Raw genomic sequence first — 216,823 nt, 5'->3', positions numbered from 1 at the left:
TTTAAGCGGTATTTGCTTATCTTTCCTATCTCCTTATGAATATTTCACAATTGATGATGCCTTTAATAAGTAGTGGATGGTGATCGTCAATTTTTTCCTCATTTCTTGCACATATAATTAATTTAATGTTAATTCAATGTTGCAAAAACTAGGATGTGTTACCTGAGCATTAGTTGTCAATAATTCAATCTTTAAATTGTTTGTCCACATCCTTAAATTAACATTTGGTATCTTTAGCTCTTAGCGTTAATAAAAATGCTCATTCTTTACATTTTAAAAGTTGTCTAAAATTATAGATTTAAAAACCATTATTTATCTTTGATCTATAATAACCATCTAACCCACACAATATTCGAACACAATAATTGAATACATCAAACTATTTTAAAATTTTCTAAATGGTAAGAGTAAGTAAACTATTGTATGTTAAATATTGCCAGTTTCTTTTTTGGATCGCAATAATATAGCAATAAAATAATGGACGAATTTTCAAATTATTTCTAATACTTTTCCGGTCTGACAGCAATAATTGTGCAATCATCAGTATAAAAACTGAAAATGGCGGTAAATTTATCGATTGAATGAACAGCAATCAAAAGTGTTGAAGATGAATGTAAGCAAACATTTTTGTTGCAAAAATACGGGAACCATTATGTCGTGTCCACACCATAACTTAAGGCATTTTGATTCTGAACAAAAGAAGTGGAATAAACTGACGCGTGAATACTTTTTTTTAGAATTATCGATTGTTCCTCTCTTGCTACATACAAAGTTAGAAATCTATTTGAATAAGCCCCAGCTATTTTTTGATCAGTCTACAACAGGTTAGCCAGCATGTACTTTATGACAAGGATTAAGATACGGGTGAATAAGTCCACAATAACGCACAAATAGAGACCATCGAGGTCATCCCATGCTTTCTTTAACGAATCGATACTTTTGTGTGATTTTTCAAAGGCTTTTGCCTCAAGAACGTTCCATACTAAACAATTCGTTAGATTGAGAGAGCGTTAAGGGTAATGGGGAAACGCCGTCCCAAATAACAGTTCCATCGATGTCAAACCTTGTTTTGCAAGACAAACACTGCAAGTTTTACCGCATAAACATCTCTAACACACAATTCTCATCATAAATTACTAAAAGATAAGTCAAAATTCGTTTCACCAACAAGATGTTTGTAAAACGGCTCGATATATTTTTTTCGGCCTAACATACGAGACCATCATCCTCATCCTTGTTCTAACGTTAAATAACGTTATCAGCCGGTGGTATTAGCCTAAACGTAGACTACAACACAACCGCAGAAATACAAAAGTTAGAGAGCTTGTACTTATACAAAGTTTATTTGAGCAGCTTTACCGAGAAAACAAAAAGCATCCTGGCTTAGTGATTTCATTATTTGCGTTGTCCTAACGCAAATAATGAAATCACTAATTTTTTCGATGCCTCAATTTCAATGTATGTAAATGTGAGTAGTTTGTGATGTAGTTTTTTTTTATATCAGAAACTACTTACGTCTTTAACATAATTTTCGGAGAAAGTTTCAGTTCATTTAAAGACTTAAATTTATTATCAACTTTTCGCGGGAAGAATTTGAGCCAATACCTATTTTTAAAGTAAAATCTTCTATTTCGTTTTGCTTAAAAGAGTGCGACTTTCAGCAAGAAATAAATAGTGTTCTCATAAAAACTACTAAACAGCCAATATGGCTATCTAAAAAACTACAAACCTAAAAATAAAAAAAGGTTTTATAGCCGTCTTAAAAAAAAGCTCTTCAGGCTGCGAAACTCACCAAATTCGAAAACAGAGTTAATCGTGGAAAATAAAACTTGCTTTAACCGCATATAGAAAACAAATACTATTTGGGAGAAGTGAACTCAGGACCAATCAGACAAAACCGCACGCAAAGAGGACACAACCTTTCATATAAAATATGAAAACACGCGAAAAAATCATGATTTACATTAGCGCTGGATTTTCTATAAACCAAATGCATAAAAATCTTAGTTGTATTGATAAAACTATTGCGACGCAAAAACTATTAGTAATCAATCTTCTTTGATATCTTGATTCCATCCTTCGTAAGGAGAAGCAGAGTCAACATTTGAACCCCAAATATTGAACAGATTTAATGGATTTGCATCCCGGACATCAATATCAGGAGTGGAATTTAAATCAAGGCCAAGTCTCAAACGGTTTCTTGGGGATACATTAGCCGAAGCGACAGGTATTGGATCAGGTGCGTCCCATATTGAAGAACTTTTTAAACTTGTACCCCAAAAGTCCTACGAACAAAATATATAACCAATGATAAAATTTATAACAATATTAATGATAAATGTTTTGTAAATACGTAAGACTTTTTATCATTTTATTGTTGAATTATGGACTTTATTCGAAACTTTTTCTCCAACCAAAAAAAAAGGATATTTTTACTGTGTTTATCGTGGAAAAATCTTTTTCTTTCCTTTCCCATACAACTGGATCATCCTCTTGAACCAATAAATCAAATCCAAACTAAAGTTTGTAACATACTTAATTACAAAAAGTCGAAATTTTTTTTTTTTTTTTTTTTTTTTTTTTTTTAAAATATGCTGATTTGACATCTAAAGGGGCTTTCGTATATTTCTAGCTTATCTTTAACAAGATTTTTATTACTTACTTTGCTTCGGTTGTGATTGCCACGGAGTAAACTACTGTAACTACCATCAATAGTATAATCAAATATAGATGTTTTCTGAACAGGCCAACCATCGCTTTCTTGTGTACAACGCGGACTCGGTATTAAACGAGGACTAGAGAGCAATTCATCACTTCCCCATATACTATTAGGATGCGTAAGAACAGGAGAATTGGGATGTGTAAGACCGGGGGGAGGTCGGAAGGTTTCAGAATCATCAGTCCATGAACTATGTTTAACAAGATTTGAGCCAACAACTTTATTTATTCGCTGCGATGCAGGTACGAACTCAGCACTATCAGGCGAAAGATTGCTTGCGATAGGTAAGTCTTTGTTTTGCGGACACCCGTGAAACTCACCATCAAATCTGGGTTGCTTACTGGCGCGAAGACTACTTAAATTATCATAGTAAAACATTGAATTTCCTTTATTAAGTTCATTAGGGGATAGTTCATCTTTAGTGCCGATTCCAATTTTTTTTAAATATGAAGTCCAACTACTATCTTTTTTCTTGATTTTGTTTGACGTAGAATCGTTCGTTGCTTGTTTAAAATCGTGGTAAAGATTCGGTGAACTTTTACTGCTTACAGGTGAATACGAATCTAAAATTGATTTCATTTTCAAGTTTCAGTGTATTATTTCAATTACTAAAATATTTCAAAATTCTGAAGAACAACACTTCTAACAAACATGTATTTCCAGTATAATTGTGAAAAATGTTTTTTCTAAATGACTTCCTCGACAAAATAAATACAGGTTATAAATATAAACTTCTACATTAAAAGCATATTAAAAGCTTGAGTATTTTCTTTTTAGAAACCGCTTTGTGAACAGCGACGCAAGTATCGATATAGGAAAAAAAATTCTTAAGGTAGAAGTTTATCGCTAAGAATAAAGACGAATCATCCACAGTTATGATCTTTTAATGTATATACGCAGTAAATACTACAAACTTAAACATACCTTGTTACATGCTTACGTCATACGCACTTTTACATTGAGCGTATACACTTTCTTTATTGAGCATATACACACACAATTTTTAATGCATTTTTGTTTTTCACACTTACCATGCATTAAACCAGATGGCGTTGAAGATCTGGCTTTCTCGTTTAGCTTGTTTGATTCATGATTGTATGAATTACAATAGTTGTCGTCGCTTACAGGAAAAGCTGAGCCATTATTCAGTTTATCTCCTTTGTCTTTAGTTTTCTTTTTTTGCTGGGATTTAACAAGGGCGGCATCAACAATGGCTGCAGCTATTGCATGAGGTGAAGTGGGAGTTTCCATCATCAAACGATCTCTATCAAATTGGTTAGGAACTTTTTTACGAGAAATGATTGGTTGTTTGGCAAATTTCGGAGGCTCAGGTTTCAAAAACTTCCTTTGATTCTCTTTACCGTCTGGTCGAGGTCCAGACAGAGATATTTCATCTAGTTTGTCAAGTGTATTTCCAGAATTATGTGTGGGCGGTGTTATTATGTCCGATCGTTTTTTAGATTTGAGTTTATTTTCAACTGTTTTAAAGTCATTAGATTTTTCTATTAGTACATCTTCGTCCGATTTATTTTTTATTTCTTTTTGAAGAGGACTATGCTTAATAGATTCTTTTTTCAAACTTATTTTAGATTTTTTTTTTGTTTTCTGACTTTCTTCGTTAACGTCTTGTTTATTTTTTAATTTCTTTTGCTCTAGTTTTGTTTTTTCAATTAGATCTCGTTCCCATGGGTCACGTATTTCTTCGGTAACTATAGTTGGCTCATTGGGTTGTATAATTTCGTACTTGACTTGACTTCGATTAACATCGACTATTTTCCGCTTTGAACGCTTACTTTCTATTTTAGATTCTGGCTTTAGGTCTAGATTAGGACATGGCTGTGGACTGTTCGTATTCGAATTTTTGCGAGACGAAGAGTTACTTGAATCAGAAAAATGCGTTGAATTTTCTCGATTACAAGAAGATGATGTAGAGTTTACAGAGTCACTACGTTTTAAAACTGGGTGATTACTAACTTTTGATGACGTTGGACAACTGTTAGATTTAGTAGCACGTTGATGTAATTTTGATTCGTTATATTTTTCTTTCTTATCACTTATTCTAAAGGTAAGAAAAAAAATAGAACATGAAAAGAACTTTAAAAAAAAAAAAAAAAGATAAAAGTTAAACATAAAATATTTAACTATAAAAAAAAATGACATTTCACCTGACTTTAACACCAGCAATAGCATTTAAATCAAACACAGTCCCAGGAGTGTAAAGGTCAATATTTTTCTCCAAGCTGGAACCGCGACCGGCAGTAAAGGTACACTGAACTACGTACTTCTGAGCGTCAAAATATGCAAAGAAAATTATAAAGATGAATATTGCAGACATAACTACTGTTGCTACAACATGTAAATATGGCTCCCAGAATGGGCGAGGAAGAGCGTTAGCGCATAGTGGTAATAAATGGTGGGGAAGGGTTGCTAGCAGAGCAAAGTCCATTGATTGACCAATTGATGTGATGACTTTCAATGTTCTTGAAACACGTGATGTTGTAAAGTCTGGAGAGAAGCTAAACATAAAAATATAATTTTACATCGATTAACATGTCTGTTTAAAAAAACAAAACAAAGAAAAAAAACAAAACAAAACAAACAAAAAAAAAGTAATTCTGTTAAAAAAAATTTACGTGATATCAATCTTCTGAGATGAATTTGGCATGAGAACAAAAGGTTCGCAATTTAAGATACGGAAACCAAACCCTTCACATTCATAACTGTTAATATTCATAAAGACAATATGAACAGGAAGTTGACCGTGGTTAGTTGCTGTAAATGAACGCTTTACAGTGAAAGAAGGATATACACGAGCTTTTGGAGTTGACTCTATTAAAAGAAAATATAAATAGAATGTATACCATACAAAGACAAATGTAGATTAAAACAGAATAAATAATTAAAAAGCTTAATGTACTTTTAAGAACTTTTTAAAAGAAAACTTACTTTTACAGTCTTCAAGGTGAACAGGCTTGATCTCAAAGTGTAGAATAGAATTTTTATCACCTGGAGCATATCCATTAATGCTAAAGTATGTTCGAGCACCTTGACCACTTACTATTACTAAGTCAAGGATAGTTAAGTTATTTCTAGATAAAAATTAAACACTCCATATTACTTTTTTTTTTATTCATAATTTGTAACGTTGATTAAAAAAAAATAAGGAACAAATTTTTTAAAACAAAAAAACAAATTAAAATAAAAACAACAACAGTCAATACTAAAAGATATACAACATACCGAACAACTAATATTGATGTTTTCAATGTTTCGTCTACTGGAACAAATCCCACCTTGATTGATTTCTTTTGACGTGGCTCAAGCAACATTGTTAAACTATTTGCTGAAGGGTATACACCTAACGCAGAATGGATTGATTTATGGTCTTGAGTTCCATCCTGAAAATTAGAGAAGCTACATCAAGTTAATAAAGTGTAACATTACACATTTACCTTAGCCATTCAGGAAAAAGACATTCTTTTTGGTATACGTTTTGTTATATACGTTTTGATTTGAACACAAGACAATTGGCTTTATCAAAAAACTTATTTTTCAATTACTGCTGTGTCTATATACATATTTGTATTCCTGTATATATGTATGTGTGTATACATACACTGCTGGCCTAAAGTTTGTGACCACTTAAGAGAAACATGTGTATATATAATTTTCAAATAGTGGTAGTATTTTATTGAAAGTAAAACTATTTTTGCCGCACTTGTACAACTGTCTATGAGTAAGAAATGCTAATGTACCATTTTTTTTTGTTTTAGTAAACTTAAACAGTTTTTATTTTGTGCTTAAATATCACATCAATTGTTTAACTATGGGCACTTAGGAATAGACAAATGAAATCAAAGACAGCTTTTTAAGGTTAAAAACCATTACAGTCTTCATCTGAGTTCATAACAAAAATGTTGATTAGTAAAATGGTGTTGATCTGCTATTTTAATATTACACAATTAAAAAAAATCTGAACCCACTATTGCAGCAAAGCTGAAAATATCAGATACTTTGATACAGACAAAGTGGAAGTCATCAAGATCTTCCCCTGAAGGCCAAAAACTACAAGAGAAGTTTATTGTTTTAACTTGCAAATGAAATAGATGACTCACAGCACCAAAAATTCAGGTCAAACAAAACTCAGAATAAACACATATCTCTTAATAAAATTAAAAGACAACTACAAGAATCTAATCTGTTTGGTGAAGTTGCTCTCAGAAAACCATTTATTTCAACCTCAAAATAAGAAAAAAAAAAGACAATCGGCCGTTTGATCACCATGAGAAGATACTTGAAGACTTTAGAGTTATTTTGAACAAAATGCAAATGAAAATGTTTTGAAGAATAAGATTCAGCCTCCACAAAACCCTGATCTCAAAGCTATTGAACTTCTAAGGGACAAGCTGGACAGAAAAGCCACTGGCTATTCCCTACCATCAAAGGAGAATATGTGGAATACTCTGAAAGATAGTTGGGACAATATATCACTTGAAGCCATAAATAATTTGGTAACTCGAATGCCCTGTTAAAAAAGTGATTAAATCTTTTAAGATTTTTTTAAGTAAAAAATGTTTAGACATATTTGCAGTTAAATGTTGTTAAATAGATTTTTATTTTGTGTTCTTTAATAATTTTTTTGTTATCACATAAGTAAAATTTAAATTTAATATATTTTTGTTTGATTTAGCAAACATGTTACCATTAATTTTTTTCATAATGGTCTCAAACTTTCAAACCTTTCACCAGCATGGTAAATGTATACAGGATGTAAATATACATATATATATAAAATTTGTAAAATAAACTTTCTTCCAAAGAATGAAGATTTAAGTTACCCTTATTTCTGGAATAAAAAAGTTTGATTGTCCATTTAAATCTAGAGAGAATGAATCCATAATAAGTCTATCTGATAGCAGATCCAAACCTCCATCAGGTTGAGGGTAATTCAACAAAGGGATGACTTGCACAACCAAAGGGTGATTTGAGGGATTATTTATAAAAATCTCCTCAAGAGAATAGTTTCCAACATGAGTATTTGGAAATTTAATAGATTGATCAACTAGAGTAGGCCATGCCAATGATACCTGTATTGGTACAGTATAACTTTTGATGACTGAAGAATGAAGTACTATTGATGATTCAAAGCTAAAATAACCAGAATAGCAAATGAACAAAATTGACTTTAAAAAGTGAGAAAAACATCTTCATAAAAGTTACTGAGTTTTCTTACCTTGATTTATGCAGATTTTCAAAACTATCCCACTTTTTCCTAAGTTTTTCTAACAAGTTTAAGTCCATTTCCCATGCATTTAAAGGTAATTGGATACTGTGATGCCACTGCTCACATGCTACAAAAATATATAATATTTTGTTTTAAATTAACCTCAACAACAATAAAACAATTTTTTTTTTTTGAAAATCGATTCAAAATAATTAAATTCCAATAATTTACCAGGGTCAATTTCACAGATGCAAGTGTAACATTGCTTTACATCCCCATAAAATGGGTCAAATTTTAGCCAACCAAGCTAAATCAAAATAGATATAAAAATATTTTTAAAAGATATAAAAATATTTTTAAAAGATATAAAAATATTTTTAAAAGATATAAAAATATTTTTAAAAGATAAAAATATTTTTAAAAGATGTAAAAATATTTTTTTAAAAAATATATATATAGAGCGAAAAAAAGAAAAAAATAACACACCACCTGTTATGAACAGTATGTAATTATAAAGTTCTTCATGATTGCTACAAAAAACTTTTTAAATTAGCCCAAACCAAATATGGCTAACTATATTTATGTGAAATTTATTTTACTAAAGGATAATATTTTATTCATAAGGTTTATATTACTTTTAGCTTAAAATAGTTTTTTCAATATTTGATGTATCAAAAACTTAAATTTACATGAACATGTAAAAAATTGTGTTGTAAAATTTATCTTTTGATTGCAACATGTTAAAACATCAAAACATCACATCGAATAAATACCAAAAAAGTTAAAAAACAAACTATTAAGTTTTCAGCCTAAACTAAAAAGCTTTTTTTGCTAAAAAGCTTTTTTTGCTAAAAAGCTTTTTTCGCTAAAAAACTTATTGCAATACCTTGGGATAATATGAAACTAATTTATAAGAAAAAAATTTATAATCTACTCACATGAGTCTTTTCTTTTGGCAATATTTCTGGCAATAAATCAGGGAGCACCAGTTCAAACCTTAAATCTGGAGGATATATGGTTACATTTTGTAATCTTATTGGATATTCAAATGTCGATTCAACTGACAATGGGTAATTTTCAGTCCGTCCCTAGAATAAATTTTTATTTTCAATTACAGAAGCACACAATGTAATAAAGAAATTTAAAGAAGTAGTATTTTTGTGTTTTAAGCATAACATACGATTTTATGTTATATATTTTAAGAACTTATAATACAATCTTACAGGAAAAGCTTTATCTATCTTTATCTTCTTAGGTTTAGTTAAAAGATCCCCTCTAACCATTTTTGCAAACACTGGTATTGTGATGTTCTAAAAATAGAAACCTTTTAAGTTCAAGTACAACACATACAAAATACAAAAGAATTTTTCTTGATCAGAAAAAGTTAATTGATATTTTATAAACACCATTTAAATCCTTTCAAAACTTTTTTTAATCATCTAAACATTGTTTTGGTGCTCTATCAGATCATTTTCAGTCAAACAACACTGAAAGTGACATTCTATATAGAAACTTGTTTTTCCAGCAAGACACATTTTATGCACTTATTGCAAGAACTTGAAAACAATTTACCTCATATGAAGTCTTGATAAATACTTGTCCACGAAAAGTTCCTTCTTTTTGACTTGCTGCCATATCAAGCGCAAATGTGGCAACATAACTTGGTTTTAAAACAAATTCAACCTGAGAATAAAAAAGTTGATCATAATGTAAAAATTGTTTTAAAAAAAACTTAAATCTTAAAAATATTATAAATCTTAAGCCACCTTTTTCTCTTTTTTGAGTGGTTCTTCAACAGAGAACAAACTAGTTTCCATCTGTATATTGTCTATCTTTGCTGAGCTTTTTACATAAAGAAGTCTTAAATGTGAAAACTCAAAATTGGAAGAGTACTCATTTACTGATACCTAATTTATAACATACACCTTGATCAATAAAAACTTCATATCAGACCAAAACTCAAAAAAATAATAGAAATCAAGAAATTATATGATATATAATATATCATGTAATTACATGAATTATATGATAAAATGCTTACTTCTACTGGATTATTGTTTACAACTGTAAACAATAAACTTCTATTTTCATGAATACCTATTGTCCCATAATCAATAACTTTTTTGTTTGAATTTTGAATATGGTACTAAAAGAAAATATATTAATTCAGAAGTTATATATTATATTTACATAAATTATCAATATAAAAAAACATAATTAACAAGTAATGTAAAAGTAATATAAATATAAAAAATAAAAGTTTAAATATGATTTAAGTACCTTAAAATAAGAACTTATACTTTTTTTTTTTTTAAAAAAAAAAAAAGATATTCACCTCGAGCTTGCCATTATAGCAGTTCACTGGTATGGTGAATATAGAAGCATTTGTATACAGTTTTAGTACTGAAGAAAGTGAAACTGATGAATCATTTGTTTTGAACTTTATAGTTAGTGGCGAGATAAGTTTCCCAGGTGGTACAAGTACAGGTGGAAAAAAGTTTTCAATCTGAAAAAAATCATAAATCAAAGCTATAACCTTTTGGCCCTTAAATAGTGATAATATTTCATTATAATTATGGAACATTTAAAATCACTAAATGCACTAATATTTTCTAGGTAGGACTCTTACAGCATTATTAGAATACAGCAATTAAAAACAATAAATATATATGGTTAAAAGACTTACAGAAAATGTGTCTTGAACTTCAGGAGGAAGTGTTGCTCTGTATATTACAAGTGAAACATTAAAAGTATTTGTTATTGCTAATGGCTGTGAAGAAGGGGAATCACCCATAAAAAATGATGCATTACCAAAAGAATATGCCAGTGTCCTTAAATTTAAACAAAACAAATTTCAAGTACTATTAAACTAAATATTTTGCTCTAATAAAAATGTACCCCTAAAAAGCATAGATACTTATAAAATTTTTAAAATACCCATATAAGACATCAGCATGATATTGCACTTCTAATTTTACAGCTTCATCTGATGTAGAAACAACTATTTTGCCACTGTTTTGTCTTTTGTGTGTTGAATTTAAAGCTAAGTGTAAAAAGTCATAGCAAACAAAGTTTTCATGACATATTTTTGGAACTTCAAATACCAATTATTCTTTTTTGGTTCTTAAAACACAAAACACTATGGAACTAAAAATATTTAATAAAAAATCTGTAAATAAAACAGGGAAAAAAATTTACCTAAAAAACTGACTATTGCTAGTTTTATATACTTCTTGGCAGGTTTTAATATAAGAGGCTAATGAGGAAAAAAAAAAAAGAAAGAATTTTCAATACCTAGAAATCTAAATAAAACTTTACCTCATTTAAAAAGTATTTTTAAAAATATTCACATAGGCTACAATATTCAAAGAATGTACCAAGCATTTATAAAATTGAGACTTACTGTAAACTGTATATTGATAGCATTATTAGGAGGGACCACTTTTACAGACTATAATAACAAATCATATGCAAAAATAGTTGACGTTTGGGGTTAATTCATTATTTAAATTTTGCAATTTCAAAGAGTAAAAAAAAAAAAAGTTCAAATGAAACTTTGGTAACCAAAAGAACAAGAAACAAAAAGACAGGATAAGACAAATATTTTAGTTTTGTAAAATAATGTAATCCTTGATAATTAAAAAGCATATCATAACAATAAAATGATAAATCAATGCTTAAGTGATTTACTGTAATAATGAATAACATTTCCCAGAATTAACACATAAATATCTTACCAAAATCTGCAAAGATTTGTTGCCATAGTTAATAACATTCAGATTAAGAGATTTCTGCTCATCTGCAAACAAAAAAACACAACTATTTTTTGTGTTTATTAGTTTTATATTTAGAAATCTTTGTATATTCTTCAGTTAAAAACAGTGTTCTCTATTTCTTCTAACATCTCATTTGATATTATTTTAATAAAATTTTTACAGCTTGGGTTTTGTAGTGCTAGTTTGAAATTAACTTTAGTTTACAATATAACTGACAATATCTGAACATTACAAAACTTTTTTTCATTAATATGCTCTTTAATGCTTATTCATTTATTGCTCTTTTTTAGCTTTAGTTTTTTTTTTTTTTTTAGTAATAGAAGTAGTAAAAATAAGATACTCAGACAACACTAAAACACCACTTTAAATTTACTTTTAACTAAAAACAAGCAAGACCAAAAAAATTTCTTAATTGTCATAGGGGTAAATGCTCGCTAAGTACTGCATCGAAATGTCATTAAATGTTTAAAAAGTATTTAAAAGCAATAGTGTGATTCTTTTAAAAGTGTGTTCGGCTGCACTTGGGAATAAAATTACCAAAACAATAACATTCAAATGTTTAGCTTTCCTAAGTTTTTTCATGTTCAGACCTTCTCTAATCTAGTGAGAAAATTATTAAAACAGCAATAGCAACAAAAAAATATGAAAAAATAGCAGATTATTAGTTTTACCCATTGTTCTCAGAGTTCCAAAGTCCAGTAAATCAATACTTGTATATAAACCATGTTCTGAAAAAAAAAGTTGTGTTTCAGCTAATGCTTTTGTTCCTCCAGAGCAATCAAAATACAGTTTGAAGTAATCAAAAAGCCATGATTACAATAAGAAAATAAATGTTATGTCCACTTTATGTTCTCTTTCTGATGATGCACTTACAATAGAAAGCATCTTAATTTTTCCTCTCTTAGCTCATAAACATCTTATTTAACTACACATCTTATTTTACTGCACTATTGATTTCATAGCATTTAATAGAGCAATTATTAAAATAACATGCTTACTGCTAGATACATTAATTTCAAAAGGTAGTATAATTATATCAGGAGGTGCAGGTGGACCAACAACAATACGAATAAAACGAGCAGACTGCCCTTCTTCTTTTGAATGATAGGTGGCTTTCATAATAGCTTTCATTTCATAAGGGGGTATTTCCCATAATTTTCCAGTGCTACTGTCATTCCCATTCAATAGCAGATCCAAATGTAGGTCACTACCACTAGAATACATTTCATTTATCTAAAGAAAAATCATTATAAGCAGTTATTTTTTGGAATATACTATCAAATAGGTTTACTTTGACACAGCAGGCAACTTGGACCAAACTAGAGTAAAAAAGTCAAATAAACCATACTGTCATTATTTCAGATTATTTTTATTTGTTTCTTGTTTTTATTTCAGGAAATTTTTGTTTATAAATTTGAAATAAAATTCTAGGAAAATCACTAACTATAATGGGTACTGTAAGTGTAAAGTTCAAAATTGACTGAAATAAGCAACAATAACATTTTCTTTGTGTGATGGTGTTCACTGAACCTACTTTAATGATCTGACATAATTTAGTTTGCAAGAAGTAAAGCAACTCAATCCACAGATAATTTTTTACATCTCTTTTTTTAGATAAAAGCAGGCAAACTTAGCCCGCTAGATAATGCTATGTTAAACATAAGTATAGTTTGCTATATTTTAAACAGAACCTAACTTGATTCTGAGAATCATTTCAGAAAGAGGTATTTTTCCAAAAATGTTATTTTTTTGGATTTTCTTCCTTCAAATCATATCTTTTAACTGATCTCAGCAACATTTTTTCCCCCCATTTTTAGATCTTAGTCATGAGTAACCCAGGGTCAAGAAGATATCTAGACTTTTAAGAAAATGATCTTGAACAGCACAGAAATGAATGTCATAAAGAAATTAAGAAGTACCTTGACTTACCATTTTAAGGGTCAGCATAATAAACCAGGAAGGGCTCTGCTGTTCACCTTAGAAGAAAATTTAACAATTGAGAGGATTCAAATTGTGTGATGTTTCCTTCTAAATGGTACTGACTTTTATTGTTAAAAGGTTTCGAGATAGAAAAGGTGCTAATAACTTACCACCAACTGAATTTGTTTGCTATTATATAGAGGCACCCTGAATTAACTAGTGGTTTTGTTAGCAACTGTTCTGCATTGACCAAGAAAACAATCATTGAGTATTTTTATCACTTACATAGAGAACTAGGTACACCAGACTGTATGTAAGTAAGTGTAATGAAACAAATTAAAGGGATGGATTTAGGAAAAAAGACTTTCATGAAAAAGAAAACCAAGTATCCTGAATCAATAATAACATAACGCTTGTACCAGTATTACATAAATTGTTACTTCTATATGGTATAGAAAGCTTTAACCATTTACAGAATTGAGATTAAAAATACTCCAGATGGTGCCCAATATTTATATTCTAAATTAGAGACATATTTTAGTACTAGTTTTTCTTAATAAAAAAATCTATCAGCAAAACATAAAGTTTTGATCCAGAAAATTTTCCTTCGCACCTCCTATTCAATCTCTTGATTTAGGAGATGTTTTTGGCCAAAATTTAAATGTTGTTCTTTTTTAATTCATACAAAAATATTGAAAGTCATTGTTTATTGTAAGAGGTTTACAGAAAGTATGCTTTATCCAAAACCACATGTAAAAGCTGTTTCACATGCTTCAAAGGAATTTTTTGAAAAAAATTATTTTTTGGCTTAAATTAACTGAAGACTGAAGTGCTGAAAGTCACAGTATTCACCAGAGTTACTACTTCTAATTACCACTTGTTTTTAGTTGATGAGACATTACTTTTCTGAGCAGCACTCTAAATCTTATCAAGAAATATTTAAATGGTTAATTGAATGGATTAAATCAAAATAGAAAGATTCTTCAAAAAAAAAAAAATTAGCGTACCATTTCCTTAAAATAACCATTCTTTTTGAAGAAAAAGAAAAAAAATATTTTTAAAAATCACTTATGTAGAAAGAAATTATTTTACAAGAAATTTACATGGTTAAGTAGAATCTTGGACAATATATTCTTTATAAAGAAAGGCAAAGTAATATTTTTAATAACATAAATCTTCTAAGAAATGATTTTTTACATGAAAATTTTTAAGATTAAAATTTTTTTGAACCAACATTCAAATAATTGTCTCAAAGTGGTCAAAACCTGTATCAAGGTAATTTTAAAAATTGTCTCAAAGTATAAAAGTGGTCCAAGTAAACCTGTATCAAGGTATTTTTAAAAACTTTTAATAAGTATAATTTTAGTCTGAAAATGAAAAAAGATAAAAAAGTACATTACCTGAATTGAATTACTATATGGATTATACATATTTATATATGGTGAAAATGTTGAATTGATAGGTATGCGTGCTGATATAAATGATCGCAATCTGTATGGATTTTTTATGCCAACACCAAATACCTATTTTTTTTTAAATAAAATTTTTTTTTACAAAAAATAAAAAAAACCTCTACGTGTTTATTATTTTAACAGTAGAACTTTTAATTATAAGTCTCAGAAAATTGTTAATCTCCTTACAAAAAAACTTTAGTAAAAAATAAAAACAAAGAAATTCTGGAAGGATTTCAGCTAAACTTTTAAATAAAATTATCTTAAAATTGGCAGAGAAAATTTTAAAAATTTAAATGCCTGTGTTTATAAAGAATCTAATTATTTTATAAACAAAACTATTTTTTACCTGATAAGGGAAATTTCCTTTCGAAGTATATATATAAACAGTATGTTCTACATTTCCTAGAATTGTAGCTAAGAATACCAAATCTATTGTTATATTTTTTAGTGGAGCAAGTACCTAAAGCATAACAAAGAATACAAATGTTAAATATAATGTTTCAGAGTATTACACAAATATTTTTCCAGCAACAAGTTACATGTAAATGTTAGTTAATAAATCATGTAAATTGATCAAATGTTTTAATTTTTTAAATATTTTTCTTAAAATATCTTTTACCAACAATTTGCTTGATAATCTATAAAGTAAACAGAATAATAGACCTTTTTTTGGAACTTTGTTGAATGAAATGGAGGTTGTACATTGACAGCTGTAATTTCTATATCGCTTGTATCACTCGGATTAGATAATATTACTGATTGTACATAAGGCATTCCAACAGGTCTAAATAATAAAAACCATTGCAGAGATAACAGCATGATGTAAAAAATTTATGAAATAAATGTTTGCTTCATTATGAAATATATATTTTAGATACTATAGTAAATTGCGGCATCATAAAGTTTTAAAACATAAAGCATTGGATTTTTTTAATTAACAAATGTGTTTTTAATACTTTGCCATAGTTTTATTTTTGAAGTACAAAATAAAAAGCGCTAAAAAGAACTGATTTTAAGTTTAATGACATTTTGCCGAACTTGATTGTCAGTTTCCTGGAAGATGTAATCATCATAAAATTAAATTTTAACCTTGGTTAACATTTATTCTAAATTAACATGTAATCTGACAAAAATTGTTAAATTTTAGATAAATTCCTCTAGTGTTTTGCAAGTAACTCAAAAAAATGAAATAGTAAATAAATCAATGCATTTTACATAAATATTTAGAATAAATTATGAAAAGATTAAAGTTAAAGAAATGAAAAAAACACTACAAAAACATACTACAATGAAACATACAAGCAAAACAAACACTATAAATGAAACATACAAGCAGTAAATATATAGGTAACCATTTAAGTTTTTTTATAAGTTTACAAACCATATTGACACTTACTGTTCTTGAAAGTCAAGAAATGTTGGTTGGAAAAGAAGAATTCTAAAATTTGGAACTGAATACTGCATATGTCCACTAATAACACTAAAAAGTAATAAGAAATTTCATAGCTAAAAAGCCTTTCAAATACCATATATTCTCCTGGTGTCAAAAAGTGATCTCAGTTTATTTCAATTTGACCTCAATCAGTAAACATTACAAAAACTGTGATATTTGCTTAAAATACTTGAAATCATTTTAATTGTGTTATATTCAAGATTTTCTGAAAATGAAACTTGACAAAACTTCATTGAAATCAAATGCCCTCATTTTTAGAAAGCTTCTAAATTTGTCTTTTAGGTTAAAAAAAAAAATTGGTGATTGACTTATGCATCTGTATATATGATAATATATATATCTTTCTTTAGATCAAATTAAAGAAAGCAATATATTATTAAGAATAAAACCAAAAAAGATCAGATTGCCCTCATCTCATGATTACTTGTTTTTATCAACACCACATTTTTTAGATGGCGATGAATTTATTATAATTCTTCTCTCTCCAATAGATTTACATGATTAGTCTCTGCCTTCTCTCATTTTTATTACATGTTTTTTGTTTCTTCTGCTATTCTTATTGCTTCTTTAATGTATTTCTAGCTTACTTTTTTAACTTAAAAACTCTGGAACTACCTTTGTAACTAATGTTCTCAAAATATAACCAGTAGAAGAAGCATTCTAAATCAACTCTTTTATAGTTATGCATTTTTCTCTTTCTAAGCCACTGCTTTGCCTTAAAACAACTTACTTAGCTATACAATAAGTCATTTTATGTCAAGATATCATTAGCAAGAATAAAAAATATAATAGCAAGCCATATTAACATAAATATTAGTAAAAAAGAAGAATAGCTTACTTTCCATCATGGACATTCTGTGATAAGGGCTAGAAACAGTAATAATACACTCTTTTGTAATTAAAACTTAAATTTTTTTTCATTGCAATGTTAATTAAAATAACTGAATTATACATTTTAATAATTACCTCAAAATTGTTTAAAGCTTGACGCTCATGAACAAAGAGACCTGGAAAAAAGATCACTTATAAATTATAATAAATTATTATAAATTATTAAATTATAAGATAAATTATTTAGCTTACATCTTTTTTCATAATATTTGCAAGCAATAAATTTTAAAATATTTTAATTTTCAATTCAGATTTTGATAGATTGTGTTACTAACAAATAAAATCTATATACAGTTATAGGATTCTGCATATCAATTTATGCAAATGATGCAGCATGTTCAATAATGTGAATGCACTGCAAGAACCTCCAACTTTGTGAATGGTGCTATAGTTGCAAACTGATTAAATAATATAATAAATGTTATGTTCATTATGTGCTTGTGTAATTTTTTTTGAAATCTTATTATTTATTAGGTTTTATTTTAATAACTTTTTCCATCAAACTAAAACTCATTTATCAATATCTAAAGAAGTTCCTTGTAAAACCAGGAAACCTCTGAACAAGTTTTCATGGGAACCGGGCTTTTTCCAGTTTTTCTGGAGAAATTATTGCTATGTTTATACAAACAGGGAAATGTCTTATCTGGTTTTTGTTTGTTGTATAAATATTTGAATATTTTAATAAACGTTAGTAAAATTCTGGAGCAAATAGAAAAACACAGCAAGTAGAAAAAAAGATGGTTTTAATAGTTTGAAACCAAACTGTAAATAAAAAAAAAAAATTGAAATAGCAAAAGAGATAAGTTGATAGTTATAGAAACAGTATTCATTTGATGAACAGTTTCAAAATCCTCTTTATTTATTTCCTAGTTTACAGAAATTATTTCTAACTTATTCAAATCACATCATCCTTCCTCAAGTACATTAGAATAATTATGACAACTTCCTGAACTAATTATATCTTTGTCTTATAATAACTTGATTAACAACATTTAATTGTTGTTCACATTACATTTTCGCATTTGTGATAGAATTAATCACTTCCTTTATCATGTGACCAGTTGGCACAATAAACTCAAAAAACTTAACATTTTTAACAAATTATGACAATTTAAAAATTTAGAAGAAAGAATAATAGTTTATCAGAAGATAAACATGTTCTGTTCAAGAATTTCATGTTAAGGATTAACTTTTGTGTAAATTGTAAAAAACTCTTCCATTCTGATAAAAATGTTTCAAACAAATAGAAATATTCAAAAAATTTGCATAAAGGATTAGCTTGAGTAAAATAAAATCAATTTTTTGTAATTTTTGTGTACAAATTTGGATTAATATCAACCTTTATACCACATTTTAATAAGAAAAACAGGTTTAAATGAATTAGAATTTAGGTTTAAATGAATTAGAATTTAAAATTCACAAAAATTTGAAATTCAATTCAGAGAACATTCTATTACAGATTCAATAATACAAATGAATATTAATCTTGGAGAACTTAAATAAAGCATTAGCATGAATAATTGTGACTATTTATTAAATAACTCAATTATGCAAAAAGTAAATGATGTCATAAAAAATTTATTATGTTGAATCATCAGGAAAGAATCAATTATATGATAAACTGCAATACTACTAAACTGAAACACAAAAATACTATTAAATTGAAGCATAAAAATTATTTTAAAAAACTTTAAAGAAATGAGATAAAACTTGTTATCAAAATTGTAATAAAAAAGAATAATTAACAGATCCAAAAAATTACCCTTTGACTAATAATATGTATACATATATACACTTAAACAATATAAGCACACACACACACATGCACACACTTAAAAGATAATTTAAATAATACCATCTGCCATATATCAGTTAAGATCCTATTATAAATGGGTTTTAAAAAAATATAGAAGCCCTAAAACAATATCTAAAGCTATACCTTTAACATATTTATATGTATAAATTTATTTTAAACATATTTTTACAAGCATATATCTTAGCAACGTTTATAGATCCTTGCAGTTACTATATACTGATGGCTATTTGTATATAAAACTTAACAGAGTGCTCAGGCAAAGTAACATTAATTCCATATAATGATGCTAAAAAACATGAAAAAATATATGAAAAATATACTATAACTATATATATACACATGCGTGCAAATGTATATATATATATATATATATATATATATATACATACACACACATACATACATACATACATACATACATACATACATACATACATACATACATACATACATACATACATACATACATACATACATACATACATACATTCTCTCTATGTATACACACTATGTATTTAAAAATTTCTAGAGTTTATTTATACTATATGTATAATAAGACCTTCAAACAATATAGGATGGAGCAATGGCACTTGATTAAACTTTTTCTGAAGGGTGTGTCTGTGTGTGTGCACATGTTGTGTATGCATATGCATACATAAGCATATTTGCATAGATTTACATATACACAAATAGGGTTTATCTATATGATATATCTTATGTACAAACACATGCGCATTCACACACACACATACACACAGACACACACATACACATATATATAAGTTGAAGATCCTACTTTACATGCATAAATAAACTCTAGAAATTCTTAAACACACATATAAACATAAACTTTAGTTATTAGTTTTAAATATTATGAGTTCCATGCTAGAGGCCAGATAAGTTCTTACCCAAATTTTTTTTTTTTTTTCTTATTTTTACTTTAAATTTCTAAAAGAACATCAGTAAATTGCTGCATTATGTATCTTAATATGTAAAGAGAAGGGTAGGGCAAATTCCTCTACATAACTAGCGTTTAAACTTAAATCAACCTTGTCCTGGAGCTTTATGACATCCACATCTCCCATCAATACTTGGAGTAAGATGAAGTAGTATTGCTAGTAATATATAATGAATTTTACATCGTATTTGATATGTCTTGACACACATGTTAGTAACACCTACGCCGGTTTTTGTATTGCATCGCTCGATCGTTTCCGAATGTTTTGGTGTTTATCAGGGAAACGCGTTACTCAATTGAGTTCTTAAAGACTGGTGCCTAATTTTGAAAGCATGTGTTTAGTATAGCCGCGGTTTTCTTAAATTTGACAGCAACTACGAACAACAAAAACAACGAAATGTATATTTAATATATTTGTAATAGTTGTGCATATTTAAGAGCTGATCGTTAATGCAAGAATATATTTGAAAAAAAATAAGAAAATTTTGCAATTTTAGATGAAAAAATTGGAGCACATTATTTTAGAATTTTTTTAGTTTTGAGACGCTAAGTGCAGCGTCATAAAACTTATAAATATTTTATACCTTTGATGCATTTTTTTAATTTATAATTAATAATAAGTTAGAGTTAAAATTCGAATAACTAATCATCAAAATCTTATAATTGCCATGCGTTATTCAAAAAATACTCTTTTTTTAACTAAACAATATTTTGGCTTTTTACTTAATTCTTCATTAAGTATAAACAAGTTATTTTTATTTGCATACACTTCAATTTTTTTTTTCTTCCTATAATTTGTATACTTCTCTTCTATAAATAACTCCTTTCTATTTACAAATTTTCCTTTTTATTTATACACTTCCTTTCTACTTATAGCAATTAAGTTGATTTAGAAAACTTGATATATATAAAAGTTTGTATGCTCATAATGGCTTCTTTCAGGCTGCGCAACATCCATATCACTTTAAGTTCTAGAAAATAAACCACCGAGGAAAAAAAGCTCCCTGTCTAAAGAAAAAGCCCTTTGTTATAAAAGAAAATCTCATGCTATCTCACTAACCTACCTCTACCCTATTTCCAAACTAAATCTCAAGCCTATCCCTGAACCAAAATTTCTATTTTAATTTTTCAATAACTAAGGAATATTACCTTATATCATTACCTTATATTACCTCAGATGGTGCAGAAATATTGTTGATTCATTCACTCTTTGAAAACTTATGTTTTTGTATTAAAAGAAAAAAATGTATTTGAATTTGTTTTACTATTCATACTAAAATGTTATATATATATATATATATATATATATATATATATATATATATATATATATATATATATATATATATATATATATATATATCACATTTTATGCAAGAGACGACGTTACAGCAAACTTTTCACTCAGGGTGATTCTAACGAACATGTTAAATTTTTAGCATATTTATTTTTTCAATTTCTTTTGGTTCAGCAGCTTAAAACTAAGCATGTGTTTAGGTCACTGAACGGAAAAATTGATTTCATTTGGTACCAATTAATACCAAATAAGATTTAACATTTCGTCTTCGGTTCAAAAAATCTAGCGTCGCCAAAGCCTACAGCGAAACAGGTGTTTAAAATTTTTGGGTTACTAATTTGATTCTTTGGCCGGTGAAAAATGTGGTTAAAAAAAACGTGGCTTTAAAAAATGCAATTTTTTGGTTGTGCGCGTTAGAAAGAATTTGTTCGCTTGCATTTCTAAGTTTTTTGTAGTGAGCAATTTTTTGTTGTTGGTTAGCAAACATTTCTTCATTTTTCATTTCATTCAAAGAGAACGAGAAGTAGTTTTACAGTGTTATTAAAAAGTTTTGTGTTGTAAATAATGAATGACTACGTTCTGTAATTTGTGGGAATAATTGCTTATAAATAATAAATGTTTATTTTAAAAAAACTAGTTTGTGTCTTTTTGCATCTACACCCAAGTTAAGTAAACTTCCTGAAAATTCTAACAAAAAACGTTCATAAAAAAAAACACATCAAAAACTGGCAATTTAATTTACTCAATCGACTTGAAAGTAACCTTCGATCAGATTTTTATACAGCAAACGCGTATCAGATTAGCGCTGCTATTTGCAAGAAAAACTTGTTAATTACTTTTAAGTAACAACTGCTAAAATACCGTCAGTATTTATGCGGCTGATTTTATTTCTTTGAAAAAAACAAAAACATTTAGCCTTGTATAAATGTTTATTATGTTAACTATGCAAGCATAAAGTTTCTTGTAGTTTTATAGCCTATGCTTTGACGATCTTCGTCAAAGCATAGGCTATAAACTACAAGAAAATGTGCCATTCAACTATCTGATAAGAAGCAAGATTTGAGATAAATTTTAAACCAGTTTAACGTTGTTTGACTAAATGCGACAGTCTAAAATGTAGCGGCTTTAAAAACAAACAAAAAAACGCTGAATTTCTATTTAAAAGGTATTAACTGGTTTAATGCAGATACTTAACATCTAAAAGTGCTGTCATTTATGATAAATAAGATAGTGTGAAATCACGTTTGACTACTCAAATTCCACAATTAACAAGCAATCAAAACTTATCTCTTTAAAATGTATAAACGCCCTAAACAATGTTGTTTTGAAAAGCACTGTAATAAAGTATTGACGTGAAAATCACCAAGCCTCCGAAGGACTTTTTTTTTTCTTTCAATAAATGAATCAGTATTTAAAAAAACTAATCAAGTATCTTTTTGTGTGAGCATGTCCTTTTGTATGTGCGTATGTGTCTGCGTGATTGTGGTGTAATGTGCGTGTGTGGATCTGTCTATGGTGTGTGTGTGCGTGCGTGTGTGTGTGTGTGCGTGTGTGTGCACATGAAGTTGCTTTTTGATAATTTAACTAATTATGTAAAATAATTATATTCAAAATATCTTTTTTTATCTTATATATATATATATATACACACACACACACATACACACACACACACACACACACACACACACACACACACACACACACACACACACACAAAGTAAATATTACTAAGTAGTTTATTAAGTACAGCAAGGATACAGTATTTGTATTACAAGTTCTTTTGTCTATAAAATTTTATGCAATATTTTATATTTTAATATACCATCATTTAAAAAAAGGTTATTTAAAAAAAAAAGTATTTTATCGAGTATGAAATTTATTTAAAAATTAATATATCGAGAATGAAATTTACAAAAAAAATTCCACCATTTTATTTAAAAAGTTTTATTTAAGTTAAACAAAAAAAAAAGACAAATTTTTTTTTTGCAAGTTTTTGCATTTTAAAAGTGAAGTTCCATCTTTGAAGGTTGCAAAGAATATTACCCAAAAATTTATGGCAAATAACATGTTTTGCGGGTCATTAATGATTCCATGCAAAATCTAATGTATTTATTTTACGCATTCATCTTATATATTCATCTTACGTGTTCATCTAAGTACTGCATTTTTTCGCGAGGCAAACTTATTCTTGCAAAATTGGATTATATATATAATCCAATTTTGCAATGTATTACATAATACTTTTTTTTAAAAAAAATAAGAGAGCCGTTTTGTTGGAATTATACAATTTAATACACATTTTCCTTTTGCGAGGAAATTCATTTATTATACTTAAGAACCTGAAGTCTGAACTTCTTTTTAAATTCTCAAACTAAAATCTTACCATTCAAGAGTCTTAACGCTAAATAGGCTTTTACTTTATGAAAGAAACTATTATGATTGGTGTGAAAAAAAACCAGACATTGCAGATAAGAGGATCAGTAGGACTTAAAAATATCTCGCTCATTTTTTAAAAATATCTCGCTGATTTGAAATGGCGATGTACTGCCTGACTTCTCTGTCCAGAAGTCAGGCAGTACATCACCATTTCAAATCAAGGAGTACTTTGGAAGCACACGTATGAAATGTACTACACCACAAACCTATTGTTTGAAAGTGTTGGTATCAAGTGGTTATTATTAAGGGTCTGCGTATCGTTTCATTTCCGTATCGTTATCATTCCGATATGATATCGGAAAAAAAAGTGTCATCAGAATGATTACGACAAAATATCGGTAAAAATATTTTAACCGGTATTGTAGTTAGTTTAAATCTCGGTATATACCGGAACTCTCGTCATTCCGATGACACTTTTTTTCCGATATCATATGGGAATAATAACGATACGGAAATGAAACGATACGCAGACCCTTAGTTTTTATTGTATTATTAGTTCAAGCTGATCGACAAGTAAATTCATTTTGTTGATTCCACTGCTCTACCAAAAAAAAAAGGTTTGCCTTTTTGATAATGTTATTAAAGTTGAAAAAAAATGATACTATGGTTTTTTATGAAGAGAAAACAAATATAATGATGTCATTTTGGAAAGATAAAAAATATATATGCCATGTTGACTTGCAATATTGATGAGACTAAAGATATGCAGAGAACTGGGGAAAAAAAGCAAATTCCTTTAGTTATTGATAATTTAATAAAAGTAAGGTAGGCATTTATAAAATTGATCAAATGGTGACTTCGAACAAAATGGAAAGAAAAAGGGTAAAAAGTGGTACAAGAAAGTATTTACTCATTTAATCACTCAAGCAGCCCTCAATGTTCAAATAATTTGTAAAAAAATGGGCCGTAACATATCAGCTTTAAATTTTAGAATACTGCTCATCACATCAATAATACAACTATATGGTCAATAGCCAATAAAAATTCACTAGAGGTTGGTGGCAAGCAGCCATTCAGGATTGGCAACTCAATAGGGGGTAAATAATACTTTAGGATTGATTAACAAACATTTTTTATCACATGTTCCAGCATTAACAAACATTTTTTATCACATGTTCCAAAAATCAAATAATAATTGCTCAGAAAATATGGTGTGTTGCAAACACAATTATGAGAAGATTCAAGATGTGATTATGCAGATTGTGATGTGGAACTTTGTGCAGGTCCATGCTTTGCTAATTGTCACACAAATAATGAATATTGATTAATTATTTTAAAAGTTTTGTATTTTTGTACGATTACACGTCTATAACAACAATTTTTTCTGTTAAATAGTGTTAAAAATAGTGAAAACTGTAAAAATCCACTTTCCTTAAAGTTAACAGTAAAAAACGGAGTTTTCAAAAAAAACAAAACAGAACATTTAGAGATCAGTTTTTAAAAAAATGTAGGAATTTCAGCAGCTGTAATTTAAAAAAATGCGGGACTGTTAAAGGGTTAAACTGCAGAATGCATTAAATTGAACCACAATCAAAGTCAGTTCTACTCACGAAACTTTAAATTCCTTCTCGAAAAGAAACTACCTAAATCCGAGACCTCCTCTTTTTGCCAACTCAAGTTATTTGAAAACCATAACCGAGTATAATAAACAACGAGAAATATTTCCTATGACAATAGAAAATTTGTGTTAAGTATAATTTTGCTGAATGTGAGTCAAATTTTCGCTTATTCTCTACTCACGGTACTTATTATGCAAGAATCTTGTTCGTGCAATTTTAAGTGTTATGTTTTTAAGGATTATGCTGGTTTAAGGTGTCGCGTTTTAAAGATTATGCTGGTTGTCAGGTGTTACAATGGTTTTGTATTCTTGTTTTCAAAAAATTTCGTACACGATAGACCAATAAAGAGTTGAGTTTTGTGCGATTAGATTAGTCTTCTTTGATTGTAACTGCCTAAGGTATTCAACGAATATAGCAAAAAGTAGAACTTGAATGTACGGAGCAATTACTAGTTGAGGGGGAGGACGATGAAATTAGATATTATGAAGAGTCTCAACGATTATCAGAAAAGCATGAAGCAAAAATAATAGATGCGGAGGAATGGCAATTATCTATAATAAGATACATAGAAATTTGAATTATTAAATCAACAAAATAGTAGTAAACTACAATATTCTTTTAGAGAACAGCGATGCATCAACATTTCATCCACTGTGTGAGAAAATTGCCTAATAATAGAGTACCATCTAGAGGAAAAGAGCGATTTAGAAAAACAAATAAAACACTGCCATGAGGAATTAAAAGAGTAGCTGATGAAGTTAGAGGAAGTAGCGCAAATATGGATAGTAGGGATGGCATTCCCGGGACCCCGGGATCCCGAAATCCAGGGATTCCATGCAAATTTTTGATCCCGTAATCCCGGGATTTTTCACAAAAATTTCCCGGGATTTAAGGAATGTGGTAAAAGAAAAATAAAGATAAATAGGGATTAAGTTATTAACTTATCTGTACATTATAAAGTATCTAGTAAATATAATCTTCGGTAAAATATTTGTTTCATAGCTGTATTCTCTTTGCAATGATTAAGTTTAATTTCGAATTTTTGGCTTTATTTTAATTCCAAATCTTCGCCGAACTAAAATGTTCTATCTGCTTTTTTCATATTATAAGTTTTAACAATTATAATAATAAAAAACAAAAAAATTTAAAATATTTATAAATAATATTATCGGTTTAATTATGAAGCATAAAAAAAAAAAAGAGTTATAGTTGAAATTATAAAAAATGACAAGAATAAAAACATATTAACTAAGAAAAATTGAAAGTTAAATTCTCACAACAGCAAAAATTAGATAGAACCCTAAAATTCTTATGCGACGAAATCTGTGCGTGATTCTCAAAAATTTTTCATGAACGGTTTAAATTAATAAAGTTTTCAAAATACAGAAGGTTTTTTAAGTAAATAAGCTTCTTTTGCAGTTATTCAAAGTGGTAATCAATGATCTCTATAATAACTGGATAGCGCAACTCCGAGCAAAACTTATTTTTTGACGCCAAAATCGCCATATTGGAAAGCCCCAAAAATTTTAATCCCGTAAGCTTTAAGTTCTGTTTTTCGGCTTATCGCTTTATCGCTTTATCGCACATATCAGATTTCATTGTTCTGGGGCTTTCCAATATGGCGATTTTGGCGTGAGTTTTGATATTAGAGATGCGCTATCCAGTTATTATAGAGATCAGTGGTGGTAATCATTTTCACAGTAACAAATTCAGTTAGAATTAGAGATTTGATAAAGAAACGTAAGTTGAAATAATTTAAGAACTTTAGAACTTTAAAAAAAATTGAACTTAAGTAAATATCATGACGAACTACGCTGAATTCAATAGCACAAATCTGATATGGAGACATTTCTTAAGAGGAACAGATGAAACAGCCATGTGCAAAGTTAGTACATGCAAAAAAATATTGAAGTGCGGGTGGTTCAACAAAAGGTCTACATTCCCATTTACTGTCTAAACATAAACTTAAAGTAACATTGCAATCGTAAGCACCAAGTTTATCCACTAGAGCTTCAAATTCAAAAGACTTAGAAGAAAAACCTCAAAATAAAAAACCGAAAATCACGAACTATTTTTTCAACAACATCGAAAAAAGAGGAAAATCTATCTGAAGTGCTGGCGCGTATGGCAACAAAAGATGGAATATCATTTAGTACAATTTGTAATTCCATTGATATACGAGCCGGGTTAGTTGCACGAGAATATAAAAATGTCCCAAAATCACGTAATATTGTCAGACAATTATTGTAACAATTGTTATAACATGATTTTCTAATTACTTTTTTATCATTTTAACAACCACGAAGAAATTTTCAATGGAACGATTTTATCATTTTAACAACCTCGAAGAAATTTTCAATGAAACGATTTCCGAGAAGATTATCGTATTTGATTATCATCTTGAACAACCCACTTAAATGATCCTAGAATAATTGGTAGATCATGATTTCTAATGCTACTAGACGTCTTTTATAAAGCTATTAGAAGTGACGAAAGTTGCCACATCTCATAGATTGACTTAGTTTTACCTTGCAATGAACTATTCAGCATGTTATGCTTTGCCATCAGATCGCAGAGGAATGCAGCATCTCTACAAAATTATGTCATGTTATAAGCAATTTATACTTATATATTTATAGTGAAAGTAACAAGTTCATTTAAGATGATGTATTTCTAAGAATCTTTCTCTTACTGCATTCAGAAATAAATTTAGTAAAATTGAATTTAGTAAATTTGACTTTAGTATGTCTTTAGCATGTCTTTCTAATATACTGTAGTTTAAATAACCACAGTATATTAGAAAGACATGCAAAATTCCTTGTTATAACTGAACACCTTTTTAAAACATTTGCTGCAAAAGTGAATAGAAAGAAAAATCATAAAAAAAGTTATAAGCAATTTATACTTATATATTTATAGTTCTTTTTTTTTCTTTTTTTAAATAACCCTTTGTCATCATTTTAGCTGAACACCTTTTTAAAACATATAACTGTACTGTATAACTGAACATATAACATATGAACATATAAAACATATAACTGTACTTATAGTTATATGTAAAACATATAACTATAACTGAACACCTTTTTAAAACATTTGCTGCAAAAGTGAATAGAAAGAAAAATCATAAAAAAAGTTATAAGCAATTTATACTTATATATTTATAGTTCTTTTTTTTTCTTTTTTTTAAATAACCCTTTGTCATCATTTTAGCTGAACACCTTTTTAAAACATATAACTGTACTGTATAACTGAACATATAACATATGAACATATAAAACATATAACTGTACTTATAGTTATATGTAAAACATATAACTATAACTGAACACCTTTTTAAAACATTTGCTGCAAAAGTGAATAGAAAGAAAAATCATAAAAAAAGTTATAAGCAATTTATACTTATATATTTATAGTTCTTTTTTTTTCTTTTTTTAAATAACCCTTTGTCATCATTTTAGCAAACTGTAACATATAACTGAACACCTTTTAAACAAACTAAACGTAAACAAACTCAAGAATAAATTTCTTACAATGTTTTAACAAAAAAGGAAGAAAAGAGCTCTGTTTTTGAATAGTTCGCAAATTTTATTTGAAAAGTTTAGAGCAAGAGGCCCTATTGTGAGGACGGCTAAAAATTATTTAGTACAAAAGTTATTTCATTTATTACTTGCTTTTTAATCTGCTCGTAGTAGTCTTACTACGAGCAGATTAAAAAGCAAGTAATAAATGAAATAATTGATCAGATATCAAGAGGCTCTAAATTTTCCTTAACACTTGATGAGTGGACTTCTTTTGGAAACTTCAGATATATGAATGTGAATGTACATGAGTTGAAAAGCTATTGGAACTTAGGTTTGATTCGCATTTTAGGGTCAATACCAGCAGAAAAGTGCGTTTCACTTTTAAAAGAAAGACTCCACAACTTTAAAATAAACCTTGAGGATGATATCATTGGTATTACGACTGATGGTGCAAGCGTTATGAAGAAACTTGGAAAAATTCTAGAAATCGATCAACAGTTATGCTTTGCCCACGCTCTACAACTGGCAGTTATATCAGTTCTTTACAAAAAAGACGTCAGTCACTTGGAAGTTGATGAAAGTTTAGATGATGAGAACACTGCTTTTGCAAATTTAGATAACAAAGATGATGAGTACAATAGTGAATACGTTTATGAAGAGGAAGATTGTACTCGAGATTCGAACGATTCATTGTTAGTTAATGAAACATCTGAGGTTACAATTAAACATCAAATTATAGAAACTATTATAGTCAGGAAAACTGTAAAAATGTTTAAAAGGTCCCCAATAAAAAATGAAAATTATTTACAAAAGTACGTAAAAATTGAGTTTGGAAAGATCATCCATTTAATCATGGATTGCAAAACCCGATGGAGCAGTTTGTTGCTTATGCTTGAAAGATTTGACAAGTTAAAATATTGTGTTAAAAAGGCATTTCTAGATTTAGAATTGGGTTCCTATTTTGATAATTCAGTTAAGATGAACGAAAACGAATATCGAACCATATCAGATTTAGTGGTACTTTTGACTTCCGTTAAAACAACTGTGGAAGCACTTTAATTACAGGTGACATTGCATTAGAGTTTATGTTGACCAAAATTAAACAACAACAATCCGAAATTGGAAAACAATTGTATGCCGCTTTGAGTCACCGAATTAAAGAGAGGAGAACACCATTAAGCAGCACAGTTTATTATCTTCATAATGGTCAGGTTACTTCATCGAAAATCCCAGATGTTTTTGTACCAAATACAAGTGCCCAAAATAAAAGAATTATAATAAACCTAATAAAGCGTCTAAGCTCGGCAGATATAATTACATCAGCAGACGTGAATAGTGATAGTGAGGCTCAAATGAGCGAGACTTTATCAAGCAAGGAGTGTAAAATAAAATCAAAACTGTTGAGAATTAAATGAAGTTATGGAAAAAGGATTGGCAATAATACAAACACTACCTATAAGGGTAGAAAATATAACTTCTAAAATTCAAATAGAAATGTCGTTATTTGAAAGTGGTGCCACAAGAGGTAATCATCTTCAAAAAGCATATGATTATATACTATCTATACGGCCAACAAGTGTGGAGTCCGAACGAGCATTCTTAGCGGCTGGGTTTTTATGCTCAAAAAATCGAACGCGGTTAAACGACGAAATGATTGACGCTTTCATTTTTTTAAGATAGTACTTTCAAAAATGAACATAATTCATGTTTACTCATGTATATTCATATTATTTTTACTTATATTGTGTTATCTTTTTAATGCATTGTTTTATAATTTAAACTACTTAGGTTATTTAGTAAATGAACTATTTTATTTAACTAAAAAACTTCTCAGAAGTATCTTTACGATAATATTGATCAGTAATATAAGGAAAAGATATTATACTCATGCCTTTTCTGATAATAATTTTGACGACAAATACTTTTCATACCAGTATAGGTTAAAAATCCATCCCTAGAATCAGCAGGTTCATCATAAACACATGTATAATTATCACTTCGATAATTTTCAATAAAAAATGATTCGCCATCACCAACTTTGTCAACAGTCCATAAAGAAGCAGTAACAATAGGTGGCATAATCAAATGACGAATCTTTTTACGAAAACCTACATCATTAGTCCACGTATTACTAAACATAGTTTTTTCAGCACGTATTACTAAACATAGTCTTTTCCTTAAAACGGGGATCCCTAGTTGGTATTTTAGAAGGATACATTATAAACTTCTCTTTATCTTTATGAACCAGACTTAAACATATACGAGTTCTCCAATAAAACGCAACTAGGCAATGATGAAGGTAACTTAGATCCAGATTTAGTTTTCAAATCTGTATTCTTTTTTAATATTATTCACATCTTGCAAAGGATATATAAAATCACTAAAAGTTTAATCACCTTTAATATCAAAAATCCTAAGACCAACATTTGACATTTGCTAAGTAACAGACGCCTGAGCATTGTTTTCGATTCTCAACCCTCACATCACGAATCTCCCAAATAATCGATTTATTAATATAAAATAAAGCAAGTAGCAAATTCAAAATATTTCTCAGGATCAATTACTGCTACTGTTAAACTTTTCACTTAACGTCCACCTAAACGTAAAGTGAAATCTGTTGATGTTATTTCTCGTAAACCTGTTCGCATTGATCCATTATGGCAGTATGACTTTATAAAACCTCTTGATATTAAAATCTTTTTGACTTTTGACCGTCAGAGTGAGAGGACTGAAAAGAAATAACGCAGGAGAAAAGAGGAGGGGACTAAATCGAACGTTCATGGCCGAGCAACTTCAGGATTCAATTTTTAACAGGAGGACGTTCAATAAAAGTTTTAACTTCGGTAGAATTGTTAGGAAGTGTAGGAGTAAATGTAGGTGGACGTTGAGTAGGTAAAACTTTTAACTGTTTTTATTAGTTTTAGTAAAAATCACTTGGGTTATCAAGAACTTTTAACTGTTTTTATTAGTTTTAGTAAAAATCACTTGGGTTATCAAGAACTTTTAACTGTTTTTATTAGTTTTAGTAAAAATCACTTGGGTTATCAAGAACTTTTAACTGTTTTTATTAGTTTTAGTAAAAATCACTTGGGTTATCAAGAACTTTTAACTGTTTTTATTAGTTTTAGTAAAAATCACTTGGGTTATCAAGAACAAAAGGAAAAAATTTATCTTAAATTTTTTCTGTCTTTCGATTCTCTCCAAATTCAATTTATGTGTCTCTAAGGAATCGTTTAACAGGTTTATCTTTAACAAACTGATAAAACTTTTTAAACTGATCAGCCACTTTTAATATCTCCTCCATTGAATCATAATTGTAAAATATTTCAAATTCATCATCAGTTAAATTCATCATCAGTTAAATCAGGCGTACCCAATAATTGTTCCAAATCATTTTTTATGGCGGGTTAAACCTAATTCACTCATACCAATATTCTCCAATGATTGAATGCGGGGTGATTGGTGCGGGATGAAGTAACTTATAACCTTTTGCAATACTCCTTGCAAATTGAGGAAATTTAAAATGTCTGCAAAACACTTCCATTAACAACAGATCAACAGGTTGAATACCGCCAAAAGTAGCAGAAAGTGATTTCCAGGTCAAGTTCCAGGTCAATTTAGCTTTCTCAGAATCTTTAAAATGTTTGGTTGATAAAACACCAACACGATCATCCTGATTCGGCAGTAGGTTCGCCATTTTTAGGTTTATTCCATATATATTTGAATTATAACCCCAAAATTCACCACGACTAATTTCTCCAAAACTTTCAGAAGGATCCCATCTAATAACATCTGGATCGCTCAATACAGCCATTACAGTCACACACAGTAAGAAAATCACAAGCAAATAAATTATGGTTAACACACTCATTATATAACAACTGTCAAGCCGTTTAACCACGCCAATTTGCAAAAACGGCAATAGCGAAGAGAACCAGCAAGCATAAAATCTTTATTTTAAATGAAATAAAAACTATATTTCAGGCATTATAGGATAAGTAATACGAATCTGTTATAAATATCAAACGAATATACCCAGAACACTTTTTAATGTGAGGGGGCCACGTTTCAATGATGCTACTAGATAGTCAAGAAAATTTGCAAACTCTAAAGGTCTAAGTTATGCAAGTTACTTTTAAGAAAAAATCAGAAAGCTAAATTCTTGATTTACAATTAATCTATATAAAATATATGAGAAGATAATTTACAAATAATCTTCTACAAATTTTTCAAAAATGTTCTTTTCTAGTTCGTTTTGACTCAACAAACTCATTAGTAACATTTATCAATGATATTTTTTCAGTCTGCTTCTTGTGAGAAGATAGTATTGCAATGCATTGAATCGCTTTGCAACAGTAGATTGAAGCCAAGTGTTCAATCTACCTGTTAACGAGAAAAATTGCTCAGGGTTGGCACTTTTTGTTGCACCAATGAGGACTAGTTTCACCAACTTGGTTAGGTTCCCTACGAGGCTTCGTTCTGCTTAGCGTAATTCGGTCGTGTTTTTGTTTTTTATCTCCTCAAAAAGAGTGACTTTTTCATTTCCTTAAGTTGTGTGAAAGTTGACTAGCTCTGCAGACAATGCTGTAACGTCAAGATTACCGAGTTGATAGCTTTTATCAGCACCTGGTCTATAGTAGGTAAGAATTGGTAGGTTTGGTTGCTCGAAACGATCGTTAATTACCATGATTACAATGTAAATAGCGTCATAAAATATTATGCGGCAATGGATAGGCGCAGTTTCAGAGTGTAATACTTCGGTGTATTGTGATGTTTCTTCGTGACTCTCGAAGAACTGAAAAGTAGAATATTTTCGTCAATGGCGCATTCTCCGAGGAGAAAGTTGGCAACATCAAACTTTACAGCTTTTTTCTTTACACAATCAAAACAAGTTCAGAATCTAGAGTCGTTCTCTCACCATAAAATTTAATTGGCACCCTAATACACTAGTATAAATATCCGTTATAAGATTTTCATGCAAGCACACTTTGCATAACTTCTGCGAAAATTCGTTTCATTTGAACACTTTGTTTAAACAGGACGCTCTTGCGCTCCATCGCGTTGTACAAAATTGTTGTACAAAATTGAAACTTCTCTTTTTCTCTATCTGCTCTAATCATTTCTCCTTCAATATTTGTGTCCAAAGGTCTAAGTGTTTTTTACCTAGGAAGTGTACTTGATCAGAACACATATCTCTCAAACGGAACCGATAGTGTTGGATCAAACCTCACATGAGAAGGTTAAATTTTTACCGATTAAAATTAAAGAGTCTCTATAGCAATGTGAATCAAGAGCTTTTGGCTGATCCTTTGTGTTGTGAGCCGTTATTGCAAAAAAAGAAAACGCTTTGTAGAATTTCTTTTAACCAGCCACGAAAAATATTCTTTGACCTTGTTTTTTCCGATATTGAATGAACTGAAGGATCTTTCGTTCTGACTAGCATGACCAACTGCGTAAAGTTATCGTTTCCTGGATCTAAGGCATCGTATGGGTTAATCAAATGTTTCCCTTCTTTTCGTCTCGAATCCGCAATACTTTGTTTGTTGATTCAACAATTTTTTAATTATATTTGGCCACAGCAGTCTTCAATGAAGCAGCTGCTTTGTAGCAATTTGTTTGCTAGTGAGTTCCAAACACCTAGGTGCTTTTTTCCACTAATTGAAACCAATACTGATTTTTGCTTGCTTTTTTTTTTCGCTCACTCAGCAAACCCAGATTCTTATTTTGTTTCATGTAGTTGACACATAAAACACAATTTGATCTTCATAGAAAAAAAACATGAACATATTAAGATTGTGAATGCAATTACAAGGTGTCCCAGAAAAAAAGCACAGAAGTAATAGAAAAACTATTGTTTTGGTACCATTTTTTTCTGGCAGATCTTGTAAAAATAAACAGAGTACCTAAAATTCATTTCGTTAGAAGATGATAAGCAGTCCATATTAAAAAACAAAGAGTTTGTATTTTTTAAAAAACTGGAGGATCAGCATCAAGCGATTATTGAGATGGCAACAGTTTACCTGAATCCGATGATGAAGACATGTTATTGTCTTTTAGTAATGACGAAAAAATATCTTTTACAGCGTATGTATCCAGCTTTTAATGTAGATAGCACCTCGCATAGTACAAAAACTTTTTCATCTTTTACGGAGCCAAAGAAATGCGGCTGTTAAATTTAATTATTTTTTCTGTAACATTTCCCACATTTTTGCAACAACTTTTTTTACTGAATTGATTTTACTGTTCACTACATTGATTTACCGAATTTCTTACTGCGATGAGAAAAGTTGTCACCGCTTGTTGATGACACTTGGTTCGGAAACGTTTACCATTTCGCATTTGCAGGTAATCACGTATTCGGGTGAAGCACCGAATTAACTACTTTCACGGCACCAAGTTGATATGGTTTGCAGACCCTTAATAAAAGCATACCATATGTAGTGTCGCCCCTGTTCAACAATGTAACATATCAAAAATAGTCATTTTGAGATGTGTGTGTTTATTCTGAACAATGACGGGATGATCTCTCCAGTGCAATACTGCAACATATCCAAATGATTTATTTTCCATGGTTTTTTAATATTTTACTATTGTTCTTCGTTTGAAAGGAAGATTCTTTATGTTTTATAATATCAGTCATTTTTTTCTCAAAAGTCTGATTTTTAGATGCTACACTGTAGAACTGGGCAGCGAGATGATCGTAACATTTTGTCCGTTACCATTTTGAACTGTCTCACAGTAATCTAGAATGTAATCATAGTGCGAATTATTTATACGCTACCATAAAACTTGAATCTTTTTTAATTTGGAGGGAGGACAGAATCTTAAGATTTACCCCCCCCCCCCCAAAAAAAAAAAAGAAAAATTCGACACTAAAGTTATAATTAACTTAATAAAAATGTATTACCAATTGAACAGAAGTAAAGAATCATTAAGCCTCCCTTCACGTCCTCATTGAGAGAGCAAAAAATGTCTAACTTCAAACTTCATATTAACTTTTCAACAAAAACATAAATATTAGAAGTAAATATTAGAAGTAAAAGTAAAACTGTTAGTTTTCTGAAGTTCGGAGTCAACATTTTGTCGAAAATGAACTGAAATTTTTCCATACAATAGCACCATCTAGACTCTAGTTGCATACAAGAGCTAGACGCTTATTAGAAAATTTAATATACCTTTTCATAATTTATATAATCAGTTGAATGGAGAAGCTCCGTAAACTAATATCTCCTTCTATTTCTTATTTTTGCAACACCTGGAGCATTCGTTTTTTGCTTGTATCAATTGATATAATATATTATAAAATCAGCTAGCACTCTCTAAAACAAAATTGGAATTTAGAGAACTAATTAGGGTTCGCGCGTAAAAAAACACCTACGTGACGTTGTAAATAAAGCTATAACGTTATTTATACAGCATCATTTGATTCGATTGTTAAATATGTATGTTAAGCTATAACCTGTAAAAAAAGTTAAAGACGAAGTTTTGAATTATACAGCGCTACAACTATGAACAAGACCACTGTATGTCTATTCATTTGCCTTTTGGCAGAATATTGTTCTGGATTCAACCTCCCAATTAGCGGCTGCCGTCAGAATAAATTTTCGGAGGCTGCCAGCCGTGGCTTCTGTATCTCAACTTGGAAAAGCAATCAAGACAAAGAGTAGATCTTTAACTTCAAAAAAATTATTTTCAAAGTTTCTTTTTAAATTAGCAAGAAATATAAAAAAACGAATTTGATGCAAATATTAAAAATTTGACATCCAAATTATGTCTTATGTTTAATTGAAAGTTGAGAGACAGAACCCAAAACGTTCTGCCGCCTAAAAATTTTTTGAAGGCGACCGCCAAAAGTTTTTGTCTCCCAAAAATGTTGAGATTTTGGCAGAATGTTACATTGCATCGCGGAGGCATTGTCAACTTTGCTTTAAAGCATCAATAATGTTGATGTTGCATTGTATTATTTAATTCACAAAACTTCATTTCCAGAAAATGCGATCATTGAATGAGATTTCTCCGTCATTAGCTAACTTTAATTTTTAATCATTCTATCAATTCTAGAGACATACTGCATATAACTTTAACATAGCAATGTTAAAAGATTATGCAACAATGGTTAAGTTATAGCTTCTAACTTTTCAAAATAAGAATCAATAAAAAAAAATTTCGCTTTAATAAAGTGATTTCCAAAGCATAATTAAATTATAATAATTAAATGTTTGGAACCTTTAGAAAGAATGTGTACAATAAGTTTAAATGAATTTCACGTTGGTAAGTTTAAAAAATAAACATGGTTCAAATTTTAATAAACGAGTCTAAAATTATCTTAACCACAGAGATCTTTAAACTTAAGTAAATTTCCAATTCTTTAACAACCAAAAATTTGTTCTAGACAGTCGAGATGATTATGTAACTCCGTTTGATCGATCTAATATAAAGAAGTGACCATTACAGTTTTTTAGCTTTACCCCAAAATACTAACAAAATTTGTACTCAGGATTTTCAGTCGAACCATAAAAATAAAAAGAAACGAAAAAAGAACTTTAACTTCAGCCAATATGGAACTTTCTTTTTTAAAAAACGGATTTTGTTCAATTTATTTTAAGATATAACAAAATTTTTTACATGATTTCATTTATTTCCAGGAGTTTTATTCATATTTATTGTTGTCGAAAACAAAAATCATTTAAACATTTTTAAAAATTTTCCTTTTTAAAATATAACAATCGAACATAACGTTAGGAACGGCTCTCGATTTATAGTGATCGTCGTCAATAAGAAATGAAGATATACAAACAGGTAGAGATGAATACAAAAAGTCTAATTTATAATAATATTAAGTACATCAGATGGCTTTAAGTGTTTCCTTTATTTGGCGTCTTAAGAAGATCAGGACTGAAAAATGCCGAATGACACTATCTTTGCTAAAAAGCAGTTGCTAAGAAGCAACAGTTGACCGTCTTAATTTCGTTGCATTTGTTAGCTCATTACTTGAGGTCCTGTTGTCACTTGTTAACTGAAAGAAAAACAAAAAATTATTACTTATGACTCTGACTCCACAACCCTGCTCCTAACTCAAAAATATATTTTTGTAGATTTTTAAAAATTGTTATAGGATAACATTCACATAAAATAATGATAATCATTCTTCTGGCACAAACAATACAAGGAAAAAAAAACTGGAATATTAATGAAATTTAAAACATTAAAAATTTGAAAATTGTTGAAATGTTGAAAATTGTTGAGAACAGAAAATTATAGAATAATAAAAGTAATATTGTAACGCAATAAATGTCCAAAAAGTAAATTTATGATACAAATAATATACAAAAAGTAAAGTTAAAATGCAATTATAATCCAATATAAATGATATTTACACTTTTCACAAAGACACACAATTTACTGTAAACTAAAACCATAATTCAGAAAATCAATGTGATCACAGCTTCATATTTGTTGTAATATGCCTACAGTTGCACAAAACTGCTTTACACTTTAATAAAGCAAACAATAACATTAAGTTTAGCATCATGGAGATAACAAGGTTTAATATTATGGGGACGACAGGATTGGTGATCAAATCAAATCAAAACAAAAAAAGCTCACTTCTTCAATTCGTTGAGACCTTGATCTAAGTTTTTGCAGAAGCTCATTTGAATTTTCTGAATCTTTTGCTTCTTGTTTTTTTGCAGCAGAAACTTTCAACTGATGCTGTTTTGCCAAGAATTCTGGTCTAGTTAATACACCTCTGCAAAAAAAGAAACTTCTTTACAAAGTTTCTGAAAAAAAAACATTTAAAAGGATCATTCACATATTATGCAATTATTTTTCATCACTTTTTGACCCCCTCATCCCTGTAATCAAGCACAATCATTTGGTAGACCTCCTCTCTTAAATTTACACCATAAATTACTTATGATAAAAAGAATAATTGAAAAATTTCACTTCTTTGATGATCTTGATTTTGACAAAGCAACCAAAGGAACTCAACATTTTTCAGTTACATGTTTTCATTACAGATGTTTGAACCTCATAAAAACACTTGATAAAGATGAACAGGTAGAAAAATAAGAGAAACTCACAAATAAAACACAAAAAGGGAACTGGTGAATGCAACTGTATTTTGCAAATTCTTACAATAAAAGAATCCAAATCTCAAAAAAAAAAAACACGATGTTTTTGAACTTTTTTACTTGCTTATGCCATCATCACCTATTAATCTCCATAATCAGCCATCATCACCTATTAATCTCCATAATCAGCCATAAGCATTAGCAGTGACCCCCCTCCCCCTCATTGATTATATAATATGTGAACAATCCCAAAGAAAAATAAATAAATAAATAAATAGAACTTAAATTTTGATAGATTAGTTAAAAATAAAATTAACATTAAAACTCTAAAGAATAACTCTAAAGAAATTTTTGAAGAATTTAGGAATAATTGTATAACAAGTGTAATTAAATGGAATATTTGCTAATTTCACTTAATAATTACTTGATAATATGCCAAACTATGTTATTTACTTACTGAATGTATTTACTAAACATTCTAAATTCATAGAAAGACCTACCTACCAATACACAGAATTGTCAATTTTTATACACATCAGAAACAAAAAGTGTGTGAGAATTGGCATCCCTGTGAAAACCCCATTTACAAATCCCTTTAATATTCGATATTTTCAGGACAGCATGTATAAACCCATAAGAAAACATAAAACTGCTATATTTTTATCCTCTTATTTTTTGTAGGAAAACAGGATATGATGAAAATTAAAGTAACTTGATTAACTTATCAGGATAAGTCCTCAATAAGCAGATTTACCACTGATACAAAAAAAAATATTAAGTGGTAACTTATTACTAATTTACTAGTTGATTATAAATCTTGTTTTTTGAAAAATGTTCTCACAGAGACTCTCTATGTAAAAATAATTTAGATAAGTTTTTCCTAAAATTTAAAGCTTATCATAAGAAAGTACAAAACTATTACATCTGGATTAAATTTGGTTAATATTATGTGTACATGGGGTAAAACAGCTGTATAAACATTTTCCTTTCAATATAAAACATTAATGTAGCCTGTGTATGTAGGCTAGTTATTTCTTGTGGTTTCTACTTTTGAGCAAAAGAAATGCTATAATATAAGAATTATTAAACACCTTTGTATGTATAAAGTATATAAAGATAATCAGACTTGTAACATCATAAGATGTTCAGACTCTTAACACTTGATATCAAATAGTTTATGATCCATTTATTTAACATTTACACTGATCACTTACTGTTTTGTCTTTGTTTTTAAATCAAAGCTTAAATCCATTATTTCTTGAGGAATCTTCATGCGTTTCACTTTAGCCTTGTCCACATTATAATCATTTTCATAATCAATCTCAGGAAATTCAGCTGAAATAACCATAAAATATTAAAATTTAATTAAAAAATCCTCATTTTAAATATCTTAGTAAAAATATCAACAAAAACAAAACAATTTTTATGAAAGATAAAAACTTACAAAGAGCAAAGTAAATTTTAGCTTAATAATTATACTTAGAAAACCAATATTAACAAAGCTGTTAACTTAACACAAATCAGATTTACATCAGTATAGAATGAACAGTTGAACGTAGGTGGTATTTCAACTAAGCAGTTAATTGAATGTGAAGGCCACAAAGTTAATGTATATAAAATTGCTAATACAAATGAAAATTAAAAGAATTTTTTTTTCTACTTAAAATTCATAGTTATCGCAAACTAATAAAAATTTTGCAGATTTAATTTACTGTTTGATGCTTCTAAATTGAAATTTATTATAAATTTTTATAAGTTCACACATGGGAAATGTTACACCTTTTAGATTAAGTAATTTTTCAAATGTAGCAGCTACAGCTAAATAAACAGTTTAATAGATAATAATTTCATTAAGATGGTTTTCATTAATCAAAGTTTTTTGCACAAAAACTTTCAACTGTTTTTTAGTTGCTGAAAGGCTGTCTAGCACAAGTTACTTTCAAGTGTTAATAAAATATATTGTAAATGCTTTGTTAACATAACTAATTGTTTTAATACAAATTCTATGATAAAATATAAAGAAAATAATGAACATATACCTATTTCCTAAATTACTGTATAGCCTCAATAGCACTCAATGTCAGAACATTGACACTCCTGCAAATTTACAAAAACCTTCAAAGAGACATCAATATTGATCTGATTGGTGGAGAATTTATTTCTGTTTATTACTTTTACACTGTTACTATTTATTGGTTAACCATACTTTTACAATTTCCTATCTTTCTTTTTGGGATAAAAATTCAGAAACTTTTGAAAACTTAATACTGTGTTTTGTTAACAATAAAAGTAACTCTCCCGAGCATCTTTTACAGATAACCAAACTTGCTAAGAAAATCATTAAGTGAAAGAGCCGCGATATAAAGCCCAAATCTATTTTGAGCACTCCAAACTCATGCAGTGTTAACTTCCCAAATGGTGTTAACTTCCCACAGCACGGAGAGTAACTTTTAACTTCGTTTTCTTCGTAAAATTCACGAAACTTTGAATTACAAGGTTATTTGAAATTACTATAAAGTAATTAAGATCTTTGCACATACTCGCGTCTTCTTCGAATCGCAAAAAATCGCGGAACAAAATTGCAAAATGACAAAAATCGCTGAAATTTTTTAAAAAATGAATTTTTTGTAAATCCGTCATTGATTTTTAAAGGTCTGTATTTATAGGACTGTTAAAAACAGTCTATAAATACTGTCATTACAGAATTCTGTAAAAGCTCAGAGCATTGATATCTTTTAAATTTTACATACAAATTTTATGTGTGATATATTGTAAATTATGATATATTTTAAATTATATGTATAATTTTATGCGTAATATATTGTGATTATGTGTATAATATATTGAAAATTATGCAAAAAAGTACTTGGACTGATAGAAAAGCTGTTCACTTTAAGTAATAAAGTAAACAGTAATATGCAAGCTGGTTTTACTCACTGGATTATCTGCATCTCCAAATCAACAGTAGGTTTGGAGGTGCAAATAGAGTACGTCATATATCACGAAAAAAGTCTTTTTTTTTTTTTTTAGCTAAAGCTGCCTAATAATTTACAAAAATACGGTTTAAAAAAACAAAAATAAGAAAAAACGGAAATTAGCAATCTTCTAAATCTATTTAGATCATTATATCATGCTTTTGTTTCATGAGCTCCTTTAGTAAACAAGCATTAAATAACATATTTTACGACATTCGCCAGAAATTCGCCAATATTGTTACTTATTCTTTTATATTCGTCGACAAATGGACCTTAAAGTATCAACAACACTCACACATTTTTTTCAACCTTTCATTGGTCATCGCGCATAAACCATCCATTTTTATTGACTGATCCTCCATTAGATATGCATTTGGATAAATTGACATCTGCGAAGAAAAATCAAAATAAGGATGAAATGAAATAGTTTTTTGATAAAATTCTAATTAAAAAAAAAATCTGATACCGAACTATGAAAAAATATATATTGCTAATTTTCCATTCCCAATTTGACAGAGAGCAAAAAAAGTAATTCTTCTTTTAAAAACATTACCTGTAATGTTTTAAAATGTTAAGTGATTTTTTAAAATAACAACAAAAAAAAAATACCTTAGGTGTATATCGTAAACATCAAAAGCTGATCAAGTAGTAGTTTTTGACGTCATTTGAAATGAGTAAAATAGAAATATTTTTGTATTGTTATCTTGAAAAATTTTGAATAAAATGTTTGTGTAAATTTTGATGCGGGCAATTACAACAAAGAAAGTATTTTCACATAGTCATACACTTCACTCCACTAAAAGTACACTTTTATTGTGAATCGTGAGTTTCAAATGAAATATTTCCAAGTTAAAAATGTTTATTATTATTTATTTTATTTCAATAAATTATGATTTGTAATTTTCCAAAATTTTGAATCAAAAAATGTTATAAAAATGTTTTATTTAAAAGATAAAAAATAATTTTATGTTTACAAATTTCAAGAAAAGAAAAATAACCGAACAAAAGGTTAAATATAATAAGTAATCATTAAGCATTTCTTTTTAAAATATTTTAAAGACTTTCTATCAATAAAATGAAATTTAAACTTTTGAAAGTTTATTAAATAAAACTTTTCCTTGACTAAAAATTCAATAAAAAGTTTAGATAAAAAGTAGGAATGTTTTATTTTGTGTCTTTGTTAATTTTTTATTCAATATTAACCAATATTATGCATTTTTAATAGGAGTATGGGCGGCAGGGAGCGGTTCTTATAGCTTAGGTCCCCTCCACTTTTTAAGTGTTATGTAATAGGTTAAAAGTGTTCAAATAGCTTTTCATTTTAATTAATATGAGATAAGCGTAACTTACTTTAGCAACATATCAAAATAAAAATCTTTGAGCACCATTGATAGGAGAAGTGTAGTGTGTGTGTGTGTGTGTGTGTGTGTGTGTGTGTGTGTGTGTGTGTGTGTGTGTGTTTGTAAGAGAGAGAGACACAGAGAGAGAAGATATCTCCCAAGCAAATTCCTCAATATTTACAGTAGATTTCTGGCCTCACTATTAAAAATATTTATAAAATCTATAGTAATAATATTTAAAATAATATAAATTGCATAATTATATAAATTGAATAATTATAAAAACAACAAACAAATATTACCAATCTATAAATAGTCTCAGATGAATAAGTTTCTTAGTTGACGACGGTAACTTGTTCGCTTAACATAAGGAAGTTCTCCTTAGTCCTAAGTGTTTATCGAGTTTGAGCAATCTAAAGAATCACCTTATTGAATAACTATAAATTTCTTATGAAAAGTATTCATGAATTCCTTATAAAATTATTAAACCACATTTATATAAATTATAAATTTTTAACAGATCTAACTTAAACAGAAAAATGCAATTGATGGTTATTTTTTTAAAAACCTTCTAAATTTCCACACATATTTAGTGGCGCACCCAGGATCTTAAAAGGGTGGTGTAAGGATGAACATTTCTTAAAACATTATTGATTAAACTGAAACACGACCTTACTAGATTGATAAAGATATTTATAAAATAAATAAAAAAAAGATAAATGTGCTCTGTTAACCATCAAAGAGATATCAATTAGGATAATAACTCTGAAAGTCTTTTTTTTTGTGTCTCTATTTTTAGGGGGTCGCCGCTTACATACAAAATATATTTTCAAAAAGACAATTACTTTAAAAATTACCAAACGATTACCGCAAATTATAATAAAAGAAATACAACGAGGAAATTCCTCGAAAAAAAATGAGCGAAAAGATGAAAAAATATTATTTGATAGTTTTTCAAATCAATCCGCAAAAAATTGTTGTGGAAAATAACTGTTAAACATCGAAAAATAGTCGAGCCATTGAATAATTGAAGAGTTTAAACAAAGAGGAACTTGAATAAACAAAGAGGTGCTTGAATAAATCTTTTTGTTCTCAGTTTAATTATTGTAAAAGTAAACAAAAAATGTTTCCATTTAAGTATTTTTAAAACAGTAAAACATATATATGCAAGATCTCAGAGATAAAAAAAAAAAAAAAGGCATCGATTAAGATCGGTTCGGTCGGTTTACGCTCCAAAGATTGGTTCGGTCGGTTTACGCACGAAGTTTGCATTCTATTGTTAGTAAGCTTATTTTAAAATAAATTTCCTTAAAAAGCAAAATATCGCCTGATCACTTATGACGCAGCAAGTACTAAAAGGAAATATTAAAAATATCATAAAATAACATAAAGAATATTAATACTTTGAACGTATAGCTGACAAATTTATTTTTGTTGGTATAAAAAAATAAAGTTTATTTCTTCCTTTTTGTATACTTTTTTACAAAGAATGTACAATTCCCATCAATTATTATTTTCTTCGTCATTCATTTTAGCATCAGAGAATACACCAATACCGTCATAATATTCGACCATCGGTGATCTTTCCTGACAATCTATTAATAGTACGACTTGCTGAAATTCTTCAAAATACGTCAGAGCATAAGTCATTATAAACATACCACACATCCATTCCGATGAGTTGCTTACTACATGAAGTAAGTAACCTAAGTCTCCTGGTACCCACTGTGCAACAGCATGATGCGAATTATAGTTGATAAATATTTTATAACTGAGCGCTGAAGTTACAATAAATATGCATGAAAAAACGCTAATGAAAAAAACTAAGAAGCACCTGAAATGACTCAATAAAGTTGAAACTAAACCGAACTTTGATGTTTTATAACTTAAAATAGTTTGTAACCAAAAATACATCGTAGTAAATACAAATGCAATTATTGCACCAGCGTCATGTATTTCGAGTAGATAATAATCCTAAAAATGGAAAATATATAAAAATAGTGAACGTGAGTTGTTCAAAATTTGTAGAATTTTAACTTTTTTAACAACTTTCGGAAGTTGTATGGAATTCCATAAAGTACACAAAAACCGTACCTTTTTCAAAGGGATGTTTGCAACAATGAGCGCACCTAAGACGCTTCCAACAGCTAATAAAAGCGATATACGGTTGTACCTATAGATTGTTTCTCTTTCATCTGCACAATGACGAGCTTGATATTGGCATTGAAAGTATCTGGTTATGTAGTTTGAGAGACCAACTATTATTGATATATTCATCAACAAGGAAAAAATATTAGCTTCGGGAATTTGTGCACCGGTGTCGCCTATAGATGGAAGAAAGTAATATACGTGACCTTCAAAAACTGCTATTGCATATGATGTAGTGAATGCGAGTATAGAAAATAAAGTCCATAAAACTGGTAAGTAGCCTAATCCGAACGATGAGTTAATTGCCATGATCAAAAAGTGTTTTTGTAATCCATTTTATTCTTAAGCCCTTTTCGCACATAAAAACTGTGAAGTACGCAAACTATAGAATTCAACGATCACAAATTTATTTTTCAAAAAAACCGTCTGTTTAAATCACAAAAGAACTTTCACCTGCGTTGAACCACAAAAAACAGCCGTCGTTTTTTCTCAAGTTTGATAATTAAGATTCGTGTTATCAAATCATGAAATGGAACGAATTTATCGCACAAACCTTTTTCTTTAAAACATTATTATTATTTAGGTTTAAGAGTACCACATTTAAAATGGTAGAACTAAAAAAGAAGATAAAATCTCAAGATTTAAATCGTAGCAGCGATTTTTAAATAATTTGAATATCTCTTGATTGGAATACTTGAATGTGGTTTTTAAAAGACAGAACTTGTTTTTTTAATTCCACAAGTTATAGTTTTCATAATTATTGCTGTTAGTTTATGTTTAAGAAATATTAGTATTCTTTATATTTAAAATTAACATAGCTATACGTGTAAATATTACAAGTAAGATGTTTATAAACTATTATAATATAGTTATTATTATAGTTATTAAATAGTTATTATTATAGTAATTATTATAGTTATTATTACTCGTGTAACCTCAATAAGAAAATTTCTTAAATCATTTTAATAAAATAATTTTGATGTTTTCAAAGATTCAGAAATTTTTTCTTATTCTTTATTAAACTGTTATGTATTTTGAATTTATGTGTACCTTTGTTGTTGTTTTCGTTCCATTAATTTCCATCATATTTTTTTTTATTCTAACTTTAGACTATTTCTTTTAAAGTAAAATTTTTTATGTAACACGTTGGAATTCTCATCTTTTTCTGAACATATTTGGGTAGCATCAGTTCGAAAGATGATAACAGGACTGCGATACGGCATCTGATTTTGATCTTCATATCGTTTTTAACTGTATAATTTAATATTGCAACAGCTATCTATTTTTAAAACTTGAAAGGTTTTTTATAGATAGCTGTTAAACAAGTGATTTTAGCGGAAGCAAGGAATAATTCTTACAAGTAAAGCATCAACTTGTAAACTGTTATCTGAAAATATCTTGTATCATCATTTATCAATACAAAAAGGGTAATTTTAGTTACTAGACCTCAGTTTTTTGTGTTAAGGTCAATTCAGTGCAAGAAATTGGCGCTATGTAAAAACCTAAAACGTTGGTCAAAGTTTAAAACAAAATTCGTGCAAATTATGCACTCTCGCATGGTTGACCTGTTTATTAGAGGTGTGCAAAACTCGAAGTTTCGAGTTCGAGTTTATTCAATAATCGAACTCGAATCGAATGTGCTTAGTTAATCGAATATAATTCGAATTTCGAACCTAAAGTTGGATATTTAAAAAATTGCTGTAAAATCTATTAAAACGCTTCAAAAAATCGCTGTAAAATTATATTAAAACACTTCAAAATGGAGGACAAGAGAGTAAGGAACGTTATTTGGAATTATTTTGATAGACGGTAAATCAACGATACTATTTTTGGTTTTTGTAAAATTAGAAAATGCAGTCAAAAAATATCTTGTCCTACTTCATCTACAACTGGCTTATTTACTCACCTGAGAAGTTATCATAAGAAGGAATCAGCAGAGTGTGATAAAAAGGCACAAGAAGCAAAAAGGAAGAAATTAAAGCTGGAAAAAAACTGTCAGATAGTGTCACAGATCTGTGGGCTAAGAAAACAGCATGGACGTCTGATCACGAAAAAGCTAAAGAAATAACACGAGCTATTGGCCGCATGTTGGCTTCCGATTACCCACCGTACGATTTCTTAGAAGGGCAAGTTTTTCAGGCACTTATGAAATTGGTTGTTCCTTAGTATCATATTCCGAGCAGTACCACTTTTTCTCGCAGTATTGTACCAACTATGTATAAAAATTTGAAACGAGAAATGACTGATCGCATTACTACTGAGTTTGTTGGCATGCCATCCTATTGCTTTTCCACAGACATATGGTCTTCTCGCGCACTGGATTCCTATATATCATTTTGTTTGATATATATAACTGCTGATTTTCAAATGCGATCATATACACTGGAAAATAAACCGTTTGTGGCTATATCACATTCGGGCGAAGTATTTTAGAATCTCTTGAGAAGTCAATTGAGGATTGGTCGCTACCAAGAGCAGTACCAATATACAATGTACGTTCTTCGAGACAATGGTAGTAATATGAGAGCAGTCATGAACATGAGCTATGAAAATGAAGGCATGATTAGTATGATAGCAAAATGTAAAAAAATTGTCTCGCACTACCATCCCAGTATTCAATCATCTCAATTGCTGTATGCACAACAAAGGCAATTAAAAAAAGATGAACGTGGGCTCATAATAAGTGTATCAACGCGTTGGAATTCCGACTATTACATGATTCAACGCCTTATGGAAGAGAAAGCGCCTCTATCAGCCGAAATCGCATTAACTGGTAGGGTGGAGAATCTCACTACGAATGAATGGAAACTCGCCGAGGGTTATGTAAAGATTTTAACTCCTTTTGAACAGGCTAGCAGAGAGTTGTGTGGTGAAAGTTACCCAACGTTATCTATGAAAATACCAGCTCTGCATGGATTACACCAGAAATTGTAAGGTTTCATCAGTGATATTGCAAATAGAAGCTCTGGAATTTCACTGGCGCGGACACTTGTGGCATCTTTAGAAAGGTTTCCTTCTTTTGACGAGGTAACATAAATCATTATTTATATACTGAGACTCATTATATAAGTGTTTATTTCAGTGTTTTATCAATCTTTTTTCGACATTCACTGTCATTATCAATCACGCACTAGTTTTTAATTACCTATTTCCACATAAAGCTTTCTTTAACTTCAATTGCATTAAGAACCATGGTCATGCTTATCTAATATATTAATATCTAATTGAGTTATTTGACAGTTTCTGTAATATTTTATTAGGTTCAGCCAGATGCAGTTTGCACACTGGTAGATCCCAGGTACAAGTCACTTTACTGCAAGCAAGCTGAGAAGCTGTCGGCCAACTTATTAAAGCTTCTTGAATTACTTAATGAACTTCCGACAGTACCAGGTTCAGGACCAAAACCAGTCTAGTCTCAGCACTCAATGACGGAGTCTACACTAGAAACACAATCAACAGGCTTGTGGGAATCCCTCGATAACATGATGGCAGCAACTGCAACCAACGACAATGTTGCTGATGCTGATGTGTCAAGTATGAGTGCGCTTGATGATGATGTGAAGACATAATTGAAAGATTTTGAAATTTGGGCGCAATGGTTGTCCACTGACATGGTGGAGGCAAAATAAAAGTCGATTTTCTTGTCTTGCTAAGCTTGCTCAATCACTTCTTGCAATCCCAGCGACCAGAGTCAATTCAGAGCGTCTGCACTCGACATCTGGGAACATCGTTTCCATTAAAAGCTGCCGTCTTCTATCAGAGCTTACCTTTCTTCATAAAAATTTGTAGACTTTTAACATTAGGATAAGTATGGTTTGTTGATGATGACATTTTTCAATGAAATGAATGCACACTTTCACTTGTTTGTTTAATAATCTGGAACTCGAACTCGATCTAATTTTTTGTAATCTCGATCGAACTCGATCGAAGATAAAAAAACTAATCTCACACAGCTCTACTGTTTATACTTCAATATATAACGAACAAAACAGTATTTTTTACATACTACGTGTCATACATACAAAGTATCTGCACGCACTGAATAAAAGTGTGACAAGTATTACAAAGAAAAGTATTGCAAAAAAAAAAAATAATAAATAACAACATTTAGAATAAAGACCAATGCTCCAACTAAATTACTGGAGTAGTTTTTATGAAAATTACAACTATTATAATAAGAAATAATCTTGATTCTTCCAGAGTAATGAATGGCGTCTTTCTTTCTTATTAGAACAAAAAAGCCCCTAAAAAACATAGTTTTCGAAATTTAACAACAGAACAAACCTTTGTACTACTTAAAGTTACAAAAAGAAAATATATTCACCTCGACACAAATTAAAGATCGAATTCGCATTCTTCATCGTTAACGTTTTTACAAAAGTTACAATCGCATTCTTTACATAATTTTCGATCTTTGTCAATCTGAAGTTGCAGGACAGTGCTCAAAGTTATATGCCAAGACTTTACCAAAGCTGCTGAGTCAGAAACAAAGGCTTTTAGCGCAAATACTGCACCATGGGTTTGCTTTACTAACGGCATATAATCATCGGGTGGAGGAAATTGAATAGAACTGTGTTTTTCACCTTTTGGCAGTCGAATAAGGTAGCGCATTCCAAAGCTATCTCTTCCAATAACATCTATATGTGTACATACATACATACATACATACATACATACATACATACATACATACATACATACATACATACATACATACATACATACATACATACATACATACATACATACAGATATATATAAATATATATATATATACATATATATATATATATATATATATATATATATATATATATATATATATATATATATATATATATATATACATATATATGTGTGTATATATATATATATACACACATATATATATATATATACACATATATATGTATATATATCTGTATGTGTATGTCTGTGAACATAAAGTTTCTTAAATTTATTTTAACAATTTAATCTTTTACCACGCTCTAACCGATAGTTATTTACAACGTTTAGCATAATTCCACGTTTCGCCATAGAACGATGAACCTCCATCATTTGAAGCAAGGAGTTTGAATATGTGGCATCGTCATCAAAAAGTATAAATATTTTAGAACTTAAAACTTGCGTTTGGGACTCAGGTTCCAATTCACTTGCAAACTTCAATGCATTAAGTCCAAGTCTTAACAAAAAGGAGAAAGCGTTTTTAGAAAGTCATTTTCAGAAGTTAACTTAACAAATGGTTAACATAACAAAGTTCGGTGTGTAGTTCATCATAATCGCAGATCATCATAATCGTAGATCAATTTATTACTTTTAGGATTATCGAATTTGGTTTTCACAATAACAAAACTATTTTTATCAACTTAAATTTTTCAAAACCATTCTTTGAAAATAATTTTAAATTGTTAGATAAAAACCTATTCATTATCTTTATTAAACAAGCTTTCAACAAACTTTCAAATGAAAAATAAACTAACCTTTCATTATTATATTCACCATTGAATTGTAAATTTTGAAAAGCTTTTACAACTTCTAATGCATCCATATTTATCTCACCATTGCCAGTTTGAATATGTGGTTCTTTTCGCAAAGCTCTACCTCCAAAACCAATAACAGAGAATTGCAAAGCATACTTATGTTCGAACTCTCGTTGCAGACGCGATGCTAAAACTTCCAACTTTTTTAAACCTCTCTCAATTTCAGGAACAAGTTTTATAAGTAATGTGACATGAACAGAAAATGCTGATTGGTTAAGTTGGTTGAAACGAAGTTTTTTACTGGGTTTTCTGCATGGTTCTAAAATAAGTTGTTATTAGTAATAATAAATGTTCTTTTTCATACTTTAAAAAACCTTTTTGTAAGTAGTAATAACAAGAATAGTTCATTTACCACAAACTGAAGGATAAGAGAGAATGCTATTAGACTCTTCCTTAGCACGACTCATAAAAGAAGATGCTACAATGCAAATATCTTCAATTGAGCAAGTCATCAAAAATGCAGGCTTTACCATAAAGTTGTTATCCCAACTATAAAAATAAATTAAGGTTTGATAAACTAAATTTACACAAAATTTAATGTAAATATTAACAAAGAAAAAAAAAAAAAAATTTGAAACCTCATTTGATTAAAAGTGTTAGTACAGTTTTCTTCTTTTTCTATCCTACTTCTTATGGCTTCATTTGAGAAGATTTGAGAAGGGTCAGTCACCAAACATTTCTTACTCATTTCAAAAGCATTTAAAAATTCCAAAAGGTTTAAAGCTAGCTTTCCATTGGGCATTCGCAAATCATCTGAATAATCAACATTGTTTGTGCCAAACAGTCCTTAAGAACCAAAATCACATAAGTTAATCCAAAAAGTAGTCCTTAACAATAAAATCATACAAGTTACAAATGCAATTCTTGACAATGAAATATTTAGTAAAAAGTAAAAAACTGAAGGCTGAAAAGAATCAAACATTTAAAAAAAAAAGAAAAGGATTAAGGCATATTAATACCTAAAGTTTTATTGTGGTAGTATCCTGAGATAGTAATATTGCAAGAGAACACATTTAGAGTACAGTAAATCAATAAACCAAAAGCATTCTCAATTTTCACTAGATTTGGTTGTCGGGTCACTGATGTTGATTTTAACTGAACAGGAAGATCATTAGTACGTGCTGTTCTATATACATGAACCTAAAGAGAAAGGGTTTTTAGAAAATTTCACAGAATGTTTGAAATTATTCAGTGATGGTATAAATTTTAATTCAAAAATTTACAATAAATGATGTAATTGTGATTGCAGGCATGGTAGAATAAGTTGCAGCAATTTAGAATAAAATTAAAGAATTACTTTTTTTTTTTTATTCATTTGAATTTGCACTGATCCATCATTAAACTCAACAATAAAAGTATTTCCTTTCATGTAGATTGAGAAATGCTTCCATAAAAAATCACGAGCAAGCAAGTATATGCAGTTTTTATGGTGGAAGTCTGGCGGAAAAAAAATTGCCTTCCCATCGAATGTGATTAAACTTTTTGTGAAAAGATATGCTGTCCCTGTAAATAAAAATATTGTATTAGCATTAAGATACTATGTCTATAAAACACCATTGCAAAAAATATTGAAATTACTTGATAATGGTACAAAGACTGCTCCTTTTTTCTTTCCCAAAGCAACTCCAATGAATTTGATAGAAAATGTCTCCAATTGACTTAGTGGCTTTATGACAATAGCTTTATTTACACTCAAAGCAATGCGCATTAATTGTCTTTGATATGTTGATAAAGTCTCTTGGACTATCAACTCAGGTCTTTGATTAATGTAAGGATATATAACATCATAGTAATACAGTATTGCTTCTGTTTGCCTTTTGATAATTATGCCACTTTTATCAATATAGTTTTTAATCATTGGTTCTAGCTGACTTTCAACAAACATTTGCAGAGTTTTAAAATTAAGGAACTCTTTATTAATGTTCTCTATTCTTTCAGGAATTAAATTTAAAATCTATAAAAGGCAGAAATAATTTTTAAAAAATATAGACAAAAAAATGAAATTCTTCATTATTCAAACAGTATATTTTTAACTAGGAGCATCTAGCATAAATTAAGAATTACCTTACCTTAGACTTTTCATATTCTTTATAGATTGCACATGTAGCCATTAATTGACTGTATACACCAGGTAGTTGCCAAATGAGAGAATAGCTATCGTTGCTTTGTATAAAAAATTGACTTATATTCCTTTTGAACTGGCATATATTGTCATCAAGATTTCTAGCAATATAAACTATTTGGGGATATATCAACTGGTTTGTGAATTGTTGTGTGTCCATCAGTAAATACTCAAAAGACTTCCTCATTATCTGCAAATCTTTATCCACATCGCTTAATTTTCCTTTTAGGTTTGTCAAAAAAGGATATTCTTGGTTGATTGTTATATTATTCTTTGTGCCATGAGCAAACTGCTTTTGTATGAACTTTTGATTCTTCAAATTTCTTGTCATATTTGATAACTTTTCAAGTCTTTGTTTGAAGTTATCCCTAATCTTTTTGTTTAAAAAGTTTTTTTCGTTTAAAGAATTTAACTCTTTTTCTAATAATATATTGTATTGTGATAAATTTGAAAAGTCATTGATTAATTTATTCAAACTATTTTTAAGGCTTCTAATAACCTCTTCCGAGATACCATTTTGTTTAGCCATAATGTTTGCAATCATTGAATGAGTTTTTCGAAGTTTACCTTCAAGTTTATGTAAATACTGAATGTTTTCAGCACTATGTTTTTTAACATTTTTAGACAGTTCTTTAAAAGTAACTTTTGGTAAATTTTTCATGTAGCTTAAAGGGTTTGCTACAAACGGTTGTTTTGCAAATGGAGTTTTTATTTCATCTAATGTTTTAAAAATTAAAACAGTTGTGTTCATGATGTAGCTTTTGGTTGATTTTATGGTAAATGGAATTTTTTCTCTAAGAAAATCTTCCAACCTGCCAGAAGATATCCTCAAACCTAAATGCTGCAACTGTGAAGTAAAAAAATCCAAATTCTCTAAAGATTGCGGATAAAGTTGGAGAACTTTGAGACTTTTTAATGAAGAAACCAAATGAGAGGTTGACATCAAAGTAATATTATGCAAAATCGATTTTGATTTAAGATTAGCAAGCCATGTAGGTGCAAACATTATATCGCCCTAAATAACAGTAACTGATACAAATAAACGTTTTATATTTCATAAGTTATAAACAATTAACAAAAAAAAATTAAATAAAAACATTTAAATAATTTATAACTCAGCAAAAATTAAATTTTAAAAAATTATTAAAGATGATCAACAATCTTGAAGTTTTTGTTAATTAAATTACACAAGACATGGTGCTCAATGGGATATAAGCAATATATATTTACATATTTGACACAAGCTCAAAGAGATCCTCAACCAATCAGGTGATCTGCTTTCAGACTCTACCTTTTATTAAAATATATAGCATTTCTGCAATATATTTTATAAAATATTTGGTATTTTCTAAATTTTATTAAAATATATAGTGTTGGGGCTAACCTCAGTTTAAATCTTTCATCACAATATGCCTTAAAACTAAATGTCTCAAAGGCAATTTTGTCAATTTACTTTTAAGACAAACCAATTTTAAATACTAATACCTTATTATTTCTTACTTAAAATTTTAATGTTGTTAATTCTCCAAGGGGTCACCTTACACCATCATGATTATCAACAATATGTAATTAGTGTGTTATGGTTATGAAAATTATGATGAAGTATTTCTTTTAATTGAAAATTATTATTTAAAGCATAATTAAAAATTTATTTTTAATATATTTCTGATAAAAAAAAATATAAAAAAAAAGATAGAAAAACCAAACCACTTTAAGAGCATTTGATGCTTCAGCTTTGGCTTCATCAAATGATTTTAAGACAACATTTTCTACATGATTTATGAGATTATCTAAAAAGTTCTCATCTTTCTTTAATCTAATGATTACACCAAAAACTTGCACAATTTCACAATCAGATGAGTTTGGTTTTATCCATCCATTGACAGTTTTATCACTAACAACATGAAATTGAGGTATAGTGTTATTGTTTTCAACAATCAGCTTCTTTAGTATTTTTGAGCATACAGGATCTTGGTTTTGAATAATGTGCCAAATTTCTGGATTATAATCTTTGATTAAGGAAAATAACCCATCAATGCCTGGTACTAGTAACTCAATCATAAATCTCATGTATTTATTATGCTTTTGATTTTTCAAACCACCTTTAAGATACTGAAAACCAGTATGCACTTTTTGTTTCCCAGCTTCTATTTGTTTGAGATACACTAATAATGATGATTGCCAAATATCAGAGGTTATTTTAAAATATTGGATTAATCTTGGAAGATAGTCATAAATAATTAAGTCAATTCTTTTATCTCCAAATTCAATCTCACCCACTTCTTGAAGTAGCATACTGATATAACTAACCATTGCTGAGTATGTAAAATTTTTCAACTGGTTCATATTAATTTGTTTGAAGCTGTCAATAAAAATGTTGATATCTGAATGATTCACAGATTGTATGTTGAAAACAATATTATCTATAGTGCTTGTTAAAGAGTAATTTACAGTAAACTTGAATGCTTCATCTAAAAGATACTGCTCCAATCTATTAAGTAACTTATTGATATAAACAAAATTTTCTTTACTAGCAACATTACCTTCCCATAGAGATTGATAAAGTTTATAGTAGTCAATTTCATTTTTTTTCACAAAATTCTGTACAAAAGGATTTGTTTCTGTCTCTGAGAACTGCCCAATTAATCTTATAAGAAACAGAAGTTTTTCATTTACATTGCTCATGAAACTAAAATCAAAATGAACAAGAATTATAAATTTATTTATTGAATATACTCAAGAAATATTTATAAAGTTTACTAAGTTAATTAAGATTTATTATAAAAATATATTTTAAAAAAGAATTATAATGCTTACCTTGTTAATTTTTTTGACCCAGTTTCATCATCAAACATTACTTTTGAAAGAAAATCTTTTAAAATTATATTTAGGTCCTCGTAAAGATAACTAAACAGCTTATTTTCAACAAACAAGCTAAGTTCCTGGTGAACATGTGCAACAACCTTTAGAATTTCAAGAGTTGCATTTTTTGAAAGCTTTTGAACTTGAATGTCATTTAAGTGATTTTCAACTTTATTGATAAAATCTGTAAGTCTACTATTCCAGCTTGAAGAAACTGTTTCTTTGAGGAATGCTTTTAATCTTTTATGATAAAGCAAGCTCATTAGTTTGATTTTATTGGGAATATCTGGCTCCTCCAGCAATAACTCCATGATCAATTCATTGACTTTTAAAATGGATTGTTCATCTTTTAAAGCATGTTTATTTTTTATCAGTACCATTTTAGAAACCTTTTGCAGCTTCTGTGTAAGTGAAAAACCACTTGAAAAAATAAAACTTACATTATGCAAATATTCACTTTCATTCTTTAACACGAAACTGAGAAGTTCTACAACTAATGTGCTATTCAGTTGATCAATCATTTGTAAAATTATCTTAGGTGAATAAGGTGCTGTAACTAAAGATAAAATATCTTTGTATTGATCTAGCTGCTGGTTCTTTTGTACATAATTAAAAACAATATCCAGTAAGTCTTTAGGAATTGCATATTTTGACAATGCATTCTTAAACTTTTCAAGCAAGATTGAATTATTACGACTTTTTAAATACTCCAGAAATATGAATCTATTACTTTCATTTAAACTACCCTTACTAACAACAATACTGCAGAAGTTGTATAAAAATTCATTAAGATCTTGTGAATCTAAAAGTTGATTTAAATGTGATTCTATATTTCCTGTAACATCAAACTCTTTGAGAACATACTTTAATACACTTGATGCAAATTTCACATAATCTGAATCTCCTAAAAAAGTCTTCAAAATGTTGGAGATTTCGTCAGGTAACTTACTCTGAGTAAGCATCACATTAAAGATAAGTTGATCATAATCCAGCATAACTAGCTCAAAAATTTTGGTTTGATGCAGTTGTTCAGAGAATTTTCTTAAATTATCACCCAATGTTTTTTCTGGTTGGTATTTCCAGCTTTTAAGAAGATGCACAATATTTTGAATGACCACAGAAAATTTGGTCTTCATTTCAGGAGAGAAATGTTTTGTAAGTTGTAATAGTTTTTGTTGGACATCTGGGCTTGCAAACTCAGAGTTAAATGAAGATTGTATCACATCAACAACATTCTCAATAAAAGAAGCAAACTCTGCATCCAATGAATTCAAGTTTTTTAAACTTGAATAGCTTGTGTTTGTTGATGATGTGATGATTCCTTTAAGTAAAGACTGCATTCCTGAAAACAAGTTATTCACTGTTTTGTTACTAATGGTGGTAAGTTGATCAACTTTAACGAAATCTGTTGCTTCACTTGAATTGGGAATATAAAGTAATTTTAAAATAAAATCTGCTAATACATCTTGAGTCAGAACATCTTTTATATACTTTTTGTGCACATCTTCACCATTGCATTCTAAACTTGTTAAATATGTAAGTGCAGTATTTTTTAAGCTGTCAACAATTTCAGCTTTTTTTTGTTTGAATTTAAGTTTGTTGACTACATTTAATGCAATCTCTTCAAAAATGCTGGACAACAAAATATTTACATTTTCCATATCATCATCATATTGAGAAAGTATCTTATCAATCAAATAATTTTCTTTCATTAATTTGAAGTGCAAAAAATTATCTGGTTGAATTCGAAAAAAGGCTAAAGGTTGAAAACTGGAAGATTCATTGGGTTTTATTTTTACAAAGTTGTCTTTCAGACTAACTTCAAAAGATAAAATTCCATGTGGTAGCATCTTTAATTCAATATTCTTTAATTTCTCATTTTCCCATAGAAAAGTAACAGCATCATAAGACTGAACAATAGCATCAGAGGATTTAGTTTTCTGATCTATGTTGAAAAAGCATATTTACTAGGATTATTAGAAAATAGGCTAACAAAACAACAAAAGTAAACACATGAAAATTATATTCTCCATCTTTAATCACCTACCAGGAAAATTTTCATGAAACATTTCATGAAACATTTCATGAAACATTTCATGAAACATTTCATGAAACATTTCATGAAACATTTTATGAAACATTTCATGAAACATTTCATGAAACATTTCATGAAACATTTCATGAAACATTTCATGAAACATTTCATGAAACATTTCATGAAACATTTCATGAAACATTTCATGAAACATTTCATGAAACATTTCATGAAACATTTCATGAAACATTTCATGAAACATTTCATGAAACATTTCATGAAACATTTCATGAAACATTTCATGAAACATTTCATGAAACATTTCATGAAACATTTCATGAAACATTTCATGAAACATTTCATGAAACATTTCATGAAACATTTCATGAAACATTTCATGAAACATTTCATGAAACATTTCATGAAACATTTCATGAAACATTTCATGAAACATTTCATGAAACATTTCATGAAACATTTCATGAAACATTTCATGAAACATTTCATGAAACATTTCATGAAACATTTCATGAAACATTTCATGAAACATTTCATGAAACATTTCATGAAACATTTCATGAAACATTTCATGAAACATTTCATGAAACATTTCATGAAACATTTCATGAAACATTTCTGAAATTTTATGAAATATTCAAGAAATTTCTATTTTTTATCTCTGAGTACAGAGTCATTTCAAAGTAATTTTTTTACAGCATAGATTAATACAAGAGTATGAGTAATACCTGAAACTTCTATCTGTTTGAATATTGCATCTTTGAACAATTGGAAACTTAAACTAGTTGTATTTTTTTCTAACTCATAAGAGATGTTGTAGTTCGAGTGACCAGCTTGAATTGATAATACAAAAATGTTTTTTAAATCAAGGTTGCTAGTCTTTTGATAAATACACTTCTATAAATGAAAATAACTCAATAATTGAATGTAGAAAATACAAAATTAACAAACAATAAAAAAAAAATGAAAATTTTTATTTATGAAAATTCTTAAAAAAATGTCAAAAAAAAACAACAACGAAACAAAAACATAATCTCCATAAATATCTTCATTAAGTTAAACAATGAATATTATAGTGATACTTTATGGGCAGCAGCACTTTCAATTTTTTTATGTTGCATACAGATCATTAAAAAAACTAAATATTTAAATTACAGCGTTGTAGACAGTCTTGAGATTTTCAGGATTTACATAAGAGATTGCAGCTGATGCATGCTCATGAAGATCTGTCAAACTTTTTGATATTGATAAGTGCAGACCAAAAAGAGAAGCAGAACACTCAAGTCTCTGTTTACTTTTGTTCATGCTTACATGTGCATGATTAAATAGACTCATCAATGTTGTAGAAGATGATGATGAAGATGATTCACTTCTTGAATGATTAAATGAAACAACATCTGTCCAAGTTCCAACTAAAAAACAATTAAGACCAACTGAAAAGCAATTCAATAACGCATTTTTTTAATTTACATAAATAAAACCATCAAGTTAAAAATAAAATAAAATGGTCATTGTGAAACAGTAAAATTTTTATAAGCAAAATTTCTTTGACTTTTTAACAAACCTCTTGATAATGCATTTATATTTATGCTCTTTGAAAACTCTTCTGTGTGTGAACTCAAACAATATCCAAAATTCTTGTTTAAGAATACTCCATCAATACAAAGCTCTTGCAATGACGAAGAATTTTTTAACTTCAAATTTACTTTGGCAAATGAATTTTTTATAAAAGCATCAACAGATATATTAATACCATCAAAATATTTTTCAATATTAGTGGCAACTTTAAACAGCCTTTTATCTGCAACAAACATATCTGAATTAAATATTGTGCTGTTCCAAGAAAGATTATTTTTCAGAGCCACTTTTGATATATTCATAAGACTTGATATGAAATTTATGTTATCTATTGTAGCCAAGTTTGCCTTCCAAGATATTGGGTTTTCATTCACTTTTGCATCCAGCTAAAATATGCATTTAATTATAACATTAAATCTTAAATAATTTTACAAAAATGAGTAAAATCAAAGCTACATATATACAGCATCAAAATAGTATTTCACCCTCCCCAGAACAACCATTATTGACTGAACAAAAACTTCATGAGAGAAAGTTGCAAACAATATTTAGACGAAAATCAACTGGATGTTTAGATGAAAATAGTAATCCAATAGATATTAAGATGTTAACAACTGAAAGAAAATATTCTTGAAAATGTCATTGACCATTGAGAGATTGATAGTGTATTATTTTTTGGTGCTATCAAACAACTTCTACTACTGTCTTATAGAAGTGCCTGTAAGATGCAAAGAAACACTGCTATTTATAACAGTATACTGTTGTCTTATAGAAGTGCCTGTAAGATGCCAAGAAACACTGCTATTCATAATAGTATACTATTGTTTTATAGAAGCAGCTGAAAGATGCCAAGAAACACCGCCTATCCATAATAGAATGATGCATTTTACATGATAGTTAATTTCAGAGAGTTGGTCATCTGATTGATCATAAATCTTAAATGAGATTTAAATTTATTTCATGTTCACTAAAAGAACATTGTTGATCACAGTGATATGATTATGCTTACTTAGTTTATTGAGAACACATAAATACAAGCAAAAAAAGTTTCGCTTAACTCAGGATCACTTTTTTTAGTCATGCACAGTTGAGTTCCTATGGCAAAGACCTGTTTTGCAGTAAAAACATAAATATTTCTTATATTTATGATTGCAGTACAAAAAAATAGATATTTCACATATTTATGTTCTGTAACACAATGATTTTTCTGGCTTTTATTGATTAATTTGTTGTAGACCCTAATTTTGGTTTTTAAAGAATTGAAATAAACAATTGGAAAAAATATTTCACAATGGTTTCCAATAAACAAGTATCAAACAAAATGTAAATAAATGACAACAAATAAAAATAATTTTACAGAATACTTAATTAATTTTTGGATTTAACTTTGAATGTTAATACAAACTTTATAAACGATGCTTCTTTATGACACTAACATTGGTGTTACTATAAAACACATCATAAATACCATGCTTAGCCAAGACTTTGCTTTCTTAATATTTTATACAAAATTTAAAGAACTTACTGTAATAACTTTGTCTCCAGGGATCCAAACACCTATTGCTGCTACATGCTGGTTAAATGGTTGCGCATGTACACTACCTTCAACTTTGTAGTTAGCAATATCAATCTTACCTGACCCTTTGACTTTTATATTACTTCCATGCGTTATGTTAATTTCCCCAACCAGATATGGAAGAGAAGGGCTGAAGTATCCAGAGAAATGTGAGTTTGTAGTGGGGTGTGACAAAACTAAGGTAAGAACTTGGGGATTATACTGAATTTTGAAATCAATAGAAATCACATTGCTAGGTGAGTATTCTGTTTTTGTACCAATAGCCCAAAAGTCATAATTGCTTTTGTAAAATGCTGAGTGCTTCATATAATAATCTCCAATATAAAAATTTATAATTTCACCAATGACTTTGTTCAATGTAGATTGATCACTTTGATTATAATATTGCATGAACAGTGTAAATGGTGTGTTTGTAATGTTGCAATTGATTATAGTTTCCAACTCATTCGTAATATTATTAAATCTAAGAATAATTTTGAAAATTGTTAAAAGAATTATTGATAACTTTAAAACTTTAAACTTTATAACTTCATAAATTATTAACTTAATAACTTCAGACTGAAAATATAAAACTACAAAGCATACTTGTAGTTTAAAATTATTCCTTTGCGTTTTTCTCCATATGATAACGCAACTACACCATAATCTGATTCACTTTTTAAACCAAGACTCATTACGTATGTTCTATCAATTGAAGTACCTGGTGTGCTTATAGTTAAGTCATACAAATCATCATGCTTCATGAAATTAAATCTATACTTCTCCAATAAAAGATCTTTAGGATAGTTTCTCACACCTAACTGGAATGGACCAGTCAAAGGGAAATATGGCATTGATTGATTATAATAGCCATTTGGAAAAGAAAAAGTTGCACAAGAATCAGATCCAAATAATTGTGAACTGCTGACAATATCATCAAGACAAATGTCAATCTAGACAGAATCAGTGAATTAGTAAAGATAATAGTTATTGTGCAAAGAACATTATACTTCTTTCATTGCTAAATTCCTTACTGATGATCTTTTTTCTACACCCTTCATAATTTCTTCTTTTCCAGTGAGAACATGAAATATATTATAACTAAATTTTATAAAAACAACATATTTAAGCATTCTAAAAGAATTTTTTGTTTATAACTTTAGTAAACAGTAAACAAGTTTTTAAAAAAGTATTCGATTATTTAATTGAAAAGGTTTTTTTGAAAATGACTAAGATCAAGATCCATATTGTAACTTTTATGAAATTAATATGAAAAAATTACCTGACATTAAATAAGTCATTGATTTGTTTTTCTGCATCTAAATCAACTTTCAATGATTTTCCTTCAACATAGTCAGCATTGGCACTAATTTTTTTTGCAGCATGTAAGTTCATTTTAAATGATGTACCTATTTCTCCAACACCAAAACACTCAACATTTAATTTAGCTGAAACATGGGTTGATACACTAAATAAAAAAAATACTCCACATTAGCTTAAACTTGGCTAACCATGTGTCAATTTCAATTTCCAAACTGTTGAACAACATAGCTTTTGAAGATAATATAACATTAAAAAATTTGAACCTGGGGTTTAAAAAAACTTGAAGAGCAGCAGATTTAACACCAAACAAAATATTTTTAGTTGATACTTTCACTCTCAAATCCAGTGTAACCACAGATGAACCATTTATACCTATTTTCAGTGGTAATCCAAGAATTGTAGGAACAGAATGTGATGCCTCAAGAAGAATCATATTTTGCTTGAATGTATTTTGTTTTCCTTTTGTGAGTTCATAGAGTTCTTTTACGATATTAAGATTATCTAACTGACCATTTAAGAATGGCATGTCATCATCATTTAATGTATGAATATCGTTGCCAAAAATCTTTATGTTTACAGAAGCATGTGGTTCGGGTTTCTTCATGTTCACCTAAATAAAGATTTTTTCAAAGCAAATAAATGACATAAACTAAACAGAAAAAGAGGATTTTGAACAAGCCTCCTGTTTTATAGAAAATTCTGAAAAAAAAAAAAAAGATAAAAAAAGAATAACTTTACACAAGTACTTTAGAATATACTCCAAAGAAAAAGGTTGTTGACAAATCTCTAGCACTAGGGCCTAAGTGATAAGAGACCAAATAAGCCTGACTCGCAATGGATTGTTTTTACACACAAAAAAAAGAATCAATAGAAGCAACTATATCAAGAAACGTTATTTGTTTTATTTCTAAATACTTTCTGTTGTTCCATGAGGAAAAACAACCGATTTCATCTCATCAAAGTATTTTCGTTTTAGACTGGTTCAAGTATGAACATAAAAATGTTTTTTTAATTGAAAAAATAAATAAGTAAAAAATCAGTACAAACACCAAAATTAAAAAAAAAAAAAAAAGCATTTTATTTTTCATTAAATCTCTTAATAGTGACTTAATAATAACCAATAGTTAAAAATGTAAGAATAAAATAGACATATAGTTATGTTTTAACTAAGAACTATCAAATATTTATCTACCAAATTGTCCATTTCTTCAAAATACGATTGTTCAACAGAACCTCTTCTTTTTCTTTGTTTTAACTCAACATCTGGTAGCTTAAAAACTTTGCCTAGATAACTGTCAGAAGAGTAACTCATTTCACCAAAATATTTTTCAAGAAGCATTTCCAAACCTTCTAATCTTGCATTTATTTCTAATGCATTCACTGAGAATCCCAGCATATGTGTTGTGATGTTGAGCCGCAATGCACGTGGAATAAAGCTCTCAGGATGATAAAGAATCATACTATCTATGGCTGCAGATGATTGAACTAAATTTAAAAAAAGACTAAAAGAAAAATGAGTAGAAAAATAATAGAGAGAAAATAGTACTTTAAAAAACCTTCATAACTTAATAAACATGAAAAAAAAAACAAAAAAAACATACAGATATTTGCTGATTTTTGAAAAACTTTAGAATACTGGTATGCTGAAGGATCAAAATCAATCAATGGATACTGTTCAAGTGTTTGTTTGAAAAGCAAGGTTAATCTATTAAAGTGAGTATAAGTAATAAAACAAGTTTAATATCAGAAAATGAATATAAACTGTGTACAAGCATAAAATATAGGTACCACAGAATAAATAAAAGGAAAAAAGTTTACTTTCTTTTTGTAGGATCCTGATTTGATGCAGAACTTTTCAGAAGTGACACAATAAGAGATTTCATTTGTCCAGACTCTTCTTGATGATTAGCTAGGTCTCTTGCAAGAATAATATCATCACGAGATGGATTTTTCATCAGTTGCATTAGTATTTCTGCTCTTTTTTCAAAATCCTCATTTTTATCAGCAAATATTTCCCTCAGACTTTCTACAACATTATTTGGAATTTTCATTTTTCTCAGGGACTGTATTGCAGCAACACTAACATTTGAATGCTTTGCATTACGAATGCAATCCATGATAAGTGGAACAGCTTTAATAGACCTCCCAATATTGCCAATGCCTTTTAATGCAAAATAGATATCATTTAGGGCTGCATTATTGGTAACCTGGCAGTTATTTCCAAGTAAACGCAGAAGATAATATTCAACATCTTCAACAACCTTTCCAATATCTCCCTAAATAAACTTTCAAATTTCAAATTCATTTTTTGTTGCAATAGGTTCAACAATAAAAAAAACAAAAGGTTCAAAGATAAAAAAAAAAAAACAAACAAAAAAAGATCACACAGATGTGTTGCATTCACCAGCCCTGTGTACACAAAGTTTAAACACCAGTGTACTTAATGCTAAAAGCATAGATGGATTTTTTGTCTGCTGATGGATTCCCTATTTAAAAAAAAATAAAAAATACTGTTAAACTATGTTTAAAAGTTTTCCTTTCACAGAAATCTGATAAATCTTTTCTGCTTAAAATTTCATTAATAGATCATCTTTTTATGCTTTTGTATTGAATTGAAATTGAAAATGGCTAAAAAACAAAATTCTTCCATTTATCCTTAAATTTAAAAACAAATATACTTTTAAAACATCACTTATTGCTTTTGATAAGAGAAAAAATTTATGTTGCATATTTTTTGTATCAATCACCAGAAATAATGTCTTTTAATGATAAATTTTTATCCTTAACTAAACTATGCATAAAAACTTACCATTAAAAGACGAATTATTTCTGGCGATGGTTCCTTTATAAAAGCAATGTATGGCATGAAGCGGTGAGCTTCTTTTTGTAACTGGACATTCTGCTGAATAGCTCCAAACAATATTGAAAGACATTCATGAGTTCCACATTGTGCTAACCCATCCAATAAAAAATTTCTAAAGGATTTGTAAATACTTTTAGTAGTTATATATATTTAGATTTGTAAATTTATGTATGTATGTATGTATGTATGTATGTATGTATGTATGTATGTATGTATGTATGTATGTATGTATGTATGTATGTATGTATGTATGTATGTATGTATGTATGTATGTATGTATGTATGTATGTATGTATGTATGTAAAAGAAAAAAATATATATGTAACTAACTATATGTAAGTAAACTATATGTATGTAAGTAAAAGAAAAAAAACTATGAAAAAATTTGTCATAAGTGCTATTACCATATAATTTATGTTTACAATAGAGGTAAATATAAATCATATGGTTATAGCACTTGAAATATATCAACTACTGTTTTTTTAAATTTAATCTAATATAAAAAACCAACACTATTTTACCTGAAGGAAGGTTTATCCATCTGAACTGATTGAAGTATAAAAGCAATATTTGTAGGATTAAGCTGTCTCAAAGATGCAACAAAATCAAAGAACTTTTCAGCAGTATCAAAGTTGCTTTCAGAGTAATGTCTTTTTGAGAGTTCTTCAAGGAGTGTACTCACTTTTACAGTGCTAGGAACTTTGAAAGGGTTATGTTGATGGTTGTGATCATATTTAATTGAAGCAACATAAAAGTCTAAAAATGATAAATGTTTTTAACAATTGACCTTTTTTTTTTCCATTTATTAATCAAAGAAGTAAAAAGAATTAAAAACCAACTTGTGTAGATATCTTCCCATAAAAAGATTTTTTTCTGAGATACCCATAAAAGTGATGACCTAAAAAAAATCCCTTTTATTATTATTTATTTTTCTTAAATAACTACTTTGTATAAAATATGAATTGATAAAATTAACCTGCTTTTAACATATGCACCAGCTTTAGATTCACTAGAAAATGCTTTTACAAGAAAAGTTTCTTCACAATGGACATCTTTGATTTCAGCTTGATTTTTAACATTTAATGCATATAAGCAATGTGAATTTGATTCCAAAATGGATGACTTAAAAAAAACTTGATCATTTTAATTTCAACATCTTTTTTTCAAAATTAATTAAATTTTTTTACAATAATTAATAATTGAAAATCAACCTGACGTTCTTCAAAACTAATAATTGAAAATCAACCTGTTTTAGTTCTTCAAAAGACTTTTCACTAAAGCTTTTTGCTCCTGCTGAGAAAGAATAAGGATTGCCAATAATATTTGAATGAGTAATTTCATGGTCAATGCATGTTTGCAGATCTTTGACCTTGTTGATGTGTAAAACATCTTCATTGAATTTCATGTCTTTGATAAGAGAATAAGTAGTTTTGCAATTTCCAGATACATCATTCTGTTTGTAATGAAATTTTAAAACTGTTAAATATTATAAAACTTATATTTTTTGTTATTTATCTATTTGAATAAGTACTACTGATCTGTTTAAATCCTTGGTTAAATAAAGTTAAAAAACAAATTTTAAAAAAAACACCTACAACAATGCTAACTTCATCCTTGATAACTTGTTTGACTTGGAGCATACTAAGAATCCCACGTTGTATATTTAACACATCTGGCTGTGTTGACTCTACTGATGGTTGAATCTTAGTAACAGTGCCATCACTCATGTAGAAAAGGAGAGGATGTTTAGTGAGACGATTACTTAGATCAAAAGCTGGAAGTATTTCAAATTTATCAACTTCGCCAAATGATTGGTAGAATACAACTTTTGAGAGCTGTAAAAATTATATATGTGTTAAATTTTGAAACAAGAAAATAACTTGTGGTTTATATTAGTATTGGTTTAAATCAGAGTTTTACATTATTTTGCCTATGTAAGTTGAAATCAAACTTTAGTAATCATTCCATGAAATGAAGTCAAAAATCTATTTATGAGGTAAAAGAAAATAATACAAACAACTAACTTGTAAGTAAAATTTGCATTTATTCCAGTTTGAAATGATCACATCTGCCTCAATTTTCATTTTTGTCAAATTGTTTGTTGTACCTGCAATCCCATTTTCAACAACACCAATAAAATGAAACAACTGCTTTTGATTTCTTGCGAAATGGTTTTCTATACATACACAAAAGAATACATTAGCTTTTCATTGGTTAAAAAAAAAAAACGAAAAAAAAAACAAGCATTTAGGGATTGCAGAATGTAAAATAATATTTCCTGGAGTATACAATAGCTTATAGTATCAATTATTCTGCCTTGTATAAAATTAAAGAAACCAACATGAATAATAATATAATGTTAGCAAATGTTACAATGCAAGTTCGAGAACTAATCAAAAAAAAAAAACTGGTTTTTATCTTTAAAGACAAACATTTTATTATAAGCTAAGAATAAAAATTTTTGGGAAAATTTTTCATTCAAAAAGACAACATTTGAAAGAACTCACTGCATAGCTCTTCGTTAGCTGAAACTAAAAAGAGAAAAAATAATGAGATATTGAAAAAAAAAAAAAAAACACCAATTTTTATAGTATAGATATACTATAAAATATAACTTATAAATTACTCTGAGCCAACTGATGTACAAATTTAAAAATATATATATGATTTGTTTAGTCTTAGGATGTTAAAAAAGGGATGAAAAGCGTTATTTTAAAACAAAATATCAAAATATAAATTCAAGTATTTAATAGATATAGAATAACATACTTCAGTATTTCTCGCAATTTAAATCTTAGCCAAAAAAAAAAAATGAAAAAGAAAAGGTTTTTAACTTTTGAGACAAATAGGGTCACTAAATTTTCTAATCATTTTTTAAAAATAGTCAGAAAATAATCAAAAACTGAATAAAAAAGCATTTAGACATTTTCATGCAAAAAAAAAAAAAAAAAAAAAGAAATATTGTATTTAATCAAAAAATATTTTAGATTTGTAATTAGGAGATGGACGGCATAAAGTATGGTTCAATTTTATCATTTGTTAACCACAAAACTTATACAAAATTAACTTTTACTGTAGTAAAAGTCCACCTGATATTCATATTATTTATAAACGGAGTTAATTTATAAAAAAGGGCATACCATAGTTTAATAGAAGTTCTTAAACTTTGTATAAGGAACCTTTTCAATATCACAATTTTTAAATGTCCATGCGACAAAACATGTTTGCCAGGCAACCGGTATGTTAAACAGTTTTTGTAAGAGTTTTTGTAAGTCATGGCATGCTTTTTGTTTTATCAAAATAAATTTTTAACAAACTTATTACCAAACTTAGTTATCGAAAGGGACTTAAAATTTTATTTTCAAAATTAAGAATGGGTCAAGCCAATGGGTATCACATGAGGTTTTCTGGTTATAAACAGTGCTCTTAGTATACAGGGTGCATCAGCGTAATGTCATCATTTCTTTGTTACATTAATTTTTTTTACTTTTTGCAGATAATTAAAAATGACAGATAATAAACTAACACGAGAAATGAAAAGACATGCTGTAAATGTAGCATTAAAGGCAGAGCATAGCGATTTACAAATCGCACAATTTCTTTAAGTCACCCGATCTTTTGTTTTTAAAGTTCGTAAGGAGTTGGAAGAAAATGATGGTGATTGTATTCAAGTTGCTAAAAGTAAAAAGCACGAGCAACGGTCAGGAACGACTAAAACACCTGAACTTATTCATCAAGTTCAGAATATCGTTGACAAGAGCCCCCAAAAGTCAATTTGGTCCATCGCAAAAGACCTGGGTGTTTCACAAGCCAAGATTCAAAGGACTTCTCATGAAAATCTTCGTTATAAGTCTTATGTGATGAGGAGAGACCAGTTTATGTCCGAGACCACCAAAGCGAATCGTTTGATAAGGTCCAAGAGGTTGTTAAACAAACTGAAACATCCTGCTGAGCAAGGCATGATTTGGTTTTTTTCAGATAAAAAAAACTTTGTTTTAGATCAAAAAGTAAACAGAAGAAATGACAAATGGCTGCGTGATGAACCTTGCAAAATTCCAACAGTCATGCACACAAAATTTCTTGCAACTGTTATGGTTTGGGGATTGTTAGCAACGAAGAACATGTGATGCCACCACACTTCTTTCCGCAAGGACAAAATAAACATCCCCACAACACCAAAGATTCTCTGAAAGAATCCATTGTCCGAGTAATGGACAATATAGATAAGGGCCATCTCAAGCGCGCTTGCAGTCGGTTTAGGTCTCGAATCGAAGCTGTTAATGAAGTAGAGGGGGATTTCATTGAATGAAATTGTTAAACAATAGTTTATCTTATATTATTTATATAACTGATTTTTATTAAAAATATTTTCTGTTAGACTTTTTAACATTTATAAAAAATTAAAAATATGTTATATAGCTGATATAGCTGACGCACCCTGTAGTATCAACCTAGGACATCGTCCAATAGAAAAAACCAAGAGGGTCGGCTATAGTAACACGTTTTTTTTAATATAAAAAACGTGTTTACTAGAAGCTTAAAAACTATTAGTACAAAGTACTAAGTTACTTTTCAATAAGAAACTTTTTTATTAAGAGTTTGAGGAATATTTCCTCATTTGTGTTCTGTTCAGGCGCAAATCTGAGGATTTATATTGTATCTGAGGATTGAATGATGTTTGGTGAAATTCAAATAAATTTAGTTGACTAACTGTAAAACATTTTATCTTAATTGTTAACATTTTTTTTAAAAATGTATTTTATTTACTTTTTCTCTCTTTTGATCTTAAGAGACTCTCAAGAAACTTTTAGTACTGGAGTTCTAAAAGGGTAAAAGGGTACCCTTAAATAAGAAACTTTCTAGTGCTATCCCGATGCAGCCTCTAATATAATAGGAGCAGGTAAGGAACAGGTAAGAAGCTATAACTAATACTTTTTTTTCAACTCTGTCTTTTTCAACAGTGTTTTCTAACTCTTTCGTTTGCATCAAATATAACATGTGTCGGACGTGTACTATTTGGTCGAGTATGATAATGTAAAATGATTCTCAACTTTGTCTATGGTATGCCGAATAGTGGGTTTGGTGATTATGCTGACTATAAATTGGTCAAAGCACACTAGGCGAAAGGTATTAGGCGAAAGGAAGCCGGCAAACAAATTGTATCACGGCTGTTTACATTCATGCTCAGTCATGCGTTTCATACGTTACACTATATTTAGATTCATGGCTCAGGACAAAACAAAATCTCCTACTTTTTAAAATCATTTTTAGCAAAGAAAACAGAGTTTTTTTTAAAAAAAGTGATTGTTCCGGGGCACTTTCAAAATAAAAAAGTAAATGGAGATGGTAAAAAGTTATTTTTGGGCAGATGCTAGATTTGTTTTTGGGCTGGTGCTAAATGAATTATTTATGATACGTAGAAGCCGGTAATTATCCAGTATTAATAATATTTGTAAGAACCTGAAACTTTTAAAGCCATTAGGCCATCAGTAATCTTAGACTTAAATTGTTAAATTGAAATATGATTTTTTTCATTCCTTTTGGTTGTTTTTTTTATAACGTAATTGGTTAAATTTTTTTATGTTTTTTTTTTTTTTTTTTTTTCTTTTTTTCTTTTTACCATCCATTTATCAGCATTACTGTTTATTAAAAAATAAGGTCTTGATCGTCTGGATCACAGACAAAAATTTTGCAACCCAAAGGAAATTTTTTGCAATCCAAACGGAGAAAAGGTTATAAGTCCTTTATATTGTATTTTTGAAGGAATTCTCGAAAACAGATTTGTGTAATGTGTTGATATATAAAAATGTGTGACTTTTTTATTATTCAAATTCATAGAAAATAAAAGTCACACATTTTTATATTTCAACAAATTACACAAATCTGTTTTCGAGAAATAAAACTGGTGAGAAATTTGTTTCGCTTTTGAACAATCGAAGAAATATGACGTAAATATGACGTAAATTAAGAAACTTTTCTTTTTTAAGAAATTATTTTAAAAATTTTAAAAATTTAATTTAAGAAATATGACGTAATTGTCGTTTGTGTTTATAAAAAAAACTTTTTTATTTTGAGGAAAAGTGGTTTTTATATTATTAAAAATCGTTTTTAGCAAAAATAACTTCTAATGTTAAATAAATTAAATCTAGATTATTGTATAAGCGAAATGTTAAATTTAAGCAGTTACCGAATTTTTTTCCTTTAATTTCGTTCTTTCTGTAAAAAATAGCAAGATTTTTAAGGTTTTTTTTTTTTTTCGAATTTTTTTTAAAAAAAAACGCGCGTTTTCATTGATTATTTGTTCGCATCCTTTAAAACAAAGAATAAGATAGAAAGAATTTATTTAAACGATTTGTGTTAAGTGGGTAATTTTCAAATAAATCATAAATTTGCATTTATTCTAGACAATGTTTCTAAAATGTGAGAGCCTCTTGCGCATTACAAAACTGACTTAATTCTAGAATTATTAATTTCCTCTTTGTGATATCACAAATGTCAGCGTGAATGGTCAAAGACCGCCGAAATTAAACCAATTGTCTAGGAAAAAAAGTGCAAAGACTAGAAGAAAAAAGAGCAAAAATTAAGAGGAAAAACGTGAAAACAAAAGCGAACATATCTTTCGGACGTTATACTTCTAGATTTTGAACAATGGGCTCATCTAAACGGAGAAAAAAAGGTGGTGGAGGAAACTTGTTGATCGCATCTCAGTCATCAACAAAGTGAATTTCATCTTAACTACTATTTCGAGTGGAAAATAGTTACGATTCACTTGAAAAACCAAGAATCATTTGATCAACAATTAGAAAAACAGATCGTAAATGAAACCATGCGGTGCAAAGATATCTCCCAACCCATTTTTGACGTCACACTTTCACTAGCTATAAGAAATTTAACATTCAGGGGTGAGAATATTCTTTATAAAGTTTTAATTCATAATGATTTTGGAAGATATTTCAGTATTTTTTGCTTACAACTATATCAGGTTCCACTCAAAAGTTGTATCAAGGTGGGCAAAAAAAGTGTTAAAAGTGGAACAAGTTCTTTACAGAAACCAAGAAAATGTTAATGACGATGCCCACCCTGGTTGCTCTAGTACGTCCACATTCGATGAAAACATTGAAGCAGTGAGTAAAATTGTTATGAAGAATCGTCGAATCACTATTTGAGAAGTTGCTGAGGATGTCGGCATATTGATTGGCTTATGCAAAGCAATTTTTTTGTATGTTTTGGGCATGAAATTTGTGGTACTCAAGTTTGTTCCGAAATTGCAAGACTTTGACCAAAAGAACCGTTGCTTAGGAGCCGTTGCATAACGTCAATTCAGATTTGCTCAAAAGGGTCATAACTGGTGACAAAACGTGGGCGTAAGGTTATGACGTTGAAACCAAATCATTCCAATGGAGGCGACCAGGTTTCCAAAAAAAGCACCTCATGCTCGGTCAAATGTAAAAGTTTTGCTCACTGTTTTCGAACAAAATGCCTGGATTTGTGGCAAAATATTCATGGAACATCGTTGCTTGTTCGTGATTTTTTAACGTAAAGCAACACCGTAATCATGCCTCAGCCATGGTATTTACCGAACACGCACACACATATATATGTATATACAAACCTTACAAATGAGTTTCGTGAGCTGAATGCAATATTTACCAGCGGTTTCAGTATTTGTTTATTTTCTAACTGTCGTTTTATAATTTAATCTAATTTTTTTTAAGAATCTTACCTTGTGTGACAATACAGACACCAACCAATATAAGGAAAGGTAGCAACATCACTGAATATAATCAAATTACTTAATGATTTGGTACATAAACAAAAATATGTATTTTTTATAATTTGAAGCTTTCTGACACTTTTAAAAACAAAAAATCTCGCGAATCTCCAAAGCCATAAAAGTTAAAAGTATATAATATACTTTGTTTTTTATTGGTATTAAATAGAAATGTAGACTTTACAACAAAAGTAAGGTGATATTGTTTTTACATATTTCAAAACACAGCATGTGCTCTTCATGTCAAGGAAACCGTGTAATTTGATACTTAAACTACGCACGAACTTTGAAAAAAGTGGTGCTTTAACTTTTATATAGTTAATACAGCAATATCAACAGCCAAAAAAAATTACCTCAAACATCGAACCATTTTTTACTCCCCAAATTATCACACCACTATGATTCTAATCCTACCATTTGAATTTACATCAACTTTGATCAAATAAAACAAAGCTCAGTTGCCAAAAAAATAAAGTTAAAATGAAAGAAAAAAATTAAGAACAGCAACTTATAAGAAGTTCACTTTATTTTTGACCCAGCAGTGGGAAATTGCAGGAAATTTTGAATATGTTAGGTATAGGCCCCACGATGAAAAAGTTACATTTAACCAACGACAATTGTTTTAGAATGTAGTAAATGATAAAAGTTGTTTTCATTACAAAAATTCTTAACAAATATCTGATTTAAGCATTAAGTGTAAAAAAATAATTGTAACAAAGAATAAGTTTAAGATGTTTTAGTTTTTAAAAGTTTTTTCCCTCGCAATTTTTGAAAAAAAAATTGCAAGGAAAAAAATCATTTAGGGAAATTTGAAAATATAGGTATCATCAAAGTATTTGAAACACCTTTTATTAGCGATTTTGTTTGACAGAAAAGCATTAATTCATTTTTTTTTTGTTTTTAGAAATTTTTTGTACACTTATAGCTCACTGTGCAGTTCCTGGAAACTACGTTATAGAGGTATTTATAACTTGTTATTATGTTAATGAAATTAAATGTTTATAGAGAAATGCTCGTTTTATTTTTCTCTAATAGAAGCTGAATTGAACAATTTTAGCTGCTCGAAGATTATTTGAGGCATTGTAAATTCCAGATTCTCCGTTATAGCCTTTCTTCTAAATTAATTTTTTACAAAAATCTCACTTTAAAATATAAAACATCGCTAAAACCACTTTCCTCCCATGCTATGTTTTTCAAGAAACTGTTGGTATTCGAGGTATTTGCTCCAGGAGCCCCTTCTTTCTAATGACACGTGATCTACCTTGCGCTCCGGATGTCAGAGCCATTTATCATGATGACCACTTTCGTTGATGCACATCTTAATTATAACAAAAGTTTAAAGATAAGAAAAAAAAAAAGAAAAAACGAAGAAAACAATTAAGTTTAGAAGGAAGAGCTTTAAAAAGGTTTACAAACTTTTTGTAACCTTGAAGAAATTAATTAAAGCTATAAACTATAAATAAAAAAAAATTAGATCGATAACGTGCCATTAACTTTATCGTTTTTATCGTTTGATTTTAAAGTTAAAATCCTAAACTCAAGTTAACCATCTTGCGAATAGTCATCTCACTGACATCCATTTTACTAATCTAACGATCTAAGTTAAACATCTAACCAATCATTAGTAGCCAACTTAAACATCTAACCAATCATTAGTAGCCAACTTAAACATCTAACCAATCATTAGTAGCCAACTTAAACATCTAACCAATCATTACAGCCAGCTTATCAGTATTTATCTGACTAATTATCTCAGAAATAGTTTCGCAATCACCAATAACATTTTTACTTTTGCTTGTAACCGAAAGGAACTTTCCCGAACATCTAAATAGAACTTTGAAAATCAAAATCTAAATAGATTTTTAAAAACGAAGAAAACTATATAAGTTTGTCAGAAAAATCTAGTTTTCTGTTCAGAAAACTCTTTGAAATCGTCTGGCTCAAGTTTTTTTTTCAAGAATTTCTTTATATTTATGACAATTTTAAATACAGTAAAAATGTATAGGTTTAAAGCATTATCTATCATGATGATTTAAAAACTTAGACCTTCCGTACTCTGTCTGTAATATACACGTGCACTCATCTACAAATCCAGCGAAGTTACGCATTGAAGAAGGATTATCATCGACCAAAATTTCTTCAAGAGCGTTGATATAATTTATGGCAACTCTGAGTATCGTCAGCTTTGAAAGTTTTTGTTCTGGAGAGTAACTAGGTATGGATGTTCTTAATAAATTAAAAGCATTGCTTAAAGCATGTACTCGTGATCGCTCTCGTGCATTTGCGACAAGACGTCGTTGAATTTGTGAAATCGTTGCGTTTCGATAACGTTCATTAGATTCACTACTTTTTTTTGTGTTTTTAAAATGTTTAGAAATGTACTGATTTGGTTCGTTTTGTTGCTTAAATTTTCCAACAGCTCCATTAATTTCTTTAACAGCATCTTGTGTTTCTTTTGTGTTTTTGGTTTTCTTCTTTTTTGCCTCTAATTGAAAAAGAAGATTGTTAAGTTTACTGCGTTTTCGTTGATAATCATTTTCTTGTTTGGTTGTAAATCTTTTCTCGTGCATAAGAGCATTCACTGAAGAAGATAATTTATTCTCATCTACTAAATCATTTTCAACTACACATTCTTTTATACGGCGTCTATCTTTTCTTTTCTTTTGTTCTCTTCTAACGATCTCATTTGTAGTTTGAGTTTCTCCGATTTCAATTTTATAACAATATTTTATTTTTGCACCGGGCCCACTTTCATCACTTGGGTTAAATTCATTTCCCATGGTTCATAAAGACCCTCAACGTTATCTAAAATAAACACAGAAAATAAAAATAAAAATCAGGAGAAAGAAGTTAACCTTAAAGCAGCAAAAACAACCAATAACTTTTACTTATTATAATAAATTGTAATAAATTATGACTAAATTATTAATCGCATAAATACCAATTATAATACTGTGAGAAACATCATGAAGTTGTGACAAAATATTTTATGATGCTGCGCGAGAAGTAGAAACGTCAACAACGCTTTAAAGTTAATTTATCCGAACAAAGGACACATTCATCTAAACTTTACTTTTTTAAGAAATTTTTTTTCAAACCCAATGTCAGCGTATTACTTCTTCTCATACTGTCATGGCTAGAATAATTTACAATGCGAGGCACAAAGCTTTGAAATTATGTACAATTAAAGTACAGGAGGCCTGCTGTTTTTCATTCTCGCTGTGTTTAGTCTTTACTGTGTATGAAGCAATTGTTCAATTTAGCTAGAAGGAAGCAGATGTGTAAAGATTGTTAACACCTGTTTTCTAAAAAAAAATATTTTTGTGCCTCCACCTGAACGTTCTTAGTAGACTTTTGAATAAAGAAAAAAACAACGACGTCTCATAAAATGTTTTTGAACAGCTGTCATCTTTTAAAAAGTACACAAGGGAAGAGAATCTTTGCCATCCTAGCACTTTTCTTTCTTTTAAATTTCTTGCGTTTTAACAAAATAAATACGCAAATATTTCGTCAATTGTAACAATCTGAAAACATAATTTATTTTCTTGTGTTTCAGACGTTTTTTTATTGTTACTGTTGTTGTTGTTGTTGTTGTTGTTGTTTTTGTTGTTGTTGTTGGTGGTCGTCGCATTGGTCGTGGTTGTGGTGTTTCCATATTTGATGATATGAAAATCAAGACAATCAGTAAAACAAACTTGACTTTTATCAAAAAATTTTGTAAATGATATTTTAACAAACGTATACAAACTCGTTTACTCTTACCTTTTTAAATACTCATTCATCCAAACGACTTAAGCAAAGAAGAAAAATTTTAAATTTTCATATTAAAAAAAAACGTGCACAGGTGTTGAAAAAAAAAAAAAAAAAAAAAAAAAAAAAAAAAAAAAAACCAAACCGAGATCATTTTAGATACGAAAATAAACGATCCTTATGAAATTCGATACAACAGAAATGTCTATTTACTCAACAGATGTTCGCTGTTCAGTCAAATAGGCGGGTTAAAGTTGCGGGAGACATCTAAATAAAAATTGAGGAAAATCCAAATGATTTTATATAAGATATTGTATTGAAGCTAAAATAAACAATTCTTTTAACAAACAATATTTTAAATCAAATGGAAAATAAGCATTAAATGTCACTTGAGAAAAGAATTTATATATTTTTTCGGACAAGAAAGTGAAGCGCAAAACAAATATATAACTTTAGCATAATAGAAAATAAAATTTGATTCTAAATCACAAATCGACACTAAAACTTTTTATCGATGACTAGCAAATCTATACAATTCTCTTACCAAGTTTTAAATGTATTTGTGTGCTAGAAATTTATTTATAATTGACCAATTTAATTTTAAAAAATATAATAGATAAAAATATATAGTTAAAGGGAAAAAGTACCCTGTTTTTTTTTTATAAATTACACACTTTTGTTGTTGCTAGTTTTAACAACAACAACAAAAAAAAACAGGTACATACAGCCCATTTAACGAAGTGTTGTTTGAAAAACAGATTTTTTAAAATTTTGACGCTACCACCGTTTCGAGATACATGAGGCTGCATTTTTGAGACACATGAGGCTGCATTTTTGAGACACATGAGGCTGCTCTCTGATAATGAGATATAAACCTATCTTGTTAACAAGATAAAAAAACAGCAGAACTCTTTTATGCTGACTTTTTGTTATGAGAATTGTGCGATATTTACTTATTACATATTGAAGATTTTAAAAATATATTTCCCAAAAACTATTTAGATAAAAATAAAGTGAAGACCTTTTAATATAGTTATCAGAGACAGACACATCAATGGTCATCTGAAAAAGCGAGTTGATTTGTGCAACCTTTATATTTGTTAACTTCACTTTATTAAAAACTATTTTTAGGTATTTTGTATAATATTATATATATTATATTGTATTATATATATTATATTGTATTATATTTAGGTATTCTGCTTTTCTGGAAAAGGAATGAGCTGACAGCAAGGGAGATCCCAACAACAAAGGTTTGAAATTTGTAAAACATGTTTTACCAAAAAAATTAGATTCTCATTTTTCAAGCGACTTATGTTCACTGTAATGTTATCGTTCAAAGCATCGTTCAAAGTAATGCTCTAAGTTATGCTTAATTAATTAACGAAAATTAATTTAACGAAATAGACACGGCTTTACCAAAAAGAAAAAACTAAATTGAAGATTGTTAGTTTTATTTGAAAATCCATATTGAATTTCCATTAATATTTTAATGTTGTTGCACCTGAAGGTGAAAAAAATGAAACAGATGAGATAAATATGCTTTTTGTGTGTAAAAAGACATCTTTTTAGGTTTTTCTAATTTTTTTTATCTTAATGTCCTATCTACTTGTTATCGACAACAGACTTGTTGGAACTATTTTTAGTTATTCGATTTTTTTTTTACTTAAAAAATTTGTTTTGTTATCTTTCCGAATAAAAAAAACCACGAATTTTTGAAAACATCTCATAATGCCAGCTATAAAAGAAGTTATAGCTGCCATAGAAGTTATAGCTGCCATATTTAGTGTCATTATAATCTTCCTTTGAAAGATAGAACCTACCAGTAAGTAGTATCTACCAGTCAAATAGTAGGTATGAATCGGTAAACTCCATTAATTCGTTTGTCTAAATTCGATTACGTAGACATTAATTACAGGTCATTAACACTGGTGATATTTGACAAAAATTAAATGTCAAATGTATTGGGTTGTGGAATAATTCATGAGCGTTTTTTTCAAATTTAAAAATGCACGCAGAAATAAAATGCATTGGCAAAATGTTTTATGTTGTTTGAAAGAGAATGTTTTGCTCTACAAGATAGTGTGTTTTGATTTGTTAGTTTTTTTTATTTTTGTGCATTTTAAGATCATTAAAATGGAATGTCAAGTGGACAAAACTGAGCATTTTCGACACCATTTGCTTTTTGCATTTAATCGAGGTGTTAAGGCCGCCGAAGCTGCTCGTGAGATTTATGCTGTGTATGGAGAAGGAGCAATGGCTGAAAGTACCGCCCGCCGTTGGTTTTCGCGCTTCAAAAATGGGAATTTTGACCTCAAGGACGGATCACACACCGGTCGACTAATTGAGTTCGACGAAGAGCGATTGAATCAACTTCTTCACGAAAATCCACGTCAAACGACCAGAGAATTGGCGGAGCAGATGGATTGTGATCAAAAAACTGTGGTGAACCACCTTCACTTAATGGGTAAGGTTCAGAAACTCGGCGCTTGGGTGCCACACACTTTGAGCGAAAACAACAAAAATCAACGTTCCACAATCGCCGCCGGTTTGCTCACTCGTCATCGCTCAACACATAGTCACAAACAGCGTTTTCTTTACCGCATTGTCACTGGCGATGAAAAATGGTGCCTTTACGTCAATATGAAGCAGCGAAAAGAATGGCTCAGCCCCAAAAAACAAGCGACTCCGCGAGCAAAAAAAGACCTTCATCCTCGAAAGATCATGTTGTGTGTATGGTGGGATTGGGAAGGCATAATTCATTACGAACTGCTTGAGCGCAACCAAACAGTCAATGCGGAGCTCTACGTTCAACAACTGCACCGACTCAACGAAGCAATTCAGCAAAAAAGACCAAATAGACAAAATGGCGTTCTTCTGCAACACGACAACGCCTGTCCTCACATCGCCAATATGACCAAAGCCGCGATTCAAGAACTCGAATGGGAAGTGCTGCCTCATCCTTCATACTCTCCAGACTTGGCGCCGTCAGATTTTCATCTGTTTCGATCGCTTTCGAACGCTTTGCGCGGTGTATCGTTCAATAATGACGTGGAATTGAGGGCTTGGTTGGACGAATTCTTTGAGCCAAGACCGAGAGATTTCTATCGCCGAGGCATCGAAAAACTTATTGAACGATGGGAGGAAGTCGTAAACAACAACGGAGAGTATATTATTGATTAAATCGTTGTAGTTTTTTTGTTTAAAATAAATTTGAAAAAAACGTTCATGAATTATTCCTCAACCCAATATAAAGATTGTCCTGAATGAAAATGAACTAAGGGGTTTTTAAAATATTTCGTGAACCACTTAATCGTATTTGATAATTTTTTTTTATTGTTTTAAAGAAAATTTATCTCCCTTTCAAATAATATACAGATAGTCAAAAAGTTGATTGTAAATGAAGAAATGTGTTCGCAAGAAGAAGTAAGAAAATTCATTTTTGACTAGCGGCTTAAAACTCGTAATATGTTCCAATTAACTCGCTTACAAAAAATTAACTCGCTAGCAAAAAAGTATCTGGTTTGAAAAAAAACTCTTAGTCATATCATCAAATCTTGGAGTGAAGGTTACGGATTGTGAATATGATAAGATCAATGGGTCAATAAGATCAATGGATAGAGAAACTGAAAAAAAAGTTCGTCAGGTTTAAAACTTGAACTAAAAGTCCGTTCGGGGTATCGAAAAAAAACTGATGTTCCCAAATTGAAAAGTCAAAAAGAGATATGGTTAAGAAATTCCCTAGAAGATCCCAACAGCAATTCAGGGAAGGGTAAAAACGCGATCAAAAACTGCTACGAGAAAAGCTTCGAGGTAATCAAAAGTACATTGTAATTGATGAAGAAACCTGCAAACTGTTTGATGCTCCAAGGCCAGAAATTTCATGCTATTTCGAAAGGAACGATACTTTATGTTTTGCTTATTGCAATTAAAACCAAAAAATTAAGCGAGAAAGTTGTCGTGCGGTTTTAAAACCAAACCATTTTTTAAGAACGGAAGCATGAAGTTTACCTGAAATCTTTAAAAAAGCGAGTTATGCCTTTGATCCGAAAGCAGCCCATTATCTTGCATGATTTTGCATCTTACTATAGCTTAAGATGTGCAATCGAATGGTATCAACAAAATGGCGTCGGTTTTGTCCCAAAAATAATAAATCCAGCAAACGTGCCACAACTTCGCCAAGTTGAAAAATTTTGGGTAAACATGATAGTGAGCTGGGTAAGCTGATAGCGGCAGACATTAATCTATTCTGCCGAATTTTGGGTATGGTATCAAGTAGTTTTCCGAAAACTGTCGTCCATAAGCCCATGTGAGGCGTCCGCACTAAATAATTTTTTAAAGAGCTTTACTGTATTTTGAGGTAAGCTTGCTTTAAAACAATTTTAAAAAATTATCCAAATTGATTTATTTCTCGAAATATTTCAAAAATCCAACGGGTCATATCATTTCGGACAGCCTTTAAAAAAGAAAATATTAAAACATTAAAAACTATCAAATGTAACATAATACAAACCAATCAAAATGTAACATAATACAAACCAATCAAAATGTAACATAATACAAACCAATCAAAATAATCCATCACACCGTGCTTTTTTTATTCTATATAGATAGTTAACATGAAAAAATTTTTTTTAAAAAATATGGCTATAAAAAAAAGCTTTTTTTGTTTCAAAGTATTTATCCCCTTGTCATGTCTACACTTATTTTACATCACAATTAACAAACCTTAGAAGTCTCTCTTTTAATGTTTTTCAATCAATTCTTTGGCTCGTGAAAATTATTAAACACTAAATAATACAAAAAATGATACAAACAATAAATGGTCTTACAGAGTCATGCTGAACTCAGCTGATTCTGCACCATTACATACACGTTATAAAAAAGATGACACAACAGAAGTATGGTGTTTTATCATGAAGATATTCCCATCCCTGAAAAAGATCTTTGTAATATTTTAGTTGTCTTTATTAAACCTCATATCTCAACCCAACCTTTATCTGAGCATTGTCTTCCATTCCTTACATTGGGGTAAAATTTTAAAAAATAATAAAAAACAAAACAGACAGTACTCAGTGCGTATTGTAATAAAATTATGTTATTGAAATTGTAGCCAGTTTTTTTCAACTTAACAATTTGTAATACTCGTGATAAAGTAACTCAAAACATTTAAATTATAAAAAATTGTTTTCAAATTCTGCCAAAGATGTTTAACATCATCAATTGAAAAACAGATAGCCTACTTCAGAACATCTTACTGATATTAGATGCCAACATATGTCTGCTTTTAATTTATTCTTTAACTATACTTTTTAGTTTCAGTGGTAGCAACTTCTCAGAATAAATCAAGATCTAAAGGAATTTCGAAACTTTATCGTTATGCGCCTCTCTAAACTTTACAGGGCACTAACGACATTTACACTGTTTGCCATTTTTACTGTAAGCATTCACTTCTGAGACTATAAATCCACTTCAATATTCAGGTTTAAACAAATACTCCAAATCTTTACCAGAAATCTTTAATCTCTGTAATAATATGTGCTACCCAGGCATAGGGCAGAAAAGGAGCATATTTTTTTGAATAATTCATCCAGCATTGCTCTGATATAGGCTAAAAACCAGAGAACTGTTCAACCTTTTGATATAATTTTTTAACAAGATATCAATTATGAGATTGGTCATTGATATACATATTAGTAAAAAAAATCCAGTTTTACTTAAATTCCATTTTCATCCTTGTTTTTTAAATTTAACAGAAATAAAAATTAAAGTTTTATTCTTTATTTCTTTCCTTACCATTTGAGCAATTAAACTGTGACTTCCTAAAATACTTAATAACGAATGTAAAACAAAATTTGAAAATAAAAAAATATTTTATCACAACCATAAATAGTTTAAGATAGTTTAAACTATTTGTAACCAAATATATATATATATATATATATATATATATATATATATATATATATATATATATATATATATATATATATATATATATATTATCAAATACTCATTCTTATATATACTATACATCGAAAAAAAAAAAAAAACTGTATTCACTTTTCCATTTCATCCTATTTTGAAGCTCTACAAAAGATACTCTGCGTTTTGTTTTACAATGTACAGAAAATATATACACGGTTCTGGTGTTCCCACACTAGCATCGGCCCGATATCGGCGCGACGTCCGAATTTAATCGGCTACAGATGTAATTTTGATGTATTTTTGACGGGCGGTTGCTCATCGGCAGGACGTAAACAAAAACATAAAAATAACATTGGCAATTTACCTTATTATGATGAATAAGCTGATGAATAGCCGATCAGGAACTGCCCGGAAAAAATACATTTAAGTTATTTATGACATGTATAAAATATATTCTAGAGTAAGGTATACCAATAAAGGTGTATTTGATATAGGCTCAATCAAATAAGAAAACAACAACAATATTATTAATTAATACAATAGATAATTATAACAATATAATGCATTCAATATAGGTTGTTTGTTGTATAAAGTATTGTATGTTTATAGGATTATTATTTACTTACAGTTTTGTCATTTATATTACTTTTTAAAACTGTAGGCATGACAAAAAAGAGGTTTATAATATAAACTTTACGTAAAAATAAATAAAAAAAACTATATTATATTATTTAAGCGATCAATTATTTCAATGTTTTTAGGCAAAAATTCATTCGTTTATGATTTAGAAAATCTTTTTTTAGAAGAAAATTGAAAAAGTTATAACCCTATTAAGGATTGCTGATAACTTTCGACATTGACGTATAAGTGATGGACGTGCAACGTTATTGTTTTTTTTTGCGAACCATGCTCGTTGCGCATTGTTACAAAACTTTGATTTTAAACAATAGAAATTTAATTCTCTTAAAGTCTTTCGTTTTCGTCGAAAATTTTTGGTCTCGTCTAACCAGTTACATCAACTTCCTTTTGGTTATTAAAAATAACAGCAATAGAACCAAGTTTTAAGCTTAATTTTAAATTCTTAATATTTTAAGAAGTAACGCTGATGATGATATAGAAACTGAGATCATTTACTTAACTACTTTAGGACATGAATAACTGGAAATATAATAAATAATACAACTTTTTAAAAGGTTTTGCTCTATCAAATGAATTTTTAAAAATGGCTACATGTCGGAAAAAATACTAAAAAAATACACAAAATTAAGGTTGGTGAATGAAGGACCAAGGAATTGAATGAAACTAGATCTTGAAAAAAAATTTTATTTAAGTTTTTTTATATTCGCTATACTTTTTTTAGTTATTTTAAAATTATCCTTTTAGGTGTATTTTATCATTGACAGACTTTATCTTGAACGGTCTTGTTAAACAAATGCAATAAAAGTTTAAACGTGATCAGAGTTTCTGTTTTAAATCTGTCGGCAGCCATTTTGATAGGTCTTTTGTTGACAGTGGAAAGTTTAGAGTTTGTCGGAAAATCGCATGGCTCGTTGATTTCTGCGAGCTCTCTGATGTTAAACACTGAGTTGCGCATCCATCTATTATACGTTCATGGTTTCGAGTAATTGTAACTATCTATGATAGTTTATTCCAGGCTTTGAGAAGTGTGTAAAAAGTCTACATGATATAATGCTTTTTGCATGATTGCTTCTATAAAACTATAAAGTTCCCTAAGAATAATTGTTAAAATAATTGTGTCATTTTGTATTACTTTCATTAATAATCAGTTTACAAAAAAAAGAAAAGAGAGCCTTGAAAAATCAAAATAATTTCATAATACCTTATTATGTCATTCCTAAAATACCTCATTATGTCATTAACACCTTGAAAACCAATTTTGACCGTGAAGAATAAACTTAGTCGTAAATTTTGTCTGTTCGTCAAAATTAATTCTCGATTCGGTGCAAATCAAGGAGGTTTAATACACAGGAGACGGCACGGTATATTCGTTTATATAAAACGCGCTGAAGCCAGTTTTGAAAATCAGCCGCCATCTTGGTTGACCCAAAACATTTTTATATTTTGCGCAGAACTATGGAGAAAAAACAGATGGAACACAATCAAAGAATTGCAACAAGTCAATAAATAATTCGCCAGTTATACTTTCGAGGTTATATTATGTTACAATGAATTGTTTGCTAACTGATTATCTGGTTCAGCTTATTCCAAAATATATGGAATACTGAAACAGACATTCAGATAGCTGTATGTCAACACAAAATTAGCAGACACCATGTTTTACACAGTATGAACGTTTCTTGTGGAAATAAAAACAAGCGTTTGTGAATTGATATACTGACTGCAAAATTTCATGGCACCTTACATTTGACAAGTATAATGAATCATTGCTGTTGTGTTCTAGATTGATTCTGAACAACTTTTCACACAAAATGCAAATGTCATGATCATCTTTTGAGGAAATATTAATAATGCACCTTTTGTTTTTAAGTTAATGCATATTGTTCTTGTTTGCTACTTGTATTTAGCGCTGAAATACATGTTTCACAGTGTAACGAACTCCCCAGAATTTCCCCTAAATACAGCAAATCCTGCAATACAACCCACAATACTTTGTGAACATGTAGACAAACAACTAGCATCAGGAACTAAAAAATAATCATGATCAGTAACAGAGTTTTCTAGTAGTTCAATAATCCTATTTCTGCTAGTAGAGTTATTCAAAACACTAACAGAAGTAACATCAATGTTTTCAATGTTTTGGTATTTACTAGAGCAGTCAGAATAGGTACAATTTGCAATGGCAAACAGTTTCCACAAAGAATATCTTGAATATCATTATGCACCAGCAATTTTTTATATGTTCCAAAAAACTGTTTTGCTGAAGGGTATTTATTACAACCCAATAAACCTCTTATTTTTCCAAGAAAAAATTACTGTACCTATGAAAAGTAATGCCACCAGCACAATCTCCTGAAGTACACCCATAGGCAGAACAAGATACCAGTGCTTGGTTTGCAAGTACTTTTCAGCATACCAGTACCTGGTATGCTGAAAAGTATTTGCAAACCAGGAAATTGAAGTTTAACACAAAAAAAATTTTGTGTTAATTTTTAAATTTGTAAGCTATTTCCTTTTGAATAACTTAGGGTAGTAAAAGACATGCATTTAAAAACACTGTCAATTCTGGAAGGGGGATTTCAGAAAAATCACTTAATAGTTTTTTATTGAAATAAATATATTATATGTGAGTTTTTTTTTTTTTGCAATAAATATACTACATATGATTTTTTATTTATAACTTTGTCATTATTATAGATCAGTAGTAAAAATTTGTCATTTGTTTGATACCTTTATTGCTGTGTTTATAACCTCACCAATATCAAAATATGAATTTATAAACTTTCATTTTATACTTTGCAGAAAACTTTGGAAAACTTTCTCTCTGTATCAACCATTTACATAACATTAAAATGTAATGCCACCAGTACAATCTCTTGAAGTATACCCATAGGCAGAACAAGATGGCATGTCAATTTAAATTTGTTTATCAATATTTATCAATATTTATCATTTTATTATTATTCAGTATAAATCATGTAAAGCTTAATAAAAAGTTATAATTTAATTATATTTATATATATACACTTAAGTTATAGCTTATTATCTTATATACATGTAAATACAAACTTGTTTCAACTCACAAACATATGGTTTTCTTTTCACAAGAATCTTTCGTGTATCTGAAATACAGTCTCTGTTGGTAGCATGTTGAAATACAGCTATCTGAATGTCTTTTTCAGTATTCCGAATGTTATTGAAACGAACTGAAGAAGACTATCAGTTAGCAAATAATTCTTTACATGATAGCATAAGTTACCAAGCATAAACTGACCAATTCTTATTATTCAATCATTTGATTGCAATCATTTCAATGTTTTAATTTGGTTTAACAAAGTTTTAAATAAAGTCCTAAGTTCCGCGAAATTCTTTTGGGTTAACCAAGATGGCGGCCAAATTTCAAAACTGGCTTCAAAAAAGTCACGTTATGCCGTCTCCTGTGTATTAAACCTCCTTGGTGCAAATAAACGTCAGAAACCACATTATGGTCGATGATACTAAAGCAGACGCTTACCTTCCTATGTGCGGACCTTATAAATATATATGGTCCTTACGCCAAGTAACGTCCCCGCAAAATACATCACTAAATAAAAACTATAAGCAGGCTAGCTAATTAGAAATTGATATCTGAAACTTTTGGAAAGCTTAATTGCGGATAAAGTTCCTTAAAATAATCATTATGTCCCACTAGTTGGATTTCTATTTACTTTGATATTTTAAATTGCTTTTAAATTCTCTTATTTTAAGTCAAAGCGTGTCAAGTGTTTAAAACTGTTGGCCTTAAACAACTTAAAGAGTTAGTGGAATAAAACTTAGAAATTTATTTTTTATTTGTAATAATGAAAACTGCAAGTTATTCATTAACCAACTCATTTTTAAAAGAGATTTTTGTTTAGAAAATGCAAAAACAAGAAAAAATTTTAGCTTCTGCAAAAGCTCTTATTGATTTTATTAATTGTTCTCCATCTCCTTATCATGTAATCCAGAAATGCAAAGACAAACTTCTCTCTGCTGGTTTTACAGAGATTGCTGAAAAAGATAAATGGAATATTAATAAAGGAGGGAAATTTTTTGTAACACGCAATCATTCATCAGTCATTGCATTTGCAGTTGGAAAGCAGTATAGCAGTGGTAATGGTTTTACTATGATTGGAGCACATACAGATAGCCCATGTTTTGTTGTTAAACCGAATTCAAAGAAAGAAAAAAGTGGATATTTATCAGTAGGGGTACAGTGTTATGGAGGAGGGATATGGAGTACTTGGTTTGATCGAGATCTTTCTTTAGCTGGAAGAGTTTTGGTTAAAGACTTAAGAAAATCAGCCATCAACCATCAACTTGTGCACATAAAGAAACCTATTATGCGCATTCCTCACCTGTGCATTCATTTACAGAGAGAAATGAATGATAATTTTAGTATCAACAAGGAAGATCATACAGTACCAATTATTGCTACAAAGGCTTTTGATGGCCAGTTAAATATGTCTACTGTAGAAGGAAATAAGCATCATTCTGTTTTAACCAATTTACTTTGTAATGAATTGCAATGTCAGCAAGAAGATCTTCTTGATTTTGATCTATGTCTTACTGATACTCAACCAGCCACAGTTGGAGGTGCTTATGATGAATTTATTTTTGCCCCTCGTTTAGACAACTTATTTAACTGCTATTGCTCTTTGCAAGCTCTAATAGGTTCTTTAGAGGATGAATTAGAAGAAGAAACAAACATACGGATGATTGCTTTGTATGACAATGAAGAAGTTGGTTCTGAAAGTGCTCAGGGTGCTAGCTCAATGCTTACAGAAAATGTAATGCGGCGTATTTGTATTGATCTCAATAGTTCCTTTGAGCAGTCTATTGCAAATTCTTTTTTAATCAGTGCTGATCAAGCTCATGCAGTTCACCCAAACTATGCTGAAAAACACGAGAAGAACCACTGTCCAGCTCTGCATGGAGGACCAGTCATAAAGTTTAATGCTAGCCAGCGATATGCCACCACTGCTGTAACTGCAAGTTTATTACGAATTATTGCAAGTAATTGTAATATACCACTGCAGGATGTTGTTGTACGAAATGATTCAACATGCGGTTCAACTATTGGTCCTATTATATCTGCTAGACTTGGAATTCGAACATTAGATATTGGTGGTCCACAACTTGCGATGCATTCTATTAGGGAAACTTGCTGTACATCAAGTGTAGAGCAATGTCTTGTCTTGTTCAAAGAGTTCTTTCAAAAGTTTCCAGAAGTTGATAGAAATTTTAATGCTTGAAACACTTTTTTTAAAATTATTTTTTGTTATTTTGTGTTACTGTTTATTGAAGGATTATAATTTGGAAATTATTGTGCAACTTGGATTGTTCACTTTGTTTATTGAGTTAAAACATTCTTACAGTATGATATGTTCACTTCATTTTGTAGATAGGTGTTTATTACTTATATTCTTAGTTTAAGAAATTTCATTGTCTAGTATGTATATTTACATATTTCTGTGTTTATTTTAAAAATCTGTTAGTTTTTATTAGCTTAAAAAAAGTTTATGAAACATAAGTATAATATAATGTGTAATTATATATTAATGTAATGTAAAATAGCATAAACTGCCTGGGATAGAGTCACTTAGTGGTATGCAGTTTTAAGTACAGTAAATTGGTTTAAGAGCATTTAAGAGGTTTAAGAGCAAATTGGTATTTGAACATAAAAGTAAGATATCTGTGTTTATGAATCTAATAAAATATGCTATGATATGTCATGTATAACTGTTCTTTAATTACATGTTGACATTTACAACAGACTATTTTAACTGTAAAAGTATATCCAGAAAGAAATGGACTCACAGATTGCTCAGCGTACATTTGAATTGCAAAACAGCATAGAATCTGTCAACAATATTGATGAAATTTATAAGTATAGTTATCAGCAGCAGCAGGAAATACTTCTTAAAAAACCTTGGACCAAGGAGTAAGTTTATTTATAAGTTTATTATACATTTAACATATACATATATATACACATATATACACATTTATACACACATATATACACATATATACACACATATACACAGACACACACACAGACACATACAGACACACACACGCGCAAGCACACACAAACACACACACACATATATATATATTTAATGTGTATATGTTTATTTTCTAGCCCTCACTACTTTAAGTATATCAAAGTTTCAGCGCTAGCTCTTCTGAAAATGGTGAGTACTCTAATGGCTTTTATATACATCTAAAATAAATAGCAAAATCTAAAATTCCATTTTATTCAGGTCATGCATGCTCGCTCTGGTGGAAATATTGAAATAATGGGGTTAATGCTTGGTAAAGTTGATGGTAATACAATGATAGTTATGGATTCGTTTGCACTTCCTGTAGAAGGCACAGAAACAAGAGTGAATGCACAAGCAGCAGCTTATGAGTACATGACACAATATATAGAATCTTCAAAAATGGTAGCTTTTTTATTAGTATTTTTTCAATTTGTTTTATAAAACAAGTTAATGTAATCTTATTTAAAAAAAAGTTGAATGATAAAATATTTTTAAATGTTAAGCAAAAATGCAAGCCAATATTGCAAGCACTTTGTAAGCTCAAAAACTTTTACAGGTAGGTCGTCTTGAAAATGCAATAGGGTGGTATCATTCACACCCAGGATATGGTTGTTGGTTATCAGGAATCGATGTATCAACACAAATGGTTAATCAGCAATTTCAAGAACCTTTTGTTGCAATAGTTGTAAGTGAAAAAAATGGTTTAAAGAAATTTTAAAATGTTTATTTTGAAGAAATAAAGTTAATTAAATTATTTTCAAATTTTTATTATTTTCAAATTATTTTCACATTGAAACTAAGTTAGATTTAATTAATTCTAGATAGATCCAACAAGAACCATTTCAGCTGGTAAAGTTAACATTGGAGCTTTTCGCACCTACCCAAAAGTATCTAATATTGAAAAACTTATTTTTTTATCTTTTTTTTTTATGCTTTTCATAAAAATCAGACTTCAAGTCTGTATTATCTTTAATCGTTCTTGTTAAATTTTGTGGTCTGAGGATTAAAAGACTACATTTGTTTATTTTATGTAAATTTGATTTTATTTATTTTGCTAAATACTCTCTTAAAAACAACTAAATTAATGTAAAATTTTTTTGTGCTCAGAAAGTTTAAAAGTTTTAATATTTAGAAATTAAGACCATTTTTTAGATTTGAGTTTATTTACTCTATTTGTAATTAATAATTGTAACTTGTTTATAATAATAATAAACAACTTTTTAGAAATAAATTATAGAAATTTTTTTGAGAGATGGATGGTCACTCATGGACTGTTTCATTGCCAAGGTCTTAATTTTGTCACAATTCAAGGAAACTCAAGACCCACTCTAGAGAATCAACTTTAGCATAAGGATTATTTTCGATTCTCAATGCTTGAATATTTCTTATTTCTTATTTGTTTCTTTTTGCCACTCTAAAGAACTATTTTAATTTTTTAAAAGTTTCTTGTTTCCAGTTTTTAGTTTTCACTTAAAGAAAAAAACGTGGAACATTTGCTTTATGCAAAACAAATATTTTTTGCATATCAAAGCAGACAACAATAGCTTTTGTTCTCTTTGTGCTTCCTGTTTACTCTTCACATGGGATGCATTTTTAATCTCTTCCTGTTCGTCCACATTCATTTTGAAAGGGTCGCATTTTATACATCTTTACTTTTTTTAGAAACAATTTTTAACTATTTTATAAACATTTTTCTGAAAGTGCTTTCTCTGCTCTTTCAATATTTCAAATGGCATTTGAAGTATTTCAAACTCCTATCTATGTATTGCTTATTGGTACATTTGTGATTTACTAACTTTGGTTTAGATGTGTTATAGATTGATTTTTTTTAGCAGGGTGTTTATTTGATTGCTTCACCTTATTATGAAATGTTGCTGTACCAGTGGTTTTTTGATGTGTATGTTTATACAATTCTCTTGGCATCTTCTCTTGAATATTCAATATGTTGAGGTATAAAACTTGTATACTCTTATTTTCCAGTTGTTGTTGTTGTTGTTTTTTTTTTGAAGAAAAAAAATCATTCTTTTTTAATTTGCTTCCATATTGCATTCATTTGTCTTGTGGTTTACCTTTCTCTTTTATACTTAGTTCTTTTATTGGTGACTACTAGGCCATCTTTGTGAGAGTTATTAAGTTCTGCAAAAAAATCCATTTTTCACAGATAAATCAACAGGTTTTTGCAGATAAATGCAGACATTCAGTTGTAAATATAATTCCACACTGAAGTTGAATTGTGTGTTGCTGAGTTTTGATTTCTTGTATACAGTTATTATGGTCACCTTGATTTTCTATTAGAGTTGTTTTTTTGTTTGTTTTGTCCTCACAATTCTCACTGCACCAAGAGTTTTTTTTTAATACAAAATAATAAAGTTAGAAGTTTTTTTGATCTCATTCCTGGAATGTATAAAAGTTGAGTATTGTGTGATGATGTTGTTTTTTTTTACTATTATTAATTTTCTAATGATGAAACGAAGAATGTGATTGGGTGATGCACCTTCATGTACAACCATGAAGAAGTTGAATTTCAATGTAGCAGCTTTTAATGTGGTTGTGTAAGTTTAGAAGATGACCTGCTCAATAAACACCCAAAAACTCCAATAGAAGAAGAAATCATCAATAAACTGCACAATATTTTCTTGCGTGACAAATTAAAGGTGTCCAAAATCATTAAGGTTGTAGTTTCCTCATGCTAACTGAAGAGCTTGGAGCTTCATTTACTGGCAATTGATCAGAGATATTTTCAAATATGGACTTTCCTAGCTGAATAGATCAATTTAAATTGTGTAATGCTGAAATATCCAGCAATTTATGGGTTTGATTCACTATAACACTTCAGAGTCAAAGCAACAATCAAAGCAATTGAAGTGATTCTCTACTAATGATATGCAAAATCTGTTTTATTGACTGTAATAAAAACTATGGATTAAAAAATTAGGGATGTTAAAGGGCTAACTACTTTCTACAGGGTAAATATATATATATATATATATATATATATATATATATATATATATATATATATATATATATATATATATATATATATATATATATATATATATATATATATATATATATATATATATATATATATATATATATGTATATATATATATAAATATATATATATATATATATATATATATATATATATATATATATATATATATATACACACACACACACTTTTTTTATCAAAAGCAGAAAAATTTTTAAAGCCTTTTCATCACATTATATATTATAAAATTTATATTTATTGATTATATTTATTGATAGTCTTATAGTACTACTAAAGAAGAACTGAGAGTTACTTAACCTGCTGTAAAGCCACTGCAAGAAAATTGATAGGACATAAAGTCATGATTAATTAATTTTGGTTGCAAAAAATGACTTTTAATCCTCAGCTAACAATTTTTATAATTACTTTTTCTACTGCAAAAAGATATTTTTAACCGGGATATTCAATTAATTTTGTTAAGGGTTTCAAGCCTCCAGATGAAGGTCCCTCTGAGTATCAAACAATACCACTGAGTAAGATAGAAGATTTTGGAGTGTACTGTAAGGAGTAAGTATTGAATTGTGTTTAGGTTACACAATCAGCCAACTAATTATCAAGATTTGTATGAGTTCATTTAATATTGTTTGACTGAATTTTTACAGGATTTTTGTAAAATTTGATGGTTAATATGCTTAAAATGCAGTAAAATGAGTAACTTTTATTTAGTTACTACTCCCTAGAGATGTCATACTTCAAAAGTTCCCTAGATCAAAAGCTGTTAGATTCTTTGTGGAATAAATACTGGGTCAATACGCTCTCTTCTTCATCTTTGCTCACTGTATGATTTTTTTTTTTAGTATTTGAATTTAATTGCTGTGATTTTAATACAGAATTATGAGCTCTGATTATTTACCTAACTTTTATATGTTAGAATGCTGATTATGTAACCAATCAAATTATGGATTTATCTGAAAAATTAGAACAGTCAATGAACCAAGTGAGAGTTTATTTTCTTTTTAGCTTTTCTTTATAACTTTCTTTATGACATTCTTTATTTTTATCATTTGATTTTTTTTTTTAAATAAAAATTCATATTGTTTTTCAAAGGAAATTTTTTTTAATGGTAGATTTCTCGAACGCACTTCAGTGTTTCATTAGATTCCAAAAAAGAAGAAGGAAAACTTCAAAAAGCAAACAAAGATTGGTAAAATCTTTTTAAAAGTTTCTATTGTTATCAGTTTAAAAAGCAGCAAATATCAGAAAGCACGTAATCATCTTGAAAATTTATATATTTAACTAAATTACTTATAGTTCACTTAATTACTTATAGTTCACCCTTTTTTCCTTAAAATTAAATTTGTGAAATACCATTTAGTTAATATTTAAGTTACGTTTTAACTTTTTTGTTTTAGCTGCAAGCTGAACATTGAAGCAGTTCATGGCTTGATGAGTTTAGTGCTGAAAAATACACTTTTCAATACTGTTGGTAGCAGGACTTAATGTGCTATGGAATAAACTTCTAAATATTTATTGCAGTTTTGATTATATTTTTTGAAACTATTTCTATTTTATGGGAGCTTGAGAGATTCTTATGTTTCCTCTTTCTTTTTTTTTTTTTTTTTTGACGTCATTAAGCTTTAAGAATTTTTTAGTAAAAATTTCAGTGTCCTAATTTATTCGCTGTAATTTTAAATTGTTTTGATAGTTTTGAAAGTTCAAGTAGAATAATAAAAATTGCAGTTGTTGTGCTTAAGTTGCTTTTTTTATCAATGGAAGTAAAAAGGCCATGAAATTTTTTCTCTGCTTCATTACAGATACCTCAATGATATAATAATAAATATAAAAAATGGAGGACTGCTACAGGGTGTTTGTTGGTGGGTTGTTTCCTACTGTTAAAGAAGAAGATCTAAGGTCTGTTTTATAGAATTAAAATCTAAGCTAACTTAATATATGGAGTATATGACTTTATTAGCACTATTATTATTTGAGTGTATTGTATGTCCTTTACATAACTTTCAGCATTAATATATTCACTATCTTTGCAAATGGTTTTAGAGATAGGTTTGGAAGTTTTGGAGAAGTAAAAGATGTTGCATTAATTCAGAGGAAAACTGATGGTAATGACAATAAATTGTTTTAACAGAAAGCAAATCAATCTTTTATTTTAATATCTTTTTGAACTCAATCTTTTTACATGTAATATAGTTATGTATATTACCCTCTAAATCAAGATTCTTAGGAAATTTTTCTTAAGAAGATGCTTATGATTTTGCTTTTTGTTTTGTTTTGTTTTTAGCTGTTTGATACTCAGAGTTTTTGAATTTTTTTATGAATTTTTTTTGAAAAGGTTTTGTGTCAAAAACCTTTGGATATGTTACTCTAAAGACAACATTGCAAAAACTAAATAAATGTAAGTCTTTTTGTTTTTTTTTTGTGTGAGTTTTATGAGTAAACAGTCATAGCATTACATTCTCATAATCCTAATTTTCTTATGGGTTTTCTAATTCTTATATTTTTAAGGAACATTTTAAATCCATTTAAAATGGTTTTAAGCCCAAACTTACATTACTTTACATGGTATATGACAATAATAGTATAGCAGATTGGGGTACAGCTGTTTGGGTTGGGGGTTATGTGAGTCTGATTGGTAATTTTTTTTGTTTTTTGAATACTTATTTTTGATATAAAAGCACTTATGTCAATAACTTTTTCTCTGTTAAAAACTATAGTTTAAAGTATGACTAGTATCTTATAAAAATAGCTGTTTATTCAAAGTAGGCAATAACATTAAAGCATTTATGTTTTTTGGCTAATCTTAAACAACATTAAACCTATATAAAATGGATGAAAATAAAGCTTTTTTAGAAAATAATTTATTTCAAATCGGACAATAATTGTATTCAGTGCATAAAACATGTCTGCTTTACTAAAAATTAAAAACTGTCTATTGGGGTAAAGTGCATCTAGCTACTTGTAAGTAAAAATTTCAGTGGGGAAATGTGAATCACTAACCAAAATAAAGTTCTCTTTTCAAGTTTTTATTATTTAAAAGTAAATTACAGTTTCTCATATCTTTTATCCTTTTTAAAGAAAGCAACATTAAATTTTAAGTAATCAAAATATGTGCTATTTTAAGTGAAGTACTTATAAATGAACAGGTAAAGTATAAAAAAAAAGTAATGCTACTCTTAAATACATACATGCATGGATATATGTATGCATGTATGTATGTGTATTTATGTATACATGCAAAAATATCAGTATGTAAAGATTTTTTTGATTTATGTTTTGTTATAAAGAGCCATTTGTTCCGATGTTGAATAACAATTTAGAAATTACAAGTTGTTTTTTCAATATAAACTTTGGTTTATATAGGTTTTAGAGAATTTCATAATTTATTCTATCTATAACTATTTAAAGACTTAATGGCAAAATGTTTAATTCACTAGATCTTAAGGATGTGTTAAAATATATTATGTTATATTTAAGAAATTTAAACTGTAATAATATTTTGTTTTCTTCAGTGTGCTTTACCATTATTTTTTGTATTTTGGGTTATGTGAGTTATGTTGGTAAAATTATGACAATTTCTTGCAACAGGTTTTGCCTTGTTTGGAGGTACTAAATGGAATGGTCATGATTTGAAAGTGCAATTAGCAAAAGAAGACTTCATGGCCAGGTTTAATATCTCACTTCTAGCATTTTAATAACTTGAAATTTAAATCTTTAACTTTTTTGTACTAAACATAAAACATTTTTTAAAGGTTGGAAAAAGAATGGAGAGAACCTGAAAAACCAAAGAAATTGAACAAGAGAAAAATTGTACAACCTACAAAGACATATGATGAAATTCTCAAAAGCTCAGCTAAAATGAAAAAAGCTTTACCAGGCACTTTAATAGAAGGAGAGAAAAATTGGGTGATAGGAAAGTATGGGCGTCCTTTACCTGTAGTTTATATTAAAAATTTAACTAGCAAGAAACTTCTCAAGGTGGATCCTTCAAAATATTGTCATTGCCTTAGAAAAATTAACCTTGATGTTGATGAAAGAAGTATTGAACAATTATTATGGTCACTTGATGATGAAAAGATAAATGATACTCAAAAAAAGAAAAAGAAAAATAAACAAGAAGTATTACAAAATGGATCTCCAAAGAAACAAAAAGAATTATTTATTGCTGACGCAGTTGAAGCTCCTATAAAAAATCCAAGTATACAAGAAAAAGAAGCAATTGATCTTAAAACTCCCGCAAAAAAAATGAATGTAGATGACTCAAATGAATGTACACAACTCATGAAAAAAACTAAAGGAAAAAAACTCATTCCAGCAGAAAAAAATAATGACAATCAAACAAAAAACTTTATTCCTGAAAATTACTTTGTTGGAAAGGAAAAGGATCAAGTTGATTTTCTTCATCTGACCACAGGAAATGACACCAAAATAAACAAAATTACAGAATTGAAAACAGATATTTCTAAAACAATTCATTCTAAAGCTAATGATGCTAAAACACCATCATTATCATCAATAGAGTCCTGTGAAAAAATGTTTGAACAGTGTCAGCTGAGTCATAGTATAGTATCTCAACTAGTAAGAAATAATTTCAATAGTCAAATTAATGTAGAACCTAATAACACACCTACTTCTATATCAAATGATGATACAGATTCTGATGAGGATGGTGATGAGGATGTGTGTTTTGGTGTGAATCCATTTGATTTCAATTTTGATTCATTGTTTGCGATTAACAAAGGTTGCTCTAAAATGTCTTCTAATTTTCCTACACATCCCCAATCAACTGAAATAAACAAAGCACAAAGTATTGATAATAGATCAAAAAGATCCAGTGATGTCAATAAAAATGATAAAAAAAAATTGACTAAAAATGAAAAACATGCCTTTTCAGACCAGCAAAGATTGTTAGCTCTTGAAAGAAAAAATAAATCTGTGGGTAAGTGTAAAGACTTGATAAAGCAGGCCCTGGAAAATGTAGACAGTAATTTATCAACACACATTAAATTTGAAGATGAAGAAGATCAAGAAGATTTTAAAAATTTAGAAAAAAAAGATGTTGATCAACAGAACAAGAAATTTGTAGGTGAACTATCAGTCGTTAAATAGTAATTTAAAAAAAATTTTAATGGTATACTGTAATTCAATTATTTCAACTTTACAATTTTACTTATTATATATGCTAGAACTTATTTGGTTCGGATGAAGAAAGTTCAGATGAAAATGACCTATTCAGACTCAAGCCTCAATTCCAAGGTGAAGAAGGAGAAAAGGTACAAATTTAAATGTTTCATTTAAGCTGTTAAAAATAACAATAACAATTAAATGGTTGAAAGAATTTTACGAAAATTGAAAAGTAAAAAAAAAAATTTCTTTTAGTTATTTAAATTGCATCAGAAGTTTTCAACTGACCAGCGATTTAAACTGGATGAAAGATTTACAGAGGAAAAATATGATCACATTGCCAAAGATGAACATATCTTATCTGATACACAAAGATCTGATGCATTAGAAAATGATCTTAAAAAAGAAAAGGAAAAAAATTTATCAGTTCTTGAATCAGTTCTTGGTATTTCTTTAGAAAGTGATAGAAAAAAGAAAACCCTAAAGTAATTTTATTAAAATTTACAAAATTTTATTATAGTTTTTATCTTTTCATTTAAAGTTTACACAATTTTATTAAAAGTCACAAATTTTAGTAAAATTAATTTCAGTTTTCTTGTTGCTTTTTTTTTTTTTAAAAAAAATTTTTTTCTAATAGCAACTTCAGACTTGATCGATATGATCCATCCAACAAGGACAAATCTAAGTATGAATATCAAATATCAACTGATGAGGTAAAAAGTCTTTCTTCTGAGGATGAGGAACAAAACAATCCAAATATTTTATCCCCAAGCACTCAACCTCCTCTCGTTTCGAAGGAAACTTTTTACAAAGTTGATGAATCGTTAAAAGATTTGTTTCAGGGAAAATCAAAGGTTATGGTTGATAATTTATACACACACACATACACACACATACACACGCATACACACGCATACAGGCATACATGCACGCATGCATTTATATATATATATATGTATATATATATATACTTATATATATATTTAAGTATATATATGCATTTATTTAAGTACATATACAAAAAAGGTACATTAAGTTGATGTTGAGTTTTTTTATTTTTATTCTCAAGAAAAATTGTTTTCTAAAAAAAAAATCCTTCATCAGGGTGTCAGCCTAAAAATGTTATGGAACACAATAATAAAATAAATCAATAAAAAAACTGCTATTAATCAAAATTGGTTCAACGGCAGTATTCAAATCAAAATTAGCATTTAAAATATCTACAATGTACTTTTTGCAAGCTATTCATCTCTTTTACAGCGGTGGAAAAAATAATAAATACACTATCTAAACATTTAGAAAAATGCTTTTTATTCACAGCAATTGATGTTAACTGATATTAATTTTTATGTTTTTCTAAACTTTATTGTTGAAAACTATATTTTTAGAAAAATTATGAATTGTTTTTCAATTTTTCTATTTATTATTTTTCTCCACCACTGTATATCGAATTTGAAAGATTTTTGTGTTAATACCAATGTTTTCAGTAAAATCTTTCTAACTGTATTTAAAAAACCCAGTTGATGGTAAGTTTACATTAACTTAACATTGGATTGGCTCTTACAATCTTCATTAAAGATGGTTACTTATGACGTTTTGAAAAAATGAATTAACTATCTTAATGCGCCTTTTTTTTTTTGTTTTTGCTTTGTTTTGAAAGCACTGTAAATACATTTAAAAAAAAAAAAATTAGAACATCACTAAATTTCTTTAAATGAAATATAAAGAAGTTTAAAAAGTTATCAATTTATTTTTAGTATAAAAAACTTTTCTTTTTCCTGTCAGGATTCTGTAACATTTACTTTCCTCGGTCTTTCTGCAGACAATAATAATGAAATAAAAAATGGTAACATCGACGGTTCAGGTTTTGCATCGGAAAAAAAGCAATTAAGTTGGAAGAAAGCTCTCGACGCAGAGAAAAATTTAGATGACTCGAAAGACACTCATTTAGTTCAACATACCGATCTTGTTTATGAAAAGGAACGTTTCTTTTTTGTCACAGATGATGATAGATTCAAATTAGGTGACGCGTTGTTTTTGATAATCAAAGCATATGTTCTATATATTAGATAAGTGGTAAGTATTGAGACTAATAAGATAAATATTAAATGGAAAAAAAAAAAATTGCTTGAATTTTGCAGGAGAAACCTTTGTTCGCTCATCAACAGAAGAAGAAATCAACCAGCAATGGATTGGTATCCGAAGTAAGCTGCACGAGGTCAGTGTTACATTAAAAATTCGTCGAAAAATCTTTTTTTTTTTTTTTTTTCACCTGTATTCAACACTATAAATGAACAATTATTTTTAGGCTTACAAAAAGAATCACAAAGATGCACTTCGAAGAAAATTTAAACATCGAAAAAAATTTTAGATTCGTAAAGAAATTTTACTTTTTATCTCCGCTCTTTTTTTTTTTTTTGTCAAATTTTTATTATCAACCACTGCGTAAAATAGGTAAATATTAAGTTTTATTGTTAACGCTGCATCTCAGATTTTCTGATTCATTTAGCTGTTACTGTCAACAAGTTAATGATCGATCTTAGATCGATCATTAATTTGTTGGCTTAATACATTTTAATAAGAGAACCAATACTTGATCAGTTATTGCAAGTGACAATTATTTAGAAATAATTTGACAAAATGATTGGAAACAATAAAAGCTGATAGGAAACCGATAGGTCTTTAAAAACCGATACTATATTTGTCTCGTTGCGTAATGAAATTTGTTTAAAGGATATTGTTTATCAAGTTCCTGTCAGGCGACTAACCAATAACCAAAGCTCTTAATAATTTTCATAGAACAAATGTATACAAGAAAGATTTCCAAAAAAAAACCCGGACCACTGAGGTAAAACTAATATACTTAAGTAGTAAGTGGGTTTTATCACACGAAACAACGAATCACCACCTTTCACGACATTTACAGTGTCGCTTTTTAATTGTTTAGTGTTTTTTCAAACGATTGGTCATTTTTCAGTTTCAGGATTCTTCAATATGACTACAGTTTACTTAAGTTTAGAGCTAACTTTTGAATTTTTAAACACAACTGTTTTAGTTCTCCAACAGTTTTTTAAACAAATGTGCTATCCGAAAAAATCTGACTTAGATAAATACACTATCTGCTAAAGTTCGAACTTATAAATAACTTGTTAAAATTAGGTTACTATTTAAAACTTTGCAAATGAACAACAAGGAGTTTGAATTAGTTTGAGACTTGATAAAATCACTTCCCTAATTGAGGAACGTAATCTTGATAATACTGAATTAAGGAGCGCAACTGCAAAATCAACTTAGACCGTTTGGTCTAGGGTATATCTGCCCACTCTACTGCAACAACCAACGATGACTCAACAAATTCTTCATTTTTGTCACCAAAATCCTTAATCCTGGAAATTTTCGTAAATAAATTTTTTTCAGAGTTCAATCAACTCTACCTCAATAATTCAGCTTTTTTTTTCTTTTTATCAATCGGTAACGAGTAAGATAAATCTTATTGGTTTTCGAATAGTTAACAACGAATAACATTGAATAATAGTTAATAGCAAATCTGCTTGGGTTTCGAATAATTAATCAAACTTGAGTTTATATATCTTTAGATATATAAAACGGAACCGAACCAAAGTCGATTATAACATTTGAAACACTTCTAAATAATAATTTTCACCCTTTAAATATCTTCTCTTTTTTTTCTTATACCTTTTGGTTATGCAACTTTAATCAAAGATTGTTTCGAATTTGGATAACTTTCTTCTGCAAAAAATATTTTGTTAAATTATATAACTTTTTGTTAGATTATATAACTAAGGATAAAAGAAAAACTTTTTATTTTTAAATTCTATTGTCGCATTTTATTTTTAAACATTCAACGGACATTTTCCTTCTTGTTGAGCTGATCTTTTTGAGAAACTGAATTTGCTATTTGCTCTTAGATTATTATTAATAAGAATAACAATAAAATTATTATTTTTATTGATTTACTGGTTCTTCTTCTTCCTTATCACTACAATCTTCTAGTTATTCTAATTTAAAAGACTTAAAAATAACATCTTGCTGGGAAGTTGGTCGTTAGGCTTCATAATCTCGAGTTATACTTCTAATTCGTCATTTTCATGGAATTTAAAAAATCTAATTGAAGGGATAAAATGCAACATGATTCTATTAAGTGATTATCATAAAAATAATTTTTTCTCTATGGCAACAGTATTATTAACGAGCTTATATTTCTAATAATTCACAAGGAAGATCACACAAACTTCCGGAGTTTCGATAAAAAAATGCATTTTATAAGTTAATAACAAAAACAACAAAAAAGTTATTGAAATAATGATGTAATGATATGCAATAGTGTGTCAAACCAACTCCTCCGCTTTTAAACTTGTCAAGTTATATAAAAATGACATTTTATTTAAAAAAGTCGACTTCTGTTCAATTTTACGGCCCACACAAATTCAGGTTGGAAGTGAGTCTTGAATCTTAAATCATGTCTTAAACTACGCAAATGGAATTGCAGTTTCAAGAGCCACACCCATGATCAGTCGTTAATTCTCTGAGTGTGAGCAATTATGGCCGACCCAGTGATCTGGTTATTATTCAATAAGGTCGTTGTTGCGGTTTTAATCCAATACAGTGATTACTCAAGTGATTATAATTTTAAGGTCATTTAAATTTTATTATCATAAGCTTTTACCATTTATTGTAAAAAATTTCCATATATATCGTATCGGTTTGTCATACATTACTTCACAGATTTCTTTGTTGCACATTTGTTTTTTATAAACATAGTTGAATCAGTGTTGATCGACGCCTTGAAAAAGTCAACCTGCTTGGAGGTTGCAAACTAGTGTTATGTTAATTTTCGTTAAGATATTGTTTCGTTTTTTTCGTGATCAAAGTTTTATTTTCAAAATATTCTTTTTTTTAAACATTTAACAAAAAGCTTTTTAAAAGAGTCTTTAAATTAAAAAATCACTTTTAATTGTCTTTTTTAAATTATAAAATCTTCTGCGGTCGAAGAATGCCGAAATCGAAGATCGAAGAATGCCGCTCCAACGTATGACGAATTAATTTAAAATATCATTTCTGAAATTGTTTTTATAATACTTCTTTAGCATGCAACTCGCATGCAACTCGTATGCAGCTAAATGCGTAATCAAATACAAGCTAGGTTTTAGGACACACTTACAGGGCTTTTTCAACCTGAAATCTATTTATGTAATTACTATATTTAGGTAAGGAGCGTTTATCTGATAAGGATTTTGAATAAACTCTTTTATGTATTTTATTCTTAATTTTTTTTTTCTTTATTTCTTTCTCAAAAGTATTAGTTCAAGAATGTAAATTCGGAATAATGCTTCCATTCATTCATCCACAAAACTTTTTAAAATCCACCCAAATCAAAGTAGATTTAACATGCAAAGCCTCCGCCGAAGGTTTTAAAATATTCTTCAATTGTGATTTTTTTTCTGAACCACTTCCAATTCATAGATTTACTACGTATTTTTATTTTTTAAATGATAAAGCTGAGGTCTTAGAATTTGATTATCAGAATTCCCGCATTCACATATCGCAATCTCATTACGTCAATTGTCAAAAACAAATGTTTGTCATTCAAACAGTAAGCAACATCCTTTGCAAACAGCATCTTTTAAAATAAAATTCGTTTACACATTGAACAATTTGATTAATTTGATAAAATCTTTTGAATCAAATAGTACTCCAATATTTTTAATACCAATAATTTTATAATTATAATAAGAAAAACAAAGTATTTATACAAATATATATATATAAAAAAGCGTTTCAAAAACAAAACAAAACAAAAAAAATAAACAAAAAAAAAAAAATCGACAAAAGTATTGCATTTTAAAATTGCAAACCTCAAAAATTTTTTTCTATGGATTTATAACAATTTGGTAATGGTACAAAAATAGATTAAAAAGGGTTTATGGCCTGAACAGAAGAGCAATGCAAAATCGCACTCGTTTGTAGACGATTAACTCGTCGCCAAGGAAAAGGAAGTTATTATCTTATTCCCAAATAAAAGTATAACAAATTAAAAAAATACCTGACGATTGTTACAACATTAAGCTGTTGTCTCATTTGCGAAGAAGAATTTCGGGAAAAAATATTGGTAGTAAGGTGGAAAGGTAAGAGTTCGTTTGCATATTGAATGTAAATATTTTATCGCAGGAAAAAATTATGAATAAATAAATAAATAAATCAACGTTACAATCAGTAGTTGATAAATCTTTAGGATTTGATCTGATTTGTTGATTTAAATGTTGTAGCTACAAATAATATTTCTCCACAGAAATATACCGCATCAAAATAATAATGCAAAGCTTGGTATCATAAAGCAGCTCATGTGTGTTAATTTAAATAACTATCCATTCTGAAGCAAATAGTTAAAAAACAATTCCAGAAAATGAGAAGATGCTTTTTTCGTTTTAGGCATCCATGTCTATCATGAGGCAGAAGCACGGTATGATAAAAAGATATGTGCTTATTTTGCTTGTTTTTAAAGTTGCCAACAGTCAACCAATCAATAAAAAAGTTGACTACACCAATAATTTTACATGTCGAAGCCAGTGTGACGGAAACTTTGACTTATGCTTAACTGTTGTTAAATCGTTTCCTGAGGCTTATGTATGTGTAAAGGTAGCATCAGTGTGTCGAGCTAAATGTGATGGAACCAAAGCTGTTGAGAAACAATTAGAGGCTTTAAAGCCAATAAAAACTGAGCACCGCAGTACACTAAATAAGCATCGCACTAAGATTCTAAGTCATCTTCCGAGAACAAGTTTGTCAGCTCGATTAGAAAGAATATGGGAAAAGTAAATTGTAATAAATTCACAGCTATTTACCCAAATTAATGGTAATAAAGTTGCTATGGATAATAGTGTTTTAATGTGGTTTATTACGGAAAGACCTCTTTTAAATAAAAACTACACAGATTACATCGAAATATATCGAAATATTCCAAGAATACATCGAAAATATTTCGTTTTCACTTTGCATCTAGGATGAAAATGCAGCGATTTCTGATTTTGTTGACAACCTATTTAAATGATAGAATCTGCTGACAAATTATTTAAACGATGGATAATTGTTTGAACAAAAATAGAATTTAAAGGAAAGCTATCAAAGGCTCTGAAGTCTCGAGCCAAGGAATTCTATGGACTTTTATGTGTAAATCGTAAACTTTAACACAATGGGTCAGAGATGCTTAAAGTTTTTGTTGCCAAAATTGTCGGCATAATAAAACAATCATGTAATGCACTGACAATAGAAAGAAAGTACACTAACATCCGAGTAATCTTAAGAAAACCTTCACGTTATTACACCACTTGAATTTCGAGTACAATTCAGAGATAACATTGTAAAGTAATTATCTGCCGTTTATGTTCAACTAATGATAATAGTTCAATTAGCAATGCTTGAATGTCACAATTAAATGTCAAATGATTGACTCTTTGACAAAACAATTCTTTTGCTCCATCTGAATTTTCACTATAAACGCACCAATCTTTAACTGTGTAAGTTCACTTTATGTCAAGTGAGTCGCAAAATTATGTAATTATCTTGTGCATTTAAAAGCAATTGATATGGCAATACCAGGATATTACTCAATCATATTCCACTGGCAGTGCTATAAATCACATCACAGGACGTTACTTAATGCATGTGCGTTGGTATGAAAGAGGCGCCTATCTTTTTTAAAATATAAACATGAAAGACCAGACGGAAATATAACTTTGAACGTTCGGAAAAATATAAAGATATCGACGTTAAAATTTGAAAAGCGCCATCTCAATAGGAGCTCGCATTTAACTTTTTTTTTTTTATTTTAAAATAAGTATATAAAAACATAAGTAATAAAATAGATATATAAGAACAAAAAAAAAAAAAAAAAAAAAAAAAAAAAAAAAAAAAATTAGTATGAATAGAAAGACGAACGAAACATTTGTACCCAAAATTGTTAGCGTGTCTAAAACATACAATAAATTATTCTAAAAACACTTTTAGTCATTAGTTTTCTCGTCTAAAACAATAACGGCTGATTTATATGCTTCACCACCAAGCAAGTGAATTTTTAATTGTCTTAGGGTATCGCAGTTTCTTTTCTAAAGGCGTCAAAAACCTCGATCTCGTTCTACTTATGCTTTTGCCGGGGGGGATTCCCTCTTTTAGAATGACAAAGTAGTGACAATAATATCGCTTCATTATGTCCGTCCGTCCTTGTCCACGATAATTAATTCGTTTCAGATGCTGACCACGTCCAACAAATGATTCGTCTAAAACAAGCAATGAAGTTGAATGAAAATCAATTTATTACTAGATAAGACGTCTCCAGGGTTTATTTTAAAACATAAGTGATTGTTATTTTTTGTTATTCTTCACAACTAAAAATAACAAAGAAGAATTAGCGAAAGCAATGAAAAAAGTGAATGTATCCTAATTGCCTAACTACATTGTAGAGAAAATCATTTATGGACCCCATGAGTTTTCTATTTTTATGGTTTAATCATTTTTGTACTGAATTCAAAAATCTTGTACATATTTTACAGCACCTTATCAGTTCAGCTACCCGTAAATTTAAAAAAGCACTAAATTGGTTTAATCAGCGGAAAAATAATAAAAACCTCTAATAGGATGCTTAGAAATATCCTCAAAGGTGGTTTTTTAGAATGAGCTATCGAAAACAGGAGAAAATATTTGCTTTACAAACAAAAGTTTAACAGTTGCAGTTATTTTTTGGTAAAAAAAAAAAAATAAACAAATAAAAAACCTTAATTATTACATCTTGAAAAGAACGGAAAGTTTGAACCTATAGGCAAAATATAACATTTTTAAAATTCAATCAAAGAAGTAATTGCATAGAAGCTTTGATTTTTTTTTTCCACGGAAAGTCAAGTTCTTTCTTTACAAACTTTCGCTGACACTTTTTGTAGTTCTATCAATTATCATAATTTTATCAATTATCATAATTTTCAACTAAATACAAGTTTGTATTCTTAAAAAAAAAAATTCTATATGCTTCTGATATCTTATTTAGTAAATGGATTTATTAGTAAATGGACGACCTTTTTCTTTTGTAGCAAATACCCAATTTCCAATTTTTCTAAACACCCAACTTTTTTCTCTAACTTTTTCAATTCAAAAATGAACAAAGATGTTCAATCAGGTTAAGTTCTAGTGATTGGCCCAGCCATTTTGTTGACATGGATTTTAGTGAAATATTCTTTAACCACAATTACGTTATGGTTGGATTCATTATCTTTTTTAAATATGTAACTACTTCATTGATTCTATTTCTGACTGTTGGTGGATTAACTATGATTTTGTGATCTTTTTTGACAATATGGTTGAACTTCTAGTGATCTTTTTTGACAATATGGTTGAACTTCTAGTGATCTTTTTTGACAATATGGTTGAACTTCTAGTGATCTTTTTTGACAATATGGTTGAACTTCTAGTGATCTTTTTTTGACAATATGGTTGAACTTCTAGTGATCTTTTTTTGACAATATGGTTGAACTTCTAGTGATCTTTTTTTGACAATATGGTTGAACTTCTAGTGATCTTCTTTGACAATATGGTTGAACTTCTAGTGATCTTTTTTGTGGATTCAAATTAATTTCTTTTTACACGGACAACGTTTAAACAACTTGACTCAACTGTCATTTGGCAATCAGTCAGCTCTGGTTCTATTGTATATTTCTTCGTCTTTCCTACAGAATTGTAAGGAGTCCCTACCTCCTTCTCTACTCTCAACTCTGTAAGTTTTTCCACTGTTAAATATATCTAAAGCTAAATTGATGTGTGATTGCTTTTTTTTGAAACAGCACCACAGTGAGTCAGAAAGGTGAAAAAATGGCAAAAATTATAATCATCAAATATAAACACATCATCAATACTTGTATTTTTGGGTCAGAAAATTTAAGTTTGTAATTAGAAATAAATTTTACGCGTACACGTGTTAGTGTCATTTACACGAGAAAATAATGATTTAAATAAATTTGGATTCCTAGATCCCAAGTATCATATAATATCACGTATAAAATCTATACCACGCATTTTTAAATAAGTTCTACGTGTATCTATAGCGCTTACTACACATGCGTATGCTTGTTTAAGTCTTTTACGCGTGCACAAACATTTAAATAAAAAAAAATTGAGTTCCTCAAACCAAAACGCGCACATATAGGTACTAATTAAAATTAAAAATTTGGATTCAAAAAACCAAAATACCATTTTCTCTTATCTTACTATTCTATGAACAAAACAAAAAAAGAAAAAACTATTATTAGCAAAAACAGCTTTATTTTGTTATTACGTCATTAAAAAAGACGAAACATCAGGGGGAAGTGGTTTTCCATTTTCAGATTTGTGGTTTTTGAAACTAATGCGGTTAATGAAACTAATATTTTCAGGGGTTTCCTTCTGCTACTTCTTACTTTACCTCAAACTGTATATGTGTATATGCATATGTATGTTTGAACACATGATAACTGTTTGACATATATTTTCACTCTTTTAAGTCTCTTTTTTGTAAGTGTTACTTATAGGTTTTTGCAAAGTTCTACTTATATTATGACTTGTTTATTTGTTATATTTTTCTTTTGTCTAGTATTGACCTGTGTTTTTTGTAACATCCTAAACACGAAATATATTGATATTGATTGATATTGATTGATTAAAACAGATATTTCTGTAAGAAATACACCCTCAGAATAATATTTCTATCTGTCATTCTTTATTTCATGAAATAAAGGATGAATATCTGCATTCTGTATTATGGATGAATTCCTGATAATTTGATAATGTTCATTGGAAAGATCATACTGAAATTAAATCTAAAGGCATCTTCAATCATCATTTTTATTGGAAAACCAACCTCCAAGTTTTTAACTTTGCCAGGATTTGTAGCATTTTTCATGACAAAAGTAAAATCTTTCTTGGTAGGATCTCCAGAGGCTTTTCTTATTGAAACTAATGCCAATGCTTCAGTAGGATGTTCAGCCTTAAACAAGATGATATTTAATATTTAAGTGAGTAAACTACTCTTATGAATTCAACTGATTTATTAATACCTTAGATCTTTTGCTTCTCTCACTTAGATCTTCCCAGCCCATGTTCTTTCTACCTGGACCTGCAGCAACATTTTTTCTGTTAACTGTTATTTCTTTATACAAGCAGATTTGCTCCTTTCTTTATACAAGCAGATTTGTTCCTTTCTTTATACAAGCAGATTTGTTCCTTTCTTTATACAAGCAGATTTGTTCCTTTCTTTATACAAGCAGATTTGTTCCTTTCTTTATACAAGCAGATTTGTTCCTTTCTTTATACAAGCAGATTTGCTCCTTTCTTTATACAAGCAGATTTGTTCCAGAAGTCTTGAAAAAGTTCTTGAATGTTTTAGCAACTTTGATTTGAACTTACAATTAACTATTGATAGAGCTTTCTTGAAATTTATCATTTCAGGTTCATCAATACTTCCATGGTCTAGACTCTCCAATCTACGAAACTCAAGAAGAAGAGCCTGAAGCACATGATTAATTCCTAATTCTTGAATGATAGGAACTAAACGTATTTTCATGATGAATGTAAGCAATGAACTATTATTCGTTATTTTGTATGAAAGTTTTATTTTTAAACGTTTAATTCATGCATTAGGCTGTCAAATCATGCAACTTTTGGTTTTTGAGGTTTGAAATTTAGCATGATTTGTTTGAGCATGAATTTTTTAATGTTGGTTTTTGAATTATGACAAATTACCTCTGCTAATCTAGTGTGAAAAATGTGTGAAAAATAAATTCTGAACTTGTCTTTTTTTAAAAGATTACATATTGAGTTGGGGAAGTTCAGGGGAACTTTTTTTTTTTTTCTTTTCTGCTTCTGAACTCATGATTAAACAAATTAAAAAAAAATCAATATGGGGTACTTTTTTAAGATCTTAGGAATGACAATCAAAATCAAAATGCAGTGTCAAAAATTATCTATATTATAACTCAATTAATTAGTTCTTAGCAATTGTTTTTTTTTGGGGGTATTTTTTGCCAGTTTTTTTAGTATTTTGATTCACTGTGAGCTCTATTGTTAAAAATATTGTTAAAATTATTGGTAGGTTTAATTCATCTTAAAAATATTTAAAAACATCCATTAAAAAAAAAAAAATTAAAAAATATTACTTTAAATTGTTAACCATATTTATTTAACTTAAAAAAATTACTGTAAATGACACCCAAATGTCATCACAGCACATATTTAATTTTAATACAATTTTTGTGGTAGTTATTTTTCCTATGTTAAAAATTAGTGAATTTAAAAAAAAAAAGATTGCTCAAAGTTGTTAAATTCATTTAATTTTTTGGTTACTGTGTATGTATTGTAATTTTTATTTTTCAGGGTATTAGCTATCTATGGATATTCGTAACCATATCAGTCCTTTAGAAAATTAGAAAAAGTTTAGTGTTATGGTCTGCCTTTTAACAAAAGCCAGTTATCATCAAAGATGAATAGAAGAAGATAGTGAATGTATCTTTGAAATATTCAAAGACCAAAGGTTAAAGCAGAATTTCCAGTGATCTTTGACATCTTGGGTACTCGGTAAGAAATTACTGAATAACCAAGCAAAGTTTTTTAGTTTAGTAATTCAGATCTACAAAACTGAATTAAAAAAGACAAAAAAAACAATCAACCAAAAACAAAGTTAAGGATTTAAATGTCCTGGCAAACCAAAAAGAGCCCAGAAAACTCAGAATAGGGTCAGAAGATAAAAAAATGCTAGGAAGGTTATACTTATAGTTTATTTATACTCAAAACTTTCTGGAATCAAAAGACAAGCTGACCAGATAAATGCTCCAAGAGGTCACATTAGTTCTACAAATACCAGTATTGATCCTGATTAAGATTTTGAAGCCAAGGATTAGCAATAGTACAATAATTGTAGAAATCCCTAAAAATATGTTTGCTAGGAATATATCTCTTTTGGCTACAGTAATTGACATCTCCCCAAGTGTACTACAAAAGGTAAGAGGAATAAACTTTCAAGAATCTGCAATTGCCATCATATATTTCAAGTTCAATGCAACTATGTAGCTAAAATATGAAAAAAAAATTATGAGCAACTGCAGAAGCAGATACAAAACTAGTCATGGATGAAGCCTTATACTGACTTTCTTGTGTTGATTTATTACATAAGATATGATTTAATATAGTCATTGACTAGAATTTGCACAAATTATTTTCATTTTTACTAACATCCTGAAAACACCCTAAAACTTTTAAATTTTACCAATTTGAGAAGTTAATTTTTGCACAAATTTGATCTAGAGAGGAGGTTAATAAATTATCTGACTCAGTTTTGGTTTTCCATGGGAAGAACAGACAGTCACATTTTATAATTTTAATTTACCTCCCCTAATCCATAGCCAATTACAAAATTACAATTAAATTTATAAAATTAATAAACGAACAACAATTATTCATTCTCAGGTCAAAAATGAAGGGCAGGGTCTTAGTTACAAAAGGTTTCTACAAGTTAGCGTTGCCAAGTACAAAAATCTAAAAGTTCTTAAGCATTTTTTCTGACCTATGATCCATACTTTTTTAAAGCAGTTGCCACATAATGGCACCATCCCTAACATGTTTAATGAGGAAGATGTTGAATTTGATTAATATTGATTTTATTCATTTTTTGTACATATTTAATGTATATTTAATTTTACTGTGCATATTTAATGAACTTTTTTTAAAGAAAACTACCTTAAAATTCTTAATATTGTATTTCTTAGACTTTATACCAAAAATTCTATCAGTTGCTTAGACTTTATGATGTACTTTAACTAAGAAATGATGCAATATATATATATATATATATATATATATATATATATATATATATATATATATCATATTTAGATCCTATTAGAATCAGAGATCTGTGACAAGGTTGAGAAAATAATTCAGCTACAAATTTAACAAAATATTTTTTTACAAGAATTTCTTCCTTTTAACTGAAAAATGTTTTACTACAAATACCACTTTTACTTTTATAATAATTCATAAAAAATAGTGCATAAGAAAATGTTTGTCTTCTATTGGCTTCAAATACATAAAGAAACTTTAACTCAAAAATCTGTTAAAAATCTTCAATTAGAAAAATAAAAACAATTTTTCTAAAAGCTCATACCAACATATAAGTTTGAAGGGTCTTCAATGCCATATTTCTTTACTGCAATCTGCTGAGCTTCTTTCAATACCTTTAAAATAAATTTTTATAACTTAGTTTTTAAAATAAATTTTTATAATCAATTTTTTAAAATAACATTTATAACCAAAAAAACTTTATAACATTAATTTTCAAATTTCTATTTTCAATCATCCTAATTTTTAATTAATACTTTAATTTTTTTTTTAATATTAACTGATGCCATAATTTTTTAAAATCAATACCAAGAAAGCAAAAAAAAAAAATATGACAAGGTAAACACCTCTTTTACAACTTCAGAAGCACCCTTTACAGAAAACTGAGCTTGTGCAATGGCTTCCTCTATTGGCATCCTTGCAACCTTAATTTAAAAAGCATAGATTTTTTTCATACATTAAACTTAATTGAAAAAAGCATGCTTAATAAAAGAAATGAATAATTCCTCTTATTTCTATGCCTACATAAACATTCTTTATATTTTACCATTATTTATTTCAGATAAACATTCTTTATATATCACCATTTATACTTTATTTGTAACATTTAAAAATATTTAGAGATTAAATATCAAATAAAATCAATCAAAACTTTTTTCAAATAAATGAAACTTACAAGATTAGCAGAAAGAAGCATTTTCTTTGGTGCTATTCTAATATCTCTTCTACAATGATATATTTTCTATTATACGGAAAGTAAATATTTAGTAATAAATGAAGCAATACTAGTAATATTTAGTAGTTATTAAAATAAAAATGTTAACAGAAATTTAGTAGAATTATTAGTCAAGTGAACAAAAACATATGAAACCATGAAATTTCATTAAATGAACAAGCAAAAAAACTTGTTACATAACTGCAGCTGGTAACTGATTAACTTTGATTACTATTTTACATTGAGCTACCAGATAGTTTAAGACAGTTAATTTTAGCCATTCTCATTAAAAAGTATAAAATAAAATACTGAGAAACTCACAACAGGTGGAGGATCAGGAATTCCTTCATCTCTTTTTTTCTCCTCTTCTGACCTACCAAGTTTGGTTCTTGTCACAGAAAAATAACTATTTAGAACAAATGGCTGGATTGTTTTAAAGCACAATGATTTAGGTACATCACATCTATGAAATGAAATGAATGATATGAAACATAGTATTACAAATGCAGTATGAAAATGTGGGGTTTCAATTTAATCAAGTTACTATTATTTGACATTCTATAAACAACTTTCATTAAAATATGAGAGGTAGATCTTTTTGAGTTTTAAAAATGTTAGGCAAAAATTCATTACTCAAACATTTTCATATAATATAAAAGCTTGAATTGATTGTCAATTACAATTAAATCCTGCAATTATACCAGAATTATAACCTAAATATAAGTAAATGTGTAGTATTATTATTTTTTTACAATACATATTTAGCGTATATTTGTTTGATTGCTTTTATTGTTTAAAAGCATGAAGCCTGTTAAATATATCTTATTAAGAAAGTCTGCAAATTTGTGACTAAAATTCTCCAGTTTAGTTTTTTGAATCATCACTACAAAAATACCTTTGTTTTCTAAGAAAAAGGCAATACAAGGGAGTGAGAGATTACACAATCAAAATAGAAAAAAGATTTTCTTAAGTGAACTTTTGAAGTTGCAAAATTGAGTAACAAGCTCGTCATGTCTAGAGGTGATTATTCAAAAATTGTCAAGAGTATTCATCACAAGTTTCCTTATAATCAGCTGGAGTGTGTCCAACTTTTAGAAATGAACTAAATAACCTGAAAGCTCCTGGAATAAAAAGGAAATGGATATCAGACAAATTAAATAGCTTTGTTACAAGCCCATATTTATTAACAAGAATCCCTTGGTCGGCTCTGTGAGCAGATATGGCAAATGAAAACAAAAATTAATCAATTAATACTCATATAAAGTATATCAACAGATACTTTTTTTCTCTTTTAGCTCTATAAACACTTTATTGTAAAAATCATTTTATTTAAATACATTTATTGTAAAAATTATCTTATTTAAATATATTTATTTAAGATATCCTGATTGCAAACAGTCACAAAAAGAATTACAGTTTTTTTTCTCAAAGATATCTACATCTAATATTTTGATAAATGTTTTTTACATCATGTCTAGTAATCCACTGTTAAATCCCATTAAAATTGGGGAGATTTTTCTATGAAACCTAAACCCCTTATTTGCATATTATACAAAATGCCTTTCATTAGAATATGTAACTAATATTCTTAACTAGCTAACTTATATTATCAATGAAAACATATGCACATACTTAAAAAAAATTGTATCATATCAGTTGAGAGGCATAACTATCGATTTAAAATATATCCAAACTTACTTTAAAAAACGAAAAGTATTGTAAACGAAAGAAGTCATTTTTCAAAATAATATTTTAACATGTGACCCAGTAAGAGGCTGATCGCTTTTGTGACTTTCCGTTTAGTAGTTATAATTCTCAACTTTCCTTGACGGTTGGGAATTCCACTCAGAATTTTCGAATACAACGCTTTTCCAATATCTATTCTTTTTTTTTTTTAACCTATTCTTTTTTCGTTCTCGGCATTTATTTAGTTAAATTTTTTAGTTATATTTTCTTGGTAAACTTTTATTTGATTAGATTGTGATTGGTTTTTTAAAATTTTCTTAATTACATACACGTAATAAAAGGGAAACTGTTTTTTTGTCACGGAAGGACATTGATACGCTAAATTGAAAATTAGAAAATAAATAGAAATAAAAAATAGAAACGCTTAGATAGGCTTTAAAAAATAGAAACGCTAATATAGGACTTTCCACTATCTACAACGAACTAGCAATTGGGGAAAAAGATATTGTTTATATAACTCTAAATTTTCAGTTAAAGGTCTTCAAAACAAGGAAGAAGGTATAGAATGGCTTTAAAATTTAATTTTTACTTCAAGGTTTAGACTGAGGCTCAACTTGAATATAAATGAAGCTCCAATTATTTGTTTTAAACAAGTATGAGACCTTTAAGTTAAAAATAAAAATTTACCTGGCTAATACTTAAAACAGATTTCTCTATTCAAAATTAATGAAGGAGGGGTCGGTATCACGGAAAAACATGTCACAAAAGGTCAAAAGTACACAAAAAATCTCTTTCTGCTTTTTGAAACAAAAGATTTACAGATTTCATAGATTTTTACATTATCATTATCATCTTCGCCATTATCTTAATCCCAAGTCAATAATTTTAAAAAATCTGATGATTTATTAAAGGTGCCGATTAAGTATAACTCATTTCACAGTATTCCTACATTAAACTTTGGCGGACTTTTTATAGTGTGCATGCACAACTGTGGATTTTTTAAAAATTAATTTGGCGTTTTTTAATAAAATTAAATAAAAATATCCTTCTACTGTTAAAAATATCCTTCTACTGCATTCTCTAAAATTGATTTATCTTCTTCCTAAGGTTGTATTACCTCATTCAAAGTTTTTAAAGAGAGTGATGCGATTACACTCATTTACTGTAACAACTATAGCAATTAGAATTGACAAGGTTTTTTTTCACTGAGGTAGGACAAGACAGAACAGATACCCCACCCACAAAAAATTTGCATGAAATGCAATACAGCTATGAGAAATATCGAAAACGAGGAACGTTCTCTACTTTTAGTTTAAATCACCGACAACAAAGCATCAACTGAGATTAGCCAGAGAACTATTCAAAGACGTCAAAGTTCAACTGGATTAATCACTAATCGAAATTGCAAGACCAACAAAAAAAGCAAAAACACATCAAGCAACTATTATTCTCAATTCCTTTCTTTTTTTAAATAAAATGATCCCCCAAGTTGAGTTTGGGTCAGAAGAAACTGAAGGCAAATTGTGGTTTACCTTAGGAAAATATGAAAAAAATGATAAGATATCATAAATTATATCATAAAATGATAAGATGTCATAAAGATAACGTTATGATATATCTTATCTTTTTTTTAAAGTACAACACTGTCTTTTGCATGCAACACATAGTCAAATATGTCAAGTTATAAATATTTCAGTGCAGCCGTAATTATTTCCATTTTTAGTAATATACACACGATTATACATTCACATTTTTACGTTTACTGAAAGTTTAAACTTTTTTTTTCCAGGAGTTTAGTTAAGGTTTTTACAAATTGAAAATAGCTAAAAAAAAAAGATTAAGTTATATTTCAGATTTTTAAAAAAAGTCAAATTACTTTTATTTTCAAAACAACGAGAAATTGCAAAAAATTGATCACGTGATGAGTCGATTGTTGAAGATAAAGATTTGCTGGTTGAATTAAAAAACAAAAAAGGAACTTTTGAATTAAAAGATGTACTAACAGCAGTAAATAGAAATTGAAAGCAGTTATGCAAGAGGAAAATGTAACGTAAAAATGCAAATGTAGTAAAGTTAAAATGTAGAAATGCAATTTGTTGTGGTATGTGTGCTGTTGTTAGAAATAATGCAAATAGTTCAAGTTTGTATAAAATACATTGTGTTACAAATAAAAGTTTTATTCTATATAATCATAGATGTTACCAGCTAATGTATGACGAGATAACTATTAGTGAAATATATATGAAGATGATAACGGAGACAGTTCAAGAGTTTTCAAGAAGCTAATATTGCAAATCCTAATTCAAGCCATATATATGTGTGTGTGTGTGTGTGTGTGTGTGTGTGTGTGTGTGTGTGTGTGTGTGTGTGTGTGTGTGTGTGTGTGTGTGTGTGTATAGGGTGTCCACAATGTCTCTTTACAATTTGAAAAATTTATTACAGAATCAATTTTGATCGGTTTTATTCTAATAATAAGTGTTTAAAAAAGTTTTTTTTCATATTAAAAATTTTTCACTTAAAACCTTTGTGCTTGTGCGGAAGTTTTATTTGGAGTGATACAAAATGTTAGTAGGAAAAAAAGCATATTACTTTAATTTAACTACAACGCATTGTCATTTTAGGGAAAAGAATTTGTGTGTTTTTATATTTGAAAATTATACATTTCTGTGTGCTATCTATCGCATCTAAGGAGCAAATGGTGACCATAACTTTAGCGCTTGCTTAGTATATCTACTAAAAGTGCATACTTTTTATAAGAATATTATAAATAATAAATTAAATAATGGCAATTATTCTCAAAGTGTGCATTCAACCATCTTTAAATATATAAAAAGTCCTTTTAAATAATTTTTAAGAGCTAAATTTTCATCCTCAGCTTTTTGTATAACCAGACAACGAACACTAATATCATCTGATTTAACTTTTAATTTTTTTGCCTGAACTGATCTTATGGAAATAGTAATTTTTACGCTAATAAGAAAATTGCTAACATTTCATTGAGGTTCTCGGGTTGTTGATGCTAAGGAACTGACAGAGGTAGATTTTTTCTTTTCGTTTTCTTCCTTTTCCTATTTATCCATTTCTTTGAACACTGCATGTTGTGTACATTTTAAATGTCACGTTAACATCAATGCTTCCTTTAGTATTAGTTTTTCACAAAGTTTGCATTTGTGAAAAAACAAATGGAAAAGTCAAAAACACTAGACAAAGGCCTAGACCTAAGCATGTTTTAAAAAAAAAAATTTTGTGTTAGCCCTTTTAAAAACTAGAAAGTAAATTGATAATATAGGTCTATAGCCAATATTCTGGCTGTAATTAGACGCCTATTACAAAAATTAAACTTTCTGAAAAGAAATAGACCAAAGTTAAGTAATTAAGTTTTTTAGATATTTATAGTATAGCTTGACTTTTTTTCTCCACTTTTAAAGTCTTTAAACCATGTAGACTAGGCCTGTAGGCTACTGTTATAAAACTATGTATTGCAAAGTAATTCAATTTAAACATGGTGCGGAACACAACGTAAAAGCGCAGGCCGCAAGTTGAATTACAATTTTTTTTTTAATTGAATTAGAAGTTTTAAAATTTAATTTTGAGAGCTGAGAGCCGTAGGAACTTCATTATATTAGATTCTTCATCAAATCTACCATTTTTAACTGTAATACTTCCATAGAAGTAACAGGCTGCAGTAAAAATGGTAAGACTTTCATGTTCAAGAATAAGTATTCTGGATCCTCGTAGCTTATTTTCGCAATTCTTTGAGAAATCAACACTACATACAGTATAAGCTCATTTTCTTTGAGTTTGGCTTTTAGCCATTTGAATTTCGAGAACTTGTAGTAAATTTCGTGTTTATACGTTCTTATTTTCTTTCATCAACCATTTCTGATGCGGCTTCTTCACCTGCAGCTTTTTGAATTTATCGAACAACTTTTTTGCGGGTCACCGACAGTAATAAGGTAAAGATTCAATTTTTTCCAACTTCTGAAACAGATCTGATATTACGGTTCTTCTTTGTCATTCACACAAATTTCCATATACTATAATAACTTGATTGAGCATGCAGCAAATTACAAAAGATCCACGGGTTCAGCTTGCAGATTTTAAACCAAGTCATTTTGTTATTTTTTTTTTATTGAAATAGCTCTTTATTGCTTGGATCAGGAACTGACCTTTCTCACAGGTTTCACGTCGGCAATCATCTTCTAGTATTTTACTTTACATAAACAGGAACTTTTTGACGTTGATAACTTCTCGTAATTGAGGATAAATGATATTACTGTCGTTCTCTTTGTTGCATAAATAAACAAGCTCCCTGTATGCATGCAAAATTCAAAAAGCAAATAGTGGTTTGAACGATAAACTTGGAAACCATCTGATTTTCCGAAATTAGCAGTGTCTTTTCTGTCTAAGGAACCAAAGCTTACATTTGGTTGCTCCAAAAATGCTTAGATTCTTTCTTTGTTCACCTATATCAATGATGGCCAGCCAGTTTTTAAAGACATGGATCAAAAAGCTTTCTAAACCAGTTTTTAAAAAAATGGATCAAAAAGCCTTCTAAACAAAAAAAAAAAGTCATGGAAACGCGAATGCATATTTATATTTTTATGTTTTGAGTTTATGAAAATCTTTATCATAACTCTACGATAGATTTAACAAGATAAGTAACAAAGCAAAAAAAAGATCTAAAAGTAAATTTTTTTCAAATTTAAAAACACATTTCCACATTCAATAATAGTTTTATTTATGATTAAAATTTAATGGCTGAACTTTTAATGCCACATCAAAACATTAGAACACTTTTTAACACAAACGTCCTAAATAATTTTTTTGTCCTATTTCTAATGTTTCTTCTCTATTTTACTTTTTATTAAAGTTAAAAATGAAGGTATAGAAAAAATTCAATGATTTTTCGGTAAAATCTTTTTTCAAAAACTCACCGCATCCCTCCCCCCTTTAAAAAAATCAAATTTTAAAAAATTGTTTATGTCCCATCCTACATTCTTCTAGATGAAAGAAATTCTAAGCTCCTTCCCCTTTCTATAATCTAAGAAGTATTTTAGATTTAGAACTGGGAGCTCTTATTAATATTACAAGCTAAATATTTTTTTTTTATTTACAGCATTTTGAATATCATGCTTGAATAAGCAAGGTGTTCCACAACAAATACCATAAATCTTATCTTTAGGCGTGATTTTTCTTTCTTGAGTTCAAAAGCAGGCTAAATGTCAAAACTGCTTCATTAATCCATATTTATCTTTTTTAAAGTTTTTAAATCACATTTAAACTATAAACTATTGATAATATTATGCAAATACTTGGTTAAATATTGAATGCTTAACAAGAAAGGAAGGAGAAATCAATTAAAGTATAGAAGACTGAATGTAGACCAGAATATAAACAATTAACACATAAATATTTCAAAGTATCTATTTATAAATTTTCCCACAGCTATTTGTTTAAGCAAGTTGTCAAGTTGATGAACAGTATCCTTTATGCGTGTAACATAACAACGTCTTTACATTTAAAATAACTAGCTCAAAATTAGCCATACTTTGACAGAATATAGAATTTACTTTGATGGGGGTATGAATGGTGGTAGTAATATAACTAGAAAATAAGCAGACCAATGATTTTTGAGAACTTAATTCAATTTGTTTGCAGTTACCATACTGTTTTTGATAGTTTGACAAATGATCCCTTTTAAATGTAAAAATCTAGATATCTAATCAATGGAACATCAATAATTGACGTAAATTCATGTGAAGGTTGTAAATAAATTAACATTACCATGGTTTCAATAAACTTTAAAATATGTATCAAGTAGTAAATTCTCATCAAGTTTAGTTTTTCAGCTTATCAAAGAGGCTGTTACTACAAAAATAAAAAGAAAGCATGGTTGAGCAAGAAAAATCTTCGGAAGCTAGTTCTGATGAGATTTTCACAAACAAAGATGTGAGATCTTTATCATAAAGACCAAATTTTAAAAATATTTTTTTTTAATTTTCAAGAAAGAAATAATAATAAGTAAGAAAGTTAAATTATCTAATATTATCATAAACATATATATATTTTTAGGTGTTAAATCGAATTATATCTCTTGAAAAATCCAGAAAGGATGCTGAGATGTTTATGGCAGAGAAAATTCCTCCAAACGGTAAAAGCGTTATTCATTTTTCTTTACAATGATCATGAAACAAATCTTTACATCAAACAAATGGAGTTAGGAAAATCTAAAGTTTATTTACTTCCTTTAACTTTTTATTTATAACTTTAGAGAAAGAAATTTTACTTCGATTGTTAGAAGAATGGGACAGAGAATATTTCAGTGAAGAATGCACCGATACAGTAGTTCGAAAAGAGGCCGTTCCCATCATCACCGATTGGCTAAAAAATGCAACCGGCTACGGTAATATTCGGGGTTTTGTTTTTTGAAAAAACTTCATAACTAATTGTTTTAAGCTGCGCTTTAACTTACTAAATTTCAACAATTCAACATAACAAAAGTAAATAATTCTTGTAATTTAATTTTTTTTGTTTTAACTAGACCCTTAAGTATTATCGCTTCATACATAATATAATCACATACGAGGCAACATTTATAGTTCTCCATTCATTAATATTAATTGAACTGAATTCCATTTATTGATTCTTTTTCATTAATTGACAGTTTTACATTAATTGAAACTTCTCCTTTCATTTGTATCAATTCATAGATACAATCCATTCTTAGTTACTCGTTTATTGTTTTAGATGTCGCAATCGCACGAAAGTTTCTTAGTTTTCTTACTGCGCTGAAGCAAAAAAGGGACCAAGAAGAAAAAAGGGACCAAGAAGAAAAAAAAGACCAAGAAGAAAAAAGCGAACCAAGACTTTCTACAGCAAAGATAAGTAAAAAAAAGGCAAAAAAAGCACCTCGCCTTACTAAGTACGGTATTATCAAACCTAAAGTGCTTTCTAGTGAACCACAAAACAGTAAACCAAACACAATGGGAATGTTCCAGTTTTTTCCAACTGGTACTGGATCAAAGGAAACTAACGGGTTGGCAAAAATTGCCGCAAAACCATATTCTACTCGACGAGGTAGCCTTTCTAGCAGATTAAGATACAGTTCACACATGCACGAAATGCTAGATGACAGTCCTACAAGAAGATCTTTAGCAAGTGCACGTCCAATAATGTTTGAAACATACTCAAACCATCATCTTGTTCCCAGCAATCCGATTATTGCACATCATAAGTACAATTATTGCGAACCACCTGCTGTTAATGAAGTTAGTGTAGATAGTCTTCGTGAAAGTTTTTCAGTAACGCGTGCTCATCACAAAACATTTTTTTTACCTCAATCAAATAAAACAGAAAATACAGCATCGCAGGAAATGGAAATAGAAAAGATCGTGGCGCATCATAAAAACAATTTTGAACTGGTCACGGATAATACAGTTAATACAAATAACGAACCAACTTACACCTGGGCGGGAAGAAAATGGCATCATAGAACTCTTTATGGACAGTATAATTTTGAAAAAGGAGAGCCATCTGAAAATTTTTCTCCACGTAAAGCACATCATAAATTTAGTTACGAGCCGAAAATCTAAAACTTCTTGAGCTAAACATGTTTCTAAAAACACTACATCGTCTCTTATTATTATTGATTATTATCTCCACTTTAAATGTTTTAACTCCACTAAATAAAATATTTGAATATTTCATAAAAAAAATATGTTGTATTCCACTTTTTAAGACTGTATATAAAATTGTATAAAATTTTGGGGCTGATTGTTTTAACATAAATAGCTACATGAGTTATTAGATAGCTAAATTATTTATAATCTAGTATGATATAATGTCATATAATACAAAAAAATTTTGAAAATTAATTTTTTCACAAAGGGAATCAAAAATATTTCTTTTAATTTTTCAAGAATCACGCAACAGTAAGAACGTTGACTAATATAGTGAAGGCTTATTTTGTCAGACATTGTACAAGCTGTATATAAGTATATACAACTAGTACTATCACTGTCCTTGTCAACTAGAAAACGATTTCGAAGATATGCTAAAAGAGTTTTGCAAAGAGTTTCTTCAGGCAATTCTAATTCACTATGCAGTATATCCATATATGCTTTCCTACTATCACAGAGATCTATAAGTTAGATTTCCATCGACATTTCGTTGGGGACTGATAAAACTGTATTGCAGCAGTAAGTAAAAGTATTGCGATAGTTTATATGTAGCATTTGTATTAGTTATGCATTAGTTGACACTTGTTGCAGTTACTTTGTTTCAATATATTTGATTTGTATTACAACTTTCGTTTCAATTTGTATTACGAATAAAACTTAATATTGGTATTAACTTCTGCTACTGCTGTTCTTCCTCTTCTTGTAATAAAAAACATTTACAACGCACAAAAATATAGCTAGCCTCTCTTAACAAAGTTAAATACGATGCGATAGGCCTAGATGGTTGTTAGATTCCATTCATCAAATCCATAATCCAATTATATGGCAGATTTATCAAAACATTGGGGATATTAAATTAAGTAAGGAGAAAAAGAAATTAGAGGTGTTGTTCGAAATAAAGGCACATTTAAGCTTATTCTGGAGCAGTAATTTGATTTCAGAAAACGCAGCTAAAGCAGGTAGTTAAAAATCAGTGTCAATAAGTCTACGATAGTCCTCAATGTATTTGTCATGGCGGGATACAAGTTTAAACCAACCAATCTAATCACAATATCGTGCCTATAATTTTAGTTAAAATAAATGTTTTATGTTAATAAATTTGACAAATTTACAACTTTTCAACTTTGTGAAGGTTTTTATACCTGACACACAAAAAAAAAAGAGTTCAAAAATAAATTTATATATAGTGGTGACACAGTGGCAGTGACAGTGGCGACAACATAAATAGCACACATTCATGACCAGTTGGTTATACTTTTTGATAACAACTTTTTTGTATTTATAGCAACTGCTGTTACTTTTATAGCATCAACAATGTTCAAATTTTTGAACGGAAATACTCATTTGACATTTATAGCTGTCAAAACTGCTTGTTTTGAGAATTTAAACGGCCGTGTTTACCTTTTGGCGGTCATTTTAAATAGCACACATTTATTTTTTATTTAAAAAAAAGTTATATTCTTTTAATATGTCAAAAGATAATTATTCAATTCAGTATTTAAAGGATATTTTTGTAATTCATTTAGCAAAAAAAAAAAAAAAAATCTTTATCTCTCAACTATGGAACGAGGTAAACATGGAACAGATGTCTTTCGAGGACAAGTACATGCATTTCGAGATCTAGGATTGAACAATTCTGAAATAGCTCGAAGATTGGATTGTTCTCGTAAGAAAGTTATCAATGCTATTAATTTATTTAACGATACTGGTTCATTAAGCAGCATAAAATGCACGTCTCGCGAGTGAAAGACAATCCCCAGAAAAGACGCAGCCATTGTTCGTATCGCTGAGCTGAATCCTTTTGTTGGCGCACCAAAAATTAAAGAACAAATTGCTCAAAATTTAAAACTCGATCTGTCAAAATTTAAAACTCGATCTGTCAGCACTGTTAAAAGTCACGCGAAAATAAGCTATTTGGAAGGGTTGCCCCAAAAAAACCATTGGTCTCAATACGTAATCTCGTCAGCCGTTTGTAGTTTGCAAAATAGCACGTACACAAGGATTTAGGTTTTTGGCAACGACCCTAAGCACACCGCTAAAAGTCTTTAAATGTGATTTAACGCTTAGAAGATTGATGTTTTGGAGAGGCCCAAACAGTCACCAGGTCTAAATCCGATAGAAAATTTGTGGGAAGAAGTTGACAGAAACATAATTCGGTCAACTCCAACAAATTTAGATCAACTTTGGATCGAAATAATGGCTGCTAGGGATGCCATTACGCCTAAACGATGCCAAAAATTGATCTCGTCAATGAGCTGTAGTTATCAAGCATTTATTGACTCAAAAGGATACCCTGCTAAATATTAATTTACCTCTAATAAAGTTTTCTTAACTATTTATACAAAGAACTTCCATGATTTTGAAAGCAAAAGGACGAAATGATAAATTCGTACTGGGTGTGTTATTTAAATTGCCCCCTTATTCTGTACTTCAAAATCATTTATATGATTTTTTTTTTTTTAACTAATTTACTTTCTTTTCTTACTCAGTAATGTTATCTTCTAAAATTAATATTTTATTAGGCTGAAAAAGTTTAGATTGCAAAAACTAAGATCTCTGAAAAATATATCATTACGTATTGAACATTAATCTGTGCTATTTTTTTTTTCGCCACCGTATATATATATATATATATATATATATATATATATATATATATATATATATATATATATATATATATATATATATATACTTGTATTCGTTTCACAAAGGTTAGTTTCAGATTTAAGGATTGTGAGGAAAGTGATGAAGATAGCGTCTGATTGAAAATGTGAAGCAAATTTTAACATTGCTGAAGTTCATTCATGTGTAACTTGACTTAAGTGTTTAATTTACTAAATGAAAGTTGCTTTAGTTGTCGGACGAGCAGCTACGTTTTAATTCTAAAACATATGTAAACATTGGATATAGTAATTAAAGGATCCACAGTTTTGGACATAATTTTGTTGAGTATTGATAAATCTTAGAAAAAAAAATTAGTGTTTTTTTTGAGTCGCAATCAAATTTTGTTGGAATACTTTGGTGGTTTGTAGCATGGAACCAAAGAATATGGAGGTTTTAAAGGTCCAGTAAAATGGGATTAATAAAAAACCCCTGACTTGCACCAGAAAACGAAGATGGAAGAAGAAAAGAATGCGCACGTTAGAGAGAGCGCAAAAGGACGATATGAGAAAAACCTTAGACATTATAAAACACTTTATTCTAACATATCAGGGGGAATGGGGAGAGGACTTATCTTAAACTGGAACTGAAAGAAGAGAAAACTTTTCAACAACTAGATTTGTTAGCTCAGCTACATAGCTTGATAGCAATGTTTACGTAAAGAACAAATGTAAACTCGCTAATCTTCAGGGAATCCATAGCTTTCAAGATTGTCACACCACCAAAGCTTTTAATTCATTTAAAAAAAAAAAAAGATATTTTCTTTGTAGTGTTATAATTTATAATAATTTTTCTTTTATTGCAAAAGAATATCTTGCATTATTTGCTACTATTATTGTAACACAACCCAGTAATTCTATTTATTTTATCCATACAATACTGATAAAACAGATAGTTTAATACTTATTGAGATACCTGTATGGTGTTACTTTTTCTTTTTACTAATAATTGGCCAATGGAAATTATTCAAATAACATTAAAACTATTGTATAAAAAAAGATAACAACCTGTTTTTTATATGAACTTTATCTCTTCATCAGATTAACTCTTAATCTTCCTTTGATTTTAAAGATAAACAATGCCTATTATATCACTGAACAACATGATTGTGATATGTTGTCAATATAACCTTTATATAGGCTCTCCACAAAAAGTGAAGGGAAACATTACATTGATACATCTTTTGAGAGTAAAAAAATATAGATTCATCCAAATATGTTTAGTGCATATTGTTCATATAAGTTTCATTAATCTAAACAGAATTAAACTAAGATTGTTGGAGTAACTTTAAGTTAACAAAATGAAACAGAAAACCCAAAACAATAAAAAAGCCACCAGGTGTGGTAGTATATTTCCTAAATGTAGCTTTTAATATCATGCTACAAATATGAAGAAAATTTCCTCAATACTACTACATTGATGGATAAATAAGTCACTGTTTTGTGAAATATGAGCTCCAAAAACTATTAGCAAACTTTATTATTGAAAATTTTAATCTTCTTTGAATAGCTAGGATAATAGATTTACAACTGCTTCATATGTAACAAACATAATAACAGTGTTAGGTACTTGTCTCATTAAATGAGCGCCCATTCCACCATAAAGTCCAACCCAACGCTCTTCCCTATAAACTTTAAATATTGTCTGAAAAAAACTAGTATAGTTTCTATTTTCAGGTAAAGTAGAAGATTCTTGGCGCAATCTAGTTCTAGCAACTTCATGCGGATAAACAGAAATAGCAGCACACATTTTAGCAAAAAAGGAAGCTGTGACAACATCAATTGCACTGAGATTACTTTTTTCATCCAAAATGGATTTAATTTTTTCATATAAAACAAAATAAATCATGGTTTCTGAAGCCCCATAATATGAAGCTGAAAGTCCCCTATAAAATCCGCGGATTCCATCATTTCGAAATACTTCTCTTGCAATTTCTAAAACAGTTCTTCGCTTAACACTTGTATCTAACTGTAATTTTGTTTTCATAAACCATATTGGATTAGTTAATGTAGAAACCGAAAGACTAGCAGAAAGTGCAGAAAACATATGTGTCCAGGAACTATTAGAAAGCTGTGTGTTAGCTAAAATGGATTTTGTTTTTGTGTATACAGCAAAATATGTTGCTCTACTTGGGGCAATACCAATTAGATTGGGTACAATCCCTCTGTACAGTGCAAAAAAACCCTCTGTTTTAACAATTTGCATCATATATAAAAAGACCTTAGAGCCATAACGACCAGCAAGTGGTTGTTTAGTTGTGACTCCATTTCCAACAGAACTCTGTGCTAAGCTCATTATATTGGACTGTAAGCGTGTTTGTATAACATCAAGTGGGCATGTCACAAACACTCCTGCTGTTCCACCAATACCTCCGGCAATAAAATTTACAAAAACACTTTTTTTATGCTGCTTTTGGCTCACTGAAGCAGGTTGTTGTGTAACTGCCATTGCAGCAGTTGTAGCTGTAGAAGTGGATGATAGCATTATCCAATAGAAGATCCGTATTTCACCCAAATCGGTTTCTGAATAAGTGAATCAATTTAAAATAGATTAATACTGGTTAAAACAAACATGATGAATTGAATTATTTTCTACCAGTGTACACCTGACTGAAATAGCATGTTTGAATCCGATTATTAAGTAAGACTAGGCAAGTCTCTCGCAACCAGCAAACGTTACATAAAACATGATGTAATGCTTTATCTCAACCGGAATTTAAATTTTGTTAGCCTCGCCATCCGCCATACTTCCTTGTAGATTTTAAGAAGGAGATACTTCTTAAAATCTACAAGGAAGTAGAGTTTAAATACGATTTCATGAATTTACTTTTTTTCTGTAATTACTTTTTGTCCAGATTTATAATCTTAAATACAACTTTAAAATATACCTAATCCTTATAGTAGACGATTTTAACGCGTACATGGTTGGCAATAACCTGCACTTGGTTAAGTCGGTGGCAGTTAAACAGCATTAGCAATATAATTGCCAAAAAGTATTATAGTCTTGTTATTTAATTAAGCGCTAACGTTTATTTGTCCCGGTAATAACAAAGTAAAAACTTTCTTATTGCAATTCGAATTAAAAATCGAATTTGAAATAGTTTATATATTTAAATACAAGAACTTCTGATATTCTATTTAAAAAAAGCGCTGAGTTTCTATATTTTTTGTTTTCACCGATAAAATTATCGCGCAATTGTGCAATTTCATTAAATCTATTAGACTTTTTAATCGCGCCAAAAACTTCTGTTGTTTTGAACGCATAAAAAGTACTATTTTATTAAACTTCAAAATTTGGTTTATCATAATTGTGGATTATTGTGCATAACAAATAAAAAGGAAATTGATCAATTTCCACGTTTATCTGAACTACAAAACAAAAGAAGTATCTTTTTTTTTAAACAACATTTTTTAAAAGTAAAATATTTTCTCACAATAAATTCATTAACTACATTTTTCTTATTAAGTGAATTGAAGATCTAAAAAAATAGCGATGTCACATTTTAAAAATTTTTTAGTTGTACCGTTTATTTCATTTATTTTGAAAATTATCAACTGTAACATGCACCCCAGTCCTTATAAAAAAGCAACCCCAGTTCTTATTAAAGAGGATAAAATGAAACAGAAACCAATAGAACGATGGAACGTTTTAAACTCTAAAAATTGATTTTCTCAAAATAAGAAAATTTGATTTCTCTTCAATAATATTAAAACAATTATACAAAATATAAAAATCAGGTATTTTAAATCTGATTTTATAACATATAAAAGCTACGCATTTTCAGTGAATATTTTTATACACTGTATACATTATATACACAAATTTTTAGTAGTTTACCTTTTATATACTTAACGCTATTTAAATTTTTAACATGTTGAATGCTTTCCTTGTTTATGTTCAATCTTCGTTGTTAATGAAAACTTCTTAAAAAAAAAAAAGAGAGATTCAAAGCTGCTGTTAAACCCCAAACCCGACCTTCAGAGCTTTTCTGAAGAATACTAGAACTAGGATTTCTTCAAGCGTTTTAACTTTTTGATTCACGGCAAGTTTAAATTCTGTCATAACACTTTACTTAAGGGCATACCGAACTATGATGACAAACAACCTTTTCTTATAAGTAAAATTGCAGCATATGATGATGTGAAGCTATTTCTAGTTCTCTTATAGTGAATTTTCCCATATCGAGTTGAAGGTTTCTCACATCATCAATGTTTCAAATCTTTTTGAGCTTGCTGTCAGATATTTGTCAGTTCCTGGTAATTCTGTTGATGTCGAATTTAGCGTTAGCACCTCAGGATCATAATTTCACGAATGAATATTTTTCTTTTCATTTTATGATGGCTTTCAATTTTAAAAACTAATCAGGTAGCTACGAGTGAGTGACAACAACAAAGACATTAATAACTTACATTTTTTGTAATAAAATACATTGTATTTTGATGCTGCGTTTTTATCGCGTATAGTTCATTTTTTTCCTGTGATTTTCTATTGTTCCTATTTATTAGGTAAGGAAACCGTACGAAAATTCTTTTGATTCAAAAGGTGAAAATTTTTTTAACCAGAACCGTAAATACAAACATCAGAACCGTAAATACAAACACCAGACCGTAATACAAATAGTTTAAACAAATCGTTCCGAACCAAATCAGCGCTACAAATAATCTAAGTTTCAGAGGCGCGAATTTTTTATGTTGATTACTTTTTAATTTTGTTTATCTATGTTTCATATATAAAAATATAGTTAGTTCATTCCGTTTTATTAGTGAATTGCTATTTGCAACTAAATGTGTTTTATAATGTTCGTGTAAACACGTATTGATATTAATATTGACTGTTAACAACTTATTAATAATTGATAGTTGCTCGTGACAACGATGTTCTTTACTAATCAAACTTAAATATTAAGTAACATCTAAAACTGTTCAGCAAAGCGAGTTTATAATTGTAAACATTTTAGATTTCTCACTTCTTTTTTTCTGAGACGTTTTTTATTTTTTGTTTTTTATTTAATATTTATTTTCGTACGTATTGCGCAATTAAAAAACAATACTTTACTTAAGAATAATTGTTAAGGTATTATAGTTTATGCTAAGTTTATTTTGTTAGATATAAAACTAGTCAATAATCTAACATAACTACAGTAAATTATATAGATAACTTATTATAGATATATTTAAAGTATGCATAGATAGCTACACGTGATGCCTACACTGTTTCATATATTAGGAACCTCATCGCGTAACTTAATGAGTATCATACTGGTGTAAGTAACTGAGGTATTGTTCCAGCTTACGATTAACTAAGTTGTATTTATTTTTTGTCAAAGAGAAAAACTATACTGCAGTAATTCACTGTAAAAATTATATTTTGAGACCAATGTTTAGCATTAGCTCCTAATTGATGTTTTGTACTTGTATGCAAAAGGAATTATCAATAACAGTTTGAGATCTTCCAGAAATGTTTTCTTTACTGAATGATGATAACAGTAGTGTAATAAAGAAAAAGCAATTGCCTCCTTTAAAAAGCACTGTAGAAACTTATAGAAAATCTAGAAATCTTAACCAACCTACCTACGAGTTAGCACAAAATTCTGATCATGATAATTTGCAAGAAAACTTTGTTTCATTGAACCCATTACCAGGTAATAATGCTGATGCAGAAAAGAGTAGCATCATTAAAAGTTTTTACAAAGACTTGATCGTTGTTGATGTGAAAAAAGAAAATCAAAACGTAAATCTTTTGCATAATCCAAAAGAATTACTTAATGTTGGAGTTGCAAATATTCAATATGACGGAAGTGATAGCGATTGTAGTTTAAGTAATTATAAAGCTCCGTTTAAAGAGTCTCAATCTCCATTTTCAAATCAAGAAACTCCTGTTAGCAATAAAAAGTTTCAGTCTTCATATTTAAATCCTAATAAAAATAATAAAAATCAAAACAATTTTGAAGAACATTTACAAGGTCAACCTGAGCATCAAGGTTTTAAAAAGATGAAAAATAAATCTTCTGATTACCATGAAAAGAGGAAGCGGTCGAGAAGAAGCTGTGATTTCATACTTGTGCATGAGTTCTTAAATAAGGATATAGAGAACAATTCACAACGAAAGTCTTTTGTCAACCAAATGAAGAAAGATGGTTTAGAATTAACTGAAACAATTATTGGGGAACTAGTCTTTACTGAGATATATGCACCATTTGGCAGATTGTGTAAAGAAGCTGAGCATGTTTCTTTGCATATGCCTTTAGAAGGGGTAACTGCATACCATTTCTTATATCTTTATATATAATATGTATGAGTAAGGCTGTTTTTTACACAAATAAAGAAACTTTATGACTTGTAATTTGTATCAAGACAATTTTCACATTTTTCAGGTCAAAATGGACCAAAATTTACATTCTGGTTTTTTTGAAAGATGCTTGACTTCTTTCAAAACAGAATTTGTGGGTATGTGGCACTTGAGCTAAACATTTTGTATATATTATCAGTGATGTTATAGCATTTTATTAAATTATGCAATTTTTGCTTAACTTTAGTTTAACATATTAAAGCTGTTGTTGTTTTTTATAGTGGATATGATCAGTGCAGCATTTAATAACTCCAGTAAGGATCTGTTTTATGGTATCAAGAATAAAAAGACATTTTTTAGAACTGCTTACAGATCAATGTTGGTAGGTGGATATTTATATACTATATTACACACACGCGCGCGCACACACACACATATTCATTTAGATTTATATAGTGAATTTTTTTGAATTTTCTAGGTCAGAAATATAATTAATAGATGCACTTTTAGTGCAGACCATAGTGAAGAATCTACTCAACTAAAAGGTAATCTTTTTTAAAAATGAAAATAAAATGTCTTTTGTTAAAATAAAATTTTTCAGATTAATTATGTAAGATTTGTTTATAGCTTGAGTTACAATTAGGTTAAGACTGCATCAGTCAGCTTTACAATTTCATTATTGATGAAAACTTTAATTTGATAGTTTAACAAATTTGAGAGGACAATAAATTGAATGAAATAAAATAATAACAAAGCAGTTAATGCATTAGGTTTAAGTGGGCTGCTGCATCATGGAGCTTATGATGACGCATTTATACTTCATGAACGTTCAGAGTATGATAGTAACTTTCCTCCTCCTAAACGAAAAAAGCTTACTGAGGATATAAGCAATAGAGATAGCCGTAAAGAACTAAATGATACTTGGCTTAAAATTTTTAAGTTTCAACCTCTGTGGAAGATTAGGGATTACTATGGTGAAAAAATTGCTTTTTACTTTGCTTGGTTGGGTGAGCTTTAGTTTAAACAGTTTTTTTTCTAATTTTCTGCTTGTAATTTTTTGTTCCTTTTTTCACAGTAAAAATCCTTATGGTTTTACATATTTTTCTTCATACTAGTTTTGCTAAAGAAGATATTTTGGCTCAACAAAAATGTTTTTTAAACTAATGCTTCCATACAAAACTATTTTTTTTTGCAATTACTTAGGTGTTTTAATAACCTCACTCTGGATTCCTGTCTTACTTGGGATTTTAGTCTTTGTGTATGGTTTTTTGACTGCGTAAGACTTTTTTTCTTAGTATTTTCATTAAGTAGAAAAAATTTTACCCAGTGTAATAAAAATATTATGTAGACTTTTGTCATTACAGACTAAGCTCATGACTATTTAGTATTTGATTTATTGTAGGTACAATCATAGTGGACAGACTTTAAATTGGGAACATTTTAAAGACTTGGTACCCAAAGCTTTAGACAATGAGGCAACTCCGTATTTTGCTATAATAATCTGCTTGTGGGGTAAGTTTTTTATTTTTAAATTTAGTTTTATACTTAAAGATGTAAAGACTTTTACAGAAGGGTAGTTTTAACATGTGATGAATAACTTTTATAATGTCTAGTTAAACAGAACACTGAGAAAATGAGTAGGGGTATTTTGATACCCTATATAAACCTTAGAACAGATAAAAAGTTTAAACTATTTGGTCAAATAGATTTTCTTATTAATATCATATCTTACTTTTTTGTAAGTTTCTTTATACTGATTGGAAAACTAAATTTGATAGTCTTAATTAGGTACTATTTTTCTTGAACTTTGGAAGCGTAAAAATGCTGAGCTAGCATATAAATGGGATGTGGACACATTTGAGGAGCAAGTAAGTGAAGCTTTCATTTGGAATAAAAATGGTAAGAGTTAATATATTGGAAGTTTTAGCCAACTTTTGAAAAGAACAAATATTATTGTGCATTTTAGGAATTAAATAGACCACAGTTTTATGGGACTAAAGTTGTTTTTGTAAGTAAAAATTTAATAACTGAGTTTTAATAAATATTTTTACACATTTTGACACATTTTAAAGGAATGTTTTATTGTTAACATTGTTCAATAAAAGGTGTAAAACTAAGTTTGAATTTGTAATTAACTACTTAAAAAATAATTGTTGTTGAGTTATCAGTAAAAGAAGAAATTGCAAATAGTTTTCTCATTGTATTAAATAATTTTTTAAAAAAACTTCAACCTGTGATTACAATTTCTAAATTTTAGCAGCAAAAGTGTGAGTTTGCTTGCTATAGGTTTGAACTCTATTCTTAGGACCCATTTACTGACAGCCATGAGCCTCATTATCCCACATGGAGAAAAGTTATAAAAACCATGGGTTCATTAGCTGTGATAGCCTTTATGGTAAGTAGACAGATATATTAGCACACCCAGGACTTTATGCAGGCTTTTTAATAAAGATCCATATATTTGCAATATCAAGAAATAAAATACTACTATGTTTAGGTGATACATATTAATGTCTCTTACTTTTAAATAAACTTTTTTTCAGGAGGGGAGCCTCTACTCTTGGGTGCAACCCTGTTTAAATTTGTTTTATATCTAGTATTTATATTTGATAATTGTGAAAATATCTTATTTATTATCAGGTATTGTTGGTATTGGCTAGTGTAATTTCGATAGTTGTGTACAAAGTTGTTTCAAGAGTGGATTGGTTTCCAAAACAATTAAGTTCCACAATGTCATCATTAACTTCATCAGTTCTGAATACAATTTCAATTTTACTTTTGGGGAACTTGTACAGAGGGCTTGCATACAAACTTACAGATTGGGGTAACTTAACTGAATTTCAATGAAAATAACTTCAAAATAATTTTTTATGTTTTATATACTAGTGTGGGTCAAAAACTATATTTTTTCAGTTTGAGAAGTTGTAACATTTTCAGTAAGCTGTTCTTTAATATCCTGATTCTTAAAAGTATAACTCCCAACTTTTTTAAATTTCATTTGAATAAGTAACACCCTTTTACACAAGGTAGAGATTCTTGTAAATTTTTATGCATATGAGCAACATCTTTTGTTATTCAAAAATAGGGCAGGTTAATGCTATAATAATATGTCATAGTGCAAAATATTACATTTCTCAGGCCAATTCTGTATAGAACTCAAAGTAAATCAGATTTGCTGTGCAGTTCCAGCTATAACATTTCTCTTTGTATTATCATGTCATATCTTGGTTTGTTGCCATAAACTTTTGATCTGGCTGCATTTATATATTTATTTGCTCTTTCTATTGTTTTGTGAATGGCAAGGTATATGAGATAGTACAATGGGTTGGTCATAAGTAAGTTGCTCATTAGAAAAATAGGACAACAGTAACAATGATGTAACAGTATATTGTGTCCAATCAATCATTTTCAAATTATTTTGCTGTGACATTGTTAAAAAATAATTTGATCACTACCACTAACAGCACCAATCTGTTTCATTCAGTTCCCGGTACAACTTTGAAAACAGTCACTCCAAGGACCTTTTTAATATCTCTTCCAACTTTTTGATGTTTTCTTTTTTTTTTTTTTTTTTTTACCAGTAATACTATTTGTACCATTTCATACTAAAGCTGAAAGGCTTTCTGTCAAGTTTTTATCTCTTATAATTGACCAATACTCTTTTGAAACATTATGTGAGTTATTACTAACATCATGCAAGTTATTAATAATAGTAGTAGGTACAACATCCCACCTATTACCCTAATATTTTTTTGTGCAATCCAAAACTACATTCAAAAGCAAGGATTTTCTTTTCCTATGCAATCAGTTGTTACTGTTACTCCAGCATATTTTTACAAGTACAAATATCAAGTAGTTTTTAAAAAGTATATACTTGTATTTAAACACTGCTGACATTTGCTTTATTTTGGGATACTTTTTATGTTCATGGGCCTTTGAAATAATTTTCTGTATATTAACTGCAATACACTGATTGTTAATAGATTGAAAACTCACTTTTGTATAAATATCCATTACTCCAGTTGCTAATATTTGTGTTTTTTTCAACATTAGTTTAGATTCAGGTTCATTAGTCTTGAGGCTTCAACAATATTTTAAAATGTCCTCATAAGTTGGTATTTGTCACTAAGGGAGCTCTATTGCAGCTCCAAACTGGAGTATTCAGCAACACTTCTTGCAAAAATTGACACCATGTTGGTTAATAAAGAAAATTATTAATTTAACTCAATATAAATGAATATGTAACGATAAAAAAAATCATCAAACATTATTACATGTATGTATGTATGTATGTATGTATGCATGTATGTATGTATGTATGTATGTATGTATGTATGTATGTATGTATGTATGTATGTATGTATGTATGTATGTATGTATGTATGTATGTATGTATGTATGTATGTATGTATGTATGTATGTATGTATGTATGTATGTATGTATGTATGTATAGAAAATCATCAGACAGATACCCAGTATGAAGATGCACTTATATTAAAGTTGTTTGGGTTTCAATTCATCAATTCTTATGCTTCACTCTACTATATTGCATTTTTTAGAGAGGTAGAATTTCTTTTTATCCATTATTTTAAATAAATTCTTTTAGGAAATAAATACATTCCTCAATGTAAAATATGTAATACCCAATTTCTAATCCATTAAATTTTTAACAAATGTAATTGTATTTAGAGGACAAAAGATACTGGTGTCTTTGATTTGGGATCAAATTACTCTGATAGCTGTGGTGAAACCAATGACTGTATGGCACTTCTATCAATGCAAGTTGCAATTCTTATTATAGCAAAACCTATGCCAAAGTTTTTTTCAGATATCATTAAGCCGTAAGTAGGTTATCAAGTATTTGAGTCCAGTATATCCAGTATATCCAGTATATCCAGTATTTGCCTTATTCAAAAATATTTGAGTAAAAAAAATATTATTCAAAATATTAGTATAAGTTTAGTCATAAGTTAGATAATTTTTTAATCTATTTTAAAAAATTAGTTTATAAACTCCATGTTTATGATGTAATGAATACAAAACTTATTTACTTGGCAATTTAAACAATGAAGTTATTTAATGATAAATATTTCAAACTAAAAAATTGTCAGTATAATTTGTTCATATGTAATTCATGTAATATTTTTAACAATATTTTTAACAATGTAACAATGTACGATGATTTAAAACGTTTACGGAGATGTTTCTTTTTTAAGCTTTCTAATGAAGAAGTGGCAAAAAATAAAACCACAATGTTTTTGCTTCCGAAGCAATCAAGTTTTGACATCAAACACAAGCTTACCAAATGAGGATTCAGATATGTCCAATGAATATGAAAAATACATGGAAGAAGAATTCAATAAACCTGCTTTGAATGATTTTACATTGTCAGAATACACTGAAAAGGGTAACAAACTTTTTTTCAAGCAAATGGAATGAGCATTTTTTTACAAAGATTTTGTCTTATTTCTTAAATTATAACTACATCTTTCTCTCTCTTTATATTTTAGTCATACAGTATGGTTATCTCATGGTACGTGTTTTCATACAACCTATATTCAATTTTTTTGATTTTTAAAATTTTACTCAATTCTAAAAATTAAACTCATTTAATTTTTCCAATTAAATAATTATTTAAAAATTAAAATTTTTGTATACAAACATTTTAAAACAGTTTTCAACTAGCAACTTTATTAAGTGAACTGTTTACAAGTATTTTAGCATAAAAATAAAATTCTCTAATGTAAATTTCTTTTTTCTTGCTTACGGAATCTCGACCCAACTCCTTCTATTTACTTAGTCAAAATACCTTATAACACTATATAGTTGTTGCCGACTTAAAATGTTGAAATGTTTTAAAATTTTAAAATAAAGTTAATGATTATAAAAAATAGTTTACAACTAAAATCAGGAAGCATCATTAGTTAAAGGTGAATATACCTATTATAGTTTACATAAAAATGGACATTTTACAAGAATAATTATTTCTTTTTAGTTGTTTGCATCAGCATTTCCATTGGCTCCTTTAATTGCCGTGGTATCTAACCTTATAGATTTGCGTATCGATGCAAGGAGATTGTTATGGTTTAACCGAAGACCTGTACCTGAAAGGGCTGAAGACATTGGTGATTAATTTACATATTTTTTCATGTAAAACACATATATCTAACAACTTCCACCACTAAAAGTTTTCTTTTTAATCTATCTTTAAAAACTTAGTATTTTATATTTTAGGAATGTGGTTCACTATACTTTCTTTTTTAAATTACGTTGGTATAATCACTAATGCTTTCATTATCGGGCTCATTTCAAGGTTTGCACGAGAATACAAAACAAGTAATAAACATTCGCTGCCTTTAAACACCACTTTGTTAGTTGATTTTAATTCGACAACAAGTTTTCATATAAACACGAATTCAACAACGAAAATCTCGTTTTCAGTTGAAACATTTCAAAACTTATGGATCATTATAATATTTGAAGTAAGTATTTTTTTAAAATGATTATGATGGTGATGGTGATGATGATGGTGATAGGACTATATTTCATTTCTCATTTAGAATGTTGCTTTGGCTGTAAAATTTTTAGTTGCATATCTCATCCCTGATGAACCGGAAAAGATAACACGGGCAAAAAAAGCAGTAAGTACAATTCGATTTTCATTTTGAGTTTTTGTCAAATTATAAAGACAAATTTGCTCAAAATTGCAAGAAATTCTCCTTTTAAAAAATTAAAATCTATGTCCGTGTATCTCTCTTGCAAAGTTTGAATAGTTTGAAAAGTTCCAATTATAAATTAACCAAATCTAAAAAAAAGGTAATCTTAATTTTTACAAGCGCACCAAGATATAACTCCATGCCTTTATTCGACAAATGGTGATAAGAAAGGAGTCAGCAGAATTTAAACTGGATGACTTGATGAGGTAAAAAAACACCATTCATTAGAATGCTAAGTTAGCAAATTAGCGTATTTCCTTTTTTTCTGGGACCTAAAAATTCCCCCGAATTTATTTAATGAAAAACATAAAGTCCTAAACATACAACTGGAATTTCGAGAAAAAAACTTAAATGATGATAGTTTTAACGGTAATTATTTATTTTTTAGGAAAAAATCCACATGGAAAAACTATTAAGCCGCAATGGATTAAAGTCTGGACCCGGTAAAAGTATTCGAACAAGTTGAGCATGCTGTAATACTTCCTCAAGTGTTTTTGTTTAGCTTTTATAGGTTTCTAGCCTACTGTACTTTTAAGCCTATTTCTTTTATACATCACTAAATATCAAAAATAATTTTGTACAAATAACCCCAACGTTGCTTTGACATGTCAATAATATTTATAGTGAATTTTGCAGCCATTAATGCTGATTGTTGATGTATATATATATACATATATATATATATATATATATATATATATATATATATATATATATATATATATATATATATATATATATATATATATATATATATATATATATATATATATATATATATATATACACACACACATATATATATATATATATATATATATATATATATATATATATATATATAGATAGATAGATAGATAGATAATTTATAATTTAGAATAGGTAAATTCGATAAAGCTTTTCCTTTGAATATGTGTTTAGTTTTTCTCTAGCACGCCTAGTTTCTGAGATTGAGAAGACTGGCTAATTTTGTATGACTTTTGGCTGTTTTATATGTAATAATACTAATCCTAATGTATTAATACTAATTTTTTCTATTTCAGATTTTATTGTTCTTACTCTCTATTTGATATTGTTTTAACTTACTGAACTGTATCAATGCTGTGTTCGAGTAAAAATCCCGATTTTTTGCGGCTCATTCAAATTTTCATAATAACAAAGGAAAATTAAAATTGATCTATGTAAAATATATGTTTAATTTTGATAGTCCGAAGGTTAAAAAAGCCACCTCTGAGTTAGCAACCACCTGCATGAGACGGGAAAACTGAGAAAACTGGATAGATGACGGAAGACAAATGAACTCCACACAATTTTTCTGAGAGGAAAAAAATCCAGCCGCTTTTTGCTTCGCCAAACAAGGAAAATCCTTTCTTCAGCCAAATCAACACTTTAGATGAAAAGTAGATTCTATGGGACACCCAACTGAGCCTAGATAAGCAATTCCAGAAGGTGTGTTTGGTAGGTCAGATATGCAGTTGTTCATAATGAGGTGATGAAAAAGCGAGCAAACAATTACTACAAAAAAAGCATTATCAAATACAGAGACTTTCTGTGTTCAACGCATCCAAGAATCTCGCTTAGTACTGCCAAATCGAAGGAAAGGTTCCTCAACATCATGACAATGCCAGATCATACTGAGCGAAGGAGAGCTAACAGGAGTGGTGAAGCTGGAATGGGAAGTTATGCCTCATCCTCAATATTCGGCAGATATCTATTTTCCTGGCTATCGTTTATTCAGGGTCCTGCTAATTCTAATGAAGTACAAGAAAGATGAACGCGGGCTGAAAAGATATTAACAAATATTCTCACCCCTCAACAGTTTTAAGAAAGAGATTTTTGATTCCTTGAAGGATACATGGTTATTGATTGCGAAGGTGATTATTTTGACTAATAAAGTCTTGTGATTCATACATACTTTTTTGGTTTTCATGAATGTTGCGCGTTTTCTTCTGTGCGTCATTTTCTTCTGAATACTTTTTGACAAACTTCATAAAAATCTACGAATTCAAAAAAAATTAATCTCCACTCAAATTGTCAAATCTTATGCTTCATCATCCTCTTGACACTCATTTATGGGCTCTGAAATTTAACTTCAAAAGTCCATAAAAAAAAAAACAAACTAAAAGAGTTTTAAATGTCAGTTGAAAAACTGATCTTTGGGGTCAAAACCAATTGTCAGTTAATTTCCAACAAAAATTTTGAGCGATATTAGTTGCAATCATGTAGCAATAAATATCGTGTAAAAGTTTTTGTTGAACGAACGTTCAGAATAACAGAAGCGAGTGCTTTATTAGCAAACAAGAGGAATTCCAAAATGAGAGAAAATCCTCTGGGAATAAAATTTCTCCGGTATTAATAAAACCTGGCACAAAACTTTCGATTTGAATTTACGCAATTTTGTTTTATAATGATGTATTTTGAATTAAATTTTGTAGAAACACGTTGAGACATTTTCATTGATAAGTTAATTTTATCTTATAAAATATTACGCTATGTTAATATTAGAGTTGGGAAATAAATGTTGAAAAATCGAACAGAAGAGAATTGTAAAAAGAAAAGATTGTGGTGATGAAAGGTTTGATATTAAACTGCTGGTCTTAAAACTGAAACTTATTTAAATGATTTAAATAACATTGAAATACGTCTCTGTTTTCCTGGGTTGTATTAATACTATTAGATGAACGTTTTAATGACTTTTGTAACACAGTTACTCTTTAATTGTGTTACCAAATTTCTATTCAAAGTAAGCATCAATATCTCTCTCTGGATTGAAAAACATGGCTTCAAGTCTAATTACTCAATAATTTATAAAATTTACTTGAATCCTGTGACACCTGTTACAGAAAGTTTTAGTAGATTGAAAATGTTACTTGCCATAGAACGTTGAACGAAAATGTTACTTGCCATAGAACGTTGGTTTTGAATGAGCAATAAATCATCTTGCTTCAATGTAACCACGAAAGTAGAAATTGACATAAATTGTTTCAGTAGCAAACCAGACATGGGGTACTTCCCCTCCCCGAAAGTAATCATTCACAACTTAGATTTTAGCTCAGAACCTGAAAGCTCTAAGTAACCACTGAGTAAGTTAGGTTGGTTAAATTTCATTTGTTCTATAAAATTTTGTTAAATGAGAAAACTTTTTATTCAATACTCGCAAAATATGCTTATCGAAATTTTGTGGCACCCTCCCCCCTCCCCCTACTCGATTAATTAAACAAATGTTAGATCTTTCTAGTGTATTGTAAAGAGACAAATTTTTTAAACAGTCCGTTATTGTATTTTTAAAGAGAATTTTTTTATGAGTTCAGATAAAAATTTTGTTTTAGATAAAATTATATCTCAAAATACATGAAAATTCTAAACTAATCAATTTTAGAATTTAATCTAATTGATACAATTTGTAACAATTAAATAAAAAATAAAAAGAATTAAAGTATAAATGAAAATAAATATTAAAGTTTTTTTAAAAGATATTTAAAAATATATTTAAATCATTAAATATTTAAATTTAAAGTTTAAAGTGATTACCAATGACATTCCATCGTACTCAAACTTGAAACAGACTAAGAAATGCTCAGGTAGTTATTGCTACCACTTCATGCTTCTTTATGACATTTCTGTTTGAATCTAATCACCTTTGGCTTCTTTGGTATTTTATTCTTAAACAAAGTCTCATCCAGTGACTTTAGCAACTCTTTGCGTTTTCCGGTCATTAAAATGTGTTCATCAAAAATTTTCGAATATTTCTTCTAAATTCTTTTTGTTAGAAGAGAATTTTTTTTATCGTCGTGTCAATGCGTAAAATTGACCGAAACTAATGTTATAATATATTAAAAATCAATTTAAACGAGCATGTCAGATCAAATTCCAATTACCTTTTTACTCCCCGAATCTGCTTTTAATTTTCATAAACCCAAAATCGATCCAATAATCTGTTTTCCACCATTTTTCTTCGGAACATTCTCTTAACTTAAAATTATATAAGCCTTTGATGCCCTTAACTTGACCCAAAAGTGTAACGTCACTAAAGAAATTTTTTTCCCCCTTTTTAAGCGAATCTCTTTTGATTTTTGTTTTGTTGTTTTGCAAATGTTATTATACTTTTTCTGTTTATGATGACCAAAATATTGGCTGTCGTTATAAAACCTTTTTCTTGATGTTAACGATTGTTTTTTTCGTCCATGTGAGAAAAAGTGGGATCGACTTTTCGGAATTGTGGGCTCATAAGACTTTTTGTAAGAATGTTTATTGCTAGCATTCTGCTTTTTACGGCGATATTTTTTAGAGTGAATAATTTTTACTACTATGTTTGGAGATTGAAAGGAGAAACCAGCCACGTTAACTGCAGCCTTGCTTAGTTTCAGTAATTGAACGAGTGATCTCGCTTTTTCAAAGCAAACTAAATTGTAGGGATTTGAGTTCAATTTTATAAGGAGAGCCATATTTGGCTCGCTTTTTTTAAGTGCGTTGTTTTTAAAGTGTGCGGAATTACCGCAGTCTTGAACGGTTTCCGTTTTATTTGCTTTAGGGTTAACGCAGGTTAAGCAACTTCCTGATGCTCTATTTTTTTTGTACTTAACTTCGTCTTCAGATTCAGTATCAGAAGACGTATTTTCATTTCGTGGACCTTCGCAGTATTTTGTTCCAAGTGCCAACCTCTTACGACCATACTTTTCTAAAATCTTCTGCGCTACGGGATAATCTTTAATAGAAGCAATTACATCATCTTTGCTGAGCACAAAAAGTTCAAGATACCCGCAGGATTGAACGTTGGCTGTTCTTCTAGTATGCAAAATAAAGACATTTAACCCTAAATTTAAACAAAACACTATACTGTAATATATATACTGTAATATACAAGGACTCAATCAGAAATATTGACCTGTTATCTCCATCGTTCAAGCTTAACAAACCAATTTCCCCAAAAAAATCGCCTGGTTGAAGAATTTTAAGCACCCTTCCACTCTCACTATAAACACGGATTTTTAATCTCTTTTGAAATTGACATATTTACAGAAATTGATACATTTATAGAAAAAAAATTTGGAGTTTTAATGGAATATGAAGTTTTAACGAATACGTTGAAATGACAACACATTTTTTTGAAAAACATTTTAATAAAGATAACTTTAATAAGTAGAATTTCTTAAAAACTATTTGCACACCTGACTACTTCTGCGATTCCATCGCTAACAACATACATTTCCCTGGCTATCTCTCCCTTTCGGACGATTATATCACCAGGCGTAAATATGTGAAGCTTCATTTTTAGGACTAGGTCATGCAGAAACTCTGGCTGACACTTTTGAAAAAACGAAACCTTAATGTAAGATAATCATTTTTTAATGTAAGATTAAGTAAAGTTTATTATTTATAGAGAATATTCTACAGAACAAAAATCATCGAATATAATTTACAGAATTAAATTTGTTCTACATGTTTTATGTTGCATATTTTAATTTTATGAGACCGTCCGAAATTGTCTGAAATGTCGGCATTTTTTGATAATTTGAAAATATAATTATCTGTTACAAAATTTTTAACTTAATTACAGGTTTATTTTATTATATTTACTAATTTTATTAAAACTATCAATAAATGCCTTTATTAACTTTTAAATTATGATCCCAATTTGAACTGAAACTTTAATTAACATTAAGTTACTTTTCGCAAAGTCTCAAAATGAACATGCAAGGCCAACTCGGTTTTCATTTTGTCTGGTAATATTTTCATTTCATTGATATCTTCCCCTCCGTGAAATCGATCTCTAGAATGAATCTGCTTACAAACGGTACGGTTTGGTATATATTACAAAAGTAAAAGAAAAAAAAGTCCTTTAAAAATAAAATTTTTCAATTAAAATGAACCTGAAGAATATGCAATTGAAATCGGAAAAAAAAATTGAAACTTACCTTGAATAAGTGTAATCGTACCATTGCCTTACTCGCTTTCTCAACTCCAACGGCACGTTGTGTTTTTTCATGTATTGTACTGTTTTATCCTATTGCAAATATCTGTACAATAACATTTATGTTTATTGAATGCTAAATATAATTTTTTTGAATTTTTTAGAGAACTTACCCTTTGTCTTTCAAATTCTAATCTATTTGCATTCATGTTTTGAATAATGTTTCCAGCTTGACCTGAAATTTGTAAATGTAATATTTATGCAATATACATGTTATATTTATATTATGCTATTTGCATTTTATGTATATATATGCCGTGTATTTATACATCAGCATTTGGAGATAAGGTGACGTATTCTTTCTCTATAATTTTTAAGCATTTAAAACATTTTTAAACTCGAGGTTTTACGTTGGTGAAAAGAAAATTAGCCGAAATCCTCCTGTTCTAAGTCTTTAGTTTAACTTCATTCGGTAAAATCAACATGTTCCTAGAATCTAAAATAAAGCGTCATATGGTTGATTTTACTGAACGGAGTTAAATCACTTCAAAACTTTATAGGAAATAGTCACAGGGGAAGAGGTGCCTGCATTGTTTTAAATTATAAATCTAGAGTTTTTGACTTAACCTTGATCAACATAAGAATATTATGTTAATCAAAGCTAATTAAAAAAAGTAATTTTAAACTTTTCAAAAATAAAAAAAGCTTGTTACCAACAATAGTAGCAAAGATGAAAATTCCACTGATGTAACATATTATCATGTACGTACATCTACAGAAAATATATAACATATTATTAGTACGTACATCAACAGAAAATATATTTTAATAGTTATTACAAATATAGAGTTTAATTTAACATTCGCTTGGCATCAGGAAAAATTACTCTATAGTGTTAAAGGTGAGATTATGGATTGAGGTTTGGTTTTAGGCTTTGGTTTGAAGGTAGGGTAGGGATAGATCAGTGGAATAGCGAGTTAACGTAAGGATTAGAGAAATTTTTTTAAGCCAGGGGTATTTTTTATTAGGTGAAACTACGGATGTTATTTCCTAGAGCCATTTGATTAAGTCATAACAACGCTAGTATATCATAACAAAGCTAGTATATCATAACAACGCTAGTATATCATAACAACGCTAGTATATCCAGAGCATCACATTAATTGTATTAAGTTTTGAAGTGCAACCTAAAAAGGAATAAAAAAACTTACTCGATGGTTGTTTCCGGGGGGGCACTTTCTCCGATATTTGTAAGGACTAAAGTTGACCAATACATGCTTTTGATGTAACGATGGAGTAAGTTTTTGTGAATGCCGTTTAGCTGCGGGTATACCCACACGTTGGATCCAAATCCTTCAATTTCAGATATGATATAAAATATGCATGAATTCCAATGTAAAATTAAAAACATCATGTTCAACCAAAACATTCCACGTACAAAATTTGGAAAGTTCGTCAAAGCCTCGACTACTTTTTTTGCTTGAAATATATTCAAAAATTTTAGCAGCCTTGGTAACCTATAAACAGGTCGTACTTTATCAAAGATATAAAAAACATCAAATGGAGTAAGGCTTATGGCATCAATTAGAAACTTCTTCGATCTGATGTAAGTTACCATCACTTTTCGTGAGTCTTTTACATAGATACCATTTTGAAGAAAAGAAACATGAGATGAAACAAACACATCACCAAGATAAATGAGGTCAGCGGTATAATCAAGGAAAAACCATAGTGCTTGAAATTCTTTTGCTTCGGGGTAAGCTGCTCGAAAAATAACCACCCATATATTATAATTTATTGATAGTAAAAGCACTACCTGCCAAAAGTAACAAAACGCACTGTATGGTTCAAGTAGGAATCCAGATGAACAATTTCGTTTTACGTTGTTATAGAAACCGTTTGGTATATCGCTAGCAATATCAATGTGAAAACTTTTCGATCTGTTAAAACCAGAGTTTATTGAACTAAGGTTACTTTTATTGCTCCCTCCGCGTGAAAAAGAAGCACAGCTAGATCCTATGTAAAATGAATAGTTCAAACTATTTTAAAAAACTTTAAACTAACGTGCATTCATATAAAATTACATTAATGCTACCGCTATCACGAATCATTTCGAAGAGACGAAAGATTTGAAATTTTTTTAATTTTTTTTTTGCTTTACTTATTTAACTAGCTTAATGAGTAAATTATCTGGAATAATTTATGCATTTGAACAACTACACATCCCTATCAACGAAGGATGAAGAAAGCAATTGTTCTTTATCCTATCAGCAATATAGTATCGCACTTAAGGTATGGTATAAAATAATTATTCTAAGCACAGCTGCTTTCGTGATATCGGCAAAAAAGATCAAAAATGATTTTCGCTTTTTGAACAAAATTTATTTTGTAAAACATTTGAAAAATATTTTTTTTTTTTTTTTTAAATTGCAAAACTTAAATCATGAAAAAATATTCAAGCTAAAAAGAAAAAATTTGAATGTAACTAATTGTCTTATGAAGTACAACGATACCCGAAAGACTTCGATCTCTGGTGCTAAACTTATCTAAAAATATGTTCTTTTCCGCAAATGACATCCTCTCAGCTCTTCTTCTTCTATTTATAGCATTTTTAGTTGTCAGAAACGACTTTATTTTAATAGGGGCCATCTTTTATCTCCGTATAATTTCTGTTTTTTCTATTAATAATAAAGAAAGATATATATTTATAAAATTTATCATTTTTTACTCATAATCAGCTCCTTACTGTAACGCGTTCTCAGTTTGATGTAGAGAAACAATGACTCATCGCAAAAGGGCGCGTCACAGCTACGAATTTCATGATTTAGCTGAGCTAAAAATCGAATAAAAACGACACTTAAACACTTATCAGAGTTACAAATATTCTACTAAACATCTACTTATTCATTAGAATGACAAATTCTTAATTCTGCCAAACGTATCAAAACTCGAAAAAAGCTGATTCGTAGCTTTGACGAAGCTCCCACCACCAATCATAAAAGCGCATAATAGTGTTATATGAAATGTGATATTGTGACAAAATTATTATTGTTTATTTTCTTCCATACAAAATGTTGGGTGCTAATAAATAGCAGCAGTTTTACTAAAATTAGAATGATAATTAATGAAAATAGAGGTATTATTAATAAAAATTAGAGGGATCAGGAATGTGGTGCTAAAAGAAAAGTATTTGCATAAATAATTATCGTTTTAAAATTCAAGTAAATATTGGTTCATAGATGTTTGGGATGGGAAGATGTTTGAAAAAGAGAAAAAGAACCGAAGTTTTCGTTCTTTACTTAATAAATTTTTCTGAAATACATTTTTAAAATATATTTTTAAAATCGTACTTTGGTCAAAGTAAAAAAGTTATTTTACATTGAAAGTATCAAATACCAATCACAGTAACAATAATTATAATGTTAAAAATACTAAAAATAACCAACCAAAAAAAAAGCACTTTTTTTTGTTTTTTTGTTAAACTAATACTTTAAAAAAAATGAATAAAAAACTAATAGAAAAAAAAAAAAGAAAGAAAGATATCGAGAATGACTTTCTTATAGCCGTTTAACTTTTTGAGATAATATTTTTTTTCTCTGTGCAAAACTTTTCCAAACTTACGTTAGACTCGCATAAAACGTTGTTATAAACATCTTCATTCATTCTCTCAGAATTGAACATAAAAATTCCCCTTCTTTCGTACCCGCTTTCTCTTTGAAATTAGCTTCACAATATATTTCCTCAAACGACCAAAATTTGAAGTGAGAAAAGATGCTTTTAGAAGCTGAAACACTTTCCGTTAAATTAAAGTTTTGAAATTTTAAAAGTTTTGAAAAACTTTGATTCTTTTGATCCAGATACCTTCCTGAATAGATTTAGATTTCTAGATTAAGAGCCTTTAATGTTTTTTTATTTGTTTTTATTGCTTGATTATTTATAAAACAACTTTTAAACTTCTTTCTGTTTCTGCTTTAGATGCTCAGATTTCCAGATAAGAAAAACTCACAAAAATAAACAGGTGCGTATTAATTTCAATAATAATAATAAAAAAAAGTTTTTAAATACTTTTTTCTTATTCGTTTTTACTTTATCTAAAATATTTTAAATAAGGTAAAAATGAATTAGAGTAAATAAAGTATTGATAAAGTAATTGTGCAGTTTTAAGAAAACTTGTATGAACGTATACATTTTTCGTCGTAGTAAAAATGACCAAAGATAAATTCCGAGATTTTGCTGCTTAAAAACAAAAAAAAATTTGCAAAGTAGCGGTGTGTAGTAGCAAAGTAGAAGCAGTGTGTAGAATACTAATTTATAGGATATTAGGAATTTAAAAAAATGAGATGAAAAAATTTGCTCTGAGGATGATGTCATTTTTCTGTTTGTGCCAAAAAAATTTTTTTGTATTTTTTAAAAAACTTCTTGTTGTCTAAAAATTAAACTGTCTTTGCAAAAATGTCGTCTTTTATTGTTTATTCCTTGAACCAATTTATATTATCAGTATAAATATAGTTGCTATCCGTATAAATATGTTTAATTATACATATTTGTACTGTTTAATAATTTAAAATGTAATTACGAAACAAAACATTTCATAATTTTAATTAAAATTTAAGAACGCGTTGTAACAACATTTCGAAATGGTCATTCTGATTCTTTTTTTGACAAAATGCGCAAAAAAAATCAAAGAGATTGTTCAGACATTACGTCATGCAATTTATCCTGATTTTCCTAACCAAAATAATTGACTACAGGTATATGCGCCGCAAAAACTATTGCACCCCAAAAACCAAGCAGTTACTTATTGGAATGTAGCTAGTCCGATTTTCACCTAAAAAGTATAAGGGTTTGATTTTTTTTCATTAAAATGTTCAAGCTAATGGAAAAATAAATCAGCTTTTCAATATTATAGCTTTAAGTGATTATTTTAAGCCTTTTCTAAAAATTTCTCTGGTTTTTTAAAATCAAATATTTCCGTTAAAACACCATAAAGCATGTAAATGTCAGATTAATTTGCAAAGTTGACTTTTTCATAAGCCCTTATGTGCCCTTTTCAATAATAATCATAAAGTTAAATTATTTTGCAGTACTATTTTTTACATTTTTGAGCCAAGTTCAACCTAATAGTGATGTGGTTTTTTGGGGTGCATTTAGAAAATAAACTTAAAATTCAAAAACCACAACAAAAAAAATGTTTAATAATAACTTAAAATCATACATTACATTGGAAAAGAATGTTTTAGTTATACATAAATTCTTTATAAAAAAAACTATTCATCCCTCTCTGATGTATTACTATTTGAATTGAATAAACTTTTCCTTAGATTTGTCCCTGTTTTTTGCAAAGCTGCAGCAGGAAAAATCATTGCAGGTTTGTTGCCCTCAACACGACACGCTAACTTGCTGCACTGAGATTTTAAAACATTGTGGCATTTTGCAATTGTGTTTGAACCTTTTGTTCTTTCTTTTCATTAATGTTTGCAACTAAACTCAAAATGTCTTAGCTTTCATTGACCCATGAACTTGAGTTATTCGTGTTGAACTGATAGATAGATTTGGTTTTACTTTTCTAATAGTCATAAATCCTGGTATCTCCTCAAGTTGGATGCTCTTCTCGTGCAACTCATTAATCAAAGATTGAGAACTTTCAAACTTTTTCTTTCCAATACAATGCTGATGCTCTTCTTCTATCAGGAGAGACAACAAATGATGAATCAGGGGAAGCCAATGTTGATTGCATGGATGAAACTGATGCCTATTCAGGAGTCTCTATGCAATTATATGCTCTATCAAACTTGTCCTGCTGCATGAATTCAATGCTCAAGGCTTCATTGGTTACACCAACTCACTTTGCAGCTTTTAGGATAGTGGGTTTTGTTCCCCATTTATCCTACATATTTGCTAGAATAAGCATGAATGCTTCTTGCACAATGCCCTCTTACATTGTTATCTTTTCACCATGCTACAGCTTCTGCCAGCTGTTTACTTTTTGCATTTGTGTGCTTTCTTGCAACAACTGCTTCTGATTTACTACTTGGGTTTATTGACCTTGTTTTAAAACGTAAAGTAAACTTTGTTGTCATTTTAAAAATATTTTCATTTTTTATTTCTGTATAGCAAATAAAATATATATAAGTTGCTTTGACAGTAATTTAAAGCAAATACAAGTAAATCTAATAAAACTGCTACATTTGGTATAGTTATATATGTATAACAAGAGTTTATAATAGTTATATGCAACTTTAAGAATAATTATTGGATAGTAAAGAAAAACTAATGTGGTTTTTGCGGTGCGTATGATGTGGGTTTTGTTGTGAATAACATGCTAAATAAAAAAGTAAGCTTGCAATCACATATAAAATCAATTCAGAATATAATATAACTAACGCAAAACAAATCCTGAAGCTTAAACTTGTTTGGAAAAAGTTTTATTTGCATTTTTGTTGATGTGCTTTTTGAAGTGCGCATTGAAAAAACAATGACTTTTTGGGATGGTAAAAAATAGAAACCAATTATAAATAATTTCCAGCAGCCCTCTGGAAGGAGTTATTTATAGTATTAGTAATGAAAAATATTAAGAAAATTTGTAAATAAATTGTCCATAAGAAAATACGAGTATGCCATCATTCATGCGGTTTTTGCGGCGCATTTACCTGTAGGAGCGATGCATACTCTTCAAAACGTTGTTAGGGTTTTGTACAGAGTTTCTACTAATATGCTCTCAATGTGCAATGCTACGTGATTGAACCATCCATATTATGTGATGTGATTGAACCACCTTGAATGGGGCAGCTTTTACAGTTTTATTTCTAGGATTTAAACGAAGATATGATCCAGTTACCGACCCATAATAAGCAATACCATAAATGGTTTTCAGTATCAGATTTATCTTAATTCTCGACAATCACTGCTTACTCGGAAACCTAGAGTCTTTCTAGCTACTGGCGCTAAATTACATAGCCCCTTTTAGGCTTCCCTCCTGCTACTTCGGAATTTTCGGCTTTTCTTCATTGAACCTTTTTTTTTCTTAAGAACTTTTTCTAGCTCAATTTCTTTCCTTTTTTTCGCCGAAGGCAAAAATTCTTGGTAGATTTTAATTTCCGCATTTCTTAGTAGATGTCAAGTGTCCGCATTACTTGGTTGGTGTTAACTATCCACATTCTCTTCTCTCCATCAAACCAACCAAATCTCCGTTTATCATGTTAGATTCTTATTTTAATTAATCTTAATCATGTTAATTATCTTAATCATGTTAATTATCTTAATCATGTTAATTTGTTATCTTAATGATCCTTGAGGTTTTTTTTTCTCGTTGTACAAATTGTAAATTCGAATCTTTAGTCCTTGAGATGTGGTCACTTGAGATTCTACAGTTAATAAATCAACTTCGATAGGCTTTGCATAGGATGGGTAATTCAATTAAAAGGTCTTCAATTAGATTTGTTTCAGTCTCTTTGGTGTGAAAGAACGGAAATGTTTGGTGTGAAAGAACGGAAATGTTCTTGAGGTGGAAGACTAGTTTGACTTTCGTTGCTTTGGAAAAATATTTATTTAACAATTTTAACTTTTCGAGCGAAACTTCATTTTTTTATTTTATTTCATGTAGAACTTTTTTTTACTTCGACTTTGATCGCGAGTTTTTAAGTATCCTAAATTTTTTAAATATTTTTAAGTATCCTATAAAAAAACTCTTTGCACAAGTTGCCGTTTGAATAAAGATTTATTAATTTAAAAATGAATAAGTTTAGAAGAAAGAAGATTCTTTTAGAGTCAATCCAAGCAACGAGGTTAAAAAACAACAAACAACAGCGAGCAAAAGATTTTTAGTTACTGATGCTTAAAGTTAAACAAAATTTTGAGGATTTTTTCTTCTATATCTTGTGCCTATTCAAAAATTATTTTTCTTTTATATTTTGTGCCTATTTAAAAATTATTTTTCTTTTATATTTTGTGCCTGTTTAAAAATTATTTTTTAAGTTTTTCCTTACAGTTTTCGATATTGCACTATACAATAGTCGTAGATGATGCAATCGACAAAAACTTAAATTATTTGTAAATAACTTAATATATGGACAACCTCTAATAACAATAAGCGCAGACTATGAAATCGCAACTAAAATTTTGTTTCATTTTCACGACGTATAAGCGCAGACTATGAAATCGCAACTAATATATGGACAACCTCTAATAACAATAAGCGCAGACTATGAAATCGCAACTAAAATTTTGTTTCATTTTCACGACGTATAAGCGCAGACTATGAAATCGCAACTAATATATGGACAACCTCTAATAACAATAAGCGCAGACTATGAAATCGCAACTAAAATTTTGTTTCATTTTCACGACGTATAAGCGCAGACTATGAAATCGCAACTAATATATGGACAACCTCTAATAACAATAAGCGCAGAATATGAAATCGCAACTAAAATTTTGTTTCATTTTCACGACGTATATTCAAGAACAAATTGTAAATGTTTTTTTTCTAATAATTTTATATAATTATATATTTAAATAGTCAATTATAGTCTTGATAAATAAGTGTATTGGACTCTAATCTTTCCTTATATTTCATAATTTTTAAAATATTTCTTCACCATTTTAAAAAATATGTATATTTTAAGTTTTATATTATCAATAGCATTTGTTTATTTTAGACATTAGGTTTCCTAAAAGAAGGTGTCTTGACTGAAGAACTTATTCTTGATAATATTCCTAAGTTAATCCCATTATTATATAATTATATAATATATTATTATTATATACCACTATAAATCTCATTATTATTCCCATTATTATATAATTATATAATATATTATTATTATATACCACTATAAATCTCATTATTATTCCCATTATTATATAATAATGAGAATAATAATGAGATTTCATAAATATTGTTTACATACAGGACTCTACTTGAATAACTGTAAAATAAGGTTGTTGTAAATTGTTTGGAAGCAAATCATTTAAAAATATGTTAAAATTTGGTTTAACTTTCTCCAACCAAAAATAATAACGAACGATTCAAAGGATTTGCTAGTCGGTTGTAGTATTCCATTGCTTCTAAATAAAAAAGAAAGAGAAATTGTACGGACAAGTTTTTTTTTTAAAAAAAAAGGAATTTGAATTTATCTAAATTCTGTTAAGGAATCTTCCTAAAAATCCTAAAACTTATTAAAACTTTATGAAGTGGGATGTTTTACAGAAATATATATTTCAAATTTTTTTTTAAATTACTTAATACTTCTAAATTGGACTTCTTAACTTATAGATATGAAATGTTTTTCGGTTTTTAAGGAATAATAATGAAAAAAGAACCAACTTCAATATCAGCCTTTTAAGATTAATTTAAGATTAAATGAATTTTCTGAAGTTTCTTTAAAGTAAAACTGTTTATGAAATAAAAATAGCAAAACTTTTGCTGTGACAAGTTTAATCCTTTATATAAGCAATTCAGTGTCTTAAAGGGTTGAAACTAACGCATAAGGTATGCGACGTATCGCTATTTTTTTTTTGTGGAATTTTATTCTTCTTATTTGTTTATGGGATTTGATGCTGGGTTAAATTAGATGTTGGATTAAAACTAAGCGTTGCTAAGATTCAATGGTATTCCCCGGAACCTCTGAGATTTACATCATAGAACTCGTCTGCATCGTTCAGCGTGTACTAGAACTTCAAAACACCTAGTTTTATTTCTACACATTAAACGCATCTTTAACCATTCTAGTTAGCGACAGCAGTTGTTTTCCTGTTTGTTGGATTTAAAATTAATAAAAGGTTTGCATGCCACAAACTTTCCTTTCGATGAAGAATTTTCTTCTGTCGAATTTTGGTGCTTTTTCCTTAGATCTTTTCGTCTCCGCATAGCATCAGCATCAGCATCAGTACTGTACAGCATCAGCATCAACATCAGTACTTTACAGAATCAGTACTGCACAGCATCAGCATTGCTTGCATTTTACTTTTTTTTACTCCTTCGTGAAAAACGGCGAAGAGGCAATTCGTTTGGGAAGCAGTCTCCCTATCTTTTCGAACACCGTAAGTTGGGAACTGAGGTAAGTGCTGGGAACTGAGGTAAGGTCTACATATCCAGTGAGCTCATGTTCCTCATTATAGGTAATTTCAAAGAAAATGCATTCTAAAAAATAAAATTATCTAATTAATGCGTTCTAAAAAATAAATTGTCATCTGACGAATCACTGAATTCTAAATTGGAACACTCCAAAACGCTATCATTTCTCTTAACAGTTGTGAGTGTCATATGGGAACCATCTTGAATACTGAGTCAGATTAGTGTGGCTACAGAACTAATGGAAGAATTTTTTTGATTGGTTCACGGCGCTAAAAAACTATAATAAGCCGTATATAGCCCAATATTCTGGGTGACCTAGATTGTGATTTGGTGACCAAAAAAAGTAATTTCAGTCAAAAACTTTGCTCAGAGGTTTGAAGGTCCTAAAACTTCAAAACTTTTCCTGCTAGGTTAAAACATGATTTAACCCAGGGACACAGGGTTAAACTTGTTATCAACTGTAAGTAAACTACGTCATTCAATCACAAAGAAGACATTTACATTTTGCTCCACCAACTCTGGTATTCAGTCCAAGACATAATTGAAAACTTGTTGCATGAAAATCAATGGTGGTGAAAACACAAACTGATCACTTTGCTTATCTACTTACAAATTGGAACTAATTACCTTCATACATCGGTCGGAGTGTGTACTTGAATCTATTTTAATCTACTTATTTTCTATACTCTGAGTATCTCTTTTTAGGAAGATCGAAGAAGAATAGCTTTTTTAGCAGAATAGTTTCTCCAAAAAAACTTCTTGATGACTTTTTTATAATTATTCCCTTTTTTTTTAAATTAAGGTTATATATTAAGAGTGAACCTCAAACCGTTTCCCTTTTTAAAACAGCACAAGCAAAAATCTTTTACAAATCGTCTTTAGCACTGTGAAATAATTCTCCTCTTTATATAGAACTCTCATTTAATGTTTTATTGCCATAATGTTTGTTAAAATTATAGCCTGTAGTTAATGACTATTAGAAGTTTTTTATAGCCAATCAGAAGCTAATACAATACTACAATACTAGAATGCTACAATAATACAAAACTACAATAGCTAAAAGCGTTTGAGGTTTACACTTTTTTGATTAACTTGGTTTACACTTGTAAACTTCAAACGCTTTTTTGATTAACATATTAAAAGGCAAAAAACTCAAAAATCCATTGATAAGACTGTTAATAAATTAAATGAAGTTTACATAGTTTTATATATTTATAACAATACTTTACAAATTTACAAGTTTATATGATAAACTTAATTTTATATGTATATATAATATGTATATATAAATATATATATATATATATGTATATTTATATGTATATATAAATATATATTTAATATTAATATGATAAACTTAATGAATTCGAAACTTTTTATATTTCATAAATTTATTTTAGATGTAATTATTTATAAATATTTAATACCTGCCATTAGTATATACTAAACTTCATAAATCGTACCTGAACTTCATATATTTCATCTGGAATGTTTCCTTTATTCTGAGGAAGAAAGTTTTTTCCATCATATGCTATAGCCTAGAAAAAAAAAAGTTTAAGAAAAATAAAAACACAATAAAAACTAACAATTAACACTTTTGATGCTTTTTTAAAATTTATTTTCAAAAGTTACAAAGCTTTTTACATAATTTTTCATTAAATTTTACAGGGTTTTCAGACAGCATTCAAGTTCTTGTATTAGGAAACAATACCCATGGAAGAAGATATAGAAATAAACCTCATCTTCTTCAGAAGTTAACTCTAAGAAAAATTTCCTTGGATAGATTTTTCTAGAGGTTAAGAAATACAAAAGGTCAGCACCATTGAAAAGTGAACCCTATTTGAATATGCAATTCTATCTTTCAACAATTAACAATAAATTTTATAAAGCACTTCAAACCTTGATTTTAAAAAAAGCTCGAGCATAAAGATTTTTCAATGGTACTTTCCATTATACTTATCTTCAATATAATCTAAGATCTTATCTGCACCTGCCACCTCTGTGTTTCTAATGGTATCACTCACTTTTTAAAACACTTCGCTTTCAACTGGGAAATGATTTGAGCTGAAGTTTTTGACTTTCCATCAATAAATGACTAACTAAAGCTTTTGTAACCCTAGAAGGGGTACAAAAGCTTTAGCTGCAATTGTTTCCGAATGATTGCAGCTCAAACTTTACTGAACCTCAAGTTTAAACTTGAGTTTTTAAAAATTTTAAACCGTAAATAAAACTTTCAATATTGAAAACTTGTTAAAGTAAAGTAATCCGATTGTTATCCAAACTGGTTGTAATCCAAAAGCTATGATTTTACATTTTAGTTAGTATTACATTTGATGTTTATATATGTAATCCAATCTTAATACTTTTATGCAAACAAATTTTGATTTGTAGGACAATTTTTTAAGTTACCAAAACATTTTTCTGGAAAATACTTATCTCGGAATATGGAACAGAACTCAAAAAATACATACTTTTGTAAGTTTTGGGGAAAGTTCTAGTCCATGATTGTAAATGCTACGTTTATGTGCTCTCATTGGTTTAACAACTGATGAAGTTATGCGGGGTGAATCTTGCCCATAGTCAGTACTATAACTCCATAACTTATCTCCTTTCATAATCTATTTTGAAAAAATGATAAACAATAAATAATAAAATATCACTCATGTTATTAACATGATTACCTTTTCATTATTTTCTAATCGAAGAAATTGCAAAGTTTTTAGTGTAACTAGAAATATAACAAACAATAAAATGATGCTAAAATACCTCTCTGTTTAAAATGCCATATGCAATTAAGTATAATATTCCCTAAAAAATGTTATAATTCAGATTCAAATCATATTTTTAGTCTTACTATATATAACAAGATAAAAATAGAATAAAATATCAATCAGTGATTTTAGTAATAAATTTTAACAAAAACTTTGTTATGTAATTGCTCAAAGTATATTTACCTGCAACGTGTTAAAGAATAGGAAAACGTATTTTATGTATGAGCTGTCATGTATCATCCTTAAGCAACCCAAAGCCCATGTGATGATAACTACAGGTAGTAGAATAATCGATCCACGGATACTATCTCTGAAAAAAAGTACAGCATTTATAGTTTAGTATAGAATCTTGATTTAGAAAATTCTAAGTAGTAGCTAATCTGAAACTCAAATTTAATATTATTTGTTTTCAGCCCAATAGCTACTTAATGTCTTACTTTTAAAAAATGTCCCTTTCTTCTCCTATTGGCAGAAATTGACTGCAAATTTTTTTTTCAATTTAATTTTTTAAATGCAATTAGATTTTAGAGATCTTATCTAGAAAATCTTGTAAAAAAAACATTTTTGTAAAAAGAAGTCGGTAAAAATATTTGTAAATTAATTCAAAGTGATGTTTTTAATAGCAATGCTTTTGAAAATATTTTGCATAATTTTTGCATGTGCTAATCTCTTAGCACTAAATGAGCACATTTTTTAAAAAAGTATTCATACTTTGTATTTTGTAGATAAGAGTAAGTTTAATTTTGTAGATAAGAATATCAAAAATAATTTTACTATACATGAATGCATTTTTTTCATGTATTTTACAAAATATTTGGAAAATTATAAATTGTTCCCAAGAAAGAGTTTTGTGATTATTCACACTTACTAAACCAAAATCATGATAAGGAGTGTAATCAATCCTAGTTCAGCACTTAGAAAATAAAATGTTATGACTGTTTATGTGGTTTGGAGTTCCTTCTTAGACAATGCGATGCTGGAATCTTCTGTAACAGCCTCTTCATTTTCTTTAAAGTACTTGAACCTAACATGCTGAAAGTAAATGTTTGGTAAAGGTTTTTCATTTGTCCAAAGAATTTCACCAGAATATTCAACAATCTCTTGAGCAGAGACAATGCATGAGAGCAATAAGCACTCTTCTACAGCAACACTGTTTCTGCTTCATTCATTGCTAATCATTTTCATGTAAACTCCTCATTTGACCCATCAAACACAACCTTGATTATAAGAGTCAAGCGCTCAAAAGTTATTATTTTCAGTTTTTAAAAAATAGAGAAACAATATTGTTTATCAGGCTTTGTAGATTGACAGAAACAGAACAATTAGAAATTTGGATTTGACTAATAAGAAAGTACAACATTCCCTGTCTATTTTTTTGTAACTTATCCTTTCATTGTAAGCAGGGTATAGATTGCAGTCTTTAGAAAGTGCATAGTTATTATAATTTTATTTATTTCATAGTCAGTTTTACTCAGTTTGCAGTCAACTGATTAAATCTTCTCCTGGTTAAAGTTTCCCATTAACATCCTTCTCAGTTTCCCATCAATAATTTTGCAATTTAAAACAGCAAATACCAATAAACTATTTAATGAAACTTTCCATTTTATAAACAAGCAATAATCTATCAAACCCAATTATGTACATATACATCAGACTTAAGTTTATGCTAAAACTATTTTTAAATTATAAATGCTAAACTATGTTTAATACAAACCCTCCTTATCCTAACCTCCTAATATAAACCCTAATCCTAACTTATCCTAACCTCCTAATATAAACCTTAAATCTACTTAATGAGTTCACTTTGTTTAATCAATAATCCTTAAATCTTTTCTTCTTATTTAACATTAATGAGGGGTCTTATAGAGTTGATCATGGCATAACCAAATATAAAGACGGCATAGCTAAAAATTAAACAAGAAATAAAGAAATAATCTCCACCTAATGTCAATATTTTTTTTTAAAGCAAAAACAATAATAAAAGCACTTTTAAATACTAGTGTATTATCTGTTGCATGATCTGTTATAAGATTTATTAGAGCATAATTTTTATATAGAAATTTTAAAATTTCATTTCTTTTTTTTTTTTTTTTCAATTTTGTTGCTAGTTAACTATATTTTGTTTTAAACTATGGATCAATAAGAGTGGTGATTGACAACTGCAAGTGTTTTGAGATTACCATGGTTTTGTGAAACACTGATTTCTTTCGATCCATATCTTTTGTTACAGCATAAATTTCCAAAGATCAAAGTTCAGGGACCTCTTGACTGAACACATGTAAAATTTAAAACTAACTATTTGCAAGCTCTTATCCCAGCAAGGATAGTTATTGAAATTGCTTAGAAAACATGAAATTTTTATGGTTTTGTCAATTATTATAATGTTATTATAAAAAATGTAAATATAATTTTTATAAATATTGATAACCTATTATAATCTTTTACTTTTACCTTATGAAATAAAATTCATCTTTATCAAAAGTTGTTAGCTTCTCTTTGCTGAAGAATGGAGGTAAGCGAGGTGAAAAATAAACGCCAGCAATCATACCCAAAAATATTATATTAATCTATAAATAAAAGTAAATCAATTGAAATCTCTTCATCCTGATCCAGCCAAAAGAATTGTTTTGAACCAATCAAAAGCAAATATTTTCACTTACAACTACTAAAACCAATATTGGTGGTATAAAGAGTGAAAGAAGCAATGTATTAGATATCCAGCAACTAAAATAGTAATTGGAATATAGCTTTATTTAAGCATTATATTATAAGGTATATCAAAGATTTAAAAAACAAGTCAATCTTACAATTGAGTTTTTAAACCATAGCTGTCATATAGTACTGCTAAACCAAATAGAGAGACAAAAAATGGAACACCATATCCAATAAGTAAACAGGTGTTTATTTTATTACTGTTGTTATTTTTAGAAGAGTTGCCTAACTGTACATAGGTATGCCAACTTTGAGCAAGCAGCCATGAGAAAAGTGATGTTAATAAGAAATGAAATAATACAGTCATAACTTTACACCAAACCTAAAACAAATTATAGAATTAAAAAAATGTCTTTTTGCTTATCTGTTCATACTAACTTATGTTGATGTTAATCTACTAAAATATTGTTAACATGTTAATATATTAGTAACATGTGTTAACATATTAATATATTAACTCAAAGAAATATCTTATGTATGTTGACTTCAAAGAAACAACTCACACTTTCGATAAAAAAAAGCTCATTTCCAAGACCAAAAATGAAAACAGCCTCCATTAATATCAAAGTTACACTCAAGTTAAGTTGAAAGATTATAGCAACTTTTCCAAGCCTATTTAGAAAAATATATTTACAGGTTTTACATAATTTCATTTTAACTTAAAATTTTTAACATTTTTTTTATATTCAAATGATAATATTATTATTTATATCAACATTATTGTGTGTTCATATAACAATATTAGTATTTGAATATATCTAGTTAAACACAAAAAAATGAGATATTTATTACCTAAACTTTATATAGAGAAACAGTGTAGTTAGAAGACATAAACAATTCCAACCAAAGCTAGCATACAATAAAGTTGGATAGTAAGACAAGCTCTTTGCCAAATCAGTCTGTTAAGATAGATCAGTTGATTTTTTTAAATCTACAAGGATCTTAAAATAAAAAAAATCTCTAAATTTTGTAAATTGTCAATTAAATTACAAATTACCTTTTTAAGTGTAAAGTTATAAGCAAGAGCTTGATGCCCCAAAACTGTACAACTACAAACAACATGATACTCCCCATGGTAAGATTTTACACAATCATCTCTTGACCAATAACTAATCCTATTTTGTAAAAAGCATTCATAACAGGGTAAATAAATTACATTTTAATTTGAACTGTAAACAACTGATAAAAAAAAAAGGATTTTTTCAAAACATACCCATTATTACTTTTAAGTTGAACACAATGCACATCATCCAAACTTGCTACCTAAAAAATGTTAAGAATCTGTTTAAAAAGCTGATGTTTATTTATATTTATATCTTAAATTTCTTCAATATACAACTTTTAAAGAAAAGAAAAATTTTCAATTTCTTAATTTTTTAAATCTTCAAATCTTCAAATTGCTTAAATGTAAATATTTATTGATCAAAACTATATAAAGGCTTTTGTTACATGAACTTCCTATTAAGACTTTTTATGTGATTTATCATTAAACAGGAAAAAAATATATAAAAGTAAAAATTAAAGAAAAATTTAAAATGAAATTAAATACAAAATTAAATACTAATTCACTAAAATTTGTAATTAACAAATTGCACATATGGTTTTCTGTATGTAACATGCAACATTTAACTGCTAAAAAGTTTTAATTGGAAAACATGAATAATGTACCTTTTCAAAAAAAGTGACTGCTATTGGAGAAACAGTTTTGAAATACTGTTTGTGTTTTAAGATCAAAGTTGATACCACGACATCTGATATTTTAACTTTTGTTGATGATGAAGATAAAAGAGGACTAAAAGTTTTAAATTTTTTTAACTTTTTTTACATTTAGCAGGTTTAAAACTAACCTCAAAAAAGACAACTGTTTATAAATGAAATTTTTACAGAAAACAACTTGCTTACTCTTCTTTTGGTGTAAGCTCCAAAAGAAGTTCTCCTAAATTTCTATGAGTTGTTGTAAGCAATCCCGAGTAGAACTCTGCAATACAAGCATTTCATTCAATTTTTTTTTTAACATGATTAAAATTAAAAGTTGAATAAAATATTTTGCCATTTTTCTTCAAAAAATTTGAAAAGATTTTTTTACTAAGAAAAAAGATTTTACCAAGAAAAAAAAGAGAAATGCACAAGTAAAATAGAAACAATTGTTAATTATACTTTGAAGTTCATAAACACTGTTTGCCAATCTTCCACCTTTTCCATTTTCACAGTTTTGAGCTGCACCATCTTTGTCAAATGCAGTGTGAAAATTTGGACCAGATAAACACATCCCTCCGTCCTGAATTGCAAAAACATTATAGTGCAGACTATCAGCAACAATTGCACATTTTTTTACTGCATCTAATCTGTTCATAAAACTATCTTTAAGAAGTTCATGTTTTGTTTCTAGTTTCAATAATGAAGAATCTTGTGAATAATCTGCCCAGCAGCCAATACTTCTAAAGTTACCTAAAAAGTATTTTAAGTTAATGACTAAATATTTATTTAAAATAATTATATACTTAAAAAATAAAATAAAATTTCTTTCAAAAAATACATTAATTTTACAAAATTTCTAAATTTTGTAAAACGAAAGTACCTTTTGAAATACCATGCAATTTATAGAGAATTGGTAGATTGGACAAATTTAGTTTATTTTTTACCATGCATTTGTAACAGCTTGTAAATTTCATTTTGAAAAAGAGTTTGTGGATACTTTACAAAGTTCTTGGCTGTAACAGATGGTTTAATTTCAAAAGATGCATTAAACTTCTTCATGTCAACAATTTGAATATTGATTTCTACAAATAAAGAATAGCAACTATGAAATACCACTTTTGCATTAAAACAGTAAAATACAAATATTTAACTTTTAAATACACAATACATAACAATTGATTTATTTCATTTTTTTATTTGCACATTTTGTGTGAATAATAAATTTTTATTGAAAAAACAACTTAAAAAAGAAAGTTTGATTTTTTTTAATAACTTAAAATACCAAGCTCTTTGTTTGCAGAAAAAAGTTGCAGCTTATTTACAAACTCTGGTTCGCTGATTGAGTGTTTTAACATCATGCCAATCATATTTTCTGCCAGAACACCAGCCATTTTCTCAAACTCATTCAAATAGCCACTTAAAACATTTATGCTCTAAATTAGACATACAGAAATATATATCAAAAAATAGAACATATAAAAAAAACTTAAAAATATGTTAAAATGTAACAACTTAATTTCAGAAACTGTCAAAATAGGTGACTTTAAATGCATCGGTTTGATATATCAGGCACCAAACTTTAAGTTTGATTGCTGACTTAATATGATCAGGATTAGTTAAATAAGTTTTTTTGTACCTTAAAAACTTAAAAAACAAAAAACTAGAAAAACTTTATTAGTCTTTTTTAAAATTAAACTTGTGTGCAGCAAAATGTGCTTTGTTATTGTTGCACCTTACATCCTTAAGATAATAGAATTTACAGCCATTTGGAGAAAGAAAAATTAACATAATGGAAAACAGCTCTTCTATAAGTTAAAATCAAAGACAAGACAAACAATTCAGAGTTTTGAAAGTCACCTTTTCCATATGAGTTCAAATAAACTCTTCAAAAATGCTTTACTTACATAGAAAAGCTGTGAAATATTTAACTTAAAAGCTTGTGTTATAGTAAGAGAAAGTTTTAGCAAAACATTTTATAATTACATCATACTTGAGGTAAGCCATGCCATGCATAATGATTTGTGACATCCAATACATGGCAAAATATTGAGGCAAAGTCCTGAAATTTAAATAATCATATTTTCAAAACCATAAAAATTATCTTCTTTTCTTCTTTAAAAATTTTTCATATAAGATTATCTTTTTATACAGTTTTATGAGAAGTGAAAACAATTTTTAAAAATATTAAAACAATTTTACTTACATTAAGAAAAATGTTTAAATCATTAAGGCTTTTTCCTTTTAGATGATAGACTACTTCAAATGAAATTTCTGCCATAATCTTCTTTATTTCCAGTAAATCTCCACCATAGAGAACATTTACTTCTGGAACAGTCTCTTTCAACAAAGATGCTATAATGGTATTGGTTATAACCCAAAATACAGTAGAGTCATTTTGTGTGTTAAACATCACTTTCATCTGTAAAATTGCATAAAGTTACTTTAATAATAAATTTAGATCAACATTTTAAAATACTTCATGGATGATAAGTAACTAGTAATAAATAACTAAAAAAAAAAAAAGTAAAATGCTATACTCTTTGATGTATTTGCAACAAGGATCGTTTTACACACTGAGAAAGGTCTGGCTGATTCCATGTGCCATCTTTGTTACAGGTACGAGTGGCAAATCCTTAATGCAAACAAAACCTTTTAAAGCAATTTTTTCTGATTTTATTTCTAACTTGACTAGATAACTTCTTTTCTCCATTAGAAACAAATAAGAATATTACTTAAGATACCATGATTGTTGTCATTGGGACAAGTATCTTCAACAGTTCGACCTCCAACAGTTTCAGGCCACATCACACCTTGCTCAAAACTTTTTTTGCAATAACTAGTTACGCTGTATAATTTTGTATCAACTAAGAATTTGGAAATATTTTTGACTTAATGTCATGACTATCAACTGAAAGTGGTTAACACAAATATTCTACTGTTATACATTATCTGGTTTATCTATTATCTATTGAAAATAAAAAGGTAACTTTTATTTACCATGACAAGATTTTTGATCTAAACCCAATATGAATCCTAAGTTGCACGCACAAAAAAACCCTCCTTCATGGTTAAAGCATTGCTGCTGACAACCACCATTCATTATTAAACATTCATTTGAATCTAATGTTTGAAAACAATAATACAAATCCAAAAAAGGATGATGAGAATGTGTGGGTTTTATAGCCATAGTAAATTAGTTCAAACTAAATATGTAATATTCACATACATAAACAGAATAGAATTACTAACTGATAGTAAAAATAATAATGAACAAACACACATAAGCACCACAGAAATTATTTTACTAACTTGAAGTATTTACATAGTTTGAAACTCATTTTGAAAGTTATACCTATACATATATATCCATTTCCTTCAAAACCCTCATGACATATACAGCTTTGCTCCTTCTCAGTAGAATTTATACAATATGCATTCAAGGAGCAGCCTGGATTACATGCACCTAATAAAAATAACCATTGATACTCATATCATCGTAGAATTAATTAATATATCATCATATAATTAATTTTTTTGTTTTTAGACATAAGTCTACTATAAAATATTTTTGTAAATTCTTATGTACCATTTACAAATATGTTTCTTTAAAGTTTTATTTGCTCAGAATATCTTAATATATTTTTAAACTTTTCAATGATCTATTAAAAACATATTTCTATAAAAGTTTGGCATTTTTCAAATAAAAAAAAGGTTAAAAGATTATCAAGAAAATTTAAATCTGGATTGCTGTGATTGGTTGATTGCTGGATGCTGGATTGCTGTGATTGGTTTGAAGTATTAGATGGTTTGAAGTAGTAGATGGTTTGAAGTATTAGATGGTTTGAAGTATTAGATGGTTTGAAGTATAAGCTTACAGAAAAAAGAGCACAGATATTTTAAATATCAGAAATTGAAATCATTCTCTTGTTAAAATTATTTAATCATTCTCTTGATTCTTGTATATTTTTGTACAAAAATAAAATGTTTGGAAGTTTAAATGTGTAGTGTGCTGACAAGAAAAGATAAATTAAACACATTCTCACAATTTAAATGTGAAATACGAAGTGTAAAAAAAAAGAAAAGAAAGTTAAAAATTGTGTTTGGAGCAGAGGGGACCAGCAATTACTACAACAATAAACTTAAAGAAACTTTATTTAACTTTTTTAATTACAAACACTTACCTAACTTATCAATTTTAAATGAACTTGGATCTATTTTTAAGCCATTAATAAATCCTCTTGTGGCAGTTGTTGTTAACTTTTCAAAAGAATCTTGCTCATTGGAAATAAACTCTATAACTATAGTTGCACGTACGCTACCATACCTAAAATTTAAAAGAAGTAAAAAACTTGTTTTGTTGCTTGTTTTAGATTTATCTCAAACCATTTAAATAAAAATGTTTATATTTTAACTCTTTTTTTTAATTATTGAAAAAACAGATGCTTTTTTATTTTTCATACTTAGGTATTTTTCATATAGATGGATTTCATATTCATGATGAATTTCATACTGATATATATTGGAATGCATACTCATGTACAATAATGGTGCATAGGTTATACACATAGCACTTTTAGGTTTTATGTACAATTTTATAGTGTATGCACAGCTTTAAACAATATTTACAATTTTAAAGTGTACAGAATTGAAAATCTTTTTAGTAAGAAAAAAGAATCTTACTTCAACTTATGTACTCGAGATGCCATAAATTTAGGGTCTCCTTTGTAAACTTCTGCTATCTGCAAATATTTTTTAAATTTATGACATGAAGATGTTTTGCTGATCCATTAATTTTGATAATAAAAGTTAACATCATAACCATGTAAAGAAACAGTTTTAGGGTTGAATGGCCAGTATAAGTTTTATATAAACAATTACATACCAAAAAGATATCTGACAATTTCACAAATCTGGCTAAAAAATAACAAAAATTATCTGAAAGCCATGTTTAATAAAATGTTTACCTGCTGCTGGATATAAAGTGACGTTTCATTAAACTCAGCAGATAATCTATCAAGCAAATTAGTATTCCAACCAAGATTCAAGATTGATACTATGAAGGAGTACATGGATAGCGAGTCTAAAGAAGTTGATATTTTTTCCTAGTTATATTAAAGTAGAACAATAAAATTAAATTGGAAATGCTATGTCTTTAATTACAGAAATAAATATCAATACACACACAAATAAACAACCTAAATATATCAAATAGCAAAACTAATTTTACAAAATCCTAGACAACATTCTGTTTCACCTTTACAGTTAACTCCATCTCCCATCATTCCTTCTTTGCAAGCACATGTGTAAGAACCATTTGTATTAATACATAAACCTCTCACTTTATCACAAATACTTCTACCAAGATTGCATTCATCCAAATCTACATAAAAATATACCAAGATTGCACTCATCCAAATCTACATATATAGAATAATTAGGATTTTCAAGATGAAACTCTTCTTATTAAAAAAACAAACAAACAAAACAGTTTGTTTTATCATATTAAAAGAATTTTACCTTGGCAATTAACACCATCACCATCAAACCCATTCTTGCAGTAACATTTAAATGAACCAATGGTGTTCAAGCACTGAGCTGCACTATGACAGTTGTCATTTTTTTCATCACATTCATTCACATCTGGAAAAAAAAATTAAAAAATTAATCTTGTTAGTTAATTTTTCACCAATTTTGAAAACCGTTATTAGCTGACATTTTTAGTGTTTTAGCTTTGTTTTAACATATTTTTAAATCTTTATTGCTTTAAAACCAAAATAATTTTAAAGCAAAGGGTTTTCACTTACCAATGCAAACAAATCCATCACCTATAAAACCATTTTCACATTTGCATTCAAAGGAACCACGTGTGTTAGTACAAACTGCATGTTTGTTACAAACATTTAAATCTTTTCTTTCACACTCATTTATATCTGGTAAGTAAATTTATATCTGGTAAGTAAATTTAAAAGCTAACAAACATGTTGATCTCTTGAAACCCTATGATGAACTCTAAACACAGCTTACCTTCACAATTTTCCCCATTTCCTTCATAACCTGTTTTGCATAAACAAGTGTGTGATGCATACATTTCTTTGCAAATAGCATCAACATGACATTTGTGATGACCAGTTAAACATTCCAATATATCTTAAAATAAAAATACTAAAAATGTTAACTAATAACGGTTTTCAAAATTGGGAAATGAAAAATCTCTTCAATTTATCATTTATTAAACCTAATAATGTTTGTTTAGTTGCATCTAAAATTTACAAAACAACAATATTCAATCATGATTTTCATGATTCTCATGAAAGACTTTACTTTTAGTTTCACTCAAAAAGTATACACAGTTTTTCAATGTGTCTTCACACTTTAATAGTCAGAAAGAAATTATTTTACTATTAAAATAAAAAATAATGAACTGATTTGAAAAGTTGTAAGTATGTTTGAGAAAGTTACCTTGACAATAAGTTCCGTTTCCAGTTAAACCTTTTTGACAAATGCAACTAAATGATCCATGAGTGTTCACACACACAGCATCCTTATGGCAATTGTGCCGTTGCTCAATACATTCATTTATATCTATGATATAAAACGTAGTATTTAAAACTTTTCTAAAATAAATTAGAGTTCACGAAAATACATCACTATTTTAAAATTTCAAAAAAGTCTGAAGTTAAAACTATTTTTGCAGGCTACCTTGACAGAAAACCCCATTTCCGGTAAATCCATTTTTACAATAGCATTTATAAGAACCAATATTATTAGTACATATTGATTCACTATGGCAATTTGCAATTTTATATAAACATTCATCCATATCTGAAAAATTTAGTAAATAACTTTAAAGATCAAAAATAAATAATAATATTGTAAAATTATTCAAAAGTTTATACACCTACATCAAACTTAATATAAAAGGTGTAGATCAAACTTACCATTGCAAACAGTACCATCACCTATATATCCAGTGTTACAAGTACAATTGTATGCTCCTTTGGTGTTTATGCAATATGCATTTACTGAGCATTTATGATCTAATGTGCACTCATTCACATCATAGCAATGTGTCCCATTACCATGGTAACCTTTCAAACATGTACAAGTAAAACTGCCAAGATCATTTTGACAATCAGCATTGCTGTGGCAGTTATTTGTATTCTTATCACACTCATTAATGTCTAAAACAAAGCTAGAATTTAAAATTTCTCCCTCTACACTTACCTCTGTATACACAGAATATACAGAAGACAAAATACTACTTTTTTGTTTATAGTGTTAAAAATTACCTTCACAAATAGATCCATCTCCATCAAATCCATCTTGACATTTACATTGATAACTTCCCTTGGTATTTTTACATGTTGCTTTTTTATGACATGGGTTGCTACTACACTCATTAACATCTAACCAAAATAAATAACAGAAAGAAAGTAATAAAAAGTAAAGTATTAGAAAGTAATAAAAAGTAAAAAAAAAACTCCCAAAAACTCTTTAAAGAGAGACTCTAAAGAAACTCTCTAAAGTGAAACTCTAATACTGATTCAGCTATCACATCAATAAAAAATCTGATTATTTTTTTTACAAATTTTATATATATAGTAAAAACATATATTTTTGGTAAAGCCATTTTGTAACAAAATTTTCTTTTCACTTTAATATTAAAGAAGTTGTAGCTTTCATTAATCATAAAATAATCATGGTAGATAATACACAACTAAGATTTGTGTACTATCTAACTTGATTATTTTAATTTGATCAAAGTTAGACAAAAAAAAGTTTAATAAAAAAAAAAAGAATTCATTTTATAATAAAAAGTATTATTTATTGTCATTATTCCATTAAATATCTATGCAATAATTCTTCTGTATAAGCATAATGAATAATTCTTACCTAATAAAATACACTTTTTGGAATATTAATTTTTTTGGTCACTAAAATGGTTTTTATTATACTTTTTTCTTTACAAAAAAAAAATTATAGATGTTTGTTACCTTCACAAAGTTCTCCATTTCCAAAATAACCATTATTACATAAACATTGAAAAGAACCTTTTGTATTTAAACAACTGGCATCCATATGACAGTTGTGTTTGCCCTGCAAACACTCATTTGAATCTAGTAAATTATTATAAAATGTGTTACTTAGAGAACTATGTATTGTTACAAAACAATCCCATAATTTTAGATATATACTTTACACTATATTTACGTAACAATACAAAAGAAATATAAACTATACCTTTACAATATGTACCATTCCCTTCAAATCCAGGATTACAAGTGCACAAAAAAGACCCTTTTGTATTACTGCATTTTGCATCTGTATGGCAGTTATCAATTTTAAGAGCACATTCATTTAAATCTATAATTTTTCATAAATGCAGATTAATGTTTATCAGCATTTATCCCATAAAAAAAAGAAAATAATAACATCTGAATTATAAAAAAACTTTTGTGTACATTATTTTAAAACAATTATACAATGACATAGACGGTATTATGCATAGCTAGACAACATGTTAATATAAATAACAGTGTGAAAAAACAACAAAAAATTTCCCCTGCTGATTTTAAATCTGAGACTTAAAAAAGCATTCTTAAGACACTTTTTTTATGAGTTACCTTGACAACTTGATCCATTTCCATGAAAGCCATCAAGGCATGAACATTGGAATGAACCTTTTGTATTTAAGCATACAGCATCTTTATGGCAATTGTGGGTGCCCAAAAGACATTCATTTAGGTCTAAAATTTTTTGCATGACTCTTTAAATGCAGATACATTTTTTAAATGCAGAAGTGTTTGCTATTTTAAATACACAGGGTACATAAGGTATTTCAAGGATTTTTTGTTGTTGTAAATCTTGCATTTTACTCACTATACATTAAAGGCATACTATTAACTAAGAAAAATTTAGAGATATTTTGATATGTTGTATTTAAAAGTTGAAAGATTTTTCTTATATAGACTTCATAAAGAATTTAAGACTAAAGATGGAATTATTTGGTATCACTGAATTGCCTGAATTGATCCAGCAAGTTTAGTAGACCATTGATGGTAATATTGTAAAATGTGTGAGGCAATTACAAAAGATGTGTCAGAAGAATTAACTAAGACATCATATAAAGCAAAAGAAAATTGCTCTATTATATTACTATATATTATTATATTATTATATTCCATCTAACTAGTTCTTAAAATTAAAAACCAAAAAAAAAAAAAGAGGGGGGATTTGGTTTTTTCCAAAATAAGGAAAAAATGAGATGTTTATGTGCAGATGCGTATGAAAATTCAAAAGTTGTTAATGAAAAATTATTTGAACCTGTTACTATATTAAGGGTTATCATCAATGACAAGAATTGGTGATATTCCTCTACTTTTGAAAATTTTAAACTAGCCTTTAATACTTTATGTAACCTTTTGCATCACAAAACTACCCTTTAATACCTTATGTAACCTTTTACCACAAGATAAAAAAAAGCAGAAAAAGTTAATAAAAAGGTTAATAAAATGATAAAATAAAAGATAGTAAAAAGTAAAAAATGTTAAAGAGAAAAATTACTAAAGAGCTTTGATTAAAAAAATGCAATCTAATTTTAAAACTAAATTTATGCAAAAGTAAAAAAATACTAAACACATAAAAAAATATATACATAGAAAATACATAATAAAACAGAAAAACAAAAACCTTTGCAATGTGTACCATTTCCATCAAATCCAACATTACATTTACACAAAAATGAGCCATTGGTGTTGGAGCAGACTGCATCTCTGTGACAATTGTCAAGATCAAGAACACATTCGTTTAAATCTATAATAAGCTGGAGTTTGTACTTGTTTGTTAAGTGATTTCAAATACAATGGAAAAAGGAATAGCTGAGATATCATAAAAGCTAGCTTAACACCCACATGACCAACTCTTCCAACTTAATTTCATTTAAATTCACTATATGTTTTAGCATGGTAAATAGCACAGGTAGTAGGTAAAAAAAGGAATTTCTCACATTCTATGAATTCAAATGTGACAAAAGGTAAATGATACAACTTTTTTATTATTATTTTTATTGTTACAACTTTTATATTTATTTTTGGACTCAATGCACCCAAAAACATAAGAATCAGGCAAAATTGCTTTTTATTAAAAAACCTGTTACAATAATTTACATGAAAAAACCTAAAAGTGGCAAACCTAAAAGTGGCAAATAAAAAGTCCTATTAAAAAGAACCAATGTAACTTTTTTCTTTTAAAATTATAATTCAATATATTGATCTGTAAAAATGCTGTCTATTGAAACTTAAACTGATTTTACAAATCAATTTAATAATAAAAACATTATTTTACCTTTACAATTGATCCCATTTCCTTCAAAGCCATTTTTACAGGAACATTGATATGAACCAATAGAGTTAGTGCAATCAGCATCTTTATGGCAGTTATGAAGACTATCTTGATTACATTCATTTACATCTTGGATAAAAACACATTAAACTTAACAAACTTTTTGACCATATAAACTTTGGTAAAATATTAATTCTTGAACAAAAATTTTTGACAAAAAAAAATTGCCAGAATACTAGATTTATATTTATATTTTGAAAAAGTATAACTTTTTTGCACCTGTGCAAGTAAATCCATCTCCCTTATATCCCTTTCTGCAGAAACATATATAACTCCCTCTAGTATTGGTACATTCTGCATTTTTATCACATCCATGGGAAGTTCCTTTGCATTCATTTACATCTGTTAAGGTTAAGTTCAGATGATTAAAAAATGAATAGCACTTTTTACAATAATTATCAATTTCAAAGAAGTTCAATTAAATAAGTATTTTTGTTTTTTTCTTTATTTATTTCTTTTATTTTTACCATGACAATTCACTCCATCTCCTAGATAACCTTTTTTACAACTACAAGAATAAGAACCATCTGTATTTAGGCAAACAGCATCCTTATGACATATATGCAACTGGAGTTGACATTCATCTCGATCTAAAAATACAAAAATGATTTAGCCCAAATGTTTTTTTAATTTTGGTGAGGGCTTCCTATATATAAAAAAATTACCTTTGCAATTAACACCGTCACCTTCATATACATCAATACAATTACATCTAAATGAGCCAATTGTGTTAGTGCAAGTAGCATTTTTGTGACAGTTATGTAACTTCTCAGAGCATTCATCTACATCTATAAAAAATGAGTGCTTTAAATTTAAACACAATCAAACAATTGTCTACTTGAAGAACGATTAAAAGTGTTTTTATAAAAATATTACCTGAGCATTTTATTCCATCACCAGAAAACCCACTTTTACAAACACATTCAAATTCTTCTTTGGTATCCACACAATCTGCATATTTATGGCAGTTGTTTTTACCTTCAAGGCACTCATTAAAATCTGTGGAGAAAAAATTATTGCCAAAACTAAAGTAATTTAAAGATTGAATTTTTAAATTACTTTAGAAACCTTTTCCTCAAAACTATTCTATTCTACCTCTGTACCATGTGCATGACTTGCCATCTCCTTCATAGCTAAACTTGCATGAGCATATATAGGAACCATATGTATTGGTACAAAATGCAGAAGAGTGACAATCATTATCAATAGAACATTCATTCACGTCTAATAAAAAAAAAAAAGCAGCTCAATAAAAGTATATAGGTAGTAAAAAGTATGTAAATTTATCCAAAAAAAACAAACTAACTTTTACAATTTATCATTTTATTATTGTAAATAAGTAATTTTTCTGTTAATGTAATAAAAAATATTTTTGAAATACCACTCCCATCATTTAAATCTTACCATTTAAAAAAAAAAATAAGTGAGGGAATCTCTACTTACTAAACTTAAAGGTTATTTAATAGAAAGTTCAGAAAATGAGGAAGTATTTAAATCTAAAAATTCTAGTTTAATTTAACAGCTAACCTGTTGCTGAATACAAAGCTTGGAATCCTTCAAGCTCAGTATCATGATCTGACCTAAAAACAAGAGTCATAGGTCCTTGAACAGATATAAGAGGAGGTGGCAAGTCACAAAACTGTTCACCTTGCAATGGGAATGTGATGTTTGGACTAGCAAATATTGCAACATAATCATAACTACAGTTAGACTTTTCAAGATGGAACTTGCTGAAATGCAGTTTAATATTAAATCCAAGACCAAAATCAATTGTCCATTCACATGAAGATGAAGATGGATAGTTGTTTGGAAACTGTGGACTTTCAATTATACCTTCATATAATTTCATTTTTAAAGTGCATATACCTAAAAAAAAAATGCATTCTGGAATTCTTAAAAATTAACCTATTAAAATTAATTATTGGGTAGAAATGCAAGAAATGAACTAAAAATATAAAATAGAAATATAATAAAACAAAAATAAAATACAGATGTTGCCATGCAGGATTAGTTCCTAAATATTTCTACTTTCTACTATAATTGGTAAGTTTAAAATTATTAAATTGAAAAAGTTGTGTAAGATAAATATAGATTATTTATGTTTAAGTACAAAACATTTATACATCTGTAGGAAAGATTTTATGAAATATTGGAAGTACCTTGAAAATCTAGTCGAAAACCTCTGTGTCTTTCTTCTGTTTTCATATGAATAAGTAAATAATTATTGGATGAAATTATTTTTTTTCCCATTCTCCAAACACAGAGTTTATCAATCATTGGGCTATCTGTGGTATTTCCATCTCTTATTATAACCCAATCAGTTGCATCTCTACAATCCGAAGCTCGCTTCTGGAGAATACAAGCAGAAAATGAAAGGTTTGTTTTGTAGTTAAAATTTTGAATTGTTACATTATTGTTATAGTTATTTCATTTTTAAACTGAAAACAATAATTTGCAATTGCCAGTAATTCTAAAAAGTAATTTTAAAAGAACAACACAGTAAACAATAACATGTATTTGATCTAAAAACAGTGCACTCACAGCATTGGCATATAAAGTCATCTAAAAAAAATAAACATTTTAAAAACATAGTTTGTTTAAAACTAAAGTTGAAGAGATTTCATTTACACAAAATTAAATATCAAGTTTACTTGATAGGTTTTGAAATAAAAAATGCTTACAGCAAAATCTCTAAACTCTGCACTAATCAGGTTTCCATTAGACACACTTATAATCCATTTGCAATCCAAACCACTATCATATTCTGGATAACCAGGAGATTGAATTTGACCAACCCAGTTATTTAAGATGAGTGGTTTATCACATTGGCAAAACACAGCTGAAATTTAGAAACACTTGCTTTAGAAACATGTAATAAATATTTACAAAAATTAACAAAAAAATTTTTTTATATTGGAGTTGAACAAAAGTTAAGTATCTGAGGTAACAATGAGGTTATATATACACCAATTATCAATATACAATTACATATAACAATATATAACAATTATAACAATTATAATAACAAATTTATCACAAAATTAGCATAAATTAGAATGTTTTGTTATATGAGCATCATCTTATTTTGTTCTACACAATTAATATCAACTGTTCATATCTATTGTAAGTGTAAGGTAGATTGTCTTTGTAGATAAGACTTTGCAAATGCATAGTTCATATTGATCCTAGCATTTTAAAAAAAATTGTTCTGACTTGACTGAATCAGTGGTTCAATGTCATTTGAGTTCTCTTTAAAACCTCTCCAGAGTAAGAGCAAGTGATTAAATCTTTGCGTCAGAGCAATGTGATTTAAATGATGTAAACCACATTTTTATGTAAATACAGGTGGCAAATATACAAACATTCAGGACTTCTTGATCCTCTTTAGTTGTTTAAACTAACCTCAGAACTTTTAAATTTTAAGAGCGTAAATAGCGTTGAATTTCACTATTTTATGATAATTACATTAAGTGCTTTAGATAAATAAATTTGTGTTATAGAATTAAGAGTTAAGAGCATAATTAAGAACTCAATATATTGTTATTTAGTTTAATCTGGATGAAATGAAATAAAACAGAAACAAACTATTTAAAATAGAGTGATTTTTTAGGGAGGTCATCATGCAACCATATAATAATTTGCCATCAAAATGAAACCCTTTAGTTATACATTTTTATTGCAAAATTACTCAGAAATCTCTCTAGAAAGAAACATTGGGGTAATTTGTGTTATTTCATAACACTGATGATTCTTGAGACATTTTGTTTGGTGTAGTTAAAGCAGATAATTCTAAAGGTATAAAACTGGCTTTTAATATCCACAAGTGATAAGAGAATGTTATGGTTGAACAACTGTTTGTGCTGTGCTGTGATAAAGCTTGTAAACAGTCATTCATTCTGCTGCAATTCAAATGCTAATGGAAATCCGGAATACTCTTCTAATCTGGATGTTATGCATGCTTTACATTTAAGAAGTTTGGATATTACATTTTTATGGACTGCTTTAACAGGATAAAGGACTATAGGTGTGGTCTTCATATGAAGCATTAAAATCACCTGAGTTATATGATAAAATCATTCAGTGAAAAAAATTATTCAAGAGTTATTGGGGAGTCAAGAGAATGGATCTTTTCTGTAGTTGAAGCTTTGGAGAAAAGATGAGAGGATGCTTAAAAAACTTCTAATTTTCCAAAAAAAGATTATTGCAAAACGATTATTGTGTGAAATGTATATGTGCTTTCTCGTTGGACAAAGAAAGAATTTTTTAATTCATCAAACTTGCGCTTGCCATGACACTAAATTAATGGAAAGCATTTTTTACTTAGTTAAACTAGTTCTAAACCAGTTCTATAATATGAAAGGGAGAGAGAATAATTAATAGTAGAGTTGGAATCTTTTTTTTTTTCATTATTCTTTCAACTCCCAAATCCGTGTTTCTTTCCAAGTTCCTATTCCCTCTTACACTAAAGTATATATTTTCATTCCTAATTCCAATATTTTTGTTTTAATCTACTATATCTGAAGTGCCTTTAAAGAAAGAGTTTGAGTATAATTTTCCATTTGATAAGATTTTGTATATATATATATATATATATATATATATATATATATATATATATATATATATATATATATATATATACAGATTAAACTACACTTGCACCTTTTATGTAAGCAATTTTATAATTAATTACATTATGAATGTTGCAATTGATTGTGTTGGAACTAATCCTTAATATTGCAGTAAATTATTGCCTCCCCATTCCCTTAAGACTTATTTCAAGCGATCATTTTAACACTTGCTATTCCTTTGCACAGCTGTAGAGCAAGGTAACAGCACCAAGTTTTGCTTGGTTACATTTACATTCAACAATTAACTCAAATTCTGCATGTAGTTCAACTACTTATTACCTAATTTTAATAATCATCGAAAGGAGTGAATCCTTGAGTAAGAGATTTTGTTGTTTGTATTTTTTGGGAATCTTAGATATTTTTTGGGTTCAATTAGTCATTAATCGATTGAGCAGCCGTTTCAGCGGTTGAGCAGCCCCATTGTCAATATTTATAGCCCAGTTGCACAATTAACTTCGTTCATCATCATTTTGCATAGAAGAAACGCAGTGACGCTTGGTAATTTTTAGACGTTTGCTTCTAGTAAATATTGCTGCAGTTCCTTTCACCAGTCATTCCTCATTATCCGTGTTGGGAAGACCATAAGTGACAAAAAGTAATTATGTTTTATGTGTAGTGATTTTACAGTTACACATAAAAGTAAGCAATGGATTATATTATATTATTTTGATATCAACTGAAGATACACATTGCAATGTTAAAATGAACTGTTGTTTTAAAATGGCAAATAACAATCACCAGCATTACTCTTCTTTAAAAGACGTTGGATACCGTTGTGAACTTCTTAATTTCATTTAAAAAGTCTTCCTTTTACTACAGAATAACTTTAATATCCAGTTCTTCTCCAAACTCATTAGAATATATTTGAATGATGTTTTGTAAAGATTCTTCTAGTTGAGTAGCATTCATCCCATTAAGACGAATTTGAATTGAAAAGTTGAATTATGAAACTGTAAACTCCCTACCTGAAAACTTTATGTTCATTTAGTAAAAGTGCTGTACCCACCATTTGTAAAAGAACTTATTGTTCTAAAAGATTTGCAAAGACCTTGGGGTATTTCATCACTGAAAAAACCGTCAAAAAAACGCCTTGTAACACGTTTTCTTTTATCGCTAAAGATACAATTAATACTGCAAGTATGCTCTAATGCACTAAAAGTTGAATGTTGAATTATAAAATTATTAATTTATCGAGACCATTTTTTTTTTCTAGACGTATCTGATTTCCACTTATTGCCTTTTCTTGTTTTTTGATAGCAACAAAAATATTAAATCATTAAGGAAAACTTAACATTGCTGTTTTAATCCTATTTTAAAATCATCGAACGCATATACGTACTTGTAACAAGTTTTTTGGATGGAAGTAAGTTTCTAATATTCGAACTTTTTCTACTATCGTTTTAATGTGAAATTGAAAAAAAAAATTTTATAAAAATTAACAATACTTGTAATAATCTATTTGTTACAGAGCCTTTTATGTATGGGACCCATTTAATTTGATAACGTTGTCAATTGGGTATTTACGCCACCCTTAACATTGACAAAGATATTTAATAGATTGTCTATGCAATCTTGTGGACTGAACATCAAGGTGTTCTGCAAATTTGATGTATTTTAGGGCTCAACGGACTGAGTGTAAGTACTATTGCTATGACTTTTTAATCCACTTTAGAATGACTTATGTTTTTTATTCAGTAGTTAGATACAGCGTTTTGAACAGAAACAACGTTTTTCAGCTTCTACAGATGTCATTTCTTTTTCTTGAAGTACGGACGTACTAAGAGCGACTAGAACATGTTGTGTCCTGCAGATTATTAATTTCTGAAGTAACAATTAGCTGCAATAAGTTAATGCTATAATTATAAAAGATATTCTTAGGACTACATATTTATTAGTAGTCCGAAGAACTAATTTAACTAGAAGTAAAAAATGCGGAAAGCCATCCTGGAGTAAAGAAACTGTTTATTCCTTTTGAACACTTTTACAAATATTTTTACGTTAACATAAAACAACCCAGCTAACACAAAACATTCAAGTACGTTCGAAGAACGTTGGAAACGTTCTTGGAACGTTGTTTGAACGTGCCCGACCGTTTCTAACGTCCTACGAACGTTTCTTGAACGTTTTGTGTTAGCTGGGAATGAGTCTCACCTGTAATGATGAACGAACTAAAAACCCATAATGTATTTTGAAATTCAAACATCTGCATAAAAACAAAGTTATGAACTAAATTAATCTTGAACAATATGAATAACCTTTATAACAAATATGAAAGCAGAACTTTTAGCTAAGAACATTTTTAAAAAAAAATAATTTAAAGAAGTTCAAACGATTTAAATGAAAGTTAATTCTAAATTTTAAAAATAATAAACTCACCGTCTTAATAAACTCACCATTGTGTTAATATTTTTAGGCTTTGTTCAGAATATATTAATTGTAAGCTTGAATTTGAAAAAGAATCACGAAAACTTTTAAATAATGTTTTGAAATGTTTTTTCAATACTTTGTATTGTAAATTTTTAAATTCTAAAATAAAATAAAAAGGGCTTTGCACAGAAAGTTTGCAAAAGGAAATGAAGAGGTTTAAACAGTTCATGGTTAGAATTATTTCATTTGTACTACTTTTTCTACTTTTTCTGTTGATGCCATAAAAAGAGTAACAAATTACTCTTAACCTATGAACCTTTTTCGCGTCAGATAAAAGCAAAAGTATCTCTCGATTTCAGTATTGTAGCTTTTTTCGCAGAGAACACAACGTTGCAATTTTAAATCTTCTTTACTCATTAAAAACTCTGCTCTACAAAAGTTTCGCATTCAATTTTTACTTTAAAAAATCCCTTAAATATGTTCATAAAAAAAAACCGCTCGAATTATATTTATGAGATTTCAAGGAAACTACGCCACTTTCCACTTTCCGTAATAGCTTCCGCTTAGTGTACCAGTAGAAGGCCTCCGATATGGAAATTTTTGATCGCTCTGCTACTCTCTTGGCAGTGCGGTGATTTCTCTCAATGATGCAATTCCCCGAAGGACTGTAAGCGGCTCTAAACTTCAAACACACCCTCCAGTTTTCAAGAAATCTTCTAGTTTCTTCACTTCTAAATGCAGTGTCAATGTACATCAATATTCGTACATCTTCCTTTGCTCTAGTCGGGAACTTCTCTCAAGAAAAGTGCAGAGTTCTTCTTACTTTAAAGTGCCCTATTCGCTTGTGTATTACCAAAATTGATTCTTTACTCATCAACGCAATTCCAGCATAATTCGCAAGGTTGTTAAGTTTTAGCATTCTCATTCACCGACCAGGTATTCTATTTAAACTGATGCTTTAATTTCAGCCTAGACTTTCTGTTTACAGCTCAGAGATCTAATGAAAACCGTACCGAGCCTGTGAACAACTGGAGATTATTCAGCTTCCTTGTCAAAGACATGTTAACACCGCTTAATAGGACGTCCAGCTCTGCCATATTTGTGTGGACTTCAGATCTGTCCTTACGCAGCCATATAGTGTCTTCAACGATGATTCCTCCGATGAGCTGGCATCAAACCATACTTCACTTTCTTCACTACGCACTTCCCATTCTCCACAAACAGGGTCATTTTCTCCCTCCTTCTTTAACGTTTCCTCCAGCACACACCTCACCCCCACATCATGGACCTCATTCGAAGCATTAGATTTGTTCCAAAAATTGGAAACTTGCCATTAGAACCTAAAACCGGGCGTAGACATTGCCAAACTCAAGAGCAATCGTTGCCGTTTCAACACATGTTTGAACTTCACCTCCTACTGTTGTAACCTTTACATCACTCAATCGCTCCAGTTGTTGTTCGAAACCAATTTTTGAAAAAAAAATCTATAATCCGACCATTTTGATTTGCGTTTGAACTCGATTTTTATAAATTTCGTTCTGCTGGAGTTTTTCCGCAGGGATATGATCATTTTTACGAACATATATGGAAGCTTTTTGGACGTGTTAAATTTGCGTTAAAAAAAAAAATTGCTTTATTATCTTAGCTGTCTGATTCTTTTCTGTAAATTTCAATAGACATCCAATAATTCAGAAGCAAATCATGAAAGACTTGAACGTTTGGATTTCTTTTAGCTGTATTTAGTATTCTTAGAAAATATTATTATTATTAGCAAATACTATTCATTATTGATAAATATTATTCATTACTGATTAGCGAAAGTCGGTTTTCAGGCTTTTTTTCCCTCCTCATCACCCATTGTGATGTAGTGTAAAGTAAAAACAAAAACTTCCGCAAAAATGATTGGTGCGTTTAAACGTGTGTTAGAAGGGAATAACCTGATTGGTCATTTTTGACAAATGAACGGTAAACCACACTGCTTATATCGAAGAAGTTTTGGAAGTAGCTCGAAAATACGATACCCGGGGTCACTATTGAAACACTCATTCCGATCGGAATTCACGACCATTTCATCTGAAGCCCGCTGAAATGTGCATATTGCTACTATAAACATACTTTTTCGTAATTTCCGCTAATTTAAGCGTAAAAACCCGATAAAAACTTACGTGATCTTTGTGTAGCGGAAATCGTAAATCCGATCATTTGAGCTAGCTTTTTTTTTTTTAACAGTTTCTTGTTTTGAAAACAAAAACAGAAACCAAACTCAATCTCTAACATTTCCCATAGACTAAATTAGAAAAATAAGCTCCACATTTCTTCATTTTACTACCGTCTACCTTGACAATAGATAATCAACAGTCGGTTAGAAATTAAAAACATGAATTTGAGCATGATTAATTTCTAACTTTCTTCAGACCAAACTGTATTTTCACTTGAATTTCTCCACAAATATCAAACACTAAGTCATTAAATGTTATTTGCAAAAAAAGAGACTAGTAAGTTAAGTGTCACTAATAATGAAAAATAAAAACTGCTTTGCCAATTAAAAATACTTTTATTTAGATTTCTTTATATTACAGTAGAACACATAGTAGGAGAGAATTGCGAGTTGACCCGGACAAAAATAGTATAAAGCTGAAACTTTGCACAGAGGAAGTAGACAGTCTCTGGATGAGCGTAAAAAAAAGCCCCGTTGATTGCGCTACGGGAACATCCCTTTTGGGGCAAATTGGGGCAAAAAACAGGCTAATTTTGACAACACCAAAATATCATTAATTATATATCGTTGAATTGAGAATTTTATGCTGATCAATATTTATATAAGAACTATGACTTGAAAACAATTATTTTTTAAGTTATCTACGTTTAAAAAGTGTAAAAGTGTTAAAAGTGAATGCCGCGCAAAACTTCATTCGATTTTTTGTTTTCAAAAGAAAATTTTTACTGCGAAAAACTTCATCATTTCTTTTGTTTTCATAAAAAAAGTTTTCAATAAAACATTTTGTATGAATGGATAATTTAGTTTTACTCCGAAAAAAGGTTGTGTCTTATTATATTGAAACTATTATATGGAAAAGTAAAACTTACAAGTTAAACGTTACGTGTAGTAAAAGTTTTTACATTTGAAAAAAAAAAATGGATCTTGTACATGTACTATATTACTATCATAAAGGAATTTTTAGTTGCAGAGAGAACTTGTAACTGGTACTTGCATCTTCAAACAATCTCAAAAATGCTAAACTTATTTGCCGCATCAAATATCATTCAAACTATGCCAAGTGCTCCAGGTTTTATTTGCAAGAAATGCAATACCTTTCAGAAACGAATCCATGGTTTCATCAACAATTTTTAGATGGTCATCACGCAGTCCGCCGATCTGAAAGGTATTGGACTGGCCTATCTTCTGATCTTGTAATAGAGCAGACCCTGATGCGGTCTATAAAATGCAATGGTGGTTTAACTAGAGGTAGAGGATTTGATGAAAATGTACGCAACCTATGGACAATTAGCATCTGTTATTCTGCAAGTGTTCATGAAGCAATGCATAAATTATCTGGATTTGACATCGGAGTTACGGAAAGCAATAAAGAAATGGGTATTAAAAGATTAGTATGTGATTATGAACATTGTGAGTTGTTTTATGACTGGTTTTCTGTAAGAAATCCATTCAATACTGTCGATAGAAATCTAAATTCATTATCTACGGGTCTTGTATCAGTCAATGGTGAAGATCTTGTCAATTGTGACGAGGCTGAGAACATAGGTGTTCGTCTACAAACATTTCTCAACGGCCTTAAGTTCAATGAAGCAAAGTTTAAAAAGAAGAATACATTTTTTTCTTTAGATGTTTTGACCAATAGCGTAAAACTAGACAAACAAATTGATTGTTGTGTCGATCCAACACTCCTTTTTAATAGACTTGCAGCAATTGCAGAAAGAGAGGATGACGTTGAACTATATTTTGATTATGAGCTTACTCATCTCCCACACCCATTATTTAAAAATAACCTAATGCTGAAAGCAAACAAATCATCTTTGCGCAAAGTGATTCTTCCTGACGACGAAATTAAACCAAGTACAAATGTCAGTTTTTGCAAATATGTGCTTGATGGAGGTTCCTTACTCCACAGAGTTCTTTGGAACAAAGGTATGAGGTTTGTAGAAATTGTTGAGACCTACATCAGCTATATAAGACAAAATTATACCACCACTTATATTATATTTGATGGTTATGATAAGAAATCTTCAATTAAATCTAATGAACACATCAGAAGAAAATGCAAAGGTTCTTCCCAAAATCTTGTTATAAGAGAAAATAATCAGGTTCCGTACTCAAAAGGTTTTTTTCTATCGAATTCACACAACAAGGCACAATTAGTTTTACTTTTGTCAGATTACCTTAAACGAGATGGATATGAAGTATATATTTGCAAAGGGGATGCTGACACGAAAATTGTCTCTAAATCGTTGGAAGTTGCAAAGGAAATTTCACCATGCATTGTTGTTGCTGATGATACTGATATCGCAGTTATGCTAATGTATCGTTGGAAAGATGAATTAAATGAGATTTTTTTTTATCAAGAAAGAAAGAAAAAACTCTAGAGTATTAAAGACGCTCAATCTCGAGTAATGGATTTTAAAGAACATCTGTTATTTGTTCACGCATGGTCAGGATGTGACTCGACATCTTCAATACTGGGAAAAGGAAAACCTAGTTTTTTAAAATTACTGCAAAAATCTAATAATATACAATCAGTATCTGAAATTATTTCGGATTACTGGGCAACCAAAAAAGAAGTTGGAGAATCTGCAGTAAGGGCTTTCATTGAACTTTTTGGTAGAAATGCAGAAACTTCGTTAAGGAAAATGCGGTTGTTATTTGAAAGTTTAGTTATAATTTTGTGGATTTAAGTCACTCATTTAGATTTAGAAAGTGTCATATTTTCATAGTATTTTTCTTAGGTATTTAAAATATAAACAAATGGTTTGTGAAGGAATCATTAAGCCAGAAAAATACCCCCCACATACCGTGCTGCTTATTTTCATGGTCTTAGAGTTCACCTAAAAGTTGTTGAATGGAAAATGCTAGATGAATCTTTCAACTTGGATCCTAAAGAATGGGCATGGAAGTTAGATAATGGTTTCCTTCTTCCAATACCAACAGACAAAGATGTGGCACCACCCAATATATTAAAAGTGATTCGCTGCGATTGTAAAACTTCGTCAAGAAGTATGTGCGGAACTAATGTGTTCTTGCAGGAAAAACGTATTAAAACGCATGTCTGTATGGTGGCTGTCATAGGCAAGACTGCAGTAATAAAACGGTATATTTTATTTTTTAAATATCCACATAACCTTCTTTAAATATATTTGTTTTTTTTGGAAAACAATACTTTGCATTTTTAGGATTTTGAAATTGAAGAAAATTCAAGTGATGAAATTGAAAACGAGAGAGATTTACTTGATTTGTTTTGAGAAAAGTAAGATATCGGACATCTAATTTTAAAGAAATTTGCATTCAAGTCTTAAAGTTATTTTAAAAGAATATATTATTTTCTAATTTTTTCCCATTTAAAATTACGCACAGACAAAAGTTATATTATTATTTTTTGAAAACAAAAAATATAACATTTAAACGGTTTTACACTTTTCAAACGTAAATAACTTAAAAAAAATTTTTTTTCAAGTAATAGTTCTTATATAAATATTGATCAGCATAAAATTTTCGATCCAACGATATAAAGTTTATGATATTTTGGTGCTGTCAAAATTGCCCGTTTTTTGTACCCCGAATTGCCCCAAAAGGGATGTTCCCGTAGCGCAATCAACGGGGCTTTTTTTTACGCTCATCCAGACACTGTCTACTTTCTCTCTGCAAAATTTCAGCTTTATACCATTTTTGTCCGGGTTCGACCCTATTTTTCGCTAATTCTCTCCTACTAACACTGATCCAGTATTATTGTCTTTTGATCACCCATACCACTTTTGTTAGAACCTGTCACCTTTTTAGTCGCTTGTTTGATGTTGTCCCGGAAGTCCTTTATAGTTAAATAATACATTTTAAGTTTTTAACATTTTACAACATTGATTGCATCCTATACTATGATACTGCAATATTGCAGTATTTTGCACCATTTATATTAGGCACCATTTACAGCTTGGGCAATAGGTCACTTTTGCTATATTAAAATATTGTCAGGTAACTAAAACCAGGCGCGGATCTAAGGGGTGGCCATTGTGGCAATGGCCATTTAGTTTAAAGTTAATGACAGCCATGTTAGTTTTGGGTTTTTCGCTTAAAGAATATCACTAAAAATTTAAATTTGTCTGCCGTAATTTACGAATTTTGGCTGCCATGGCCACAACGGTTCTTATTATACGTTACCGACGTTTTATTCAATCAATAAATGCTGTGAAAAAATATTAAAATATCAATCTTTTATCGAAATTTAAACCGTGAAAATAAAATTTGGCCACACAGTTACAAGTTCCTGGATCCGCGCCTGAAAACTGATACCTGGCAATTTTTTATTTTAGTAAAAATGACTCCGAAAATCTGTAAATGGCATCTAAGGGTCAACAAAGACAGGTAACAATAAAGCAATACTTTTTATAAAGTAAAACTATCAAGGATATGATAACCACTTTCTCTCTCTCCTACAAACTTACACTAAATGATTAAAAAGAGAATCAAACCTTTCAGGAAACAAAAAATAATTGTTAAATTGGTCAGTGCAAGCTTGATTGCAACTTTAATTTCTGCTAAAAAAAAAATTTAAATAAATCGAATTGAGTTGTTCAATTTTAGTTTGCTAGAACGATTTTTAGGACGTTTTTTTGATGCTCTTTAAAGTTGTTTATTGGTATTTATAGAGTAGTAGAAGTAGAGAAAGCTTCCTTTTAAGGGCTTATAATAAGTTGCATTTCAGGACCTATACATTTTGTCTGCTCAAAATGGATTATGCTTCTAAGAAACCAAGCTAATATCTAATGTGAATTAAATTTGGTAGTCTAATTTTTGAACTAGGTTTAGAATACTTTTGGAAATTTATTACATGTCTTAGGTAGTAGATGTTTAGAATGGGGAGTCCATTTGTAACTGCTTCAGAATAGATAGCCTCCCATGCCTGGGTTTTTTCAAGATTGGTAACCTTTGCTGTTTTTGAGCCATCTGTGAACTTGCCAACAAATCTTCGCATTAAAACATCTTTGCATTGTTTAATCCAGTCTGCCAATTTTTTGTGACAAACTCAATGACACTTAAACTGCTTAGGCATCTTTTCTCTTTTTTTTAATAAAAAATATTAAAAACACATTAAATGTAATATACTAAGTGTGGAAACGGTATTATGTATAGTATCAACACAGGCAGGCAGCAATAACAATAAAAGATAACTTTGATTTAGTGTGAAAATTATTTAACATGGTAAACTAACTTCACTACTTTAAAATTACTGTTTAGTTGCTACTGTGTGCATGTCTTTGTTATACCTTAGAAAAAATAATTTTTTTTATTGGAAATTCTCTGATATATAATTATTTCGATTGTAATATGTTTATAATATAGACATATCACAAAGACAAACGCAGTGAAAAAGTTACTTATAAATATTTAATGGTTTTAATCGTGTAATAAAACATTCATTAGCTGGCCTTGTAAATTGATAAAGATTGTCTTAAAACCCCTAAAACATATGGGTTTACGCCAACTTTGTCGAATCAGAAGAAATTCATCGGATTTATGACTTTGGAAATTCCGATCGGAATAAGTTTTATAGTAGTGACCCCTGTTGTCATTTAAATGTTTCAGCAAGACTGTGCAAAGGCTCAGGCCCATCACCTTTTCAATAACCTATGTGAAGAAATTTTTTTATCTGTAACCGACAAAAACCATTGATGAACTGCTTTTTGAAGACAAATTTGTTCACTAAATAAACAGGGATGAATTAAAGCAAGTTTAAGTAGTGAAACAAACCTAGATTAGAAAAAGTGTTAAAAAGTAGTGTTTTGGAAGATTGTTTCTTGTGTCTGATAATTAAGCATCAGAGTCTCGGTACGGAAAATGTTTTGTAGTTACTGGATCGGTTATTTCCTAAGATACCGATACCGGATTGGCAATGCTCTCTTAAGGACCGATTATTCCGATAGCAACCACTGATCTCTATAATAACTGGATAGCGCATCTCTAATATCAAAATTGACGCCAAAATCGCCATATTGGAAAGCCCCAGAACAATGAAATCTGATATGTGCGATAAAGCGATAAAGCGATAAGCCGAAAAACAGAACTTAAAGCTTACGGGATTAAAATTTTTGGGGCTTTCCAATATGGCGATTTTGGCGTCAAAAAATAAGAAGTTTTGCACGGAGTTGCGCTATCCAGTTATTATAGAGATCAGTGATAGCAACTTCGAAGTTTCATTGATGATAGTAACGTTCATATGAGATTTCCGAGACTGATGCTCACTTATAATAATAGAAAAAACGCACCATCCTTGTTGCGACAGGCGTCAGTTTTGATGCTTATTACAGTTGTGTTAAGACATGTCATTTTGGACTTACTTTTTTTTTTTTACTTACTTAATTTTTTTCCTTTTTTAATCTTGTATTGTACAGGATGCAGCAGAACTGGCGCTACTCCACTTTCTCCCCCCCCCTAATTTTATGATTGATTCTGATAGAGAATTTTATGCTGATTAAGAATCGTATAAAAACATGGGTCTCAAAATCAACGGAAAGTGCTCTAATCTGATGTCGAAAGTACAAAAATATACCACAAATCGCTAATATTCGCCATCTTGAAAAGTGATTTTTTTTTGTTTAAAAGTTATCCTTTCAAAGTATCAACAGCCTGGTTTTTATTTTTTATATAAAAGATTTCGAATAAAAGAACAAAGAACCGGTGCGTTAAGTTTCATAATCAGGTGTATTGACCGCATTTTTTTTCTCTTACCAGGTAATGAAATTCAATGGCATTTACTCTTATCGCGTCAATTTGCTTCAACTGGATTCTTAGTTTGTTAGCTTGAGTGTCTTTTAAAACTTTTGTCAAATAAGTTGAAAAATTCTTTCATTGATTATATTTTACAATTCACTTTAAAACAAGATAAAAATTTTTTAATTATAAAAATAATTCTTTAAAACTATTGACTTTCTTTTAAAACTTCAAGTTAACCCCCCGTGAATTCATTTTCATTATGTTTGTCATATAAAAAGGAGTGCTTCAGGTTTAATATAGAATCGCTATCTATATTAAACCAGAAAAAATTCCTTATAGTAAAAACCAGGCTGGCAATGTTTTGCGGTTAAAAACAATATCAACCGTAAAGTTAGTGAATTCAAGATGGCGAATATTAGCGATTTGTGGTATATTTTTGTACTTTCAACATCAGATTAGAGCACTTTCCGTTGATTTTGAGACCCATGTTTTTATACGATTCTTAATCAGCATAAAATTCTCTATCAGAATCAATCATAAAATTAGGGGGGGGGGGGGGAGAAAGTGGAGTAGCGCCGCAGAACTTTGCTAACTTTTTAGAACATTTTTAAAATTGACTTTTCAAAGAACTAAAAAATTTTATTGATGGAATATTATTAAAATAGTATTTAAAGATATATGCTTTTCCAACCTTAACATAAATTAGGTCTCCTTTTTTTTTGAAATGCCTCAATCCTAGAATGGAAGGACTGGTAGGTACTGATTATATAGTCCCTTAACATTGAGTTCCAAGCATGGGTAATGGATGACTTTAGTAAAATGACACTTAAGTGGGCCTTTTTGTAAGCCTTATTCTTAATTACACTCTGCACACTGTAATCAAAGGGATTCAGGTCAGGGCTGGTCAGGGCTAAAAGACTTTAACCCAGAATAAGCCATATTGTCCTGAAGATGTTGTTGGTTTTTTCTGGACCCACGACAGGGTGTATTTTCCAGTTGAAAGATTTTATAGCCATCTGGGAATGTTTTTTCAGCCATGGCATAACATAATGTTTTAGTAACTTGATATACATATCAGAAGTAACTTTTTCTTTCTTGTTGGTGGACATTAGTATCATAAAGGATTAAGGGTGCTTGTATGACTCACAGGTGGTGCTCTGTCACTCTTCTGCTCTATGAATCTGTCATTTCACCAATTAATCACACAACCAACACTAAAAAGTTTTTTGTCTGAAAAAATTTTGACTGTTGACAAATCATGGCTTTTCAGCTTCTTGGTCACTCCAATCTCAAAGCTTTTAGCTTTTCTGTCAACAGTTGGACTTTTCCATGTGTTTTTAGAGTTCTGACTGTCCTCTCATCAACGTGGGACAGTTTTACTTTCTATCTTAGGACATAGGGTTTTTTTCAACATCCTTAATTAGCTTTTTGGTGAACTTTTTATAAACTTTTTTGTTTAATGGAACGGACATTTGGGCTCTCTCAGCACTGTCACATTTTTCCACTTTTTAAAATGTAGTTTTAGACTGTCCAGAAATATGATTCACTCCACTTGCAGACAAACTCATGTGAATCAAATTTTAAATTTTAGTTCTTTTGGCTTCCATTGTAAAACCTTTAACAAAAATTAATTCACAATTTTTATTCAAATCTAAGATGTTCATTGAATAACCAACTAAAACAAATTTCAGGAGTTTTTTTATTAACATCATGAAAACTAGCCCAAAAATTGGTCCATAAATCACTGTTGCACTTTGTAGTATCATATTGGATGCTGTAATACAAGAGTAAAAAATAAATTGGAAACAATGTTGTAGTTTCGCATAAAAAAGATCGTTTTTTAGTTGTGCGTAAACGCCGATGTATCTTTGTAAAATTCAACACAATTTATATACAAGTTAATTCCCTAGGTATTCACACATATCTTTTCACAAATACAATTATTTACAAGTAATGCTATAAGGCATTCACACATCTTTTCACACATACAATTATTTACAAGTAACGCTATAATGACATATCTTTTACACACAATTATTCACAAGTAACGCTATAATTACAAATGTCTTCTGTTGTTGCAACTGGAGGCTGAACTTCAAAACGTATACTATTATTAAGACATATTGCAATAGGTGTGCCAGAAAAAGGTATCTCTAATTGCCCTTTATGTCTATAAAGTCTTCATTAATTAAAATATCTAGTAAATTTGTTTTCTTTTTGTTTTGATACTTTTCTACATTTTATTATTGGCTAATTAGGCAAAGTATATATTTTTACCTTTTTTTTTTTTTTTTTTTTTTACAGAAAGATCTCTGTTTATAGGTTTTATATTTTTGTTTCCAAGGGAAAATAAAGAAAACAGAAAATTGAGGGAACTCCCCATTTTGGATAATGGAGTCTGGTGTTGCAAAGTCTTCCCCAATTAAAGTCTAGTATGATTATTTCCCAAATTAATTTTTCTTTTCTTTCATATATTTACATATATTTTCACTAAAACTGACAATTATATAGAAAGTTACAATAGATAATTTGAATGTTTTTTAAACTTCTCTGCATTTGCTATATAAATAAGCTACCACCATTATACATTTTATACATATGTCTTCCTACCAAATGAACCCCCAGAGTTCCCACAAATGTTCTATAAAATTTAGATTAGGAAATTGAATTGTAAATAAATTGGTTCATAATTCCTGTAATATGATGCATGGGACAGATTCCATAAGCTGAGAGGCAACCCCAATTCACAACAGATCTGCCTTTTCATTTGACTGTGGGAAGTTAGTATTGCAGATATTTTGTATACAATCTTGTAGCTATAGGTCATAGAATCTTGGTTCTGTCTGTTCAAATATCATATATTTAGACTTAATAATAGTAACTATAATAAGTTAAATAAATAGAAAATTTCATATTAAAAAGAAACAAAAGAACTAATATTTTAAAGACCTCTGCTGCATTGAAATGAAGCAATGAACCTAAGAGAACCTAAGCAGTAGGATTGATAATTAAAATAAACAAGCATATCCCTCCTAAAGCATCCATCTCACACTTGCTAAGGTCAAATATTTTTATACAAAATGTTCCCTTTGTCATCTATTGAGCTTGTTGATAAGCACTAGAGATTTACATGAGAACAGACACAATTTTCATCCTCACCTGAACTGCATATACATTTTTCTATGCCTGCCCACCACCACCCTTCCCCATCAATTTTATCCTTATCTTCATCCCTATCTTCATCTCTATCAGTAGTTTCTCTCTATCCAACTGCCACATCTAAAGTAATAATTTGTATATCTATAGTTACCTTTTCTATTAATACAAAATAAGAAGTACCAATATAGAAACAGGCTGTTTAGCCAAGGTTTTTACTTAGTATTGAATTTTTGAATCTTGTATTGTGTCACTATCTTCTTGCAGATGCCAATAAGACTAATGACTTCCAAAAAAACATGGAAGTCAAGTTTGATTTTTAAAGTAAGCTTTAACATTTGATCCATTATCAGTTACGTAAAAGTTATTATTTTACATTTTTGTCATTTCTTTAAGAATTTTCCTAATGTCAGATCTAATATTCACATCTACAACGTAATATTAAAATATTTACAAAACTTTTAAAATTTTCTGAAACTATTAAGTATAAAGAAATAAATGTTTTTGAAACCATCAAGTATAAAAGCAAATATATTTTTGAAATTTTCTCAAGCTCAAACCATCAAGTGAAAATTTTACATTAAAATTTACACTAAAGAGAATTTTCTAAATTCTAACCTGTATTTTTCTTTAATTGACCTTTTTCCTATAATGTATGAGCAAAACTTCCATTAGCTGCTGATATAGTGTAGAATAACTATGATAATATCATCAATAGAAATATTTCTGTGTTTCTATTGATGATATTATCATAGCTATATTTCCAATGGAAATTAACCTCTTTGCCAATTTTTCAAAATCAATAGTTTTTACAATTAAGAATGGTTGAATGTCAGTAATACACATTTTCAAAATTATATCAACTAGTTCACTTTTATCAGAAGTCTATATTTTTTTACACGCAAAGAACCTAGTTACTTTTTGGGGGTACTATTTCCACACAAATGATTTAATATGAACTTTCAAATCACTTGTACTATCTTCAGATTTCCATTTAAGCTCAGCTTTACTTTTTGAACAAATAAATTGCTCATTGAAAACAATGCTGACATTCACTTTTTAAAAATAAGTTTGCTGATTGTTAATTTTTTACTTTAATTTTCATTTGAAGCTTTTATTTATGGAAATCACTGCAAATCTTTTACACCTGCTGTAGTATTACCATGCTGTCATTAACCTGACAAACACTCTCTGTAATTATCTCTCTGTAGACTTATGCTAAGGTATTGTTGCAGGTTGTATATTAAAATATCCCATGTTGCCAGCCATGTTTAATCAGTTTTATTTAAATTCCTTCATTTATTTCATCAAAATCAATTGGATCAAACTTGGATTTACCTATAAACTCCATTTAGATTTCAGCCCACCAATCTCTGGACCTTTTGAAGCAAAAAAATGTTAAAAAAAGTATTTATATAGATTTTGCGTATATGGTGACAACAAGTAGGAAAGAGATTCAACTAACTTCTGATCTATTAAAGCTCTAGTTCTAACTGGCACCATCAGAGCACCAGATGTTTTTCCAGATATAACCATCACCATACAGTCACATTTGGTTCCATTTAGAAGCAAGCAGTTCCCATTAAAAAGTGCAAGTATAATATTTGGCTTTTTTGAATGTTTGCTGAATGTATTTCATTTGAGGCATTATAAGCATCCATCAACATTAAGTGGTATAACATCAACTCCTACTGGTGCAAGAGTTGGAGTAACCATTATCATAGCTTGATATGGAGTTGTCTTAGTCTTATCCATTACTTCATGGACCAGTGGGTTATACAGTGCTTGGAAACCAGCTTTTAAAATAATTGCAATTGATATTTTGGAATATTCAAGTTTTTCTTAAAATATTTTAGTCCGGGTTCATAATTTGATGTTGTAGGATCATCATTTGAAAAGCCATCTTAATTCACATCCAAGTCTATAGGAACTATAAAAACTACAGGTCCTGAATTTTTAGTTAAATCAGTTAGTGGTTACTAATATTTTATTGTATTTGGTAGCTGAATGTCTGTTTTTAAGTTTTACAATCTGATCAGTTTCCAGGTGGATAGACTTCAGCTTGGCAATGGTGTCAAGTTTTGCAGTTACATTATTTCACAGTATGAGATGCAGTACCATACTATCCATTTAACTTAATTAATTACATATATTATAAATTATTGCATGTATTATTGAACTAGATGTTATCATAATATATACTATTATATTGTAAATTATCATACTAAATATATAAATAATTAACAGTAAATGAACTTATCTCACCTTTGTAATGTTGTAAATTCTAGAATTTAAATTAGTTAATTATTTGTTGTTAAATTTTTAAAATAAAATCAGAAGCACACGTAGTATTATTTTTCTCGATTAAAAATTATCGTTTTCCAAGCATTCTGTACTTAAGTTAAAGTGAGGTTATTTTTTAGGATTTTGTCCACCACCACCCCCACCCCCCTTTGCCTTGTGCAGTATTGAAAAATGTTTAAAAAAATGAATAAAACTTGGTTTATCTAAAGTTTACATTTTATCTTAAGTGATCTAAATCTAAGAAGATTGGTAGTGCGAATTTGGTAGGCTGTAGCAGAAATTGAAGAAATTCTCTGTTGATCATTGTACTTCAAAATGGAAATTGAAACGTTGGTGACAAGCATGAACTTTAAAGAATCACCCGTAATGGCACAAGAACAAAGATGTCTTTTAAGAGCTCAAAAATAAAGTTATGCTTGGTGAGACCTTATTTTAAACAAAATACGCATAAAAATTCCGTTTGATTCCTTCCAAATTAAGTTTTTTGCGTTATTTATTTTAGATACTGTACAAGAAAGGTTTAGCGCTACCAAAAACGTTTTATTGCGCTCGGTTTCCCACGATTGATTTCGTTGAAACGAAAAGGAAGTTAAAAGGATGTTTGAAAATAGACGTATCGCAAACACATATTTTTAATATCTTTTTTCGTCCTACTATATTCGTTTTCTTTTCAACATAGATTTGGATTTAATATACGGAGAAGATATACTTGTAACGAGATTTCAAATACATCTTTTCGGCGTATATTAATTTCGTATTAAAATTAAGGCATATACTTTTATACGTTACCCTAGATAACTGCGCCTGAAAAAGAACTCAAGATCTTTTGTTGTGAAAAGAAAAGAACCCCCCCCCCCCCCTCACTGTGTTGAATACTCAGTGGAGTTAAATTAAAGTGACACAGAAGATACTGACTCTATGAAAAAAGATTATGACTCAAGAAGATGCAAACACTGTGTAGAAGAAGAAGTGTTTATTTTAGTTTGAATCTTTATTTTAAAGTTTTATTTCTTAAAACTAAAATTTAAAGTTAAATTTCTTAAAATTAAAAAAAAAATTGTTAAAAATTTGCCTTTTAGTTTTACCCCATTGATTTATAAAATTGTTTAGAAAATCAACATTTTTATATTTTTATTAAAGAAGCTTTTCTTTGTTTGTTTTTAACGAAGTTTTTACTTCATTTAAAGGTCTTCTAAATTTAAAATTTACTTTAGATTAACTTTAGATAGCTTTAGATTTTTTGCGGAAAACAAATGTAATTGTTTTTTTCCCTGAAAATGTTAAGAATTCTTTACGTGATTATAAAGCGTTTTCTGATGAGCAGGTTTTAAAACTTCATTTGTAGCTCGTTTATTTTTGAAACTCTTGTTTAATATAGTCTGAGCCGATAGATTGATTTATTTTTTCGTTTCATCATCTTTAGTTTTCAAATTTTAAAAACTAAAGAAATTTTGAAGATTTTAAGGAGATATGAAAAGTAAAAAAAAATCAAGGTGAATCTCTCCTATTCGAGAACAACATTTAGAAGCCTTAAAAATTTTATTCAACACGTGTTAAGTTTATTACGAGTTGATTTATCACTAAAACATTCGTTGTTAAAACAGAATGAAGCACAGTTCTTTGTAATTTTATAAAATGTTATGTAACGCTACTAAATTAGTAACAATTTTCGTACTGAAGCTCCGTGGCAAGATTTTATTTTGATATATTATTTGACAGCAGAAAAAGTAGATGAATTTTGATATATGATTGAAACGTAGCAATAAGTGTAGCTATGTACACGATGTGATGAACACTTGCATGGAGAAAAACAGTGTTAATAAAGGTTATCGTTTTAAGAAATTTGACAATAACAGTTTTACAAATTTAATTTCTTGGCAAAACATTTTCATTTAAATCATGACGATCTATACTTTGGCAAGATATGGAAGGAAAGAAAAAAATGTATTGACCTCCATTAGTTTAACCCTTTCATGCGCTGGGTTGTTTTATAACAACAAATTATACTAGGCTTCCCCAATTCAAAGGTGCATTCTAACCGATTGAAAACAATATTATTCTAAAAATGAGAGTTGAAAAAGGCTGTCATAGTACCGCTGTCATTTTGTAGATGATTTTTTATGGATTATGTTAGTTATGGAAAAATAATTGGTGCATGAAAGGTTAACATAACCTACGTACGTTTATACATGCATGTGTATGTATATATGTATGTATGTGCGTATGTATATATTAATATGTGTAGGTGTGGGTATACTTACGTATATTCACATTTCGATTAAAAAATTTTGCCCGAAACTAAATTGACGTCAGTTCCTACGCTTAAATTTGTTTGGTTTTTTCATACTTTTTACTGATTCAGAACCTTAAAGATTAAAATGTAGGCGGAAGCAAGTTCTCATATTGCCTGAATGAAAAAAGAAAACACATCGTTAAAAAATCAACATGTTTAAAAAAAAATACTCTAAACAAGTTTTTTTGTGATTGAAATTTTTGAAAATGTCTTATTTTTTTATTTTTTTTTGGTGTAAAAATTGCGAACAATTACTTACATGAAATAGAATTCTCATTAAACTGAGTTTTTTCCTAACCAGAGGGGTTGTTAAGGAAGTACAAAGAATTACAATTGTAAGAAGTACTAATCATTAATTAATTAATCATTACGTTAATTCTGTGTCTATTTTACAAAAAAAAAGTCTTCGATTTTTGCATTCGATTGTTTTATATTTTGCTTCAATTGCTAAAACAAATAAACAGGGCGGCTTATCTGCGATTTACCATTAGAAATTCAGTACTTACCAGTGAGACTAGTGAATTTGTGTCTTTTTTTATAGTATAAGTTCTTTTCATTTAAAATAAGAAAATTGAAATTTGATATAGTAAGAAACATCTTTTAAATTTGGAACATCGCTAGAATGTTTTAAAAATTAAATTTTTGTTTATACAGTTTATTTGTCTTTTTAAGTGTTGACGTAAAAAAAAAAGTTTTTTTTCGTAAATTTATACAAAGATTTTTCAAATGTAAAATAATGAACATCTTGAAGTATGAAAGTTACAGAAAGAAGCTCATAAGGAATATTTTTAAAATATTTTTATAGATATTTATCACGATTTAAATTTAAGCTATGGAGATCATGAGAGTGGCGGTGGAGAACGAGATGAAAAGTTCAGATCTTGCTGAAGAAGAAAACGCCGAGAAATTTTTAGCAAAAAACTCAAACGAAATGTTTACGGCATTACCAAAGCCGTTAATTTGGGTGAGATTTTGTAATACAAATTCAAATTATATATCATTAAAAAAACTTGACTTTAGAAACGTTGTTGACTAAAAACTTGATTTAAGTTTTGAATATTTTTTTAATTTAATGCCCAACTTAGGTTATTTAAACGTTGTGACTTTTTTTAACTTTGAAGATGTGGAAGTGGTGAAATTTAATTTGCAGACTGAGGCATTTCTGTTTTTTTCGTTAATGTCGAATAATGATAAAAAAACTTCAAACATTTACATCAGTCTTTGAAATTGTTTTAATATTCCAAGTTTTGTTAAAATTGCATATTTTATGCGTTTAAAACAGCAAAGTTTTTAATGTAAGAAATTTATTTGCGTGCATAAATTTTTTATTTTTGAAAGTAAATTTAAAGGATTCAATGGTACTATTACGTAATCTTGAATATTTGGATAAAATATTCAAGATAATAGGCTGAAAACTTTTTTTTTGAGGTTTGCACGCCATAACAAATATTTTAGTGGAATTTTTTAACTTGGTCTATTATAAGTTTTTCTAAATTCAATTACTTTAAAAGATTGGTAACGAACTTTGCAGTCTATTCTTTATTATTCGCTATTAACAGAAAAAGCAAATGCCGAAGATTATTGCAGACACAAAACGTCACTTAGAGACGTCATTTAAACGTTAAATGGTGTTGTTTATTCCAAACGATACAGTTGAATTCTTGTGGTAGAAAAATCAGGGAAAAAATCTCATAGAAAACATAGATCAAATATTGCAATTTTAAAAATACTCGAGCTTTTACGTTTAGGAAATATTTTCTTTCTAAAACCGTAAACAAAATTTTGGTTATTGGTTTTTCCCTTTTTATAGCTATGTACAATTTTTATTAAAATCAAGCAAAAGTAACAGTTTACAATCGAGCAAAAGTAACACCCTATTATGCACTACATACTTAAATATATTGTATTAATTTACGGATAAATTGCAAAGTATTTTTCAATTTTTAATGAGTTTCGTTCCCGTACAACTGCACAGTAACAGATTACTTATGTCGTATTTCCATTTCTTCAAAACCCTGTTTATATTTCTTTAAAAGAATGATTCTCAAGTAAGATGTAAGGATTATCAACTGCGGTTTTAAAAATAATTTACAATTGAAAGTATTAATAATAATAAAGTAAGATGAATTTTATTTCAAAAACTTAATTTTTTTAAATAAATCTTTTAATATTGGTGTCGTTGTTGTCGTTGTTGTCGTTGTTGTCGTTGATGTTGTTGCTTGCATTGGTGGTAACGATAGCGTTTTTTTTTTAAAAAAAAAAAAAAAAGATTAAAAGGACTTTTTAAGCTCCGCCTGTTACTAAATGTCTGCATTTGTGTAAACATATTTTATTTGATAACTTATGGCTAGCACTAACTAAAACAATTTCTATAAGAATTTCTTAGAATGCCACTGTTTACAACACAACAGAAGCATTCTAAATTTAGTTAAATGCGTAAAAGTTTAACCTAAATATAAAAAAAACGAAGTAATAATTTGTGTAAATTTATGAAAAGCGTGCTCTTGTTATTTCCATCAGCAAAATTGAAACAAAAAGTAAAAAATAATTGTAAGTTTAATAAAAAGTTTTATTGTAAGCCAAAAAAAAATAAAATAAAATTCCCTTAGATAAACTCAATCATTCGAAAACGAACGTGCTGCTCGTGACCTCGTTAAACCTTTCATAAAAGTGAGGCCAATACTCTTAAGAACTGTTTAGGTTAATGCACATTTTAAAAAAATTTAAGTTTAACATATAATTATGATAATTATGGCAATGATGATAGAGAGGATATAGATAAGTTCAATTAAGTTTCAGGAAGTCAATAAGAATCGTAGTTCATTTTTAAACTAATGTTCAATTCAATAGAAAGCCTTATTCAATATATTTGCTTTCAGATTTAAACACCAAAGTTGCCAATTTAGTTTTTAAAGTTTATATTCACATTTTTACATTTGATATTCGCTTAAACTTTAAACACCGTTGAAAAAGAACATTTTATGTTTATGAATAAAACTTTATTATTGTTGGGTTTATGAAATTTTAATGACTTCCTTCCTTTGGAATATCAACGGTTTTCTTTTTCTTTTACTACTTGTAGGACAGCAGCGGGAACATACTGTTCAATGAAGACTCTAAGACTTTGAGCCGTAGTTCCTCTACTAGATCTGTTCAGCACACTTCTAACTTCATGACCGAATGTAAACTTGTTGTTTTTTTTTATAGAATAAAATTCTGCATAAAATATTAGAGTAACATTTCACGCAAAGTTTTGAAGTAAATGATTTCCTCCCCATAAGCGTTTCCCTTAACATTTTTTGTGTTATTCTTGATATCGGCATTTAACCGTTGTAAAAACGCTTTAGATCGTGTAGTACGAGATGCACGTTTTCAAAGAAGTCTTTTTGGGAGAAAAAAATCAGCATCATTCAGCGAGCAGAGAATAAATGCAGAACTAAGATACAACCTATTAGGCAAAACTGAGAACAGAGATAGGTCAAGGAGTGGTAATCTTCCTGTTAGTAACCAGAAAAGTGAAGAAGTAAGAGTTTTTCGAAATCGTTATTGTCAATATTTTAAAATCAACTCATTTATTGTTCTCTGTAACCAAACCTTCTACTAAATGATATTCGTATTCATAATATAAGTATACTTCATTTTCTTTTCGTAAACAACGGTTTTTTTAGCATTTCTAAATATTAAAGTCTCAAACGTTTATATTTCATTCTCCAAGGGATTTATACGTTTTTATTGCCCTATATTCAATCGTTACAAACTCTTTTGGACAAAAAAATTCTAAAAATTTCAAAATCTGTCTTTACGATAGCACTAATAATAACCATAGAAACATGAGCAAAAAATTTAGTATAGCAATTACAAAAGTTTTTAATCGAAATCCTCTCAATATTATAATTTTGTTTCAGACGTTACTAAGTGAAATCTAACTGTTTAGCGAGCGTTGCTATGTAAAATCTAGTTCAAATTAAATTTTAACGCTCTGAAGAAAGCGATTGAAATTTTGAATTATTAAAAAAAACTGTTTGTATCTGATTTTTTGATTCGACCAGTCTTTACAGAAAAATTCTTATATTAAACAGTTTTGTACAATTTATTTATATTTTTATGAGCAAAAGGATAAGATTTTAGTGCTTTAGTGATTTTTTTTTTTTTTTTCGTTAACGAAGAAGTTCAAAAGACGTTTATTCATTCATAAAATAGTTCATCTTTTTTTTTTTCGACCTAACGTGGAGTGACAGCGAAATAACGACAAGTGATCTTTGTTTAAATTGATTTATGATTATTTTTATGCGATTAAATAGTTTTGCGTTCACCGCTGTTAAACTGTCTTGGGAATCTAGAAACATTTGCTATTCGTAAAAAGGGTGATTTTTGTTTCGCGGTTTTAATCACATTTCGATTTTTTCAGTTTGTTCTGTTTCTAGATTCTTAAAAAGGATGCAAAAATTTTCTCTAATGCACGCGAACTTTTTTCTAAAACATTTTTCCTATTTGAAAAGGTTTTTCGTTATTTTGGATGAATAGATTCTTTAGTAAAAAAATCTTTCGCATGAAGAACAAAACCATTATTTCGAAGATTATTCCTCCTGCGTTTTTGAATAAGATCTTTGTTCGTAAATACTTTTTTTAAGATTATAAGAAAGGAAATGTTCGTGTTTACCTTGGAGAAATTGGACAAATAATTATTGGCCCGATTTTAAAACTTTTTTTCTACTGTTTGTTTTCGTTTCACATTTGGATTAATCAAAGATTGCAAAGTAATCCATTCTCTGTAGTTTGGAAAGTTTGAAAAAATTATTGTAGAATCCCAACAAAAATAGAAAGCAGTAGGTAACACAATCTGTTGGAACCAAACGAATAATATTGATCGCTGTTTGGTTTAAGTAATATAGTCACTCCATCTTATATAAACTTATACAACGTTATTTTAAGGTTGGTACAATTTTTTTTTAAGGTAGGAGTTTTTATCTTTTTTATTAGAGTTGATAAAAGTTTTTATTAGAGTTGAATATTTAAGAAATTTTTTTTAAGCGAGTGCCCGTATTTTCATTTTTTATCTTTTTGTTAATTTTGCTATTGAACTTTTTGTAATTTGAATGCTGTATCCTCAAAGGGAAACCGCAATCCAATTTAATTTTTTAATGTTTTTGTAAAATAATTTTAAAACTGCATTTTGTTGAAAACCAATCCCGGTTACGGTTTAAAACATAAACAACCAAAATCAAGTGAATTAACTAAAAATAACTATAGTTGCACCTATATGTCTAATTTTATTAAATAAATAGGCAATTATTGCTTTGACAGCCAACCTTTAATCTCTTAAATTCGCTAACTTTTAATTTTGAATTTCCTCTTTAAAAAAATTTCTTTCCCCGGATTTACTAAAAGTTTTGATTTATTTTTCAAAATGATCAGAGAAAGAGGTGAAAATGATCAGATAAGGGGCTAAATATCATTTAATAACTTCTCAACGATTTGGAACAATAACAATTTCTCGTGCATTTTTTAAATTTGTGATTAGTTTTTTCTCGTGGTTTTTGTTTTTTTGCAAGTGTAACCATGTTAGTACTCAGAAATAGAAGTCATAATAAGTAGGGTTAAACTAAAATATTTGTTTCTTACTATTACGCATGTAAAGAATTTGCGTGAAAATTTTCTCGCGATATTAAAAAGAACTTTTATTTCAATCACAAATTAAATGCGGAGGAAAAAAAAGTTTACAATGCAGCATAATAATAAGATAACTTTCATAATTTTTAAAAAAGAATATATTACATATATATGAGTATAGTTATATGCTAAAACTACTTTTAACTAAAGCTAAAGTCCTATGATTTTTCGAAATGTTAAAGCTAAAATGCAAACGATCGAAATGAAGCCATAACGTTTTAAATACCCACAGTAAAGATCTATTTTTAATAGTTTGCATGAAACTATAAACAAGATTTTATATAGAACTATATCTACCGGATCTTTTATTTTATATACAAAGAAAAAATGTGTATATATCGTCATGTTTCTACATCATAATCTCTATAATGCAAAAACAGTCATTATAAAATGGATATTAATTATCTTATTGATATATAGTTTATATTCTTAAAATAAATTTTTATTGCCTGCTGTATTATCAGAGAAAGAAGATTGATACAATATTTTTGTACTTTTCTGACTATTTTTTAAAACTGGTATCGAAATCTTTTTGTCTTAAAAGAAGCCCCCCCCCCCCCCTCTCCCTTATTGGTTTTTAGGTAAATAAATAAAAATAGCTGTATAATTTTACACGCAACCCAAAATAACACATTGTAATATAGTTTCATATAGTGTAATATATAAACAATTCACCTCATAAGAAAAATTTTACTATCAAAATATTTAGAGTTATGTAAAACTTAAATATCCCGACAATATCTAAGAATGCATAATATGGTAGTGTATGGTAGTATGTGGTAGTGTATGGTAGTGTATGGGTAAAAGAATGCACAACAGATTTGGGAAACTATGGGTAAATTTATTGCAGCATTTTTTTATATTCATTTGACATGACTTATGGATATTAATGTTATCAATATAAAGCGTTAGATCCACTATTAACATGTGTTATTTACAGTCATAAGATTTTTTACAGTCATAAGATTACATATATTCATTTGATTACGTTTGCGATTTTTACAAAAATATTAAAACTATGAACCTACTTCACAGACCTCTAATAGGATAGGATTTTCTTTTGAACTTTTAAATGATAATAATGGTTGAAAATAATGTTTCTCTCTGTCGAAAAAACCTATTTTCCTATGCATTCAGATCTAAGAAAAATTAGTAATATAGATAATCTTTTAACTTTTAGATGTCGAAACTCAAAAACCCTGATTCAACTGATGGCTCATACGAAGAGGTTTGTTTTCTTTATGTGTATATTTCTTGAAATCTGTCGAATAAAAATAAACTCGTGAAAATAAATTAAAAAACGTAGTAAAAACATCAGAAAATAAATATAACAAATATTTAAAAATATAACAAACATTTGAAAGTATAACAAACATTTGAAAATATAATTAACATTTGAAAATATAACTAACATTTAAAATTATAACTAACATTTGAAAATATAATTAACATTTGAAAATATAACAAATACTTAAAAATACAATTAATGCTTGAAAATACAATTAATACTGGAATCAGACTGAAGTTGAGACACGCACAAACTTCACTAACCATAAATCAGTTGATTTTCTCTTCACAATTTAAAAAAACTTTCTTTATGTTCATATCGTAGACATTCAGTTTTATGCGCCTACCAACGTTAAAAAAAATTCTTATTCAAAAATACTTGTTTTCATAGCTTTCCAGAAAATTCATAGACACACAATCAAATGGTCATCATGCAAATGGTCAAAACGAACTGAAAGATAAATTAATACTGCAGTTAAATGGTCTTAAAGAAAGTAACGTCTCCTCTGTAACAAATTCAGCACCGACTACTCCAGGACAGTTAGTTGCACCTCCTGCACTTGACAAATTAGCGGTATTTTTTCCAAACTCTACAAACACTGTAATGGTTCCTTTAGTAAAATTTCAAGCATTTAATTTATGAACGTACTAGTCTTTGCAATATAATATAAGAGTGCCTTCGTTACTGCATATATTACTGAAGCATCTTAAATGCATCATTAAAGTATTTTAGTTGCATCTAAGACATCTTATTATGACATCTAAGTCACTATTTTGATGAAAGTTAGGGGTATTTTAAGCGCGTATCATATTTCTTTGAAAAATACATAATTGTTATAAAAGCAATTAATTTAATAATTCTTTAATGCATTATGCATAGTTATACTTATTCATATTTCTTCATTTTTCACAGGGGGAAACAGATGAGGATGCTAAGGTTCGAAAGGAAGCTTTAATTGCAAGAGATCGAACACGGAACTCTACAGTAGTTCAAATTCCAAGTGCAAGCATACAAATGGACCTTCATACTTTGTATCTGGACCGAATTAACCAGCAAAATAAAGGTATTTCTGATTACAGACAGCTAGTTTCATTGCGGTTTTTGAAAATAGTTTTTGAGGGGTAAATAAATGAAATAAACAATCGAATACTACACGGAACAATTGAAAACGAGAAACCAAATTTCCAACTGCAGAATTCCAATTGCAGATTTCGAAAAGGGTTCTTTTTTGAAAATGTCTTAATATTTCAAATCTGATCAACGATCAGTTTGTTTAAAAATGTGGAATTTCTTTATACTCTGACTTTATTAGATTTATTAATTTTATTTAGGAACTCCAGGATCACCTAAATCAAGAAGTGCAGCAATCATTACAGACGAAGGTGAAATTTTTTCAAAATTTCTGTTTCCTAAAAAAAATATTGTTTTAACAATGAAAATCAAAACTATAATTTGTATAACAAGTTCTTCAACCATTTATTTTTCTCTATGTCTGGTTTTTGTCTTTTTTTTTTTGTTTGTTATTGTTTTCTTTTTCTTTTTTAATTCAAACCTTTAGTTCAAACCAAAACTTCAAGTTTGATAACTTTAATGCAAAATTTTCAGATGTTTATAGCTTAGAAAATTTTATTTCGTGTTGAACACGAAAACGACATATTTTGACTAAACAGAGGTCTACTGAACAGATTATTGACAGAAACTCTTTTATGTGTTAAGATATTTTAAAAATAGACTGAATGTTCTAAAATAAAAATGCCACTCAAGCAAGTATTTGGTAATAGTATTTTGTGCGTCATTGAAATAGCGCTTTGATATTTTAACACGATTAAAACAAATTTTAAATTCTCGACGAAATATTCTTAGAAAACCAAAAGAAGAACGGTGGAACGTTTGCATTAATAAAGCAAAAGCTGGTATGTTGATTTTTTATCAATAATTTTTTTACTAAATTTTATAAATAACCTGTATTAATTGGTAAAAATTTTCTTCAGCTTTTACATCCAAAATGGTTTCCAACGAGTTAGCCACCATCTTTTTTTTATATTTACGTTCTGAGTGCGACGACGGCTGGTTTAAGATAAATAATCGTTTTTTTTTACTTTGGTGCTAATGTCTTAAGAAAACATCAATTAAGAAAGATTTTCTTTTTATTGATCATTTTTTTTATTGATCATTTTAATTGTTAATCAAGGATGATTAATACTGTTAAAATCTTGTCCAAGGATGCGCCTCTATGCAGGCCTGCATAAGTAGGGACTGTTGTTATTAGCCTTAATATTCTGTAATGAAACAACTATAATTACTTTCAGTATTTCATTAAACATTGCAAAAACTATTTCTACTAGTATTATGGGGGTAAATGGTTGAGTTTTGTCAATAAAAGTTCTAAACAGAAGAAACCAAACTTTTAACACAAAGAATTTGTTTTAATCCAGAAGAATTTTACAAAAAATCGAACGATAAAAAAAAAAAGGTTATTACAGTTATTATTTCTCTACTTTTAACAAACATTAAAAACTAAAAAGATATTGATTCAAACTGGTGGGTTTCGTGGTACTAATTTCTCTACTTCAGATACAAGCAGGATATTTCCATTTTTTCAAATTTGAATGGTTTTTAAAAAGGTTCTGAAGCTATTTAACAAAAATTACAACAAAAATAAAAATCAAAAGAAATCATTTTTTCATTAAGTTTGTTTTTAAATTATACTACAAACGCTTGCGTCTTTTTTGTCAGAGGTGTCAGCTTTTGGCTGCCGGTCAATACATTCCATTGCAAACATTTTAAATTCGGTATAATCTAGAAGTTGATCACCTGAAACATCGAATTCGTGAAATATCTGGCGAATGGCTCTTCGTTGCATGTTGAATAAAAATCCAAAGTTTTCAAACTCTTCTGCAGATATATTTCCTGAACAATCTTTATCTAACAAATCAAAGACAGTTCGCGAGTGCCTGTAAATAAAACTTTTCTCTTCTCCGTCTTGTGTGGCAATAAGAATGCATACAAATAAATAAAACTCGTTAAAATCTATTGAACCCGAACGGTCAACATCAAATAAATCAAACACCTTATAAATGCGCGTTTCTGATAAATCTGAAACTGATTTTGCAAAAGCACAGAATTGCACATCATTAAGCGCAAGCTCTTCGTGTATGTCCAACAACTTAAAAAGATCGTAGATTACTTTCACGCCTCTCCCACTTAGCAAACTATAAGTTTTATCCAAATGTAGGAGATTTAAGAAGCTTGATTTAATCTTCATCTTGATTATATCGGTTTTAAGATTCGGTTCCAAAGCTATGAAACCATTCTAAAGAATCGTTTTTTACACTATCGTGTGCTCTTAACATTTTTTCTCTTCTTAAGAACTTCTAAATCGCGTGTGGCATGAAAATCCACTTGATCATTTTGAGATAAATACCAATTTTGAAATTTTATTGTTATTCATATTCTAAAACGAAAAAAAATAAAAAATCCTTTTCCTTTTACAAACATTTATTTGTATACTTTTGATTATTTCAGTTTTTATAGAAGATTTTTAAAAAGTATTTTCATTTGGTTTATTTTAGAAAAGAGAGGACTCTTTGTCAGGAAACAATGAGGTTGATGACTTTAGAGGTCTGCTCGCACACATACGCAGTAACCTTTGCGAGACGAGTGAACACGATCTCTCTGTTTATAAAGTAAATATTCCAAATCGTTTTTATTGGCACAAAAAAAAAATTTAATCCAGATTAAAAATATGTTATTTTGATACATTAATATGACTGGACATAAAATATTCCAATAACAAAGACTGTTACTTTAAAGGGTAGCCACTGGTCAACGGTCAATAGTGGAAATGTTGTTAGCAGTAATGAGCAAGTTGATAATGAGCGATTTGAAGCACTATGGGAGTTATTTTATGCTGAAATTACGTACCTTATGGACCACCTTATTGTTTTGAATGATGTAAGCCTCTAAAACGGTTATGTATCCAACTCCGTACTTTTAAGTGAAGCCGATTTGTTTGACATTTTAGCCTTATTCAACAAGGTTTAGTTATAAACAAATAAGACTTTTTGGCAGTATTCAATATGGCTGCTTTAAAAACAAATCGGCTACAAAAACGAAATATTATTGAGTTTGATATATACATCTAGCGCTATATACTATCAAAATTATTTTTTAAACTAATTGCATTAGTTTGAATTTCTGTTGTCTGGAAGATTATAGTTTTAATCAGTTTCTTTAACCTTGGTTTATAAGCAGGCTCAAATAAACTGATTTATGCTGATAATATAAGCATGCATATTATGTGAATAAGAAAAGTAATCCAAACAGAACTTATGTAGTACTTACATTTCTTACACCTGTATTATGTCTTGGGCGTGAAACAGTCTTTAGTATTTAAACAAGAGTAAAACATTTTTCAGTTGTTGTACAAAAAAAATTTCATTAGGTTTTTGCAAAGCAACTTCAGCACGCTAAAAGCTTTGGATTTCTTACTGAAGTTAACGAAAGCACATTATTCGCAAACTTAGACTCGCTCATCGACGTAAGGAAATTAAATGTTCTTTAGTAAACTATTCCCATAACTGTTTTCTTTAAAAAATAAAAGCATCAATTTTTTGATTTAGGTAACTTCAGAATTTGCAAGGCGCTTAATCAAAATATTCCAAGATTGTCAATCAGTTCTTACAACAAGTACAAAGAACATAGTAGAAACGTTTAAGGAGGTGTATAAACAGTTAGCTATGTTTAACAAACTTCTTTTAAGCAATTAGTTATGTTGCAAAAATACGAAAACACTATCATAACAACTATAAATATATATATTTTAGTTTGACAAGCTTCTTACACCACAATATAACGAGTATTGTTTAAACTACCAAAAAGCGAAAAGTCATTTGGAGGTTTTAAAAAGGAGTGAAATGTTTATAGTATTTGTGAAGGTAGATCTCTTCTAACCTTTTTTCTTCATTTTTGCATTTTGTATGTTTGGCATAATAATTCGCTAACTTTTTTTTGCATAATAAATCTTTAAATATGCTCTCCGTTTTTTAGTGGTGTGAGCAAGATGTAAGATGCCAAAGACTTCGTTTGGAAGACTTTTTGGTTGCACCGCTACAGCATTTAACTAAATATCCGCTCCTTTTAAAAGCGATACGTAAAAGAACACCAAACCATGACAAAAACACTTTCCTCTTAACAACGACCATTATAAATATAGAAAACTCGATAAGTAAGTATTGTTTATGGAAGAAATTTCTTCTTCGAAAAGTACAGACAAAGAATAAAGCTGAAAACCTTTCTTTTGTTTACTTCAGTTGTTAAACTTAAAGTTAAACTTACTAATTTATAGCATTATTACATTTAGAATCGATAGAGAAAAAATATTCTGCCTTAGTAAACTTGCAAAGAATTCAAGAAATCCATGAATCTCTGGCGTGGCCCGTCATTGTAGACGTTGATAAAACCTGTTATTTACCTGAAGTAAGAAAATTACTTTTTTACTCCCCCTTTTTCCTAAAAAATGTTTATCTATTTTTTTTTTTTCTATAAAAGTAAATGCTGAAAAACCTTTTTAGTCTGTTAAAAATATTCTTGCAAACAGTCATTGTGGAGATATAATGATGAACCCTAACCGTGTGCTACTTCAAGAAGGAACTCTTACTTTAGCTGGTAATTGTTCTAGTTCTAACCATGAAAAAGCATTTCACTGTTATAATCTTTCTAACAACTGCCTTTATTTTATAGATAACAATAAAACAGAATTTTACACGTTCCTTTTCGACGATATGCTGATGTTCACAAAGTTTAGAAAAAAGAATAAGGTGATTTTCAAAAGTTTTATTGTTTATGTTAGTAAGTAACCTTACTTTGTGACTTTCAGCAAGTTTTTATAAAGAAGCTCCTTGAATTAATGATGAGTGTCTCGTACACTGCAAGATGAAGTTTGCAGCCAAGTCCCGTGATAGAGCTAGGCTCGGGGCCAGCAGCAAAAGTTATTAATTTTATTGGGGCGGGGTAGGTTAAGCAAAGTTAAAACCCCCACTTAAGCAGTAGCTCGGGGTGTCAAAATCTTGTGCTCGACCCTGGTAGTAGGCATAGGTTTTAATTTACCTATTACTATCTTATTTTAGGTTTATTCATACTACTATAAAATAGTAGTATGATTAAAGTACTATTTAATTGTAGTTTGGAATAAATTAGTGTTCCAGTTTTGCACATACACAACATGCTGCAAGGGACAAAGTTTGGTTATATATTTATTTGTCTTATTAGGTCCCTAGCATTTCAATTGCAGCTACCTTAATCTATTTATTTTTAAATTTGTAAGAGACGAAGCGGGAGTGCATCTGAAGAACTTAGATCTACTGATATGTCCAAGAGAAGGATTGCAGCTTGGGAAACGATTAGTGCCCAATATACTGTTTATAAACAGGTGAATTGTAAGAACCTATGAGGTTTAACCTGGCAAAATAAATACATTTTTTAATTTTTATTTCTTATCATTTTATCTGTATTTTTTTTTCAGCCAATACCATTAGATCGCCTGCGTTTATATAACTGTGATGAACAGTCACGTGAGTATTATAATTGTTGCACAAGAAGCTTCGACTAAATTTTTTCAAAGCTAAATTTTCGACTTCGACTATATTTTTTTAAAATGAGAAAGCAAATAGTTTAAGTTATCTCTTATGAATTTTTATGAACATTTTAGTACCTGTAAAAAATGCATTCTGCATCTTACACTACAATCGCTATCATCAGCCGGTTTCAGCTTATACTTTATTAGCATCATCGCCAGAAGAAAAGAAGAATTGGATGAAAAATATAGAAGAGGCCGCCGATAGAGCTAACATAGAAATCGCCAACTCTACTAAAGAGCATTCTTCAGATGAAGAGTATATGCTATGACAAATACTTTTAAAAACGATAAAAACACCCTCTTTTTCTAGAGATCTAAACACAGTTAATTGCGGAACATGTTTTTAAAAAAAGAACGTAAAAAAATGGCGATTTATAATTTTTTAACAGAAATGTAGATTTTACTATAAGAGCAGCCTCTAAGGTCAGGTATCTTCAGTAGGAGTAAAATGAAATTGTAGTTTTGTAAATATGTATGAAAATTGTTTATATATTTTTACACAAGTATTTTATAAATTTATTCGTTATAGAAAACCAATATTATTGAAAAAAAATAAAATTTTACATGCGCAGACATTTTTAAATTTTGGTATCTGAACCCGGCAGGCATTTTTTTTTTTTTACTTAAGTTAAAATAGAAAAAAAGAAAAACGAAGAAAAATGTTTTTTATCGGATCATAACTAATGATATCAAAAATAAAAAAATTATTTCTTTTTTGCTTTTTTCTTTTTATTCCCAGAATCTTTGGTTAGTTTAATTGGCTCCATAGAACTCCATATTTTTTCCTCCTCTTCAATATCCACCTCATCTTCTGCTTCTCGTTTTTCTCCAAGAACTATTGCTGAAACCTGTGAATAATGTGAAACTCGCATTTTTAACACTTTTTTTTAAAGCGATTTTATTACGCAATTTATTTTGAAAAAGACAACTGTTTTTTTAAAAAAGGAAAATTAATAAAAGAATAGAAAGTTAATATCATATCAAGGCTGGGTGGAGTTTTTAAATTCAAAGATGATTATTTTACCTGTATTTGTAAAGAATTCATAACCATGCAGTTTATTGATGACTTTGTGTAAATCTATAAACATGATGTTAAACTTTTTTTATATGAGTAAATGAACTCAATCAAATGCCAGTTAAATATAAACATGTTTATTTAATACTGTTAAAATTTGCATCTTAAAAACTTATCTAAACAATCCATGTAAACTCTAAAAATGGATGCATTGAGAAAAAAAGATTGTTAGCAAACCAACATTTTATTTTAAAAACATTTTTTGTAAATAAAAAAAAAATCACACCTTTTTAATTAGTTTTCTAGAATTAGCGTCATATATTTTTAAAAATCTATCCAAGCCACAAGCAGCTATAATTGGTTGTGATGGGTGATGCACTATACTGCGAATACTACCAGCGTTTCCTTTAAAAGCCCCAACTTGTTTATTACTCCTCAAATCCAATTCTCCCATAAAACCAGCACTGTTTCCAACTATTAAAGATGTATTATTTGGTTTTAAAGCTAAAGCAGTAATAGGGTGTTCATGCCAGTTGGTGGTTATAACAGGTCTACGTTTGTCACGCCGATCATATATGCGTACAGTATGGTGGCCTGAGGCAACAGCTATTTTGTTAGAGTCTTTTTTGAAAAATTCTATTGCAGAAATCCATACAGGCATTCGAAGATTTAAAAAATCATTTTTTACCTAAAACAATAAACATAAAAATTTTTTATAATTGGTTAAAAATACATACGTACATACATACATACACACATACATACATACATACATACATACATACATACATACATACATACATACATACATACATACATACATACATACATACATAAATTACTGCTCATATTTATTCGAATGAAAGAGATTTCTTTTATTTTTGTAAAACTGTAATATTGGTAAATCATGGTCATATAGATATACATGGATAGACGATTCAAGTAAAGAAATGCAGGAAAAAGATTATATATTTAACACTATGTTTTCATATTATCTTAAGTAGGTGTTTAGGGTCTGTTTACCTAAATATACAAATAAACCATGATAACTTCAGTGGTTTTGACAAATGTTCATTTTAAGGTTACAGAGATTAAGAAAGATAAGCATTTAATTATTCATTATTACATTAAGTATTACATTTCAAAAGGTTAATTTATGGTATAGTTTTGCTAGAGTGAAATTCAATAATTTTAATTTTGTCATTTTTATTAAGGTTGATATTTTTTACTTAAAAATGGCAAGAAAATGCAAATTATCAGTAGAAACACAATCAGCAATAATTACTTTGAAGGACCATTGCTAAAAAATTTAAAATTTATACTTCAATGGTATGGAATATCATAAAAAAGAAGGAAGAAACTCAAAATGTAGTCAATTGGAAATGATTAGGATGCCAGCAAATTACCTCTGCTATTGCAAACAGAAGAATTGCTACCACTGGTAAAAGAAATAAACTATTAACTGCCCAAGAAATTGCAAACAGTATTAATAGTTCTCAAGAAAATCCAATATCTGTGAAAATAATGAAGCAGGGCTTGGTGGTAGAATAGCCACAAGGAAACCACTACTTTAGCTTCAAAAAAAGAAAAGAAGACTAGTAAGCAAAACAACATGAAAAATTAACTTATGACTGGAAATGTGTTCTTTGGACAAACAATTCAATGTTTGAAATTCTCTGTTTAAAGAGAAGAGTATTTGTTAAAAAAAAAAGTTAGCAAACAAATAATGAAACAGTATGTTAGTGCTAACTGTAAAACATAGAGGAAGTAGTGTCATGATATTGGGATGTTTTGTGGCAATAATACTGCTGATATTATTAAAAATGACAAAGAAGTGTATTTGGGCATTTTAAAAAATCATGACAATCTTTGAGGAAGTTGGAGAACCATCCATTTTTCAAGAAGATAATGACCCAAAGCATTTCTAAAAACTTTGTATGGATTATATAAGTGAATTAGAAAATGGTAAAATAATTGAAAAAACGAATTGGCTTCCCCAATCACCTAATCTTTCCTCTATTGAACTTTTATGGGATGAATTAGAGAAAAAAATGACAAAAAGTTAATGCCCAAGAGTGAAAGACATTTGCGTGGGAAAAACAATTAAATGACATAAAATAAGCTTCCAAAAACTGGAACATTTGTTATGCAGAATGTCATGAATATGCAAAGGGATTGTCACTAAAAGTGGATGAGAGCAAGTCAAAAATTAAATATATCAATTTATTTTTCATGTAACTTTAATAAATAGTGATAGAGCATATATTTCAAGTTATTTTCTTTTTTAATTTCTCCCCTCATTTGTAAGTAAAACATTAAAAAGTAGTGTCATTAAAATAATTAAGGATAGTAGTGAACATTACAGCTATATATACAGAGAGAATTTAAATCTTACATTTTTTGCAACAAATATAGGTTTCTCCATATTATCAATTTGATAAACCTTAACATCATTTTCTATTCCACCAGTTGCAAATATATCAGATGAACTACTTGGTACCATGCATTTAACATCAGGGCCAACATCTTTTTCAAACTATTTAAAAAATCAATTTATATATCATTTAATTTTTTTATAAAAAAACAAAAATCCTTTAAATTATAATACTCACAGTAACAGCCTCATCTTTCCAATGCTGTAATTTTCCACTTTCAGTACAAGAAACAAGAGAGCTAAAAGATTAAGAGAATGCTTAAAAAATTCATTTTTAAATGAAGCATTTTGGTTGAACTTAGATTTCTTATAAAAGTTAATCTTATTATTCTTTTTTCTTGAACTTCTAACAATAGAAATTGAAAATATTTAAAAGTTTATAGGCATACTAACTACAACAGTCTTCCATGTGGAAGCAAATAATGACTGTCTACATGGAATATAATTATATAAATATAATACAGAATATATTTTAGAAAAAATAGAAATGAGTCTAATATTTTGCTAAAACAAAAGAATGATTATTTTTGCCCATCTTTATATATAAAACATAAATCTGCTTTCAACTTATACTGTTTTAAAAAAAGCCTAATAAACTTACCCATCTTCCATGCTGATAATACCCCTGATTGGTGATTGATAGCTTTTGAATGAACAAGTATAATGACAGGTTGTGCAATCGAATGTCTTAATAACACCATTTTGAAGTCCAACATGTAACTTAAACACAAATCGTTCAAAATTTCTAAGAAAATGAATGAAATTTAATACTTCATTTCTGGGTGAAAAATATTGCACAATAAACTTTTTTTTTCTTAACTAAACTAAACAAAAATTAGCAGCTTACAGAATTTTGTTTTTCACCTTTCTGCCAAACCATGCATGACATACTTTGAGCTTTATCCAAAGTTTTTACATCACCATAATTTACAAAGCAATCTTTTGCAAGAATGACACCTAAAAAAGTGATTTCAAAGTTTAAATTATATCATATTCACGAAACAAAATGATATTAAATATAATCTGATGTTTATCAACAGAATATTATAAAATGCTAAAATTGTTATCAAACTGCTTTTTCTAAAACAAAAATCAAAAAAAAAATCAAAAAAAAAAAATTAATACCTTTTATCAAACCAAGGTCACTACCTAACCATAAATCATACATTTTATTTTCTGTTGTTGACATCAGCACATCCAGTCCTATGCATATAAATATGTATGTATGTATGTATGTATGTATGTATGTATGTATGTATGTATGTATGTATGTATGTATGTATGTATGTATGTATGTATGTATGTATGCATGTATGTATGTGTGTATGTATGTGTGTGTATGTAATATATGTGTATATATATATATATATATATATATATATATATATATATATATATATATATATATATATATATATATATATATATATATATATACACACACACACACACATTAGAAGTTAGTGCGTTATTACTTTAATAAAGTTTTACAAGCTGTTAAAACTCATCATAAGATTCTTTGTATTTGCTTTGTAAACCTTTAAAGATCGTAGATTTTTTTGTAAACCTTTAAACATCGTAGATTTTTTTTACTGATACAGAAATTTGTTTTTATTTATAGAAAAGATTAGATTTTCAGTTTCCAGGCAAGGTTTTTTTAAAAAATTCTCGAGAACTTCATCTTTTGATTAATTCTAAACTTTAAGTGATTGTTCTGAAAGTAGCTTACTCCTTGTGATTGTAAGCGTTGCAATTACTTGCTTTTTCAACACGCGCTTTAAATTATTTTAAATAACTTTTTTCAAATTTGGCGTGAGATTTAAAAATTATCGCTGGAAATCTGTTTGTTGCTTGAAATGTACCCAAGAATAAAAAGACAAAGCAAAAGAAAGAGATGACAAGGTAGAAGAAAAATGGTTAGAAAGGTTAGAAGAAAGATGATAGTTGAAGAAATATGCTGCAGTGAGTAGAATAATCTAAGTAACAACGAAGTTGATTTAAATCTGATGCAACATGTTTGAACTGATAAAGGCAGGCATCTTGGTGTCATTGTTTATGTACAGGCATAGATAGAAGAAAAAAACCATTTATATACAAATTATGCTTAAAGGTTATAAATTTATTTTTACATATCTAATTTTAAAAAACTGTTTACATGTTACACTTAACAAAAACAAAAATAATTGTTTTTCTAGTTTATTTAAAGCGTGCTAAAAGTTGCAGTAATTTACCTATGATGGCAGACTTGTTTTTTTTTTTTTTTTGTCATAGTAATAACTTATAATAAAGTTTAACACTTAAAAACCCTGAGGATAATAATTATTCTCCATGTTAGAAGAAATATCCCCATGTTAAAAATGATTTTATAAATTTTTTGGTAATAAGCCAGTGAAGAATTAAATTAAGTATGCCATCATAAGCACCTTTCCCCTACCCCCAACCCTTTTCCCCCTATCACTACAGCTGGTTGTTTCACTGAGTTGATTAAGTTAGTTAAATTTCAATTGTTTGAAAAAACATAAATGAGATAATGTTTTTATTCAACCCTCATAAAATTAGCTTCTTAAAATTTGGTGGCGCGTCCCAGAAATCATATTTCCTTCCTCCCATGCACTGAAACCTAAATCCTCTCCTCTCTACATCTATACCGAATTACCATCATGATAAGTTCTTTTCTAGCCTACAGGTGACCTTTTCCCACTATAAGAAATGCTTTAGGGTACTAAGATTCTCCTCCCCTAGAATAATTTGCTAAGGACAACACACTATAAAATACTAAATTATTTACACAAACTAACTTTATTTGATACAATCATGGACCCTCAATTTAAGAAATGTGTAAACTCTTAATGTAAAATGTTTTTTTAACGAATTTTTATTATCTATCCGATGAACTGTGTTCAATGGAAGACTAATCAAGTGTGCCGGCAGACGAAAGAAGTAGAGAAAGAGTACGCAGAGGATGGCAGGGATTTTACATTTCGTATCGCCTGATACTGGGTGAGATCCTATCAGTTAAAGTGATAAAAAACGTTTTTTAAATTGAAAAAAACTTTGTCCGAGATATTTTTTTTTTTTTAACAAAAATAAACTTTTCAATTTTTAATAAACAAATAACAAAATTTATAAAAAGTGAATACCAAGTATCACAAATTTTTTATATACATAGCTATTAATATATATAATGTTCATCTCACGTTATTAAACGCAAATATATAATGTTCATATTATTTTTCTTGAGAAAAGTTGTTAAATTTATAAAGACTTATATAATATTTCAACAATTTTATTTGCAGTGTTTTCACTTTTAATATCACACTATATTAGAAACTTTGTTTAAATTTTGCCCATTTACGCTCAATGGAATTTAAGTCTGGCGTCTGTACCATTCCATCACTTCTACATCCTTTTCAAATAACCCTTTTCATGTTTGCTGTATGGTTAGGAACATTGTCTTGCTGGAAGATAAAAATTATTTTCTAATTTTAATTTTCTGGCAACAGTTTTGAGATTCTGTGTTCATTGAGGCGTTCATAATGTTATCATTAAAAGTTATTTTATCAATTGCTTGCTTTAACATAGCAACCTAAACCATACAGTTTAATTCTGGAATGTTAATTTTTTTTTTTCCAGGCATATTAGTATTTGTACCAGTGAAATTGTCATTATACTTGAAACAATGAAGGGTTAAATTTTGCACTTTTGAAGTTTTTTTTGCTCTTTTTAAGTTTTTCCTTGATTAACAAAATCAACGGCCAAATTTCTTTGTAAACTTGTTCAATTCTTTTTGATACGTGACATAATTCTAAAAATGATTTTATTGATATATTTTTTAATTCATCATCTTTTTATACATTTAAATTAATGAAATATCATTCAATTTAAAAAAAAAAAAAAGTAAAAGAGAGACCAAATGAGACTTGGTCTCATCTCACGTTATTAAACTGCAAACGAGACTATGCTAATAAAGTTATGATTTAAATAAGAAGCAGCGAGAGGCTTGGAATGTTTTAAAATGAGAGTAGCCTCGGAGTTTATTTGTTAAAGGAATAAAGATACACAGCAGAGATGAGAACAAATAATTTAAACTATGATTTATTCCAAAAACCTTTGAATTCCTTTTAAGAAAATTAATATTGTTTTATAACAGATTGGTGAAAGGTTGTAATTATCGACTGTAGTCAATGACGTTTTCAAAAACCGGTGAAATCTCGTCACCGATGAAATCTCGTCAGTAAGCGACACAAAATTTTATGAATTTATTGTTGTGTTAAGATGCTTATACTAAAAGCTTTTTAATCTTCTCAATTTTATTTTAAAGTGCAACTACGCAGTCATTAAAAATAGTTTGAATAGGGTTCATTTGATTGTTTTTGACTATGTAAATATCCAAAGTGTAGCTTAACTTGACTTAACAACTCCTTTCTTTCAATCCTCCCAAAAATTAACCCGACTTTTTCCTCTATCTAACAACTTTTAAAACTAGTAAACCAAATAAGAAAATGTTGTCATGAAAATGAAGATGACCCATTTATGGCACTTGCTCTGTCATAGGACTCTGGAGCAACAGAGCAACGATAAATTCTGGTGAAATCACTAATTGAGACTCGTGAACAAGCCATTATCCAGATTGGCAAATCTGATGGACACACCAACATCCTAAACTGCCGGAAAGCAGTTTAGGATGTTGGTGTTGAAACTTCAATTAAAAAAATTATTCTATATTTAGCAAAATTAGGAGTTTGGATGTTAGAGATTAATTATTAAAAGAAAACTAAAAAATCAAAAATCATTAAAACTTAACCTTTTTGTAGAAATAAAGTAGCGAGATTAATATTTTAGTTTGTAAGTCTGGCTAATCTTGATAATG

The 216,823-nt window shown here is 28.8% G+C and overlaps 18 protein-coding genes, 4 long non-coding RNA genes and 2 pseudogenes across 49 annotated transcripts; 13 read left to right on the top strand and 11 right to left on the bottom strand.

Annotated features, from left to right (window-relative positions):
* Positions 1-1,655: 1,655 nt before the first annotated feature.
* On the bottom strand, positions 1,656-20,525 carry LOC145194644 (transmembrane protein 131-like). The gene is made up of 31 exons (XM_090079211.1): positions 20,303-20,525; positions 17,513-17,553; positions 17,385-17,413; positions 16,490-16,573; positions 15,757-15,877; positions 15,440-15,553; positions 15,040-15,162; positions 12,718-12,952; positions 12,391-12,447; positions 11,681-11,742; positions 11,347-11,394; positions 11,142-11,199; positions 10,881-10,986; positions 10,630-10,774; positions 10,279-10,449; positions 9,985-10,089; positions 9,710-9,850; positions 9,516-9,626; positions 9,167-9,253; positions 8,882-9,031; positions 8,175-8,250; positions 7,953-8,070; positions 7,558-7,867; positions 5,960-6,117; positions 5,666-5,808; positions 5,353-5,548; positions 4,885-5,235; positions 3,751-4,778; positions 2,663-3,282; positions 2,437-2,517; positions 1,656-2,285 (listed from the first exon to the last, which is right to left on the bottom strand). Exons 1-31 carry the CDS (start codon positions 20,418-20,420, stop codon positions 2,049-2,051), a joined length of 5,424 nt encoding a protein of 1,807 aa, XP_089935337.1. The 5' UTR covers positions 20,421-20,525; the 3' UTR covers positions 1,656-2,048.
* A 17,305-nt stretch (positions 20,526-37,830) lies between these two features.
* LOC149891558 (uncharacterized) lies at positions 37,831-43,843 on the bottom strand. 5 transcript variants are annotated; one of them, XM_090079067.1, is made up of 5 exons: positions 43,721-43,843; positions 42,374-42,467; positions 40,318-40,438; positions 38,637-38,778; positions 37,831-38,046 (listed from the first exon to the last, which is right to left on the bottom strand). In XM_090079067.1, exons 2-5 carry the CDS (start codon positions 42,465-42,467, stop codon positions 37,969-37,971), a joined length of 435 nt encoding a protein of 144 aa, XP_089935193.1. In that variant the 5' UTR covers positions 43,721-43,843; the 3' UTR covers positions 37,831-37,968. The 5 variants fall into 5 exon arrangements, with proteins under 5 accessions (XP_089935193.1, XP_089935196.1, XP_089935195.1 ...); XM_090079070.1 differs by lacking the exon at positions 43,721-43,843 and adding an exon at positions 42,688-42,826; XM_090079069.1 differs by lacking the exon at positions 43,721-43,843 and adding an exon at positions 42,632-42,689.
* Positions 43,844-44,487: 644 nt separating this feature from the next.
* On the bottom strand, positions 44,488-45,875 carry LOC149891557 (DNA damage-regulated autophagy modulator protein 1-like). Its single transcript, XM_090079064.1, has 2 exons — positions 45,513-45,875; positions 44,488-45,392 (listed from the first exon to the last, which is right to left on the bottom strand). Exons 1-2 carry the CDS (start codon positions 45,873-45,875, stop codon positions 44,922-44,924), a joined length of 834 nt encoding a protein of 277 aa, XP_089935190.1. The 3' UTR covers positions 44,488-44,921.
* LOC149891556 (uncharacterized) lies at positions 44,581-46,009 on the top strand. Its single transcript, XR_016449882.1, has 2 exons — positions 44,581-44,696; positions 44,954-46,009. It is a non-coding gene; the product is annotated as an uncharacterized LOC149891556 (long non-coding RNA).
* A 664-nt stretch (positions 46,010-46,673) lies between these two features.
* Positions 46,674-49,555, top strand: LOC145202207 (E3 SUMO-protein ligase ZBED1-like). Its single transcript, XM_090079066.1, has 2 exons — positions 46,674-48,593; positions 48,827-49,555. The coding sequence occupies exon 1, from the start codon at positions 48,057-48,059 to the stop codon at positions 48,498-48,500; it is 444 nt and encodes a 147-aa protein (XP_089935192.1). The 5' UTR covers positions 46,674-48,056; the 3' UTR covers positions 48,501-48,593; positions 48,827-49,555.
* LOC149891554 (uncharacterized) lies at positions 49,512-73,437 on the bottom strand. Of its 2 annotated transcripts, none has more exons than XM_090079060.1 (33): positions 73,186-73,437; positions 67,970-67,993; positions 67,487-67,638; positions 67,058-67,297; positions 66,709-66,915; positions 66,439-66,584; positions 66,302-66,360; positions 65,984-66,218; positions 65,409-65,574; positions 64,987-65,085; positions 64,418-64,875; positions 64,201-64,304; positions 63,792-64,084; positions 62,863-63,209; positions 62,559-62,744; positions 62,311-62,377; positions 61,883-62,229; positions 61,247-61,760; positions 59,708-60,107; positions 59,299-59,555; positions 58,872-59,040; positions 56,046-58,035; positions 54,936-55,917; positions 53,176-54,243; positions 52,685-53,060; positions 52,404-52,609; positions 52,066-52,246; positions 51,685-51,892; positions 51,459-51,595; positions 51,047-51,365; positions 50,549-50,748; positions 49,891-50,203; positions 49,512-49,810 (listed from the first exon to the last, which is right to left on the bottom strand). In XM_090079060.1, exons 1-32 carry the CDS (start codon positions 73,232-73,234, stop codon positions 49,902-49,904), a joined length of 10,488 nt encoding a protein of 3,495 aa, XP_089935186.1. In that variant the 5' UTR covers positions 73,235-73,437; the 3' UTR covers positions 49,512-49,810; positions 49,891-49,901. The 2 variants fall into 2 exon arrangements, with proteins under 2 accessions (XP_089935186.1, XP_089935187.1); XM_090079061.1 differs by lacking the exon at positions 73,186-73,437 and adding an exon at positions 68,603-68,723.
* Positions 71,477-73,405, top strand: LOC149891555 (uncharacterized). Its single transcript, XR_016449883.1, has 2 exons — positions 71,477-72,364; positions 72,445-73,405. It is a non-coding gene; the product is annotated as an uncharacterized LOC149891555 (long non-coding RNA).
* Positions 73,438-74,327: 890 nt separating the features above from the next.
* LOC145190144 (uncharacterized) lies at positions 74,328-77,122 on the bottom strand. Of its 2 annotated transcripts, none has more exons than XM_080066928.2 (2): positions 76,996-77,122; positions 74,328-76,038 (listed from the first exon to the last, which is right to left on the bottom strand). In XM_080066928.2, exon 2 carries the CDS (start codon positions 76,011-76,013, stop codon positions 75,249-75,251), a length of 765 nt encoding a protein of 254 aa, XP_079923054.2. In that variant the 5' UTR covers positions 76,014-76,038; positions 76,996-77,122; the 3' UTR covers positions 74,328-75,248. The 2 variants fall into 2 exon arrangements, with proteins under 2 accessions (XP_079923054.2, XP_089935191.1); XM_090079065.1 differs by lacking the exon at positions 76,996-77,122 and adding an exon at positions 76,175-76,485.
* A 10,288-nt stretch (positions 77,123-87,410) lies between these two features.
* Positions 87,411-89,023, top strand: LOC145185630 (aspartyl aminopeptidase pseudogene; annotated as a pseudogene). Its single transcript, XR_016449881.1, has one exon. The product of XR_016449881.1 is annotated as an aspartyl aminopeptidase pseudogene (transcript).
* A 77-nt stretch (positions 89,024-89,100) lies between these two features.
* LOC145181857 (COP9 signalosome complex subunit 5-like) lies at positions 89,101-94,144 on the top strand. The gene is made up of 10 exons (XM_090079063.1): positions 89,101-89,512; positions 89,717-89,768; positions 89,838-90,020; positions 90,175-90,303; positions 90,440-90,505; positions 93,098-93,183; positions 93,343-93,454; positions 93,548-93,613; positions 93,744-93,820; positions 94,029-94,144. Exons 1-10 carry the CDS (start codon positions 89,379-89,381, stop codon positions 94,114-94,116), a joined length of 993 nt encoding a protein of 330 aa, XP_089935189.1. The 5' UTR covers positions 89,101-89,378; the 3' UTR covers positions 94,117-94,144.
* Positions 94,145-94,391: 247 nt separating this feature from the next.
* On the top strand, positions 94,392-100,148 carry LOC149891553 (uncharacterized). Its single transcript, XM_090079062.1, has 11 exons — positions 94,392-94,527; positions 94,672-94,733; positions 94,964-95,026; positions 96,217-96,295; positions 96,381-97,710; positions 97,815-97,901; positions 98,008-98,237; positions 98,390-98,606; positions 99,538-99,775; positions 99,894-99,970; positions 100,061-100,148. Exons 1-11 carry the CDS (start codon positions 94,463-94,465, stop codon positions 100,121-100,123), a joined length of 2,511 nt encoding a protein of 836 aa, XP_089935188.1. The 5' UTR covers positions 94,392-94,462; the 3' UTR covers positions 100,124-100,148.
* Positions 100,149-102,068: 1,920 nt separating this feature from the next.
* Positions 102,069-107,032, top strand: LOC149891552 (uncharacterized). Of its 3 annotated transcripts, none has more exons than XM_090079057.1 (2): positions 102,069-102,407; positions 104,203-107,032. In XM_090079057.1, exons 1-2 carry the CDS (start codon positions 102,315-102,317, stop codon positions 104,587-104,589), a joined length of 480 nt encoding a protein of 159 aa, XP_089935183.1. In that variant the 5' UTR covers positions 102,069-102,314; the 3' UTR covers positions 104,590-107,032. The 3 variants fall into 3 exon arrangements, with proteins under 3 accessions (XP_089935183.1, XP_089935184.1, XP_089935185.1); XM_090079058.1 differs by lacking the exon at positions 102,069-102,407 and adding an exon at positions 102,533-102,802; XM_090079059.1 differs by lacking the exon at positions 102,069-102,407 and adding an exon at positions 103,576-103,898.
* On the bottom strand, positions 105,713-114,473 carry LOC145185908 (large ribosomal subunit protein uL22m-like). Its single transcript, XM_090079056.1, has 6 exons — positions 114,314-114,473; positions 112,937-113,078; positions 112,577-112,642; positions 112,248-112,325; positions 111,947-112,016; positions 105,713-106,046 (listed from the first exon to the last, which is right to left on the bottom strand). Exons 1-6 carry the CDS (start codon positions 114,349-114,351, stop codon positions 105,823-105,825), a joined length of 618 nt encoding a protein of 205 aa, XP_089935182.1. The 5' UTR covers positions 114,352-114,473; the 3' UTR covers positions 105,713-105,822.
* LOC149891551 (uncharacterized) lies at positions 108,461-111,554 on the top strand. Its single transcript, XR_016449880.1, has 3 exons — positions 108,461-108,803; positions 109,237-109,358; positions 110,161-111,554. It is a non-coding gene; the product is annotated as an uncharacterized LOC149891551 (long non-coding RNA).
* Positions 114,474-119,855: 5,382 nt separating the features above from the next.
* On the top strand, positions 119,856-122,656 carry LOC145190927 (uncharacterized). The gene is made up of 4 exons (XM_080067836.2): positions 119,856-120,253; positions 120,377-120,455; positions 120,576-120,707; positions 121,052-122,656. The coding sequence occupies exons 1-4, from the start codon at positions 120,194-120,196 to the stop codon at positions 121,894-121,896; spliced, it is 1,116 nt and encodes a 371-aa protein (XP_079923962.2). The 5' UTR covers positions 119,856-120,193; the 3' UTR covers positions 121,897-122,656.
* Positions 122,657-125,970: 3,314 nt separating this feature from the next.
* LOC145190653 (solute carrier family 25 member 36 pseudogene) lies at positions 125,971-127,584 on the bottom strand (annotated as a pseudogene). The gene has a single exon (XR_016449622.1). The product of XR_016449622.1 is annotated as a solute carrier family 25 member 36 pseudogene (transcript).
* Positions 127,585-129,574: 1,990 nt separating this feature from the next.
* On the top strand, positions 129,575-138,239 carry LOC145183435 (anoctamin-7-like). The gene is made up of 19 exons (XM_090077798.1): positions 129,575-130,899; positions 131,021-131,093; positions 131,217-131,317; positions 131,414-131,480; positions 131,706-131,942; positions 132,139-132,211; positions 132,338-132,447; positions 132,724-132,803; positions 132,902-132,943; positions 133,241-133,330; positions 133,576-133,759; positions 135,390-135,499; positions 135,626-135,777; positions 136,153-136,343; positions 136,447-136,469; positions 136,932-137,061; positions 137,171-137,418; positions 137,497-137,577; positions 138,041-138,239. The coding sequence occupies exons 1-19, from the start codon at positions 130,105-130,107 to the stop codon at positions 138,116-138,118; spliced, it is 2,865 nt and encodes a 954-aa protein (XP_089933924.1). The 5' UTR covers positions 129,575-130,104; the 3' UTR covers positions 138,119-138,239.
* Positions 138,240-141,412: 3,173 nt separating this feature from the next.
* Positions 141,413-146,250, bottom strand: LOC145183762 (cyclic nucleotide-gated channel alpha-3-like). Its single transcript, XM_090077797.1, has 9 exons — positions 146,077-146,250; positions 144,775-145,579; positions 144,277-144,335; positions 143,737-143,798; positions 143,568-143,656; positions 143,320-143,422; positions 142,821-142,975; positions 142,538-142,624; positions 141,413-142,437 (listed from the first exon to the last, which is right to left on the bottom strand). The coding sequence occupies exons 1-9, from the start codon at positions 146,210-146,212 to the stop codon at positions 141,621-141,623; spliced, it is 2,313 nt and encodes a 770-aa protein (XP_089933923.1). The 5' UTR covers positions 146,213-146,250; the 3' UTR covers positions 141,413-141,620.
* Positions 146,251-152,426: 6,176 nt separating this feature from the next.
* Positions 152,427-178,281, bottom strand: LOC145183742 (cadherin EGF LAG seven-pass G-type receptor 1-like). 14 transcript variants are annotated; one of them, XM_090080433.1, is made up of 50 exons: positions 178,228-178,281; positions 178,003-178,054; positions 173,902-174,059; positions 173,762-173,782; positions 173,380-173,569; positions 172,748-173,086; positions 172,316-172,444; positions 172,097-172,219; positions 171,886-172,008; positions 171,688-171,810; positions 171,440-171,562; positions 171,164-171,289; positions 170,510-170,632; positions 169,444-169,566; positions 169,061-169,183; positions 168,814-168,936; positions 168,109-168,225; positions 167,758-168,000; positions 167,519-167,641; positions 167,279-167,401; positions 166,844-166,966; positions 166,624-166,749; positions 166,337-166,459; positions 166,074-166,199; positions 165,784-165,899; positions 165,500-165,558; positions 165,001-165,143; positions 164,172-164,282; positions 163,817-163,939; positions 163,561-163,683; positions 163,357-163,451; positions 163,023-163,238; positions 162,810-162,878; positions 162,102-162,252; positions 161,764-161,901; positions 161,279-161,569; positions 161,024-161,099; positions 160,790-160,913; positions 160,335-160,384; positions 160,119-160,236; positions 159,914-160,020; positions 159,625-159,733; positions 159,217-159,443; positions 159,070-159,133; positions 158,861-158,976; positions 156,593-156,719; positions 156,405-156,446; positions 156,110-156,256; positions 155,102-155,176; positions 152,427-152,629 (listed from the first exon to the last, which is right to left on the bottom strand). In XM_090080433.1, exons 2-50 carry the CDS (start codon positions 178,052-178,054, stop codon positions 152,603-152,605), a joined length of 6,147 nt encoding a protein of 2,048 aa, XP_089936559.1. In that variant the 5' UTR covers positions 178,228-178,281; the 3' UTR covers positions 152,427-152,602. The 14 variants fall into 14 exon arrangements, 11 of the variants coding, with proteins under 11 accessions (XP_089936559.1, XP_089936557.1, XP_089936556.1 ...); XM_090080431.1 differs by having other exon boundaries at positions 163,552-163,683; positions 178,228-178,280; XM_090080430.1 differs by lacking the exon at positions 178,228-178,281 and having other exon boundaries at positions 163,552-163,683; positions 178,003-178,146.
* Positions 178,282-183,186: 4,905 nt separating this feature from the next.
* Positions 183,187-183,800, top strand: LOC149891550 (uncharacterized). Its single transcript, XM_090080473.1, has 2 exons — positions 183,187-183,542; positions 183,625-183,800. The coding sequence occupies exons 1-2, from the start codon at positions 183,301-183,303 to the stop codon at positions 183,716-183,718; spliced, it is 336 nt and encodes a 111-aa protein (XP_089936599.1). The 5' UTR covers positions 183,187-183,300; the 3' UTR covers positions 183,719-183,800.
* Positions 183,801-189,143: 5,343 nt separating this feature from the next.
* Positions 189,144-193,462, top strand: LOC149891549 (uncharacterized). Its single transcript, XR_016450275.1, has 4 exons — positions 189,144-189,303; positions 189,501-189,588; positions 192,844-193,035; positions 193,119-193,462. It is a non-coding gene; the product is annotated as an uncharacterized LOC149891549 (long non-coding RNA).
* Positions 193,463-195,336: 1,874 nt separating this feature from the next.
* Positions 195,337-209,069, top strand: LOC145183778 (pleckstrin homology domain-containing family G member 7-like). Its single transcript, XM_090080442.1, has 21 exons — positions 195,337-195,417; positions 195,740-195,873; positions 197,992-198,091; positions 198,257-198,432; positions 201,760-201,807; positions 202,258-202,440; positions 202,780-202,930; positions 203,199-203,249; positions 203,731-203,780; positions 205,440-205,553; positions 205,681-205,821; positions 206,312-206,407; positions 206,490-206,588; positions 206,694-206,804; positions 206,917-207,094; positions 207,230-207,345; positions 207,441-207,534; positions 207,610-207,686; positions 208,193-208,297; positions 208,391-208,439; positions 208,577-209,069. The coding sequence occupies exons 2-21, from the start codon at positions 195,742-195,744 to the stop codon at positions 208,771-208,773; spliced, it is 2,268 nt and encodes a 755-aa protein (XP_089936568.1). The 5' UTR covers positions 195,337-195,417; positions 195,740-195,741; the 3' UTR covers positions 208,774-209,069.
* Positions 204,527-205,201, bottom strand: LOC145183960 (EF-hand calcium-binding domain-containing protein 9-like). The gene has a single exon (XM_080059476.2). It carries the CDS (start codon positions 205,130-205,132, stop codon positions 204,566-204,568), a length of 567 nt encoding a protein of 188 aa, XP_079915602.2. The 5' UTR covers positions 205,133-205,201; the 3' UTR covers positions 204,527-204,565.
* A 95-nt stretch (positions 209,070-209,164) lies between the features above and the next one.
* On the bottom strand, positions 209,165-213,741 carry LOC145183873 (WD repeat-containing protein 74-like). Of its 5 annotated transcripts, none has more exons than XM_090080456.1 (9): positions 213,683-213,741; positions 213,079-213,156; positions 212,801-212,910; positions 212,555-212,673; positions 212,132-212,192; positions 211,915-212,055; positions 209,806-210,207; positions 209,529-209,582; positions 209,165-209,352 (listed from the first exon to the last, which is right to left on the bottom strand). In XM_090080456.1, the coding sequence occupies exons 2-9, from the start codon at positions 213,140-213,142 to the stop codon at positions 209,209-209,211; spliced, it is 1,095 nt and encodes a 364-aa protein (XP_089936582.1). In that variant the 5' UTR covers positions 213,143-213,156; positions 213,683-213,741; the 3' UTR covers positions 209,165-209,208. The 5 variants fall into 5 exon arrangements, with proteins under 5 accessions (XP_089936582.1, XP_089936585.1, XP_089936584.1 ...); XM_090080459.1 differs by having other exon boundaries at positions 213,492-213,708; XM_090080458.1 differs by having other exon boundaries at positions 213,445-213,689.
* Positions 213,742-216,823: the final 3,082 nt, after the last annotated feature.

Source organism: Hydra viridissima, unplaced genomic scaffold (genome assembly GCF_058129835.1).
Source record: "Hydra viridissima isolate aposymbiotic clone 2 unplaced genomic scaffold, HvirCarnegie_v1 scaffold_2, whole genome shotgun sequence".
NCBI lineage: Eukaryota > Metazoa > Cnidaria > Hydrozoa > Anthoathecata > Hydridae > Hydra > Hydra viridissima.
Note: the sequence above shows the minus strand (reverse complement) of the source record. Positions and strands in the feature narration are given on the sequence as shown.

Bases quoted from the DNA above. Each gene is read 5' to 3' on its own strand.
- LOC145194644 (XM_090079211.1), bottom strand. From the start codon at position 20,420: ATGTGTGTCAAGACATATCAAATACGATGTAAAATTCATTATATATTA. The intron at 9,254-9,515 runs GTAAATTGTTTT...TTCTATTTTTAG, and splicing joins TTATCAAGACTTCATATGAG to AACATCACAATACCAGTGTT. The intron at 2,518-2,662 runs GTAAGTAATAAA...TACAAACTTTAG, and splicing joins GCAATCACAACCGAAGCAAA to TTTGGATTTGATTTATTGGT.
- LOC149891558 (XM_090079067.1), bottom strand. From the start codon at position 42,467: ATGTCAATTTATCCAAATGCATATCTAATGGAGGATCAGTCAATAAAA. The intron at 40,439-42,373 runs GTGAGTGTTGTT...TGGTTATTTCAG, and splicing joins TGAAAGGTTGAAAAAAATGT to CTGAATTTCCTGAGATTGAT. The intron at 38,047-38,636 runs GTGAGCTTTTTT...TTTTTCTTTCAG, and splicing joins GGTCTCAACGAATTGAAGAA to TTAACAAGTGACAACAGGAC.
- LOC149891557 (XM_090079064.1), bottom strand. From the start codon at position 45,875: ATGGCAATTAACTCATCGTTCGGATTAGGCTACTTACCAGTTTTATGG. The intron at 45,393-45,512 runs GTACGGTTTTTG...TTCCATTTTTAG, and splicing joins CAAACATCCCTTTGAAAAAG to GATTATTATCTACTCGAAAT.
- LOC145202207 (XM_090079066.1), top strand. From the start codon at position 48,057: ATGTACGTTCTTCGAGACAATGGTAGTAATATGAGAGCAGTCATGAAC.
- LOC149891554 (XM_090079060.1), bottom strand. From the start codon at position 73,234: ATGTTGCTACCTTTCCTTATATTGGTTGGTGTCTGTATTGTCACACAA. The intron at 67,639-67,969 runs GTGAGTTCTTTC...GTGTATGTATAG, and splicing joins AGCTAACGAAGAGCTATGCA to AAAACCATTTCGCAAGAAAT. The intron at 58,036-58,871 runs GTATTACTCATA...TTTTCAACATAG, and splicing joins CAAACAGATAGAAGTTTCAG to ATCAGAAAACTAAATCCTCT.
- LOC145190144 (XM_080066928.2), bottom strand. From the start codon at position 76,013: ATGGGAAATGAATTTAACCCAAGTGATGAAAGTGGGCCCGGTGCAAAA.
- LOC145181857 (XM_090079063.1), top strand. From the start codon at position 89,379: ATGGACTCACAGATTGCTCAGCGTACATTTGAATTGCAAAACAGCATA. The intron at 93,184-93,342 runs GTAAGTATTGAA...ACTTTTATTTAG, and splicing joins TTTGGAGTGTACTGTAAGGA to TTACTACTCCCTAGAGATGT. The intron at 93,821-94,028 runs GTAAAATCTTTT...TTTTTGTTTTAG, and splicing joins CAAAAAGCAAACAAAGATTG to CTGCAAGCTGAACATTGAAG.
- LOC149891553 (XM_090079062.1), top strand. From the start codon at position 94,463: ATGGAGGACTGCTACAGGGTGTTTGTTGGTGGGTTGTTTCCTACTGTT. The intron at 99,776-99,893 runs GTGACGCGTTGT...TGAATTTTGCAG, and splicing joins TGATGATAGATTCAAATTAG to GAGAAACCTTTGTTCGCTCA. The intron at 99,971-100,060 runs GTCAGTGTTACA...AATTATTTTTAG, and splicing joins TCCGAAGTAAGCTGCACGAG to GCTTACAAAAAGAATCACAA.
- LOC149891552 (XM_090079057.1), top strand. From the start codon at position 102,315: ATGGCCGACCCAGTGATCTGGTTATTATTCAATAAGGTCGTTGTTGCG. The intron at 102,408-104,202 runs GTCATTTAAATT...TTTTCGTTTTAG, and splicing joins CAAGTGATTATAATTTTAAG to GCATCCATGTCTATCATGAG.
- LOC145185908 (XM_090079056.1), bottom strand. From the start codon at position 114,351: ATGACTTCTTTCGTTTACAATACTTTTCGTTTTTTAAA. The intron at 112,643-112,936 runs GTGAGTTTCTCA...TCCGTATAATAG, and splicing joins TTCCTGATCCTCCACCTGTT to AAAATATATCATTGTAGAAG. The intron at 112,326-112,576 runs GTAAGTTTCATT...TTTTAAATTAAG, and splicing joins TGCTTCTTTCTGCTAATCTT to GTTGCAAGGATGCCAATAGA.
- LOC145190927 (XM_080067836.2), top strand. From the start codon at position 120,194: ATGGTTGAGCAAGAAAAATCTTCGGAAGCTAGTTCTGATGAGATTTTC. The intron at 120,456-120,575 runs GTAAAAGCGTTA...TTATAACTTTAG, and splicing joins AGAGAAAATTCCTCCAAACG to AGAAAGAAATTTTACTTCGA. The intron at 120,708-121,051 runs GTAATATTCGGG...TTATTGTTTTAG, and splicing joins AAAAAATGCAACCGGCTACG to ATGTCGCAATCGCACGAAAG.
- LOC145183435 (XM_090077798.1), top strand. From the start codon at position 130,105: ATGTTTTCTTTACTGAATGATGATAACAGTAGTGTAATAAAGAAAAAG. The intron at 136,344-136,446 runs GTAACAAACTTT...TTTATATTTTAG, and splicing joins GTCAGAATACACTGAAAAGG to TCATACAGTATGGTTATCTC. The intron at 136,470-136,931 runs GTACGTGTTTTC...ATTTCTTTTTAG, and splicing joins TACAGTATGGTTATCTCATG to TTGTTTGCATCAGCATTTCC.
- LOC145183762 (XM_090077797.1), bottom strand. From the start codon at position 146,212: ATGGCCCCTATTAAAATAAAGTCGTTTCTGACAACTAAAAATGCTATA. The intron at 144,336-144,774 runs GTAAGTTTTTTT...TATTTTCTGTAG, and splicing joins CCCCCGGAAACAACCATCGA to ATGTACGTACATGATAATAT. The intron at 142,625-142,820 runs GTGTGCAAATAG...CCGTGTTTATAG, and splicing joins GGAATCGCAGAAGTAGTCAG to TGAGAGTGGAAGGGTGCTTA.
- LOC145183742 (XM_090080430.1), bottom strand. From the start codon at position 178,060: ATGCAGATGTTTGAATTTCAAAATACATTATGGGTTTTTAGTTCGTTC. The intron at 169,567-170,509 runs GTTTTTGTTTTT...AAAAAATTTTAG, and splicing joins AAATGGTACACATTGCAAAG to ACCTAAATGAATGTCTTTTG. The intron at 160,914-161,023 runs GTAAGCAAGTTG...TAAAACTTTTAG, and splicing joins GAGCTTACACCAAAAGAAGA to TCCTCTTTTATCTTCATCAT.
- LOC149891550 (XM_090080473.1), top strand. From the start codon at position 183,301: ATGCTAGATGAATCTTTCAACTTGGATCCTAAAGAATGGGCATGGAAG. The intron at 183,543-183,624 runs GTATATTTTATT...TTGCATTTTTAG, and splicing joins AAGACTGCAGTAATAAAACG to GATTTTGAAATTGAAGAAAA.
- LOC145183778 (XM_090080442.1), top strand. From the start codon at position 195,742: ATGGAGATCATGAGAGTGGCGGTGGAGAACGAGATGAAAAGTTCAGAT. The intron at 207,346-207,440 runs GTAAGAAAATTA...AAACCTTTTTAG, and splicing joins AAACCTGTTATTTACCTGAA to TCTGTTAAAAATATTCTTGC. The intron at 208,440-208,576 runs GTGAGTATTATA...TGAACATTTTAG, and splicing joins TAACTGTGATGAACAGTCAC to TACCTGTAAAAAATGCATTC.
- LOC145183960 (XM_080059476.2), bottom strand. From the start codon at position 205,132: ATGAAGATTAAATCAAGCTTCTTAAATCTCCTACATTTGGATAAAACT.
- LOC145183873 (XM_090080456.1), bottom strand. From the start codon at position 213,142: ATGTCAACAACAGAAAATAAAATGTATGATTTATGGTTAGGTAGTGAC. The intron at 212,911-213,078 runs GTATTAATTTTT...TCACTTTTTTAG, and splicing joins TGACCTTGGTTTGATAAAAG to GTGTCATTCTTGCAAAAGAT. The intron at 210,208-211,914 runs GTAAGATTTAAA...TTATTGTTTTAG, and splicing joins CTATATTTGTTGCAAAAAAT to GTAAAAAATGATTTTTTAAA.